Source organism: Gossypium hirsutum, chromosome A05 (genome assembly GCF_007990345.1).
Source record: "Gossypium hirsutum isolate 1008001.06 chromosome A05, Gossypium_hirsutum_v2.1, whole genome shotgun sequence".
In the NCBI taxonomy this organism is placed as follows: Eukaryota; Viridiplantae; Streptophyta; class Magnoliopsida; order Malvales; family Malvaceae; genus Gossypium; species Gossypium hirsutum.
In genome coordinates, this window is record NC_053428.1 from 110,279,813 (window position 1) to 110,509,682 (window position 229,870).

At 31.9% G+C, this 229,870-nt stretch overlaps 22 protein-coding genes, 4 long non-coding RNA genes, 1 other non-coding gene and 2 pseudogenes across 55 annotated transcripts in view; 12 read left to right on the plus strand and 17 right to left on the minus strand.

The window, feature by feature from the left end:
• LOC107904298 (oligosaccharyltransferase complex subunit OSTC) overlaps positions 1-672 on the plus strand; it is an 835-nt gene extending 163 nt beyond the window's left edge. The window contains exon 1 of the mRNA XM_041114615.1: positions 1-672. This exon is cut by the window's left edge and continues 163 nt beyond it. Within this exon, the coding sequence (XP_040970549.1) occupies positions 1-475 (475 nt within the window). The 3' untranslated portion in view covers positions 476-672.
• A 2,113-nt stretch (positions 673-2,785) lies between these two features.
• Positions 2,786-13,300, minus strand: LOC107904297 (serine/threonine-protein kinase TIO). Of its 5 annotated transcripts, none has more exons than XM_016830620.2 (23): positions 13,166-13,300; positions 12,742-12,876; positions 12,585-12,659; positions 12,378-12,470; positions 12,223-12,297; positions 12,021-12,113; positions 11,739-11,802; positions 11,532-11,616; positions 11,318-11,390; positions 11,093-11,161; positions 10,918-10,998; positions 10,629-10,710; positions 10,383-10,535; positions 9,246-9,384; positions 8,232-8,403; positions 7,751-7,852; positions 7,123-7,671; positions 5,854-6,999; positions 5,205-5,435; positions 4,538-4,681; positions 4,245-4,325; positions 3,948-4,136; positions 2,786-3,280 (listed from the first exon to the last, which is right to left on the minus strand). In XM_016830620.2, exons 2-23 carry the CDS (start codon positions 12,829-12,831, stop codon positions 3,032-3,034), a joined length of 4,035 nt encoding a protein of 1,344 aa, XP_016686109.2. In that variant the 5' UTR covers positions 12,832-12,876; positions 13,166-13,300; the 3' UTR covers positions 2,786-3,031. The 5 variants fall into 5 exon arrangements, 4 of the variants coding, with proteins under 4 accessions (XP_016686109.2, XP_040970550.1, XP_016686107.2 ...); XM_041114616.1 differs by having other exon boundaries at positions 5,854-7,008; positions 8,232-8,415; XM_016830618.2 differs by having other exon boundaries at positions 5,854-7,008; positions 12,742-13,284.
• Positions 13,301-15,049: 1,749 nt separating this feature from the next.
• On the minus strand, positions 15,050-17,205 carry LOC107904296 (4-coumarate--CoA ligase-like 7). The gene is made up of 4 exons (XM_016830616.2): positions 15,739-17,205; positions 15,595-15,662; positions 15,410-15,512; positions 15,050-15,332 (listed from the first exon to the last, which is right to left on the minus strand). The coding sequence occupies exons 1-4, from the start codon at positions 17,146-17,148 to the stop codon at positions 15,207-15,209; spliced, it is 1,707 nt and encodes a 568-aa protein (XP_016686105.1). The 5' UTR covers positions 17,149-17,205; the 3' UTR covers positions 15,050-15,206.
• An 8,164-nt stretch (positions 17,206-25,369) lies between these two features.
• Positions 25,370-30,525, plus strand: LOC107904294 (malate dehydrogenase [NADP], chloroplastic). The gene is made up of 14 exons (XM_016830615.2): positions 25,370-25,733; positions 25,812-25,905; positions 26,562-26,648; positions 27,247-27,331; positions 27,623-27,804; positions 27,904-27,974; positions 28,478-28,568; positions 28,675-28,749; positions 28,832-28,933; positions 29,049-29,171; positions 29,630-29,698; positions 29,795-29,863; positions 30,099-30,152; positions 30,248-30,525. The coding sequence occupies exons 1-14, from the start codon at positions 25,573-25,575 to the stop codon at positions 30,299-30,301; spliced, it is 1,317 nt and encodes a 438-aa protein (XP_016686104.1). The 5' UTR covers positions 25,370-25,572; the 3' UTR covers positions 30,302-30,525.
• A 3,997-nt stretch (positions 30,526-34,522) lies between these two features.
• On the minus strand, positions 34,523-36,298 carry LOC107904291 (thylakoid lumenal 17.4 kDa protein, chloroplastic-like; annotated as a pseudogene).
• LOC121229717 (bZIP transcription factor 60) lies at positions 35,459-38,630 on the plus strand. 2 transcript variants are annotated; one of them, XR_005927637.1, is made up of 5 exons: positions 35,459-35,604; positions 35,678-36,285; positions 36,713-37,095; positions 37,220-37,443; positions 38,197-38,630. XR_005927637.1 is itself a non-coding variant. In XM_041114617.1 (2 exons), the coding sequence occupies exons 1-2, from the start codon at positions 37,269-37,271 to the stop codon at positions 38,418-38,420; spliced, it is 399 nt and encodes a 132-aa protein (XP_040970551.1). In that variant the 5' UTR covers positions 37,262-37,268; the 3' UTR covers positions 38,421-38,630. The 2 variants fall into 2 exon arrangements, 1 of the variants encoding a protein (XP_040970551.1); XM_041114617.1 differs by lacking the exons at positions 35,459-35,604; positions 35,678-36,285; positions 36,713-37,095 and having other exon boundaries at positions 37,262-37,443.
• A 202-nt stretch (positions 38,631-38,832) lies between these two features.
• LOC107904293 (NAC domain containing protein 52-like) lies at positions 38,833-43,071 on the minus strand (annotated as a pseudogene).
• A 10,475-nt stretch (positions 43,072-53,546) lies between these two features.
• Positions 53,547-54,857, minus strand: LOC107903030 (zinc finger protein ZAT5). The gene has a single exon (XM_016829098.2). The coding sequence runs from the start codon at positions 54,534-54,536 to the stop codon at positions 53,709-53,711; it is 828 nt and encodes a 275-aa protein (XP_016684587.1). The 5' UTR covers positions 54,537-54,857; the 3' UTR covers positions 53,547-53,708.
• An 8,841-nt stretch (positions 54,858-63,698) lies between these two features.
• LOC107904290 (UMP-CMP kinase 3) lies at positions 63,699-65,589 on the minus strand. 2 transcript variants are annotated; one of them, XM_016830612.2, is made up of 8 exons: positions 65,528-65,589; positions 65,085-65,134; positions 64,938-64,989; positions 64,741-64,858; positions 64,472-64,628; positions 64,272-64,352; positions 64,063-64,170; positions 63,699-63,972 (listed from the first exon to the last, which is right to left on the minus strand). In XM_016830612.2, exons 2-8 carry the CDS (start codon positions 65,109-65,111, stop codon positions 63,847-63,849), a joined length of 669 nt encoding a protein of 222 aa, XP_016686101.1. In that variant the 5' UTR covers positions 65,112-65,134; positions 65,528-65,589; the 3' UTR covers positions 63,699-63,846. The 2 variants fall into 2 exon arrangements, with proteins under 2 accessions (XP_016686101.1, XP_016686102.1); XM_016830613.2 differs by having other exon boundaries at positions 65,085-65,157; positions 65,528-65,560.
• A 9,797-nt stretch (positions 65,590-75,386) lies between these two features.
• Positions 75,387-76,253, plus strand: LOC107902482 (stemmadenine O-acetyltransferase-like). The gene has a single exon (XM_016828657.1). The coding sequence runs from the start codon at positions 75,387-75,389 to the stop codon at positions 76,251-76,253; it is 867 nt and encodes a 288-aa protein (XP_016684146.1).
• A 967-nt stretch (positions 76,254-77,220) lies between these two features.
• Positions 77,221-77,311, minus strand: TRNAY-GUA (transfer RNA tyrosine (anticodon GUA)). Its single transcript is given in 2 exon segments — positions 77,221-77,256; positions 77,275-77,311. It is a non-coding gene; the product is annotated as a tRNA-Tyr (tRNA).
• A 3,994-nt stretch (positions 77,312-81,305) lies between these two features.
• Positions 81,306-81,800, plus strand: LOC107904289 (stemmadenine O-acetyltransferase-like). The gene has a single exon (XM_016830611.2). It carries the CDS (start codon positions 81,306-81,308, stop codon positions 81,798-81,800), a length of 495 nt encoding a protein of 164 aa, XP_016686100.2.
• Positions 81,801-91,276: 9,476 nt separating this feature from the next.
• On the plus strand, positions 91,277-95,010 carry LOC121229719 (uncharacterized). Of its 2 annotated transcripts, XR_005927640.1 has the most exons (4): positions 91,277-91,613; positions 93,914-93,967; positions 94,266-94,584; positions 94,691-95,010. It is a non-coding gene; the product is annotated as an uncharacterized lncRNA (long non-coding RNA). The 2 variants fall into 2 exon arrangements; XR_005927639.1 differs by having other exon boundaries at positions 91,361-91,613; positions 93,914-94,584.
• Positions 95,011-100,770: 5,760 nt separating this feature from the next.
• On the minus strand, positions 100,771-101,463 carry LOC107904287 (protein phosphatase 1 regulatory subunit INH3). The gene has a single exon (XM_016830608.2). The coding sequence runs from the start codon at positions 101,326-101,328 to the stop codon at positions 100,954-100,956; it is 375 nt and encodes a 124-aa protein (XP_016686097.1). The 5' UTR covers positions 101,329-101,463; the 3' UTR covers positions 100,771-100,953.
• Positions 101,464-102,093: 630 nt separating this feature from the next.
• Positions 102,094-102,607, plus strand: LOC107904288 (protein phosphatase 1 regulatory subunit INH3). Its single transcript, XM_016830610.2, has one exon. The coding sequence runs from the start codon at positions 102,094-102,096 to the stop codon at positions 102,460-102,462; it is 369 nt and encodes a 122-aa protein (XP_016686099.1). The 3' UTR covers positions 102,463-102,607.
• A 1,104-nt stretch (positions 102,608-103,711) lies between these two features.
• LOC107904286 (serine carboxypeptidase-like 49) lies at positions 103,712-106,677 on the plus strand. The gene is made up of 4 exons (XM_016830607.2): positions 103,712-105,146; positions 105,265-105,415; positions 105,629-105,717; positions 106,310-106,677. The coding sequence occupies exons 1-4, from the start codon at positions 104,931-104,933 to the stop codon at positions 106,433-106,435; spliced, it is 582 nt and encodes a 193-aa protein (XP_016686096.1). The 5' UTR covers positions 103,712-104,930; the 3' UTR covers positions 106,436-106,677.
• On the minus strand, positions 106,555-108,978 carry LOC107904283 (uncharacterized). The gene is made up of 2 exons (XM_016830605.2): positions 108,579-108,978; positions 106,555-107,783 (listed from the first exon to the last, which is right to left on the minus strand). Exon 2 carries the CDS (start codon positions 107,745-107,747, stop codon positions 106,674-106,676), a length of 1,074 nt encoding a protein of 357 aa, XP_016686094.1. The 5' UTR covers positions 107,748-107,783; positions 108,579-108,978; the 3' UTR covers positions 106,555-106,673.
• A 4,332-nt stretch (positions 108,979-113,310) lies between these two features.
• LOC107902480 (uncharacterized) lies at positions 113,311-119,153 on the plus strand. Of its 7 annotated transcripts, none has more exons than XR_005927642.1 (10): positions 113,311-114,464; positions 114,638-114,781; positions 114,900-115,050; positions 115,265-115,353; positions 115,797-115,915; positions 116,012-116,145; positions 116,240-116,443; positions 117,689-117,909; positions 118,037-118,156; positions 118,772-119,153. It is a non-coding gene; the product is annotated as an uncharacterized lncRNA (long non-coding RNA). The 7 variants fall into 7 exon arrangements; XR_005927646.1 differs by having other exon boundaries at positions 116,240-116,333; XR_005927647.1 differs by lacking the exon at positions 118,772-119,153 and adding an exon at positions 118,372-118,641 and having other exon boundaries at positions 116,240-116,333.
• Positions 119,154-124,045: 4,892 nt separating this feature from the next.
• Positions 124,046-124,475, minus strand: LOC107903029 (protein phosphatase 1 regulatory subunit INH3). The gene has a single exon (XM_016829096.2). The coding sequence runs from the start codon at positions 124,415-124,417 to the stop codon at positions 124,046-124,048; it is 372 nt and encodes a 123-aa protein (XP_016684585.1). The 5' UTR covers positions 124,418-124,475.
• A 779-nt stretch (positions 124,476-125,254) lies between these two features.
• On the plus strand, positions 125,255-126,244 carry LOC107902479 (uncharacterized). Its single transcript, XM_016828654.2, has one exon. The coding sequence runs from the start codon at positions 125,255-125,257 to the stop codon at positions 126,242-126,244; it is 990 nt and encodes a 329-aa protein (XP_016684143.2).
• Positions 126,245-127,052: 808 nt separating this feature from the next.
• On the minus strand, positions 127,053-128,400 carry LOC107903028 (uncharacterized). Its single transcript, XR_001685682.2, has 3 exons — positions 128,354-128,400; positions 127,285-127,401; positions 127,053-127,072 (listed from the first exon to the last, which is right to left on the minus strand). It is a non-coding gene; the product is annotated as an uncharacterized lncRNA (long non-coding RNA).
• A 3,906-nt stretch (positions 128,401-132,306) lies between these two features.
• Positions 132,307-136,924, minus strand: LOC107904282 (serine carboxypeptidase-like). Its single transcript, XM_016830604.2, has 9 exons — positions 136,462-136,924; positions 134,989-135,157; positions 134,689-134,808; positions 134,372-134,515; positions 134,103-134,253; positions 133,801-133,889; positions 132,948-133,206; positions 132,719-132,852; positions 132,307-132,627 (listed from the first exon to the last, which is right to left on the minus strand). Exons 1-9 carry the CDS (start codon positions 136,791-136,793, stop codon positions 132,502-132,504), a joined length of 1,524 nt encoding a protein of 507 aa, XP_016686093.2. The 5' UTR covers positions 136,794-136,924; the 3' UTR covers positions 132,307-132,501.
• A 4,493-nt stretch (positions 136,925-141,417) lies between these two features.
• Positions 141,418-144,827, plus strand: LOC107904281 (uncharacterized). Its single transcript, XM_016830603.2, has one exon. The coding sequence runs from the start codon at positions 141,705-141,707 to the stop codon at positions 144,654-144,656; it is 2,952 nt and encodes a 983-aa protein (XP_016686092.2). The 5' UTR covers positions 141,418-141,704; the 3' UTR covers positions 144,657-144,827.
• A 1,168-nt stretch (positions 144,828-145,995) lies between these two features.
• LOC107904280 (kinesin-like protein KIN-UC) lies at positions 145,996-158,361 on the minus strand. Of its 6 annotated transcripts, none has more exons than XM_016830600.2 (22): positions 157,745-158,335; positions 156,778-156,878; positions 156,502-156,624; positions 156,088-156,273; positions 154,784-155,005; positions 154,482-154,626; positions 154,074-154,223; positions 153,622-153,710; positions 153,202-153,414; positions 152,876-153,010; positions 150,911-151,090; positions 150,571-150,750; positions 149,358-149,477; positions 149,049-149,177; positions 148,836-148,974; positions 148,651-148,743; positions 148,339-148,464; positions 147,773-147,898; positions 147,300-147,443; positions 147,084-147,212; positions 146,551-146,679; positions 145,998-146,448 (listed from the first exon to the last, which is right to left on the minus strand). In XM_016830600.2, the coding sequence occupies exons 1-22, from the start codon at positions 157,965-157,967 to the stop codon at positions 146,423-146,425; spliced, it is 3,108 nt and encodes a 1,035-aa protein (XP_016686089.1). In that variant the 5' UTR covers positions 157,968-158,335; the 3' UTR covers positions 145,998-146,422. The 6 variants fall into 6 exon arrangements, with proteins under 6 accessions (XP_040970555.1, XP_040970552.1, XP_016686089.1 ...); XM_041114619.1 differs by having other exon boundaries at positions 147,075-147,212; XM_041114620.1 differs by having other exon boundaries at positions 146,000-146,267; positions 147,075-147,212.
• A 10,019-nt stretch (positions 158,362-168,380) lies between these two features.
• Positions 168,381-179,296, minus strand: LOC107904279 (glycerol-3-phosphate dehydrogenase SDP6, mitochondrial). 5 transcript variants are annotated; one of them, XR_005927648.1, is made up of 8 exons: positions 178,841-179,296; positions 177,526-177,999; positions 176,073-176,404; positions 175,784-175,944; positions 175,220-175,478; positions 173,861-174,107; positions 173,557-173,680; positions 168,381-168,568 (listed from the first exon to the last, which is right to left on the minus strand). XR_005927648.1 is itself a non-coding variant. In XM_041114623.1 (7 exons), exons 1-7 carry the CDS (start codon positions 179,205-179,207, stop codon positions 173,637-173,639), a joined length of 1,884 nt encoding a protein of 627 aa, XP_040970557.1. In that variant the 5' UTR covers positions 179,208-179,296; the 3' UTR covers positions 173,364-173,636. The 5 variants fall into 5 exon arrangements, 4 of the variants coding, with proteins under 4 accessions (XP_040970557.1, XP_040970556.1, XP_016686087.2 ...); XM_041114623.1 differs by lacking the exon at positions 168,381-168,568 and having other exon boundaries at positions 173,364-173,680; XM_041114622.1 differs by lacking the exon at positions 168,381-168,568 and having other exon boundaries at positions 173,364-173,765.
• A 6,536-nt stretch (positions 179,297-185,832) lies between these two features.
• LOC121229720 (vacuolar protein-sorting-associated protein 33 homolog) lies at positions 185,833-194,413 on the plus strand. Its single transcript, XM_041114624.1, has 22 exons — positions 185,833-185,989; positions 186,087-186,126; positions 186,295-186,375; positions 186,678-186,872; positions 186,950-187,060; positions 187,158-187,223; positions 187,401-187,508; positions 187,619-187,663; positions 187,962-188,018; positions 188,629-188,723; positions 189,133-189,184; positions 189,289-189,345; positions 189,682-189,744; positions 189,850-189,956; positions 190,195-190,317; positions 190,482-190,563; positions 190,674-190,744; positions 191,454-191,534; positions 192,457-192,514; positions 192,727-192,788; positions 193,194-193,287; positions 193,852-194,413. The coding sequence occupies exons 1-22, from the start codon at positions 185,937-185,939 to the stop codon at positions 193,939-193,941; spliced, it is 1,791 nt and encodes a 596-aa protein (XP_040970558.1). The 5' UTR covers positions 185,833-185,936; the 3' UTR covers positions 193,942-194,413.
• A 1,274-nt stretch (positions 194,414-195,687) lies between these two features.
• LOC107904277 (uncharacterized) lies at positions 195,688-197,030 on the minus strand. The gene is made up of 2 exons (XR_001686178.2): positions 196,288-197,030; positions 195,688-195,999 (listed from the first exon to the last, which is right to left on the minus strand). It is a non-coding gene; the product is annotated as an uncharacterized lncRNA (long non-coding RNA).
• A 3,213-nt stretch (positions 197,031-200,243) lies between these two features.
• Positions 200,244-202,959, minus strand: LOC107904275 (exosome complex component RRP42). Of its 2 annotated transcripts, none has more exons than XM_016830594.2 (8): positions 202,775-202,959; positions 202,545-202,672; positions 202,402-202,458; positions 202,216-202,308; positions 201,531-201,609; positions 201,315-201,439; positions 200,686-200,829; positions 200,244-200,617 (listed from the first exon to the last, which is right to left on the minus strand). In XM_016830594.2, the coding sequence occupies exons 2-8, from the start codon at positions 202,668-202,670 to the stop codon at positions 200,378-200,380; spliced, it is 864 nt and encodes a 287-aa protein (XP_016686083.2). In that variant the 5' UTR covers positions 202,671-202,672; positions 202,775-202,959; the 3' UTR covers positions 200,244-200,377. The 2 variants fall into 2 exon arrangements, with proteins under 2 accessions (XP_016686083.2, XP_040970560.1); XM_041114626.1 differs by having other exon boundaries at positions 202,771-202,936.
• A 704-nt stretch (positions 202,960-203,663) lies between these two features.
• LOC107904274 (splicing factor U2af large subunit B) lies at positions 203,664-208,422 on the minus strand. 6 transcript variants are annotated; one of them, XM_016830589.2, is made up of 13 exons: positions 208,065-208,422; positions 206,979-207,217; positions 206,769-206,894; positions 206,596-206,675; positions 205,954-206,024; positions 205,826-205,873; positions 205,668-205,727; positions 205,529-205,589; positions 205,313-205,425; positions 204,788-205,234; positions 204,546-204,681; positions 204,185-204,252; positions 203,664-204,037 (listed from the first exon to the last, which is right to left on the minus strand). In XM_016830589.2, exons 1-13 carry the CDS (start codon positions 208,179-208,181, stop codon positions 203,900-203,902), a joined length of 1,704 nt encoding a protein of 567 aa, XP_016686078.1. In that variant the 5' UTR covers positions 208,182-208,422; the 3' UTR covers positions 203,664-203,899. The 6 variants fall into 6 exon arrangements, with proteins under 6 accessions (XP_016686078.1, XP_016686077.1, XP_016686082.1 ...); XM_016830588.2 differs by having other exon boundaries at positions 206,979-207,229; positions 208,065-208,401; XM_016830593.2 differs by lacking the exons at positions 206,769-206,894; positions 206,979-207,217; positions 208,065-208,422 and adding an exon at positions 206,483-206,519 and having other exon boundaries at positions 206,596-206,622.
• Between the last annotated feature and the right edge of the window lie 21,448 nt (positions 208,423-229,870).

The window sequence follows — 229,870 nt, forward strand, 5'->3', positions numbered from 1 at the left end:
ATCCTCTCAATTCTCAATGGACCCAGTATTCCACATCTTGAAAGTCGTCCCCTACTCTTTCCTTCGCCCTCCGCGCCTCCGCCTCAAGATCCCCTCCGTCTCGCTTCCTTCCGCCATGACCGTCTTTTCTCTCGTCCTCCTCACTTACTTCATGGTGGTCTCCGGCTTCGTCTACGACGTCATTGTGGAGCCCCCTGGCATTGGCTCTACCCAAGACCCTGCCACTGGCGCCGTCCGACCTGTTGTTTTCCTTCCAGGTCGAGTCAATGGTCAATACATCATAGAAGGACTCTCCTCTGGGTTTATGTTTGTGCTTGGTGGAATTGGGATTGTCCTCTTGGATCTTGCCCTTGATAAAAACAGGGCAAGGAGCGTCAAGGTTTCCTACGCCATTGCAGGAATCTCCTCCGTTGTTATTGCCTATGTCATGACTACGCTCTTTATTCGCATCAAGATACCTGGTTATCTCAGGTGAAGATAATAATTCCTTAGCTATTACTTATAGTCTTCACTTTAGTTGAGCAATTTTCCTTTGCTTTCTTTGGGTCTTCTTTATTGAAGAACCTGAATCTGGTGGTTTAAAGTTTTCATTTGCCATTAATTTACGGATTTGAGATTTGAAGCTTTTGATGGTAATTCGATTCGATTAATGGATTAACAAGTTGAACATAATGCGTCTGTTGATTGATTTTTACATTCTTAAATCACCACTGTTCTTCAGTTTATGATTACTGCGAATAGGATCAATCAAGGCAAATAGGTTTCCCAAAGCAAACTCACCATGTTAACCTAGAAATGAAGGGAAGGGATTCAGTATGTGCTCATATTCAACTTGGGTATTTCTGATGGCTGCTTTTGCCTGCAGTATATGCTCATATTCAACTTCTAGTTTATGCTTTAGGCCACCTTACATTGGTGGATTTTATTTTTAGCTTTCAACACTTGACCTAGCTAGTAGAATTTCAGATTAGAGAAGCATTTAGATTTGAGATAAAGTTGATAAAATCATAGTTCTGAATGGTAGCTTGAGATGCTATTGTTTTTCAATTTAGCTTGTCTTCTCCCTGTTTCCATTTTCGCGTATCGAGTTTCCTGAAGGCAAGTCTGTAGCCCCATATCTTAGTGTTTGCATATTCTAAAACTGAATCACAACAAAGAAATGATGAAGTTGATTAGTTACTCTTATTTGGCACTTGTGAGTGCATTATGGAAGTGCAGTTTCTTTGACAATGCTGCCTTGCCTCTCAAGCTTTGCTCTTTTTTGTTTAATAATGTGAAATGTGTTATGTGATTGTTTGAATAAAAAGTTTAGCCGATTCTATCATATCAAAATATTGTTCTATCGGATTAGAACTGCTAGCATAGAAAGAGAAAGAGAAAGAGAAAGCACACAATTGAAAGGGAGATGAATAGGGGTGAGCATTCGATCCAGTCACTTGAAATGAAATTCAAGTTGAGTCGAATCAAGTGAAATTGTTCAAGTTGTGTAAAATAAAAATATTATTACAGATTAATTAATTCTATATTAGAGCACACAAATTTGAAACTATATATATTTGAATTTTTTTAAAGCAAAATAATAATAAAAATAATGTACTTGAATACGATATGATAAATTTGAATTATTAATTAGGTCTTAAAATTATTATTTTAGAAAAATGTTAGAATTGTTCTTTTTTATATTTTTTTAGAATTTTTATAATTTTCTAAAAATATAAATTTTGAATTTTTGAAAATTATTTTGAATTATTTTTATATTTTATGTTAAGAGAGTCTAATTTGCTTATTTTTTAAGTTTTTAGAGACAAAAGATATTTACACTAATTTATTATTTGAATTATTCGAGTTATGAACTCGAAATTTAAATCGAATTATTCAAGTTAATTCGAATAATTCAATTTAAATTTTAAAATTTTTTAAATTTTTTTAATCGAATCAAGTTTTGTTTACCCTTAAACGAGACTGTTTAGATTTTTGATTCAGTCTGTTTTGGCCGATGGGAAAGGTTGTAGGGCACTAAGAACGCACGTAACTGCATCACAACTTTAATTAGATAAAAGAGTTACTTTGGAGAATATTTTCAATTTATTTTATTATTTTTTATTTTAAACATTGTATTATCCTTTAACTTTTAAGAACTTTGTTTTAAAAATAAGAATAAAATTTTATTTAAAATTTTTCATGATTTAAAATTTACTTTTCTCAAACAATCTAATTATATCTCATACTTAATTTTAAATATAATATCAAAGAAATTTTATCACTTAAGTTCAATACCTAATATTTTTGTGCTTAGTTTTTCAACTTATCAAAAGGATTACTATCTTTGAATTTTATATTTGTACTTATATTATATTTAATTAATTAAAAAAATATAACCACTTAAACCCTTTCTTAACTTTTTTATCAAAATATCCAATCAATTTAAAAAATACTATATTTATACCTATCAATCTAAAATAATCTATATTAATATATATTGAACAATTGAATTTTTTTATGTAAAATAAATAATTAATTTTTAAAAAAATTATGTCAACTTGATATACATGATCTATAAACATAGCATGAAATATGATGTTAAATTATTAAAATATCAATTGTATAAAAAATTACGAAAAAAATATAAAAAAAAAACTACTTTAATTTTACACTGATTAAGTGAATCTCTCCGATTAAAAATTATATATATCAAACTTTAAATTTTGCTTATGAAGATAAAAACTGGGGAATAGATAAAATACTAAAATACTAATCATATAATATATATATCACATATAGCAGATTGAACAAAATCAAATACTATAATAGTATTATACTAGCATAAAAATACAGATGCTTCACGGTGTCTATACCTCTGAAAATTTCTTGCATGACAAGATTCAGAAGCATTTGCTATATTCTTTGGGTTTTTTAAAGGCTCAAACATTACTGACCAAGGAACTACGGTTGATGACTTCAGTGGAAATCAAGTTGATAAGGTCAAAAGAACTGACCATTAAGTAAAACATCAACATTTTACCTTCACCAGTCATGATGCATCCGTAACTTTGCTCACAATAGCTACTGCAAGCTTTACAATGCTTGATTCCGGGGATTGCCGAAGCCGTCCTATCACCGGGAACAACTCCGATGAACGAAGGAACTGTCGGCAATTTGGATATGCGCACATCTTTCCCAGTGAGAAAAGAGCTATCTTTAATGGTGACTCAGTAACTGCATCCTTTTTGCTTGGATTTAAAGCAACTGCTGAACAATCAGCTACCAATTTTAGTAATGCCTGTCGAAAAAACAAAGCAGGAGTCAATGTTCGAGTACTCTTGACCAATATGATGAATTTGATGGAAAGAAATAACATAGATGTGTTCTTGAGCCAGGCTTATATTTATAGTATTAGTATATTTTATATTGACTTAAATTCGACCTGATCTAAAATATAAATCTTTCAATTTGGCCTAAGTTCACCCATATATATATATGATTAACTTGAATTCATTTTAAGCCAACTCATATTTTTTTTATATTTTTAAAAATTAAGTTATTTTTTAATTTAAGATTCAATAATTTTTTTCTTCTATTAAAAATGTAAACATAAACAAGTTAACATATTATTTAATTGATTATATATTATTATAAACTTAATTTTATGATATAAATTACATATATATAAAATTGAATAATATATTAAAAATTATCAAACAGTCCAAGGTGGATTCAAACTTAATATTTTTATCCAAACTTTCCTAATTTTGAATGAGCTTTAGAGCTTCCACAAGTAACCTAGCCCTTAAACAAATCTAGAATAACTAAGCAAATAAGTCTACTTCTTGGTGCTTAGAGAGCTTACTAGAGACCATATAAAAGTTCTGCAATGCTTCCCTACCTTGTTAGATTTATTGTTGTCAAATATTCACGAATAAGCGAGACTAGAGATCAATGCAACATACCTGTATGGCCCCCTTGGAGATGATTTCTTCGCAGAGCTTGTTAGAGTTGCGCACAAGATTACTCAGTGCACCTGCAGCATTTGCTTTAGTCTTGTCTTCTTCTGCTGAAACCAGCAGCTTTGCTAGTTGAGGTATTGATCTCCTCAATTCTTCGTACAACATATCATTATGGTAGGCAGCATTTCCAATCTGCGGAAACAATTAATACTCGGCTTTAAGTTATATGCGTATATACCATAGCCACGAGCTTATAACATGCTGCTGTTAAATTTCATAATGATTAAGAACATATCGTACTGCAAAACATGCAAATTTCCTTGTCCGTCTGTCTGGATCAGCACATCGATCAATAAGGAGCCCAATGATGTGATGTCTTGCCTACATAAATGAATTGGTTAGTCAAGAATCAGACAACTAAAAGCCTGCAATATAAATTTTCATTCGATGACCAATAATAATGAAATAATCACAATATCTCCAACAATTCCCGAATTCCTACGTAATGAATTTTAAAATGCTAACAAACATTGTAGAATAATGGTTCTTACAGTTTACCACGGCCACAAAGCTATGCGTTGTTTGGTACTTACCAGTGAATCATAGAAGTATGCACTATGCCGACACATGTTGCCTAGAGCATTGCATGCTTTGGCACGAACATTGGGATCTTCATGAGAGAGAAAGTCCCGTAAAGTGTCTAAAATCAAAGCCCCATTGATGAATTCATAGAAACCCTGCATAACCACATTATCCAAATTTTAGTCAGAGCACAAGCTTCTGTTACACATTCACGATTCATCTCCCTTTAAAGAGTATATAAATACCAGCAAATTTACATTTATGTTTCTTTTTAAGTGAACTTCAGAGTATATAACCCAGTTCATGGAAGACAATCATTTGTACCCCCTAGAAGTTCATATGAATCAAACAAAAATATGGTACAAACGGGGAAGGGGTCAATTAAATTATTTCAGGAATTGATGGATCACATTAAGGAGTTGAAAGAGTAACAACTCAACCACACTGACAAATGGCTCAATCGTCGGAGAAAATTAAAATATCACCTTCATAAAACTGCTCGAATAGGAAGAAAGTTTTCATGTTAAGTTGCTAGAAGACCCAATCATTCAAATTTGGGAAAACGTGTCCCTCAGCTTTGTGCTCTAGAAAGCTAAATTTAATCATGGAAAGGACCTAAGAGTCAGCATTTGTATCTGATGATGCAGCGGGAATTGTTTAATAAAAACATAACCTGACCTTATCCATACGAGCTAAATCAGACACAATCATCAAAGTGTCAAGTGTGGCATCTCTTGGACTTGAATCAAGCAACCTTCTCATTCTATTTGGATCCAACAACCCTTTCCCTACAAGTTGGACTGCAAGTGGTCGATGTCCTACCATTTTGGCAAGAAAGGCAACAGTTCTTCCCAGATCCTTTGACTCTAATTGATCCAAACAACGAAGAACTATGCCAGGAACTCCCACCTGAGAAGTTCAGAAGATACTAAATGAGGAAAGTACAGGGTCTCAATAACTCAAGGCCATATTAGTACTGTAAACATCATCCACACTAAACTAAGATTGGGAAAGCAGAAAATCTCCTCAAACATGTGCTTTTCCACGACCATTTATTCTGGGCTGAGGGGACAAAGCCATTAAAGAAATAAGAAATTATCTCTACAAAAAACTGAGTCACTTATTTAAAGCGTGTACAGTCTTGTGCATTGAAGGGCCACGTACAAGTTATAAGCTGCATCAATTAGCCAAGCACCATTCAGCTAGGGAGAAAAAAGCTCATTGAATGGCACATTTTCTCATGATAACCCAACAAGAAAGCAGGCAGGGCAGCAGCCATCCTACTCCAACCTATGTCCTATAAAGAAAGAAATAAACAGGATCTAACCTCGAGGAGGATTTTAATATATTTCCCCATATCTTCCACAATTGCTTTCACCATCTCCTTGTCTTCCTTGCATACTCTCTCAGCGGGTGAACCCATGTTGAGAATGAACCCACTATTTACTGAAGCAGTAGCAGCTGGCAACCCAGGAGCATTTTGTACAGCAACAAAAGGAAATGCTAAGAAATCAATTACCGTATTTATTGTATCTCTGATTCCATCTTTCCCTCCACCAGGCCCAACCCAGGACCTGACAAGCTTGAGATGAACATCAGATATCAAACTACAGATGAGCTTCATGTTCTCACTGTTGAGCAAGGTTTGCCGAAAGGTTAGTACTCCACCTGAAAGGCAGTAACATATCGATGAAACTGCCCATACAACTCCTATAGGGGATAGGCCAACTCCATCATTTGGGCTATCAACTCCTTGACGTGAAGCGACTGAATGGTTGCTGGCCAAAAAATTAATAAGAAGTAACGGGATACCACTTGCAATCAACTGCTGTACAGCCAATGGTCCTCCCCATTTCAGTTTGGATTCTAACAAGCCTACACATCCATCCCTAAAACCATGCCAATATGAGAGAACAGCTTTGGTGTTCTTAGGGCCAACATCATTTTCACAGTCTGAGGAAATTTTAAGGTGATCACAAAGTGTGCTAGTTGGAGGAATCAAGGGCACTGCAATTTCAGATATGGCAGACTCAACAGACAGTCCACCTTCAAGTGATAGAATGGAAGCAAAAGCCAGCATTGCTGATGCAGAATGAGGTTGTAATGAGGTTATAGTTGTATCTTTGGAAGAAACATGCTGAGCAAGTATAGTAAGTCGAGAGAGCTGCTTCTTTGGAGAGGTTGTAAGCATAAATATAGCAGAATTTCTTCCAGTAGATTTTAAACACTGAGCAATTGTAGCGAGGAGAAGACATGTATGCAGAGTCAAGGCAGGAGGATTGCTTATTTTACACTTCATATCTGATTGTGCATCTTTGTTCAACGATGAACATAGAGATAATATAGAGAATAGCTCTGAAACAATGGTACCATCGGCTCCACCGCTAACAATAGTAGTAACAGGTAGGGAATTGGGAAGGCCGCAAAGAACAGTTGGAATAATGCCATTGTGTAGGCAACATCTTGACAAAATCTGAAAAATCTAAGAAAGAAATGTATTAATATATTATCTACACTGGTTAAACAATATAAAATAAATGTTAAGAATTCAGCTGCTCCTTAGTACAGAAGCATTTTCAGTTAGAGGAAGAAGTACATGAATAGCAGCACATAATGCTGGCTCTACACGTTGATGAAGGCAATTGACTATAGCAAACTGCACAGATTTTGATCTGACAAAAGCCCTAGTTACTGCATCAACAACTTTCGCTGCTTCTGTTCCAGCCAGCCAACCACGGGCATGATCTCTGATGTCAAGTCGAGCCAAAGAGTGACTCCACAAAGCATCCAAGGGAAACAAACTGGGATTTTCCTTCATGAAAAAGATTTCATGAGCATCCATCAATGACCAGATAGCCCTACATGCTTCACAAGCAGCAAGCAGCATATTTGTGGATCCAGAACTGAGACTTGCACCTGAAGTTGCTAAACATAAACATAGATGGTCCACTAAATGGGACGTAACAGCATGGTCCAAAATCTGTTTCAATGATTCATTAATCACAGAGGGAGAGGCAATTCCCTTAGGAGCCTGAGTCGAAGAACATGCTCGAAGACCCTGAGACACTCTAACTAATATAGTTGTGATGCACGCACAAGACTCAGAGAAAACTCTCCCAGAGGCATCTTCAGTGTGGCTTACAACCTATATTCATAAAATGAGGGAGCTTACAAAGGTGTCTGAAATGTTGGAACAGACCAATATAAACCATAGAAAACTATACCTGTGAGAAAATTTCAACTAAGACAACCCAGTGTTTGAAATAGGAAGTGGCAGCATCACTTCCATTATTTTCTGCCAACAGGATTTTAGTAACAGAAAAACTCTGCAGAAGCAACCAGAAATGTTTCAGCCGGATATAACAACAGAAAAGTGTATTTGACTTTGTAAACAATTTTGTGATCAATGTTTAGATATCTCTTAAATAACCTTTTATGATATAGTCATTTGTTTTCAGAAAAACATAGAGAAAATTCCATTCACTTGACAGAAAAGAAAACAAAAATATATGGCTGCATTTAGAAGGAAAAGAAAACACAAGAAGCGTCATGATTATAGTTTACAAAGAAAAGAAACAGCCATTTTCAAATTCAAAGCATGAAGATGTCCCATTTTATGCATGAAACACAAGCCTACATCAGTATGGTACATGAAAGGTAGTGGAAATAGGGAATAGAAATTTCTAGATAGAATTAGTCATATACCTTTGCTACTAACTCATTAACATCAGATGATTTCAAACCAACTAAAATGGCAGTGAAATTAAGAAGTTCACACATTATTTCATCCAGTATTCCGCCAGACTGGAGAGCACCAGCTGCAACTAAATTAGAAAGAATTCTCAAAGACTGACTTGAATGGAGAATATCTTGATCCCTGTAAAAGCCACTGTAAAATGAGAACTGGCTTTAACAAATAATCAATGGACATATGGTATTAGGTTCAAGGAAATGTAAATTGAGTGGAATGACAAAAACAAAAAGACCAAATGGGAGAGCAACATTGTAGCCAACATTTCTTCCTAGGATCAAGTGTTTATCTACCCAATTTGGTAAGGATTACAATAAGCAATCAGAAATTGGGGGAAACGGGAATTTGAAAGATACGTTTAAACTTAATGCTTGGAAATACTAAATATTTCTTTTACCAAGTAGAATTATTTTCACTTTCTTTGTTATGCTGATTGCTAATGTTTCACTAAGAAAGTATCACCCGTTTTCCCCCCTTTCCAGGTTCAATTTTTCTGCTTAGAATGTATACATAAAGATAAGGTTTAGTATCCTGATCATGGCAGAGACCATTGCAAAGAAAAGAAAAGAACACCCAGCACCCATCAAATGGAAAGAAACTAGTTCCTAAAAATGTTTCCTACTAAAGGTCTTGAAAACAACCAATATATGAATCTAAAATAAATTAATCATAGAACACCCACAAAATGAGAGTAACTTTTTAGATTTATCATAAACCCTTAGCGATTTCACATTCATATTAAGCCAAAATATTGTCTTGCAATGGAAATTGATCATAATCTCAACACGCAACCTAAAACTAAATTGTCAACTGACTTTGAGTATGGTTTGCTACGTACAAGAAACAGAAAATAGAGAGGAAAAAAGGGAAAGCCATGATTACTTAGCTACTAATACAAACAACAGGGAATCAAGTTAAATACAAAATGCTAAATGAAGATAATCCATAAACTCAATGTTACGAATTACCTGCAAGCATTTCGTGATCCTTCTGACCATTTTTTGATTGGAAGGAAAATAAGTGCCAAGGCTTCATTATCCTGACCAATAATTTGTGCCCCATTAACTGTACGAAAGTTGTTTTCTAATCTGTCTAATGCCAAGTTACCTGGAGAGAGATATAACTCATAATATGCCAGAACAATGAAATGTATGGGGAAAAATCAATTGCTAAAGAGATAATATGCTAAAGAACACTAAAAGTAGAGACAAGAAGAGTGGATAGTAGGTTAAGATGCTACTATTTCCTGAGTGAAACGAGGGCAAATTATAGAGCATCTGTTACTTCATCATAAAGGCTTTGACCCATATTGAAAAGGTTTGTTGTTTACAGCTATCATTACAATATGTAACCCACTTAACAAAAGGAAGCTTACATTTACATGAAAAAAAATGACAACATGCAGAAGAACAACAAACAAAACAGCAAATGGAGCATCAGAGAAAAATGGTCACCAAGTTATTTCTTTCACGTTGTCGAAGTATCATAAATTGAAGCTAGATGTACCAATGGCTAAATGTAATTGAAACTTAATATGCCAGAACAATGAGATGTATAGAGTAAAATCAATAGCCAAAGAGATAATAAGCTGAAGGATACTAACACTAGAGACAATAAGATTGGCTATAACAACAGTAGGTTAAGATTTGCATGTTCCACTAACCAATGCACCATGGAGAGGAGTGGCTTGAACTTAAGGTTAGATTTTGTAATTTGTTATATATTATGGTTTAATATATTTTTTTATCGAAGATTTAAGATTTTACTATTTAGTCTATATATTATTTAACTAGCTTTTGGCATATTGTCCAAGTATTAGGGAATTATGGTTATTTTTGGTGATTTCCATCTATATTGGATTTAGGTTTTAGCCTTTTTGTAGCTCTTTACCTTGGTTTCTAGTATATTTTAGATGATCAATTCTTGAAATCTTGGCATATTGACTTGAGATTCTTCCCTACTGACCCACCCTGATCTTTCTCCCTGGTTCTCCCATTTCTCCACAACCCACCCAAACTTTTCTTATTCTTGCAAACTTCTTTTACCATCCCTTATTTTGATTCGCTAATACACTATAGGAACTGAAACATCGTAACATTGTCTACCTGTCTGTTTAACATCATTGGGATTTGAAAATCCAGGAAACTCGTCGTGCAGTGCAGAATTTCCCTGGACTGTATTAGGACTATATTTTTTAGCATCACTCAGAGGGCTTGGAACATTACAAGGCTTTGAAGCAGCAGGAGAATTTTCTTTACCTGTGACATAGTAGTTAATAATGGTTAAAAAAGGTAGATCCAATATATCACAAATAAGAATCGAATGCAATGCTGTCAAAAGGGATGATATACCATTTGGTGTCTGGATACAGTTTTCCTCACTCCTCAATGCAAAATCAGATTGCCTGGATGTCGCAGTTGTAGCGCGCACCTCCTAGAATGTTTCACTAAAATTAAACTTCAATGTTCTTTGAATTTAAAAAAGAAAAAAACGAACAAGTTTCTCTTATATACAAGATAAAAACACAATTGGCCTTGCAAGCAGCATGCACTCTTGCTGCTTTAGAGTAACTATACAAAGAGTCTAATTTGTTCAACAAAAGTAAAAAAAAAAAAAAATTGCAGACATCAGATGCATTACCCTGGCCTCTACTTCGTCCAATGTTTCTTTAACAAATGGATGTTCAAGAAGTGCGGGCCATGTCAACCGACTTTGAGGTACCTGTTTCAAATTATATTAAAAACAAAATCAAGACTTCACTTTGAAAGCAAAGCTAACGCCAAGAAACATATAAATTTTTCATCAAAAAGAAAACCTTGTTAAGCAATCCCTTCAGAAAGCTTTTGAAACTTGCACTCATTTCGTCTGGGTATTTGACTGGATCCTGAAATATTGCTGGTAAATTAGTGTTTCCTTGGCATACCACATTTTAAAGTTTGGTAAGGCAGAATCATACTTTACAAAAATATGTAACTGTGCCTTAATAATGCTCTGAATGAGGATTTGAAAAAAAAAAAAAAGGACTTATCATATTATGTACCTTAACTATGTGCCGGATGAGTGCGTATACTGAATTCGTATAAAAGGGAGGTTGCCCAACGAATAATTCATACCTGCCAAATTTACGGTTGCGGTTGGATTCAATTCAATGTAAACAACAGATAGAGGACATGATGGCAAAATCTGATTCATCTAGCAAAAAACCAATTAAAAGATCATCACTATAAAATTAGAAGGAAAAAAGAAGTGCATACAATATGACTCCAAGAGACCACAGGTCAACAGTGTGGTTGTAGGGCTGTTCTCGCACAAGCTCTGGTGCCATGTACAATGGGGTGCCTGAAAACCATTTGTAAAAGCATTACTGAGATAGAATAAATAAAGGAAATCCACAGAATACTCTCTAAATTGCTTGAGTAAGAAGAAAGTTAAAAGGGCATGTAGATACTAATATCAGGCACCTTTTATGGATCGTAAAACAACAGTATTAGTGGACATTGCACGTGCAAACCCAAAATCACAAAGCTGCAATAATTGAAAGACTGCATAAGTTACAAAGAAAAGAACGAAGAAAACTTAAAGTAAGCCTAATCATTGAGTGCAACATGAATATGGAAGGCATACAATTTGCCTGATGATTAAAAATTATATCAACTCCAAACTCAAAAAATCAGAATATGACTAGTCATCAAAGACATTGTTAAATCACAACAGAGCACTTGCATATCAACTAACTAACCAACCTTAACAACAGAGCCAGCACCAATGAGAATGTTTTGTGGCTTCATGTCACGATGGATGATCCGGTTGGAATGCAAGTAGTGCAATGCCCTCACCTACATGATAACATCCAAAAAGGAAAATCTCATGTTAAGCAAACCAGTGAGCTTGAAGCCAAAAATCAAACAATTCCATTTGATGGTAACATTTTTAAGTTGAAAGTACCAATTGCTTTGCAATTGCTTGAACTTGTTCCTCAGGAAGGCACTTATCATCCTCTAGAATCTGAAATAGATCACCCTACATACCAAGAAATTCCACATTACTATTTGTCCAAATCAATAAGTTATGCCCATCATATATAGAAAGGAGATCATTACTTGCGCAAATTCAGTAACAACACAGAATTCCTGTTGGCTCTCGAATGAATCAATCATTTCAATGATATTTTCATGCTTCAACTTTCGCAGAATCTGCAATGCGTAAGAGGCTAAATCACAAATTACAAGAACAAAAAAAAAAACAAAGAAGCAGATCAAACAGCAAAAGCATTGATAAATCTTACTAGAAAAAGCATTAGGGAATACCTCAATTTCCTGTCTTAAATTATGAATGTCCTTCTCAGTTTTTCCATGCTTCATTATAAACTTCATTGCTACAGTCTGATATTGAAAAATATGCAACAAAATTACAAAAAAATGATACAAAAATTAATAAAAAGTAAAGAGAAAATTTAAAATTTACCTGGCCAGTGTATTTTCGCCTTCCTTTGTATACTTTACCGAAAGAGCCTTCACCTACTAGCTCTATCACATGGTACTCTTCAATTCCCATCCTTTTAATTCCACGATTTTTACTTATCTGTTGTTTCTATTCAATCTAAACAACAACGAAAAAAATAAGTAACTAAAATCGAAAAAATCAACCTGGAATTAGAATTATTTTCGAATTTCAAGATGAACAGACAACATAAACCCTAAATCTACTAAAAAGTTTCAAAATGTAGCACTGTTTGAGAGCTGAGAAAGGGAAAGAAAAATTCAAAAACGGCTTCTTTCTGTTTTTCATGCATTCAATCGGCGATCAAAAGTTGCAACGGAGAGAACAAAAAAATTTAGTAAAATGAAATAAGAAAAAACAAATGGTGAAAGAGAAAGGGGGAAACTACTTCAGTTTGAATCAGCGAACAAAGCAAATCTGGAGAAAGTTCGTGAGAAAGTTTTTTTTTTTTTTTTTTGAGAGAGAGAGAGAGGGAAAAATTTTTGAAAAAACAAAAGTCGAATAAGAGAAAAAAGATTCCCGCTTCTAACTTTTCAAATACAATTATTTATTTATTTATTTATTTGTTTATTATCATTTTAATTTTTAAGGCTTCATTTGGAATTTAATAATTCAAGTAAAAATAAATAAATCAATCAATCAAAATTATTAAAGAAAATAAATATATAATTTAATTTTAAAAATAAAAAATCATCCTCTTTGGAATAGGGTTTAATACATATTTTGGTCCTATATTATATACAATTTTTTTAGTTTAGTACTTCAAGATTTTTTTTTTTGGTTACTTTGGGCCATGTACTTTTATTTCGTAGGTTTAGTTCCATCTAATATTTCTATTTTTTAAAATTGGTTTAACCGATTAAATCTTAGTTCGGTTGGTATTAGTATTATTGCTAGTATAAGAAAATGTGAGTTTGAGCACTCTAAAGCATATTTATCCCCCAAATTAAAGGTTGAGAGAGATTATAAATAATTCTAGACTTTGTATAAAAAACATCTCAAACCATATGTAAAAAAAAAAGAAAGAAAACATACACACAAAAAAGCTAAAAAAAACCTAAAAATCTTTAAAATATAAAAAAATTCTTAAAAAATATTAAAGTTCTAAAAAATTTCAAAATAAAAATAAAAATGGTATTTTAAAAATATTATTTTCTTGAAAATAGAAAAAAAAAGCATATAAATTTATTAAAAATTCATGTTTAGAACGAACTTAGATCTATGTGCATCCAAATTCATCTCATCAAAAATTAAAATATATATAAATTGATAATTTATTTTGAAATTGTAAAAAAATATATAATTATAAAAAAAACCACGTCCAGATTTATTATAAATAAACAAATACAAAATAACTTGAATGTTCATTTGCCTAAGTTCATTTTGAACATACATTTTGTAACGATTCGAAAATCAGTTGTGTTGAAAAGTATAGTTTCGAGACCCCTTTTTCGTAAATTGGACTCGTAAATATCTTATTAAATATTTTGTAAATATTTTATTTTTATTTTTTTGAATTTTTATGAATTATATGTGGATTGCCACGGTAGTGACCATATCAATATTGTTAATATTTTAACAGTTTAGACAATTTTTTGTCCAAAAGTAAATAATTTAACTAAATTTTAGAGGTTAGAGGCTAAAATGACCTCAAAAAAGGGCCAAAATGACAAAAATAAGTAAAGATTAGAGGCTAAATTTTTCGTTGTGCAATTATTTTTTTGTCATTAAGTACTCGATAGTTTGCACTTCTTTCAAGAGTTGCTTTGATTTTTTTAAAAAATTTTTATTAAGGGTTTTTGAGACCCTTAAGCCTTAATTTAATAAATAAATATTGTAAAACTATTTTTATATATTTTTAATAATTTTAAATTTTAATAAATTTTTCATTTTATAAATTTATTTAAATTTTTACTTAATTAAAAATTATATAATTTATGAATATGTTTATTATATTAAATAAATTTTTTTTAAAATTTAAAACATTTAAAGATAGTATGAATAAATAAGATTAAGAAAAAACTAAATATGTAGAGATAGAAAATAGACAAAAGCGTTAAAAGATAATTTTAATTATTTTATTAATTGAAGATTAAGCATTTCTGTAAATGTGGATTTGAGTAATTTTATTTATTTTTTAAATATTAATTTTATTAAAGTGAATAATGCGTTCTAACTCATTTGAAACTCACGTCCTCTAACATGTTAATCTAACTAAAACAAATTTAATCATGTACCTTTTCGTCCAATTAAAAATCAAACTAAAAAAATACACCCTAAAAGTAGGATTATTTCATAAAGATAAAATACTCAATAAATAATTTCTTAAAAAAACATATAAAAACCCAACTCAAAATGATATAATTGTTCGATAATGAAATTATTCAATTATTCTCTCACAATGCATGAATTAGTAGAACATATAAAAGTTACAACTTGGAGAGAATAGGGCGTTGAGTTTGTAAAATCAGCTGCTTCCTCAGGATTTTGCCAGCTGCTGACTTTGGGATTGCATCTATAAATTCCACTCTCCTCACTTTCTTGTAAGGAGCCACCTGCCACAATTTTTATTAAAATCGATGGACTGAATTGAAATGTTCAAAATCTTGGATATTCCAAAGTAAGTACGAACCTGGGTAGCTACAAATTGAATGACTTGTTCCGGAGTGAGCTCTGAATCAACTGCTTTTACCACATACGCCATTGGTATCTGCCCTGACTCTTCATCTTCAACCCTACAAAATCAAACACATTTGTCAAACAATACTACACATTACGTACCTATGCAACTACACCTCCATAGTAATAGGCACCCACGGTATAACTGCTGCATCCAGGATGTTGGGGTGGCTTAAAAGCAGTGCCTCCAGTTCTGCTGGTGCAACCTGCAACAATCAATATCAATGGTAATTTTGTTGTACTTGAAATTACCGGATATATAGCAAAAGGCATTAATGTTACCTGATACCCATTGTGCTTGATAAGCTCCTTTACCCTATCAACAATGTAAAGCAACCCATCCTCATCAAAATAACCAAGATCTCCAGTTTTAAGCCACCCATCTTTGTCTAAAGTTGCAGCCGTTGCTTCCTCGTTTCCTAGGTACCCTTTCATGATTGTAGGCCCTTTTAACGATAGCTCTCCTTCCTTGTAGGGTGGCAAAGCCAAGCCTGTTTCCATATCCACCACCTTCGCACTAAAAGTTGGCAGCAGCGACCCACATGACCCTGGATGAGCTTTCGCCATTTCGTCCGACACGAACACCGTCGCAGCACCGCAGCTCTCGGTTAGCCCGTATCCTTGCCTCAGCTCCACCCATGGAAACTGAGCCCTGAATGCTTCACTCAATTCCTTGCTTAACGGTGCAGCTCCTGACCCAATCCTTCTCACGCTTGACAAGCTATCATTGCTTTTGCAGTTTTTCACTAAACCAAGCACCACCGGGGGTACGGCAGCGATGTTATTAACTTTATGAACCTGAATTGCCTTCAACATTTCCTGGAAATCAAATCTTCGCATCAACACCGTCGTGATACCGCAACAAGATAGCCCGTACCCGAAAAATACGAGGCCGTATATGTGGAAAAAGGGTATGAACCCCAAAAACACATCGTTTACAGACGAAGTTTCTTCTGCATACCATCTTACAAGTCTAGCCGTTGTTATTAAATTTGAATGCGTTAATATAACGCCCTTGCTTGTTCCGGTAGTACCCGAAGAGTATAATACCGCCGCCGTATCCGACTGTTTAATCTTAATTTCAGGTACTTCATGTGTATCCCCGCATTCGATTAATTCTTCTATAGATAATGAATTACCCTCTTTTGATTGCCGAGATGTGACCATTGTAGGAACCTGAATTCGTTCGAATTTATGTAACTCCTCCGGAGCTGAGATAACGAGCTTAGCACCTGAGTCGAGCACTTGCTTAGCTATCTCCGAAGACGTATTGATTGGATTGGCAGTTGAGAGGATTGCACCAATTGAGAATACTGCAAGACATATCGTGGGGTACAAGAGTGAGTTAGGGGACAAAAGGAACACGACATCGCCTTTGCGGACTCCGAGGTGGTAAAGACCGCCGGCAAGTGATCGGATCGACCGATGAAGTTGAGCGTACGTGAGGTGCTGATTTGTGGCTGAATCAATGAGTGCAAGTTTTGATTCGGCAACATGAGGATGAGGGAACTGAGATAGCACAAAGGAAGCGATCCCAAGGTCAGGATCAGTGGGAACTTTGAGATGGTCGGTAAGTTGAAATACCGAACTATAAATTCCGGTACATAAATCGAAGCCACTTCGGTTTACCGGAGGCCGAGCATCGCCTGATTGTTCCTTGAGGGGGACGGCCCTGGACACTTGAACTGACATGGTTTTTTTATTCAGTAAGCTGAAGTAAAAGGAGTAGGATAATATAAGCTTGGTATAGTTAATTTGGTTTTAAGCAGGTCTACTCCCTACTGTCCAATACTGGCCGTCGATAAGTCCGAGGTTAATTATATATCTTTGCTTATTGGATACAGCTGAATTAAAGGAAAATTTTAGTATATTCGAATCTCCTTCATATTTTTAATTATCAATTTATTATTTTATGATTTTACTTAAATCGAATTATAAAAATAGTCACTTTCGTTTGTTTTAAATTTTATTTTAATTATTTATATTTGAAATATTACGTTTTAGTCATTTATGTTATCGTTTTATTACGAAGTGGTCACTCTATCATTAAACTCCATTATTTCCCTAACGACGGTCCTACGTGGGAGTCCAAATGGATTTTAAATGCCAACTTAGATGTCCAGTTGTTGGGATGAGAATAAGTTTTTAATTAAATAAATTTAATTTGGACTACTATGTAAGATATCTAAGTAGGCATTTAAAACTCATTTTGACTGCTACGTAAGACCACCGTTAGGGAGGTAACGGAGCTTAACAGTAGAGTGACCAGTTCGTAACAAAATGACAACATAAGTAACTAAAACATAACATTTCAAACATAAGTAACTACAATGTAATTTGAAGCAAACAAAAGTGAATATTTTTGTAGTTTACCCCATTATGCAATTTTGATTGGGAATATGAACATTTAAGTTTTTTAGTTTGACTTTGATTGAGTTTTAGTTTAATTAGTTTGGGCATTGTTGTCAAGTAGGAGAACATAGGTTCGAGTATGCTGAAGCGCATGACCCTCTTATTTATGGATTGAGAAGGGACTATAAGTAGTTTTAAGTAAGGATGTTCAAATTTCAGTTAAAACTTAATTCGATTGGATGTCGGTTAATGATTTTTTGAAAGTTCGATTATCGATTAATTCGGTTTGAAATCAGGTAATTAACCAAATTTAATAATTAATAATACAAGTTATATCTAGTTTTAATTAGGTTAATTTGAATAATTCGGTCAAATGAACATTATCAATTTATTTATTTTGATATGTTTTATACTTGTTTTAATAAAAATATATATTTCGATTAATTCGACAGAATTAAATCCTCTAATTTTGATAAAATGGTAACTGAGAGATAAAATTGAGTCAATTAGAACTTTAAGCCTTTTAGATCCCTAATCTGAAGTCTAATCTACAACATGGAAGTCAACCAATTGCTTTTGTCTATTGGATTATTAATTGCTTAACTTTGACTATTTTACAATTCAGTTATTCATAGTTTTAGGTAATTGATTAGTATAATTTACCATTGACTATGAATTGACGTAATATAGGATTTAGCTAGTAGTTAGCTAGACTTCTTATTTGCACGCTTGTCGCTTAGTAATAACTTTATCCCCGAATTCTCTTGGGTTCAATAATTGAAATACTTGAGTGTTGAATTGTAACACTATAAATATTACAACTGACCTATCACACTTGCAGTACACTGCTAGATTATTGTTTGTATTTGTATTGATTCTTTGCACCAGTGCACGTGCACCAAGACGCGATCAAGAAGATTATAGTTGAGAAGGTAGTTAATCGAAAATGAGCTCTAAGTATTTTGAAAGGTATTTGGGCGAAAAAGGTGGAATGTGTAAGGGTTGTGAATATTTTTGTCATGAAAAATAAAAAATTGTTAAAATTATTTTAAAAATCATAAAAATATTGACATGTCATCCACGTAATAATTCATGTGCATACCACATCAGCAAAATTAACATTTTCCATTCATTTATGAATAATTTGACAAAAAATACAAATTTAAAAATTAAAAAGAATAAAAAACATAAATGAATTATATCACTTATTTTACAAAATTAGAAGACAAAAAAAAATCATTATATTACTATTATATACAGAAGTACTTTCATAAATATGAGTGTGGTGTATATATGTGTTTATACTTAAAAACTTAAATGGCCGGTTGTGGAAAGGCGACAAATAATGAGATATATATATATTGGAAAGCATGATTTATATGTTTGGTAATAAGACATGGATGTCCCTTTCCAATGCACACTTTAAGGACCTACTAATATTAAATTTCTCATCTGCCGCCCATTCGAAAAGATTTGAATCAGCCCCTGGGTACTTAGACAACTGTTCATAGATTAAGTCATCTGTTCAGGTTTAAAGGTTTGTTCGAAATTTGAGAGAAGTTGAATTAAAATATTAGACTTGATGAATCAGTTTGGACAAAAAAATTAGGGTCCAAGCCCGGGCTGATATAATTTAAAACATATTAAAAAAATAAACCTATAATAAATATATAAACCTACTCTAATATAAATATTAAAATAATGTTAAGATGAATGTATAATTTTTTTAATAAATAAAAAATAAAAAATTATTAAATATTAAAATAAAATAAATATTTTTTTAAAAATTAATATGAGAGAGTCTAAAATAGACTTGGGTTAGTCTTTTACAAATATAGATGGATTTAGGCAAAATTTTAAGTTCATATCATACTTAGGACCGACTCGACCCGACCCGTGAACAGCTCTACACACTCTTATATATAAATTAACATGTTAAATGATTCCCTTAAAATCTTTATATATATTAATTTTTAATGTAACGTGTTACAGACAATTTTATACCTTAATTAAATGAGGATTAGTGAAAATTAATTGAGAGAATAAAATAATATTTTAAAAATAATAAAAATAAAAAATTTGAAATAATACATAAAACTATTAAAATAATATACAAATTTAAAATTATGTAAGAAAGTAAATACAAAAGATATCTACATTAAATTAATAATTATATTTAATAATAATGAGTGAATTAAATAAATTTATTTTAATTAATTAAATAAAAATATTTCGAGAATAGAAAATTAGTTATTGAGTTAAATAAATTATAGGGGCTAGTTTAAATACTAGATAACGATTATACTTGTACTCAATACATAAATGAGCCTAACATACCCATTTGATACATGATGGGTGACAACCCTAGGATTCTTAGAAGTGTGTGTCGCTAATGATGGCAAAAGGGCGAGGTGGGTCAGATTTTTGCCCTTCCAACTTCGATTTGATATGATACTTTATTTGAACTTGACCTTAATCTTAAAAAATTTGAACTTATTCTAAACCCGAAAATCAATTGTATACCCAACATCGATGCTATTAGACTTTACTCAAGTTTAAACTTTTTTTTTTGAAATATTGATTAATTAAAATTAAAAAAATGATTTTGGCATCACATCCCATTGAATTTGGTGTGTTTTTTTCATTTTTTTTAGCATTGATTTTGTTGTGTTCATGGTTTACTCTTTTATCTATTATGGTTTATAATAAATACCATGCTTGAGATGGCTAAGTAAAAAGTATATATTAAATCACAAAAGAAATAAAATAAGAAACAAAAATGAGAGGGAGACTTGGGAAAATAAATTAAAAGGGGAAGGGGAAAGAAACTAATGGGAAATAGGAGTAAAGGTGGTAAAATGATTTGATAATGACAAATTTTAAGGATTTTTTAAGGTTATTTTACCCATTTGACCCAAAAAACAATATTTACAAAAATAATATTGGTTAAAAAATATTCACTTAAATGACTTGAAATCAACAGTAAAATTGAGTTATGGGAACTAGATGGCCGGCACCACTATTTTTTCCTATTAAAAAAAATAAGTTTTGAGGTTTTGGACATTAGATGGCTGATACCTATGTATTTTTTTTTAAAAAAAATTAGGTGCTGATATACTGATGGTCGGCATCCATTTATCTGATTAAAAAAATATTTTTTTGGGGTGTGGTGCGGTCAACAATGGCCAAAATCACCAAACAAAAGAGATTGAAAATATTGCAACATAACCCATCATTGTTTTCCCATCTTTTTTATTTCCCATGTTTAATTTTATATTTTAAAATAATGTTAAAATTTTTATCATGGTTTTTAATTAGTATTGCATCACTCACGTTATTATTAAATTTAAACATTAATTTAAAATACATTAAACTACATATTTTATAAATATATTACCAATATTTTTTGTTAGGTGATTTTGGCTATTTGTTGGTCGACACTACACCCCAAAAAAATATTTTTTAACTAGAAAGAGGGGTGTTGGCCATCAGTGTGCTGGCACCTAAAAAAAATTGAAAAAAAAATACATAGGTGCTAGCTATTTTCAGGTCATTTGAGTGAATGTTTTTTAACTAGGATTATTTTTGTAAATATTATTATTTTTTGGATTAGATAGTAAAATAGTCATTTTTTAACCTAATTAATACTAAATATATAAGAAGGAAATTTTGTAAATATCCCGTGGCAGTCAGGACAGTTTCATGTTAAATCGACCTGATCACTTTCTAAAATTAGGCCTCGTCCTTCATTCATTTTCTGATGGGCTTTTGCTAAAAAAAGTGTTTTTTCTTTAAAAGCAATAGAGAACAAACAACAGTGTTGAAATTTTTTAACTTAAATTAAGCACTTTTGCACATATGAAAAAGGAGAAATTTTTGGCTTTTCTCAGCCCAAACTGCTTCTTGGCTGGTATTTTACTATTTTAACCTTGTTGCTTTTTCTAGACGTTAGAAGATTTTTTTCCCCTTTTCTTTACTTTTCTTCTTTGGTTTGTTTCTCTTCTCCACCACCGGTGAGTTTTATCTTTTCCTTCTCATATTCTTCTCTTTGATTTTATGAAATAATTATGAAACAATTATTATATTTAAATATTTAAATATAGTTTATATATTCTAATTAAATTTAATAAATAATTTATATTAATTATTTAGAAATATTTAAAATTAACATTATATATTAAAATATTAACAATAAGTTATAATAAATTATTTTTTATATTTTTGCTAAAATATCATAATATTAACTAATTTAAATATTATTTAAATACATATTTGTTACTTTATAATATCATGTCTAAAATTAATATTTTACTTCTTAAAAGTATTTTTTAACAGCAATACCAAACACTTAATTTTTTCAAAAGTATTTTTCAAAAATATTTTTCTACAACACTTCTCAAAAATATTTTTTAAAAATATTACAAAACTAGCCCTCAATCTTACCCGACCTGAAAACTCTAGTGAGAAGGTAGAGCGGACAATTTTATGTTGGGAACCGAAAGTCAAAAGTGGGTTACTAAGGATTAGGGGGACTAAAGTTGGGCGTGTTGGTGTCTAGGATTAGGATAGTGAAGGCTAAGGCTAGCAAAAGTTTGTAGGGGCACATGAATAACTTGATTAGCCACAGGTTGGGTGCTTGTGTAGCTACCGATGTACACTAGCTGGTAACTAATACCTGCACTATTGACCCAAGCCGTTCATTAATTGAAAACTTGGGCTTAATTTAACCAATCATCATTGACCAATTCATGAAACATTCCAAAAACGCTATGGATCTTAATTAAACTTATAATTTATGAGTTTGTTTAATGGTGAGTTTGGTTGAATGATTAGGTGCGTTACAGTATGTTTAGTTTATTTTTTATTTTACGTTACAATATCTAATTTTACTATCACTATTATTTTTACACTAACCGCAACTAACACATTGTCCATCTAAACTGATCTTAAAACTTTAAGAGCATGTTTGGATAAAAGATTTTAAAATTTTTGAGATTTTTAAAATACTATCTTTTTAGAATTTATCAATTTAAAATGTAGGGATTTGTAATTACTTTATTTGGATAAATAAATTATTTAGAAAAGAATAGGTTACTGAAATTTTAAAAATTATAAAATAAAAATAATTATATTAAAAAATAATATAAAATATAATTATATTTGTAAAAAATTATAAATATTTTAAAATTTTAAAATATATATTATAATTAAATAAAATAAGTCTTATAGTAGGAGCATCAAGGGTGGAGCCAAATGGGGGCTAGCTGGAAAATTTTATCTTTAGTCCTTTTATAATTTTAAAAATTTTAAATTAGTATATGATAAAAATATACTTTGGCCTCCTAAGAATGAGAAAAAATTGATTTAATCCTTTAAATTTTATAAAAATATAGGCTATTAAAATGGTGAAATTTCACTTTTGCATGGATTAACTAAAATAAAAATCATGGATGCAAAATTTTCTATAATAACTTAACATAATTTCATTTATTTAAGTAGGATGAGTAAAATTCGATTCGATTAAAAAAATAAAAAAATCAAATTTCAAGTTAATTGAATTGAGTTATTCAAGTCAACTTGAATGAGTAATTCGAGTTCAAGTTGAGTTGAATTTTGCAATTTGAATAATTCGAATAATAGATTCGTATAAATACTTCTTTGGTCCCTATCAGTTTTGAAAATGAGCAAATTGGTTTCTCTCTCAATAAAAATTACAAAAAAAAATTCAAAATTCAAAATATTTATAAAAATCCTAAATTTTATATATTTTTTAAAAAAATTAAAACTTTTTAAAAAATTCTAAAGAATATATAAAGAAAGTCATAAATTTTCTAAAATAATAATTTTGAGGACCCAAATAAGTTAATTAATGATTGAAGTTTATCGTACTAAAGTATTTTAATTAATTTTCTTATTTTTTTTTGAATTTTTTTTAAATATATATAGTTTTAAATTTATGTGCTTTAACATGAAATTAGTTATATTTTAACAAAATTTTAATTTAAAAAATTAAAATAAGACTCGTCAACTTAATTTATTTAAAAAAAATTTATTCGATTCGATCAAATGTTGAAGAGAGAAAGTATTAAGTAAGGAAACAAGAATGATAGTGAAGGGTCATTGAAAAATGCAAGTTTCTAGTGTTGGTGGAAAATGGGGGATTTTGACATGTAAATTTCAAGGGTTTGGAGTTTTGCATCAAACATCGGATGTTGGTATGTTTTCTTACCCACTCATTTCTTATCTTCACACTGATGTTTTCTTACAATTTTAACAAACTTAATATTCTCAAAAAAAAAAAAAAAAAAAACCCTAACATCATACATCATGGAAGAGAATAAATGCCCCCAAATTTCAAATACATCCGATTATTCTTTTGGATTTTGGCTGTTGGAATATTTTGTATTCATTTTCACTAAATTAAGGTTTTTTAATTAAGAAAATTATGTATATTTTGCAATTAATAATACAAGAGCAGTCGATTGAGTTTTAGTTCGATTGACATGAGTATTGTTGTCAATGTAAGAGGACGTGAGTTCGAGTGTGCTGAAACGTATTATACTCCTATTTATTGGTTGAAAGTGGTTATAGATAGTTCTAAATATTGTCTTAAAAAGAGTTGATATGATCAGAGCCTATAATGAGCAAAATAATTTTTTGCAATTTGGTCAACTGATTTTTAAGGTACTTTCATTTTCAAGCTAAAATAATATACAAAAATTGACAAATTGTACTTATTTATCCTGTTGCCAAAATTCTAAATTTCTTGTTTTTTTCTTTATATTGAAAATTTTAATTTTTTATAATTGGGTGATCATTTGTGTAGTTTAAACTTTCATATATAAAGTAACAAGTATTTTGTAAAGGTGTATTTCAAACATCTAATTTTATCATTTCAATTAAAATATCATTTAACTTTTTTTATATGAATTTTCGATAAGTATATTTATTAAATAAAAATTTCACACATCCATTGGAAATAAAAAGAAAGAGAGGCACGGTCCCAATTTGCAAATAGAGAAAGTCCAGTTTAGAGGTAAGTAAAACTCGATTTAAAAAAAAATTGAGTTAATTGAATCGATTTATTCGATTTTTTCGAGTCCACTCGAATAAGTAATTTGAGTTTAGTTGAATTTTACAATTTGAATAATTTGAATAACAGATTAGTTTAAATACCTCTTTGGTCCTTTTCAATTTTAAAAATAAATAAATTGATCTCTCTCAAAACAAAAATTATAAATTTTTTTAAATATTTATAAAAATTCTAAAAAAATTATTCTAAAAAAATATAAAATTTTAAATTTTTAAAATTTTTAATTAATAATTTTAAAAATATTTCAAATATATATGATTTTAAATTTATTCACTCTAACTGAAGTTAATTATAATATTTTAATTTGACATATTTAATTTTTTAAATTTTATTTTATTTAACTTAATTTGAATAAAATTTATTTTATTTTAAAAAAATTAAATCAAATTAAAATAATAAATTAAAATTTATCAACTTATTGACTCCAAAGGTTTAAACTAATAGGGAATACCAAAAATCCAACAGAAAAGATAGATTAGGAATTGAGATTTCTAGATGACTTTTGATGACAAGTGTCAATGGCATGGCCTTATACTAACATTTCAAATCCATCCATTCCTCCCCCTCTATTCCCCTTGTCTCCCTCGTTTGCCACTGGCTCTCTCTGCCTTTGTTCTCTTTGCCAACTTTTCTCTTGAATTATACTGAACCAAAGAAAGTCTCTGCTGTAAATGGCGGTGGCAGAGTTATCGACTTCCTGTACCAAAACTCACTCTTCACAGCTCTCACTCTCATCTTCATCTTCTTCTCGTTTCTCTCATCATTTCCGTCGTTCCTTTCGACCCCTACCCACAACCAGGAATCCTACCATCTCATGCTCTGTTGCATCAGAGTAAGCTTTTTTTCAACTCTTTTTATGCCTTTTCTTGCTTTATAAATTTGATGGGTTTTGCTTGTTTTTGCTTCTCAGTCAAGTTCAAACCCCAATACCTGTACAAGCTCAGGATCTCAAGGGGAAGAGTGAATGCTATGGTGTCTTCTGCCTCACTTATGATCTCCAAGCTGTATGTTTTTGTCTTTTATTTTATTTTTATTATAATAATATGTTTTATATCCAAACTTGGTGCTATCACTAGTGAAAATTATGTCAGTTCAATAGTATTAAGTTGTTTTGGTGTTTGCTTTTTGCTGCTTTATTAAGAAAAAAAGTGTTTATTAGAAGGAAAAAAGGAAAAAGAAAGTGGAAAAATAAAATTAAGATATTGCATAAATTTTCCATGTATGTAGAATTTTAATCATATGTTTATCAATTATAATTTTGCTTTATACCAATATTTTAGGCAAACAAATGAAAGTAAGTTGGGAAAAGGTAAAACTTGAACAAAGATTTAGTAAACAGTTTCATATATATATATATCATCTTCACTGCTTCTATACTTATTTTAACTTGTTGTTGTGTAGTTTTAGTAACTTATGAGATTGAACTCTATCTCAACCTCAATAATTTTGGAACTAGGTTCTAATAACCGGTTGTAATGAAAAGGATTAGTGGTTGAATCAATCATATCAGTAAGGTTACTTGCTCTTTTGTTTTGCAGTCCAATGTTCAGTCACCTTATTTTTCTACTATTCACAATTTGTCATCTTTCATGGTTGCACATTTTTTTTAACTATTTAAATCATGGTGGTATCAGTCTATTATCGTTTTAATTGTTGACAGGAAGAGGAGACAAAATCATGGAAGAAACTAATTAATATAGCTGTTTCTGGTGCTGCTGGGATGATATCTAACCATCTTCTTTTCAAAGTCAGTAACTTTGATACAATTTTAAATCCCATCTGTGTTCATTGAATCTCTTAATTGTATATTTGTATCTTTTCTCTGACTTTATCATCATACATGGTTGCTTAACCCGTTAAAAAGCTAAATGCCCTTCTATCTGACTATACTAAATAAAAGGTTCTTACGAATGAAAGACTGTATGCATCAGTGAAGTTGAGTAGCATATGAGGTAATATGAACTTACCATATGCAGGCTTGGTTCAATCTGGCTGTATGGGTGGATTGTATTGTCCTTTAATAGGAAGTGCAGATAATGGAATCTTAACAGCTAATGACATTATAGTTACCGTTTTTAGTGCGTTATTCAATTGTAATTATAGTGATAATCTTCTGTTCCGTTCAATTTCCACCTTTCTCATTGCTTTCCACTGTGTCAGATAGATGCTCCGATAATAATTATTGATTTTGATGCCCAATAGGCTGATAGAATGTTGCTTAAAATGTGTCTTTTATAGTGAAACTATCTTTTCTTTACAGGAGTTAAACTACAGTACTGCATTCATGTTTCAGTGACATTTTTGTCGGTTGTAACTTAGTTGCTGGATTGTTTTGCTTTTTTAAGATTGCATCTGGTGAAGTCTTTGGACCAAATCAGCCTGTCGCTCTGAAACTATTGGGATCGGAAAGGTCAATACAGGCTCTCGAAGGTATGGTTCTTCAGTTATTGTTATGACAAATATTGAGCTAACTAGATGTAATTTCCAAAAAAAGAAAATTGTTTCCTTTTTCTTGAGAAAGAGAAGCATGTGTATCTAGGACAATAAACTCTATACGCATCCAAGATATTGTTGGAACATAGATTGTTGAAAACTGAAGACTAGAAGTAACTTCCTAATTTGGAGAAAAGTGTCACACTAAAACTCTTTGTAAGGAAGATATATATGCTATTTTTTGGAAAATGCTGCAAATCTCTACAAATTAATGTCAAATGCATGTAGGAGTGGCCATGGAACTTGAAGATTCCTTGTTTCCTTTATTAAGAGAGGTTAGTATTGGAATAAATCCATATGAAGTGTTCCAAGATGCTGAATGGGCTCTTCTGATTGGGGCAAAGCCACGAGGGCCTGGAATGGAACGAGCTGATTTGTTGGACATCAATGGGCAGATATTTGCTGAGCAGGTGTTTTCATCTTTTAGTCCCTTATATGTATTTCTGTGTGTTTGACTTATGACATGTTAAAATCAAGCTGCTATCATGACCTTGGTTCTAACATTGTAGGGAAAAGCTCTCAATGCTTCTGCATCTCCTAATGTCAAGGTGATAGTAGTGGGCAATCCCTGCAATACCAAGTAAGGATCCTTGCCATCTTAGCTCTATGGATTTTGGTGCAAGTGTTGGATACTAGTATGTGTGCAGCACATGTTTATTTTTTTGAGTTTTTCCATGTATTTGGAGGATCCTTGAAAGGTCATATCCCACACCCATGTCCAATTATGTATTGGACACGAGTACTTCAAGCAAAATGAAGAGTTGGATCAACATAGTTGTAGTTGCTGCTGTCATTGTTAAAATTATACACATCATCTTTTTGTTGTTAATTGCTATGTTGATCCGACCTTTTTTCTTGAAGAAACTGAGTCTGACACTCATGTCTGTCGCATATCTTGACATATTTATGGTGATATGATCCTCCCGGGGCTTTTCATATACATGGAAATCTTGAAAATTTTGGACATACAAGTGTTCAGCACGCATACACTTGAGTCTAAGTAACATAAATTTATTGTGCTTGTTTCCTAACTAGTTTAGGCTCCTTTAATACAACCAATTCATTATTTTCTTTCTGATGCAGTGCCTTAATTTGTATGAAAAATGCTCCAAAGATACCTGCAAAGAATTTCCATGCACTGACTAGGTTGGATGAAAATAGAGCGAAATGCCAGGTATATGCTTGCTCAATTAATACCTGTTTCTGTAGTAGTTAGTAATTTTCACCTGCAAATATAATAATAAAATTTACAGTTTTACTAAAAGCAGTTGCTTCTGCAGCTTGCCCTAAAAGCAGGTGTCTTCTACGATCAAGTGTCAAACATGACCATCTGGGGAAATCACTCAACAACTCAGGTAGTAAACGTTGTTTTGGAAAATGCATTAACTAGGTTTTGAAGATGTTGACATAAGATAGTCCGCATTTGATCTTGATTAGGTTCCAGACTTCCTAAATGCTAGAATCAAGGGCTTACCTGTCAAAGAGGTCATCAAGGATCACAAATGGTTAGAAGAGGAGTTTACTGAAAAGGTCCAAAAGGTAAAATATGGGGAAAAATTATTACTAAATTCCCAAAATAGCATGTTGAACAAGTATTTAATGAATTATTTGCACCTTAATTTGATTGGTTATCATGTGAAAATTTGATTTGCAGAGAGGCGGTGTTTTAATTAAGAAATGGGGAAGATCTTCAGCCGCATCTACTGCTGTGTCAATCGTTGATGCCATCAGATCTCTAATAACTCCGACACCCGAGGGTGATTGGTTTTCTTCTGGAGTAAGTTTATATGCATAAAATGCGTTTATCACATGTATATTTTTGCCTTTATGAAACCATCTTTACCTTTACAGAGAAGTAATTTATTGTCCAACTTTCCTTGAAGAGATAATCTTTTGAAACTAGTTGTATATTCGAGATCCGTTTCCTTTAACCCTTACCATATTGAGTCTAATACCCAACGTGAAGGAGAAAATACTGCAAAACACATCGAAATGCACATTTAAATATAATTCCTAACACATGTACACACACGCAGTGAGAAAATTTTGATCTGAGCCATTAGTTTCTTTCGAGGTGTTTGATTGAGCTTCTCTATATGATTTTCCTTATAAGAAAGCATACTATGGCTAACATAAAAATACCATAGCAGTTAGCTAACTTTGAACATTATTTCACCTTGAGTTTTAGATGTTCCATTTGCATTTGCGATCTCACTTTTTACAATCCAAATGTAGGTTTATACCAATGGCAATCCATATGGTATAGCGGAGGATATCGTCTTCAGCATGCCATGCCGATCAAAAGTATGAAATCAAAGAAGTGTTTTTTTAATCTTTCCTGAAATCCTTAATGTTCACTCTTATCGGATTTAAGGCAATCTTTTAAATATCATTTTGTAGGGAGATGGCGATTATGTACTTGTCAAGGACGTGATCTTCGATGACTATCTGCTCAAGCGAATTAAAAAGGTATATATGCCTGTGTCTTTTTGGTACAAAGGAGACTGTAGCTCGGAAATAAGGGAAGGGTTCCAGGGTCTGCCCAAGCTAAGCTTTGGGCTCAATATGTCTTTTGTTTTGATTACAAATTTTGTGGACCTAAAAGTGAAAACGAAAAACTCTTGTTTGACATTATGAAATAAGGACACTACTTGTCTACACCCTTGGCTGATTTTCTGACATTCTTACACCAACTGATTTGCAGTCGGAAGCGGAATTGCTGGCGGAGAAGAGATGTGTGGCTCACCTTACAGGGGAGGTAAATTTCTGATAACATCAGTCGACATACTTCATTTTGATTGATGAAATGGTTAGCATATCAATGGTTTAAAATCGGGTGGTTGGTGTTTACAGGGTATTGGTTTCTGTGATCTACCTGAGGATACAATGCTTCCTGGAGAAATGTAAAATGAGGTTCAGTTTTTTCTTCCAATTATTTGTGCCTCAAAATCAGCCTGTGGGCAAAAGAAAGAAGAAAAATGAAAATGACCATATATGTATACTAAATTGTTTGAGTGTATGAGGAGGGATTGCAGGTGGTAAATTAAGATAATAACAAATAACATCCAATGTTTTCCCATTTGGTTGAGATTTTGGACTGAAAATTAAGTAAATGAAAGTACTATTCTGTATGATGTACCTTGATCTTCTATTTGCTAGATTGCCCAGTAACTTGGTTCCTTTTGTCTTTTATCATCTTTGTTCTATATCCTCCTGACTCTTCATTAACCCATATATATATACACACATAGGGATGTTTGTTAAATCATCCTAAAATAAAGGGAAAAATTAACATTCATTAATTTTACTGATGTAACATCTATGTGGACTGTTATATAGATGTTATGTCAACAATTAATTAATTTTTTCATATTTATGGTTTTATGTAATGTAAATTTGTCTCTTTTATTTTTCATTTAGTGTTTTTTTATAAAATGTCTATAACTATTTATAATTCCTCTCAACCCCTTAAATAGGAGAATAATGTGTTTTAGCGCACTTGAACTTAAGTGCTTCTATACTAACAACTGTATTAATGCCAATTAAGTTAAAATTTAATCGGCTAAAATTTTAAAAGATATTAATTATTATAAAAAATTTTCAATATTACTCAAGAAAATAATTCTTTAAACAAGTAATAAAAATTAAAATTAAAATATTTTATATGATATGTACTCTAGTATTTCATATTTGTTAGGTTATTTTTCGTCTAACATTAAACACGGACTCTTTGTCCTCACCAATTGGTCATTGACAAAGTATAAATAATTAATAATATGATTAAATATATGCCACAAAATTAAAATATTATTATTGTATAAAAATAATATTTTTAAACTTAAACGTATACGAGGGTGTTTGGAAAAAAAATTGTGTGTAATTATTTGCATAATTATTTAATTCTCACTTTCTTGAAAATTGAAGAACGTAATTAAGATATTTTAATTACATTTAATTTAATAAGATCAATTAATTATAATGATTCTTCGAATATATCATATACGTGTAATGGTCGTTGTCACCCAATAGTAGTACCCTATTTAGAACCCCCAAACGCAGCACTACTCGCGATAAAGGAAAATTACCCTATATCAAATAATTGCGTGGAGAATTGTTTCTCATGTTGCACCACATCTCTTACAATTCGGATCATTGTACAAAAGGGTCATTGCCATTCTAGCAGCAGTAGGCCATATCTCATAGTCCAAACACATCTTTCAAATAGTGCACCAAAGAAAATTGTGTGGTCCATAGGCAATATACCTCGGTAAAAGCCAAGAGCAAACATTCTTGATTGAGTGAATCCATGTTAATGCATACCCTCAAATCGATGCATCTAACAACTCACTAGGTAATAAGATGATTCACAACACCATTTTCGCATTTACCTCATTAAATTGTTTCATGTGTTCACATGTTATTGGTTACTATAATCTTATCTTATTTTATAAATATGGATAGGAATTATGTTACATATATTCACATGTTATGTTGTAGTTAAATTTTTCTCCTCTCCAAAACAAAAAATTCATAATAAAAATTTCAAAATTCTTTAGAAACAATTTCTCTTTTATCTTTTTTAAAAAATGGTATCAATAACTAGGTTCTATAGTGAGAAGAGATAGCAAGCAATTGAATGTTTTCATTTCAATTTCCTCGTCTTATAAATGATTACTATGAAAATTGATGTCTTCGTGTGAAAGCTCTACTTAGCTCACAAGATGTGTGGGAGATCATTCAAAATGGTTATGAAGCTCCCCAAAATGAGGCATCATTGTCACAACATGAGAAGGAAGAAAAATCAACAAGTTCTCACCTTTATACATCAATGTTTGGATGAATCGATGTTTGTAAAAGCAACGAATGCTACCATCAGAAAAGAAGCTTGAGAGATTTTACAAATTTCTCTCCAACATGTCAACAAAGTGAAGAAGAGTCCAACTCCAAATATTACAAGGAATTTTGAATTTTTTGTCTAAACCTATTTTTCAGACTTATATATTTTTTCAAACCCTCCAAATTTTTGAGCGAGCCTGGATAAGTAGCTTGATCCATGATCAAGTTTACTTATTCATATATTGTAAGCATGGATTTCATGAAAGATAAAACGTTACAAATCTCGACCTCCATGTGTGTCAAAGTAATATTAGAAAGGAAAAAAAAAACATTAGGAACGCAATAATATTTTGATGAATATTAAAAGGGGTGTTTAGTAAACAAAATTTTTGGCATTTTTTAGCTTATTTGGACACAAATAGAAGATTGAGTAGTCAAACTCTCTAATTGTAGTGTTGGGTGAATAGAAATTTGTAAGATCTTGTTAAGCTAAAACCTCCAACATAAAAATTTTTGGGATTAATAAATTTTTTCAACAGCTGATTGAGAATGATATACGTGAAATAACATATTTGACCATATTTGCTCAAAAATTATTTCCTTCGCCACATGCTCTCAAACTTAATATGGGTGTCCAGTAGCCTTCATTCTCCCATTTTCAATTTCACCTCCAAAGTTCAAAGTAAATCTTAAAAAAAAAAATTACATCGTAAATTTACAAAAATCAACATTGCCGCAATAAATTTTCAATCAAGCCCATTCATCCTTGAATATTTATGTACTTTTAATTTATTTTTAATTTACTTGTGTAAAATTATTTCTTATGCAGCTTTATATTAATTAAAATATGCTACTTGACAAATTTATTCAAAGCGTGACATAATTATCACTAAGAATATAATTTATAATTATATTGATACACTATAAGGAACTTAAAAAAATTATTTATTTAAAATTAAAAAATATTCATTAATTAATTTCCATAATGAATATTTTAATTTCTTGGTAATAATGTTTTAGTTCAATAATTTCACCAAATAAAGATTAAAGTATTATAAACAATGGTAGCAAAATAACACCTAAATAGTTGATTCAGGCCGGTCGAGCTCGGACCAAAAAAATCTTACAAGAAGCTTAATCTATTTAGAAAATGGGTTTTATTTTTTTGTCAAAACCCATTTTTTAAGCCTTATTTTTGTTAGTTTAGTGGTTTACTTAGCGTGGGTTTAAATGAGCGTGTAATGCATTTAATTACATTTTGTACGCTATAGTATTTAATCTTATCGCTATCATTATTTTTATATTAACCGCAGCTAAATATACTGTTCATCCAAATCCACCTTTTATTCGTATATTGTAAGCACCAATTTCATAAAAGGACACAAATACCCTCAAATATAAACTCAATTCTATAAATGCATAATAAATCAATAAATAATTTAAAAAGTGGATGTAATTAGACGTCTCTTAGGGTGAGTTTGGATGAGCGGTGTGTTTACCTCCGGTGAGGTTAAAAAAAGCGGTGGCGGTGAGATTAGTTACTGTAGCAGTGAGATTGGATACTGTAGCGGTGAGATTAAAAACAATGGTGGAGTGTGTGTTTGGATTCAAACGCAGCTGTAGCGGTGAGATGAGAATAAAAAATGACTATTAAGGACATCAGATTAGAACTGATATATAATATAATTTTTTAAAATTATTAAAATATGTGAATTTATAAATTCATTTAATAGAATATTAAAATGTATCTTCTAATATTTTAATGAATTATATAATCAATTTAGATTATTTATTAGATAAACGCACCGCCTATCCAAAGGGAGCCTATGCAGTTAACGCCAATAATGTCTTAATCGACTTGTTTATTTTAGATGGCTTTTAATCCCTTTTCTCAAAATTTCCTAAGATGCAAGTATAAATTGCTATAGTTTATATAGGTATAAATTTCAAATTTATACACGAATTTTGATCCAATGTGCAATTTAATACATAAACTTTGATTCAATATAATTAAATATATTTTTTATAATTTATAATGTATTTATTTTTTTAAATATAGTTTTGAATTTTTTAAATTTAAAATTTTAATTAATTATTGGTATTATATCCACGTACATGCCCCATCAACAAAAGTAAATTTTTCTATCAATTTTGAGATTTTACCAAATAATGCAAGTTTAAGGGAGTAAAAATGAAAAATAGAAATTTTCTTTTAAATACCCATTGTGCCTTTAAATAATAAAGCAAACTTTCAAATCAGACATCAGCCTGAGCGCTGATTGACCCAAATTCTTTTCCACAAATTTTTGATCTGTTTCATTTGCGGCCCAAAGCAGATAAAAGACGCAGCAAAACCAGAAATAACTGTTTTCCAGTACCATTTTTAATCTCAACATGAAAATTAAAAAGAAAAAGAAAGTAAGAACATAGAATATATATGTGTATATAAATCAGTCATCGGCAACCCAACTCAACTCTTCCTTCAGCACGGATGCTTGTGTTGGTAAAAAGCTTCTGAAGATCAATGTAACCGATGATGGTATCTTCGAAAACTGCATCTTCAAGCTGCGCATTGTCGAATGTTGAACCAGATAACACTGTGTTCTTGAATATAGCTCCTTGCAGATTCGCTTTTCCGAAATTAACTCAATCCAAAACCGCATTCGAGAAGTCTGTACCTGTGTTCATTATATTTTGGATCATTTCCCATTTTTATGCTAAACTTATTCACCATGATTTCCAATACTCAACTTGGACGTGTGTTGAATACACACATGTACTCGGTACGTGTATGCTTAATTTTTTCTAAATATTTTCATGTATTTTGAGGATCATACTCATATATCTGTATCTAAATATATACGAGTAATTGTGCCAAGTTTATCAAATAGATAATTTGCACAAAATTATAATTGTCTTAAAAACACTGAGTTACGAAAAGATGTATGATTGTAGAAAATGCAAAACATAAAGAAGATTTACCTTTGAAGCTAGCTCCAACAGCATAAGCCTTTGACATCACAGCTTCAGACATGTCTGCACCATCAAACTTAGCATCCGACATAAGTGCAGCCGCAACAGATTTCCCCTTCAGGTTCGATTTCTCGTTAGTGTAATCGCAGAAGCGTAGATCGAGCGGCTTATTGTACACACCATTTGCCTGACATATGGTGTTACCAACGAATGCACGCTCGCATCGGTTCGGCTCCGTTGACAACGGAGGAAGCCTCTGCATGACAATGCTTTAGTAATTAGACATTTTTAGTAGCCTTTTGACAGTGTTAATTTGAATCGTCAGATGGATATAGGAACATTTATTCCCCAATCCCAATAGTCATCCTTACCCGAGCAAGCCAGTTACTAAATGACCTAAGGTAACTTGGATAGACAGTTTGATTGAATTAACTAGGCTAATTTACGTATGAATTCCATTATTTCTTCTTTCAGGCTAAGATACAAACAGCTACCGTGCAACAATTTATGTGTTCCTGGCAATTCTTAACCCAGAGGAGTGGTGAAGGTTTTCAACCTGATTGGCAGCAATTACAGGCGAGGCAGTGGCAACGGTGCATACAGCAAGAAGGCCACAAGCTACAGTCCTCAGTGGAGACGAGCTTTCCTCGGATTTGGGAACACGTTTGCTAGCTGCTTCGATGGAAGAAAACATATCAGCGGTAGTAATTAAAGAGAAAACACAAAGCTAAACATGGCTTCCCCCATTAAAGTTCCAGACAATAACTCAACAACATAAACCCCAAAACATGACTTGAACTGAAGACATCACGGCAATTGAGATTTACCCACATAATGGGAATTACTTTCAAGCTTGAATCCATATTCCAAACATTCAAAAAGAGGAAAAAAGGAAAAAGAATTTGGAAGCAGTTTAAGAAATAAAGAAAGAAAAAAAAGCAAGGGCCATACCAGAAGAAGAACAGGTGACTCTGAGAGGTACATGGGTTGATGAAGAGGACAACCATGGCGTTTTGTTGATAATTCTGGAGAGCATAAAGAGTTATGGGAGAGTGGAGTTGAAAGGGTCACCATTTTTGAGGGTATATATTTTTTTTTGTCTCTTTGATCTCCATTTTGAGAGCTTATCCATTGACATGGTTCTAGTTGCAGCAGGGTATTTTTGTCGGTTAAAAATACCAACAGTTCAGTTGATTTCAATTGCAGCTAAAATCTCCAGTTAATTTTCAGCTGAGCAGTGTGGTGGAGATGCAATCTCACTGCACTGATTTGCTGAACCAAACAGCATAACAGTGAGATTGGTACCATTTCCTCCCCCCAACTGCACCTCACTGGCTTTTACAGCCAAACCAAAGGAAGCCGGAAGGAAACAGAATTTCTTGGAAGCCTGCCTTCCTTAGTTTTCTCTTCTAATTCATTCAATTCGAATCAAATTCAAGCACCTTTGTGAATTGTTATTGATTTCTCTTTTCTTCTTCCTCTGCTTGTAAATATTTGATAAAATTGCAGCCTTGTTTGCCTTCTTCTTTGGGTAATCATGGAGGAAACCAATTGGGAAAGCCTGTTGTTTGAGTTTGACTTTCCTAATGTTGGAAATATCTTACAAAATAAATCAGAATCGGTAACTCCACCAATCTCCACCCACTCCCCCGATGAAAAACTGATTTGGACTTCCTCCATTGGTGAGATCGAGAAGCTTTTAATGGAGGACGATCGTTTTGATGACAAGGTTGAGACTCAACCTGTCCCCAATGAGTTTTTGGCGGATTTATTGGTTGATTCATCTCCTAGTGGCAGCGGCGATGTGGTCATAGATGATACTGCTTTTGACAAACAAAACCAGACCCTTTTCAACGTTGATAATGGTGATCCCATGATAAGAAACAGAGAAGGTATAAATGGGCAATTCCCAGTTTCTCTTTTTTTTTCCCCCCTTTTCTATTCTGAATATTTTCTGGCATTTCCTAAGATACTATAGTGGTTTTAGGGAAACTGATTGATCTGATAATTTTATAGGAAATTGAGAAATAGAGATGCAGCTGTGAGATCAAGGGAGAGGAAAAAGATGTATGTTAAGGATCTGGAGATGAAGAGTAGGTATTTAGAAGGGGAATGTAGGAGACTGAGCTGTTTGCTTCAATGGTCCATTGCAGAGAATCAAGCTCTTCGTTTTACTTTAAACCAGCGTTGTGCATTTGATGCTTCCTCGGCCAAGCAGGAGTCTGCTGTGCTCTTGTTGGGTACGATACGATTCAAAAAAACTCTTAATTCATTGCATTGTCTTATATTTTATACTACAATCAGAAGAAATTAGTGTTTTGTTACTGTCTTTCTGAGTGCGATCGACATTTAGTTCTTCTAGTTTGAACTCATAATCAGGTTTCGAAATGTTCATCCGTGCCTGCATTAGCTGAAGCTTGATTAGGGTTTTTCTTTAGTATAGATTTATTCCAGTATACATAATGTCTGTATTACAAATCAACAAGGAGAAATTAACTGTCAGTATTACAAATCAACAAGGTGAAATTAACGAAAAACAGTATTGTCTTTTGCCGAAAAAGTGCTGGTTTACGGCTTCTCCATGTATCTTTTTCGACTTTTAGTTCTTCTAGTTTGAATCATAATGCTGCTCGGAAATGTTGAACCTTGCCTGTGTCAGCCGCTGCTTGATAAAGGTTCATCTTGCTTCTTTGTCTTAGTGTAGATGTGGTTCAATATAATTGTGTTTGTTACAAGCCAATGAACAAAATGAAAAGGAGTGCTAGCATAGTGAATGAGAAATGTACACAATTTGTTTTGTTGTTAGCTTTAAGAATCTTTTCCCTTCCCACAACATGTTAATGGAGAAGTAGAGATTTCAACAGGATGGCTTTATTTTTCTTTCCCGGCTTAATTTGCTTGCTGGCCTTAGAGAAGCTCGATGCTTTTTATCTTCTTTTTGGTTATTGTAATGGTTGGTTATAATGATGGTTTTATCTTTTGTTGCTATGCAGAATCCCTGCTGTTGGGTTCCCTGCTTTGGTTCCTGGGCATCATGTGCCTGTTCACCCTGCAAAGGTTGCCCAAGTCTCTTCTGGAAAACGAGGAAAAAAGAGGTCCTGAAAGAGTGGCTCATAGTAACTTGGTGGGACAGTCTTTTGTGAAGACTAGGCGATGCAAGGCATCAAAAAGAAAGATGAAAGAATTTAATGTTACTGGAATTCCAATTCCATTTTAGGTTAGGGGATGATGAATGGGTTTCATTATCATACAAAATGACTAGTGGTGGTGGTTCATATTTTGTCTTGACCCCGTAGGCCGTAGTCTCCTCAGCAGATAAGCACTCGTAATTTCTTTGTTTTTTCCTTAAACACTCGAATTATGTTGGTTTGTTTGCAAATTTTAAGTTATAAATTGTTGCAGTTTCTTACTTGTTCATTGTCTCTAATGGAATGTTAGGCTGGACCCTGAAGTCTCAACCTGCTTATGATTAAGAAGCTAGAATGTATGTTATCTTAACATATTTGTGGCATTATATTCATTCTTATGTTTGAACACTGTTTTGTGAACATCTCAAAAATCTAATTCTTAATGTAATATACCAACTTTTATAGAATCTAGTTAGCAAAAATAGATGAAATCACTAAAAATCAAGGGAATCATCCATCTCTATTAGTTGAGAAGGAAAATTTCCTACATTTCAAATTATAACATCAACTAGATGAACAAGGCATAAATAAGCAGCAAAGCTATAACACTGTTCAACAACAAACCAAATGCTAATACAATGTCATTGGAGAACAGTAAGAAAAACAGATAAAAGTACCAGTACTTCAGTTCCTCTTTGGGGTTGGCCTCCTAAGGATGGCTGCATGAGCCAACTGAACCACCCCTGAGTTCACGGTTGTTTCTCTTTAGATCCTCATTTTCCTTGCTAAGAAAATCTACTTTTGACTGAAGAATGTTAATCATAGCTTGAGCACTCATCATTTCAAGCTTCAACATTTCCCTCTCTGCAGAAATCTTGCGGATTTCATTCTGCAAGTCAGTGATAAGTTTCATGCAGCCAGGAGGCACCATTGAATCTAGGTTAGCAGTTTCATATATAGGTGGAGGAACATGAGGCTTCTTCTTTTTGGGTTCTATAGATTCCATTAAAGAAAATTCCAGCAGTGCAGAAACTGCTGTTGTTGTATCCGATGATGGTGATGCTGTGGTTGTCCCTGCTGTTGTTGTAGATGAACAATGATCCTGAGTTGTTCTTGTTGAGTTCTCGGAAATATTTGCATGGTTAGGTCCTGAATCATTCTGGCGTCTTCTCTTGTAATGGATTAGAGGCAAGGGTGCTTCTCTATTAACCAAGCATAGACGAGGGCCATTATCTAGTCTCTCACTATTGCCTGGAGGTAATGGAGGACAGTCATATATTCTCTCATTCGGTAACTCCCTCCGAACTTTATCATTAGCTGGTGCTTCCTCATCTGCATTTTGAATCTCCTGCCAGAGTAAAAGAAATTTCAGAAGCAATTCTTCAATCAAGGCTCGAGAATTAGACAGGGCACATGACAATCGATTAATAAAACTGTTTTACTATTATCCAACATATAGATGGAAGGAGCCTTAGGTAGAGACAGCAACAAAACCAATAGTGTCTATCTGCGACAATTGAACCACTAGCGTTTGAACTTTACATTTCATTGCAAATAAAACTTCATCTTAATGCATATAAGTCCATTTCCAAAACTGAAATATGAAGTGTGCTCCTTCCAGAAAAATAAAACTATATTCATAAGCAAACAACATTTATCTATTTATTCAAACATAAGGAAAATGACAAAAGAAAAACTGCTAGAAGACACATGAAGGGATGTGGAATAAAATCAGTTTGGTTTAAACCACCCCAATCATATAGTTCATTCCCAAGATGCTTCACAGCATCATTCTATTACTCTAGGAAGTTCAGTACGTCTTATCTACGTGTCCACCACTCTGCCTTCTTTTAGGGACAACACAGGAAAAAAGGCAGCAGCATCATGGCACGCACATGATTCTTTCTAAAGTGAAAAAACATGCCAAGATTACCACACATGACAGTTAAAAATTTACCAGCTATTTGGGACCAAACTACTTGACTAGCTTTAGACTATAGTCTGGTTGTAAATTTACTCAAAATAATCAAAATTCCATTACCTTGATAATAAAGTAAAACAGCATAGACATCCTTGACTTAAATAGTTTTGCAGAGTTGGTCTAAGTGGACTCCAATTCCCTCGTAAGTTTGAGAGCTAAATGCTCATCATATCAATTTGGTATCAATTCTCACACCATGAGAGAGCAAAATCCACCTAGAGTATTTAAGCACAGCCAATCCCAAAAACTTACTACTCTTGAAACACAAGAAAGTTGTATTAGCTAGCAAAGGATGCAAAATTTTGACAACTTTATGCTCCATGAGCTTGTCAGTAAAGCTAATAAAACCTATAATTTGAAGATGTTAAGTGATGTTAATCCCACAAGTATTGAATTTTCGTGGTTTATTATTGAAGTTGCTTTTACAAAAGTATCCTTGTAGGTGAGACCTTAGCAGGCTATCTCACAATATTATTCAGCACTGTAGAAGCATTTTTCAAGACAAAAGGATAAATGAGACAGTTCTTAGGCATGGAATCTTTTATCTAACATAATAGTCAAGCATAATATCATCCAATTCAGTGAACACACGATGTTAGTGAAACTGTTATATTGATAATTTAAAGTTCAACTTGAAAATCCAAGCAAGAAACTACAGAGAAGTTAATCACAGTGAAAATTATGAGCGCTTGCATTGAAGTTCAATATTATGAAAAAGTAGTAGCAAGAAAAAATAAAGACAAACCTGCTCAAAACACTTTTTTGAACACCATTGCTTTCAACCAGTGCCTTCTCAGAAGCTACACCATCATCCCCAATATCTATTCCTGGAACTAAAGCTGCTGAACCATCATCCCATTCTGCCTCAATGAAAGGGGCATATCGGTTTCCATTGGGTGGTCCAATGTTATTCTTATGAAATACTCTACATAGCACATACCCCTTCAACACCAAGAGGAGAGGAAAAAAAGAATAGAAAGGAAAAGAAACAATTCTTATAAGATTAGTTTCAATAATTATACAATAGTAAAGCTTGATTAAGAGGAAATTGTGAGACTTCTAAAGGTTTCAAAATACTAACACATCTAAAGAATAGGTTTGAATTCTACCTACCTCAAGCAAGGTGCACATACATTATTTACTGTATCAAATAAAAATCATAATACATGACAACCAGAATCACATTTACTATTCATTTCCTAAATTTTCTCAGCAACCAGATTGAGATGAAGCCAATGCAGCCGATATACAAACCATTCATCTCATCCTACCTCAAATGTCATATGTTTTCCATACGGAAAATGTGTTTCAAGTATGTAGTTCTTCATTAGGCATAAAATACTTAAAGCATTTCATGCTAAAATTCTATATTTTCATGTCATCCAAAATTTTTAATATAAACCAACGCATCAAAAGTCGCAACCATAGATAACAGATCACCATCCAGATCAACATCAAATTAAATGGTCTCAGACCTGCAATGTCCCAATTCTTTCCAATTCTTCTTCAACAAGTCGATACTCGTGCATAACCCAATTGGTTTGCAACCCATCTGGAGCTCTCCCATTATGGAATACTAATGTCTTTTTCATCCCCATAAGCTGATCATTGTGACGGACCTCTCGGTCCTTCCCTGTGGCCTTCCAATACCCTTGGTTTGTGGCCCTATTCATTCTTCCTCCATTCCCATACTTCTTGTCCAATAAACTAAAAAATACCACTCCTGGTCTCTGGTTTTCAACCTTGACTTGTCTAAAAATAAATCACCAAACAGAAACTTTAGTACCTTAGCTAAAAATGAACTAAAATCCACCAGCAAAACAGTATAAGAGAGATATTAGAAATGAGAGGAGAAAGAAAACAGTAAAAGGAAACAGAAATCCACAAAGAGTACATAGCATAGAGGAACAAGAAAACTTAATATCCATGAATCCCATTTCTTAGAAGATGGTGAAGCGAGAGCAAAAGATACTGCATGTAACTACTACACATAATCTTTCAAAAGATACTGCAAGAAAATTCACTATTGTTGTAGATTCTTAAATTTTGAAACAGATAATCTTTTAAAATCATTTTTTTAAAATCAATTTTGAACGATACTGGAATTACCCAATGGATATATATGTTCAAACATGCAAATAAAACCCAATCATTTCACTATATTCTCAAATTTTCAACTAAGAAATCTTCCAAAAAGCGAAACCCTTTTAAAACCCAGCTTTACCAAAAATAAAACTTCAAAAAAAAAAACTCTAAAATTCAAGAAAATTTCTGCAACCTATTTAAACAAACAAACAAACAAAAAAAATAATAAATAAAGAAATAACCCCCCCCCCAAAAAAACCTGAAAGGTCCCAAGGCTCGTGCTTGTAAATATCAACTTCTGCAATAGCGTTAAATCTGACAGGCTTGTTTGTAACTTTTCTTTTCAAGTAATAGCTAACCAACTCTTCATCTGTTGGGTGGAATCGAAACCCAGGTGCTAAGGCCGTCGCTGAACCTCCCGTCTCCGCCGCCGCAGATGGTGCTGTCACTATTGCTAAAGAGTTTTCACCACGCATGCCGATAATTTTTGGGGGAAAATGCAAAATAGAGGATTTTCGTGGGAGGAAATGGGAGAGTTGATGGATAAATTAATCGAAAAAGAAGGAAAAAAAAAAAGGTTTTAATTGATGGTGAAGAAAGAAGGTACCTTCGATGGCAAGAAATTTCAAAACAACATTTTGGGGTTTAGCAGTGACGAGTAAAATGATAAAATTGTTATTTATTATTATTATTATTTACTGCTCTATTTATTATTTATCGTTTTGCGGTAAAACACTGAAACAGACTTTAAAAAGGTGAAATTTTCTCTTCGGTCCTCTAATTTTTTTAAATTTGAAAATTAAAGCTAAATTTTGTTATTTTCGAAATTTTATGCAGCAAAAATATTATCAAATGTGTAATCTTATATTAGTTCTACTTTTACATAATACTTAAAAAAATTACAACCATTTTAGTTAATGAATTTAACGACCACTATTTGATTAGAATTGAAAATTATAATTTGAAAAATATAAGGACTAAATCCATAATTTATGCATAATGCAAGACTAATAACAGAATTTAGAAAAAAATAAGGATTAAAATTGAATAAATTTGAATAAGTGAACTTTTTAAGTAACTTACGCATAACAGAGGGCTAATAGCAAAATTTCTCCCTCTAAAAAATTCATTTTATTTTGAAAAAGATTGCATGTATATATTAGGAATGAGTATAACTTGATTCGATTAAAAAAATTATATTTTTTTGAATTTTGAGTTAATTAAATTGAATTATTAAAATTTTTTGTCAAATTAATTTGAATAATTAATTTAACTTTTTTTTAGTTCCGTTTGAGTTGAATTTAACAAATTAAATAATTTAAATAGCAATTTGGTGTCTCACTTAAAAAATTATAAAAAAATCATAATAAATCTTAAAAATAAAATTATTTATTATTTTTTTCAAAATTTTATAAAATTATAAAAATAAAAATTATAAAAATTTTCCGAAAATGGTAAATATGTTGTTTTAAATAAGTAGATTAACAAATTAAGTTAGAATAATAAAATAGGATTTATCGACTTGATTAACACAAAATATTTTTACTTGATTTCAAAAATTAAAATAGATATGGTGTAAAAAATAGTCACTTTTGTTTGCCTCAGATTATATTTTAGTTACTTTTATTTGAAATATTACATTTTAGTTACTTACATTATCATTTTGTTACAAAGTGGTTACTCTGTCGTTAAGCTCCGTTACCTCTCTAACGACAATCCCACGTAATAGTTTAAATGGATTTTAAATGCCAAATTGGATGTTAAGCTCGGATGAGAATAATTTTTTAATTAAATAAATTTAATTAATTTAAAATTTAAAATTAATTACACATTTTGAACTGAAAAAAAAAACCCTTCGTCTCCTTTTTCTTTTAGTTTTCTATTGTCATATTTATTGAATTGAAACCGTAGAAATCAAATTGAGTGCTTCATCAATCAATTGAAATTTTTATTCAACATGGATAAACAAAATATAGATTCAATAGAGGGTCCAGATATATCTTCTTTGCATCCTTCTATCTCTTTTACTGAGTAATCAGTTTTACTCTAAAACAATATATTGTTTAATGAAAACCCTAAATTAAAAATCTCGATATTTTCTTCATTTGCATCAATCTGTTCTTCTTTTTTGATATTTTCTTCACAAAAGAAGAAACTCTTGAAAAGAACCCCAAAAGATCCAATATTTAGTAAGTACCCAAAGGTCTGAATATTGCAAAGTAGGGGTGAGCAAAATCCGATTCGATTAAAAAAATTCGATAAAAAATTCAAATTTTGAATTAAATAATTCCAGTTGTTTGAGTTAAATCAAGTCATTCGGATCAACTCGAATAAAAAATTAAGTTTTTCGGTTTAACTCGAATATGAATTACGCAATTCAAGTTATCCGAAAATTCGAATAAGAAAAGATAAAAATAAGTCGTTTTAATAAAAGTTTAGTCATTAAGTTAAAAGGCAAAACCATTATATTTTTATGTAGTTAAATAATCTTATACTTGGTCTACTAGTTAAATAATCAGTCCATGTAGACGCAACATTAAGTATAAATAATAGGATTTATTAACTTGACTCAAAATTTTTTTGACTCGATTTGATTCGATTCAATTAGAAAAAATCCAATCGAGTTCAGTTGTTAAAATAGGATTCGTCAACTAAACTAACTCGAAATTTTTTGACTCATATTCGACTCTACTCGATCAAATACTCACCCCTACTGCAAAGTTTAGAAGGAAGAACTAAAATGTTACTCATAGGAGAGAAGGGTAACATAGTTAGCTTGGTGAACTAAAATGTTCTAATGTAGGTCATTGATAGGGAAATGTATTAAATGAAGAGTTAGTAGTTGAATGTAGGTCATTGATTGGGAAACAAGGCATCAAAAACCAAAGATTTTTTGTAATTTAGTAGAGAAAGAAATACTAACAAATTTTAGACATGTTCTTATACTATTGTGAATAGTTAATGCATTATGTTTAGTTGAAACCTACCTTAAATTTATCCTTATAGAGGCACAAAGGGTGATCAAGAGAAGAAAAGAGAAGGTACAAACAAAGGCAAACACAAATTAGTTGTTTAGTTAATGGTTCTTAAAGGAGTTAATGTTGTTTGATTTCTAAGGCCCTCTATAATGCGATAAAATATTTTATCTCATAATTATAGTAATTAATCTTAGTACCACCGTTATTTTTAATTTTATCGGAGATAAATGCACTGTCCATCCAAAGTCACCTTAAATTAACCTACATTGTGTGTGCTAATTCATATAAAATATGTTATAATGTGGCATAAAAAGGTGAAAGGTCATAAAAAAAAGTGATTGGGTATTATTCGGGGTAAAATTATAGTTTATTTATTTTTAGGGTATTTTTAGGTGATTGGGACTAATTTTCCTTAATTTATCCTGTTGAATTACCACACTAATTTTAATTATATCATTTATATTTTAATTTATTATTCCATGGTTGACACTATTTTTTTTTGTTCAACATATATAAATCTAGAGTAGACTTGATTATGAATGGGGTTGTAGAATTTTATGTCTACTTTCTAGATTTGGGTTTGGTCTAACTCGAAAAATAGGTTTAAAATTTTGTCCAAAGCCAACTCATATTAAAAGTGTTAAACTCGAGTCTGACTCGACTTGACCGTAATAATTTTTTATATAAAAACAAATTTAAAAATATAATACAACAAATACACTAAAAATATTAAAATAAATGTTTCTCAACAAATTGAGAATACAAAAAAATATATAGGCATGCGATTCGGGCTGGGTCAAGCCTGGGCCAAAAAAATTCTACCCGAGGCCTGATTCGTTCAGAAAACAAGCCTTATTTTTTGTCCAAGCCTATTTTTCGGGTCTATATTTTTACCTAAACTCTCCCACTTTTCTGACGGGCATTTGAACATGGACAGATAACCCAACCTATGATCAGGTCTACAATAGAGTCATAAACAACTTTTTGATATATTGATTTTTAGCGATAAATTAATTTTTTTATTTAAAAAAATGATTTAAAATACCAATTAAAAATTATTTTCAAGTTTTGAATATTTCACCATATTGTTAATGTAACAGCCCAAAATTGGGTCTAGTTGGAACAGAGGTTTCGGGACCACAAAATCTGAGATATAAATAATTATTTTATGATTATTTTGAGGTCTATGATATGATTGCATGATTGTGTAAAAATTTCGTGAAGAAATTCTATGCATAAAGTGCTTAATTCGAAGTTAGGGACTAAATTGAATAAGTTGCAAAACTTGCATTCTAGAAGTTTCTAGTATGAAATTGATTTGAAATATTAATTAGGAGGTCTTAAATAGCAATTTTACCAATTTCTAAGTTATGGACAAAAATTGGACATGGATGGAATTTTTGGAAAGTTTAGTAGTAAGGGTATTTTGGTCATTTAGGCGTAAAATGAATTAAAATACAAAATTAAAAGCCAATTTTGCTCATCTTCTTCACCATGGGCGTGTATACCAAGGGAGACTCCATGGCTAGGGTTTTCAAGCTTCCCAAGCTCAATTGTAAGTCCGTTCTAACCCCGTTTTTCAAGTTCTTTACGTTTTTGAAGTCCCGGTAACTTGATTTAGCTTATGCTAGCAATAATTCAACCTAGGGTTCATATTTGGAAAAATATCCATAGGTAAAATTTGTGTATTTTGGTGTTTTATGATACAATATGAGGTTTTAAGTTATGTTAGACAACTTGTGCTACTCGGTTTTAAGTGAAAACGAGCAAAAGGGCTTAATCGGTAAAAATACCTAATAGTCATAAGTATATGTTAGAGTGAGAATTTGATGTTGCCATAGAAGGGAAAAGTGATCATCATGTCATAAAACATAAGAATAAGGGATGAAGTTTAATTCTCGAGCCTAGGGGCAAAAGTGTAAATATGCAAAAGTTTTGGGGCAAAATTGTAATTTTTCCAAAATTTGAGTTAAGGACTGTTTTGAATATTAAATTAATTAAATAAGTAAAATATGATGTTTTAGATCCCGGAAAACGAGATTTGAACCTAGAATGAGAGAAAAATCGAAAATTGGGAAAGTTGGTAAAATGGCCGTTTTAATATCAAGGTAAGTTCATATGTATAATAAGCATTAATTTATGCATGTTTCAATGTAAAATTGATATATTTACTATGATCTCCGAAGTGTTGAAAGTATGTAAGTTGGTATGATAATAATACAACAATAATGCTGTCATTTATATTTGAAAGTTAAATTTAGTGAATTAATTGAATTATGTTAAATTAAATGATTATGGTGCCAAGTTTATGAATTGATTTAAAAATATGTCTATGGTACATGAAGTGCATTGAATTATCATACATAAATGTGATTTCTATGATTATGGATATTATGGGAAATTGTAAGTTCATATGATTTTTAATAAGACAATGTGTAATTTAATGTTATTGCGTTGATATTAAATGAGATGTAAGTTTATATGTAAGTAATACATCACTATTACTTGTATTATGATATTTTATAAAAATATTGGAAATATGTTTGTGGATAATTACTTGATTGGTGAAATTGTTGGAAAAGAGAGAGAAATCCCGGTTGAACCTTCGGAAAGATTGGATGATACAGATGGTATGTAGCTAGGTCACATGTATAGTGCTGAGTGCACTTCATGTGTACAAGAGAGCTACAAGACATTATGATGTAGCTAGGTCGCATGGGTGATACTATGTGTACACCATGTAGACAAGAGAGCTACGGGATATATGTAGCTAGGTCGCATGCGTGGTTCCAAGTGAAGGACACCATGTAGACAAGAGAGCTACGAGATAAACTGGCTAGGTCACATGGGTGGTACTAAGTGTTCACCATGTGTACAAGAGAGCCGAACTATATGATGGGTGGAGCTATGTGTTGAAACCACCAAGTATCGAGGATTGATCCGAAGTGTTCAACGGGAGACTCTCTATGTATTGCTTTGTGAGTTTTGTGATGAATAAGTGCAGGAACTTGGTTATGTGAATGATGTGTTCATTAAGTGACCAGGATGTGGTAAGGTTATAAACAAGTAAGTTATACTGAGGATGATTTTATGGTGACCTTGTGATCATGGTCCTATACTTGTGATGTATGAAATGTGGTGAAAATGATTTGTGATATGTATGTTAAAATGAGGTTAATACAAAGAAAGTGTGAAAAAGTGAATTAGCAATAAAACTGTTTTGGACAGTAGCAGTGACGTGATTTTGAAAAATCACCAAAAATAGTATAAATTGAATCAGAGACCGAATGAGATATCACATTAATTCTTAATGAGTCTATTTTCATATAAAAGAAACATAGAAAGAAAACAAGTTCTATATTTTGAGATATTTATGTTTTCGTGAGACTGATTCAGAATGATTACGTGATTCCCTGTTCTGACTTTGGAAAATCACAAAAATTTGGATAAAAATAATTAGAGGCTCAAAATTATATTTTTAAAATCCATAATGAGTCTATTTTCAAGATAAATCAACAAGAACATTATCCGAGTTCTGTACTGTGAGATAATTATTTTTTAGTGAAGAGAGGTTAGAACTGTCAGAAAGTGAAACAGGGGAAATTTTAATGAATAAACTGTACTAATTGGCTAAACCAAATATTATGAAAATTTTATGGTGGAAATATATGTGAGTCTAGTTTCAGGGGAAATTTATGGATCTTAATTTGGATCTCTGTAGCTCGAATTATAAATAATTAAGTGACTATGACTCGTGTGGACAGTTTGATGTGAACATTTATTAGTAAATTGTGAAATCGTACTTACAAGAATGCTATATACATTAAGGACGTGGAATGGAGAGGAGGAGGAGGAAAATAAATATATGTGGAATACATGGAAACTATGGTATATGAAATATTGATATAATGAAATAAATGGTATGTGTTTATAAGAAAACAAAAAGAGAATGTTATGTATCATGACATGTATATATATATGACTAGTCTCAATGTAATGCTTGTTGGGTATGGAATTGAATTGAAATGTTTCAGGCAAACATGTTATTCTGCGCATCTGAATCATGGTATTTTATAAAGATATGATCTAGCTTTAAATATGAATGCTTGATGATTAAGCTGAAGATATCTGGTAAGATGATAATCTTGGTATAAATGTATAAGTGGTACTATAATAAACAAGGTAAAATGAGTATGAGAGACACATGTATGATGACATAGAAATGCTATGTTTGTGGTTTAATTGAGGATGTTTAATCATTAAATGAATACCATGTTATATGCTTTTGATTTTGTATAAGTGTGTAAGAGATCAAGGTGGACCAAAGCTTGGAAAATAGCCTAGGTATATTCCACACAGGCAGAGACACGACCATGTGTCTCAGCCGTGTATGGAACACGACTTTGGGACACGGGCGTGTGGAGCCTTAAAGCATGAAATTTCCAAGATTTTCGTAAGTTCTCGGTTTAGTCCCAAACCCTTTCTAAAGTATGTTTTGGGCTCCGTAGACTCAAATAAGGGACTATGTGTAAGAGAATGAACGCTTTGAAATATGAATAAAATTTTATGGCTCGTATTTTAGTTTAATGTTTGTATGTTTGTCTGGTAACGCCTCGTACCTTAGCCCGGCCTCGGATACGGGTAAGGGGTGTTACAGTTAATAGGATTTTTTATTAGCATTTCTATATATATTTATAGTTTTTTCTGTAATTGTTTTTACAATTTTAAAAATTAAAGTTTTGAAAATTAAAAACAAATGCCTCTTTTACATTCACTTTCAATGAAAAAGTTTGTCTTTATTTTTGGAATTTACAATTTTGTAAAAACAACATTATACATTTCAATTTTCAAATAGTTAAACAAAAATTTTATTTGTCCTCCAATTTTTTAAAAAAGAGATGTAATTTTCCTTGATTTCAATTGCTATTTTATTTTTTTGTTGGTTGCATTGGAATGATGTAAGTTTCTTTGGTGAGATTATTTTAAATTTTTTTATTAGAATTGGAAAATTAAAAGAAAAAAATATGTGTGCCTCTACAAGTTTCGTTAGAAGTTCCTATAAACTTCGTTGAGAATGCTAAGTACCAACTTCTGGTGTGCTTTTGGCACGTTAGGGAAAACAACTTGCATTTGAGGTGTTAGAGGCTCCCATAATCCTTATGTAACTGTTATATTGATGCAAATGATCCTTTGGATCTTCTGTCCCATTGTATGTCTCCTTTAGCGGTTTGAGAGAAAGATTAGTTAGTTAGCAACTTATTTGCATATTGGATTGACAAAGCTTCTTCTAGCTTCGTCGATACCTTCAATAGGTCCATTTCTCTCCTTAACACCTCATTTGTTGCTGGAGAGGGAAGCCTATTGGTGCTACGCGTATTCCATCTGGACCATCCCCATATCTCTCCCTCTTACTTTTATGGAGCGGTCCCTTCACTTGGCTACTGATGAAGTTAAATCCTTATCTCCTGGTGCTACATTCACCATTTCTAAACAGTCTCTCTCCACCATGAACTTACAAATGATTCAAGCATTTTATCGTACGATCTCTTGATGTTACGGTTGATGGTTTCCTTCTACAGGATTTAGTTGATTTAGGTAATTTTGATAGTGGCTAGATGGTTGCTCTGACCGAGGTTGTTGGTTATAATTTCCTTGGCGACTCGATTGGCCATATTGGTTGTAACCAACATAGCATTGATGTTCTACTCCTCGTTATTGCTGATAATTAATATTGGCTTTGATCATAACCATATTGATAGTAACCTCTTTAACCATATGAATTATCTCCTTACTCATATTGGTTTTGATAGTCGTGATCACCCTACTCGTAGTTGACCTTGTTAACTTGTACTTCTAGGATATTCTAAACCAATTGAGGCATAGTTTCTCGTCCAATTCCCCACAAATGGAGCCAATAGTTATAACAATAAAGTTGTATAATGTTTTAGAGGAAACTACAATAGTGGTTTCATACCATAGATGGTGTGGAGAGCCACTAGAGGACGATATTTGTTCTTGTTAGAGAGGTGTTTTAGCAGAGTGTTTGCTATGTCTCTTATCTTGTGTGCCCCTTGTCTCCTAGAATATGGGGTATCTATAGGCGAATGAGACTTAGAATGGGTCCTTTAATGTATGATTGCCTCCTCGATAAAGTCCAATTCAGTCCCAGGTTAGGGTATGGGTTCGATGTGACCATCTTCGAGGTTGGTGAGCCTTGAAATGTGGAAACATTAATGAGATTGAATCTAATATCATGATTCCTTAGTGATGTTGCAATGATGTTCTTTCCATAATGGCATCGAGTGCTCAGGTATGGGTGGCATAGGAACCAAGTGTGGGTTATAACAAAATTGTTTGTAAAATTTAGGGCTTGAACTTGACAACTTTTCCCACATTAGGGTCTTAACTTTGTTTGGTCCAAGTTAGATTCTAAAATTGGCAATTATTCTCACATTAGGACTTGGACTAGGCAACTATTCCCACACTGGGGCTTGAATTTTTTTTCGTCCAAGTTACTTTTTAAACTTGGCAATTGTTCACACATTGGGGCCAAAACTTTAAAATTTTCAAGGATTAACTTGGACAAAAAAAAATTCAAGCCCCAATGTAGGAATAATTGCTCAATTCGAGACTTAAGTTGGACAAAAAAAAGTTCAAGCCCCACTGTGAGAATAATTGTCATGTTTAGAGCTTAATTTAGACCCCAAAAAAATTTAGACGCCAATTTAAAAACAATTACCAAATTCAAAAAAAAAAAGTGATTTAATTCTAAAATTTAATTTGAATAAGTCAATTATATTTTAAATATTAAAATCACATGCAAACATAACACTTGCAAATTCAAATACATAATACATTATGTTTGATATAAACTTTGAAAAATAAATAATTATATACACAATATAAATATTACAAAATATATAAATTTAGTTTTTTCAATTCAAATTGAATTGTATATCCTCAAAACTACTTTTCCAAAAGTGAAAATTATTTCAATCCAATTTTTTTAATTGGGCTTAAAAACCAATTTAGAGGTGAAATTTTCTTTTGAAGAATAGAAGCAATGTTAACCAGAGCTTAAATTAATATAAGAAGGATAGTTGTTGCTATCTATAGCTTAAATTAATATAATGGGTTAGGTTATTTGTTTTTAAACTTGAATGTTCGCTCGAAAATTAATAGGGTTTAGGTAAAAATATAGGTCCGAAAAATAAGTTTTAACAAAAAATAATGCTCGTTTTCTAAACGGGTTAGGCCTCGAGTAAGATTTTTTTTGTCTGAATAAGTTGTTTTGCTATCATTCCATTAATTATTATATTATTACTATTTTTTTACTATTATTTGGATATTATATAACTCTTGTTTTATCGTTAATTTTGCTATTATTTTAGAGGCATTTGCTTGCTAAATTGCAACTATCTTAATGTTATTTAAGTATAAGGAATTTTTTAATATATTTTTAATTTATTGGGAAACATTTATTTTAATACTTTTAGTGTATTTAATGTATTATATATTTTTAAAAACTATATATAAAAATAATCTAAAAAAATAAACCGGGCGGGCTGAGTCGAGCTCGAATTTAGTATTTTTAATTTAAATCGAGTTTAAGTAAAATTTTAGACTTATTTTTTGGTTCAGACTCGAGCCTAAAAATATACATGAAATATTGCACTAACCCAACTCGAACTCAACCCATCGTGGGCCATGTATACTTGTAAGTTAGAATTTGTTTTTGAAAGAAATAAGTTAGAAAAATTGATTGCATCTTTAATAATTGACTTAATAAATTCTGAAACTAAACAGCTCGCTAAGATTAATTAACGATCAATGAGCTGATATGGTAACTGCAAGAAGATTGAATCAAATAACCCCAAATTTGGAGGTGTATTGTAAGATTTGTGGGTTAAGACGATAGGTATAAAATTACTTATAATTTATTTTCAACTCATAAATAGGAGGATAATGCGCTTCAACACACTTAAATTTATATATCTTGCATTGACAATAATGCCTATACCAATTGAGTTAAAATTTAATCCGCAACTTTTAAGTTAAATAATACATTATTGTTATTTAAATTTAGAGAAAAAAAAACCCAAATAGATAAAAGAGAAGAAAATCATGACCGTCATGAAACTTCAGATGAGCAATTCAGATATACTTTTTAATATAACACGTATTAATATTCATTGCTTTTCATCAAAGATTTCAAGTTCCATATGATTAACATTTGATCGATGTAAGGAAAAAGAAAAGAATGAAAAGAATCTTATAAATGTTGAATAAATATGATAAAATAAAAAGGAAAAAAAAAAGAGGTTTAACCTTGTTTAGTAATGGCAATCCACCAAAGTGGAGGCTGAGAAGACAAGAGGAGATTGTTGTTGTTGCTGCTGGCTGGAAGCAAAGGTGAATTCGGATTCCCGGTGATCGTCTTCCGGGGCAGGAAGATTGAGATCCAAGCTTAAAGACAAAACATTTGGTGGTTTCTTAGGTTTCTCAGATTCCAATGCCATTGGAACTGTCAAAGACAATGTTGTGTTGGTTGTAAGAACATTAACATGATTACCTATTGACCCTCTATGCCTTCTCATATGCCCTCCCAAGGCTTGTCCAGAGGTAAACTCAGCCCCACAAATGGAGCATTCATGAACCTTAACCTTAACCTTACTGTTATTATTATTGTTATTAGGACCTTGTTCTTCATATGCTGCTTCAACCATGGCAGCCTCAGACAGTGTAGCCTTGGGTTTCTTATGGCTAGCCCTATGACCGCCAAGGGCTTGGAATGAAGAGAATGTTCTGTTACATGTTTTGCACTCGTAAACATAGTACCCGGCCTTGCCTGTCCCATTAGAAGCCGTTTCCAAGAACTTTCTACTAGTGAATTTCTTGTAAACCAGCATGTCTTTCGGGGATTCTCTGGATTTGCCTTGCGCCAGGAGGATCAAACAGTTGGCCATATCTTCTTCTTCCTCGGTGGTGCTATCTTGATATCCGAAAGAAGAGGAAGAACAACTATTCCCAATCCCATCAACTTCACCTCCATTGTTGCATAGAATGGCAAAAGGGATGGGTGATTGAGGCCTCGACCGCTTCGTTCGCTTCCCTTTTACAACATTGGTATGATGTCTACACCCCATTGCAACAACATCCATTGGAGCCAAAGACTTAAGAAAGATATAGAAGTGAATGCAATGATAAAAAAGAAAGAAAAGAGAGGAGGCAATGTAACAGTAAAGAGTAAAATAGTAAGGGCAAGATGTTCCTCAAGCTTACAAGATTTCTTTGTTATAAAATAATATTTATAGGGAAGAAAAAGAAAAGAAAAAGAAGTCCAAAAACAGACCAAAATCGTAACTGAAAAGAGGCAAAATTAGAAGAGATGGAGAGTAAAACAGTTGGGAAGGTTGTTAACGTAAAGTCCGTTTCACACTCTCTTTCTCACACTTTGCCAACGCACTTCACGATATGCAAATCAACAGCAACAATAAATATATAAAAATATTGGAGTAGGGCAAGGCAAACAACAACAACGACAATTATTTCCCCCATCCAATGCTCCGTTCCACGATATAAGCATGCTCCGTCCATGAGCCGGGTCACGTCCACCCGAAAATTAAGAGCCTTTAGATAAAAACATAGGCCTAAAAAATAAGGCCCGTTTTCAATACGGATAAAGTCGGTCTTAGGAGTTGTTTTGAAATGCAGCTGCCTAGGGTCCGAGGCTAAAAGAAGCCCAAAAAATTTATTTATTCAGCTTTTAATATAGAAAAAAAATCTTTAAATTAAAGTAAATTAATTAAATGTCTAGAGTTTTCAATTCTTAGCCATAAATACTTTATCTTCAACTCTTTGGCTTCTACAAACATTCTCTAATTCTCAAATTTCAACTCCTACCTTTAAAGTAAAAAAAAATTTCAATTTTCCCCCAAAAAATCAACTGTTATTAGCATTCAACCTTCTTTATTTTCCCATAACCATGGCAACGGGAGAAACTTTCTACAAATTAAATAGGGTCAAATTTGATTTGAGTAATACATTTTTCATCAATCATTAGCACCAATCAATTGAAGTTATTAATTTTTACTTTATATTTGAGAGATTGGGAGATTTTCATCCGCGGTCTGTCGGATTTCTCCCTCATTTCTTGTAATCTTTTCATTCTTAATTTCATTTTTTGATGTGAATGAGAATGATGAAATTAATGATCTAAATGAGCCTAATGATGTGCCAAATGGATCCAACACTGAAAATCTTAGTCTTAATGAAGAACAAACAATTACTCCTGATTTTGGCATTGATGAAGAACAAATAATTCTTTCTTTGGATATTTATAACCCTAGAAATTGGGCTAATCTTGATAACAAAACAAGAGACATTTTAATTGAAAAGGGATCTATAAGAGAAATGAATATTGAGGTCGCCAATGTCACAAGAACGATTGAATGGTCTAACAATTTTATCAATTGAGAAGAACTTTTTTGGAAAATATTGATGTTGATGTTATTATTAAAGATTTTGCATCTCAGAATGCTCGTTGAACCCACTTTTTTTATTATAAGTTTTTATGTTTTTGTAGTTGATGACATAGGAGTAGATTGAATGAAAAATATTTTAAAAAAATATTAGAAAAATATATTATTCGCTTAATATCATAAAACATATTATTTTAATGAAATTACTATTATATGATTTTTTTTTACATTTTATAGTTTTTTAAAAGGACGAGCTAGAATACGAGTTAGGTCTTGAGTAAGCCTTTTTCTGCTTGGGCCCAATTCAAATTTGCAGAAAAAAAATTGTTATTTTTTTTACTGTTTTGCCACTATTTTTTTCGTTGTTTTGCTATAATTTCGCTATCATATTGCTGCTATTTTATTATTATGGTTTGGATATTGTATAATTCTTGTTTTATTATTACTTTTTGCTACTATTTTACATGTATTTGTTTCCTAAGTTGCACTTGTCTTAGTGTTATTTAAGTATATATTTTCTTTAATTTTTTTCCATTTGTCAGGAAACATTTATTTTAATGTTTTTAGTATATTTGATGTATTATATTTTTAAATTTCTTTATATAAAATTTAATATGGGCGAACTGGGTTGAGCTCAAGTTTTAGCATTTTTATCTAGACCGGACTTGGGCGAAATTTTATGCTCATTTTTTGATCTGGGTCGAGTCTAAAAAACAAGCCTAAATTTTTTACTTTGCCCGGCCTGACCCGGCTCATGAACAACTCTACTCCGTTCGTTAATTTTTTTTATAAACTATTAATGCTGAAATTATATATAAAGTTCTAAGTACGTTTGAGATATTATCTATGGGAAGAAGATATGTAAAACTGAGATACATTGTTATTATTTATTATTAAGTAAGGGACTAAATCAAAATTTTATCAAATTAAGTGATGATTCAATGATGGGATTTTGAAAGATCATAAAGGGTAAAATGGTCAATTAGCAAGATGGAGAATTCTAGAATGTAATGATGATGTTTTTGGTGATATTTTTAATTAATTATTTAGTTAAATATTATTTTATTAATATTTTACTTAGATATTTATTATTATTTTATTTAGAAAATGCTATTATGAAAAGAAAGGAAGGATGAAGGAAATTTATCATTCTTCCAACGTGAGTAAAAGGGCAAGAAAGGAAGTTTTCTTTTCTTTATAATTTAGTCTTTTGCCAGGAAAACCTACATTTTTACCCAAAATTTTTGAAATTTTCCTTAGATATTAAAGAGAGAAGATGAAGTAAAGATTATAGAGAATATGTTCATCAATTTAGAAGCAAGGAAATAGTAGATGAAAGTGGAGAAAATGAAAGGAAAAAAGAAATAAAATGGTGAAGATGAGAAATGCATAGAAATGAAGAAGAAAGGAAGAAATTCTTGACAAAGGAGGTAAGTTTCATACTGAATCTACTTGTATTTCAATAGGTCGAGTTAAAGATGTTTTGAGTGAGATGTATGAAACATGTATTTAATTTAAATATTAGAAATAGAAAGTATTTGATGAAGAATAGAGACTTAAAACACTAAATAGGTAAGAGCGAATGTGATTTGTATGGTGGAAGGTACTAAAATTAAGAAATGAATAAGTAATCTACACATAAACATAAGTGATTAAATTGTATAGTAATCAAAAGTTTGACAATTATGTGTGATTGAATGAAAGATAGTGCAAAGAATCATGGAAAAGAAAATCATTCCATTAAAACAGTTTGGACAACATCAATTACTTAACTTTGAAAGTTCAAAAAAAATTATAGAAATTTAGTTAGAGATTGAATTAAAATGAAATTAAATCTTAATGAGCCTAGTTTCATATGGAAGAAACGGTGAAAGAAACGGAGTTTTATATTTTGAGATATATTAGTTTTCGTGAAATAAGGTCGGAGTAGATTTGGGTTCCCTTGTCCTAATTTTGGAAAATCATCAAAAATTGTAAAAAAAAGATCAGGGGTTTAAATTTATATTTTTAAATTCTTAATGAGCCTATTTTCAAGAGAAATAAACGAAAACATCATCCGAACCCTGTGCTAAGAGATAATAAATTTTTAGTAAATTTGAAGAATTTACTGTAATTATTGGCTAAATTATAAATTCTGAAATTTTTATGGTAAAAAGATATTTGGGTCTAGTTTCAAAAATATTAAGCGGATCTTAATTTTAAATTCTGTAACTCAAGATGTAAATAATTAGTAACTATAACTCAAGTGGATAGCTTTGATATGAACACATAAGTAAATAGTGGAATTATAGATAATGTTACATATAAGCATGTTATATACTAAAAGCTAAAAGATTCTAATTAATATATACATAAATGATGTGGAATGGAGAGGAGAAGTAGGAAATATATATATTAGATGAATTTGAAATGTTTCGAAATGGTTGTAAGTGATGGAATGATTAATACATGTGAGTATGTTTAAATGAATTGATAAAACAATAAGTGAATAATTGTGAATTGATGTGATATTTAAATCTTTGTTTAAATTTTATGAATAATTAAATTGATTAGCACAATTTAAAAGTAAATATAAAATATACATAAAGTGGGTAACTACTTTTGAAAGTGCAAGTCCTGTAATAATCTTATTTGTAAAACTTTAACATTTATGTTAATTTTATAAACTTTGTTATCTTTGATTGAATATCATGTTTTATGAGGACTTGAGATTAGAAACAGATGTAAGTGAATGATATGTAAAATGAAGTGGCGGATATGACATCTGAATACGGTCTAGGTACTGAAATAAATTAAAAATAAATAAAAATAAAGCGTGGAGCTTGTATGAAAATGGAGACGACGTCACGACAATAAGTTCGCCATGTCATGATGTGGAACCCCCAACGTCGCGACGATAGTTCAAAATTTTTATATAAACTTTACAATTTGGTCTTTGATCAATTGTGGATGTTTTAATGAGTTATTTTAACTCATAATTAGTTTTGTCGTAAATTTAATTATTACTAAAATGAGTTAATGATCTACATTAATTAAATAATATGATAAATTGATCTGAAATTTTTAGTAGTTGCTCCGGCAACCAACGTGACATCATGGTGTCTTGACTCGACAACCGAGTCGGGTATGGGGGTGTTACATAAATAGTTCATCATCCATTTAGGATTTATATATGTCACACTATAAAGGTCACAAGTGAATAAATCAATAAACAAATTTAGGATCAATTCTCCTTAGGTCCAGTACTATTAGTCCAGTCAATCACATCAATGTCCCTATCTTTTGAGAGTCTTTCAATCGATTTGCTCATTTATTATTAGACTAAGGACATTGATGTGCTCGTGATAAGTTTTATATTTATAAATGATCATACTTGAAAACTAACTATTATCACGATAAAGGCAAGCACACCTATTGAACAGTAGTATAATTTATAGCAAGACCGGGATGTCGAACGCACAGGAACTAAAAGTACTAGTATTAACCTTCTTTTTATTATTTAGCTTAAGAATAAGGGTGTTTGATTTATCTAAACTAATTAACTAAACTAAGAATGCATAGAAAGTAAATCGGGGAAACACTTTTGGGAAAACTGATTGATTTAGACAATACCCAAGAAAAAATCTACCTAGACTTCACTTGTTATTTGACTCTAAACTAGACGATTTATTCACTTCACTTGATCAGTAGAAATCCCTAATTTATATTATTATCTCTCTTGAGACTAACAACATCTAACCCTAGGTTGATTAATTAAATCTCTTTCTAATTAAAACCCTTAGTGTTGCATTAACTCAATCTATGGATTCCTTTATTAGGTTTGACCCTAATCGAGCAGATTTATGTCGCCCTATGTCTAGGGGTGCAATCAACTCCGCTTAATTATGCTAGATGTACTCTTAGACAAGGATTTTTGCTCCTCTGAATAAGCACATCAATAATTGAATCAATATCCTGGAATATTAAAGCAAGAATTAAGAACACATAATTAAGAACAAATCAAGTATTTATCATATAATTCAGAAAATAATAACAAGATCCGTCTTAGGTTTCATCCCCCTTAGGTATTTAGGAGATTTAGTTTATATGTGTAAAAGAAAACATCTCAGAAGAATAATGATAACAAAACATAAAGAAACCCAAAAACTCCTGAAGAAAATTGAAGGGAGATCTTCAGTCTTGAAGGAGAGTCCGGCTTCTTGGATGGATCAATCGGCTTTCTTCGAGTAATTCTTTGCTTCCCACTCTGTGTGTCTTTTCTCCTCCTGTCCTAGGGTGTTAATATAGGCTTTAGAATGCTTCCAAACCCTCAAAAGTGCCCTTTTTCGAATTGAACTAGGCTTGGGCTCGACAGGGACACGGCCGTGTGCCAAGCCTGTGTGATGTATGGCTTAGACCGTGTTAGAGTCTGTTAAATAGACACGAGTGTGTGGTCTACTCGAGTGAGGAAGTCCAGGCCGTCTTGATTTCCCACGTTGGCCTATTTTCTCCCTTTTTGGCCCGTTTCTTGCTCTTTTTCCTTTCCTATGCTCACCTAAGTATAAGACATGAAATTAAAGGATTAGAAGCATCAAATTCCACAAATCTAATGATAATTCCTCCAAAAATGTGCTAAGCATGGGAAAAAAATTATGTATAAATTATGACTTATCAGACATGCTTAGATTCATATAATAATATAAGTTATCTTTTCGTATTACTATCCGACTACGTAATACCACATAATATTAGTTTAAACATTAGACAACCAGTAAGCAACATTTGCTTCCACTTTGCTTTGCGTGCAAAAACCACATTAGGACAGTTATACAAAGTATTAATCTAATGAATAATTTTACTAATCAATCTGTTTGAAAAAATTACAAGTGTACTCAGACGAAAATACTACACTTAGGACACCAAATCCAATAGTACCATATGATCCTTTTGGAAACAGTCAATCACGTCGCAATGACATACTCTCAATGTCGTGACGAGAACAAGTAGTGAGTCACGTCGTGACGATGTACTCTCAATGTCACGATGAGATCAAGTCAGTGAGTTACATCATGACTTGAAACCCCCAATGTCACGACGTTAACCAGATAGTTTACAAACTTTACAATTTGATCCTTATTTGACCTTCGTTAGCAAAAAAAAACTTTTGTAACTCGTATAAGACATGGAAATGAGTATATAACATATCGTGAATGTATAACACACTTAACAATATACATAAATGGTTAAATGGAATTGTAATTTGTTGTAATTGCTCCGGCAATGAATGTAACATCCTGTAATTCGGACTCAACGATCAGATCGAGTATGGGGTGTTACAATTTATATAAACAAGAAGTTGATATTTAACCCACAAGTACAGGCTTAAGGATTAAAGATCCCATGACTAAGACATTATCAATAAATAGTTAAAAAAACATGTGAATTATATCGAATTTAGTGATGTCTATTAAATTATAACTTCCAATAACATTCGCAACTAATTGTAGTACCTTACACCCAACTCGAATGAACACCAAATATAAGATGTCACATTTATTGTCGAAACACAAACAAATCGAATATATAACTTGGCATCCATAAAATTCTAGTTTTAATCATGCTAAACAATAAAACAGGTGAATATAAGAGTTAATAGATCATCATTGAATAAAAAACAAACTCAAGTGGGTCTTCAAACAACAAACGAGGCCCAAAATATACAAATAAGGTGTCGTGTATCGATATCTAAGATCTATGTACCGATACAAGTACTAAAATTTCAAAACAGTAAACTCTAGTACTCAGTGTTCCAATACAATGAAGGGAAGGTATCGATACATCAAGAGATTATTGATACTCGAGGCCATATGCCAATACATGGTATTAGTGTATCGATACTTCATTAGAAGTAGCGATACCCACAAGCCTCAAATACACCCAGAAACCGACTAACATAGAAGCCAACCCATATAAGCAAACCACTTATACTGAAACTTGTCCAAAACTCATAAATTCAATTTTCTCTGGACTGGTACCCCAATCAAATCCCAATCAAGTCGGCCGGTCCAATCCAGTTCAAACATTCAAAATTCTCCTAAATAATTAAATTAAAAAAATATTTTTCAGAGAAAATTTCATATTATTTGGGTATGCAACCTGCTTGATTACAAAAGAAAAATTCCAAACAGATGGGGGAGAAGATGATTTCCTAATCTGTCAATAATGAGTTAACCCAATCAACGAAACCCAAAAAAATCATCCGACTAAGTTTTTAAGGCTGTGATTTTTTTTGTGAAGAGAAAAGAAATAATCTTGTTCTCAATTTTTTTTTAAGCTGTCAATCTCAGTTAAATATTTAAAATAATAAAATCCATGTGGCGAAAAATGATTGGAGAGGCACCAATAGGGACATCAAATGGGGGCGGACGAATTTTATTCGTGGGACTGAGTCCAAGTTAGTGAAATTTTACATATCTCCCGAGGCATTTGCCCCAATAAAAGATCAACATGTTCTGTTGAGACCTACAGCAGCAATCACCAACACTGGTGGAGTTGCAATGAACGCATCGACTAGCTCCATTACAGAAATTCACTCCTACCAAGGAAATGTATGTTAACAATACAAGATGGGCGGAATAAGCGCATGAATGTCCAAAGGTTGCAAATCGATACAGGATACTAAGAGAGGTGCTAATGCCTACCATTTAGCCCCAAACATTTAAAACTTGATTGTTACAGACATTGATATGGAGTTATGATAAATACGTTGAAAATTTTAAATTTATCAACATACCCATGTTGGATACATTGCAATGTCCTACATTCACACTCAAATTCAAGTAATTGAATGTGAATATATTATCAAAACAAAAGTTAACCCCACATCAAGACAATATAATTAAGCAGCAGCTAGTGGGGTTATGACAAGAAGTAGATGACGTTGTTTATGCCTTGTAAGGGGGTTACACGGCTTATGACGATTAATGAGAAAAGAATAAGAATCTGAGCTTTGAAGTACTCACTATGGCACGTTGAAGCTCAAAAGAATCTTACATCTAAAGTATTCCCTGTGGCACGTTGAAGCTCAAAGAATAAGAATCTCAGTTTAGAATGGGAACTTAATGTATGAAGAATAAGAACCAAAAAAGAGTGTTTGGCTTCCCTCCATTACTTTTTTGTCCACTATTATATGTCTAATCACTGTTCACAAATTGACATTCATATTTAATGGATGAGGCATACACATTTGAATGGTGATGAGTAATGTATTAGATATTAATGGAGGCAAAAGTAGTGGATCGGATCCTAACCCCAGAAAATTAAGTATGGTTTGCTCTTTTGTCTCTGGTAGAGTTGCAACATCTAGGCAGTAACCTGCAAAATCCACATACATACATATATATATATTCTACAAGCAAAAGCAGTTTTTGGTGCTGGGAAGCCCTTAAATATAACATAATAGTTGTTTAGCACCTATAAGGAATCTATCAAGTCATACACAGTCAATCTGATTAAACACAAAATATTCCTACAAGTTTTAACAATTTTTTTATGAATCTCAAAGTTTAGTGTGGACTGTTGTGGGTTAAATTACACAAGAGCAGATAAGTCATTAGTTCTTGTGGCACTGGATATCTCAGCAGAAGTTTGAACTTAAATCCTGGGATGCCATGCAATGAGTCTCTTTTTATGATTTCATACTATGCTATGCATCTTCTCAATCATATAGTTCTTCTCTTCTTTTTTTTTCATACTTATGACTCTAATGGATAATTAAGAAAGGGTCAGATAACTTCTAAAAGCTTCCATCATAATTATAATTCTTATGAAAAGTTTCTTATGAAAGAAGAGTACAACACTTCATAAAATACAATGGCAATTCATTGCAAAGCACAACTCGGTCAATACAGTTACTCAAGATAATTATACATACACCTCATAGTCTACATTATTATTTCTATAAATGCACTGAAATCTCAATACTAGTTTTGTTTTCCAGCTAAAGGGGCACCTACAGAATAGCACAACACATGCATCTCCCCTCAACATTTTCGTCTTTTGGGACTTTTGGGACTTTTGGGTTGAAAATATCTTTAACCTCCTTAAATACCTCTTCAACCGGCTTTGCAGCATCAATCTGAAGGTAAAGCAACAACATTTGAGTAGTATGTAAACATGGAAACTATTAAGAAAACAAAAAAACCATTTCAGTGAAGCAGAATTTTACCTCTCGAACCTTGCCCTTTCCTTTATAGTACTCAATTACAGGAAGACTAGACTCTAGAAACACCTTAAATCGCTTCCTTATTGTTTCAATGTTATCATCTTCTCTTCCCTTGTTATCCAGAAAATGAAAAATGGTTTAAAGAACAAAAAAAAGTAGGAAGCCAACTGATTCAAACCTATATATATCTTTTAGAGGGGACATTAGCTAACCTGGTTTCTATTAAGAATTCGCCTCTCCATTTCTTTTTCAGGACAATTAAAATACAGGACAAATTCTGGCTCAATTTTAGTCTGCATTCAGCATGTAAGTGAAGTCATTTTAAAGTTTAAACTCACTGCTTTTGTTGGAATATCTAAATGAATGAAGCTGAGAAGACCGCATAAAAGAAATGAGATAAACAAAGCCTTACAAGAGCTTCAAATGCAGCTCTGTTTTCTTCATTACGAGGAAAACCATCAATAAGGAACTTGTCATTACCACTATCCAACATTGCTTTTTGAAGAAGCTTAATTGTTACCTCGGAAGGAACAATCTTTCCTTCATTCATCATGTTCTGAATCATGATTCTGCAGACCATAAGACAACAATGCATTCAATTAGCACAAAGCCAATGAATTAGTAGATAAGCATGTATTCATAGATTTCATAAAAATATAATCTTATATATATCTGTCATACCCATTTTCAGAACCAGAGTTTTTTTCAGCTCGGAGAAGATCTCCTGCACTAAGATGAGTGTAACCAAAATGTTGAACAATTTTCTCACATTGGGTACCTTTGCCACTACCCGGACCACCTTATTGGGAAAAAAAAAAAGGCTGATAAAAGTAAATTCAAAAACAATAATGGTAAAAATGAAAAAAAATAATTATTACCTAAAACAAAAACGACCTTTGGGTGTTTCTCAGCCAAACGATCGGAGATATCCTGCATTTAGATAATTACTTACAACTCAATGTCATCAAAGAAATTGATTCTATAAACAAATAGGCCAACAAATTAAATTCCATAACCCGAATTACCTTGCTTGAATCATTGGCTGTTCCCATTAGTGAAACACTAAGTTGAAAGCCTACGCATTTAAACAGTATGAATCTAAATAATAATACTCAAACAAATCACTCATTTGAAGTCTTTTAAAAAAAAGCAAATACAAATACATAATTTAGTTGGTAATACAGCATAAGAAAATGAAAAGGTCCATGAATTAACATAAAAAACATTACTAATAAACTACAAAAAGCAATAATCTGTTCAAGCTTCCCCACACAAGCTCAAAACAGAGAAGGATGCACTAAAACCGTAAAAAAAAAGAGTTAAAATAGCGAATTCTAGACGAAACTCGAACTTGATTAAATAGCCAGAAAAAAAAACTAAATAATTCGAATTATAAGATTGCCAAAAGCCACGTCTGTAAGCCATTAAAGGCACCACGAAGAAACGGGAGAGGGAGAGAGAGGGTTACCTCAAAGGAAAGGGGAGAATACAACAAAGCGAAATGGATGATTTGATCGAACGAGAACATGATATTAAATAGACGGTTTATTTTTTTTTTTGAATTTTGTCCCGTTGGAAAGCGGTGGTTTTTAAAGGTAAAAACACCTCTCCAGTAGCTGTTAATTTTGATATTAAGCAAATTAGTCCCTCCAGAAAAATCAGAGCAATTTAATTCCTGTCAATTTTGAAAGTAAACAGTTAAGAAAAATTAATCACAAAAATTAATATTTTCTGTCAATCATACATAATTTTTATTGATATAATAAATTAAGCCTTCAATGTTTATATATTTCATCAATTTGGTCTTAATTTAAAAAAAAACTATCTGAAAAAATGTATAAAAAACTTTAACGTATGGTTAAATTTGTTATTATATCAATTAAATTTATGTAAATTTAACTAAAAACATAAATGTTATGGTTAATAGGGACTTTGGATGCTCACTTTCAAAATTAATAGGGATTAAACCAATTGACTTAATATCGAAATAAAGTCCTTTTACGTTTTTATTTGAATATAGTAAAAATAAAAGTTAATATGTATTTTGTCTCTGAAATCGTCCAAAAGTATCTAGTTCGTACTTGAACTTGTGTTCCATTAACTAGGTTGGTACTTTTGTACTAACATAATTAGTTTATGTTGACGTGGCACTATTGGTCAATTTTAATAGTGGCATGTAGCAATCTCTCAGTATGACACATGATTGACATAAATTAAATTTTTTTTTAAAAATATTAAATTTAATTAAATTAATAAAAATTTTTTCACATCAATAATAAACCTAGATAACTAGTTCTCCAGATTGATTCTAAATTTACTTTTTAATAAGTTTATATTTTTTTTATAAAATATCAGAGGTTATTCTTGTTTTGATGAAATTAAATAATATATAAAATTTTAAAATATATAAATTGATAAAATATATATAAAAGTTTTTATATCAAGAATAAACTTAGATAGAATGTTATCCAAATTCAAATGTATTTGAACAACCATTTGTCTAGATTCATTGTATATTGATTTTAGTTCTTTTATATATTTATATATATATATTTATAAAATTTTAATTATATATTATATATTTTAAATCTTTATATATCTTGCAAAAATAATATATAAGCTTCTTATATTTTTTTATATTTTATATATTTCTTAAAATAATAATAACCTAAAAACTGTTTTTCTTAAATAAAAATATACAAATTTACTAAAAATGCATCTAGAATAAATCGAGACAACTCGATGTCTAGATTCAAATTTATTTGGACAACCATTTGACCAGGTTCATTTTTTATGTAAAAAAATATACTATTTTTATTAATATATACATATTTATTTTTTTAGTTTATACCCACCACACGTCATATTAAGAGGCTATCACGTGTCATCATCGGATTGGCCATTAATGCCGCATTAGCAGAAACTAATGGGTTAGTGCAGAGATACCAAACTGGGTGATGCAATATAAGTTCAAGTACCAACTATATGCTTTTGGATAAATTTAGCGGACATATTATATATTAACCCTAAAAAAATTATTATGTATTAAAATAGGTTTGCTTAACATTTATTTTTTAGAATTAGAATTTTTAAAGGGGCAAGTTATCTTAGTATGCAAAATTTGTTATCCAATCGTATACTTCTCGAGATTTTTTTTAAGAATATTCTACTTTATTGTTATATATACAAATTTAACTTGATAGAACATGACATTGACATCTATGGGCGAAAAATTTAGATTATTTGGTAACACATTGAACTTGACATCTATGGATGTCATGTTGGTTGTATTTTAAGTTGTTGATGTCCTTCTTTATGTCCCATAAGTTGTACAAGTTACTAAACAATAATTCATTACAAAAAACTATGTAAAACATTTACAAACCTTAAACCATTCAAATTATATCTAAAAATAAAACATTTTCAATACCATATATTTAACATTAAGAGAGAGTGTTTGATCAAATCGAGTGAAAAAATTTCGAGTTGACGAGTCTTATTTTATCATCCTAACTCGAAATGAAATTTTTTCAATTCGAGTCAAGTCAAGTCGTTCGAGTTAAATTTAAAAATTTAAATATGTCAAATTAAAATCTTATTACAGTATAATTAATTCTTGCAAACTTTTTCAAAGCAAAGCAAAATAAAAAAAAATACTTTAGTATGATAGACTAGAATCATTAATTAACATATTTAAGTCCAAAAATTATTATTTTAGAAAATTTTTAAAATTTTAACTTTCTTTATATATTCTTTATATTCTTTTAAAATTTTATAATTTTTTTAAATATAAATTTTGGAATTTTTATAAATATTTTGAATATTTTGAAAATTATTTTGATTATGTTGTAATTTTTATTGAGAGAGAGAACAATGTGCTTATTTTCAAATTTGATAGGGAGAAAAGGAGTATTTATACCAATCTGTTATTTGGATTATTCGAGTTATTCGAATTGTAAAATTCAACTCAACTCAAACTTGAATTACTTATTCTAGTTGACTCGAATAACTCGATTCAGTTAACTCAAAATTTAATTTTTCTAATCGAATCGAATTTTGCTCACTCTTAATTAACATAATAATATGGACTTTATAATAATAAAAAACATAATGATACGAAAGTTCTATACAAATTATTTATAATTATAAATATTAGCTTTGATTCAAATGTTTTGATATAACAAACTTAATTCTAAATTTTCTTAATTAAATTTGCACTAATCATTTTGATCACATTTAGATAAATTTTCTAATGCGACAAACTCAAAAAAAAAAAAGTTTCTAAATGATTTTAATTTTATACAAAAGTTTTTGAGTAACTCCAAGTCCTTTAAAATAATTTTGAGCCTTATTCTCAAGTTTTCCCAACACTGTCTCGAGACACAAGACCATATGTCCCGAGACACATGAACTTCGAATGTAAAATTGTTCAGAAGAAATATTGTCTCGAGACAATTTGAGCATTGTCTCAAGACATAAATCTATTTGTCTCGAGAAAAACCAACTTCGAAACTAAAGGTATACTACAAAGTAACTCTTTCATGAGACAAAAAGTTTGTGTCAAGATAAGAAAACATCAAAACTAAGATTTGCTTTAAGGGAGCACTCTCTGAAGAAAATCGTGTAATTATCTCGAGACATACTTAGATCACAATCCTATTAGAAGAGATTTTGCTTGGATTTAAACCTGGTAGATAAATCTAACGCACCAAATAAGTATTTTAGTTATAGATCCATCGGATATGGTTTATTACTTAAAGATTGCTTATTGAAATAAATCTCACCAACTGCTTACCCTTAGATCAACACTTAGATTCAATGCCTTCGTTATCACACTAAGGATTTCTTAGGTTGGTGTCATTTGGTCCTTCAAAGAACATAGGGACAATATGTTAACACATGAATGATGTAAATATTCTATCACTATTCTATTATGAGAAGAAAATATGAAGAGAAGAGAATGATCTCAATTCTCCTCTTGTAGTTACACTACTAAATAACATAACGAAATCAACGATGAATCTCAGCAAAAAAGTGAAGAGGTTTAACGATCTACAAAGATTATATGATCGATGAGCTTGAATATAAAATAAATAAGATAGGATGATTAAATCCTTAGAAGAGATGGAAGAGACCGAAAGAGAAAGAAAAAAGGGAAAAATCGAATCCAATAGAAAAGGATGTTATCGATGGCGGCAACGACAATGGTTCAGTGGTGGTCTAATGAAGAGAGAAAAAATATAAAAAGAGTAGGAGGGTTCGGTCACAATATTGAAAGAAAAGAGAAAAGAAAAGGAGTGGTGGAGGAAGGTTTTCCCACGATGGTTTGCGGCGGCTCACAGCGGTGATGGTGAATGGCGGTGATCGAAAGAAAAGAGGAGAAGAGAACCTTGGATGGTAGTGTGGAGGTGGTGAAGCTATAGCTCACGATGGAAGAATTTTAAGTGGTGGTTGAAGGTGGTGATTGTTGTAATGGCCCATTTTCAGTAAAAATCAGAATAGTGGTTTCGTGACCACAAACCCGATCTAGAAAGAAAATGTATTTTAATATTGTGGCATAGTCTATATTACGATAGGAATACTGCATGAAAATTTTGATAGGAAAATTTTATTGATTATATAGTTAAATTGTTAAAAAGAAAAAAAGAAAGAAAAAATGCATTCTCGGGACTCCGTTCCGATAAATCGGATTCGTAAATATTTATTACAAATATTTATGAAGTTAGTTGTGTGTCTAATTAGGTTTTGATTAGGTGAATTTGACTTAATTAGAAGTAATTAGGAAAAAGGATTAGATTGAAATAAGTGTGAAAGTTTAATTATAGATTAAAGAAAATAAAAAGGACTAAATAGGTAAATATGCCCTTATTATTAAATGAGTCGGTTTAATGTTGAAAGAAAAAAAATCTAAGATATTTTTTATATAAAAATATATATTATATATTATATTAACTTAATATTTAAGTATTAATATATAATATATTATATTATTATATTATATTATATATAATATAATATATAAAACATAAGAAAAGTAAAGAAACAGAATAGAAAAAACAAACAAACAGAATAGCAGGGACAAAATAGAGAAAAAGGGAGAAAGAAAAAAGAAAAAAAGAAAATTTGAGATTTCAAGGGTTCAAATTCAATTTGGTAAGTCAATTTAATTTATTTTCTTGTAATTATTGAGTTTTTATAATCCTAGAACAAAATACTATTAGGTATATGTTGAAATTTTGAGAGTTATTAGATTTTTTTATATAGTTATTGTTGAATTTATGGATAAATTAGAGATTGAACTTATGAAAAATTCAAATTAGAAATGAGAAAAAAAATATTGAATTGTGAAATAGATTGCAATAAGGAGTAAATTGTAAGAAGTTTGAAATTGGGGTTTATTAGTGAAAATTTGGGAGTTAAACTAAGTTATAAGTAGAATTTAAATAAAATAAAGCATAGATTATAATAGAAATGGAAATAATTTTAGTTATGGAATAAATTGAAATGTTAGTTAATGTAAGAAATGATGAATTTATTATATCATACATGTTTATTTTTTTAATAGCATAGGAAAGTCATTTAATTATTTTCTCTAACATATAAATGTTATATGTTTTATATGAAATTGAAGAGAAAGAAAAGAAAGGAGAGGACCTAATTGAAGAAAAAGGAAAAGGGAAGGCTAAGGAGTGAAGGAAGACATCATCTCAATCTTTTTGTTGTAAGTACTACAAGATTTTTTTTAAATTAATTTTATTTAGATGTTTATATTGTAGTATAGAATTATTTAGAAATAAAAATGTAATATATATGTATATATTTAAATTTATAAGTAAATAAATAATAATAATAATAATAGATTATGGAATTATGAAATTATGAAATTTGAAGAGAAAATTATAATTGGAGAATATAAGAAATTATATTGTTTGAACATTAAGTAATAATGTTGTGACAAAAGTATATGTGTGAAAAAGATGTGATATTTGTGAATTGTGTAATATGTACTAAATTGTAATGATGAAGAAATGAAAAATCTTTTTCGAGATATTTATGTAAAGTATTTAAATGTATGAAATTCAGTTTTAATGCCCAAGTAGATGAATCTAGAACTACTAGGATATTAGTGGCATGCCATTAAGGAACTCTAGCGCGCTCTCTGATTATTAGCACATTAGTGCTCTCTGTACTATTATTAGCACGTTAAGTGCTCTCTGTTTAGCACATCTGTGCTCTCTGTATAGCACTTTAGTGCTCTCTGTTCGTTTGTGCATAATAATGCACTTCTGTATTTGTTCCGTATATCCAGTGTGTTCTATTAAGTCTACTTTGGGCTAAAGTTATAAGTTGTGAATCAAAGCGAATTATCAATGTACTAAGGTAAGTTTTATAACTTATTAATAATAAATTAAATTTTGTTATTATAAGATACAACTAAAGAAACTTATATGCATAAAATATATATTGATCAAAATGGATTATAATCTTTTAAATGGGATTTATTTGCCTATTTATTCTTGTAGTGCTTACTAAGCCTTCACCGGCTTAAGGCGTTTAATTTTAACGCGTAGGTACAGTTAGACTCGAAGAGGTAGCGTCGACTAGAAGATCTCTCATCTCATCACATCCTCAAGAGCTTCATAAGTAGGTACCATATTTTGAATTAAAAGTGGCATGTACAAAGGTGTTATTTTGATCACATCAGAATGTTACAAGACTTTTGTTGTAAAAAAAATGGTAATTAGTATTTTTAATGTTTATACTAATGAAATGGTACAAAAGTTTATATAGTATATATGGTATTGGTTGTTTTTGGTTTGAACTTGTAGGGGGTTTTATACAAAATAAGCAGAAATGCTGTCGAAATTTTGAAAAAAAAAAATTGTTTCACTCCTAATACGTATTTTGGGCCTCGAGGGTCTATTATAAAGACTTAAAAGTTAAACTATGCTATGAATGTTATTTATTTATGAATTATTTCTAAGTTGTCCAATATGTCCGATAATGCCCCGTAACCCTGATCTGGTGATGGTTTAAGGTTAAGGGGTGTTACAATTGTTTTGTCAAAAAGGAGAGAAAATGGAGTGGAGATGAAAGGAAAAATAAAAGAAAAGAGAGGGAATGAGAGGGTTGGATGGCAATAAGGTTTTTTGGGTGGTCAACACTTGATTTTTTGCAAGGATAGGGTGAAAGAAAGGAGAAGGAACATAGGAGCAGAAAGGGAGATCATGCTCCCCAATTTATGGCAAGTTTGACCCATAAAAAGGGAAAAGAATCAAACCAGTTAAGGCAACAATGGGGGGTTGGACGACAATGCTTTAATGCACATAGGAAAAGTGTGCAAAATTTTAATAAAAATAAAGTAGCAAGAGGAATCAAACTAAAGACCTCCTAAATAACTTAGGGGCTTATTACCACTAGACTACACCTTTCTTTGTTTTTGCACTACAATTTTTTTTAAAAAAAAAGGGATATGACATTAAGATTTTCATAAAACATTGTTATAAAAGGCTTGATTGGTTAAGTGGTAGGTTTAAAGGAAGCTAAAGTGATGGAAATGAACTGAATTATGTGTTTTATAAGTTGACGAATGGTGTTGGTTAATAAAAATTGAATTGGAATTATGTTATAGATCAAGATTTGAATCTGCCATGAGAAGATCATGAGAAATGAAAAGTCGTTGAGTAGATTCTAGTGTGGCGAGTGATCATTCCACTAGGTCAGTTCATACAATATGAACATTATTTAACTTTCTTTCCATTTTGTTATTAAATTGTATAATTGAAATTCGGTAAGTAGTTGGTTGCAAAATATAAATATATAAGAAATACCGAGTTCTGTATGAAGGAATGTGAATAAAATTACAGAATGACAGCGTCCCGATAAACTGGTAAAAGACTCATATACATGGTTACATGTATTTTCTGATAATTTTTAATTCCAGCATTTGTTGCGGACTTGAAGATACATGTAGCACAGATTTAGCTTGGACTTGTAATCTGATGTTGTTTTAAAGGTTTAGCCTATACTGGTAACCTTACATTTATATATAGCCCTGGCCAGGCTTTCATTGTGTTAATAAAGGTTTAGCCCGGATAGGTAACCTAACACATCTGTATGTGATTAGCTCAAATAAGCCTATGACGTGGAGCGTACTTGTGTTTTGATTTCTTTTACAGTGTTTATCAGGTAATATAAAGCATGAAATGTGAAATTTACAAGTTAAGAAATGAGAGAATATAAAAGAATTAATTTCTATAATTGGAGTCCGTATCAACGACAAGTTTGAGATTGGATTAGATATGAAGAAGGGCATTGTATTGAGTAGCTTACTTAGGATATTATGTGTAATGAAATATACGCGCTCACCTTATTGGCAAATAGTGTTGACGAATAGATAAATTGTATTTGCATATTAAATTATCATAATATTGTTATGCCAAGTAAGTAACTATTGAATTTGTATAATCTTACAAAGTATTCTAAATACTTATGTTTAGCTTGCTTTTGCCTTATAGTTTTTTGGAACATTTAGAGCTCATTGATTGGATCAACAAAAAGTCCACACTATCCGTCAAACGTTGGGGTAATCTTGTTTTAATTGAGTCAGTCTAAGTGGCATGTATATGAACGTTAGGTTATTTATAAATAATCTCGTTAAACCTTGAAAGGGATCACGTTAAGTTCTAAGATGCATGATAATAAATTAAAGTTCAGTTCTATTATGTTCCGTGTCTTAAATTCCATGAAATATACCTTAGAGTGGGGCATCTGTAGAATAGTCTGCCATTTTTGTGTATCTATAGTTTTGTCCTTTAAATTTCTATACTTAGTTGAATAATCCGTTGGAGCGATTCGCCACCTATTAGTTCGCAACATGATCCGTCACGTATGTTTAAAGTATGTAAATGTTTTGTGTTTGAGTGGTAACCTCCTGTAGTGCAGGTCTGGCGACCAGACCGGGTAAAAGGTGTTATAACACATGATTCCGAAATCGACACGCCCTGGACACAACCGTGTGGATCACATGGCCATGTGGGTTGCTCGTGTGAAAGTCTGTTACATGTATACAACTTCCGAAATGCTCTAATGTTCTAATTCCCATTGTTTTTCACTCCCATTGTTCCCAAGTGCCTTATAAAGCACCAAAACATGAATATAAAAGATTAGAAGTATATAATTCACCATTAATGACACATAATCACCCAAAATACACTAAGATTGAGGCTAGAATATTTGGGTGAATTACCCAAAAGTGCTATTGTTTTTAGAAAAACTATCGGATTAGGTTGGTTTTTTCGAAATTTATCGGATTAAGCTGATTTTGGAGAGAGAGAAGAAAAATGAACATGTTTTCAACAGATTTGGCAAGAAAAACTTTCCAACTGGACGTGCTTTCTTGTTCAGTCAGTAAAGCATGTCCAATTGGATGCATTTTCCTTCTCTCTCCACAATTTAGGTTTTTTAAGGTTTTTAGGGTTAGGTTTTAGTATTCTTTTAAGTGGTTTTGTCTAGGGTTTTTAAAGTTTAAGGTATAGGGTTTAGGTTCTCATAAATATTATTTTAGGAAATTTTTAATTTTTAACATTTTTTATATACTCTTTAGAATTTTTTTATAATATTTATATTCGGTGGAAAATATAAATTTTAGAATTGTTATAAATATTTTTTGTTTTAAAAATATTATTATTTTTAAAATTTTGAAATTATTCTGAATTTTTTTGTCATTATTTTGAGACCAAGTTGGTAATTTAATTTTCAAAATTGGCAAGTACCAAAAAGGTGTTTACACCAATCTGTTATTCGAATAGTAAAATTTAACTCGATTCAAAATCGAAACTCGAATTACTCGATTCGATTAACTTGAAGTTCGTATTTTTTTAACTTTTTCGAATCAAATCGAGTTTTGATCACCTATAGTTTACTGTAGGTGGAGGTCAACCCGCAATGTTCAGAAAATATTATCCCAGGAATCCCTAGATACTTGACGGGTGAGTGGCAACTTTATAATGGTTAAAATTAGGAGATTGAAAATGCTACCTACAAGGCGTGTTTTCAATGACATGCCTGAAAAATGCATTGACAGCTCACCTAGCTAAAGGCGTTTTCAGCTGACATGGCACAATAAAAAAGATAGGGGCTTATGTGGTACAATAAAGTTATAGAGACTTCTTTAACAAAGGTAAACTAACCGAAGGGCTTTTATAGTAGTTTAGCCAAAACTAAAAGATCTTATAGTGGAGGCTTTGAACTCCAATAGTTTATATAGTTTTCTCCTTCGGAGAGTTTGTCCAAACATTTTGGTGAGGGGAAAAAAAACAAAGAAAATGATGAAGTTTGAAGCTCAGATTCTTTCAGAAGAAATCATCAGACCATCTTCCCCAGAAATTCATCAAAAAGAACCCTTCAAACTCTGTGTATTTGATCAGCTAACTCCCACCACTTACGTTCCAGTCATAGTATTTTATGCCCGGACTGATAACAACACCACCAATATTCTGACTCAGCTGAAGAAATCTCTTTCAGAAGCCCTAAACATCTTATATCCCTTCTCTGGGAGAATCTTTAGTAACATGTTCCTCCATGATTTCGACGCCGGTGTTCCGTTTTTATCGGTTCGAATCGGTTGTCGATTATCCGAGTTTCTCAGGCATCATCAAATTGAGACCTTGAACAACTTGCTCCCATGCCCTCCTTTCTGCAAGGAATCAAATCATCAGGGTCCTCTCTTGGTTTGTCAAGTCACCATGTTTGCATGTGGGGGAATAGCTTTAGGCATCTGCGCCTCACATAAAATCACTGACGCCAAAACAGGCTTCATTTTAGGCTTTGTTTGGAGCACAATCTGCCAAGGATACCACCCTGAAATTAGATTTCCTGCCTTATCTAAGGCATCCTTGATCTTTCCACCTAAAAATCCAATGCCCAAGAATTACATAATCATGATGGAAAACTTATGGTTCACTGAAGGTAATTTTATTACACGGACATTTGTGTTTAATGAGGAAGCAATAGCCGTCCTAAAGGACATGGCAAAAGGGGAAGTCGAGACTACACCGACACGAACCGAAGCTGTCTCGGGTTTCATCTGGAAATGTTCAATGGCGGCATCCAGGGCGATACAAGGAACCTCGAAACCATCCATTGTGGTCCAAGCGGTGAACATGAGGCCAAAAGGGAAGCTTACGACATGAGATGGTTCGGTTGGGAATGTATTCTGGTGGGCGAGTGCACTCTCGAATGCAGCCGAGACAGGCACCGAGTTATCCACATTGGTCGAGTTGATGAGTCAATCCATTGCTGTTTTCGACGATGAATACATGAGATCCGTCCAAGGTGAACAAGGGTTTGAAGCCATCGCTGAGCACTTGAACCAGCTGGAGCTGTTGTTTTCCTTTGAAAAACCTGATATTTTCGCCTTCACCAACTGGATCAATACCGATTTTCACAAACTAGATTTCGAATGGGGGCAACGTTCTTCATTTGCATTACTGGGAAAGTAACATTATTCAAAATAATAATTAATTAAAAATATATAGATATAAATTATTTTGATATTTGAAATATAGTGATAATAAAAAAAATTCTAATCATTATTAAAGAATTTGTAAAAAAATATAAAAATTTTTGATATATTGTAAATTTTAATTTAAAAATAGTATTTTTATCTTTTATTATTTTTATACAACATTTTAACTAAAAAATTACAAAAATAGTATTTTTAAATAAAGATTTAAACTGAAATTGATAAGAATTTATACATAACTATTCATTTATTGAATACATCTTTTATAAATGTGTTTTATATAAAATTTTATCATTTCACCCAGTTAATAAATATTTAATTATAAATATGATTCATTTTTATGATTTTATTATGATTCATTTACTAAATCGAATTATGATGAATAGTTCAAAAATTCTAAAAAAATTCGTTTAAATTAAACTGATAACATCCCTAAAAATAATAGACTAAGGCGACATTATATATATGTGATAATATATTTATCATTTCAAATTTTGAAAATAACAAAAATTAATTGATTTAACAGCTACAACTTCATCAGGACTAGCAGAATTAAACCTATTCTTTTAATAAGGTGAAAAAGTGCAAAATTTAACCTATTCTTTTAAATAGATTGAAAAAAAAAAGAAGCAAAATCCGACCTGCCGGATTCGAACCAGCGACCTAAGGATGGCTATTAGGATGTCCTACTACAGTCCTCCGCTCTACCAACTTAGCTAAGGTCGATTAATTGTTAACAATATTATAGAATTCCTTAATTAATAAACTGATATGGAAATTATTTGGATAATTAATACTTACATGACGTATTTAACTTTTTTTTTATAATATTAGTACTTAAAGTTACTTATGTCAATTCTTACAATTAGCACAAGTAATTTTCTTTTTCATTAACGGAAATTATCACTTGACCGGTTTGACTATTAACATCGTTGACATGGTTGACTAGTATGCTAACCTAGCATGCCTAGTCAGCAAAAAAAAATTATTTTTTAAAATTTTGAATAATTAATTTTTGAAAATATAGTTTTTTTATAAAAATTCAAATGTGCATATAGAATGAATCTAGATAATAAGTTCTCCAGATTCAAATGAATTTGTACAAACGGTTGTACAAATTCATTTTAGAGGAGTACAAAATTAAAAAAATCTAAAAATAAATAAAATTATCAAATGTTAAAAAACTCAAAAAAAAAATTTAAAATATTTTTAATTTTTTTAAATCAATGAAGATTTTTAACAATTTGCTACGTAGTTCCAAATCAACAACATAAAATTAAAGTTTTAATTAATGTAATTAAAATGCATATTTTTTAATTTAAAAAATTTTGATTTTTTTTATATTTGCCACGTGAGCATGAAATTTACATTTTTCAATTATAACATTCAATTTAGCTATCATTACGATTTAATCTGAAATACCAAAACATCAAATAACTATCAATCTAATCTATACATAGTATAATATTTATCAAAACTACATTCAGAACATCAATTAATGAATTTAAATCTTTATATGAACTTACCTCGACAAAAACAATTGTAAAAACGAAACCGACAACTAATCTGACACTTTAGCTTTTCCTCAGTTTAGATCCGTTTGGTTCGTTTATTGATCCAAACAATAAGTTTCATTCAATTAAACCACTGAAATAACTTAGAATAATTAATTCAACTTATAACCCTTATCAATGAGAAATTACAACTTTTAATTAATCGATCAAGTTTAGAGTTCAGGGTTTAAGATTCAAGGTTGGGATTTGAGGTTTAGGGTTTCGAGTTTTGGGTTTAGAATTCAAGGTTTGGTTTAAAAAATTTACCAAAATTATAAATCAATGACATAAAAAGAATTGTTGAAATATCATTAAATAGTTGAAAAGAAATACAGGATGCCATGACGCCCCTGCTCATCTACTAAAAATTTGAATATGAATATGAAAAAATATATAATTATATAAATCAAACACATGCATTCAACACTTATATTAAAATCCAACTAGATTTTAAATATGGGTGGGTCGGGTCCAAATTTACTTTTCTTAAATCGGATCGAGTTTGAATAAAAAAGTAAGTCCATTTTCTGGACTGAATTAATCCCGAACTTAAAAAATTGACTTAAATAAGTTGCATGAATTCGACCCAAATCTAACCCAACCCAATTCATAAATATCACTTATTGCAATTAAGCTAACGAAAATTATTAAGTTAAATAACTTCTTAAAATAGGTGAGTAGACAATTTAAGCTAATAATAATTCAAAGAAAAAGGTGCAAAGTGTAGGCCATGAGCATTAAAATTTTCCTTCTTCTTGGAGTAAGCACAATTACTAAAGAGTGAATTCAATTTAAACAACTAGGACCTATAATAAGAGCATTCATTTTTCTTTTCTGCCTCTTGCATTTATATGGTAACTCACCCTTACATATCAACATACAAAATTGTTCTTTCAAAAAAGGACATTTGTTTATATAAGTTATTTTAGATAAAACATCAATAAAATATTCTTCCAACTCATATTCGGGGTTATACAAGCTTATAAAAGCTCCAATGGTAACCCGAGACCATATGAGAACTAAAATACAAAGTTCTCAAGTTTTATCGAGTTGGCGTCGCCACCATGAAGGTTTCACGTCACGTCATCCATGGCAAAAACATGGCGTCGTGACTTTGGTGCAATGTTACGACTCTAAAAACAGTGAGTTGACGTTGCGACCTCAAACAGGGGACATAGTGATGTTGAAAGCTAGTGTCGCGACCTTGTAGGCAAAATCCTACAAGCTCATACCTTTTTAGTTTCATCTTATCATTTAACAAAGTATAGTTGATCTTAAGACCTAAGTAACAAACATCACAATATATAGGTCCAATTTCACATCTTAAACCAATAAGACTTTAACCATCATTCCACCAACACGCTTACAAGTGTGGGGTCCAATTTGCACCCCTTACCCATACGGGCCATGTGCAAAAATCCCGCGTCTCACAAGTATGGTTCGATTAAAAACGATAGAGGAGTAGATAGATTGCGAATGCACGTCTCCAAAATTCGATTTTCCAGCTAATTATAAAAAAAACATACAAAATCTTAAATTTCAATATAACAACAAAATAATTAGATTAAATTAGATTAAAAGTAATAAAAAATTCTTACCATTTGCAATTGAACGGTCGAACTAAACGAATAAGAGAATTTGTCATTAATAATTTCAATAAATAAGAATAAAAATTGTAATACAAAATTAATTAAAAAAACCTTAATACAATTTTAATAAAAAATTGAGAATGAACTGAGAGAATTGAGTGAGAATTAAGAGAAGATTGAGAATGAATTGAGAGAGTTGAGAGTGAATTGAAAAAGTGGGATATTTGGGGTTTAAATAGGGGGAAAGACTTGCCGTTAGGAGGGAGTCGTTGGAATTCGATCGTAGCCGTTAGGAAAAACGCGTCTAGCTGAATATGTTTTGTTGACTAAGCAGGAAAGCGCATCCAGTTGGAAGCATTTTCGTGCCAAATCTACTCTCTCTCCAAAATCGGCTTAATTTGATAAATTTTAAAAAAAATTGGTCTAATCCGCTATTTTTTTCGAAAAAAATAGCATTTTTGGGTAATTCACCCAAAATATGTTACTATGAACGCTTATTATCAATGTTTAATACAATTGTTTACTATTATTAACTATATTTTTGGCAGATTTATTGGAGATCTTATAATGAATTAGGCTTTAACAAAGGTAAACTAAGTGAAGGGCTTTTATAGTAGTTTAGCCAAAACTAGAAGATCGTATAGTGGAGGCTTTGAACTCCAATAGTTTATATATTTTTCTCCTTCCTATATATAAAGTTTGTCTAAACATATTGGTGAGGGAAAAAAAACAAAGAAAATGATGAAGTTTGAGGCTCAGATTCTTTCAAAAGAAATCATCAAACCATCTTCCCCAGAAATTCATCAAAAAGAACCCTTCAAACTCTGTGTATTTGATCAGCTAACTCCCACCACTTATGTTCCAATCATAGTATTTTAAGCCCTGAGTGATACCAACACCACCAATATTTTGACTCAGCTGAAGAAATCTCTTTCAGAAACCCTAAACATCTTGTATCCCTTCTCTGGGAGAATCTTTAGTAACCTGTTCATCCATGATTTCGACGCGGGTGTTCCGTTTTTATCGGCTCGAATCGGTTGTCGATTATCCGAGTTTCTCAGGCATCATACAAATTGAGACCTTGAACAACTTGCTCCCGTGCACTCCTTTATCCAAGGAATCAAATCATCGGGGTCCTCTCTTGGTTTGTCAAGTCACCATGTTTGCATGTGGTGGAATAGCTTTAGGCATCTGCGCCTCACATAAAATCACTGACGCCAACACAACCGTCATTTTAGGCTTTGTTTGGAGCACAATCTGCCAAGGATACCACCCTGAAATTAGATTTCCTGCCTTATCTAAGGCATCCTTGATCTTTCCACCTAAAAATCCAATGCCCAAGAATTACATATATCCATGATGGAAAACTTATGGTTCACTGAAGGTAATTTTATTACACGGAAATTTGTGTTTAATGAGGAAGCAATAGCCATCCTAAAGGACATGACAAAAGGGGAAGTCGTGACCACACCGACACGAACCGTAGCTATCTCGGCTTTCATCTGGAAATGTTCAATGGCGGCATCCAGGGCGATACAAGGAACCTTGAAACCATCCATTGTAGTCCAAGTGGTGAAAATGAGGTCAAAAGGGAAGCTTACGACATTAGATGGTTCGATTGGGAATGTGTTTTGGTTGGCGAGTGCACTCTCGAATCCAGCCGAGACAGGCACCGAGCTATCCACATTGGTCGAGTTGATGAGTCAATCCATTGCTGCTATCGACGACGAATACATGAGATCCGTCCAAGGTGAACAAGGGTTTGAAGCCATCGCTGAGCACTTGAACCAGCTGGAGCTGTTGTTTTCCTTTGAAAAACCTGATATTTTCGCCTTCACCAGCTGGATCAATACTCATTTTGACAAACTAGATTTCGGATGGGGGCAACCTTGTTCATGGGCAATACTGGGAAAAGCAGGGCAATTTGGAAACTTAACTATTCTCGTTGAAACCAAATATGGGAAAGGAATAGAAGCTTGGATAACCTTAGATGAAACCAGAATGTATGCACTACAAAAAGATCATGAATTCCTAAACTTTGCTTCTCCAGATCTCCAGATTTCAAGCTTGTGAGTGTCTTTGGATGATCAATAAAATCTCCTCTACTATGAATAAGGTATTTTTCAGTAGTATATGGTTTCTACCTACTTTAATTTTTTGTCTTTCAGGTACTTTTAAGCATTGCTGTTGGACTGCTATGTTGACGGATTATTAGTTTTTTTTTCTTTTCAAAATATATATTTGAGAGTGGGTGTGAAAGTCTTTGGAATTTTTTTATCAGTTAGTGTTTAATATATTATTTATTGGAAGCCATTTTCATTTGCTTCCCGCATCTCCTCTCTATCAAATGTTTCATTTTGGATACAAGGGTCACACAGCCGTGTGACATAACTTAAACCGTGTGAGTATTTGAAGCATGGGAGACATAGTCATGTTCCAGCCCATGTGTCTGCCTATGTGGGTATTTGAAATAGGGCCGCATGGTCATGTTGCAGGCCGTGTGCCAAACTATATGTATATTTGAAATATGGTTACACAATCGAGTCGTAGGCCATGTGAAGTCTGCACCTAAAATAATATTTACACACAGCTGTGTGGGATGACCATGTGTGGCACACGGCCATGTGACAACTCGTTTCTCAGGCCGTGTGTTTTATAAGTTGCCGCTTAAATAAGCCAAATCAAGCACCAATTCTTGCACACTGAAACACGTTATTTACACAAGCATTCATATGACCAAAACACATTCAAACACACTCCAAAGCATACCAAATCAACCACCCTATAAACATAACCAATATGTCATCGAAAGGAACCACAATTCATACTTCAAAATCAATCCAACCAACATCTAAAGTTCATTCATTAAGCACAAGTCAAACATACCAAAACCATTTCACACATACATATCATTTAGCCATGCATGATTTACCTATCATCACGTGGGTATGCATAAATGTTTAACAACACACCTACTTGCACCATTATTTACAATTCATCAATCAAAAACATTAAGGCATACATAAGTTTGGCACTATACTCAAACATACCAAATTGTCAAGTTAACATTCAAGCCCTTTTACATGTCATTTTTAACCCTAAATCAAAGTAACCAAAAACCACCAAAATGATAATTGGATAGTGTAATCATGCTCCGATGCAATTCCAACCAATCGAATTTTCTGATGATCTAAAAGATAGAGAAAAACAACTACGTAAGCAACTAGTGCTTAATAAGCTCGTATGAAGGAAACTTAAACTTATGGAACATAAAACGATTAAAATTCAAACATTGCTCATTAGATCATATGAATATTTTTCATTCCTATCCACAACACATCACATAGTTAGTAGATATATTTAAAAATATATCAACCTATGAAACATGCCACATATCGTGAAAAGGATTCCAATATATAAACCATCCATCATATATTCCATTTGTTACATTTTCAATCCAATTACACATACTACATTTTCCACTTCATATTCTCAATAACATAGCTCATTATATACATACCTTTTCGTTTTAAACCTGAATTACTCGTTGAACCAAATTGAATAACATCAGATACTCGAGAAATGCTCACACAAAGTGTATCTTTACATGTAACTGTAATTGTATCTATAATGCTCACACGAATTGTGAAGAATCTATAACAAATGCAGGACACATCCAGGACCAGCACCCAAAACCATATAATCCCTAATGACATGTTATATGTATCTTAAGTATTCACAAGGTTCAAACGGGACCAATGTACATATTCAAATCCTTTAATTTCATTGCACTAATTTTTCAATTATAACATTTAATTTAACTATCATTACGATTTAATCCAAAATACCAAAACATTCAATAACTATCGATGTAATCTATGCATAGTATAATATTTATCAACACCTATATTAATATCCAACTAGATTTTAAAAATGGCACCATGTAAAACAGATTTCTCTTCATTTGTGTCAGATTGTTAATGTTTTAAAGGAAAAACAATTATGTGAAATAATTACACTTCATCCCCTCTCACGTAATATTGGGAGAACAAAAGGTTGGGTGATGCGCCTGTTGGAGCAACCCCAGTATTAAGGGACTGCTTCAACAAGACAAGGATGTAGGGCATACAGGGATTGGGGCCACTCATGTTTACCATACTTACACCATGTTTGGTTGGGTGTATTGGCTATGCCAATACACCCCTAATCGGTGGGCCCCACCTAATCCCCCTCTAATCTGCCGTTTGGTTCAATGTATTGCTAATCCCCTCTAATCCGTTACTTTCCTAATCCCCGAAATTCTCTGTTTTGTAATCCTTGCCTCCTCCTCAGTTTACACCCGTTTTACAGCCTTAGCCCTAATTTGCCCTCCCAACTAGAAATCCACCTCCAGCCTCTCCCTCCCAACATCAAACAGAACCTGCGAGCGAAGTCACCTCCACCCGACTCCACCGTCTCAGGTCTCCGGCCCCATTGTTTCATGCTGTTCTGTTTCAGCTGTAGGAACTATTTTCTCATCAACAGATACAGTTTGTACATTGCAGGTTGGTCAGTTTGCAAATCTCCCCCCCGTTTTTGCTTATTATTTCACAGAAAGAGATTTTTAGATTTGATTACTTCCTTATAGGTCCTTCATCAAGATGAAAATCCTTTATTATACAGCCTAGTGTTTGGAGAAGGAGTAGTGAATGATGCAACATCAGTAGTTCTTTTCAACGCAATTCAAAAGATCGATGTTTCGAGAATTAACAGCCGAACATCTCTCCAGTTGATTGGTGATTTCATTTACCTGTTCTCGACAAGTACTGCTCTTGGAGTTACTGTGAGTTAATTACTCTTGAAGCTTTCTTCTGACCGTATGTCATTTATTATAGTGTTAGGAATTTTAGCTTTGATTTTTACTGGAAAATCATATATAAATAAGTGTGGGGTTGGTGATAGGGATTTTAACTTTCGAGTTCTTAATGTGGGGTTGGTGATAGGGGGCTTCAAATTCTGGAAATTGGAGACAAAGAGTTAGTTTCTGCCATTGATGAAACTAATTTAAGGGTAAAAACAAAAAATCAAAAAGGGGAAATTTGGGAGAGAATTTACTTACAGATTGAAAGGGAAAGCGACGATGATTGTGGAATTTGAACTTTGGGGCATGAAAGCTATGGCAAACGGATTGAAGTTCCATTTTTTTACACCATGTTTGGTTTGGTTATTCCAACAAAACCAGCCACCAGAAACCTACTAGACCTTGTAAATTTCCAGTCCACCAGAAACATACTATTAAAGGATTACTTGATCATTGCGGTTTCAGTTTCACATTTATAAATGGAACTTTTGAATTTATACTTTATTACTGTACTTTCTACTGCATTTTTTAGCAATATAATTTGTGACTGAAAGCATGTAAAATAATTCCATGCCTTTCTTCTATGTTTAATATCCCCTTTTTCTCTTTTGCTCCCTTTCACTTATGGGCCTCTTCATTGCTATATGACTCATCTTTAAGACGTTGCTTTTCTCTTAATTTTATTGCCTTGCTGTTTACCTTCTAGTCTGGAGTGTGAGAAAGTTATCTTATTTCCTTTCAGGAGGAGCTAGAAGGAAAATTCTTTAAAGACAGAAGACCTTTTGATTTGCAAGGTTGGTTTTGCATTTGTTTTCATGATGTTATTCTTTCAATCCATTGTCTCGAGGCTGATTAGCATTTTCATTAGATATAAGCAAAATATGCTTAAAATAAATATTGTGAAATAAACTGAAATAATAAAAGCTGAAATAATAAAATATTGTGAAATGAACTGAAATGATAAAATAAATATTAATGTATAATATATCTAATACTTAAAATAAATATTGTGAAATAAACTGAAATAATAAAATATTATAATAAAAATAAAAGCTGCTGCGTCATGAACTCTTCAAAGAAGGGTTTAGGTCGTTGAATATGAATGCCTATGCTGATATAATGCATGCATATCTCAATAGATGGTTGAGTGGTTATGTAGTGTTGGCATAGATGCCACTGTATGTTGATTCAAATATGTGCTTTATTGGTTTTCAATTCTGGATCATGCCCCAATTGATTGAGACAAAGAATTGATAATTTGCATTTATTCAGCTGTATTTTTTGGCTATGTTTGTTTTTCATAGGCATGTCTGTCCTGAAACATTGTCAAAATTTCCTCCGATGAAATTAGGACATACATTTATTAGTTGCCCTTTTTTGCGTTTCAACTCTAAGCAATATGAGTATTGCCTTTTCTTTGAAACAAATAGTTTAACCAGCCACAGACACATGTAGAAACCTATGATATCATGTAAAGTTACTAAAATATTTGTGCAAACCTTTTTTTTAAGTCTCAGAAAACATGAGGGCATCATCCACTTCATAATATAGAACAGGGGGCCTTTTGATATGGATTACTCATCAGAGTATCCGCATATTGAGAAATAAAAGGAATGAATGATTTAAACATGGCAATTCATACAAATGTAGATTGTTCTTGTCTTTGTTGACTGCATTATTTGGTTAACTTTATTAACCTATCATCCATGTCTGTATGCACGCTATGTTAATAATTACTTAATTTTTTTAAAATTAAAAAAAAATTTCTATATTTTCTTAAAAAATAAAGTTTTATATCATTTTAATAATTTTTATAAATTTTTAAAACACATGAATGTCGCACTAACAAAATTAAAAGAGTTGTGCAGTTAAAATATTTCCCTAATGTCGAATTATCAAATAATATAATGGTATTTATATATCTCCTAAAAAATCTCACTGCAAAATCACATGATGATTTGTAATATGTAAATCCAAATAATTGTAAATAAATAAATAAAATAAGGAAGCACGCAGCTATAATATCTTATTATTACCTCCCTGTGTTATATCCTTTCAATATATAACCTTAGATTTGTAGTACTAATTTATGATTATCATAATCTAATCCCAATTATAATTATAATAAAATTAGTTCATCTAAATATACAATACCTGTATCTTGATGTGTAATATACTAAAAAGCCCGACCTCGCATATCCCGGACCTTCAAGAGTAAATAAAATTTTTTATAACTCTCAAATTTGTCTATAACGGTAATGATATCAATTAAATTAAGATTCGATCCTCTATTATTATTGTATTTAATATTATTACCTATAAATTAATGTGTTTAAGCATAGTTTTAAAACTTGAAGTACACATATACCAACAATTAATTTTAGGTCAATTATACATACACCAACAATTATACATACACCAACAATTAATTTTAGGGTAAATAAAAATAAACCAAGAATTAATTTTAGGTCAATTATACATACACCAACAATTAATTTTAGGTCAATTATACATGCTTTATAATTTCTTTATTGTTTGGGTGATTGATAAAGAAATGAAATTAAAGTTGAAACGATATCATTTAGTAGATACTATTTTGCTTCGTGTGTTCTAAATTTGTATTGTTTATTTTATTTGATAATGTGTAATTGCAACTTCAATTCATTGATAGTGTGTTCTAATTTTAATATGGTGCAGTAATGGCCCGTCTGCCTTTAATTGCACTACGTGAGAGGCGTAGAAGAATTGGTATTGCATTGACACTATGGTTGGAAATCTGTAGAATTGCGATTTGGTTCTTATTTAGAATGGGTGCCAGCCTTAGCCTACAGACTTATAGATCAAGAATTAGGTCTTATACCTTAGATTTTTATGCAAAACGGGATTATGTGAAAAGGCTTGTATATGCTAGTGATGAGACTTGTATTGAACAAGTTAGGATGAATAGAACTGCCTTTTTTAAACTATGTGAGATGTTAGAATCGATAGGGGGATTGAAGTCGTCAAGAAACATGCTTGTTGATGAGCAAGTAGCAATGTTTTTACATATCATATCCCATCACCTGAAAAATCGAGTTATCAAGCATCACTTTAGAAGGTCCGGGGAAACTGTAAGCAGAGCTTTTCATAGTGTTTTAAATGCTGTCATACGCTTACAAGATGTCTTATTTAAAAAGCCGGAGCCAATTACAGCCGATTCTTCTGACACAAGGTGGAAATGGTTTAAGGTATTAGACTGAGTTTTATATATAGCTTGTACGACATTTAGTTGACTAAAAATGACATGATTATTCTAACTCAAGGTTTTATATCATGTGATATAGAATTGCTTAGGTGCTCTTGATGGAACCCACATCAAGATTAGGGTGCCAACAGTTGATAAACCTAGATATCGAACCCGAAAAGGTGACATAACAACAAATATGCTAGGTGTTTGTACACCTGAGATGCAATTTGTTTATGTTCTTCCTGGTTGGGAAGGTTCAGTTGCCGATGGACGGGTGCTTCGAGATGCCATTAGTAGAAGATATGGACTAAAAGTTCCTCGTGGTACAGTGTATAGTTAGAGGAATTTGAATTATTCATTGAGATCAAACTTTGTTTGCTGAATTAATCATTTTTAAAAAAAATTATTTTATAGGTTGTTATTATCTAGTTGATGCTGGATACACAAATTGTGAGGGATTTCTTGCACCATTTAGAGGACAGCGATATCATTTGAACGAGTGGCGTCAGGGTTATCAGCCAAGTTCTCCGCAAGAGTTTTTTAATATGAAACATGCCTCAGCACGTAATGTCATTGAAAGATGCTTTGGCTTATTAAAACTTAGATGGGGAATACTTAGGAGTCCATCGTTTTATCCTGTAAGGGTGCACAATAGAATTATTATTGCATGTTGTTTGCTCCATAATTTTATTCGAACCCATATGAGTATTGATCCCATTGAAGCGGAGGTGGGAGAAGGATTACCTACTAATGTGGTGGATGACGATGAACCGAATATCACAAATATTCATCCATCGGATGCTTGGGCAACTTGGAGGATGGAACTAGCCAACCAAATGTTCGATGAATGGCAAACATCTAGAAATTAGTTAGGTTTAGGGACAAATTGAGTTTGAATTGATAAGTTGATGTTATTTTATGTATCTAGTTTATGAAACTTTGGTGGTCTTTGATTAAAATTCTGTATTGTACTAAACTTTGTTGAATTATAATTTAATTATCTTTTCATTCAGCATGTGTTATAAATTTAAATTTAGTATTGAACTACCGATATAATATTATAAATTGTTCACCTTTTGATTCATGATATTCAAAATAGTAAATAATGTTAATTTGTTTTTTTTTTCTTAAGAACAATATGTCAGGTGTTCCACCAACGGGTGCTTCTTCTCAAGCTTCTCGAGGAAGCAAGAGAAAATGGGTTCCAGAAGAGGATGCAGCCTTGATTTCTTGCATGGTGGATTTGCACAATGTAGGAACATTTAATGTTGATACCGGATTCAAAGCCGGTTATTTGAACGAGCTAGAGAAAATGCTAGAAAATGCTTTACCAGGAGCAATGTTGAAGGCGAGACCAAATATTGAATCTCGGATTAGGTGCTTAAAAAGGGAATGGTCAGTCGTCTACGACATGCTTAATGGTCAAAACAACAGCGGTTTTGGTTGGGACGAGCATAGGCAGCTCGTTGTTGCTGAAGATGCAGTTTGGGAATCCTATGTTAAGGTAAAATGTATTTCAAGTATTTATTTGCTTTTTTACAAAACTTATAACTAATATGATTTCCTCGTTTTTTTCAGAGTCACAAAGAAGCCTCTCAGTTCAGACATCGTTCTTTCCCTTACTACAACCAGCTTACTGCCATATACGCAAGAGATCGGGCGACTGGGAAAGACGCTCAAACAGCTGCTGATGTTCTTGAAGAAATACATGCTGAGGATGATCGTACTACAGATATGAATGAAGAGAGAAACACATTCTATGACTGCGACGCTGACGTCTCTTTAGACGACATGGATGTTTCCGGTATGGATCCGCGAGGAGATAGAGATCAAGGGGGTTCCTCATCTTCAAACAAGAGAAAAAAGAAATATGATGCTCGTGATAATGTGTATGCTTCATTTGAGGAGGCTGCCACCTTGTTGGGGGAAAAAATCCAGGCCGTTGGCGATAGAATCAGTATGAGTATTGCCTCCGAGGTGGTAGTTCAGCAGAAGTCTGAAGAAAAGATGGAAGAGAAAGCTTCAAATTTATATTCAGCCTTATGGTCAATTGAAGGTTTAACCGACGATCAGCGGTATGATGCTTTGAGTAAAATTCCCGATCATCCAACTCAAATGATCGTTTTCTTCAGTTTACCTTCTGTTGCCCGATTGGAATGGGTCAGAAGATTTCTTTCTCACCATTAAATATCAATGTTCAAACTTTTTGATGTTGTAAAACTTTTGAACATATTGATTATGATGTACAATTTCATTTTCATCTAACTTTTTCTTAGTATAAGTTAATTATGTTTATGCAGAATATAATTTTCAAGTTATATATTTAATAATAATTATGTTAATTTATATTTTACAGTATCATATATTATGATTTGAGTAAATTAATATAAGAATATTAATTATTAAGAATTTTATTAAATTATATAGTTTAATTAAAATATATTTAATAATAATTATGTTAATTTATATTTTACAGTATCATATATTATGATTTGAGTAAATTAATATAAGAATATTAATTATTAAGAATTTTATTAAATTATATAGTTTAATTAAAATATATTTAATAATAATTATGTTAATTTATATTTTACAGTATCATATATTATGATTTGAGTAAATTAATATAAGAATATTAAGAATTAAGAATTTTATTAAATTATATAGTTTAATTAAAATATATTTAATAATAATTATGTTAATTTATATTTTACAGTATCATATATTATAATTTGAGTAAATTAATATAAGAATATTAATTATTAAGAATTTTATTAAATTATATAGTTTAATTAAAATATATTTAATAATAATTATGTTAATTTATATTTTACAGTATCATATATTATGATTTCAGTAAATTAATATAAGAATATTAATTATTAAGAATTTCATTAAATTATATATTTTAATTAAAATATATTTAATAATAATTATGTTAATTTATATTTTACAGTATCATATATTATGATTTCAGTAAATTAATATAAGAATATTAATTATTAAGAATTTTATTAAATTATATATTTTAATTAAAATATATTTAATAATAATTATGTTAATTTATATTTTACAGTATCATATATTATGGTTTCAGTAAATTAATATAAGAATATTAATTATTAAGAATTTTATTAAATTATATATTTTAATTAAAATATATTTAATAATAATTATGTTTAAATATGATTAAATTATTTATTATTGATAATAATAATCTTATTATAATTTAAATAACAATAACAATAATCATTTACCAAAACAAATTTATGCTAAGGGTATTCTAGTCATTTTAGTTTTTTCCATTATGCTATTACACCTCTACTCCATTCAACCAAACACAAGATTACTATTACGCCTCTATTCCATTACATTCAACCAAACAGTGGATTAGCTATTACACCTCTAATCCAATACACCTCTAATCCCAATACACCTCTAATCCAATACGCCTCTAATCCAATACAGCGAACCAAATGTGAGGACATGTTTGGTTCAGTGTATTAGGTAATCCATTACTGACCAATTACGCGGCTATTACATTACGCCCCTAATCCGGCATTTGGTTCGCTGTAATAGGTATTACGCGCGTAATACAATCCCCACCTAATCCCCAAATTCCCTGCTTTTCTAATCCCTTCCCAAATCGAGTAATAGGTATTACGTCCGGCTTCCCTCCCCAACTCTCTGTTTTACCCTCCCTCCCTACCCGACCCTCTCCTCTTCTGTCCTCATAATTTCTCCTCCCATTTCCCACTGCTTTCGTTGATGATTCTGTCCTCATCGTTTCTTCTCTCAGTCTCGGCGTTTGGTTTTTGAGGTATGAATAAACTTTTTAATTTCTTGAAGCATTTTACATGAATCTTTTCGTAATAATAGTTTCAGCCATTTTTTGAATGAGTTGGGTTTTTTCCCAGAATTTTCCCTTTGCTTGTTTCTTCTAGTTCTATTTCTTCGTTTTTGTTTTTGGTGCTAAATACTCGCTTGAATATCGAGTTAACTCTTTTTCTTTCTGCTAGTTCTATTTCTTCGTTTTGCTTGTTTCATTTTTTGGTGCTAGTTCCAGAACGTTTTGCTTGTTATACTAATCGATCCCAAGGATCGGGTGGAAGCGAGGGGAAATAAATTTATGCTAAGTGATGCATATTGATGGTGTGAATGTAGTTCACACTTGTAAAGCAAAGCAGTAAAGCCGATAAGATCACTGCTTGCTGATCTGCATGGATTCTTTTTTACTTTGCAAAGCTTTTTTAGATTGAAACATATGCTTTGCTTGCACAGTGTGATCAAATAATGCAGATGATTGAAAAAAGTTGCACAATTCCTAGTTTTCTTCTTTAAACAAGGATTTGTACTTTCTGCTTCTTTTTCTTCATAAAGAGCAATTCTGCCTTACTTGTTAAAACATTCAATAATATTTCAAGTGTGCGCATCTTACTTGAATTGGTACTTTAAACATTTGTCTAGGTATAAGCTCCTTCAGCTTTTGAGTCAAAGCCCTCCCAACAAAATATGCCTACAAAATGTTAGCTGATATTCGATTAAACTGCTTATTCAACATACAAAATATGAAATTCATAGAAAGGGGCCGAAATTCAGATAGGAGTTGCACTATTTTAATATCACAACTGTTAAAACCAGAAATTAAGAATGCAAGCAAACACATATCAATACTAGCAAAACATTCTCAAATAATAACATACTAAAGCATTATACAAATTAGGTTGGAAGAAAATTCAAGAAAACAATCTGGACCATGGTTGTTAATATGCTTTTAGCCTGTAAGATTTGAATGACAGTTTTAGACAAAGACCAGACCAATAGAAATGTATACAACCATTGACACAGTAAGTTTTACTTAGGTTAGCAATTTACTTGTATAATTTATTTGTATTCACAAAATGCTCATTATTACTTACATTACAATCTCACCTGATATACATATATTGAGACACTCCTGAATTACTCTAGACTCAGATAGGCTGTATGAACACCATAGGCTGAAAATATATGGGGTAAATTCTATACAACTCCTATTTCAACCATTCCCACATAGCACCTTATGATTTTTTCTTTTCCAATTAAAACCTTGTAGTTAAGTTTCAGTTACATAGAGGATTAGCATGCCAATTTTATCTAATAAAATTATGAAAAGAACCTTAGTGTGAATAGATGACTTCTGAGTTGAGGGTATTTTTATAATTTAGCTGATAAATTTAGTGGCATAACTCCCTGAGTTTATAGAATTTAAATACAGGATGATAATTGTAACCCAAAGGAAAAAAAAAAGAACCACATGGTGCCACGAGGTAAAAGTTGAAACCACAGACATAAATGGAATATAACCTTTTACTCAAAGAATACCAGTAAATATTTGTAACAATTCAAATAAAAAAAGAGGAGCACTAGACAGCTGACTATGCCAACCAATTCTACTTGTATTTTTTAATTTTTAGTAACTACTTGTTAAAACATTTAAGCTGACTATGCCACCACATTTAGCACAAGTCTCGGCTGTTCGGGAGGCTTTATTATGGTTAAACCCTGCCCATATGTGAAGGATTTGATTTGTGTTTAGATCAATTCTCAACACGTTTTCAATGCCGTATATATATAACCTCTAAAAATACTACTAGCTGCATTGGTATTCATGGAGATCAGCTAGTGTTTTTGACTGTATATATATAACCTCTAAAAATACTACTAGCTGCATACATATCAGACAAAAGAAAAAACCTCCATTAATACAAGCTCTTGTTTTTTTTTCCTAGTTCTTTCTATCTGATTTATCTTGTTTCTGGTCCTTCATGTGTTTAACATCCTTAGCATGTGTTGTGTTTTCGAGATTCTTTTGATATTACAATGATTACTCTTTAACAGTTTATTTGTTGTTTAGTTGAATATATTTTGCGGAATCACCCATTTCCTTTGTTTTTATCTTGTTTTCATAATGTTTGCTGTAATATTCATTTTGAATCATATATATTCAAAGCTGCCAAGTTGGTATATTTAATAATCTAAAGGAATGGTTACTAAAAGAGAGGCTGCTTTGGTAAAGTATATGATCAATTTTATAAACTGATTATTTTTGTAACATCGATTTCCCTTTATTGGTTACAGGTTCTTTGTTCCAACACTTCTACATCGCAGTCGTCCCCGATTTGCTCATTACAGGTTAGTTTTCCATTGGTATTCATGGTTGCGAAGGATTTAGGATAGTAGGGTATGTAGTTTTGGGTGTTTAGCTTGCTGCTTTGTTTTATCTGTTAGGCAACACGATAGTGAATTACTTTTGTTGTTCATTGGAGAAGCTTTCACATCTGCTTAGGTTGCCTCCAACTATTGTTGGGGTTTCACTCCTTCCACTGAGAAATGGGGCACCAGATGTGTTTGCCAATATAGCTGCATTTTTGGGGACAAATACATGTGAAGTGGGTCTTAATAGTGTGTTGGGTGGTGCAATTTTTGTTAGTTGTGTTGTTGCAGGGACTGTCTCCCTTTGTGTAGCAGAGAAGAGGATCCAGATTGATAAACGATGCTTTATTAGAGAACCGGAGTAGGGGGAAGGATGGTAGGGGAGAGGGAAAGAATCAGAGTAGGGGAAGAGGGTTAGTAAAGCAACGATGTGAAGGGGGAAGGGAAATCATAAGAGTAGGAGGAGGGATGGTAAGGAAAAGGGAGAGGGATGGGAAATGGGGATGGAAAATGAAAATCTGTAACGGAATCTACTTTGATGGGAGTTCCAGCAGAAAAGTGCAGTTGATGGAATCTACTTTGAAGAGAATGATGAGGTCTCTCTCTGATTTTTTCATCTCCATGAACTTCAATCTCTCTCTCTCTCTATATATGTATATAAACAACATCATCCCTCACCATTCCTGCTTTTAACTTGTGCAGTATGCTCCTGTGGTTGAGATGTTGGATGAGCCGAGCGGTAGCGAACCCACATCTTAGATAGTTACATCATGTCTTATTATTTTTTGTTAATACATTAACGGCTGTGAGGGTAGTTTTCAACTTTGGAAATAGCAAGTCTGTGGTATATCAGCCTATAGGATCAGAGGTAAACAACACTTGAAATTAATTCCATGTATAAATCAATTATCTAAACTACAATGAACTTCCAATCTTGTCTCAAAATTGTGTGATCATGGACTGGGACATATGCTTAATTTAAGCCCTGAAATGCAGTGTTCGATAGATACAGCTATTTTTTACTTGATGTTCTTTTGTTCCATTCTGTTTATCCTGCTTTGGTTAGAGAACTAGACAAGGGGTGATGCATTTATGATGAACTCCTTTCTCAAAATAAAAAATTGTCTAAAATTCAGTACAATATTCAGAAGATAATAGTAATGGTTATTGAATTTATGTTTATTAAAAATTAATCAATAATTGAGTTGAAGTAAACCGGTGAAATGCTTACAAATAAATATTCTTTTAAGTTTGGATTCAATCTTTAAAATTGCATATAAAAATACCAAAAGATGAGAACACCGTTATATAAATATTTAATTATTTTATTAAAATAATTAACTTAGAAACAAATATTATATTTTTGTTCATGTAAATAATTCTTAAATTTGAATCTAGATAATTATTTTAAATTTTATTAAATCATATATTTTAATTAAAATATATTTAATATTAATTATTTCAAATTATATTTTATAGTATCATATATTATGATTTTAGTAAATTCATATAAGAATATTGATTATTAGAATTTTATTAAATTATATATTTTAATTAAAATATATTTAATAATTATTATTTTAATTTATATTTTACAGTATCATATATTATGATTTGAGTAAATTCATATAAGAATATTAATTATTAAGAATTTTATTAAATTATATATTTTAATTAAAATATATTTAATAATAATTATGTTTAAATATGAGTAAATTATTTATTATTGATATTAATAATCTTATTAAAATTTAAATAAAATAATTTACCAAAACAAATTTCTGCTAATTATTAAGAATTTTATTAAATTATATATCTTAATTAAAATATATTAAATAATAATTATGTTTAAATATGATTAAATTATTTATTTTTGATAATAAATAATCTTATTAAAATTTAAATAACAATAACAATAATCATTTACCAAAACAAATTTATGCTAAGGGTATTCTGGTCATTTTAGTTTTCTCCATTATGCTATTACACCTCTATTACATTCAACCAAACACAGTTTTACTATTACGCCTCTATTCCATTACATTCAACTAAACAGTTGATTTGCTATTACACATCTATTCCATTACACCTCTAATCCAATACACCTCTAATCTAATACAGCGAACCAAACGTGCCCTTAGATTTGTAATGTGTTTTAATGTTTTTTTAGAGAATGTATAGGACCCTTAAGTGGATATGTTTTGAGGATGATTATATGTTTGAATTTTATGTAGGTCTAAGTTTGTTAATGCACATGTGGTATGTTGGTGTTTAGTTTATGTCTAGAATTGAACTTTGGAATCAAATTTTATGTTGAGTGGTTTTTTGTTACACATGGATTTTACTTAGTAGCTTAATTTTGATATAATGTGTTGACATGCATGAAATTTGCTGTTTTGGACTTAATTTGGTATGTCAAATATGTATAAATAGTTTTGGTAGATGTTTGACTCTATTTGGAGTTATTTTGAGTATATTTGAATGGCTTAAACCGTCAATTTTTGTGGAATTTTTGGTTTCTAGGATGAGTATAGGAACCCTATACCCAAGTATCAATACTTCTTATGAGGTATTGATACATGACTTCAAAGTATCGATACTTTCAAAGCTAGTAGCACCCATAAACTTAAACTTATATCGGTACATGTTTGCATGTATTGATACATCGTCTGATGGTATCAGTATTATAGGCCCTTGGAACCAGACTGTTTGAATTTTGGGCACACATATCGATGACATTTCGAAGCATGTTTTTATTGAGTTTTTGTTTAATCATCAATATTAACACGTGGCATATTTGTAAAAGTGGTTTAAACATTTTTATAAGTGACTTTGATCATTTGATTTTGTTTGAGGCTACTTTGGTAGCCAATGTAACGTTTTACATTTAATTGGCTTTCAGGTCAAGTGTAGGGTGTTACACAAGCACATATTATCAATTAATCTAAAAATAACAATAAACCTTATAGAACGAATTACATTTTACATATAGCTCAAAATTGACCGACCAAACCCATCTGAAATGTTCAAATCATCAATAAATGCCTTAGAAAACAAGCCTGTGCATCAATTGTCTCTTTATCAATCACAACCAAGAAATCGGGAATATTTGATTTTTATTTAATTTTTTGTAATGATATAATTGGGAGTTTAATCTTGGGTCTTTAGTAGTATGACTTCAAGATTAATAGATTTTTATAGCTCACATTATATATGTCCATTCAATCAATCCCTACACTAGCTTTATGCAACAGTTCAATGGATTGGATTTAATATGGACATGCATGGAATAGTTAACATTTGAACAAAGAAAAAATAATTGATTTTACTCATTGAAGTAATAGGTACTTTTTCAGATTGATTGAGTTAATTTATGGTTGATTTAGTTGCTTCAAATAATCGTTTAATTGAGTAAGAATTTATTTCAAATTAACAAATTAATCCAGTGTAGAACTAAATTAAAAGATCATATTATCTAGTAATTTCGAAATGAACATAAAGTGAAACAAGAATTTTAATATGATAAAGTTATTATTATTTTAATGCCATTAAAATGGAGATTGTGTAAATAATTTAATTTATATAGATTAATTATATTTTATTAAGTAATCATAGTAGGTCCAATTGATTGACCTATGGAGCAAGTTATAAAGTACTGGTGTAGAAAAAGGATTACTTACCAAGGACATGCCAACCTTAATTCTGATGATTTTAGGAACTTTACAGTATATTTTTTCAAATTAAGTAGAATCCTATCAATTGACCCTCTACACATATAGACTTTGGAAATTGATTTCTGGCTTCCTCACCTTTAGATTCAGATAGAAAACTCACACATGTCTAAGATTATCTAGGATTGTAAAAGATGTTAAAGAATTCTGTTGCACACCTTCACCATTTTATTAATATTTCAGATGAAGAAATTTGATGTGAGGGTATGAGTGATAGGCAAGAAAAGGAGGGAGTTGTTGTACAAGAAGATTAATTACTCCTCATTTTATCATTCTCTTTCATGAAGATATGACAATGGAAAGAAAGAGAACAATCACAATGTTTGGTTAGTAGAGAGTGCAATTACCAACATATATGGGAGTCCAGCTCCTACAAAATCAACAGACCAATGGCTCTTTTAGTGTTCAATGAAATTGCCTCTTTATGCTGAAATGGAAGCTTATTTATGCTGAAACAAAGGTGTATCACCTATCTTTGGGCACTTTGGGGCTGAGTCCTCTATAGCCACACTTGAAACCTTTTAAGATTTACAGCCCTTTTCCAAATGGAATACATTAGATGAGTAGCAAAATTTTTAGGCAAAAAATGAAAATTCTTACTACAATCTAAAATTGTTGGAATCTCAATGCAATTCGTTCTTGTACAAGCTTGAAAAAGAAAAGAGTATCTCAAATTCTGAAAGAGGAAGAGCTCTGTTGGTTCTCTTCTCACAGTTGAGATTGTCAAAGAAACATTGAAACAATTCAACAAATGCTCAGGACAGACTATTAGCTTCTCCAAGTAAAAACTTTCTATTTCCAACAACAGTCTTGAAAGGGCAACCATAGAGCTCACAAGACATAATAGCATTCCCAAAACAACATAATTGTACTACATTTAGTGGAAAAAGTTCAAAACAGGTCAGCAATTTGGAAGATTAATCAATTATCTCTTGCTGGTACAGTTGTTCTTATCCAAGTTGCTATTGCTTCTATCCCGAACTATACCCAGGCAACCCACTAGGTATATTAGGGAAGTGGAGGAAAAAATCATCATATTAACTGGAACTTTCTTTTGCTTAAATTGGCAGGGAATTGGGTCTCAAAAACAAAAGATACGAACCTTCTTGCTAAAATGGGTTTGGAGCTTCATGATGATACTACGAGACTGTGGAAAGATGTTATATGTACAAAATATCTTCACAAAATTTCTTTTTCCACGTTTAAAGCAAACAATGTTTTATGCTCTATACTTGAAGAAGCATCCTTGATGGGAAGCATGTTCTTGTGACTGGAGTAAGGTGGAGTTTGGGTATTGGGTAATGGTTATTATACTAGCTTTTGGAAGGATAAATGGTGGGATAGTGATGTATCATCCCTTGATTTGAATAAAAATTGGGATAAGGTCATGGTCCAGTGAAACGTTCTATTGATAGAAAAAATTAGGGATTCGCTAAGTATCTTTAGAGAGCCTATCAACACATTCCCTTGTTATAAAAGTTATATAGAAGCTAGAAGTAAACCCAAACTTCAGACCTTTTCGTGGAGTGTGATTAATAACAAAATTCTCTGTAATTCTAACAGAAAGAGCAAGAAACTCAATGAGTGGTGTTACATATCTCCTCCTCGCCAAGTCAGCCACCCAGTCAAGGCTTAGCTCGCTCGTGTTCAACACCTCGCATGAGTATCACCCCTTGGACCTGGAGTATATAACTAATACAAGCATGCCTAATTTTTCATAATTTATATCATGTCTGAATATATATATATATAAACATACTTATCAAAATGAAGATTCTTGGTAAGGGTAACACAGCATTTCCAAGCCCCAGACTCATTCCTGTGACATACTTGCACTAACCTGTCCTACAACAACCAGCAAACCCTTGTCACCAAAGCCAACAAGCCTAACCATTCACCAACCCACCCTCCACATTTTAATACCTTCACACCTCCTTTTAACCCTTCTCTTTTTTTGTTATCCGCTTTATTTGTTTACTCCTCTCTTGCCTTCTATCTTACCAAGACTTTTCATGAAGTATCCATCTTCATACATTTTTGTACATGGTATAGAATATAATCCTCCAAGGACCCTCTAAATACATAAAAAAAATACACCCATGTGGGACATATTTTTGTGTTTGACACTCTAAATACGAACCAAACTATCTCCTTCTAACCCCCTTCTTAGCACAACGTATTCCTCACTTGATGCCCCATCCCCTTTTCCAATCTCCATATTGCTCCCTCCCCTCCAGACTCTTCTCACCAACTCTGTTTAACTTTATAAAACTCAGCGTAAACCCCCCGAATAGATCAGCGTAAACCCCGTTACAGTAAACCAACCACCAAAAAAGAGGCCATTTTGAATCTCAACGGTGGATAAAAAGACAGTCCCAGCACCAAGTCTTGAATCATTGCTTAATGTCTTTTATAAATGAGAATGGAATCAATAATTCAAGATTTTCAGTAACTTGTTCCCCTACTATCCTCTACCAACAGCTAATTGGGATACTGGCCTTGTGAAGGGTTTAAATATTAGTCACACCACAATGTTGTGACCATTGTTTTGGGGCTTCTGACTTTTTCGGCCGCAGATGTTCACCTCAGACCACAACTTAAATCCTTGGGTCGTCTATCTCACTATTCCCATTGTGTATAACAAACTGTTTGATAGGAGAGAAAAACAGGGGATAGGACGAAAAGTTCTAATCTAATGTTAGAAGTGCATGCGAACATATCCTATAACTCAACCATTAAATTCAAAAATTTACCTTCCAATTCTTTCTTGCCTACCAAACAGAGGCTAAAACTAGCACCCCAAAATTATGTCAGACAAAATTCGCTTATTTATTGATCATAAACAAACAGAATATTCATCATGCATACCAGAAAAACAGAGTTATGAATTGAAGCATACCTTCAGTTCTGATGCTGGAATTCTTGGATAACTTTAACTAAGAAGCAAGTAGAGAAAACAAATGATAAGAAAACAATCTCTCAAGACATCCCCAAAAATTAATTTAGATCATAAGTAAATTAGGGTTTAAATTCATCTTCAGCTATCAAAAGTTAATTAATTATATCAGTTCTATGCGTTATTATTTAAAACCAAATCGATATAAACGTTCATCCAAAAACCAAATCGATATAAACGTCCAAACAAAATTACATGAAATCAATACTATAGAATTTCATGAAAGTCGGTTCGGTGCATCCAAAACAAAGTTTTAGAGAAACAGATTGGAAACAGAATCAGGCGCTGGAGCTGGAGCTGGAGCTGCTGCTGGGCCTGCAGCCATCCTTGGAGGAATCATGTCCGTTGGATGGATGATGGTGATGATGATGGTCATGTCCGTCGTCATCACTGTCGTCTTCGTCGAAGGGCTTTTCTTTATGGTAAATACAACAGATCTTGGAACTCTTCTTGTTCATGAATTCGTTGTCCACGGTGCCTTCTTTCCACGTAACTTTCTTCTTCCTAGGGCGGAGTTCGAGGACGAGGGCTTCTTGCGGCTGCGACGACGAGGAGGACGCGCCCGAGGTGTTCTCGATCGTCACGGTGGTTGTCATGGATGACATCGCTGATGACGATCTGTTCGCGGTGCCTATCGCCGTCGGTCGAACCATCGCCAGAGATTATCGCCGTTCGATTTTTTTTAATTTTCTTTTTGTTGATGAAATAATAGGCTTTCAGCTCCCCCAATAAGCTGTTCAGTTTCATTTAATTGCGTTGTGAGGACTTCGTTTTTTTCATGAACATCAATCACACGTGTGCTCTCCACTTTATTTTTTTTAGAGTCGGTAAACCGATTTTTCGGGTTTTATAGGGTAAATTCCATGTTTGCTCCTCCAACTTTCTTAAATTTTAATTTTAGGTATAAAAAAATGTTTGTAATATGAGCACTACCGTTATATATTTTAAACTCATTTTATCTTTTCAAATTTTTTAATTTGAAGTTGAATGTCGAAATCATTTTAAAACGAGGTTTAGAAAACAGGGGTCTCGACTTTTAAAAAATTGAAAACGGAAGTCGCCACCAATCAGTTTAAGTGTGATTGAACCACTTTCAAACCATTTTTGTTTGAAATCTTTTGTTTTGGTCTACGAAATCAAAAACACGGGTTCGGAAGTCGGTTGCCTACGAAGAATTAACACCCTCGTAACGCCCAAAAGTTGATACCAAATTGAATAACTTTCTATCCTTAATGCTAAAATTTTAAAAGTATTTAAAAGTATGATCCCTTTTGAAATTAGAATAATTCAAGTTTAAAATCGAGATTTCCTTGTTCAAAAGAATATGAAACTGAACAGCTTATTGGGGGAGCTGAAAGCCTATTATTTCATCAACAAAAAGAAAATAAAAAAAAATCGAACGGCGATAATCTCTGGCGATGGTTCGACCGACGGCGATAGGCACCACGAACAGATCGTCATCAGCGATGTCCACCATGACAACCACCATGACGATCGAGAACACCTCCGGCGTGTCCTCCTCGTCGTCGCAGCCTCAAGAAGCTCTCGTCCTCGAACTCCGCCGTAGGAAGAAGAAAGTTACGTGGAAAGAAGGCACCGTGGACAACGAATTCATGAACAAGAAGAGTTCCAATATATGTTGTATTTACCATAAAGAAAAGCCCTTCGACGAAGACGACAGTGATGACGACGGACATGATCATCATCATCACCATCATCCATCCAACGGACATGATTCCTCCAAGGATGGCTGCAGGCCCAGCAGCAGCTCCAGCTCCAGCGCCTGATTCTGTTTCCAATCTGTTTCTCTAATACTTTGTTTTGGATGCACCGAACCGACTTTCATGAAATTCTATAGTATTGATTTCATGTAATTTGTTTGGACGTTTATATCGATTTGGTTTTTGGATGCAATGAACAAACGTTTATATCGATTTGGTTTTAAATAATAACGCATAGAACTGATATAATTAATTAACTTTTGCTAGCTGAAGATGAATTTAAACCCTAATTTACTTATGATCTAAATTAATTTTTGGGGATCTCTTGAGAGATAGTTTTCTTATCATTTGTTTTCTCTACTTGCTCCTTAGTTAAAGTTGTCCAAGAATTCCAGCATCAGAACTGAAGGTATGCTTCAATTCATAACTCTGTTTTCTAGTATGCATGATGAATATTCTGTTTGTTTACGATGCATAAATAAGCGAATTTTGTCTGACATAATTTTGGGGTGCTAGTTTTAGCCTCTGTTTGGTAGGCAAGAAAGAATTGGAAGGTAAATGTTTGAATTTAATGGTTGAGTTATAGGATATGTTAGCATGCACTTCTAACATCAGATTAGAACTTCTTTTCGTCCTATCCCCTGTTTTTCTCTCCTATCAAACAGTTTGTTATACACAATGGGAATAGTGAGATAGACGACCCAAGGATTTAAGTTGTGGACTGAGGTGAACATCTGCAGCGGAAAAAGTCAGAAGCCCCAAAACAATGGTCACAACATTGTGGTGTGACTAATATTTAAACCCTTCACAAGGTCAGTATCCCAATTAGCTGTTGATAGAGGATAGTAGGGGAACATGTTACTGAAAATCTTGAATTATTGATTCCATTCTCATTTATAAAAGACATTAAGCAATTATTCTAGACTTGGTGCTGGGACTGTCTTTTTATCCACCGTTGAGATTCAAAATGGCCTCTTTTTTGGTGGTTGGTTTACTGTAACGGGGTTTACGCTGATCTTTTCAGGGGGGGTTCACTTGGTTTTATAAAGTTAAACAGAGTTGGTGAGAAGAGTCTGGAGGGGAGATAGCAATATGAAGATTGGAAAAGGGGACGGGGCATCAAGTGAGGAATACATTGTGCTAAGAAGGGGGTTAGAAGGAGATAGTTTGGTTCGTATTTAGAGTGTCAAACACAAAAATATGTCCCACATGGGTGTATTTTTTTTTATGTATTTAGAGGGTCCTTGGAGGATTATATTCTATACCATGTACAAGAATGTATGAAGATGGATACTTCATGAAAAGTCTTGGTAAGATAGATGGCAAGAGATGAGTAAACAAATAAAGCGGATAACAAAAAAAGAGAAGGGTTAAAAGGAGGTGTGAAGGTATTAAAATGTGGAGGGTGGGCTGGTGAATGGTTAGGCTTGTTGGCTTTGGTGACAAGGGTTTGCTGGTTGTTGTTGGACAGGTTAGTGCAAGTATGTCACAGGAATGAGTCGGGGGCTTGGAAATGCTGTGTTACCCTTACCAAGAATCTTCATTTTGATAAGTATGTTTATATATATATATATATATTCAGACATGATATAAATTATGAAAAATTAGGCATGCTTGTATTAGTTATATACTCCAGGTCCAAGGGGTGATACTCATGCGAGGTGTTGAACACGAGCGAGCTAAGCCTTGACTGGGTGGCTGACTTGGCGAGGAGGAGATATGTAACACCACTCATTGAGGTTCTTACTCTTTCTGTTAGAATTACAGAGAATTTTGTTATTAATCACACTCCACGAAAAGGTCTGAATTTTGGGTTTACTTCTAGCTTCTATATAACTTTTATAACAAGGGAATGTGTTGATAGGCTCTCTAAAGATACTTCCTTAGCGAATCCCTAATTTTTTCTATCAATAGAACGTTTCACTGGAAGCTTAGCAACTTCTGAAGTAGTTTCTCCTTATTCCAACCCTTTTTTCATCACTAAATTCATTAACCATGACCTTTTCCCAAGTTTTATTCAAATCAAGGGATGATACATCACTATCCCACCATTTATCCTTCCAAAAGCTAGTATAATAACCATCAGCCAATACCCAAACTCCACCTTACTCCAGTCACAAGAACATGCTTCCCATCAAGGATGCTTCTTCAAGTATAGAGCATAAAACATTGTTTGCTTTAAACTTGGAAAAAGAAATTTTGTGAAGATATTTTGTACATATAACATCTTTCCGGAGTGTCGTAGTATCATCATGAAGCTCCAAACCCATTTTAGCAAGAAGGTTCATATCTTTTGTTTTTGAGACCCAATACCCTGCCAATTTAAGCAAAACAAAGTTCCAGTTAATATGATGATTTTTTCCTCTACTTCCCTAATATATCTAGTGGGTTACCTGGGTATAGTTCGGGATAGAAGCAATAGCAACTTGGATAATAACAACTGTACCAGCAAGAGATAATTGATTAATCTTCCAAATTGCTGACCTGTTTTGAACTTTTTCCACTAAATGTAGTACAATTATGTTGTTTTGGGAATGCTATTATGTCTTGTGAGCTCTCTGGTTGCCCTTTCAAGACTGTTGATGGAAATAGAAAGTTTTTACTTGGAGAAGCTAATAGTCTGTCCTGAGTTGGCCAGGAATGACTTTTATATAACTGGAGAATCGTATGCTGGGCACTATATTCCAGCTTTTGCTGCCCGAGTCCACCGAGGAAACAAAGCTGAAGATGGAATTCATATAAACCTGAAGGTGTGTTACTAATTATATGACGTCAAGCTTCTAGATTTTATTTACTAATTTCCCAAAGTTTTATCTTGTCTGAATCAATTCATTTGTTTGCTTACTTCAACTACAATGTGTTTAACAGGGATTTGCTATTGGAAATGGCCTGACTGACCCTGCAATCCAGTATAAAGCTTACCCCGATTATGCTTTAGACATGGGGTTAATTAAGAAGACGGACTATAGTTTAATCAACAAGCTGGTTCCAGTTTGTGAATTTGCAATAAAGCTTTGTGGTAATTTTGCATCTGAAATGGCTTCCTCTCTTTTGTATGATCATTCTCTACATATTTACCTCGAATTTCCAAACTTCAAAGAATTGATTTCTACCCCCCATTCTGCATTTTATATTATAAGATTTTCTTTAAAAAAAGTTATATCACAGATTGAATCAGTGTTGCTTATCTCCTTGATACTTTTTCTTTCTTTTTGGAAAACCATTTTTCCAGGCACTGATGGTACAATCTCTTGCATGGCTTCCTATTTTGTCTGCAATACCATATTCGCTAGCATCATAGCACGTGCTGGTGGTATAAATGTAAGAGACATGAATTATTTGCTTACTACATGGGTTCAGTTATCTTTTAATGCTTAGAAACACATTTGATGAATTATTTGCTTAATTGGTTCTATTTGTTTTTGTTTCTGCTGTCATATCCTGCGAAGTAGAATGTGTTTCTTTTCCTAGCATTATGAAACTATCTTCTTCTAAAATATCTGGAGAAAAGTTTTTGTGCAAATAATGTAATTTGCCTGATTAGAAAATAAAATGAAAATAGTTTATGAATGATAGAGTAGGGCCTGAAATTGGTCTTAATATCATTGACATTGTTTCTTAAAATATTTTATGAGCAATATGAGCAAAGGATGCCTAGAATTTTTTCCTATTGTTAAACCAATTATTACTTACATTAGTCAGACCCAACTGTGAGTGTCTGATATGGGTATTTGTTTGACATAGTTATATTCTATTCTTTTAGAAGTTTTTTTGTGTATTTAAAAGGCCATAGAGGTCAGACATGACACTTCAAAGAAAAAAAAAAGAAGCTATTAAGAGGAGTCATCTGTGGCCTGATATCTTATGATTCTTTGAATAAAATTCGAAATGCTCCAATGTTTTCTTGTTGCAGTACTATGATATTAGAAAGAAATGTGAGGGGAGTCTTTGCTATGACTTCTCAAACATGGAGACATTTCTGAACAGGAAATGTGTTAGGGATGCTCTTGGTGTTGGGAATATAGATTTCGTTTCCTGAAGCCCTACAGGCCATGGTGGTTGACTGGATGCACAATCTTGAAGTTTTAGTAGCTGTTAAATATTTCTAAAAATAAAATAAATTTAATAAAATATAATAATAATTGAGTAAAATTAATATTAGCAAATAAATAAGACAATTGTATTGAGTAAAATTTAAGAATGTCAAAACATAACATAGACATTTTGTTTTCTCTAAAGACGATGATAATAATAAAGTAAAACATCCATTCTAAACTCTAATTATACTCTTTTGAGGGCGAGATCCAAATGTATGGAGAAAGATCTTTGTGCGAGGATTTGAATTGATAATATTTTTCCAAGCTTCCGTCTTTCAAATGAAAAATACCAATATCTCGAGGACCCAATACCTCATATGCATCCCAATCAATAAAATTATCCGTGAAATATATAGAATTAGGCTGGCCTCTGGGAAAATCCAAAGCTGAAACTGCTAAAGTATTATTATCACTCACAAAAACTATATCTCCATCTATACTCTCTACCTCTTTCTTTTCTAAGAATTTACCGTTTTCATAATCTAAAATCAACTTGAAAACTGTGAATTTTTTTGTCCAATGAGCCATTCTTTCACCAACCTTTTCAAAATCAAAATGTTTATGGATGGAGTATAAATTTCCCATAGATGACTTAACAATATATACTCTATGTAAATAATTCTCAAGCTTTAAAATTTTTGGCACGAGTGTGTTCAATTTTGGTGGCTTTGAACTTTCATCATCTCCTACACCATTAACATCAAATGATACAAGATTGTTGTATTCCCCTATAGCATAAACCAAACCTTTATGGAAAAGAATATCACTGATAAGAGATTGATCTTCATCGACATCCATGTATATCCAATTTTCTTGGCAAGGTCTGTAGAAGGCTACCCTGCCATACACACTATAAATTACAACAACTACAAAATTATTCGGATGCAACAAAGGACCGTCTGATAACACAACCTTTTGAATTTTATATGTGTAGGGCCCACTATCATATGCCATGCTATCAAACTGAGGAAGATGAATGCTAAGATTTTTAAAAGGATTTGAAAGAGTTATATTGAAGCTCTCATCCACTGTGGCTACACTCTTTTTGGATGGAATCATCAGCATTGAAATTAGATTTGAAATTAGATTTGTGGATGATCGCCTCTTGATGTCGAGAAAAGTATTGAACAGCGAATGCCAATATTTGCTAACAGCACCAAATTGAACCCGACTGATGGTTTCATCTATTTTCTCAAAAACAGTAAGAAGACAGAGTTCTGGTAAATATTCCCAATCAGGCACAGAATTCCCCATACTTGTTCCTTCAGAAAACCAATAGCAACTTGATCCCTGCAAATAATTCAAGTTAGGATATAAAATAAGAGGGTGATGAAAGTACGTATTTTCAGCACTTATATGGGTATTTAGAGAGTGCACTTATATAAACTTCAAGTGTTTTTTTTTTTTCACTTAAACTAGGATGTTAACAATTTTTCACTTTTAGAAGTTCAAATCAATTGTAAGGTTATTTTAATTAGGTTTCTATAATAGTTATTTGCTATTCCTTATTAAAATATTCCTTAATTTATGTAAATTTTTTTATTTTCGTGATGTTATTTCACTGAATTATAATGTTTAACTTCAATTTTTAGTGAGTAAAGTGTACGGCCCAATTTCTGCCCGGACCCGTCAGAATACAAAGCCCATCATCAACAGACCCAAAACCTAAATCAATCCCAAGCCCGATAACCCAAATGTCTAACTCTAAATCAGAAACAAAAAGGGCAAAACCCTAATGTTTTGGCCGACGTCCAGCAAGGTTACCCCTCGTGCACGCCGCACGTCTCGCATCCGTACCCACGTCGACCACGCCCACGTCGCGCGCACGTCCACCCTCACATGCGATTGAAGTTTAAAACAGTTGTAAAGATAGGTTATAAAGCCATGTGATTGTAACATGTTTTTTTTTGGGGGGGGTACGATTTTGGAATGAAAAAAGCAGCAAGATTTTGAACACAAACAGTATACGAGTACACATCCGTCAAGAATCAAGGTTTAATAGGTGAATTTTGGATTTCTTTCGATTGTTCCTTTTCATTTTTCTTCCTATCGCGTGTAAAAGGGCAAAGATAAGGAAAAACTTACCTTGACCGGCTGCGAGCGCGTCGTTGGAGCCTCGTCTCTACCGTCGAAGTTGAAGCCAAGCGGGGTCGGGGAAGTGTTTTCTTTTGATTTTTTTTAGACCGAAAGAGCTAAGAAGTGGTTGTTTTGGGGTTGGCCGAATTGGGGAAGATTGAGAGCATTAGGTTTTTTTTCCCCTTCTATTTTGATCTTTGGGGATTGGAATGGCTCAAGTTTCTTTTTTTCACTTTCATAAATAAAAGTGAAGCGGTGAGTGTGGATAAAGGGTGAAGGATCTGCTCATGTTTGCCTACAATGGGTAAATTTTGCAAGTAGTCCTCCCTTTTTTACACACCATTTAATTATCCCTATTTCAGTTTTTTCAAAACTCAATTTTGGCCCTGAATTTCGTGCACCATTTCATTTTAATCCGCATCAGAGTGCTGCGTTTAGGGGCTTAAAATAATTTCATTTTTGGACCCTGTTTGTTTGTGTGCATCACAGTTTAATCCTCGAAGTTGTTTTAATAACTTTATTCATTTATAAATTATCCTTTTGGTTATTTTTTATTTCAATTGAGTTTTTTATTTATTTCATTTTATATTTTCTTTATTGGTTACCGTTTTTTATTTTTTATCCCTTCATTTGTATATATATATATTTTTTTAAATTGTTTTACCATATAGCTATTTTATTTTAAAATTCCCTTTTATATATTTCTTTGTTTTAAAAATTAGTATGATCTTCAATTTAAATGTTTCTATATATTGTTACTTTGTACAAATACACAGAATTTTTATTAATTGTTTTATATATTTGATTTCATATTATTTTCCGTATATATTTCCTCTTTATATATATATATACACATATATAAGTCTAATTACACATATACAATTTATTGCTTTTAAAAGTCCCATTTTAAATTACACTTTGGTCATTTTAAATACTTTCTTATATTATTATTTATATGTATATACTTTACTTATTAAATCTTTCATTTTATACCTATAATCGTTACTTCTTTTGTGTTAACATTATTTTGTATATTATTTGATTTCATATTATGAAGTTTATTACTCTTAATATATTCTTTTATACATACATATATATATACATTTTCCCCCTGTTATATTCATAACTCACCTGTGTTAAAACTTTCTTATATGTACAGTATTGGTTAAATATTGCATGCTGTAAGATATTTTGTATTCTTTCTCCAACCTCTTCAAAATCAAAATGTTTATGGATGGAGTATAAATTTCCCATAGATGACTTAAAAATATATACTCTATGTGAATAATTCTCAAGCTTTAAAACTTTTGGCACGAGTGTGTTCAATTTTGGTGGCTTTGAACTTTCATCATCTTCTACACCATTAACATCGAATGATACAAGATTGTTGTATTTCCCTATAGCATAAACTAAACCTTTATGGAAAAGAATATCACTGATAAGAGATTGATCTTCATCGACATCCATGTATATCAAATTTTCTTGGCAAGGTCTGTAGAAGGCTACCCTGCCATACACACTATAAATTACAACAACTATAAAATTATTCGGATGCAACAAGGGATCGTCTGATAACACAACCTTTCGAATTTTATATGTGTAAGGCCCACTATCATATGCCATGCTATCAAACTGAGGAAGATGAATGCTAAGATTTTTAAAAGGATTTGAAAGAGTTATATTGAAGCTCTTATCCACGGTGGCTATCCAACCATAACAAGAACCAAAGTATCTCCGTGTATAAGGCTTGGGAAATTCAATCTTAGAGACTTTTGATTTGGCTTGTAGGCTGCATACTTTTCGCTTTGTGGCGCTCTTTTTGGATGGAACCATCAGCATTGGAACTAGATTTGGGGATGATCGCCTCTTGATGTCGAGAAAAATATTGAACAGTGAATGCCAATTTTTGCTAACAACACCAAATTGAACCCGACTGATGGGTTCATCTATTTTCTCAAGAACTATAAGAAGACAGAGTTCTGGTAGATATTTCCAATCTGGCACAGAATTCCCCATACTTGTTACTTCAAAAAACCTGTAATATCCCGAATTAAGGCCTAATTGGAATAGTGGTTTCGTGACCACAAATCCGAGATAGAAATAATTATTTTATAATTATTTTGAGGTTTATGATATGATTGCATAATTGTGTGAAAATTTTGTGAAGAAATTTTTGGCATAACGAGTTTAATTTAAAGTTAGGGACTAAATCGAATAAGTTGCAAAACTTGCATTCTAGAAGTTTTTAGTATGAAATTGCTTTGAAATATTAATTAGGAGGTCTTAAATGGTAATTTGACCAATTTTAAGTTCATGGACAAAATTAGGACATGGAAGGAATTTTTGGAAAGTTTAGTAGTAAGGGCATTTTGGTCATTTGGATATTAAATGAAATAAAAATAGGAAAAATAACCCAAAATGATCATCTTCTCCATATTGTTCTGCCGATTTTTGCTCTCCTCCATAGCTGGGGTTTTTTCAACTTTCAAACTTCATGGTAAGTGATTTCAAGCCCCGTTGTTAATGATTTTTATGTTTTTGAAATCCCGGTAGCTCGATTTAGCTTATGTTAACAATAATTCAACCTATGGTTCATATTTGGAAAGATACCCATAGGTGAAATTTGTGTATTTTGTTGTTTTATGACAGAATATGAGGTTTTAAATTTTGTTAGACAACTTGTGCTACTCGGTTTTGAGTAAAAACGAGTAAAAAGGCTTAATCGGTAAAAAATATTTAGTAGTCATAAATACATGTTAGAGTGAGAATTTGATGTTGCCATAGAAGGGAAAAATGATCAGCATGTTATAAAACATAATAATAAGGGATGAAGTTTAATTCCCGAGCCTAGGGGCAAAAGTGTAATTATGCAAAAGTTTAAGGGCAAAATGGTAATTTTGCCAAAGTTCGTATTAAGGACTGTTTTAATCAATGTATGTATTAAATAAGGTTAATTTGGTATTATAGATCAAGAGAAACGAGATTCAAGTCGTGATCGAGAGAAAAACAAAGTTTACGAGGAATAGGCTCGATTGTTAAAAATTTTGTACCGAGGTAAGTTCATGTGTAAATAAGGTAGCATAATTGTTATTTTTAAGTTATTGATGTTAAATATATGATATGCTGATTTTTATCATGAAATATATGTTTTGTGGTTATTTTCGAATAAAATACAAATTAAGTGTATTATTTGTTAAATATAAAGTGCTACCGAGTATTGGTTTCGGTATTTTACGGAAGATGGCAAGGAGATGTGTTCGAGGAAAATCCCGTTTGAACCTTAGGAACAGATTAGGATACAAGTGACATGTCATTAGGATGGTTGAGCATTCGAACTCGTTGAGTTGAGTCCGAGTTCACTTATGGATGTGGAATGTCCGAACTCGTTGAGTTGAGTCCAAGTTCGTGAGATGTAACTAGGCATCCGAACTCGTTGAGTTGAGTCCGAGTTCACTTATGGATGCTAACGCCTGAGCTCGTTGAGTTGAGTCCGAGTTCACTTATGGGCGGGTTACAGGGTAGCTTGGCTACAAATGTGGCACTTATGTGCAAATTATCCATGTATCCGAATTATATTCCGATGTGTTCAACGGGTAAAATTTCTAGTGAAATTGAAGAATACTTAAGATGCAAGTGACGTTTTGGTAAGTGTTGTGAAATGGACACTTTGGACAGGTATGTACTTAACCCTTGGGTTGAAAATAGATACAACAACGATAAGGTGGTAAGATGATGAATGATGTTTAAAAATGTGATATATGTTTTGGTGATACCATGCTAAGGTTGTTTGGTATAATTGTATGGTTATGTTACTTGTTATTTGCATATGAACTTACTAAGCATTTATGCTTACTCCCTCCTTTTCGTTCATTGTAGTTTTAACAATCCGGCTTAAGAATTGGGATAGGTCGAAGACTCGTTCACACTATCCGAAGGTCTAAATTGGTAAAATGGCTTGTGTGTTTTGAATGTGGCATGTATGGCAAAATACTCACTTTGTGTAAATGATCTTATGATATGGCTATGGTTTGGAAAGAAAATGGTTTGTAAATGATTAGCCATTGGAATGGCCAATCTAAGTCATATTTGATGTTATGTATGTTTAAAATGCTATTTAGTCCATGAAAATCCTTAGTAAAGTGAAATCTGCCATAAAACAGAATCTGACAGCAGCAGTGATGTAAATTTGAAAAATCACTAAAAATGGTAGATATGGAATTAAATGATGAGTAAGTTATGAGATTTAATCTTAATGAGTCTATTTTCATATGGATTGAACAAAACAGGTATATGAATTATATTTTATGAGATATTTGAATTTTTGTGAAACAGGGCCAGAGTGATTTCTGGATCCCCTGTTCTGACTTTAGAAATTCATCATAAATTGTACCAAAATAATTAGGTGGTGTATTTTATATTATTAGAATCCTTATTGAGTCTAGTTTCAGGAGAAACAAACGGCATAGTTATTGAAACTCTGTACAGGGAGATATATGATTTGTAATACACAGAGGTCAGAGCAGTCGAATCCTGAAACAGGGGAGACTTTAACTAATAAACTGTACTAATTGGCCCGACCAAAAATTCTAGAAAAAAATTAGTAGATAGATATATGAGTCTAGTTTAAGGAAAAATTTACGGAATTGGATTTCGAGTTTCGGAACTCAAGATATGAATTTTTAAGTAACTGTGACGCAGTTGGACAGCTTGTCCGAATTTGTTTAAGTGCTCAAATAAGTTTAGTAATGCCTCGTTCTCGACTCCGGCGACGGTCTCGGGCGTGGGGGTGTTACAAAACCAGTAACAACTTGGTCCCTGCGAATAATTAAAATAAAATAAGAAGGTGACGAAACTATGTATTTTTAACACTTATATGGGTATTTAGAGCGTGCAAATATTAGATTTTTAAATTTAGAGCATGCACTTATATAGACTTCAAGTGTTATTTTTCTACTTCAATTAGGATGTTAATAGTTTTCTACTTTTAGAAGTTGAAATCAATTGTAAGTTTATTTAAATTAAGTTTCTATAATAATTATTTTGCTATTCGTTACTAAAATATTCCTTAATTTTTATTTTCGTGTTATTATTTCACTGAATTTCAAACTTCAACTTCAAATTAAAAAATTTGAAAAGATAAAATGAGTTTAAAATAAATAACGGTAGTGCTCATATTACAAACATTTTTTTATACCTAAAATTAAAATTTAAGAAAGTTGGAGGAGCAAACATGGAATTTACACTATAAAACCCGAAAAATCGGTTTACCGACTCTAAGAAAAATAAAGTGGAGACCACACGTGTGGTTGATGTCCATAAAAAAAACGAAGTCCTCACAACGCAATTAAATGAAACTGAACAGCTTATTGGGGGAGCTGAAAACCTATTATTTCATCAACAAAAAGAAAATAAAAAAAAATCGAACGGCGATAATCTCTGGCGATGGTTCGACCGACGGCGATAGGCACCACGAACAGATCGTCATCAGCGATGTCCTCCATGACAACCACCGTGACGATCGAGAACACCTCGGGCGCGTCCTCCTCGTCGTCGCAGCCTCAAGAAGCCCTCGTCCTCGAACTCCGCCCTAGGAAGAAGAAAGTTACGTGGAAAGAAGGCACCGTGGACAACGAATTCATGAACAAGAAGAGTTCCAAGATCTGTTGTATTTACCATAAAGAAAAGCCCTTCGACGAAGACGACAGTGATGACGACGGACATGACCATCATCATCACCGTCATCCATCCAACGGACAAGATTCCTCCAAGGATGGCTGCAGGCCCAGCAGCAGCTCCAGCTCCAGCTCCAGCGCCTGATTCTGTTTCCAATCTGTGTCTCTAAAACTTTGTCATAATGAAGACGAAGTTAGCAATGACCTTTATGACTTTTTACAGGTCAGTCTGTTTATCATTGGATCTTATTCTGGAAGAAAAGAAGTTTAGCATAATTATTTACTCTCCATTGAACTATTATTGTCAATATTGTGGAAGTGAATAAACTTCATTCAATATGTTAGAGAAAAATGAATAAATTTGTTGTTTTGACTGTGCTCTTTTTATTATGTTAGGCATTCTTTGCTGGACACTCTGAGTTGGCCAAGAATGACTTTTATATAACTGGAGAATCGTATGCTGGGCACTATATTCCAGCTTTTGCTGCCCGAGTCCACCGAGGAAACAAAGCTAAAGATGGAATTCATATAAACCTGAAGGTGTGTTACTAATTATATGACGTCAAGCTTCTAGATTTGATTTACTAATTTCCCAAAGTTTGATCTTGTCTGAATCAATTCATTTGTTTGCTTACTTCAACTACAATGTGTTTAACAGGGATTTGCTATTGGAAATGGCCTGACTGACCCTGCAATCCAGTATAAAGGTTACCCCGATTATGCTTTAGGCATGGGGTTAATTAAGAAGACGGACTATAGTTTAATCAACCAACTGGTTCCAGTTTGTGAATTTGCAATAAAGCTTTGTGGTAATTTTGCATCTGAAATGGCTTCCTCTCTTTTGTATGATCATTCTCTACATATTTACCTCGAATTTTCAAACTTGAAAGAATTGATTTTTACCCCCAATTTTCTGCATTTTATATTATAAGATTTTTTTAAAAAAGTTATATGACAGATTGAATCAGTGTTGCTTATCTCCTTGATTCTTTTTCTTTCTTTTTGGAAATCCATTTTTTCCAGGCACTGATGGTACAATCTCTTGCATGGCTTCCTATTTTGTCTGCAATGCCATATTTGCTAGCATCATAGCACGTGCTGGTGGCATAAATGTAAGAGACATGAATTATTTGCTTACTACATTGGTTTAGTTATCTTTTAATGCTTAGAAACACATTTGATGAATTATTTGCTTAATTGGTTCTATTTGTTTTGGTTTCTGCTGTAATATCCTGCGAAGTAGAATGTGTTTATTTTCCTAGCATTATGAAACTATCTTCTTCTAAAATATCTGGAGGAAAGTTTTTGTGCAAATAATGTAATTTGCCTGATTAGAAAATAAAATGAATATAGTTTATGAATGATAGAGTAGGGCCTGAAATTGGTCTTAATATCACTGACATTGTTTCTTAAGATATTTTATGAGCAATATGAGCAAAGGATGCCTAGAATCTTTTCCTATTGTTAAACCAATTATAACTTAACATTAGTCAGATCCAACTGTGAGTGTCTGATATGGGTATGTGTTTGACATAGTTATATTCGATTCTTTTAGAAGTTTTTTCGTGTATTTAGAAGGGCATGGAGGTCAGACATGACACTTCAAAGAAAAAAAAAAAAGAAGCTATTAAGAGGAGTCATCTGTGGCCTGATATCTTATCTGCAACTGGCTCGGTAAGCATGTTCTGTTTCGTTTATGGATGGGGGGAGGGGCAAATGATACCAGATACATCTAGCGAATTACGGATCATAATATGATACTTGGAACAGGCAATTCAAGATGGGTTCATGCAATGCAATGGTCTGGTCAAAAAGAATTTGTAGCATCGCCAGAGGTTCCATTTGTGGTTGATGGGTCAGAAGCAGGAGTCTTGAAAACTCATGGACCTCTTGGTTTTCTTAAGGTCTGGTCCTTCTCTCTACCAACATTTACCTGTGTCTTTAAATCTAGTTGCAGCTGACTGGTTGTTGATGTAGCTGCATGATGATCTTTAACAGGTTCATAATGTTGGTCACATGGTGCCTATGGACCAGCCCAAGGCAGCCTTAGAATTGCTGAAAAGATGGACCAAGGATTCGCTAGCTGAAGGTGGTAAGGCAGAGAAACTGTTTGCTGAAATGTGAATTTTTTTTTTTCACTTTTCACTGCTTGCAATCAGTCTTAGTTACCCGGTGCTCTCAGAATGGGAACAACAAAACAAAGTAACTTTCAATACCTGTATATATATGTATGTGGATGCCATAGGATCCTGGTTATCTTGGTGTTTTGAATATAACCTACTAAAAATAATGAAGTGATTTGAACTTTTTGTTGTTTATATCAATATTATTTAATATTTGATATAGAGTAGGAATTGACAAATATGTTCTAGGGTATAGTAAAATATTAAAAAAAAAGAGACATTATAATTATTTAAGACTGTGAAATGTTTTTTTTTTGTCAATTTATATAATGTAGTTAAGTATAAATTTAGGGAAATTATGTGATGTTACATGTTAACAAATTGAATTGGTAAATATCTATATATTTGTATTTGTTTTTAAGAGTATTTTAAATGAGATGTTAGCAGTGTATAGATTTACACATTTGTAACATAGATTAGGTTATGGCCACCTATAATGGTGGTGGGAAAGAAATTAATAACAAATATCTTTATAAAAATTATGTTAAATATAAATGAAGTTTTAGTTGAATTAAAAAGAACTAATGCTTTAGGTTTTAATTTTACCTTATGTTGTAATTCCACTATACGTTGTTTAGAGATCATCACTCATTGACACAAAATAACCTTGTTTGATTCGTCCAATTTTTTATTATGTTTGGTAATCACGTAAGATTGTGAATGGAATGTGAGATTATATTGTTTGGTTCTTTGTTGGAATGTAAGATTCAAGTATTTAGTTGATTGGATATAAAATTACTTAAAAGTAAATTTTATTATATAGTCCTTGTTATAAAATATGGACCCATTAACCAAATAATTAATTCAATCATTGAATTAAAGAACAAGTTAATCCACCAAATTGTCAATCATTCTATAATCTAATTTATGAAAAAAAAATCTAAAATCCTATAAATAAATAAAAAAATTTGATTGAAAGCTACGACATTGGTGAAATCCTCTCTCTCAACGGCATTGGCTAAACAAATAAGCTTCAAAATTTAATCTATATCATTAATATTAAATTAATCGAATAAAGGTTAGCAATTGTTGTTAATCTTCATTTCATGTTTGATTATCAGTTTATATAGTCAATGATTTTTCCCTCTGTTTTCACTTCCCCCCCCCCCCCGAAATGTATAGAGGTGATTAATTACCTCTATGGTGGTTTTGATCGAAATTTACAAACAGCTTACTTGCTATATCTCTCTCCCGCTTTTCACCCTTTAAGTGTTACTTATGTTTTCCTTTTCAATTTGGTTCCACTCTTTTTGTTTTTTGGCAGAATGTACTATTTCTTCTTTGAATCACGCAGTAACAAAAAGGACCCTGTTGTAATCTGGTTGACTGGAGGTCCAGGTTGCAGTAGTGAACTGGCTTTATTTTATGAAAATGGCCCTTTCTCCATTTCTGATAACATGTCTCTTGTCTGGAATGAGTTTGTTTGGGACAATGTATTTTTCTTAATATTCTCCATTCTTTGGTATTTGGTGTTTTCCAAATCAGGTATCACCTTGAATAACTGTAATTTTGTATCGTTTTGAAACCATGTAATATTAAAAAGTTTTAAGTTCTTTATATAAATGCTGATGGACATTTTTTCATCTTTCCTCTCTCTCCATTTTATGTTTAGGCGTCAAACCTTCTATACGTAGACCAACCTATTGGTACTGGCTTTAGCTATAGCTCTGACCGAAGGGATATTCGTCATAATGAAGACCAACTTAGCAATGACCTTTATGACATTTTACAGGTTAGTCTGTTTATAAGCTGAGCCACCTCATCTTTTGCATGTAACTATTGAAGTCTTTTGAAATGAACAAAATGCTTTCTTGATACTCAAGCATAAAATCATCCAATCACAGGATAACATATTTATTTAAGTTAGCAATGACTTTTTACACATTGAATCAGTGTTGCGTATCTCCTTGATTCGTTTTCTTTCTTTTTGGAAAACCATTTTTTTAGGCACCGATGGTACAGTCTCTTGCATGGCTTCCTATTTTGTCTGCAATACCATATTCTCTAGCATGTGGAATAAATCAGCATTAAAGGGAAAAGGAACATTCCAGTGCATAGCAGTTGTTTTTGTATGACATTGATTTGTTTAGGAAAGAAATTGTTGTAAAGTCAGCATGATTCTCTGCTCAACAAATTTGCATGGAACTCCTGTCCATCAACTCCTAATCATGCTAACAACTTTCTCTTTTACTCTATAAAATGATAGTTTCATAAAAACTTAAAACTATTCTATCTTTTAAACTCAACTTCTTCTTCTTTATATTCATAAAAACTTAAAAACTATTTTATCTTTTAAACTCAACTTCTTCTTTATAATGGCATCCAATGCTGTTGAAAATGTTTCCAGGAGAGACTACAATGGCTTTTGTAACCTTTGTTCGAAAACTTTTAGCAACTTACAAGAGGTACTGCATCACCAAAGTATCCGTCACAAAGATGAGATAAAATTCAAATGTGATCTATGCAATCGTGGTTTTCCAAGCAGGGAAGCAAGAAATGAGCACCGTACTAATGGCCATTAAACATGGTTTTATGCTGCTAATATGTATTTCAGTGTTGTTTCTATCTAGGTTTAATATATTACTTTCCTATAAGCTTAATTTATAGTTTCTATCTTGGTTTAATATGTTACTTTCCTATATGCTTAATTTATAGTTTTAATGTATTGTTTTATATTTATTAAATGCATGTTTGTGCATTCAATTGTATTATGGGCAGAATTAATTATATATTTTATTGCTTTTATTTTTGTTCTTTATTAGTATTAAATGCTTAATCTTTCTTTTGTTATTGTAAGGAGATCAATTATAACGATCAACAAATAGTTCATATACAAATTAAGAAAGCATTAAAAATTTTAGTTTCGGGAGTCCAATTCTGTAAACCAATATCATAAATATTTTTACTAGAATTATGTTCTAAGTGAACTAAATTTTGGATTGATAATTTTATCGAATAAATGATTAATAAATATGTAAAAATTAAATTACAAAATCCGATAGCATTTGAACTTTTATTACTTTTATAATTTAATTTTTACATTTTATTAATCATTTATTCGATAAAATTGTCAATCCAAAATTTAGTTCACTTAGAACATAATTCTAGTAAAAATATTTATGATATTGGTTTACGGAATTGGAGTCCTGAAACTGAATTTTTTAATGCTTTCTTAATTTGTATATGAACTATTTGTTGATCGTTATAATTGATCTCCTTACAATAACAAAGGAAAGATTAAGCATTTAATACTAATAAAGAACAAAAATAAAAGCAATAAAATATATAATTAATTTTGCCCATAATTCAATTGAATGCACAAACGTGCATTTAATAAATATAAAACAATACATTAAAACTATAAATTAAGCATATAGGAAAGTAACATATTAAACCAAGATAAAAACTATAAATTAAGCTTATAGGAAAGTAATATATTAAACCTAGATAGAAGCAATACTGAAATAACTAGCATGATGGGCATATTAGCAGCATAAAACCATGTTTAATGGCCATTAGTACGGTGCTCATTTCTTGCTTCCCTGCTTGGAAAACCACGATTGCATAGATCACATTTGAATTTTATCTCATCTTTGTGACGGATACTTTGGTGATGCAGTACCTCTTGTAAGTTGCTAAAAGTTTTCGAACAAAGGTTACAAAAGCCATTGTAGTCTCTCCAGGAAACATTTTCAACAGCATTGGATGCCATTATAAAGAAGAAGTTGAGTTTAAAAGATAAAATAGTTTTTAAGTTTTTATGAATATAAAGAAGAAGAAGTTGAGTTTAAAAGATAGAATAGTTTTAAGTTTTTATGAAACTATCATTTTATAGAGTAAAAGAGAAAGTTGTTAGCATGATTAGGAGTTGATGGACAAGAGTTCTATGCAAATTTGTTGAGCAGAGAATCATGCTGACTTTACAACAATTTCTTTCCTAAACAAATCAATATCATACAAAAACAACTGCTATGCACTGGAATGTTCCTTTTCCCTTTAATGCTGATTTATACCACATGCTAGAGAATATAGTATTGCAGACAAAATAGGAAGCCATGCAAGAGACTGTACCATCGATGCCTAAAAAAATGGTTTTCCAAAAAGAAAGAAAACGAATCAAGGAGATACGCAACACTGATTCAATGTGTAAAAAGTCATTGCTAACTTAAATAAATATGTTATTCTGTGATTGGATGATTTTATGCTTGAGTATCAAGAAAGCATTTTGTTCACTTCAATAGTTACAGGCAAAAGATGAGGTGGCTCAGCTTATAAACAGACTAACCTGTAAAATGTCATAAAGGTCATTGCTAAGTTGGTTTTCATTATGACGAATGTCCCTTCGGTCAGAGCTATAACAAAAGCCAGTACCAATAGGTTGGTCTACGTATAGAAGGTTTGACGCCTAAACACAAAACGGAGAGAGACGAAAGATGAAAAAATGTCCATCAGCATTTATATAAAGTGTAATGCCCCAATTTTCGGGAATTCTGTGAATGTTGGTAAAATTTCATGCTTTAATTTTGTCATTTGTGAGTGAAATTATGAAATAGGACCTATGTGAAAATGTTTGAAAATGCTATAGGCTAAATTGAAGTGGCCAAATAAATAGGAGTGCAAAATAGGAGGATTTGCATGACAAACCTCCCATTTTACATGAAGTTGCCAGCCATCATGTTGTTGTAGACAATATGAGCACTTGATATCCATAATTCATGGTACAAATTGATAATGGGTTAGGTAAATGTTCCATGATAATGGATTCGGTAAATATTCCATGATAATGGGTTAGGCAAATGATCCATGATAATTGGTTAGGCAAATGTTCCATGATGGGCATTTCATGTCTTTTGTATTAAAGAATTAAATGGATGAAATATGAAATTTTATTAAAAAAAAAGGGTGAAAAGAACAAAGTTTTGTCCATCTTTGTTCATCATAGCCTAAAGTTAGAGAAGAGAAAGGAGAGAAGAAAGCTCTTGAATGTTCGGTCACTTGGGGAAGAAAATTGAAGGTAAGTTTTTGGTACCTTGCTTCTATTTTGAGGTTCATGAGTTCTTCTTGATTCTACCTTAACTCTTGAAGCATATTTTAGTTTTTAGTTGTGTTGTGAGTATTTAGTCATGAATTAAAATGAAGGAAATAGTTGTTATTTCATGTTCTTTTGATGAAAAATGGAAGATAGGTGAAGTTGAGCCAAACAAATGAGCATGTATGTGCCTTAGATGCTAAGGGGAAAAATCGGCTAACATGTTGTGCTTTAAAATGATGAAATAGAGATTATACTTAAGTAAAATCATAGATATGTGATGATTGATTGGTGATATACATGTTTAAATAACAAGCATGCAAGTTATGTGTGAAAGAGTGATTTGGTAATAAATCTGCTTGGGACAGCAGCAGTAACGTGAATTTGGAAAATTACCATAAATTGTGGGAGATGAGTTAGAAGCTGCATAAATTATGTAATTAAAGCTTAATGAGTCTAGTTTCAAATGGAATAAACGAGAACATATTTTGAATTCTGTACAATGAGAAATTTGATTTGTAATGAAGAGTGGTCAGATTAGTCAAACAGTGAAACATGCGAAACTTTGAGAAATCTGGTATTGATTGGCTAAATCAAAAATTCTGAAAATTTTATGGAAAGAAGGTATATGAGTCTATTTTCAGGGAAAATTAACGGCACTTGATTTGGAGTTTCGTAGCTCCAGTTATAAATGATTTAGTGACTGTTGCTCAGGAAGACAGCTTGCAGTGAAATTATGATTATGTGGTAAACATTGACAAAAATTTGTTAATGAGTTGCTTATTGATTTCTTATAAGCTTACTATGATCTGTAGGTGTGGTTGGCCGAATATTGTAAGGGGTTAATACGTAGTTTGTATTTGAATAGTTAGATTAACATGTTAGTAATCCAATTGTAGGCGGTTCGTGTGTGGATCTCGTCAGCATATCGTCGCAAACAGGTGTGTAACTAACACCCTGTTTCTTAGTCTGGATCGGCAAAAGTCGAAAAGTCGAAATGCCGAAAACTGGTATTTTGTAGATTTGCGAGTGTACGAATGCTCGTGAGGTAAATCGATTAATGTTTTTGGTAAGCTGCAAAATTTGGACTGCAAAGTGCATGATTTCTGTGCCCTCGATATTTTTGGGCTTAATGGGCCAAAATTGGAATGATGGGCCAACGGGCCCAATTCGGTAAGAACGTTCGGTACGTGATTCTGTAGTACGTGAAAGGTAGGAATATGCATGAAAAACCCTAAAATAGATAAATTACTGAAATACCTTTAAAAGTGAAAAATTTACAGTTTTACCCCTAGTAGATAAATTATCGAAATACCTCTAGGGTTAAATTGACCTAAATGCATGTTTGACTGTTGTTATTTACTGCATGCCATGTTGTTGTTATCTGATGCATGAGATTGGGATATTGACGGAGGAAGTACTAAAAGTGACTTGTCCACGTACTGGAGGCTTTGCCTCAATTTACTGTTAACTGAGCAGCAAGGCTGCAACTGTGGAGTGTTGGGCTGGGTGGGTTGAGCTATTCCCCACATGGAGTGTATGGCTGGTACGGGTGGAGTGTAGTGGTTGGTGGGTTGAGTAGTCTCCCCAAATGGGCTTGCATATGTTTACTGATGTTGCATGTATTTTGAAATGGGCCTATGGGCCATACTGTTATCTGAATAAGGGGCTAAGGCCTAGTTTATTGTAATCTGAAAAGGGCTCTGGTCCAGTACCACTGTTACCTGAATGGGCTTAGGCCCAATAGGCTTGAGCTGACTTGGGCTTTGAATGGGTTTTCCTTACACACTGAGTTTCCCCAAAACTCACCCCTTTTATTTTCATCCACGTAGGTAATCCCCAACCATAGTGGGCTTGGAGCTGTGAGGGAATTCGGAGTGGCCACCCGTTCTGAAAGTTTGATTTTCTTCTGGTGAACTGGATATCCTTTTTTTACGTTTGAAGTTTTAGGTTTTTAAATGTAATAAGGCCGCTTAATTATTTTGATGGTGTTAATATGTGTTACTAAGATAAGTATTACTTATTTTAACTGTTGAAGTTGGAAAGCTTTAGGGCGCGTTTCAAAAACAACAATTGATTTCAAAATAATACGACAACAAGCAAAGCTTCCGCAATGAAAGTATTTTCCAAAATTAATCACTTTTCCTAAAAATGACTTAATCAAAATCGATTTCCTAGAAATATCCATGACGTTAAGGTGTGGCAATGGCGGTATGCATGTCTAGGATTGGATCCGAAGGGAGCTTGGTACTTAAGCAGTCCGATGGACTCACTACCTCTTTTTCGGTTTCCTACCTGGTGCACAGCTTCCATTCACTTTAACCTATAATGAAATTATCTTTGAAAACACTAAGTTTTTTCTGGATCAACAATATAAAATGTTTTGAACGCTTCGATGTGGCATGTCGGATCCAGTCATAACGTCTAGACCGGGTTTGGGGTGTTACATAAAGAACTTAAAACTTTTTAATATTACATGGTTTCAAAACGATACAAAATTACAGTTATTCAAGGTGATACCTGATTTGGAAAACACCAAATACCAAAGAATGGAGAATATTAAGAAAAATACATTGTCCCAAACAAACAGAATCAGGCGCTGGAGCTGGAGCTGGAGCTGCTGCTGGGCCTGCAGCCATCCTTGGAGGAATCTTGTCCGTTGGATGGATGATGGTGATGATGATGGTCATGTCCGTCGTCATCACTGTCGTCTTCGTCGAAGGGCTTTTCTTTATGGTAAATACAACAGATCTTGGAACTCTTCTTGTTCATGAATTCGTTGTCCACGGTGCCTTCTTTCCACGTAACTTTCTTCTTCCTAGGGCGGAGTTCGAGGACGAGGGCTTCTTGAGGCTGCGACGACGAGGACGCGCCTGAGGTGTTCTCGATCGTCACGGTGGTTGTCATGGAGGACATCGCTGATGACGATCTGTTCGTGGTGCCTATCGCCGTCGGTCGAACCATCGCCAAAGATTATCGCCGTTCGATTTTTTTATTTTCTTTTTGTTGATGAAATAATAGGTTTTCAGCTCCCCCAATAAGCTGTTCAGTTTCATTTAATTGCGTTGTGAGGACTTCGTTTTTTTAATGAACATCAACCACACGTGTGCTCTCCACTTTATTTTTCTTAGAGTCGGTAAACCGATTTTTCAGGTTTTATAGGGTAAATTCCATATTTGCTCCTCCAACTTTCTTAAATTTTAATTTTAGGTATAAAAAATGTTTGTAATATGAGCACTACCGTTATTTATTTTAAACTTATTTTATTTTTTCAAATTTTTTAATTTGAAGTTGAAGATTGAAATTCAGTGAAATAATAACACGAAAATAAAAAATAAGGAATATTTTAGTAACGAATAGCAAAATAATTATTATAGAAACTTAATTTAAATAAACTTACAATTGATTTCAACTTTTAAAAGTAGAAAACTATTAACATCCTAATTGAAGTAGAAAAATAACACTTGAAGTCTATATAAGTGCATGCTCTAAATTTAAAAATCTAATATTTGCACGCTCTAAATACCCATATAAGTGCTAAAAATACATAGTTTCGTCACCTTCTTATTTTATTTTAATTATTCGCAGGGACCAAGTTGTTACTGGTTTTTTGAAGTAACAAGTATGGGGAATTCTGTGCCAGATTGGGAATATCTACTAGAACTCTGTCTTCTTATAGTTCTTGAGAAAATAGATGAACCCATCAGTCGAGTTCAATTTGGTGCTGTTAGCAAAAATTGACATTCACTGTTCAATATTTTTCTCGACATCAAGAGGCGATCATCCCCAAATCTAGTTCCAATGCTGATGGTTCCATCCAAAAAGAGCGCCACAAAGCAAAAAGTATATGGCCTACAAGCCAAATCAAAAGTCGCTAAGATTGAATTTCCCAAGCCTTATACACGGAGATACTTTGGTTCTTGTTATGGTTGGATAGCCACCGTGGATAAGAGCTTCAATATAACTCTTTCAAATCCTTTTAAAAATCTTAGCATTCATCTTCCTCAGTTTGATAGCATGGCATATGATAGTGGGCCCTACACATATAAAATTCAAAAGGTTGTGTTATCAGACGATCCCTTGTTGCATCCGAATAATTTTGTAGTTGTTGTAATTTATAGTGTGTATGGCAGGGTAGCCTTCTACAGACCTTGCCAAGAAAATTGGATATACATGGATGTCGATGAAGATCAATCTCTTATCAGTGATATTCTTTTCCATAAAGGTTTGGTTTATGCTATAGGGGAATACAACAATCTTGTATCATTCGATGTTAATGGTGTAGGAGATGATGAAAGTTCAAAGCCACCAAAATTGAACACACTCGTGCCAAAAATTTTAAAGCTTGAGAATTATTTACATAGAGTATATCTTGTTAAGTCATCTATGGGAAATTTATACTCCATCCATAAACATTTTGATTTTGAAAAGGTTGGTGAAAGAATGGCTCATTGGACAAAAAAATTCACAGTTTTCAAGTTGATTTTAGATTATGAAAACGGCAAATTCTTAGAAAAGAAAGAGGTAGAGAGTATAGATGGAGATATAGTTTTTGTGAGTGATAATAATACTTTAGCAGTTTCAACTTTGAATTTTCCCAGAGGCCAGCCTAATTCTATATATTTCACGGATGATTTTATTGATTGGGATGCATATGAGGTATTGGGTCCTCGAGATATTGGTATTTTTCATTTGAAAGACGGAAGCTTGGAAAAATATTATCAATTCAAATCCTCGCACAAAGATCTTTCTCCATACATTTGGATCTCGCCCTCAAAAGAGTATAATTAGAGTTTAGAATGGATGTTTTACTTTATTATTATCATCGTCTTTAGAGAAAACAAAATGTCTATGTTATGTTTTGACATTCTTAAATTTTACTCAATACAATTGTCTTATTTATTTGCTAATATTAATTTTACTCAATTATTATTATATTTTATTAAATTTATTTTATTTTTAGAAATATTTAACAGCTAGTAAAACTTCAAGATTGTGCATCCAGTCAACCACCATGGCCTGTAGGGCTTCAGGAAACGAAATCTATATTCCCAACACCAAGAGCATCCCTAACACATTTCCTGTTCAGAAATGTCTCCATGTTTGAGAAGTCATAGCAAAGACTCCCCTCACGTTTCTTTCTAATATCATAGTACTGCAACAAGAAAACATTGCAGCATTTCGAATTTTATTCAAAGAATCATAAGATATCAGGCCACTGACGACTCCCCTCAATAGCTTCTTTTTCTAGGCATCCCTTGCTCATATTGCTCATAAAATATCTTAAGAAAGAATGTCAATGATATTAAGATCAACTTCAGGCCCTACTCTTATCATCCATAAACTATATTCATTTTCTTTTCTAATCAGGCAAATTACATTATTTGCACAAAAACTTTTCTCCAGATATTTTAGAAGAAGATAGTTTCGTAATGCCAGGAAAAGAAAGAAACACATTCTACTTCGCAGGATATTACAGCAGAAAAAATAACTGATCCCATGTAGTAAGCAAATAATTTATGTCTCTTACATTTATACCACCAGCACGTGCTATGATACTTGATAATATGGTATTGCAGACAAAATAGGAAGCCATGCAAGAGACTGTACCATCGGTACCTGGAAAAATGGTTTTCCAAAAAGAAAGAAAAAGAATCAAGGAGATAAGCAACACTGATTCAATCTGTGATATAACTTTTTTTAAAGAAAATCTTATAATATAAAATGCAGAATTGGGGGGGAAATCAATTCTTTCAAGTTTGAAAATTCGAGGTAAATGTGTAGAGAATGATCATACAAAAGAGAGGAAGCCATTTCATATGCAAAATTACCGCAAAGCTTTATTGCAAATTCGCAAACTGGAAACTATAGCCAGTCTTCTTAATTAACCCCATGTTTAAAGCATAATCAGGGTAAGCTTCAGTCAGGCCATTTCCAATAGCAAATCCCTGTTAAACACATTGTAGTTGAAGTAAGCAAACAAATGAATTGATTCAGACAAGAAATAAAATCTAGAAGCTTGACGTCATATAATTAGTGATTTAAATAAAAAATAGTTGAAATAAATAATATATAGAAATATTTAAAATAAACAATGATAATAAAATAGAGAAGTGACAAATATATAAATCACAACAGATTAAGGACGAATTTAAAATTAAAACAAAATTTGAAGTCTAAAAACTAAACATTAAATCAACAAGAGGATCCTGATGGAATGCGTGCGCAAAGAATAGGGACTGATTGAGTAATTATCCCAAATCCTTAAAATGCAGCATTTAAAGGCGGACTAAATTGAACCAAAAACAGAAATCATAGAGCAAAATTAAAAACAAAATAAAAAATACAGGACCACATTGCATCAAAGCACAAAAGAGGAAGGATTTATTGCGCAAATATCCTTTCACCGCCAAAATGCGAGGATCTTGAGGGCAAGTCGGGTCGGGTGAACGCGCTGATCTAGCTCAAACGATGCCGTTTTGAGGCTATTAAAATCAGCCTAAACGACATCGTATGAGACGTTTATAAAAGACAAAAAATTAACAAAAAAAAATCATTTGCCATCTGATTTAGAAAAAAAATTTAAAACTCTCTAAAAACTCAGGCTCTCTAAGCTCCGGCCTAGGTCCGGCCGAGCTCCAATCATCGAGCCGCCACCGATCGCCACTAACCTCCACCGCACACAGTGGTCGGAATCCCAAAATTAAAAGAGCTATTTCGGCCTTTTAAATCCCCTAAACCCCAAATCTAAGCCTAAAACTCTCTAAATCCACACCAAAACCCCAACAAAATGAAAGAATGCTTCGGTCTCAGCTTCTCATCATCCCGAAAAGGTAAAAATAATATGTACTTATTCTATGTATAGCATCAGAGACAAACAAGCTAGAAAATGGAATATACCTTTGCTTTTTGTATTCTGTATTCACAAAACGTAAGAGAGTTTTACAGATTGCTTTAGGCTCTTTTTATTGCCTGAAATAAAAAATAAAAACGAGAATAACAGTTACAAATTAAAATTTTCCTCTTGGAAAAAAATTCAAATTCAATTAAGTGTTTTTTATCATTAATTTAGAACTTCATTCATTAAATAATCTTTTTTTAACTATCTTTGTAGCTTCAAATTATAATTATTTTTAAATTTTTTGGCTTGCATTTTATTTTGAAAGTAATATTTACCAATCATGATTAAATAATCTTTTTTTCAACTATCTTTTGAGCCTTAAATAATAATTATTTTTAGACCTTTTTACATTGTATCTCGTAATATAAAATTCCATTGCTTTCATCGTTGTTTTTATACAAAACTAGACTCAATAAGATTTAATACAATATTTGATTCAACTTCTAACTCGATTCCTACAATTTTCGGTGAATTTTTAAATTTGTACTACCACTACTGTTCCATGATTTGATTAAGTAAATTTTTCTCAGTTCATTACATGACATATAACCAAATTCAATGCCAAAAGATATAATCACTAAGTTACACAAATTTGTATTTATGTTCAAGTTAGTCCTCTAGTTCAATAATCAATCTCGAACATAGCGTTTTAAACTCAGATAATCATTTTCAATTTATCTCGATATCATACTTTGCAAAACAAAATAAATATAATGATTCAATTTATAGAAATACAAACATAACATTAATTAACTTAGTAAGTTCCATATGCAAAATAGCAACCAAATTAGCTTTTAAAGACTATTCGACAATTTTTGCTTTTCTGCGACTAACCTCAATTCTTGATCTATAAAATAATTCGGTTTAATTTATCAATTTCAAACATCTCATATCATCCTATTATAAGCATGTATGTATCAGTTCAATTTTATTTTATTTTATTGAATTCCCTTAAACTTTAACATTTTATTTAATTTAATCCCTAAAACCAAAATAATCATATCTTTCAAATTGAGTTTCATTTTACAATCTGATTTCAATCTCATCCTCTATAACCTCTCTACTAACATTTAAACTCTACAAAATTAGTCATTTTTCATGTCTAAATTTAAAATTTAATAGAAAAATTTCAAATAATCAACTTTTAAAAACTTTAACAGTTTTAAAAAATAATGCATAAATCAACTAGATAAACCTCCCAAATTTTTAAAAACATAAAAGTTACAAGAAAATAAATTTGAATTTTAAGGTTAAAGCTTACAAAATCCCTAAATAGCGTTAAGCTTCTTTTCTTTCTATTTGGTTTGGGTGAGTGGGGAAGAAGATGATTCCATTCTTCCCCCGCTAACTTAATAATAATAATAAATAATATAAATTTTCATTTTACTTATTTTAACCTATATTTTATATTAATCAATTTAATCTGTTAATTTCTTAATTCAAATCCCATAGCAATTGAACTTTTATTACTTTTATAATTTAATTTTTGCATCTTAATTAATCATTCGATAAAATTGTCAATCTAAAATTCAATTCACTTAGAACATAATTCCATAAATATCTAGTAAAAATATTTATGATCTTGGTTTATGAAATTAGAGTCCCAAAACTGAATTTTTTAATGCTTTCTTAATTTGTATATGAACTATTTGTTGATCGTTATAATTGATCTCCTTACAATAATAAAGGAGAGATTAATATGTTGCTCAGTATTATTTTTTCTTTCATACAAATTTTAATGGAAGTAATTTGGGGTTAAAGTGCAATAAAATCCGTTTCTCAAAATAATTTAAAGCAAAAAACTAATAAAGAACAAAAATAAAAGCAATAAAATATATAGTTAATTCTGTCCATCAATACAATGTAATGCACAAACGTGCGTTTAATAAATATAAAACAACACATTAAAACTATAAATTAAGCATATAGGAAAGTAACATATTAAACCTAGATAGAAGCAACACTGAAATAACTAGCATGATGGGCATATTAGCATAAAACCATGTTTAATGGCCATTATTACGGTGCTCATTTCTTGCTCCCCTGCTTGGAAAACCACGATTGCATATATCACATTTGAATTTTATCTCATCTTTGTAACGAATACTTTGGTGATGCAGTACCTCTTGTAAGTTGCTATAAGTAAGATTACAAAGGTTACAAAAGCCATTGTAGTCCCTTCTAGAAACATTTTCAACAGCATTGGATGCCATTATAAAGAAGAAGAAGTTGAGTTTAAAAGATAAAGTAGTTTTAAGTTTTTATGAAACTATCATTTTATATAGTAAAAAAGAATGTTGTTAGCATGATTATGATTAGGAGTTGATGGATAGGAATTTCATGCAAATTTGTTGAGCATGAGAATCATGTTGATTTTACAACAATTTCTTTCCTAAACAAATCAATGTCATACAAAAATAACTACCATATCATTACTTATGGATTAAAATGTTCCTTTTTCTTTGAATGCTTGTGTTAAGTATGACTCTTATTTCAGTCAATTTTGAGAAATAATTTCTAGTTAAACTCTGTTTATTTGTTTCAGTCAAACATTGATTAGTTTAGATTATTTTATTATTATTTGACCTATAAATTTAGCCTATAAATTAGAAAATACATCAATTAAATATTAGAACTCATAACACATTTAGAGAATTAAATAAAATGATGATACAAACATAATAATAAATAACATAAACTTGCAGGCATATAATGGCATAACCAAATGAATAAATACATAGTAAGATACTATATAATAACATAATAATAATGAAGACAAAAATAAAAATGAAATCAATAAAATGATAAAACAATAATAAAGGGGATAACAAATAAAATTTTAGTGAAAATTTAATTTAAATTGAAAGTGAACAAATTAACATATGAATTAACGAAATATTGAATAAAATGGTTTTTAAAAAAAAATAATGATAATAAAAATAGTAGTAATAACAATAATAATAATAGTGATAGTAATAACAATAATAATAGAAACAACAATAATAATAACATATAAGTAAATGCAGAAGAAAAGAAAATGTAATAATAATAATATTAATTAACTTTAATAATAATATAATAATAATGGTAATAATAATTATAATATTAAAACTAATAACAATAATGATAATAGAAAAACCAAAATGTCTATGTTATGTTTTGACATTCTTAAATTTTACTCAATACAATTGTCTTATTTATTTGCTAATATTAATTTTACTCAATTATTATTAAATTTTATTAAATTTATTTTATTTATAGAAATATTTTAATAGCTATTAAAACGAGAATTAATTCAAAAAATAGTTTAATTGGAGACTGATGGGAAGAAGTTTATAACTTCTTTTGAGCTTCAAATTATAATTATTTTTAAATTTTTTGACATGCATTATATTTTGGAAGTAATATTTACTAATCATGATTAAATTTCAGAATATATTTCAAATTAGATTAATAACCCTATTATGCTGTTAGGCAACTTCGAATCTTCTAAAAATTAAATATCTTTCAGCAAAAATCTCATATTCTGTTGTCATTTGTTTTTTTCGAAAATAGACTAATTAAGATTATAGGAATATAAATTTCATTTTTTTACAATTTATAATGACTTTTTAAAGTTAGAATAAGGGAACCGAAACCTTTTTGACATTATATCTCCTAATATAAAATTTCATGGCTTTCATCGTTGCTTTTATGCAAAACAAGACTCAATAAGATTTAATTCTATATTTGGTAACATGTAACATCACATAATTTGCCTAAATTTATAGTTAAATAAATTGACAAAAAAAAATATTTGACAAACAGTCTTAAATAATTATAATGTCTCTTTTTTTTTAATATTTTACTATACCCTATAAGATACTTATCAATTCCTAACCATATTTTTACTCTATATCAAATATTAAATCATACAGATATAAAAAAACACATAATTAACTGCATAAAAAAGTAAACAACAAAAAGTTCAAATCACTTCATTATTTTTTAGTATGTTATATTCAAAACACCAAGATGACCAGGATCCTATGGCATCCACATACATATATATACAGGTATTCGAAGTTTACTTTGTTTCGTTGTTCCCACTCTAAGAGCAGCGGGTAACTAAGACTGACTGCAAGCAGTGAAAAGTGAAAAAAAAAAATCACATTTCAGCAAACAGTTTCTCTGCCTTACCACCTTCAGCTAGTGAACCCTTGGTCCATCTTTTCAGCATTTCTAAGGCTGCCTTGGGCTGGTCCATAGGCACCATGTGACCAGCATCATGAACCTGTTAAAGATCATCATGCAGCTATATCAACAACCAGCCAGCTGCAACTAGATTTAAAGACACAGGTAAATGTTGGTATAGAGGACCAGACCTTAAGAAAACCAAGAGGTCCATGAGTTTTCAAGACTCCTGCTTCTGACCCATCAACCACAAATGGAACCTCTGGCGATGCTACAAATTCTTTTCGACCAGACCATTGCATTGCATGAACCCATCTTGAATTGCCTGTTCCAAGTATCATATTGTGATCCGTAATTTGCTAGATGTATCTGGTATCATTTGCCCCTCCCCCCATCAATAACGAAACAGAACATGCTTACCGAGCCAGTTGCAGATAAGATCATATTCACCAGCATAGACAAGAAGCTTGACTCCGTCCTCAAGGAGAGCAGGAATGCCAACTTCAAGATTCCGCATCCAGTCAACCAGCATTGCCTGATACACTGTAGGGCTGCAGGAAACGAATTCTATATTCCCAACACCAAGAGCATCCCTAACAGATTTCTTGTTCAGAAACGTCTCCATGTTCGAGAAGTCATAGCAAAGACTCCCCTCACATTTCTTTCTAATATCATAGTACTGCAACAAGAAAACATTGGAGCATTTCAAATTTTATTCAAAGAATCATAAGATATCAGGCCACAGATGACTCCTCTTAATAGCTTCTTTTTTTTTTTCTTTGAAGTGTCATGTCTGACCTCTATGGCCTTCTAAATACACGAAAAGACTTCTAAAAGAATCGAATAGAACTATGTCAAACACATACCCATATCAGACACTCACAGTTGGATCTGACGAATGCAAGTTATAATTGGTTTAACTATAGGAAAAAAATTCTAGGAATCCTTTGCTCATATTGCTCATAAAATATCTTAAGAATCAATGTCAATGATATTAAGACCAATTTCAGGCCCTACTCTATCATTCATAAACTATATTCATTTTATTTTCTAATCAGGCAAATTACATTATTTGCACAAAAACTTTTCTCCAGATATTTTAGAAGAAGATAGTTTCATAATGCTAGGAAAAGAAACACATTCTACTTCGCAGGATATTACAGCAGAAACAATAACAAATAGAACCAATTAAGCAAATAATTCATCAAATGTGTTTCTAAGCATTAAAAGATAACTGATCCCATGTAGTAAGCAAATAATTCATGTCTCTTACATTTATACCACCAGCACGTGCTATGATGCTAGCGAATATAGTATTGCAGACAAAATAGGAAGCCATGCAAGAGATTGTACCATCAGTGCCTGGAAAAATGGTTTTCCAAAAAGAAAGAAAAAGAATCAAGGAGATAAGCAACACTGATTCAATCTGTGATATAACTTTTTTTAAAGAAAATCTTATAATATAAAATGCAGAATTGGGGGTAAAAATCAATTCTTTTAAGTTTGAAAATTCGAGGTAAATATGTAGAGAATGATCATACAAAAGAGAGGAAGCCATTTCAGATGCAAAATTACCACAAAGCTTTATTGCAAATTCACAAACTGGAACCAGCTTGTTGATTAAACTATAGTCCGTCTTCTTAATTAACCCCATGTCTAAAGCATAATCGGGGTAAGCTTTATACTGGATTGCAGGGTCAGTCAAGCCATTTCCAATAGCAAATCCCTGTTAAACACATTGTAGTTGAAGTAAGCAAACAAATGAATTGATTCAGACAAGATAAAACTTTGGGAAATTAGTAAATCAAATCTAGAAGCTTGACGTCATATAATTAGTAACACACCTTCAGGTTTATATGAATTCCATCTTTAGCTTTGTTTCCTCGGTGGACTCGGGCAGCAAAAGCTGGAATATAGTGCCCAGCATACGATTCTCCAGTTATATAAAAGTCATTCTTGGCCAACTCAGGGTGTTCAGCAAAGAATGCCTAACATAATAAAAAGAGCACAGTCAAAACAACAAATTTATTCATTTTTCTCTAACAAATTGAATGAAGTTTATTCACTTCCACAATATTGACAATAATAGTTCAATGGAGAGTAAATAATTATGCTAAACTCCTTTTCTTCCAGAATAAGATCCAATGATAAACAGACTAACCTGTAAAAAGTCATAAAGGTCATTGCTAACTTCGTCTTCATTATGACGAATGTCCCTTCGGTCAGAGCTATAACTAAAGCCAGTACCAATAGGTTGGTCTACGTATAGAAGGTTTGACGCCTAAACACAAAACCAAGAAAGTGGAAAGATTGAAACATGTCCATCATCATTTGTATAAAGAACATAAATCTTTTTAATATTACATGGTTTCAAAACGATACAAACTTACTCATTATTCAAGGTGATACCTAATTTGGAAAATACCAAATACCAAAGAACGGAGAATATTAAGAAAAATACCTTGTCCCAACCAAACTCATTCCAGACAAGAGACATGTTATCAGCAATGGAGAAAGGGCCATTTTCATAAAATAAAGCCAGTTCACTACTGCAACCTGGACCTCCAGTCAACCAGATTACAACAGGGTCCTCTTTGTTACTGCGTGATTCAAAGAAGAAATAGAACATTCTGCCAAAAAAGAGAAAGAGTGAAACCAAATTGAAAAGGAAAATATAAGTAACATTTAAAGGGTGAAAAGCAGGAGAGAGAGATAGCAAGTAAGCTGTTTGAAAATTTCGATAAACCCACCATAGAGGTAATTAATCACTTCTATCCATTTCCCCGGGGGGGGGGGGGAGTGAAAACAGAGGGAAAAATCATTGACTAAATAAACTGATAATCAACCATGAAATGAAAATTATATGTAAAGTTTATAAATTTAATTAATCTAGCAACGCGATAAGAAACCTGCAATATGGAAAATATGTTATTCTGTGATTGGATGATTTTAGGCTGAGTATCAAGAAAGCATTTAGTCTGCAATTTCATTTCAAAAGACTTCAATAGATACAGGCAAAAGATGAGCTCGCTCAGCTTCCTTTGTTTAATATATATTTTTTCTTGGAGTCAAATTCTCATCGGTATGAGTCAAGGGAGTGGAAAGGCCCCGTAGCCTCTAATTTCTTGAAGAGGCAGATGATAACCATTCAAGCATTAACATTCACAAAACAAGTAAGATTATCATGAACTACACAGACATTTATGCAAGACTAAATTGTTTGAGACAAACCTGTTAGGCTGTTACATATCTAGAGACTATGAAGGAAACAGATTTAAGAAAATTTTAAAAGAAAAAAGACTATGAATTTACCTGGCAACGGGAGAATTTACACATAGAAATTCACCCAGAAAGCAAATAAATTTCAGGGATTTTGAGATTAAACCCAAGAGGCAACTTAAGATTAATGAAAAACTATACACTGAAATTTACAAAAATAAGATTTATTTTAAAACAACGAATAACAAGAATCAAGCAAAAAAAAAATAGAGTCTTGGCCTTTTAATAACTAGAATTTGAAAATCCTATTCCAAATAAACATCGAAAATCTTCCTTAACAAATGAAATACTGATTTTCTTTAACTAAAAATTATTTTAAGATTAAAAGAAAAAAACCCTAATTCCAATTAAATCCAAACTTTCAGCTATAAAAAAACCAGAGAATAATCACCTCAATATCCAATTCGTGGAGCTTTAATTATTAAACCTCCCAAATCCACAATATTAACCCCCTTTACCGATTAAGTTACAATAACTACAATTTAAGGGCTTGTAAAACCCCCTAACGAAGCCGAGCATTTAGTTCAGTGCTTGGGGCGTGATTCCTGCTCAAGAGCATGGTTCTCGAATCATTTTTAAAAAAAAAATCCTCCAACAAGATAAAACTTGAAAAAAAAAACCCACCAAATGAATATCCCAATTAAAAAAAAATTACCTGGCATCATAAGAATTAGGAAGCTTGTAATAGCCAGCATGATGACCCAAATCGTCAACAGAAACCCCACCAAGGGCTTCCAAACCGGGGAACTTGAATCGCTTTTCCACCAGCTTCGAATCCTGGGGTAACGAAACTCGGCCTTGATCAACCAGGTTAACTTCCTCTTTAGGAAACAAATTCAACTCCCTTATCAATTTCTTTGCTTGCACTGAAGGAAAACTCGATCCGGCAAGACGTAGTTCGTCTAAGACAGGGAATACAGCGGTGCAAGAGGAAACCTGAAAGAGATGGGAGAAGAATATTAGACTTAGATATTTCAGTTTCGCCATTTGTTTTTCCCAAGGGGAAACGAAAATGGTAAGAGAAACAAGTATTTATAATTAAAATGACTGAAAGAATAACTGACACTCTCATGTCTGGTTATCTAATTATAAAATTGTATTTAGTGTGTATTTAAATTTACGGTCCATAAATATCCGGTTACTATAAAAATAGTATATATTATAACGCCAGTAAGTTAAACGCGTCGTATCGTATTTGAGTGTTCATCCACACTTATTAATAGTTATCAGTTATAAATGCGTCGTATCGTATTTGACCGTTCGTCCAAACTTATTAATAGTTATCAGTTATTTTAATCACGCACATTTTAGGTTGTTTCTATGATGGTTATTAGGGATGATGTTATCTTTTTCTAATTGATATAATATCATATTTAGTCTTCAATACTTACACATTTTATTAATTTGATCCTAATTTTAAATAATTTAATAAATTTAATCTTCCACTTTTACAAATTCTATCAACTTTGATTCTGAAACACATATAATTAAATGATGATTATATAATATTATTTATAAGTGTTTATATTTAATTGTAATTATAAGGCTCAAATATTTATTTAGCTCCTCGGACTTACATTTTCTCTTAAATTAGTACTTACAATTTTTTTGTCTCACGTTGGTACCCAAATTTTTATTCTGTCAACGACTCTAGTACTTTTTTTATAACAAGGTTAAATATAGAACATATGACACTCTTAAGTTGTAACACATGGCACTGATGATGTCATAATCTATTTTTTAATAACAATATTTCAAAATTTAAAAGAATATATGTAAATTATATAATTTTTAAAATATAAAAGAAATTATAAATTATAAAAATATATGTATCTAAAAAAATCTAAAATATTACCAAAAAAATTTTAAAATTCAAGTTAGAAAAATCAAAAACCCATAAAATTTACATCTTTTTTCTAAATAAATTGCCAACAATTTAAATGAAGATGAATTTTAAAATAAATTTTATACTTAGAGATAGATGCAAATTATTATACGACTCAAGTTAACAAGAATGTAAAAGATTATGATTTGAAAATGGCTTAGAGGAAGCTTTTTCTTATTTGCTAGGTCTCATAGAAAAAATTGGGTTCCTTGTTAAAAATACTATTAACACGATCATAAATGAAGTTTATTAGAATCACAAATTTACATATAAGATTATCAAGATTTTTAGGTTTCTTTTAACTCTTGGTTCATCTTTTCGCTTGAAAATTTCATGGTTTCAAACACAAATTTCTTGAAATTTCTCTCTGACTCACCCTCATTATTTTTAGCCCATCTTTCTTCTTAAAAAAAATGGTAAGAATTGACTAGGAAAGTGAGAGAGTTTGGGTAAAAATATAGACCTAAAAAATTAGTTTGGGTAAAAAATTGAGGCCCATTTATAAAATTGGTCGAGCCTTAAGTAAGACGTTTTTGGCTTGAGCCCGACTAGGCCTGAATATATGTATAAAAAAAATCTGTTGCATTTTTTTACCGTTCTTGCTATTTTTTTTAACTTTTTTGTTATTTTTTTACTATTTTGTAACAATTTCACTACTGTGTTGTTACTATTTTGTTGTTATTGTTTGGATATTATATAATTTTTGTTTTATTGTTAATTTTGTTATTATTTTAGAGGCGTTTAGTTGTTAAGTTGCACTTATATTATTGTTATTTAAGAGTACATATTGTTTTTTAATTTATTTTCAATTTGTTGGGAAATATTTATTTTAGTATTTTTGATGTATTATATTTTTAAAAAAATTAATATGGCCAGACTGGGCTAGAATTTCAACATTTTTATTTGGGTCGGGTTTGAACAAATTTTTAGGCCCATTTTTCGAGTCATGTCTAGCAAACAGGCCCAAAAATATAATTGATCCAGCTAGGCCCATTGACACATCTAATTGGAAGTCAGATCGGGAGAGGTCAAACGCCGTTTTCCACATTTAAATGTGTTTATATAAATGTATTTATATAAATGTATATAATATTATACGTGTTTAAATATAAATATATTTTTATTAAATTATATGTCTTTGAGGATCAAATTGATAAAATGTGCAAGTATTGAGGATTAAATATGTTATTAAACCAGTGAGAAAAAGGCCATATCATCACTTCTATTTACCATTTAACGGAGAGTGATCAAAATAAAAACGATTTAAAACATGATTGACAAGAATAGAAATGATCTAAAACATTAGTGACTAAGTTAATATTTTTCATAGTTTGGTGACCAAAACCCCAAATTTATTTCTCACAACATACGAGCCTTTTCAATTATCTTCCGCAGTTATGTTCACCCTATACTAACAGTGATAATTTTTATTTTATCACTTTTTCAAATTTTAACATATTTATTATCGATCCCCGGCTTGAGTATTGAGGATGTTACATTTACATTTTATAAAAGTGGTTAATTTTCAATTTTGGTCTTTGTAATATGCTTAAATTTGAGATTTAATCGTTATATTTTAATTTCTAACATAATTTTATCTTTATATTTTAAAATGATATTAATTAGTTTAATATTTTTATAATGTAACCAATTAAAATGTTACGTGATTATATATAATTTGAAAGTAAACTTGTAAATACAAAAAGTAGACGAACTAAATTCTTGAAAATAAAAATAGGATGACTAAATTTTAAATGTACGAAGTGCATAAATTTAAAGTCATTGTTTGAATAAGTTTGGTGAGGTGAGAGCAGGGGTGAGCAAAACTCGATTTTGATTCAAAAAATTTAAATTTTGAGTTAATTGAATCGAGTTATTCGAATTATTCAAGTTGACTTGAATAACTAAATTCGAGTTTAGAGTTTGAGTCAAGTTGAATTTCACAGTTCGAATATTTCAAATAATAGATTAGTGGAAGTACTCTTTTGATCCTTGTTAACTTTGAAAATAAGCAAATTGATCTCTCTCATAACAAAAATTACAAAAAAAAAAATTTAAAATAAATTTCAAAAATTCAAAATAAATTTTAAAATTCAAAATATTTATAAAAATTTTAAAATTTTAAAATTATAATTTTTTTAAAATTCTAAAAAAATATATAAAAATTTAAAATTTTTCCAAAATAACAATTTTAGAACCTAATAATAATTCAAATCTATTACTCAAGTATTTTATTTTTTTTCTTATTTTGCTTTAAAAAAATTTCAAATTGGTTTCAAATATACGTGCTGTAACATGGAATTAATTATACTATAATAATGTTTTTATTTGACAATTTATTTATTTTTAATTTAATTCGAATAATTTCACTCGATTTGATTCGACTTGATTCGATAAAAAAAATTCAAATTGAGTTAGGATGATAAAATAAGATTTGTGAACTCGATTAACTCAAAAATTTGTATTCAATTTGATCGAACGCTCAACCCTAAGTAAGAGTTGTTTTCTAAAGATTTATTCAATCGAACCATACAAACTAATAATCTGACCAATTTAACTATTAGTTCAGTTTTAAAAATATTACTTAGAGTTTATTTTAATTTTCACAATTTTATCATATAATTTCATATAAATAAATAATAATCCAACGTGTTGTTAATAATATTTAAATTTTAATAAAAATATATAATGTAATATGACGACATAATTTGTTTTTGACCAAAAATACATAATTAAACGTATGCAAGCAAGCCAACAAGACCCCCAGCCACAGGAACAGTGAGAACAGAGACAAAAGAAAAACCCTGTTCCGGAAAACACTGTGGATTTTGTTTTGTCAGAAAAAGGAAAATTATTTATTTACATTCAATTAAGAGGTATAGAAAAGAAAACGGTGGCTGCAGTGAGAGTGGAGCCTACCAACCCTTGCGGTCATACCTCGTCAGATCCGTCCTTTTGGGCCCCACTTTTTCACTCCTTCTTCTGCTGCTGCTGCTTCTTCTTCTGCTGCTGCTGCTTCTGTTGGGTTTAAAAGGGAAAAGAACTACGGACAAAAGCCACACATTCAAAAACAAAATCTTCTTATACAGACCCAAAAAGGGTTAAGCTTTAGTGGTGTGTGTGTTTTCCTGCCATTGCTGGATTCATTCTTTCTTTGGACTTTAAATAATAATAAGGTATGGGGGTGTTGATAAAAATATTTACTTTGTTTAATATGTTCTTGTGAAATGAGCCTTTAATGTCAAATGGTGAGTCAACTCTACACTGTGAGTGATTGTTTCTTTCATTTTCAATATATATATTATCAACTTTGCTATCGAAACTACATTCTTTTATATGTTTTTGGCTACTTTTGTATTGATAAAAATGCCCTTTTCCCGATTGTTTTGCAGTCTTGAAAAGTTGAGTTTGTTTTTGACTGGTTGGCAACAAAACATAGATCTGAATTACATTGGAAATGTTATTTTATTCTACTAAATTGAGATGTGGGTCTTTATATCTCAACTTTCTTTGTATTTTAAATAACTTCTTTAGATCTGTCATGCTTTAGAGTTCAAGCTTTACTTATTGCCTTTATGCCTTTTTAAAGAAAATTGAGAAGTTGTGTCCTCTTTGTTCTTTATGTAGCATATGCTGGAATTTAGCTTTAATGGAGTATTGTATTTTTCATTTTTAGTTTTTAAGTTGTATTGTAGATTTCTGTTACTTTAAAATTCGTGGATTCTTTTTATTTTTAGTGATTCAAAGATTTGAAGTTTGATTTCTTAGTTTTGCTTTGGAAGTGTATGCTTTATTTTCTGCAATTGTTCTTCCATGGTTGTTTGTTTGAGTGGCATTGATGTTTTCTTAATTAAAACATCATATCTGATATGAACGTGGCATTCAGTTTTGGATAAACTATGAACTACATGTCCTTTTTTGGTATCGACTTTCTTTATTGTTGTTGATTAATTTCATTTCTTTGATCACAGTGTGGCTTGTCGTGACGTGATCGCATTTATGAGATCGTTTTGATGATAGGAAGTATCATAAATATGGATCTCCGAGAAGATAGCATAAGGTTGGAGTCCCTGCAAGCAACATCTAGAAATATGTCATCATCGTCGTCAGCATTCTTTTCTGCGAATCAATCACCATTCTTCTCTCCAAGATCATCAACGTGTCAATTGTCCGAATCCACAAGGTCTGATGCTCAATGTAACAGTATTAATTTAAGTGCTGATCCTCCAAGTTCCAGTTCTGGAATCCAGGTTCCAGAATGCCTTGCAGAAGTCGGATTTTCTGGCTTCCAGAAATTTGATCACATGCCATCTACAACTCTTGTTGCAAGTGGCATCCGATCTAGTTATGATCATATGGGTGACAATGGTTATAATGTCCCTATAGCGAAGCACAGAAAGCATATGAGAAACCATTATATGTCATTTTCCCCTGTTCCAATATCATTGTCTTCTAACCGACGGAGGAGCTATGACGTATACATAGGTTTGCATGGCCGCAAACCTTCCTTAATGAGGTTCACAAATTGGCTCCGTGCTGAGCTAGAAGTTCAAGGGGTGACTTGCTTTGTATCTGACAGAGCTCGATTCAGGAATTCTCGTAAGCATGAACTTATGGAAAGGGCAATGGATGTTTCTTCCTTTGGGGTTGTAATTCTAACAAGGAAGTCTTTGAGGAATCCGTATACTATTGAAGAGCTTAGATTTTTTTCAAGCAAGAAAAATTTGGTCCCTATCTATTTTGATTTGAGGCCTGGTGATTGTCTTGTCCGAGATATAGTCGAGAAAAGGGGAGAGCTGTGGGAAAAACATGGTGGTGACTTATGGGTTCTTTATGGAGGATTGGAGAAAGAGTGGAAGGAAGCTGTTAATGGCCTGGTTCGAGTGGATGAATGGAAACTAGAAGCGCAGGACGGTAACTGGAGAGACTGCATATTACAAGCTGTTACTGTTTTGGCGATGAAGTTAGGAAGGCGAAGCGTTTTAGAGCAATTGACAAAGTGGAGAGACATGGTGGACAAAGAGGAATTCCCGTTTCCTCGAAATGAAAACTTTAGTGGCAGGAAGAAAGAATTGTCGGAGCTGGAATTTATACTTTTTGGTGATATTACTGGAGAATCAGAAAGGGATTATTTTGAGCTCAAGGCTCGATCAAAGAGAAAGAAATTGACTGTTGGGTGGAGTAAGAGCAGTTTGGCGGAGGAAAGGCACCGGGCGAGTGGCAGCCGGAAGGGTAAAGAACCAGTCATTTGGAAGGAGTCTGAAAAGGAGATTGAGATGCAAAGTTTTGAAAGGCAACACTATCAAAGACCAAAAGGTGGACAGAATTCACGGAGAAAGAGATCAAAGAAAACTGTATATGGAAAGGGCGTTGCCTGTGTAACTGGGGACTCAGGAATAGGGAAGACTGAGCTTCTTCTGGAATTTGCCTACAGATTTCACCAGAGGTATAAGATGGTTCTATGGATAGGAGGGGAAAGCCAGTATATTAGGCAGAATTATTTAAATCTCCGGTCGTTTTTAGAGGTCGATGTCGGGGTTGGAAATTCCATTGATAAAAGCAGGATTGACAGCTTTGAAGAGCAAGAAGAGGCTGCTATTTCTAGAGTCCGGAAAGAGCTAATGCGAAACATACCTTTTCTGGTGGTGATTGATAATTTAGAGAGTGAAAAAGATTGGTGGGATCAGAAGCTTGTAATGGATCTTCTTCCTCGTTTTGGCAGTGAGACCCACATTTTGATATCCACTCGCCTTCCGTGTGTGATGAACTTAGAACCGTTAAAACTCTCATACTTGTCTGGAGTGGAGGCAATGTCATTAATGCAGGGAAGTATTAAAGACTACCCTAGTGCAGAGATTGATGCACTTAGGATCATCGAGGAGAAAGTTGGGAGGCTAACTTTGGCCTTGGCAATTGTAGGCTCAATGCTGTCCGAGCTACCCATAAATCCAAGCAGGCTGCTAGATACCATCAATAGGATGCCCTCGAGAGACATTTTATGGAGTGGTAGGGAAGTTCATTTATTGAGGAAAAACACTTTCCTGCTGCAACTCTTTGAGGTATGTTTTTCGATATTCGATCATGCAGATGGACCAGGGAGCCTGGCAACGAGAATGGTCCTGGTGAGTGGTTGGTTTGCACCTGCTGCCATTCCAATTTCCCTGTTATCCTTAGCTGCTCACAAGGTACCCAAGAAACATAACGGAACCCAGTTTTGGAGAAAGTTATTGCATTCCTTGACGTGTGGTTTTTCTTCATCTTACTCAAAGAGATCCGAAGTAGAAGCATCGTCCATGTTATTAAGGTTCAATCTTGCAAGAAGTAGCACCAAGGAAGGTTATATCCATTTCAATGAGCTCATCAAGGTTTATGCTCGGAAGAGAGGAGTTACCGGAGCTGCTAATGCCATGGTACAAGCTGTTGCTAGTCGCGGATCATTATCCCTCCATTCGGAACATGTATGGGCAGCATGTTTCTTGCTATTTGGACTCGGTAATAACCCTAAGGTCGTTGAGCTCAGGGTGTCGGAACTGTTATGCCTTGTAAAACAAGTGATTTTGCCTCTTGCGATTTGGACATTCGTTACATTCTCTAGGTGTGGTGCTGCTCTTGAACTCCTCCGGGTATGCACCGATGCTTTGGAGGCAGCAGACCAGGCATTCCTTACCCCGGTTGAGAAATGGTTGGACAAATCACTATGTTGGAAGCCCATCCAAACTAATGCTCAATTGAATCCATATCTGTGGGAGGAGTTGGCATTATTGAGAGCCACCGTGCTAGAAACCAGAGCAAAGTTAATGGTAAGAGGGGGACAATTCGACATCGGAGATGACCTGATTCGGAAAGCTATTTTTATTAGAACTTCAATCTGCGGTCAGAATCATCCGGATATCATAGCTGCTCGTGAAACACTGAGCAAACTTACCCGGCTTCTTGCAAATGTTGAGACTCATACTTCATCATAGATTCTATATTTTCTTGTTAGCAATTTTAACCTTAGACTATACAAAGTTTACAAATAACAACTCCTGTAAACAGTTCACAGAATTTCTTCTTCTTCTTCTTCTTCTTAATATTGCATTCTATTCGATTCAATGCAGAAACCAACTATTCTAACCATGGATTACAATGACATTTTAACTAGGTTTGACCACTCCCTAAAACTCTGTACCATCTTAGTTTTCATCTTTAACTTAAGCATCAGAGAGTGCTTCTGAGAAAAGCTTCTGACACCCTTTGACTATTTTTTGTCTTAAAGCACTTATTTAACTCGCCTCAAGCTAACCCACAAAATTGACATCAACAATAATAATTTATTTTTATAAAAATTTAATAATTTAGTAAAAATTAAAATTTTATGTGAATAATTAAAGCAAATTCAATGTTAAAAGTGTATAATTATATTATTAAAATTCTTATATCATTTTATACATTAGATCAAAATTTATATATAATCATAATATTCATCCTTTATGAATAATAGTTCTCTATAAAACTAGTCAAATAATAGCTTTAGACTTATAAACCTTAAGGGAGAGTTTGGTTCAAGTAATCTTATGTTTCTAAGAGTAATGTAAGATTTCAAAATAATATTTAATTGTTGGATTTCAAAGATTAACTTGAGCTCGTAATCTTACAGTGCTTATGGATCTTGTTGGTTCCAAAATATTTTTAACCCCGGGCTCGTTTTCAAGTTTGCCCGGCCTACTCAAAAAGGTCCATTTTACTATTTAAAAAATTAATAAAACAATAAATATTTACTTTTAGTTGCTATTTTATAATTAAATTTTAATTTAAAAACATTTTTTATTATTTAAATTGAATTCAGACTAAGCCAGAAAAAATGCAAAAATTTTTGTCCAAACTCGACCCTGACGAGCTACCTGACCATTGGATAAGTCTAATAAAAACTAATGAACTAAATTTTTTTTTATATTTTTCAAGTAACATTTCAACAATTATTGTATGATATTTTGTCTATTTTACTATGGCTCAAATATTACATTAAAATAATTTTATCATTTTTTTTGTCAAATTTGCCCCTAAATCATAATAAATACATATTTAAAAATTGTATTTTTTTCTTTCCTTTTTCTTTCACTTTAATTTAATTATTCTTTCTAAATTTCAATTTCTTTATTTGAAAAATGAGCCATATTAAAATAATTTACTAGAGAAATGCATTTATTAAAAAAAAACTAAAATACTATAAACTTCAATCATTGTGAATTAAAAAAAATATAAAAGAAAATATGTTTTCAATAATCTTACATCTTGGCAATCAAACACCAAATTTACATTTCAATCAAATGACCCAAATAGAATAATGTAATATACTCAGTAATATGCTAAACAATCTTATATTCAAACAAGCCTATTATCAAAATGAATCTTACATTCCATAAACTAAATGCAACTAAGTGCTGAATATCAAAACCAAACCATTTCAACCATGAGGGTTAGGTGAGATGGTAAGAGTCTTTCCTACCTTAACCAATGCTTCGATCTTTACCCTAAGTATGGAGCAACTTTAAAACTCATAGCCAGCGTCTAACTCCTTAATGAACCTACAAAAACTTTAAATTCATGGCTAATTGCTATCACTTGATATGCTTGTTTTGATTATATTACAAAGAAAATAACACAATATAATACAAATACACAAATAATTACATATAATTGGCGTTAAAAACTCGGCTTGGATCCTAAGTTTCTTTCCACCACTTTAACCTCATCCCTCCACTACATGCAAGCGTGCTTCACAATGATGTAGAGACAGAAACCCGAAATGTACTAATTATATAACAGATACGAAATAAGTCACAACACTTCATGTTGAACATCTTACTTCCAACTCACCCTGAAACATTGGGTTCGATTTCAGCATCTTCTTAGCCAAGTTACGAATATCTTCTCGGCTGGTTTCCAGTGATATCCGTTGAAGCTCTTTTAATCCTCCTCTGTATGTAAAATCCTTGGCATTCTCCTCTGCAAGAGCCGTACATTATATTCTAAATACAAGTATCAATGATGAAAAAGTTGGTTTATGATCCAACTCCAAGAACTATAAAGGCTGGACTTTTGGAGCTCAACAAGCATAGTGGATTCAAGATTATTTTTTTACTAAGTACATGTTTGGTAGCAGATTTTACATTGGCTGGTTTCATGTTAGATAATTGACAAAACACGACATTCCGGAAATTTATGTGTCAGAGATCTGGAAAGAAAGAGAATTGTGATGTTCTCAAGTAACCTAATCCAAAGTATCCAATACGAATTTCAGTAGTATCACAGAGTTTAGGGTTTCTGTAGTTAGTTCAAAGTTTTTGAATATATATCAGAATCAAAATGCTACAAATGCATAGAAATCTCAAGCCCAGAACTTTGTTTACTGTTTTGTGCTAAATGACAAAGGGCCAACTCAACATGACGTCTGGTTGAAGCTGAAGCAATGTTACAGTTCCCGATCAACCATTCAAGTGCACCTTCTTCCATTAGAAGTGATCGGCCTTTACGATATCCTGCAGCAACCAAAGTTCATTAGGATCATGAAGAGACATAATGACCTACATAGAATATATATACTTCATAAAAGGACGCTGATAAACCTTGAACAATTGCTCGGGATTCACATTTAGCAAAGTTAGCCATTCCTCTAGCAACCTGGGCAACAACATCACTGTTCGTGCATCTAACCATTCCCAACAATGCCTTGACGCCTCCGTCTTCTTTTAGCATCATATGTAATTTCTCTGTTGAGCAATAAAAACATGAACATAAACCCACCTGATGATTAACTTCCCCTTTCCGATAAGATCTGCTTTAACTTAATTCGGATATCAAGTATGTTGTGAAACATCCAAATCATGAAGCAGCTACTAATGCTTAAGAAATAAAAGCATTTCATAATCAAAGCAGATGGATTCCACAGTCAAAGTAACTAAAATTCAAACAAATGGATACTAAACCAGGTGGTACTGACCAACCAGTTAAACCCTCGGCTCTATACGCCGCCCCAATCCTTTGCCACCCTCTTAGATGCCCTGAAAATGAAGTCTACAGGACCTGGAGAAAGTCTTACCATTTCCACATAAATTTGCAAGTGCACCAGCTACCATTCTTAGAGTTTGTGGATCATCAGTTTTGGAAGCAGTCTTTGCTAGTAACTGAGCACCTCCTCTGCTCATTATTAGGCTTTGATTCATCTCTGAGAACGATTTGAAAATAAATTAATATAGCGAGTTTCGGATATCATATAGTCAAATATGTTATACTAGTTTTGGAAAACCTCACCTTCCAATTATATTGACATATTCTAATAATCAGAAATACATGTAACATCAAGTTAATTCCATTTTCTACGAAATGGAAATTTATACCCAGCCTTTGTTTAACCTAATCTCATAATCCGTGTAGCATATTTGGACAACCTCACTTAAACCACAGAAAACACCTGGGCTCTAGTACCATGTCTAGTATTTGACCGAAAACCAATAGGTAGTGGGTGCAGAGACTCAACCAGAATATATGATCATAGGAACGCACTACTTAATAGATGTGGAGGTTTGCATGTACTAAATATGTATGTGTACTAATTATTCATACAACAATGTCTTGTCATTTATAATTAGAAAAAAGGTTAATTACCATTCATTGCTAAATTCGCCATGGCCCCTGAAGCTACTCTAAGTATAGTAGCATTTTGTGATGATCTCAACATAGTAAGCAGAGCATCTAAACCACCTTCTTTGACAATATTCTCCTGGTTAACTTCTGCAGGATATAAAACTTTAATCAACACCTATTGTTCAAAGCAAAGGAGTGAAGGGTGTAGAGATGGAAAAAGAGATGGGGAATTTTGCAGTTAAATTAATCTGAAACCCAAATTTCAAGCCCAAACATAGAGGAGAAGAAAGCAACAATTTATTGAAATCCAATCAGAAGCCTAATTGCTCCCACCTTCAGCAGCAAGATTGGCTATCACTTTCACAGCATGGATTTGTACGTCCAAGTCTTCAGAATTTAACAATCGTACTATCTTTTGGATCCCAACTGAATTTAAGAACCAAAATCATTTAAATCAAAGTTGCTTATTGATTAGGAGAAATATGTTGATAATATATGTTTTTAAAGCAAAGTCTTGCCTTCTTCACAGATCTTAGCAACTATAACCCTCTGAGCTGCAGATTTTGTAACCCTTAATGGACCAGCCTTCCTGAGACTCGCTGAGGTTCCTAAAACAGAATTTCCTCTGATATTTTCCTTCATATATGATTCCTCATCCTGTGAAACATGATATGATAAGACCATAAAACAATAATAATCAATGTCAAGTAGAAAACATATAAGCAACTTACCTCAAAATCTGTATCACCTTCAGGTGCAGATTTTTTAAGCTTTTCCAGCTCATATTCTATAGTCTTCCTCTGCTTCTCTTCTGCTGACAGTTTTTCTTGCACGGCATAAAGCTTTACGGTAATTGATTCCTGAACATACCAATTTATTTTGAGAAAAAAAGCATTAAGGGTCAAACTTCAGGTAGCAATCAACATCGACATTTCTCTTGTTCAGAACTGTCAGATGCCTGTAATACATACAAACTTGAACTAAGAACATTGCGTGTGGAGGCATGTGCAGGCATACACAAGCATGCATAACGATCATACCTTCTCTTCAATCTGATCTTTAAATTCTGCTTTCAGGGATTGTAGTTCATTTATAGTAGATTCATGAAGTTGATACATTTCTTGTAACTCCAACCTCAGTTCACTCATTTCTTCCTGCTTCTGGATAACACAACAAAACAAGAGATGAAGTGAATAATGCATAAAAGAGTTGAGTAAGTGGATTACTTATAACAAAGCCAGTAAATTGTCTGCAGCAGGCCAACAGAAGGAAAAGGTATTTCGGGATAACTGCTCAAAAACACTGTTTTGCTATGACTAATAATATGTAACAACGACAATGAAATAAATCCCTGCAATTAACACAATTGGATGAAGTCTGATCCTCTCGCAGGACTAAAAATTTAAATTGGTATGGGAATCGGTGTTGTCTAAGTTTCACGTAAACACGGCTGACCAAACTGGTAAGATATACAATATTTGGCAGTCTTCACCCTTTCAGCTTGACATCCTGGGATTCTCAATCTATAACATCCTAAAGATGGAAAATTTTCAGATCTAAACATAAGGGCCCTTATTGAAGTGTTCCAAAAGTGGGGATGAAAATAAGTTACTCTAAACGGATTGGAGATTTAAGAACGGGAGCAAATGAGCAAAAAAACTGCCAGCTGTCTTTCTTGAGATTTCATATATTCAGAAACTGAGATCCTTATATCCATATATGTCAAATAGTTAAGACACCATGCCACAGTTTTCCTAAATATATTTATTGCTTGCTCGGAAACATCAAATTCATTATGTGACCATTCGCATGTTACAAGGCAACTTCATGTCTTCATCAAATTGGCCCTTTCTTCTAAAATTTCAGAAAAAAAATATTAAATTATTTTCAAGAAGATGTTGTGTGGAAAAGGCTCATTCACATGGGAACTCAAGAATATCCCCTTAAATAATCCCCATTTCCCAAACATGCTCCCAAGGCCCAATATTTTAGCTAGTCTGAAGGAAAGAGGAAGAAATCATACCAATATAAAGGATACCTAGCATCAAACATACACTCAACTTTTCACTTCCTATCAAAACACTCTGGGTTCCCTTAACTTCTTATGGATCATCAGATTGACTTAAGTAATTGTTAAAAGGACCCCAATGACAATAACATAAAACATAACCAGGCCTAGCAAGTGAAGAGAATAGAAAGAATTTCTTTATTGGTTTCAGCAATTGACCATAAGGCTTTGTAGGAGAAAGTTACCTGCATTGAATTTTGATAATCTGTTTGACGCTTGTTTGCCAAATGCAGTTGTTCTTGTACATCTTCAGACCTGGTATGCTCATCTTCCAGTTGCTTAGTCAACTCCATTATTTTCTTTTCATAAATCCGAGTAGTGTCAACAAGAGCCTTCTGATGTTTAGAATTCTCCATCTCCTGTTGCTATTAGCAATAAAAATATATAACTAAGATTCACATATAATCTTACAAAATAGAAATCCCAAGGAATCAGAGAAAAAATAATAATTATTAACATGAAGAAGAGATGAAACAGATGAAAGAACCAGGGATATTTTCAAATAACCAGAAGACAACTACTAACCTGAGTTAAGTTGTGATGGTCACCTGAGAGCTTTTTCATAGAATTTAACTGTTCTTCAGCAGTTTTGGACCGGGCACGTTCAACTTCTAGCTGCTTGATCAACTCAGCTATCTTTTTCTCGTACATCTCAGTGGTATCAGCCAGTAGTTTCTGATAGGTAGAGTTTTCAAGCTGGTGTTGCTACTAACAATCAAAAGAACAGCATAAGCACTCTTGTTTTTTAATAATTCTTTTGTTTTTATGAAACAACATAGAAATCCATGTAGAGAGAACATAATGGGGATTGGGGGGGCGGGAGTTATACAGTTTTTTGGATTTTTATTTTAAAAGGAGCATTCATACATATAGAGAGGACAAAATGGAGGTGAGGGTTCTATAGTTTTAACTAATAAAAATGAAATAAGATTCTAGAACTATATTAGCAATTTTGTGAGAAGCCTTTATTTAATTGCACATTTGGATCCTTAAAAGTGATATAGAGCTAAAGGTTTGTCCATTTAAAAGGTTTCCAAATTCAGTCAACCATATTCCTCTATGGCTGAAGCGATTGCATAAAGTACTTCAAAGGTATAAAGCATAAATGTAGCTGTAACTTTATATTCTCATAGAGTTGGATTATCTTACAGACATGATAATTCGATCATATCTATAGTCTAAAAATGGAATAGATTTAAAAGTGGCATAAACCCCTTAATTCAGTTTCCTAGATAACCTACACCTTGCTATCTTTAAGAATACTAGGACAATGTTTTTTTCCCTGTAATCTTCTAATCTTCTTCCGGAAAGCAGTTTATCTAACAAGAAAGAGATACAGTGAAACCTATTTAGCAAGATTTAATTTTTAGATAAATGCACAAAAGGTTCCTATAATATCCCAAATTTCCATAAGTTAACTAGGAACACCGGTGATTTAGAAAACATGTGACAAACCTCACAACTATCTTGTGTATGTCCAAAGTACCCAGACTTCAAATCGTTGGTAACCCCTCATACTCAATCCTCTGAAGGATCCCATCAATACGAACACAAGGGATGAACGGTTTCTTCAGATCAATTATCACACCCACTCTCGCAAACCAACCCCTTTCCCTGTCGTATTATTAAAATCCACCTTAACCACTTCCCAATTACTGAAGCAATAGCCCTCATTACCTGTTTAGTGTAGTAGCGTTATGACAATCCTGGTAAACGTATCCAAGCAACGATCTTTCATGCGTGGGTTTCCTTGGTCATAAAATCCCTACTCCAAGGTTGCACAACTAGATAAGGACCATAAATCATCCATGGTCCACCTAACAAAACCATTCGTAGTCCTCTAAAACGGGAAAATTTAATAAAAAAAAATACTCATTATCCAGATCAACTACCTGAATATCACCTGATATTTCCCACGTGTTCTTGATACAATTAACAAGTTCTCCATAACTGATAGACCGCCCAAGTTGCAGGCAATAATTGTCTGACTCATGCTTATCAATCAACTCATGAACACGTTTAGAGAAACTTATTTCAGGATATTGCCCCTCCATTGAGATCCTAACATCATCTTCTAGGAGAGAAATCTCACCATTCCCAACCCGACCCTCTTCAACATCAGCTTTCTTTGTACTGCTCATAAGCATCTCCTTAAACGTAGCTTTCAAGTCATTCTCATTATTAACCTTCCCCGTTTCCTTAACCTTCATTCCATCCTCTTTATTTTGCACCCTTTTCGTAGCTCTTTTGAGATCCACCAGCAACAGCGATCTGTTCATTCAAGGTTCCCGAGAGAATCCACGTTAACCTCCATTTCAACCCTTTAGTTTTGCTTTTTACTATTATCAGAAAGGTATTTAAGACATAGAGATTCACCAGAATGTTATCAGCATGAAAACTTTTAGTTTATCAACCACGGTGGATGCTAAAATCATATAACCAAGAATACATACAAAACAACCACAGAATTTTTTTATTAAAAAGAATTACCTGGCTCTGCTTTAACCTCATTTCTAAATCTGCAATTTTATCTTGCATCAAATTGTTGTGGTCTTTCTGGCAGTTCAATTCGGCTAAAACGTCTTCCATATCCAATTCCAAGCGAGTATTTTCCTTCTCTAGAAACTGCAAAAGAATATTAGATATTAGAAGATTAAAAGGAAAAGAAAATCTACTTCAACATCAGGATGTATATTGAATGCAAACTGGATGGCATGATAATGTAACTTCAGAAGATAGAGTTAGAAAAGGCCAAGGAAACAAATTTCAGAGCAAGTATTAATTATGATTAGAAACCAAAAGCAGGAACAAATTACCTCAGACCTTGTGACTAGAGTCTTTCTTGTCTCCTGAAAACAATCTTGACACTCTTGAAGTTGTTTTTCGAAACCAGACTTTTCACTCTGTCTCAGCTTCTGTTGCCTATCGATTTCAGCAGTCAGAAGGTCTACTTGAGCCTCAAGCTTCCGGCATAAACTTTCATAATCAAACTCTTCTTTAAGCTTTACCACATTCACAATTTTCATTGCCTACAAAACAAGGTATTAGGCTGCCTCACAAAAAAGATAATATAATGTAATATAAACACAGTAATTCCTCAATATTGCATTTAACTTTACAGGATAATGTAATGTAATATAAAGAGAGAGGTTTGTTGATAATTAAACAACAATATTGCATGTAATTTTACAGGAGAATTCCTCAATTTTCAAATGTAATATTCTTCATAAACTCACCCTCTGCCCAAACATTATTGTGCTAGTGGTCTCTGCATGATGTCGTGAAGATGGCCCAATTGTTATTATAAGTGAAGTCCTAGCACAGCCTAGTCATTTACCGATGAATCTCATAAGAATTAGAAGATCAAACCAACAAGCATATAAAAGTAAAATGCCATGTGCTTACTTAGTCTAAACATAAGTGTCCTTTTGCTATGCACATTAGAAGACATAAATTAGAATACAAAGGAACACATCAAGGCATAAGCATATTAATTAAGAAAAGGTATATATACATATATACATATATGTGTGTGTAGACAATCAAAGAATTGTAGAAAATCATAGGAACCATGAATTTAGTGTGACAAATAGATATCACTGATAGAGTGTATTCCAAAAAAATTCATGTTCTGATAAAGGTATTATGAGAAACAAAAAGAAAAACCATAAAAGGAAGAGTTCCATACCTCCAAAAGAATCTCGAAGCAATCTTGTAAGTTTAGAATCCCTTGTAGGTATATGCGGACAGTTCTCAGCTAATGCATTTATGCATTTTCCCAGAGAAGTAAGAGATAGATTAATAAACTTAGCCTCTTCAAGCAATAGACCTTCACTGCCTACAATATTGGGAAACAGTTATGCAAGTTTTTGAAATGTAATTTGATAAAACAATGCTCCTGTTTCAGTTGTTTAACACTCAAAGAAACAAGAATACTTAGGAAACCAGTTAAATGAAACTTTTAGTTAAGTAAGAAAGCATACACAAGACAAAGCATAGGACACTATGCAAAATAAAACAAAAAAGTTAAGGCAAGAAGCATTTTAAGTATGCATTTAGTCCTCCTAAGTTAAAATATCAACCACCAAGAACATACCAGATTTGTCTAATCTCTCAGACCCAGCAAGATCAACAATCAGCAACTTGCTTTTCCTAACGATGGGGAAGTTGCCTTTTGTTATCTTATCTTGATAGCTAATATCATCTTCCACTTTTCCAGGGACAGACCTCCGGATATTAACCTACCAAATAAATGAGCTCAAGATCCTTTTAATACTTTTTTAAATTATTTTTCTACTATTTTTTTTATTCACGCAAAAAAAAAATCATTTAAATAGTAACTGAAAAATTAAAGGCGAGCATTAATCAAGAGAGTACCAACTTCTAAGGAACGCCTACCATTAGACTTGCATGGCTACGTGAAGATTCTGTATTAAGCTTTGTGTTAGCTGCATGACGATTAGCCTCACCAATCTGCAATAGCTCTAGGAAATGATGTAAATCTCGAAGTTTAACTGTAATAGCACCAGGCAATGACACTTCTCCAGTCTTGGGGTCCTCATTAATAGGGATATTTGTCTTTTCGGGTGCAAGCAAATCTTGTATGGATTCCATATACAACTGAATTTAAAAAAGAAAAAAAGAAAAAAAAAGGGGGCGATCATCCATCCAATAGATGATATTGATATAACAGGAATGAACACACATTAAATAATAGTTCAAAGATTGGTCGCCAATGAAAAAACCTAATGAATCACCATTCGGTAACATTATGATCTACATTTAACATTTAGTCTGGGTAAAAGCTAAGGAAGTATGCATACCCATGTCAGAATACTAAATGAAAGTAAGCATTTGTGTGTGTCTCTGTGATTGAGTGCTAAAAGATAACAGGAAAATAAGAGCTAACGCAGATACAAGCCTTTGATCCAAATGACATTAATCTGCAGTGCCATCCTCCAAAACTCCCAAGGAGAAGCATATTTTTCCACAAGCTTTGTCACTATAAATATGCCATTGTGTTATAACCATAAAGGTGAATAAGGTATGATAGGATTTTCATCCAATTAGTTTTATTTTGAATGCCCAAGTTTTTCTGAGTTGAATTCTGGTAAACTTCACAAGCTTTTTACTATATACTGAATTGTGTTTTCTAATGTAGATATTGATCAACTTGCACACTCAATCTACCAACTATATGCTGTTTGGATCAACAAAAGGCACTTGAATGCAGTGGTTTTAAGTTTGTGGAAATTTTATTGATATACAGAAAGAAATTAACAGAACTTTTAGAGTTCCAACCATTGACATTTAAGAGCCATATGGGGTTCAAATTTTCTATTCCCATAAACTTAGTAAGACATTTTTATCACATTTTAGGGTTTCAATTTTGAAGCTTGGTAGACAATTCTCAGTTAATGAGATCATGTTTCTCTCTATATCACTAGTATTTGTTTGTTTCATTCTGCATAACTTCCAATGGGCTAAATTCAACTCAAAAGTCAAAGTAACAAAACTGAACCATGGTCAAGGAGATAATAAAGCATCCAGTGATAAATGTAGCTCAAACCAATATATAAGTAAAGGTTTAGGAAGAAAAAACGCATCAATGGTAAATATAACCTATAACCATGACATAAGTGCCTATGAACAAACAAAACAAACAAACCAAAGTCACAAAAGAATGTAATATCAAATATTACCTGTAAATATGAGACTTCCACAGTGTCAAAAGCAATGGATATATTATCCATTATGTCCTCTAGAGCTCTAACCATAATACCGCGTTCAGATGCATCATTTTTACCAAGTCTGCCAAGTGTAAAAGTTTTGCCAGTTCCTGTTTGACCATAAGCCATAACCGTCCCATTATAACCACTCAGTACACTCTGCAAAAACATATAAAAGTCAACCGAAAAGACTAAATATCAAGTCCTACTTGAAAGCAAACAAATGATGGCTTTGAAATGACCAATTATAAACTGAAAATGCATGCATATACATACATAATAGAAGGATTAAGTCATATGCATGGAGCATTTAACAATGAACGTGCAACTAATATCAGCTAACATGATTTATATCTTGTCAGGTCTCATAAGATATTTCTCAATCACCTCGACTACAGGCTTTGCTACCACTTCATAGACACGCTTCTGAGAGGCAGTTTCTGTGAAGACTTCGTCGAATCTGTAAGATTCAGAGCTCCAGCTGTTTTTTCGCAACTTTAACCGCTTCAACTACATTGCAAAAAAAAAAAAGGAACAATTTAGATTCCAGTGAACTCCAGAACATTGCAAAAACAAGCTACAAACCAGAAGAAAACATGCTTTGATAATTTAGAACACTGATCAAAGAAGCCACTCGAATTTGTTAATAGACCAATAAGTTACCTCTGGCTGCAATTCAACACAGTCAGCAAAATCAGCATCTGAAAGAAGATCCTCAGCATTTCTTGGTCTAAGTCTAACAGCAACTCTCACCCTTCCAGAATCTGTAAACCAAGTTGAGAATCAAGGATATTTAAAAGATTTCGATAAAAAAAATTAAAAGATTTTTAAAATATATTCTTCGATCAAATGAAAGTAAGAAACCAGAAAAAAGATAGCAGGATTCACTATACAATAAAAAATAATTTTTTCTATAAAGCACGTATCTTAAGGACCTCTTTGCTAATAATTTATCATGCTTCAACAAAAAATCATCTACAGATAATGCAATAAAAAAGGAAAATGAATATTTTCCTATAATTCCAAGCCAATACCCGTAAAGGCGTTTTGAGAAATTGATTTTCAAGATCTTTTCCTGACATATGCTAATTAAATCTCAAACTAAAAGCATTAATTTTTTTCCCTTATTAAAGTCTCCAAACTCTAACCCCCCCCCACCCAAAAAGAAAAATCCTTGAATTGTTTGGACGAAACTGCATCTCTCCTTAAACTGAAACAAAATTTCTAAAATGGAGCATGATAATTAAGCATTAAGTTGAAAACAAAAGTGGATAGTCAAATTTCACATTTTAGCCATGATAGCCTTTAAAATTCCATGTTGACATATAATGCAGGCCAAGAGAGAGAAAAGAAATAGCCCAATAGCTCTGTGCATCATGATTTGACACTGAAACTTCGGTTATAAGACAAAGATCAAGATCAAGCAAGCATAAGAGCAACATATTCAGTAAACACTAAACAATCATTATTATCACTCCACAATAGTCAAAATGAAACTCGATAATAAACCCATTTTAAGCAATCCAAAAACAAACCTTTATACAAAACCAAGTAAAATAATACCAAGAAATGGAATTTTATTATACAAAAGAGAAGCAAAAATGAACAAAAAAGAAAGAGGGGAAGAAACCGTTGTCGTCATCAAAGTCCCTGTAGAGAGAACGAGAAGTTGGAGTAACTGAACGTCTAGAAGAAGGAACAGGTTTCGTGTCCTTTGAGCGAAGAGACTGTTGTCCATAGTTTAAACTTCTCGTTAATGAATTCCAGCCATGGCTAACACCTTGTTGCTGTTGCATAATCCTTTGCTTTTCAGTCCTTTGTGCTGGTCTCAAACCAGAACTCGTTGTAGCCATTTTCAGACTGACAAAAAAAAATATGACACTGGGTTTGGATTTAAAAGAGTTGGTTTTTTAAAGAAAGTAAGTAAATGGGTATCTAACAACAACAAATTTCAAAGCAGAAAAGAGAGAGAGAGAGAGAGAGAAGACAGGGAAGCAGCAGTTGAGGGAGGCACGAAGAGAAATGGGGGGCTCCCGCGTTTTGGGGGTGGGTAGCTAAGCTTACAAAGGTTGTAGAGTTAGTTGTGACAGGGTGTATGGAATAGTAGCCAGCAACGAAGGAAAAGCAAAGCACTCAGCAGATTCAAATGGCTTTTAAGGAAATGAATTCTTCCTTCTGTTCAAAAGTGTGTCTCATTGTCAGTTGTCACCATTGTTGTTCTCTTTTGAATCTTAAAAAGCTTTCCCATTCCCTTTTAGCAAAAACATATATAATAAAAAGGACAGCAAAAAGATTATTATTTATTTTTTGAACAATTATTTAAAAAATAATTTTTTTAATGTTATTTGTGAAATAAAAAAATATATTTATAAAATATAAAAATAAATTACCAGCATACTAAGGATAAGATTGAGTTTGGATGGGTAGTACGTTTAAATGTAATTAGTGTACAAATAGCTGTGGCGATAATATTAGATATTGTAGTGATACTATAGTATGAGATAAAAAGTAAGTTAAACGCACTATACCGCATCTCGCCCCAAATGAAGCCTAAATATTAAAATTTTATTATTTAAGAAAATATGAAAAAAAATCGTATATATTGAATGATATTTTTAATCACGACACATAAATATTTAAGAAATATTTCTTAAAAGAAAATGCATTTATTAAGTTTGCCTTAGCAATTAATTAAATTTAAAAAATATAAAAAAATTTAAAAAATTCAAAAAATATAATTATTAAAAAAACATAAAAGTTATCAACTTTATTTAATAATAAAAATATTTTAGAATTTTTAAAAAAAATTAATTAATTGTTAACGTAGTATACACGTGGACTACCATATCAACAAAATTAACAAACAGTAGCTTCTCCATTCATTTCGGAGTCCTTTGATAAAAGGCATTACTTTAAAAGCTAAATAAGATGAAAAATTAAATAAAAAACTAAAATAATTTCTCTTTTTTATATAAAATTGAAGAGTCAAACAAGTTATTTTATCTTATTGTAATTAATCGCTCTCGTTGAATTAAAGCACCACAATTACTGCTTTACAAACACACTCTTCAGTATCAAATTTATATAAATACAAATATTTTAAATATAATTATAACGGAATAAAATACATAAATAAATGAATTATTAAATTTATTTTATTTTATTTTTACAGAAAGCTTACTTCTATTCCTAATTCCTTTTACTCTTAAATTGAAAGAAAAAGTCGGACTTGAATGCACATATTCTTAATTAAATGACTTAATATTCAATTGACAAAGAATAAAAAATATTTATTTTTGGTTTATTCTAAATATACCAACGAATTATTGTAAATCAATAAAAAATAATTGCATGGAAATGTGATAATAGATATGATTTTGGTAACATCCATAAATTATTGTATTTTTCATGTGTAAGTTGTACAAAGCATGAAAACAATATAAAATGCAGAATATTAAACATATATATAATGTTTTTATGAAAAAGCACAACTTAGTTTTCAACAATGAAATTGTTGGCACTATTGTTTGGTGGATAGATTTATTACATAAATTCATGGGTAAATAGGGAATTACGTCGGTAAACGTGGAGATTTTGGATTCTGAGTATTTAGATTCGAGATTTATTTTCTGTAATTGTTTGCATAGGGTTTTGAGCCTTCGTTTGTGTTGTAATAGTTTGATTGTATTTAGTGAACAATATGTTTGTAATACTTTGATATTTGTGAAGACTTGCATTTGAAATTATATTGTACTTGTTACAATTCTAAAAAAAAAAATTCAGGACAATAATGAAAGGTAAAAGTCTGATACAGGTTCTTGTATCGAAGATGTGAAAGAATATCGAAGATGCTCATTTATTACCCCTATGAGAAAGGCATTACTGACCCACTGGTCCTCAAAGTTATTCATGTTTAAAGTGGCTGCATGAAAATACTTGATGTACTCCTACAAGAACTCTCCCTCCCTTTGTTTAACTGACATTAGACCTATCAGAGTGCTCATTATCGTTCTATGAGCATGAAACCTTCCCAAGAAAATCTGTCGAAGCTATGTAAAATTTCAAATAGATCCCTACGGTAGAGACAAATGCCAACCTTTTGCACTTCCCTTCAAAGTCGTGGAGAAGACATTACACTTACTACGGTAAAAGCCCCTAGGACATTCATGTAATCGTTATCCTGCATCAGGTGTGCTTGCAAGTCTCTTCTTCCCTCGAAAACCTCATTTGACACCTTGAACTCTCGAGGCAAGCCCACAATCGCAATTCCAAGGCTAAAGGATTATTAGAACAGAAAATCCAATCTATATCCTACACAGTTGGGTGCAATGTCTGGTCATCCCGACGCAAGGCATCCACTTCCTACTGCCATGGCCTTGCATGCACATTGTAGCCTTCCTCCTGTAAAAGCGCGATGTTGTCGTGGTGGTCAAAATGGTCCGATTGCATTTCTCGCATCATTTCCTCATTTTGCGTAAGTTGCTTCTGATGAAATAACAGTTGTTGCTCGTACCTCATGTTCTGTTGCAACATTTGTTCCTTTAACATACGTACTTGGACCTATAAATTTGCAAGCTGCCACTGGAAGGTCCATTGGTTAGAAGGGTTAGGAGTTTCTTACTTTGAGGGGAAATTTAGGTTGAAAACTCAATGGGTGTCTTTCTAACTTGAGCTGCCAAGGTTTTTCGGCCAATTGGCAAACCAGTCTACAAAAAAATCAAACTCTTGCAGACAATCATCGGTCTCATCTCTCGTGTTTTGGTGTGAAGATGGTTGGGTCGAAAATCTCTCATTCGAGCAAGTTATGTTGACTTTTTGCTTACTCTAATGGTCGAAAACTACCTCTATGCTCACCGCACCAATTGTTGAAGGCTTTTTTCTTTGGTCCCCTTCTCATGGAAGTTATCTTCATATTTATTAGGCACGGTTCCCTGATGGGACGTGCTAAGGGATAACTAAGTGACATGCACAACGACACGTTACCCTTCTAGGTTTGACACGTAATGTCAGAGGTATCTTTGAAAGGGCCACCTTGCGAGTAGGCAAGCTGGGAGGTGAAGTTGGAAGTGACAAATTGACTAATAGATGAACATGGAAGTGGTGAACTGCAAATCAACTACTTGGAAAATTGGCCAGCTGGGGAAGGTGGTGAGATAATGAAGTGACAAGCTAGCGATGTGGTACGAATAAAGAGATGGTGAGCTACGGCCATCAGGCGAATAAGGGAATGACGAGCCGTGGATGCAATGGGAGGCAAGCTGTTATGGTTTCCAAGCCGGGTCGCCATGTTCGGGTAATCAGGTTGCCACTTGGATAGGGTTGAAAAACACGTAGTGGTAACAAAACTCATTGCATGGCCATACATAAAACCAATAAATAAATCCAACACATTTCTCATTCCTTTTCTCCCTCTTTATGTTTCTCATTTTTCTTAAAATTCCAAGTAGCACCACCCTTGCACGAAGCATCATAAGAGAATCAAATCAAGTAAAAAACGACAATAACTCCTAATGTTATTCCCATAAATTTGGTACTAGAAGAATATCCTACTTGGGTTATCACCAAAGAATCTTTAACTAAACTAGGTCCTAATAGTAGCATAGAAGTGTGGCATTGGGTGCCTCTATTTTTGCTTTCTTCTTCTATTCTTCTCTTTTCCATCTAATTACATGAAAGAATGTTTCCCTCTTACTTTAGGTATTAGGATTTTAAATGCTAAAAAAGTAAAGTAAACATTATAAAATTACAAATGTTAAAGTAAAAAAAAATACTTATGTGGCAATGACCAGGGCGAAGTTAGGGGTTGGCAAGGGCACATGCCTCCCCTAAACATGAAAATTTTCACTTTGGCTCTTTAATTTTTATAATATTTTAACTTAGTAAAAGGTAAAATTACAATTTGGCCTGCCTTTAAAATGATAAAATTTCGATTTAACCCCTTAAAATTTATTAAAATTGTGAAATTGCATTTTAGCTATCATAAGAATATACAACTTAATTTTAGCCCCCAAGAAAAAAATTCTGACTTCACCCCTTGCAATGGCGTGAATTACACGTTGACATTTAATGACAATGTTTTTACCACGTGAGATTTCTATCATGCCTTTAATCGAGGGTAACAACTTAGTGACCAAAATATAACAAATCAGTAATGTTAATTATCATTTTTGTAACAAATTGAAGTTTCGACAAACAAAATGTAATTAAAGCCATACATAAGTTTATCCTTCTATAGTTTATCTTATATGCAATTACTTTTAGTAAATTTGTGGTTGAATTTTCAACAAATATAATCCCATGATATCTTAGAATTCAATTTTTTTTATATTGAAAAATAATTTACTCAATTGAAAATAAAATTAACCCCCTCAAGCCCTTTATAGTGTGTTTGGACTAGAATTTTTGAAATTTTAAAGATTTTTAAAATGTTGGTATTTTAAAAGAAGAAGAATTATATTAAAAATAAATATAAAATATGCAATAAAATTAAATAAAACATAATATTTGAAATTTAAGATTTTATATTTTTTTAAACATTAATATCATTACAGGATCTTATCATATCTGCTATTTATACTTAGAATCTTTCTTAATCCTTAAATATGAGGATAATATATTTTAGCGCACTCAAACTCACGTCCTTTTACATTAGTAACAATACTAATTCCTGTCGAGCTAATACACAATCGGCTAAGCTTTTATATCTTTAAATAAAATGAGATTATTATAAAGTTTAAAAAACAACCTATTTAAATGAAATTTGAGTCGGAAATAAAATATACTCAAAAATTCTTCTTTATTTCTACTTAAATAAATAAATTTAATTTTGAAATTTTAAAAACCTTCACAAAAATGAAAATTTTCATCCAAAACCCTTATTTAAGGATTATGGACTCTTAATATTTGCATTAACAATCAAATTATGAATAAACTTTTAAAAAAAAAAAGAAGAAGGAATTTTTGGACTAAAATAAAGGCAACAAAGACAAAAGAGTGGGTGACCCCATTATTCCTTTGTGAACAAACCCCATGTGTTCTTTGCCATCATTTTTTGGAACCCTCCATGTTATGCTTTTCAATCTAATCAGTATATATGTTGTTAGTGGGGTCAGCTCATTTTGGAAAATGAAAATCTAATGTCATAATTAAAATAATTTATATCATTATTTAAAAATAAGTTAAAAATGTGCCTTCACCCTTATACTTTTTTTAAATTTAAAAATTCATCCTTATATTTTTATTTTTAGAAATTTAGTCATTTTGTTTTCATATTTCAAAATTCATATTCAATTATTAATATTGTTAAAATTATTTTGTTAAATTCAGATTTATTACAATGTTATTTTTTTGTACATGGTTATCAAGTGAGTATTTTTATAAAAAAAATCCAAAACGTCATATCAATATATTTAACAAAAAAATATTTAAAAAGGTTAATAATTGGACTAAATTTTGAAATTTAAAAAGAAAATGGACTAAATTCTTAAAAGTAAAAATACAGAAATTCAAATTCAAATTTTTAATGATCATTCTCACACCTATCAAACATGTCGCATTGGGGTCCCATGATTAACTAGTGAGAACATGGATTACATCCAATCAATTCGTGAATCTTAATTCTCAACACTCCACACGAACTAACGATCGTTTAATGTTTGGTCATCATTTCTAACTTAAATATCGTTTATTGGGAAACTATTTAATAAGAGATGATCTTGCGTATGCAACCATTAACTCAACACTCATCATGAACATGCTTTCATTTGTGAGTCATCTTAGGACAATCTCACTGAGAGTCATGCATGCTTAGTTGCCCTTAAAAGGAAATCTCATCTAGTGAACCCACATGATAAAGTTTATCTTGGGTTGCGGCTAGGGTAGGAATCAACTCAAAACTTTATCATGCTATCGTTTAGGAACCATCAATGGAGCCCATAGGTCTTATTCAATGACTTTCTCACACTCAATATTTTAAAAAAACATGCAAGGTTTTTATCCCATATTTCATTAATGATCATACAATAGTCCTAGTGGCATTCTTACCTAATCGGTATGACATGCTTTCGATATATGCATGGCATGCTATGACAATTTTATAATATTCACATTCATTTATTCACAAGAATCAATCAATCAAAAAACAAACAATTTTGATTCTCCACAATTTTTCTTTTAACGGAAAAGCTGAAGAAGTGAATGTAAACCGTGCACCAAAAAGGGTCCCAAGAAAGGGAGGTGAGGCATATTTGACCACCAAAAAACCAATTATTTCCTTCTCAATCCTAAACATGCACCTTTCACATTACCACACTTCTCACAACAATCGAATAACTTAAAGAAGTGAATGAAACAATACAATACATATATTTTCTCATTACCACACTTACTATTTTTTAATCAATCAATTGTGGATCATCTCATATATATATATCACAATTACAACATTACATAATATAAATATTATAAACAAATATATAAGGAGATGAGTATTTAAATTAAAATTGCCAGTCAAGGTTTCCATAGTTCTATTTTTAGAAAATAAATGAAAAATAAAAATTATACAGTTTTTCACCACAAGGCATTTATTGGGTCTTCAACTGTCATCGATTCATCTTCTCCTCGTCATGGGCTTCTTTTGAAAACATTATATTTAAGTCTTATGTTTATTTCCGGGTCACAAGAATTCTATAAATTTAAAAAAAAAAATCATATGTGAAGATGATAGTGCATAATCTATTTCCTAAGAACCACAACCTTGGCAAAAATAACAGTTATATAACAAATATATAATATCACATCCATTCTCATGTATAACTCAAAACATGCATAAGATCTAAAGAATGTCATTTTCTATGCAATCAAATCATTCAAGAAGAAGAAAATTTTATTTTGATTACTTGTTTGTACTTATAGATAGAGTAAAACTTGGCTCTGATACTAATTGTTAGAAAAATGGGCTTGAAAAATGCAGTGGAATATAAGTTTAAGGAAAAAAATTGAGTTTTAAAAATTTTTCAAAACTAGAGCTTGGTTGCGATATCTAAATTAATAAACATTTAACCAAAATTTACATTTTTATTAGTTTAGGATGAACGTTTCGACCGAGTAATCTTCTCCACTATCCTCAAGCTCTTGTCTGTCGAGTGTAGACTCACTTCGAATCAGAAAATTTTTCACAAATTTATCCGTAGGGTAATTTTGTAATTTCTCTAAAATTTCGGGCTAAGTTGTAAATAAGAAAAATATCTCTAAAAATTTTTTGAAATAATTTTTTCAAAAAAAATTCTGTCTACAACTTTCTCTTGAATTCATGTGTGTGTAAAAAAATGACCTAAAACTCGTGTTATATAGGGAGAGTTTAGAAAGTTTAAATATGATTAAACTTAATCACTTTAATATTAAATTAATATAATAGTTATTAAGAGAAATATTAGATTAAATTTAATATTAAGATGATCACTTTAATGTTAAATTAATAAAATACTATCAAGCATTAAATTAAATTAAATATTAAATCTATTAAAATAATATTATTTTTCAAATAATTAATTTTAAATCAAATTATCTAGTAGAGTCTCAGTAAGAATGTAATTCTTCCACTACTCAATCACCGAAGAACTGTTGTCGCCAACCATCCATCGGTCACCGGAATATCATCGTTGCAGTCATCAACATTGTCGTGTCTGGTGGTGCCATCACAGGTGCGATACCCTCACGACAACTCGAGCAAATCTGGGCCAACCATTGGTTGGACTGTCTGCCCGATTTCACATATTATACCCAATTCGACCATTTTGTAAGTTTTGATCTCAATTTTGGGGTTCTCTGGTCCAATTTTCAATTTCATATCCAATTTTCAAGTTCAATTACTAATTGGGTCAATTGTCTGACTTGAAAATTAATTTTCAAAAATATCATATTAATTTTAATTAATTTGATTAATTTAATTTTACTTTATCAAACTTAATTTTCTCAAAAATCACTAATATTTTCTAAATTAATTTTTTAAAAAAATTTTGTAATCAATTTCTTTAGTTGAACAATTCTCGCGATTGTCTAATTTAATTCCACATTGAATAAATCGACTCAATTAAATTATTTCTTAAGTTATAGAATTTTGTTCTAATACAAATGCAGTCCGATTGACCTTTTGTTGGGCTAGCGGAGGGACCAATCGAACATATACAATTTGGCCCGAGTAATTGCAATTATATCCAGAAGCATCGTTCTGATAATTCGCAATTTACTTAATAATGGAGTCAGTTCACAAGAAGTATCATGATTGAAAACTCCTTATTGTATACTTTTTAAGAAATGAATTCATCCAACTGCTTTGTCCAATGACCTCGTCATGTGTGTATTACTCTTATATGATATTTTTTATTCCTATGAGTTAAATCCGTTCACTCAATAAAATCCTATTTTATCTTATTGTCACCATTGTGTCTTCTTAATTAATAATATGATCGCTGTCAACAAATGACTGTGATAAATTGCTTGTTTAAGAACAAGAAACTCGTGGCCACATTCCATATTTATCAATCCACACAATGCCAATGAGAGGATACCATTAACTATTTAATTGAACTATGAATTCTATTGTTGTTAATAAATTCATGTCATACACAAGTCATGTACCCAACATACCAGCTATGGGCTCAACCATTTTTAGAGTATAAGCATCCACTTATGTCAAAGCACATGAGTTACATACGCATGGTTAGTGACTGACTCAGGATTTAGGTAAATCATACCACGAACATCACAAGTAAATTAATTTACAAACGGATTAAGAATTAATTCTTCTTGGGTCCAGTCCAATGAATACATTTATGTTTTTACCCGTGGAGCCAAATGCTCCGATAACCAAGACTAGTCATCTCCCTTATTAGAATTATAGACAAATAATAATCCTTCTAAGTATTTGAATCAAATATCACTTTAATTCTTTTACGGGATTATAGAATCATTTAGATTATCTACTGAAGTAGATTGTCTTCTAACATTGTTCTAATAGACAATTTATTATCTCCATCAATTATATATATTAATAATATTGTTAATTGAGTTATTGTCTCAAATTATCTCGACTCTAACTCGCAATTAATAACAAAATCATGATAAATAATTGAAATGCATTTAATATTGTTTTTCTGATGTATTTATAGGTTAAAGTTTCATTTTACTCATAAATTAATCTATTTTAATTTTTTATTTTAATATCATATATATTTCCTGTGTTATTATGATTAGTTAATTTTCAAGTCATACGTTTTATTGTTTATTGTATGTTATTTTTAAACACACATTTATGTTTTAAACACGTGATTTTTACACGTATACACGTGTAATAGGATTTATAGTAATATTTTAAACAAGTTATTTAGATTTTTCCCAAAAACTTAGAACTAATTTTTTTTGAATTATTATAATTTTCACAAATATTATATTTTTTGTTAATTTTTTTAAAATTCAACCCATAGTATACATTTTTACATTACCATGTTGTTCTCAATTGCATTTAGATCCCTTTTTCTCTTTTAACAACAGTATCTTTTATTAATGGAAATGATTAAAATTGTCTCAATATTTTTTGTTTGCTATTTTTTAATATTATAGGGACTAAATTATTTAATTTATTTTTATAGGGACATTAATACTTACCCAATAGATTATTAACAAAGTGGTTAATTGTTTGCTTACTTTCTAATAGGACAGAGATTAAATTACTTTATTTGTTTTGAGAGGGACTAAATTGTTTATGAATCTATAGTGTAGAGATTTGTTAGATATTTTTCCTTTCTAAAAAAATAATAATACATGTCTACTTAAAAAATTAATGAGACATGTCAACTACATCATTGTCACGTGCTAGCCACATGTCATCCATGTGTTGCACAGGTATAAATTTTTCAATAAAAATAGTAGTAAAGTAAAGGGATAATTATTTATTTGGCCCTTCAATTTCAAAAAAAATATTAATCCTTCATTTATTTTAACGAGTTGTTCATCAAATCATCCCAAAATGAATGAAAATATTAACGTCTGTTAACTTTCTTGATATGGCATAGACGTTAGAAAAGTTAACCATTGGTCAACTTTACTATCCATTTTAGAGTAATTTGACAAACAATGCAAGCTCAAAGAGAATAAGATAAAAAATCAACTTCATTAATTAAAAAAAAATAAATAAATAAACAGTGCTTTTAATTTGATTTGCTTTTGTCTTGTTTTGTTGCATTCATTTTGGTCGGCCATGAAAATAATGGAACTCAACTATCATACGTTAGATCAAATTAATCACTTTATCATTATTTTTTAAAAAAATTTTCCATTGGTTATTTTTTCGTTGTTTCTTTTTATTTGAATACTTTCTGTTAAGGGAGGTTAGATTCAAACTCCCTATTATTCCATTCGGGAGAGTATCTTGATTGATGATTGATGTAGATACAACCTGTAAGTTTATGAGAAAGGTGTTAGTATTGTTAGAAATATTAATTATGTATAATGTGCCTACAAGAGATTGAACCATTGATTATAATCTAAACTTATACTTGTAATTGTACAGAAAAAAGGGAAAAAGTGAAATTTTGGGTGTTCTATCTTTTATTTTAGTAAGATAAATTAAATAATAAATTTAATGTATAAATTTATTCAATTTTATTTAAGGGCTAAATGCATTTTGATTCTCTTGATTTTCATTTTAAAAATTTTAAAATATAATGATTTTAAATTTACTAGTTAAAAAATTTGTGGCATCAATTAAATTTTTAAAATTAAAGAAAAAATTGAAAGTAAGCCAGTTTTATTTTTTCTTAAAACATTTTAAAAAGTAAATTATTTAAAATTACACATTTAAAAATAATATTTTATAAATATTTTATCATTAAGTGAATGTTCATCAAGATCAAGATAAGTTTGATGTACTTTAGAACTCTAATATTAGTTAGAAGTGAAGCTTTATTTCATTTATACGTCTTATATCTATAAATATAGACTTTGAGGAAGTATCGTAAATATATCTATTGATTAATAAAATACCTACTTCTCTTTTCTTTTTTTTACTTTCTTTATCATTTATTTCATAACATGTTATCAGAACGATAACACGATATTTAAATAAGTAGGGGCTTCAACCATTCAGTCACATCAAATTTAATTGTCTTAAAAATTTCTTCTTGAGATTATATTTTGTTGGAAATATTGGATCGAATCAAATCTGATCTGCCCATAATAGGGTAGAACCTAAATCCATTAAGGTTATTAAAAAGTAGTTACCGAAAAACTATCATGGGTAGTTTATATGTATAATGAAGTTTTTTCTTAGATATAAAGAGAAATAAGTTTTTCTTAGATAATGCAATACTTTCAAAGAAAACAATGAAAGTTCTCAAGATAACCCTTCAAATGGGAGATATAACTTATCTTAGTAATGTGATATAAAAGATCATTAGTCACATGCTTATCGTATGTTCAAATATTTTGTTTCTTTTAATATTTTTTAAAGAAAAATACATATATTTAAAGAAAATATATATAGGGGTGTTCAAACTTCGATTAAAACTGAATTAACCAACTAAATCGATCTAATTTGGTTAATCGGTCGTTAACTAATCTAGTTCGATCGGAGGCCAATTAAAGGTTTTTTGAAGTTTCGGTTAATGGTTAATTCGGTCCGAAATCGAATAATTAACCGAACTTAATAAATAATATCATATATTATATGTATTAAGCTATTACTAATTCGGATAATTCAGTCAAATGAACATTATAAAATAAACATATAAATTTCGGTTAACCGACCAAATTAACCGAAATATTTCAGTTTAGTTAACAGTTAATGGATTAAAAAGTTCAGTTAATGCTAGTTCGGCTCGGTTAACCGTTTGTTAACCATTTGAACACCCCTAAATATAATATACATCGTTAATAGTGTAGCAATGAATACTATCCTTACAAATAGAAAGAATTTATCTTATTCGGTACTGAAACAAACCAATATTATTGCAATAAGATTTATTTGAACCTTATTAGCAAAAAATGAGATTGGATCTCTTGCATTTGTGAAAGAAATATGGACCCATTTTATCTAGGAAGTGTATGTTATAATATGATTTTAGTAGATACATCTACAAGATAATTACATATGAGTTATCAACGCACAACCTATGGTTTGTAAGATTATTTTTTTAATAATTTGTTTAAGAATAAAACTTTTAGATTATGCAAATGAGAAAATTCTTACTAATGCTTGTGAGTTTATTTCTCAAGCTTTAAATAGTTAATGTATGTTAGATTGCTAGTGTGAATAATTATTATAAACCCTGTTGCCTATACGTATAAAATGGGTTGGCAGAACCAATAATTAAGTGCCTCTAATTAGTAGCTAAAACATATCTTTTTTAGAACACAATTTTTTAAATATGTATAAGGATGTGATATTTTAAATGAATAAACACTTATACGCATCATGCCAATAAATTGTGATAAATACTCATCATTACAATTGGTTTTTTGTCGGGAGTCAAATATAACTCATTTTAGATTTTTTTTAATATAAGATATATTTAAGTTGCTCCACCAAAATGCATAAAATACTCTCAAGGAAAGGAATATACATTAGTTATGAGTCTCATTTTATGATTGTGGTTACTATTTGATTTGATAATTTTTTCAACATTATGGAGAGAGAAATAATAACTAGATAAATAAATTACTTGGAATGAATTGTCATTATCTAGATCATCGTAGAAAGTAATTTGAATTAAAAGTTTAAAAAAATATCTCGCTTTATTATAAGTTAACTACCAAATGTATTTACTGACATAATGTGAATAACCAAGTGTTATATACTAACTAATGTTTCCATTTGAATCAAAATTTCAATAGGACAATCAGTTAGAATAAATGTAAGTAATGTATGCTTGAAGAATGGTAGATTGATTGGTTCCAAATATAAAAATTCTCGTAAAAATTTTAATCTAGACCGTCATATAGTAGGGCAGGTACTTCAAAAGAAACCCAAGATATAACTAATTATTAAAACTCCAAAAGAGATTTAGGTACTTGAAGATAGAAATAAAGAAAATAAAGAGATCTCAATAAGTTATGTCAATACAAGAAAATATGAAACCGTAGAAATGAAAAGTTGTCGACAACGTTTTTGCAATGTTGAAATAATGAAAGAAAATGAGGGTTTTGAATAAATCTATTAAGAAACATCGACATGAAATAGATTGGCCAAAATGGAAAACGCAATTCTAGTATAATTAAATTAATAAAAATTTTGGACCAGTAGTCCAAACGTCTAAACGTATAAAACTAGTGATGGTACAATGAGTAGTTTTGCGAAATAAAATAAGTAAAAAGAACTCTTTAGCTAAGTCTTGACATTGATTATGAAATGTATAATATTTTTAGAAGTGGATCCAATAATCTTTAGATATTTTATTAGTTTGGTAGTTCATGAAAGATTTAACATGTGTATTATGATATAAACTAATATATAATAAAATTTATATTAAAATCCTTAAAGGATTTATAATGCTAGAAGCATACAAGAATTCCCAAGAATTTGTTCAATATATTTGTGTAACTATTTATTAAATTATTTTGGACATATGTGATAAATTTGAGTTAATAAATAATAATTGAAGAAAGATTATAAAATGATTCAAAATCCTCATATATATATTCTTATAATAGAACCATTATCAAATTTGTTACGACTAATATTGAAATTCCTAAAGTGATCAAAATATATTTTTCCAGAAATCTTTCTCACTCGTGACTTCTAGAAGGTTAATGATATGAGCGTTTATCAAACTCATTTAAGTGATTATTTGAAAGCTAGTATTCAAAATTGAATACGTAAAATATGATATGTTATGTTATATCATCATGAGGGGAATAAATACGCGTTGTACTATTTTTCCCTTAATTAAGGTTCTGTCTCACTAAGTTTTCCTCATAAGGCTTTTAATAAGGCAGAACTAGACATCTAAGAGATTTTATCTTAGCAAGATATTAACGAGGCATGTTATCTACCAATAGACATCTAAAAGAAATGTTATAAATATTTTATTATTAAGTGGATATCCATTAAGATCAAGATAAGTTTAATGTACTCTAATATTAATTAGATGTAAAGTTTTATTTCATTTATACGTCTTGTGTCTATAAATATAGACTTTAAAAAACCATTGTAAGCATCCATATTAGTCAATAAAATACCTACTTCTATTTTGCTCTCCAAGTTTTATGTTCTAAAAATAAATTTAATAAGCATTTAAATATTTAACTCAAAATTATTTTAAATTAAACCTTTTAAAATTACTTGTTACAATAATTATAATTTTGAGCTTATTTTGAAAATATAAAAATGAAAAGAAATGAAAATATATTTTTTACTTATTTTAATAAAAGTAAATATAGATAAATATATTTTATTTATTATTTTCTAATTTTTAACAAATTTAAATTTTTATGTTTAAAAATATAATTATATTTTTTATTATTTCTTAAAATTACATGTTTTTAAATGTTATTTTAATTTTTTGGTAAAAAGACATCTTCAACCCCTCCCAATTTTGAAATTGAGCAAATTGATCCCTTTCAAAAAAATTAAAACAATTTAATCCCTATCAATTTCAAAAGTGAGCAACTAGAACAATTAGGGACAATTAATCACAACAATAATATATTCCATCAAGTGTACATAATTTTGATTTGGTATAACAATAAATTTAGCCTTCAAGTTCACATATTTTGCCATTTTGGCTTAATTCTAAAACATTCAACAAATTCAATCTCAACTTTTATACATTTACACAAAAATTGCAAGATGAATTTGCTAAATTACAACCAAATTGATAGAATGTGTAGACTTTGAAAACTAAATTTGTTATTATATCAATCAAAATCATATACAATTGATGAAAAATATTAACATTGTGATTAATTGTCCTAGTTGCTCATTTCAAAATCGACAAAAATTAAATTGCCCTGTTTTCTGCAAAGGGACCAATTTGTTCAATTTTAAAATTGAGAGAGACTAAAGAATTTTTTTAGATTTTAAAAATAATTACATTACGTTTTTTATATATATAAATTTTTAATGAAATTAACGGATGCCATGTGTCTAACAGGAAACATGTGAAACACATACTAATATATCCAATGCTCAGGCTATGAGATACGTAACTTAGGAGTAATCGATAATCACGCTCCTATTTGAGCTAAGCAAAACGGCTGACAATTCAAAGTCTTCCCATGATCAAGAAAGGAAACGGTATGGTGCCCATGAAAATTAATAGACATCTAAACAAATGATTTAAATTTTGTATGAATCGGACAGCAACAGTTTGTAAGCATGAACCCAGATATGTTAGAAATGCAGGGAAAAATAACTTTCTTTACTTTAAGATAAAATTATTTACTAACCAGGAACAGGGGAACATGTTGCTACAAGTGTCCTGGGATCCAGCAATCTTTATTAACGATGTAGAGCAAGCTTGACAAAATCAATCCCACTTGGTCTGCTGAATGAAGAAGTAGATGTATGCGCCTGTATAAAGACAAGAAAAAAAAAACAACACATTGGAAATCGGAGACCCTTAAACTCCGAAAATCGCTTTGGTTCATTTCAAGACCTAAAACAAAGTTAACAGCCACATCTCAGTACTATGGTACCTAAAACTTGTGAGAGTCTTTTATCGGATTGATGCATAGAATATATAATACTTACTACTGATGCTTCCCATCATGGAAATGTGCATTCTTAGAAGACTTGAAAGTTTCCAAAAATTCTTTAGCCTTCTGCATTTCTTCCTTCTGCCTTGACTTGTCCCAATTGTGCTCTGTAGCAAGTATTTCGATAATGCGTGGCAACGCATGGCTTGCTGCATCGGTGTCAAGGAAAGCAAGGCGAGATCTCCTGGCAATGAAATCAATGGCAGATTCGCAGTACTCATTTCGAGCACAGTATGCAACCTCTGCCTCCAGATAGGGGTATCCATGAGCGAGCCTCTTGCCCAAATTTTCATTCTAACAGTTGAAAGGCAGATGTGAAATTGTTAACCAATTCAGAGACATTAATTTTGACATTCGAATGATATAATACTTAAATATTCCCAAATCATTCAATGCTAGGTCACTAGATTAGATGGTGGCACTTGGGACAAAATTCAAGAGGATTATACTAAAACCATGTCCTAGAACTTGTTCTATTAAAGGCTAACAAAGCTATTGCAGCTTTTGATTGATTACAAGGTTTTTATATCTATGCTGCCTCCAACTCTTCATTTCCCTTGAAGTATTTGTGTTTGACAACCATGTATAACACATATATGGATATAAGTGTGGGGATATCACCTTTCAAAGATCCTCCAAATACATGAAAAACCTAGAAAAAAGATTAAACATATCCATGCTGGATGCATACCGTATTTGGGATTGTTACCAAAGACCAAGTGACATAGTCTTACATGACTATGAGGTCAATAATTAGCGCATATATTTATTATGCCGAGAAAAACTGAAGATCCAAGAATTGCTTGTCCTGTCCCTAGTAGCACCCAAGCTGGTCATTTAAATTTTAAACAGGCGTGGAGACCTGATGATCGAGAGTATTTTGACAAGCCAGCTCCCGCTGATAAGGAACATAATCTCACTTGATATTTCACAATATCATAAGTCATATATATTCAGTACACAAATAAAACTAATGCACGACTCCTAGAACTATCACCAGAAATAAATTATGAGAAGCTCATGACATTTTAAGTTAAATTTGCATTTATTTACTCTCTCATCAAGTAATGTCATAAAAATGCCTAAGATTATAATTCCAAGCCTATTCCCAGTTATTATTATCTCTCTCAGAAGAACAAACCAATATCAGAATTAAGATCTCTGAAAGCTATTCAATTCACTAATTCTTAATACATCTGATTAATGAGGTGTTGCTAGATAATTATATACTAAAATCCCCTAAATTTGTCTCCACTCGAAGTCCAATGTGCAATAGACAGAAATTACCTAATTACTACAGCCATTAAGACCCATAATTAACAGTTATATAATTATTAGATCACCGAAAACCAACCTGAGCTATGGTGGCTACTCGTTCTGCTAAGGTGCCATATGCATGAGACAAATGCTTTGCAGCAGCGGTGTCCATCACCCCAGGAACAACTTTACCACCATCTGACTTCTTCATCCGTACATACTGTTGAGCAAGAGCAGTAAAAAGTGAGGGTTCCCATCTATCTCCACCAATCAGCCGCAGGTTGCTTGTTATACATTCATTGCTTGGGCTCAGTTTACCAGACTTGATAGCAGCATTAACTGCATCTTCTGCCATACTGAAACTAGTGCTAGTAAGCGGAACAACTCATGCCGAAAAGAACAAAGTGAGGGAAACAGAGGAGCACAAAAGAACAGGATACCAAGCTCCAAAATCAAGGAGTATGTTTATCACTAGATCTGTAATTCTATGGTTGAACCTACACTCCAAAATTTCACTTGATATTATAAGTTCAACAGTAGCCCATCAAGATAAACTCAGCTCTTGCAGTACAACTAATACTTGCAGCCATGCATTGGAAAAAAACCCCAGAATATATTGCTACTCCAAAAGAAAATTTAGCAAAACCAAAGTAAATATTACCTCCGATAAGTAGTCCACTTCCCACCAGTGATTGTCACCAAACCAGGATACTCCTCAGACACAACATGATCTCTAGAGATGCTTTCAGTGTTCTTTGCATTAGGATCCACCGCCAACGGACGGATACCGCTCCAGGCAGAAAGAACATCTGTACGTCGCACCTAAAGTTTTCCATCATAAATTTAATAAAAAAGTTTAGACTGAACCATTTGCAAAAATAGGTGATTGAAATGAGAAATAAAGTGAAAGAAAAAGTCAAACATTGAACATTGATAAATCCATGCTATACCTTGACGTTAAGGTAATCGCAGATTGCATCAAGTATAAATTGAATTTCATTCTCATTCGGTTCTGGGAGTGGAGTGATGGAAGTACTAGAATCTGTAGTGCCAGCTATAGTTCTCCCCAACCATGGTAGCATGAAGACAACACGTCCATCCTTAGTTTTAGGGACAATCAAGCCCATTCCATCTGGAGAATAATAATCTGGGAGAACAATATGTACACCACTGCTAGGGCATATCATAGGCAGTGCATCTTTGTTAGCCATTTTCCTTACAGAGTCACAAAATGGTCCAGCCGCATTCACAACAACTTTTGCATAGGCGTCAAACTCTTGGCCTGTTTATAAGATAATGAGCAAAAGGATAAAACAGAAAACCAAGTAAGCTACCTAATTCCACCAATATTCATATGCAGAAACAAGGTTACTGAAGGAAGAAAAGTAGAAAGGACATATTTAGTCCTTATGTGCTAACCCTTGTCCCTGCATGTAAACAAAAAAAATTTCCTCTTTTCTTCTTGATTGATAACAGCATAACAATAACAATAACAGTGACAATGACAATGACATTAATAATAAGAATAAGAATAATAAAAAATGCTTCAATCTTGCAGGACATGAAATAAGCCAAAAATAAATAAATAAAATGTAGAAATGTTTAACTAGGATTGCAACGTATTTGAAATGTAAGGATTGAATAAAAAAAGGTCTAAACTGAAAAAAGAAAAACTAATTATTTCCAACCAAGCACCCTCATCTAAAGAAAGTTTGATGTTTTAATACCAAAGCTCTGTGACAAACAAGACTGCTGATTACGGTACATAATTTCAATGGAAAGTCCTCAAGTTTGATAAAAAAGGAAAGAAAAATACCCTTTTAGGGGGCATTTAAGCCACTATCACGCATCTGCATTATATTGGCAGTTGATTCTAAGAATAAGGATAAATTGAATTTTCACATTTTTCTGTCTCATTTTTGTCTAATTTTAAAACTTAGATCTCAGTCTTACCATTGTATAAACAAGGAGATAGCCTAGTGCGACACATTCAAGTGTTTAAAAGGTAATTAATGCATTAAAGGAAAAACTAACTACAGCAAGTTAAACTACATAGAGTCCAAATGGTGATAAAAACAAACTAGTACAGTCAACTACAAAGAATTCAAACGGTAGTCTCATTCAACTGCTTGGACTGAAAGCTGATTCATATGTTCAAACAATAGATATCAAATGCGTCTCAATTCATTGCTAGAATGTCACTAACAAGTACTTCAATAATCTATAGTCATTTGACTTCTCTTCTTCTTCTTCTCTTTCTTTTTTAAAATTTAAAACTTAAGGTTTCATGAAAAGGTACAGAACAGAAAATAAACAAATCAAGACAGATATGCAAATTGTTGTATGGTTGAATTGGTTAATCATTTATGTGAACATTTTGCTGAAAGGACATGCCTTCTGTACCTGACAGATTGTCACGAATTCTAGCACCGATTATCCGCTGGGTACCTTCATCTTTAAGAAAGGAAACAACTTCTGCATGGTTAAGCACTGCTGCCCCAGCAAGCGCAGCAGTGCAAGCTAATCCAACGTTTAGGCGCGAGTCATTCATCTGACCATCATAGTACACAACTGTGCCCCTCAAGCTTTTACCTTTGCCCTTGCTTGCAAGTGTAGGGAAGAGTTCAACAGACTCTTGTGCAGAATAATATCTGGAAAAATGTAAAAGACGTCTTCCAGCGACCAAATCATACATTTTCAAGCCCATCCAGTAATATACTACCTCAAACCAGTCAAAACAGGGTGTCATGCAGGGCAAGGCATGGCAGAGATGAGGAGCATTCTCAATAACTTGTTTACGCTCCTCGAGTGCATGGAAAACCAGTTTCAATTGCCCGTAGTCAAGGCCAAAGACAGCTTTTTCCAAGTAGCGGACTCCTAGCATAATTGAACAGATGGATTTGCCGAAAAAACAAAACCAGCTTATGAAGAAGAAAAGGAATTGGCCTCGTGTACATATTTTATGGAGAATAATTAAATGTCAATCCTAAAGGCAACAATAAAACTGACACATGACATTATAAATTGCTATCCATCCAAAACATTTTATATAATTCAACTGAAAGGAAGACTTCTGACCTCAGTAAGAAAGACGAGGCAAGAAAACTACTTCAAATTTCAAAAGGAAAAAACAAGTATAATTGATACTTGTTGAGAGGAGGCCACCTCCTGCCGGAGAAGTCCGTCAGTCCAGAGTCGACTGACCTGCTGAAAGGAGTCGGCTTCCCTCAACAATGCTTAAATGGAGAATATGATATACTGAAGAAAAAATTTTAACAGAACTAATCGATGTTCATATATGTACTTAAAATCCACGCTCCCTCGGCAAAAATTAGGCATTTCAATATCTAATATCTTCTACACATAGAGTGAATTCCCAAGGATTTCCCCTTTTCTCTTTTCAAAATTTCGAATCCTATGCGATCATCATGGTGGATTTGGCGTCATTGTCAACGATCAATGTTGAAAATCCGCAATTTTGAAACATTTGACATGTCATATGTATAGTGAAGAGAATGCATGTATGACCGTGCAAATCAGCTTGAAGTTTCTTCGTTTTTTAATTTATTTACTAAATTTCAAATAAATGGTGGAAATTACAGAAGACTTGAAGAAGAAAAAAAGAAAACAGTGATTCATTTTTTTATTAAGAAAAGGTTGAAATAACCGTTCATATACTCGTATACATACACATTTATATAAGAAGATATATCCTTACCTCCATGAATTAGCTTCGTGGACCGCGAAGACGTTCCAGAGGAAAAATCCTCTCGCTCGACGAGGCCGACTCGGAGGCCTCTAGTAGCGGCGTCCAGTGCAACGCCGCAGCCAGTGGCACCACCGCCGACGACTAGGATGTCGAGTGGACCAGATTTAGTACCAATCAGAGCCGATTCCTGAAGAGTGCGGGACGGGACAACGGCGCTTGGGTCATTAATTATCTGCCTCAGGGACTCTACTGTAGGGTGGCCACTAGCGCGGTCATTGGAAGACACAGGAGGAGTTAAAAGGACTGCGCCACCGCATGCGGTAACTGCTACAGCCACGGAGGCAAGGCGTCGGAGGCGAGTGGCACTTGCGGACATGGTGGAAGATACAGAGAGAAGTTAGAGAGTTGGTTGTTGGGAATCGAGATGAAGAGGAAGATGTAGGAATTCTTGTATCTCCTTTTACTTTTCCCTCATAAAATATATATTATTAAATTATAAAATTCAAATAAATAAATTTATCCATTCACATGCATGTATTACGTACCATTTTGAAGATCCAAATATTTGTCATTACAAATGCTTTTTGGTTGTGTCGGTTAATTTTGGTAAGTAGCACTTATCAGATATGGTATGCACTAAATTTTTACCATTCCGTCCATTGAATCTTAAACTCGTTGTTAGTACGAAATATATGAATTTGAGTTTGTCGATCTATTTAAGGTTAGAGATAGATTATTGATAGGTTAAAAAAAATAAATATATTAATAATCGTTTTTATTTTGGTCATTTCGTTAACTCAACTCATTTAATTCACTCAACTTTAATAAATTTTCATTTTAGTCTCTTGTTTTATCTTTTTAAAAATTATTATTTTTAACCTTTTTTTAATAAAACTCTTGTTTTTTTTTAAAAAAAAAACTAAAATTAGTTCTAAAAATATAACTTAATTTTTCAAAAAAATAAAATAGGAATTAAAAAGAAAAGTTATTAATGTCGGGTAATTAAGAGTGTACAATAGCATTGAATTAACAGCATGTGATCAAAATAAAAATCTATTAAAATTAAATGAATAAAATAAAAATAATTATTAACTAGCAGTGCTTAATTTGTATTTTTTTATTTTTGATACCCAAAATAAAAATCTATAAAAGTTGGTCCCTAAAAATAGACAATTTTACTAGTATTCTTTCATTTTCTAAATAAACTACTATTATTACAAATATTTTTGGTACATTGTGTTATGGAAATTATAAATTATTCTATGGAATTGATTATAAGTTTTGGTCATATCTATTTTTTTAATATAATATTTAGAACTAATCATAGCTTCTCCCCGCCTATAAATAAATAAGAGGATAATCTATTTTTTCCTTTCCAATTTATATGAAAATCAAGTAGGAGAAAGGAGGCAATAGCTTCTTCTCTTCTTCTTTTTTTACATCTATTAATAGATTAATACCCTAAACTAATATATATTTGGGTTAACTTTGTCTTGATTTTTTTCCTTTCCAATTTATATGAAAAAGTAACTAATTTTCCCACATTTTATCATGAGAATCACATTGTCATATTCATGGAAAAGTAACTCTTGTCATATTCATGGAAAAGTAACTCTTAATGGAAAGTTGAATTTCATGGTAAGTAAATAAAAATTGACATAATTAACATTGGAATCACGTTTCAACTGATTAATTTCTCAAGAAAGTGACCATTTTCCATCATACCAAATGCTACCATAAGGTATAATAATAAATTTAACCCTAAACATTTACACCTTAATTTAATTTGGCTCATACTATTTGATTGGAAGTCAATTGGAAATCTTTAAAACTAATAAAGCTAATGGGTCAAAAAGACCTTAATAACAAATTTTAAAAAAATCAATTAAGCCTTTTTAAATTTTAAAAATTATTAAAAATCATAAAAATTATAGACAAAATTTATAAAAAAAATTTATAAAAATTTTAAGATTATAATTTTTTATGGAAAAATAACAATATTAACCTAATAAAGGAGTAGGGGTATTTTTTTTAATCTTTAACCATTAGATTTTAATGGATCATATTCTTATTTTTAATAAGAATTTTATAATCTTTATAACTTATTTTTATAATTCTTTTAATAATTTTAAATTTTCAAAATGACTCAATTGATTTTTTTTCATTTGTTACTAAGACTTTTTTGATCATTTAGCTTTATTAGTTTCAAAAAATTTTAATTTACTTCCAATAAAAGAGTAGGGGTCAAGTTGAATAAATGTGTAAAGGTTGAGAGTTAAATTTGTTATTATACCTTATATATAAACACAAAAACAAACATTTAATGGTGCAATTTTAATAGATGAGTTGTTTTGCTCACTTATTTAACGTACAAGAGCTAATTTAGTTATTTTTCGGTAGAAGAGCTAAAATGCATTTGTGATACTTTTACCCCCCACTTAAGTATCTATTCTATTTATCAATCTATGTTATTTATTTAGTTTTTTATTGAGTTGGTATCACCCATCAATTGGGTCCCAAACATCAACTCAGTTAATCATGAACTACCAAAAAATTATTTTATCTGCAAAGTAAGTTATATAATAATATGAGTGTTTTTGTCTTTTTACATTTTTATAAATCAATAAAAATCTATGCATAATGAGATTTGAACCAAATACATCATGCATAAAAAACTTTTTCATTAATCATTTGAACTAAAGCAATTTTTAATTTTTTTTAAACTTTAATAAGTTATATATATGTGTTCTAAATTTTTTATATATTTGTGTATATGAATAATGATGTTGATTGAGTCGGCGTCACAAGTCAACTTGACACTAACGTAAGATTGCTAACAACACCGTAATAAACTATTATAGTGCATTTAGTATTTTTAATACGATGTATTTACATGTTTAAATTTCATATTACTCACAATTTAATTTTTTTTATTTTAAGATCATAAATATTTCATGTTATATTATTATTAATTAATTTCAAATAATACATTTAATTATTTATTATATGTTATTTTCAAATATAAATCTGTGTTTGAAATATATGATTTTCACATGCATACAAGTGTAATAGAATTTTTAGTATTAATTAAAATAAATTAAATAAAAGGTAGTGAGGCGAAGTGAACGGACTCTCTGAACCATTCTGTGAAGTATGTAACTTTTTTTTCACTTTGTTGGCATTTGGTTAAGGTTAAATTCTACTATTAGCCTCTGTACTTTGTGGAAATTGTGAATTTAGTACTTGTACTTTAATTTGATCAATTTTAGTCTTTGTACTTTTCGAAATTTGAATTTTTAGTCCTGACCTAATGGCACCAACCCATAAATAAGAGGATAATGCCTTCAAACATTTAATACCATTTTTTATTAATTGGTATTTGATAAAACAATAATGGGTAATTATTTGATATACTTGCAGAGATTTTAGATTCTACAAATGAGTTAAAGGTGTGATAAGTGTCACATTTATCTATATATTTAATTTTTTATTTTTATGGGAAAATATTTGATATAATGTCAATAGAGATTTTAAGCTCCACAAGCAAGGTTGGGGTAATGACAAGTGTCCTATAATGTATAGTAAAATATTTAAAAAAATTAAATATATAAAAGAAATTGGAAACATGACAAATTTTTTTGTTTAAAAAATGACGTATGATTTACACAATGTTGGACTTGAAATGAATGTTGTTTGAACTGAATCGGACTGATCGGTTGAATTGAGAATCAGCTGGGTAACGGTTCGAAGAGTGGCTTTGAACTGGTTATGTGGGAGCCATACGGACCGATTGAATTGAGATTTTTCATAATTTTTTATCAAATCGATTGGACAGACGAACTAGTGGCTTGACTAGTTCGACCACCGATCTGGTTTAAAAAACATTGCTTGAAACTACTATAACCAAAAAACATTTAACCCTATTTGTGAAGTTAAAAAAATACACTATCAGTATACCAAATACTAACGCTCTTTTTTATAATAAAAGAAGAAAACAAGCAAGCCGAAATCAGAATCAGGCTTCCCAATCTAGTGCCATTTTCATCCTCATGTAATAGCTGTATTACTTCCATAGGAATCTTCTACATGACACACACCCTATAAAACACTTGCCACACTTTAAACTTGTTTGCAGAGTTTAATTTTTCAACAAATGATGTATGAGATGATTTTCAACAATACTTTATAAATATATAATTAATATTTTATAAATGAGAAGGAAATTATCTTGCCTATAATATTGAACTAGAGTTAGCTCAAATTTTATAATAGATGATTATACATGCATATATTCAAAAGGCTTAATATAACATTTTGTATATGAATTTGACACTTTTTCCTAATTTGGTATCTCAACTTTTTTTGGTCCAGTTTGGTACCAAAACTTGAAAATTTTCTAATTTGGTATACATTAGGGACCAAATTGAATAAAATGAAAAAAATGTCAAGAATTTTTTATAGGGATAGAAAATAGAGGGTCCCTAATAAGTTTTGGTGAAATCAAATTTTAATTCGAGACCTTGAATTGGAAGTTATGCTTGTCCAAGTTTTAGGGACTAAATTGTAAAATGTGTGAGATTTTGTATTTAATTTTGATTTGGTTGGAATTTGATATTTTATTATTATTGAATTATTATTTGTAGCTAAATACGACACATGATAGTCGAGAGTGAGAGGAAAAGCGTGAGCCGGCGACAAGTGACGCGAGCTTTTATGATAGAGCGCCTTAGGATTTGAAACGAATGTGAATGAGTTGGTAGACTCTAGAAACGGATTGACTGGAAAGTATAAGGTAAATAATGAAATAGGTCATGACTAGTTGATTAAAATAATGCCTTTGTTATGTATGAAATTGAAAGGTGAGTAGCAAAAGTATAAATTTGATGATAATGTTGAAATCTTAAGCAAATTAGGTTCCCTAATGGGATATGCACACTTATATATATATACATATATGAACTTATACAAGTTACAGTTTGATTTCACATATTTATTGTCATGCTTTTATACTAATTTGTAATCTCTTAAATCATAAAGGTACCACTGAGCCCTATTGCTCAATGTATGATTTGTTTTTCTTCGTGCACAGGTTCAGGTGATTTTCAAAACCCTGGAACTTGAGGCCAACACCCAAACTATTGTTTCTGACCCAACAATGTTTTTATAAAATGGTTCATTTTGGTTCTTTGGCATGTACCTAAATATATTTTGGTTTAATGTCTCAAAGGTTAGGTTGTCAAGTTGTGATCTAATGTAAATATTTATAAATCATGTTTGAATATGTTTTCTAAAGTTGATTTGGAACGGTTAAAGGCGATGAAATTTTATATGTGTTTGGTTGGTTTTTGAAAATATGAACGGCATAAGTTAGATTAATTAATTGATGTTAGAAATTGGTAGTTTGATGGTACATGGAAGTACCAAATTTTGCATAAATTGTCTTGAATGCTTTGGTATGTGATTGATATGGTAGTATGAAATGTGTTTAAATATGATTTCAAGTCTTCCAAACTTGTAACAAGTCGGCTCTTGTGAAAACAGTGAGTCATGTCACGATGACTAACCTTTGCCATTACGACGAGAAATAAAGCAAAGTTCATGTGGCGACATCATTGCTTCAAGGTCACAACGAACACCAAATAGAGAATTGCGTCGCGACAAGGAACCCCTGGCATCGCGGCGTCAATCCAAAACTTTAGAATCCTTACAATTTGGTCCTATTTCAATATCGGGTTAACAAAAAAGTTTTCATTAGCTCGTATAAGATCTGAAAATGATTATGTATCGTTTTATACACTTGTTTTAGTTACATTTGAATGTTTAACAGTTTGTAATTGAATGTAATTTGACCATAGTTGCTTCAACAATGAATATGACACCTTATAACTCGAACCTGACGATTGGACTGTGTAACAAGGTGTTACACGACAATTATAATTCTAGCCTTGTGACAATTACTTTTTTAGATCTGAAAATGTTGGTCTAATCACCAACTTTGTTTATTTATTTTTGTTAAAGTTGCAGAGTTGGAATTTGCAAACATTTTTCTAACAAAAAATAAAATTTCCATCCTGGAAAATCTTTTGCTTTCTATTTAAACTTTCTAAAATCGGTAAACTACAACATAAATCATTCAACTATAGGTTCATTTTTTTTGGTCCCCAACTATGAATTCTTTTAAATTGGTCACCCAATTAATTGAGTTTTTTTTTTGGTCCTAGGAGAGTGATAAAAAATATTATAATAATAAATTTAGCTCTCAACTTTTACAGATCGAGTTTGAGTCAATTTAGTCATAGTTTTAAAAAATTAACCCTCAACATTGTAAATTATTTCAAACTGGTCTTATTTCTAAAAATATATATTTGAAAATTTTAGAAGTTGTTAAACATAGTCACTCAGATGACACAATGTTCAATTTATTGTCACACAAATCTAAATGAATGTTATATGTTACCGCAAAGAATGCAAAACATGCATCCATTTCAGGAAAAATTATACATTGAAAGAATAAGGTGAACATCCATCTTAAATTTTGAAGGACTTCAGGCTCATCCAAGTAAACCAGCTTTGTCATATCATCAACTCCACATGCTGGTATCTTTAGGATATAAATTTCAAAGTTGTGAAATAAGCATGTCAAAGTAAGCAACAATTTTATCTTCCCAGAGGATTCCAATACTGGAAGAAAATTTTAATGTTGAGGATTAAATTGAGATAATTTTTAATGCCGAGGGTTAATTTTTTTTGAAATTATAACTAAATTGAAACAAAATGTAAAAGTTGAGGACTCAATTATTATTATACCAATTTTTATGGAACCTCATTTAACGGAAAAGGATTAGTTGGGAGAGTCACTCTCCCATCAAACCTCATTTAACCAAATTAAAAAATCGTAGTTTCTGCTGCTTGTAAAGTAACACTCCCCAAACCCGCTAGAAACCTTAAGTGTATACGTGGGATTAAATTTAAATTTCGAAAGAGTATAGGGATCTTGTTCATATTTGAACCATAAATTTAACTATCTTTTTACGAACTTATTTTCTGATTTTCTCCTCTGCACTCTGCAGAGAAAAGCAAAATATTTTTTTTTTCTGAACTGAAAATGGCTCAGATTCCAAATTTAGACAACTCTCCTCTGAATCTCAAGTCTCTCAGGTATAATATTCAATCGCTTAATCTCCTTAATTCCTTCAATTTCGTTTGAATTTGTAGTCACTGATTCTGATTTATTATTATAATTATTATTTTTCAGGGAACAGTCGCAGAAAGATCTTGTTAAAATCCTCAAAGATGTAATTCGTCATTTTAAAATTGAGTAGCATTTCATCTTTTTTTCCCCAACTGACTACTGCTTGGTTGCCGAGAAAGCTCGGGAAAATTAAAATGATTTTGTTGCATGAAGCTTAGTTTAGCGGACATTTCGTTTGGATTTTATTGATTATTATTTTTGATGAAATTAGATTCGAGGAAAGAAGTGTTTGGTTATTGAACCGAAACTTGGTGGTTCCCTCTCTTTGATTATCCAAACATCTCTTCTCAAGGTAATTCACTTGTTTTTTCTTCTTGAAACTGTAAATGCTTAAAGATGCCACTGTTTCAGTTAAGTTCTATAAGAAAGTTGTACTATTCTACTAAAGTTCTGCCATTACAATATCTATTGAAGCAGTAAAGGTTGTTGTGTTGAAAAAGTTCTATTTTCAGCTTGTTTCCATGCATACCTAAATTTTAAAAGAAGATGATATGCCTGGATGATTCATTTTATACATAACTGAATAGTTATATGATTGGAAACAATGTACTGGTGTTACTAAGTTTATGATTATGGATGTCTTTTTGACTTCAGGAATATGGGATTGAATTGCGACATCTTTCAGCCGAGCCAGTTCAGACTGATTGCACCAAAGTGGTTTATCTCGTTCCTTCTCAGCGTGACTTGATGAAATCCATATCTTCTCATGTGCATGATGATATCTCGAAAGGACTTCAAAGAGAGTACTATATCTATTTTGTTCCTCGCCGTGAAATTCAATGCGAGAGAGTAAGCATCCCTATTAAGCTCCTAATGTGTGTGTATTGTTTACCCAAACACCATAAATAATTTTGATCACTCTGCAGATCCTTGAGGAGGAAAAAGTGCATCACTTGATAACCATAGGGGAGTATCCGTTGTATATAGTTCCTGTGGATGAAGACATATTGTCATTTGAACTGGATCTTGCTTACAAAGTATGGAAAATATGCCTTCTCTTTCCACCCACTATATTCATCTTGTGGTTCTAAAGAATTTGAACCAATTCTTTATGTTCGTGTTTCTTCGTTGTAGCAATGTCAGGTTGATGGTGATACAGGCTCACTTTGGCATATTGCTAAAGCCATTCACAAGCTTGAGGTTAGGGCTACTCTAGTTATTCATTTGGGATAGATAAGGATGATGAGATATCTATAATTTATAAAAATAAGTTAATTAGCTTATCACATGATTAAGGATTTGCTAATTTCATAAAGTTCTATTGTTCTAAATTAATTTTTTTTCCTGAATTAATCTTAAAATTTATACACATTGCAGTCTACTTTTGGAGTTATACCAAATGTGCGTGCAAAAGGCAAAGCATCTGTTCTTGTCTCAGATATTTTGGATCGCATGCACACAGAGGAGCCCATGAATTCATCTGAAGTAATTATGAACCCCTTTAAAACCTTTTCCCCATCCAAATTAGCATTAATGCTTTTGCTTTCATGTATTTATGAATGACTTGTGGCCTCCTATTTCTTTTGGTTCTTCAGATGGCTTTATCAGAGATTAACACTCTCATCCTCATAGATAGGGAGGTGAGTTTTGCTTTTCAGTGCACTGCACTTAGTAATTTGTTTTCTAGATTATTGTCATCAAGATGATGCAAGACAGTTACTAAGGCTGTTTTAAGGAGAGCTACAAATTTATTATTTGATTAAAACCTAAATGCTCAGCATACCGCTAATAATTTACTAAATCAAATCGTGAAATTCTTCATGTCAGCTCAAAGTATACATGGTTTGTTGCCTTTTTCTCTCTCATTTGATAGTGAAGTTGACTGCAAAAATAAACAATAGTTGTTATAACTTTAAATTTTGTACTGCTTACTTACAGGTGGATATGGTTACTCCTATGTGTTCACAGCTAACATATGAAGGGCTACTCGATGAGGTAAGCTGATGCAAGCAGTGGCAGTATTACAGTTAAATGTTGTTATGTATTTTCTTTGCAAAGCATCTTTTTCGTGTTTATCAGATAGATCAGTCTATGTGTGGAGATTAAATTTGAAATTGAGTTGCTTTATGAAGTATCTATCCAAAGGGCTAGTGCCATCTTCATTATAATATTTTCTGCTAACTGCAAACTAGTTCAGTTAGTTTTTTCAAATAAAATATTCTCATGGGGTGGCATATTGGCGGCATAAATTGCCGGGAAAAGCAGGAATGCCACTTATGCGACTAACAACTGGTCCTGGAAATGTAACTACAAAATTCAAGCTCTCATGGTCTTTGCTAAAACCTCTTCTGCTTCCCATTCTGTTGGCTGTTTTTGACTCTGTTTAGTATTAAAAGTCATGAGAGCTTGAACGGGCCCTGGGTATCTGAATAGGTTGGTTAGACAGGAATATAACTAACAAAAGAGGTTTTCTAATCGAAATTGTAATACTGAACTCTTTTAAGGCAATCAACATTTCTATTTTTCTTAGAGGAAAAGAACCATTTTAAGATTTTTTTTCTCTTAGTTGTATTTGGTAATGCTGTCTCTTAATTTTTCATTGCAGTTCTTGCGCATCAATAATGGTTCTGTGGAGCTGGATTCATCTATAATGGGTGTTCAACAAGAGGGAAAAAAGATGAAGGTCCCACTTAATTCAAGGTAAAGTTAGCCTCCACTTGATCTATTTAACTGATTAGTTATAATAGTACTCTGATTCTTATAAACATTGTGGTTTTGCCTGTTTTGATGTATGATCATGGTTGGATATGGCTTTTACTGTAAGGTTCTTATATCTGTGCCTTTGTTGCATTGGACAAGTAATTTATGCCTTTGAGTGGGTAAAACAGACATGAATATTTTAATTTGGTGGCTATTTGATTAAGGTTTCTATTCTCCTTTGTATTTATCTTGAAGCATAATGAGAAAATTGACTCATATTGGCCTCAGTCAAAACTCTGATCTGTCTTCACAAATAAAAGAAAAAACCTTTGAGCCGAATGTTAAGCATCCTTTTGTTTATTGCCTTCTCCCTTGTTTTCCTCTTTCTGATGCTTATTTTAACTTTTAGTGACAAGCTGTTCAAGGAGATACGAGATCTCAATTTTGAAGTTGTTGTCCAGGTTGACCTATCTTAATCATTTTCACATTCTTGCTTTCCAATTCTCGTTACCCCAAAGTTAACGTCACTTCCAAGTTTCTCTGCTTAGTTGCCATCTGACTGCAGGTTCTTAGGCAGAAAGCAACATCCATGAAACAGGATTACACTGAGATGACTACTACTGTAAGTGAATAAGGACCTGAACATTTCTCATGCCTCATATGTAATGCATAATGTCAAAACCTGATTATGCGTCATAGTCAGAAGCCTAGTGAAAACAGTTTTTAACTCACTATTTAAGTTTCCTGTGGTGATTTTAGAGAAGTCATATGTGCATGGAAAGACTATTTAAATGGTTTGTGGATGAGTAACTTATCTGTTGAGCTCTTATACATTGTCTTCACTTCTAATGTATCGTATTTTGTGGATGACTGAGTGGTTGAAATCGTTCCCTTCTCAGACAGTTGAACATTCTTAAGTTTGTATAATTCCTTTTTTTAATTAGTTAAATGTGTACAGAACCAAACAGTTTCTGAGCTAAAGGATTTTGTCAAGAAGCTAAACTCATTACCTGAAATGACCGTAAGTAGGGTTCTTTGGTTTTTGCTTATTAGGATTTGCACTGGCTTCCTGGAAAGTGGTCTGGATGAGTTTTAGGTTGTAATTTACTGCTGATTATTGCTTCAGAGACACATAAATCTTGCACAACATCTGTCAACATTCACATCAAAGCCATCTTTTCTTGCAAAACTTGACATGGAGCACACAATTATTGAGGCCTCAAGCTATGACATGTAAGTCTAACATGCTTCACCTACTAATCTCATGAACTTAAAGTGTCCTTGCAGTTTTTTGTTATGTAATGCAACTATTACTGCCTGCTCATAGCATTTTGAGGCGAACAAAGTTATTCTCCATTATTGTTAGCAAATTGCAGCTGCCTGATTCATTCTCTTGAAAAATAATATCAAACTTCGAGTCCCCCCCCCCAACCCTAGTTTCTAAGCATTTGTTTCTGGTCTATTAATGCAGTTGCTTTGATTACATTGAAGAAATGATCCATAAGCAGGAGCCTCTTGTCAACGTCTTGCGTCTTCTCATCCTATTTTCTGTTACAAATTCAGGGCTGCCCAAAAAGCATTTTGACTATTTGAGGCAAGCAGTGTTTACTCTGGAGAATTATCTTTTAGTGTTGTTTTTCTTCTTTATGTTGATTTTGTATGCTAGTTTTTGACTCTTGACTTTTTACAAATTAACAGCTTATTTTTTTTCTGACATATTGATTTGGTTATTTAATATTTTTTGAATTCATGGTTTAGGAGGGAGCTTCTCCACAGTTATGGATTTGAGCATATGGCTACATTAAATAATTTAGAAAAGGCTGGATTGTTGAAGAAGCAGGTATAAAAAGAGTGCATAATCAATCATTTCCTTCAGTTTGTGTACTAGTCTATGGCTACAAGTTCTGTTGACACTTATTTAGTCAATTGTTTTACATTTGACTCTTGCAGGAGTCAAAAAGCAATTGGTTGACAGTCAAACGTGCTTTGCAACTTGTAGTTGAGGATACTGACACTGCAAAGTATTTTCTTCTCACTGATGCAACCTTTTCTCATAATTGAACTGTATAATAATTGCTATGTACTCATTCCAATGTTTGAGGTTAATTAGTGCACCTAGTGAGCCTTGATTGGTATTAGTCACCTTATCATCTGTATGTTTTTGAAACCCCACCCACCCCACCCCCCCCCCAAAAAAAAAAAAAAAAGAAAAGAAAAGAGAGATGGATGAAATTTCATTTTTATCAAGAAATTCTGTGTTATTGTTGTTAGTATTTTCTTGTTTTCACGATTCATTTTTTCTCTATAATGTTTGCTGTATATTTATTTTAGTGTTAGAGGTTAGTTATTGCTCGTGTCTAGCTGAGCCTTGATTGTTATCTGTCACCATATCACCTGTATGTTAATTATGGTCAGTTTTTAATTCTAGAAACTTCACCCTCACCCTCCTCCCCGAACCCCCTCAAGAAAAGGAGATGGATGAGTTTGTATCTTCTATAAAGAAATTCTGTCTTCTTTTCCCTTTTCTTTCTTTGTACAATCGCCTCCATATCTTTCTCTTTTCCTTCTGTCCGAACAAACTTTGCAAGAGCGACTTGTAGCATGATATGATGATAGATTTTATTGTATGTCCCATATCAACATTTTAATCTCAAGCATACTGTTGTACTTTGAAGCAGTTAATCATTCTCTTTTGCTTCCTAATTAAGAAGTTATTTTTTGATGCAACAGTCCTAATGACATAGCCTATGTCTTTTCTGGATATGCACCTCTTAGTATTCGCCTTGTGCAGCATGCAGTTCGATCTGGATGGTGAGTTAAATCTATTGAGTTTCATTCTAATTATTGTATGTGATCTAGATATGGAATGCTGTCAGTTTGCTTTCTCAGTGAGAACAAATTTGATTTTAGTTCTTTCCTGGTGGCTATAGCTTGTTCTAAATGGAAAAGGTTGACTTAAATTAGGAGGCTCAAGGTCAATTCCTTTTTGAGTTCCCAGCCCAAGTCAAGCAATGTTATAGTTGGGCGATAAGGATGAAGCAGTTTGAGGCCTTAGGTCCAGATCTGGGAACTTTAATGAGATTGAATTGTTGGCCTTAGGATCCGAGTTTGAATTGGTTAGGGGGCATGTATAGTTGTCAGTGTCAATGCTTTTACTCTTACATATGACAGTCCTTTTTGTGTTTATGCAAACATATGCCGGTCCTTTTTGTGTTTATGCAAAAGAATTTTATCCTTACTCTTTCATCTGCAAAGATATGGTAGTCTCTTTGAAGTGGTCTCCCTATCTTCTATCTTTAAGCTCCAGTTAATTTTATGACTTTCTCAAGCATTCTCTCACTTTACAAATAGAGCAGTTTTGTGTACCTTTTTTTGGTGTGCAATGGTGTACTAAGATTTTACACAATCCTGCTCTGCACTTTGTAATCATTAGGAAGTTGTAATGCAGAGCAAATTTATATAAATTAGGCCTTAAATCAATAGCAGATAAGTTGATAAGTTTATAAAAAGTAGGCCATAAATCCAATAGCAGACTAAATAGGTCCTAAGCAATAGCCAGACTAATTAGTGAAACAGCCCCAAGGGAAAGAAGGTTTTTATTGTTTATTGCCTGAATTTCTTTTGTTATTTTGGTTTACCAGCCAAGTGGTTTAACTAGGCAGGAATGTTAATCAAACCCCTGCTGCTTCTATTTCTGAATTTATATATATATATTAATAATATGGCCTTACAGGCGTGCAATGGAAGAAATTTTGAAGCTGTTGCCTGGGCCGCATACAGAAACAAAAAGGGTCAGTAGACCTCTGGGAGTAGTTTATTTTACTTTCTACTTTTTTGTTTGTTTCTTTTATCTGATGTTTTGCTGTTTCAAATATGGAACGACATTTCTCTGGAATTCTCTTAAGAATAACCCTTGACTTCTGTGCATCAAAACATGCCTCTCAAATTATATTGTTCTTTGGATATATTTTTACTTACTATGATAGCACGTTTATTTTTATAGCTTGGCTTTGCTAGCAGTCCCTCATTTGCCACATTGCAGGGTGCTTCAAATGGTTTAGACAAGTAAGTAAATTTTCTCCTTTTGTATGTCTCATAATTTGAGTGCTATACAAACCATTAAATAATTTCACTCAGATGTTTGTGTTGGAATTTATTTTGGTAAAGAGACTCCTTCCTCAGTTAATTGTCCAAACAACCAGAATAACCAGGTAAAACAATGATAGAAGACAATGACAGTGGCTAGGGCAGTAAACTTGTGACTTTTCCTTTTTAGTTTAGAAAATTGCTGTAATGATAGGCAGAGATGGTCGTTTCTGTAGTTACTTAAAGCTCCACTGCACGGACTTTTCAGTTTTAACATTTATGCTGTATTTCTTTATTGACCCCTATAAATAGGGAACAACAATCTTATTCTTTTTGTTTACAGAAAAGCTTATGTTTCTTGGCTGACTCCTTGAGTTATTGCAGAATAGCAGACGGGAGGCGCTCCCTGGTACTTGTTGTCTTTGTTGGAGGGGTAACATTTGCAGAAATTGCTGCTCTCAGATTTCTCAGTGCCCAGGTATGTTGCTTCTTTTGTGTATATGGTATGTTCACTGTTGTACAGGTTTTGCTAATATATCGTGCAATTAAACGGTCATTACCTACTCTCACCAGGATTGTATGTGTTGGACTGTGTATGTTCAAAATTTTAAGCTTTTTCATGGATTTGGAGTCTTTGGTCATATCATCATACCCATGTCCTACTTTGTATCAAACATGGGTATCGGACTCATACTTAAATAAAGCTAAAGAATCTGATCAACATAGGTTGTTACTTCGTTGAAAGGAATAATTTTCAGGTACAGTGGGAAGCTGTTTAGTGTAATTTTGGATTTGTGGCATGGGAGTCTCTGGGGATATATGCTCAGAGATAGCGTTTCTAAGGAATTTAAGAAAAAAACAACATTGATCAACCGTATTTCATTATTTGTTATTTGCTGGCATTAATTATTTTCTTAAAATATTCATCTTTTGGATTTCTATCTTGTTAAAGTAGGTTTATTGATCCAACCAGTTCTCTGATATTGTCCATTTCACCTTATTGTAAGTTAGTTTCCTTCATATCGGTACCTCTCTGCTGCAGGAAGGAATGGCATATGATCTGATTATTGGGACGACAAAAATGGTCAATGGTCATTCATTGGTTGAAACATTCTTTGAGACAATCGGTTAACTCGTTCGAATGTGTGTTGGCTTTTAGGAGGTTTTTGTTTCCCAATATTTCTCTCCAACAACAGAAAATCATAATTATGGCGTACTGGGCAGTGAGGCTGAAAATGTGAAGTGTTTGGTCAGACGAAAATTGTTTTGCACTGCCAGTGTATCTATCCATCTATATTGTATTTATTTGATTTTACAGCCAGGACCATTTAATGGAGATGATTGTTTTTGGTGTCATGAGAGTGATTTGGGGATAGTATGACTGTAATGTGATGAAGATGAACAAACATTTCAGATCTGTCGACAAGGTAAGTATGTACCCTAAACAAACTTAAGCTGAAAATTGAAGACTATGCTTTAATCTGTCAGGGATTATTTCAAAGAGAAAAATGTGATGGAAGATCATATTGTTGAGTGTTGAGGCTTAGTGTTTCTGTTCAAACGTCTTAGACTAATGGAAGTTTGTTTATATTTGATTCATCAAACTGAATCTTAGTGAATCAGCTTTATATTTGTTTGGTTTTGAGATCATTCTCCCCTGCCAGAACAGACCCAAGCCGGACTCGAAAACTCACCTGTATCGATTCAAGCTTAAAATAATCTGAATCTGAGAAAATTTGTGCTCTAAAAAACCTGAGCTTGAGAAAGCTCGAGTACAAAAATAATTTGAGTTCGAGACCGATGTGAGCCTAAGCTCATAAAGATCTAAGTTTGAGATTAGTCCAAAATCTGAAAAACTCAAGTTTATAACTAAAAAGATATTAATAATAAATATAGCTATATGATAATGTTTTATATAAAAATAAAGGGATAAATATCAAATTTATATGTAACTTTGGTTTAATGTGTAATTTGATATACGTGAACTTTGATTTGGTATAATTATATACATAAAACTTTAATTGTGATTTATATGTATACATGAAATTTTGATTTAATTTTACACATTTAGGTTTTAGGTAGTATTTGAAAAGCTATTTAATAATGGAATTTGCGTGTAATTGTTTGTAAATACACAAGGGATGTATGGTGGATTTCACTGAATTTGGTGTAATTAAAGCACTCGGATTATACTTTTTAATTTTTAGGACGAATGTGAGAATTAGAACAATTACATATGTATTTACACCCAAATACAATTACACTGACTTTTTAAACACTTATACATGATTTAACTTTAACAATTATTTTTTTTTATACAGGTTTTATGAAAATCATATTATAAGTATAAACATGTATATGTATGAGTGTTTGGGATGGTTAGGACAAAAAATTTCTAAAATTACATTATAAATCTTAAAAGTTTATATTATAAAAATATTAATTTATGTATATTTTATAAAGTTATAACAAAAAATAATATTATTTAACTCTTAAAAAATTTCTAAAGCTATGGTAAAAAAATATATTACAAAAAAACAATTTATTTCTTATAGTGTTATAATATTCTTATTTATAAAAAGTTATAACAAAAAAAAGTTATAACAAAAAAAATATGAACTTTAACTTATTTAGGTGTTCATATTATTGGTTGCGGCTTATTCAATAGTATTTTGTCATTTTTAATTTAGTTTATGGTATCGTGATTTTTGTTCATGTTTTCATTGTTTTATTTTGTTCACTTTGTTTTTTTCTCAAAGCAGCAGTGGTTTAAGTTCAATTTTAGTGTTTATAAATTAAGCTTTTTTTATAACTGTAGTGGGCCAAATTTGTCCGGGCCCACTAGAAACCCAAATATATATAATATAAAATAAATAAATAAATTTAAAACCCAAGTTTTATAACAGTCCAATTACAAGGCCAATAATAAAGCCCAGTTACATAATCAATGACCCAATAACTAATGCCCTACAGCCCAATATCAATTACTAGCCCGTTAGGCCCAGTATTCTGAGAAAGGAAACCCTAGAGTGTCCTCATCACTTCCGCGCCGCAACCAAAGACGAGCCCCAGCCCCAGTGCCGTACGCTCGTGCCTCCACGTCAACAGCCCTCGTACACCCACGCCAAGCGCCAACACGACCCTCGTACACGCGCCAACACGACCCCCGTACACGCGCCTTGCTCCGTACCTGCAAGAAGACAAACAGAGACAACAGACGCAAGAAAATAGCAAAAATTGGTATATTTTTATTTTCTTCTTCTCTCGGCTATAAAAGCCTGATATTTTTTCGATTGTAAACTCCCTTTGGATTTTTTTTTACACAAGCAATACGCGCACAGAAGCAATACAAAGCAATAGAAAAGAAAGGTGATTTTCGAAGGCTTCATTTATTTTCCTTGTTGAATCTGTCCCTTTCTTCTTGGTTTTGCGCATATATCTTTGAGCATAAAAAAATAAGTGGAAAACGAAAGGTTACCTGACGAGCCGGCCACCATTCCCCTTTCACTTTGTCGATATCGAAGGCTGAACGGGGTCTTAAGGCCGAAAATCACCCCTTTTGAGCCCGGGCGTATTAATCTTCTTTCGCGGTGGCGCATTAGCGCTGAGAGGATTACTCGGGGCTCAACTAGGTAACAAAGAGGGGAGGGGCTAGGGTTTGGCCGAACATTCGGTTTGCAGCCCTTTTAATGCATCAAATGCGACACCGTTTCAGGCCCGTCTCAATGGCCCAAAAACGACGTCGTCTGGTGGAGTCCCGACCCGACCCGCTTAGCGGCCCCGATGACCTGCGTATTTTGGCGACGAGGGATTATTTACAGCATCAATCCCTCCCCATTCGCGCCCGGTTCAAATCAGCCTGCGTGTGCACTTCCTTTCCTTTTAATTTTTTCCCAGGGTTTACGCACGATTTCGCTTTGGTCCATGTCACTGCGCTGCGTTTTAGAGCTGGGGTTATTCTCAGTCTCGATCCCTATATGCTGGCATGCTTCGCACACTGGTCCTTCGGGATTATTTTATTCGTAAATCATTCATTTTCTTGTTTTAATTTTATCTCAATTGATCTATTCATACATTCATATATTGGTTATTTTAATGTGTTCTGTATATTCCATGTAAATGTTTTTATGTACACTATTATATATTTATATATATTTTTTGTACTAAAGTTGGTTTTATTTCATATATATACTATTATTAACCTTATTTTTATACATATCACTTCTTTTAAACTCATTCTCATATATTATTACATGATCCTACAAAATGTATATATACATTTTTAGGTCATTTTTTGTATAGATACATATATTTATCAATACTTGTATTTGATATGTATATATTTTACTAAACTCATATATTTTAGGACGTATTGTTATCATTCCAACATGTTTTGTATATATATATATATGTATATGCTCTGCATAAAACTTAAGTTATTTTTCATACTTACTATATTTGTACATATATTTGGTTTCTATACGTTCTTAAACCTGTATATTTTATACATACATTTTCTATATATATATATATATATGCGTGTCCTTGGATCTATTGTATAATCTATAATGAAGTTAATTTAGCCCTATATACATTATCATCTCTATATTAACTCACATGTATTCTCTTTTAAATTTGTATATATATAAGTCAATACACTTGCTGCTTTAATAGATTTATCATCTTAAAATATTTTTTTATATGATTTATTAAATATTCTCTTTATATATATGAGATAATTTTGGAAACTTCATTTCTTTTGTAGTTGTAAAATTATTGTTTGAAGTATGTCTTTACATTATATTGCTTTTGTGTATATATAGTTTATTATTTTAAATGTTTTAATATAAGGATGTGTATAATTTTTAGATCATTTTAAAAATTTATATGTATCTTATTATTAATCTCATGTTTTGAATAAACTTACGTGTGCATGTTCTTATAAATCCATTTTGTATGTTACGTCTTGCCATACATCTCCATCATTATTCTTTTACTATATTGTTTAAATCATCATGTACTTTGTCAACTTTTAAATACATTTGTGATTAAAATGTTTTACCCGCAACTTGATTCGGATTTTCATTCCTTAAAATTCATTTCAAAAATATATATATCTAGCCCTAGTTTTTATATATATGCAAATTTGTCAATCCACGTTTTAGGTGCCATTTTATTCGTCGTTACTTTAGAATAATTTTATGCCATATTGCTTCTTTGAATTGCATTTTGTTTCGTGTATCTAGTATTAATCATTTTATTTCCTATGCACGTTATCGTTGCATTATTAATTTATTCATTGTTTCATAGTAATTATCCTCCATGTATTATCGCAATTGCATCACGCTTTTAGGTTAGCGATTTAATTATTAGTACGTTAGTTGATCACATCTCGTACATGCCTATTACCTCATATCCTCGTTTCCATCTTGTTTTTGAAATGTGGTTTTTCTATAAAACCCGAATCTTATGATTAATTTTGTCTTATTTCAAATCGAATTAATACGTCTTAAGCTAGCTTTATAATCATTCATTCAAAAATTCTTCAAAACGAAGATGAGATTCGATGTTTGGAAATTCGAAGAATCGTGCCCTAACGTGTTGGGTTGCAATTTCACGTTTGCTCAAAATAATCGAATATCACTTCAAAATTTCACTCACGTCTTTTAAAATTCTTCAAAATGAAGACGAGGTTCGATATTTAGTAATTCGCGGAATCGTGCCTTAACGTGTTGGGTTGCAATTTCGCGTTTGCTCAAAGTAATCGAGTATCCCTTCAAAATTTCATTCATATCTTCTAAAAATTATTTAAAACGAAGGCAATATTCGGCGTTTGACAATTCGAGAATCATGCCCTATCGTGTTGGGTTGTGATTTCTCGTTTGTTCAAAATGATTGAACATTCCTTTATATTCTCACTCATGTTTATAAAAAAAATATGTTTAAAAACGAAGGCGATGTTCGATGTTTGGCGATTTGAGAATCGAGCCCTATCGCGCTGGGTTGCGCTTTTTTCATTTGCCCAAAATAATCGAATAACTCCTCGAAATTTTCACACGTATTTTATAAAGTAAGGCAATGGTCAATATTTGGAAATTCGAGGAATCGTACCCTACTGTGCTGGGTTTCGACTTTTCGTTGGACTAAATAGTTGAGCATCCTTCTGTAATTCTCGAATTATAAACTTTCAGACATCGAAACAAGAAATTTTGGCAACCAACTCGGGTTACTCAAACGTTATAAAAGGAACCACATTTCAAAAACTTTTAATAAGGACAATATTTAATCGATTCGGTACCAATTTTGGGCGTAGTGAGGGTGCTAATCCTTCCTCATACGTAACCGACTCCCGAACCCGTTTTCTCAAAAGTTCGTAGGCCAAAATCGTCGTTTTAATAAACCAAAAATGTTTTATTAAACTAACCTCATTTTTAGGTGATCCGATCACACCAAAACAAAAGATCGGTGGCGACTCCATACATTTGTTTTTCAAAAGCCGATTCCCCCCATTTCATTAACATTAAAATTTTTAATTCGAGGAATGGTTTCGACAATAACGTTCTTAGATGGCCTTATCACGATAGAGCATAGTGATAGTGTTTATAAAATTGGAATCCAAGCTGATGAGGGGAGGATAGATCATTTAAGATTAGGCTTTTTATGCATAATTGATGGAGCGGGTCTCTTGGGGCTCTTAGTAGTGGTTTTTTGATTAATTAGAGTTCATTGTTAGGTTAATCTAATGATGGAAAGACTAGGATACAATTTTTAACGGTTTGATTAAAGTGATACAACTCTAGTTAGATTATGAATTCTTTTACTGTTGCGGTTACTGTTAGTTTCTCTTTCTCCTCTCTATTAGGATTATTTTACAAACATGACATTTGAGTATTAGTTTATAATATCTTATTTATCGTTTGTACTATGTGTCATATTTTTGTATTATTATTGTTGATAGTTCCTATTAACAATAATATTTTTTTAAATAGAAATATAAACAAATAATAGATTCAAATTCAAAATCCCTTATTCAATCTACAAATAAAATTATATTATCCGCACCCAAATATTATCAATCAAACCCTCCCAGTGACGGAGCCACTATGAGACCCAAGAGGCCATAACCCCCTAAAATGATAAATTTTTAATTTAAGATTTTCATAATTTATAAAATTTTAAATTAATAATGATAAAATTACACTTTGACACTAAAAAATTATAAAAAATTAATTTAACCCTTTAAAACGATAAAGATTTAAATTATTAAAATGAGAAAATTACATTTTTATAATTGTAAAAATATACAATTTAATCATGGCCCCAAAATCATTAAAAATACGTAAAAAGCATCCAAATAAAGCTTATTGGTTGATATATTCTTCTCTTCCTTATCTTACAATTTTAAAACAATTAATTATAGGAATAGAATTAATATCATAAATAATTAGTAATTTTGATTGAATTGAGTCATAAATAAATAAATAATTAGTAATATTACACAATAGATTCCAAAATCATCTCTCTGGATCTAGAAAGGAAAAAGTCCTCTAACAAGCCTTTAAAAGAAGTCATGATTCCTCTTCACTTGCCTCAGCAGCAGCAATCTCAGAATCCAACTTGTTTATTAGCTGTTCACTTACATGTTTTGCTACAGAAATCATGTCAAGAATAATACTCGGGTCTAGGCCAACACCCCCACGTTTCGTAAGCCCACAAATGTGTCCTTTTCGGTTAACAGAAATCGAAACAGCCGAGCTCATTTGTGATTCCTCTTCCGATGTAGCATCAACGATATAGTGCCTCCCCACCTAATGAATGTAATGAGATAGTATAATAGTTTTAAACAGTTTGTCGACAATTATGAGTTTGGAATTACCTTTGTTAGAGTAACTATGACAGGGATTCCAGATGTGTCAAACTGTAGAAACTCTTCATCACTTATGTTGACTTCAGGTTGTTCATCACTTCTTGTCTCCGCTGCAACATCGACCTTAGGGATGCCGGTATTGCTTAAAGCAGCCTTTGCAAAAAAAAAAACAAAACATTTTGACTAGTTCATTTCAAGTTTCGAGAACCAGTACAATCACAATATGTTTCAAAGTACACTAACCAAAAGTGCGAAAGAACTTTCCTTAGTTTCGGGGCAAAAGGCTATTTTACTTCAATATATAACTTAAATGAAGCACTTATGTAAACCCGCCACGTCATGAGTACATGGCTCATGGAAATTTTACATGAAACCATGAATTGATGCAAAAATGGACACCCCAGCATGCCATATACCAATAAATATAGGAGTTGATTATCAAGCAGGTTTCTACTGTATTTGACAACATAACTAGAGAAGACAGACTCAAATTGAGCATGAATGATTCCGAACCCATTTCCTCTAATAAAATGTAAAATTGCTTTTCAATACTAGCAGTTAGTTTGATAATTAAACCCAAGTCACAACCAAATCAAGAGAAGAGAAGAGAAGAATACAATGCCTAATAAGTAAAATACCTTAATGGCAGCAGCAAGGGCATCTAGCAAATTCCCATCTGAACTAATAACGAGACCATCAATATAGAGATCCCAACACACTTTTCCTTCCACAACCACCAGAGATGTTGGATCAATTCCAGCTCCTGGAATTGATGGATTTAGATAATTACTTTCTCAAACTAAAGAGAAATAACAATCAAGTACAGGAGATTAACCATTCGTGAGAACGTCTACCTGCTCCACTTTTACCACCCAAGAGGCACCGTTGCAAGGCAACTGATAGCTCAGTTGACAACTCCTCACCCCCTCTACCCTGTGCGAAATGAAATATGAGAATTTACAAATAAAATGAAGTGAGTAATGGATTATGAATAACATAATGGAGGACTAAAGACAGACAAACACGGTTAAGTCATGACTACATAGTAGCCAGTACATAGAGGAAAAGGAAGAGCATAAAGACTAGAACAATGTTAGTCCTACATTACAGATACCCATATTCTTTTAACCAAAGACAACAGGGAACTCACTCACCCACACACCAAAAGTGGGATTCATATTTCACAAGTCAAACTGTCCAACAAAGAGAGAGTAGCATTTAACATATAACCACTCCAAAAGTAACTAGCCATTTAAAACTCTTCATAAAGATCATGTTCTCCAAGGAAGACAGTTAATAATTAAATACATGGATGTTTAAGCATGCATGGTCATGAAACTAGAAATTTTTTCACTCTTCTACCCATCATTACCGTGTAAACAAATCCACAATAATATCTTAACTAACATTAGCAAGGAAACTCTTTAAAAATATATATTATTAAAAAGGAAATCAAATGAAGAAATTTGAAAGTATTCATGTGAATTCAACCAATAGAATCAACAAAAGGAAGGATTTCGAGGGTAAAGCAAAAACCACCTCAAACATTGGTGCCGCAGTTGGACTACAATCAACATATATAGCAATCTTCCCTTTGTCAGGTTGCAATGCACTTGGTTTTCCAAGTTCAGCCTGCAAAAACATAAATTAGTAAAATCATATTACCATACATCTAAGACAAGAAGGAAACAAGGAAAAAAAATTCGGCATTTAATGAAGAAATACCTTAACACTGGCAATAACATCAGTTGCACCAAGCCTAACTCTAGCCGAACCATGTGCCTGTTACAATACCCTTCAATGAAAATTCATATAAAAGCAGAAAAATTGTTGATGGGGTTGAAAGTAATTAGAAGAAGATTCCACACCTGAGGAATCACTCCAGTTTCAACATATATGGGTCGGTAAGTTAGCCTTTTTCGACCATCTGAACGAAGGTCTTGAGCAATTCCACCTTGTATGAAATGCTTTTCTCCAACAGAAAGTCCCACCATTGCTATAAATCCACAGAGGAACACAAAGCTAATCAAATGGAAGGAAAAGCCCAAAGGAGCATAACAACACACACAAAAACAAAAAATACTTTGAACTCACTCACTCGGTTTCACTTCCACAGCGAAGAATTCGATAGAAATATAATTTTCTCTTTAAGAGGGATTGCCAATTAGAGAATTTATTTTCTGGATTTTAGTCAGTTGCGAAAAGAACCAAAAGCTTGTTTCTTATTAGGGTTTTAGGATTTATCATTAATTAGGCTTAAACAACAAAATGGGACCTAAACTATATTCGTTTTCTTAAATTGGTCCCTGAATTTATGTTACCTAAACTATCCGTGTTACTCACTCCAACAGTCAAAAAAAAGAAAGAAACTCTCTTAGCCAATCATTTTGTTGTATGTGACAATTTAACTAAAAAAATATTAAAAGAAATGTTAAAAAAATCATAAACATATTCATCTCTTTTGTTCTTCACCTAGAAAGTCATTCTATTGAGGAAAAATTTGAATACGTAACAATCTTTAAAGCTAACACATTCTTTGCGGCTTAAATTGCTTTGTTGTTTTTTTACATTATAAGATAAATTATCAAATTCTAATATTTGCCTCTAAATTATGCTAAAACTTACGGTATCATGATGATTTCGAATAATTATTTTAAAAAAAAACCTTAATCAATATTTTTATGGATACTTTTATTGCTACATAATTACCAAATTAATTTTTTTTAATTTTAAAATATCACATCAAAAAATTTAATTCAATAATGATAACAGCTAAATCTAAAATTTTAAATTCAAAAATAAAGAAACTAAATTCTAAACCTACGAAATGGATAAAAACTTACAATATATTTTAACATTTAAATTTTTACTCTATAATTTGATACAAATAAATAATCAAGCCTGAACTGGAAACCATTCTAGTAGTAATAACAAGAAGAATGAAAGAAAAAAAAATCTGAATCATCTACCGTAAACCAAAAAGTTCTCAAAGCCTAAATATTATGGAAATCTGACGGCCAAAATCACCCAACTGTTCCAGCAATAGAAAGCGTTGCTATGAGTCACCCCTGAAATGAACCTTTTGAAATATATTGTTCAACAAAGGTTTCAGAATCAGAAATAATCTCCACAATCATCTCAACTAGTTTTAACATATATTATGTCACAATGTGAATCAACTGAACATAGAGAATCACAATACTAAGAAGAGTTTATATGAAAATTAGCCATCGTACTCCCTCTCTGCAAACTTGTTCTCCGGATAGTAGACAGCAATAACTTGATTCCCACCAAATTTCCGACCATTCATAGCCACTTGGGCTTTTTTGGAACCTTCGACATCTGAGTACTCCAGAAATACCTAATAACACCAGAGGACTACAGTCAGGAACATTGGGGGCCCGAATATAAGTGCGAAATAGTCACTTGCAACTACAAGATACATAGGATGAAAACAAGACAATGGATAATAAATAAGAAGAATACGGGTTAAAAGGTCAACACGGACCTTCCCTACGCCTGGGGATGGTTCTCCATTTGGATTTGGGCGTGGAATGACAACATTCACTAATTCACCTGCATATTAACTTATGTGTAAAAATTGGGAATCCACCAAAAATATTATTTAAAAAAATCCATGAAAAGAATAATGATGCAAGTAAAATTAGGTGGAGGGTTAGCAAGTCCTTTTTCTGTATGTTGGGCTTGATTTTATAGCAGAATGCGGAACAATAACGGGATGTAAAACAAGAGACATAAAACTAAAAGGGAAAACAAATAAAATTAGCAGAAGTATACGAGACTTGTGTTTAAAAAGAGGACAAGATATGGGAGGAAAAATGCACCAGGTAGTTTAAGAAGAAATTTACCATATTTTCCACCCTCTTGCCTCATGTCTTCCACAATGTCTTCATACTCCTCATCATCCCTGAGATCATCCACATTAAGTGCTTGAGTCAAGCAAACAACTTTCGTAGGCACCCCTTGTGGTTGCAAAATAAGCCTCTGAAAGGAAATGCAAATTTAGCCAAAAAACCGTTCTAAACTCCACTGGACACAAATAATATATAAAACGGATGTGTAAAAGACGTATAGATATGTATAATCTCACCTGCAAAGCAATCTGCTGTTGTGCGTGCTGGAGTACACTCTCTTGCTCAGGTTTAGGCTGGGTAGCACCCTGGTTTGCTCGCCTAATGGTGAGAGTTTTATCACCCATTTTAATTCCATTTAGAGCAGCACAAGCTATATCTGTGACTGACAGGTCTTGATAAACACAAAAGGCATAGCCTTTCGAGTTTCCAGTTTCTCTATCTTTTACCAGATCAAACCCTCGAAGAGGCCCAAATGACTCCAATAGCTCGCGGATCTGTGCTTCTGTGAAGTAGTAAGGAAGCCCACCAACAAATATGCGGTCTGGACCCTCAAGTCCACCAGAAGAGCCCTGAGTTAGACCCACAGCAGCTAGATTAAGATTGGGACTGGGCTGGCTTGGGCCAAGAGTTGCAGCAAGCGAGGGATTGTAGTCACTAGGCCTCCTCACCTTCACAGGTGCACCCTGAAAGTGCAAACAGGTCAATTCGACTTATTGCATTTAAATGATCTCAGCATAAAATCCCAAAGAAAATATAAGCACCTCGAATATTATCCCATCCAAAGCCATTGCATTACTGGCCTCCTCGACAGATCTCATCTCTACAAAAGCAAACTTCTTTTCATGGTTTATGTAGACGTTAACAACAGCATCACCTGAATAAAACATAAAAGGATGAGCAACTACAGAAGAAATAAGGTGGGCAGTTCAGCCATATAACATAATATATATTAAACAAAAGAAGAAAACTCAATATACCTGGACCAGCAGTGTTTCCACCAATTGCAGCCATGACTTGGCTGAAGAATATCGCAACAGACTGTCATATATTAAGGGTCAGTACTGGATTCGTATGCAAGCATAACAACAATAATGATGAAATAGTGGAGAGTAGAACCTGTTCATTGGCTGTAGGAGAAAGCCCACCAACATAGACCCGACGAGCATGCCTAGTAGCCTGGAATCATAAAATATATTCCATTAACTTCTGCAACATAAGAAAATAGTTTTCTAAAAAGAACATATAGACTACATCGTATGCATGATCCTCCCAACCTGCTGAGTCATTGCCTGAACTGGCATAACAGGCAGAGCACCAAAAGGCTGCAGCAAACCAAAATTAAACAATGTTATAGCACATACAGCAAGCTCAAAAATCATCAGGTGCTAAGAGAAACGTATACCTGAGTGGTTGCAAGAGGAAAGATGCTAGGGAATACTCCAGGTAAGGTCGGGCTAGTCCCAGGAATCTGACCTGAAAGGAAATTAGATTTCATATGAGACATGATTAAAAATCAAAGTCATATGTTTATAGCAGTTGATTTAGCATAAGGACTTTTATCCCCCATTTCCTGTATATCCAAACCTCTGATGATTAAAAAAACCTTCATCACATGCTACTTCTGGAGGAAATATTTAGCAAAACTATCGAAACAGGCTATAGTTCCCAGTTTAAGACGTACAATACCATCAAAACTGGTGCATCGATTCCTCCTTGTACATAAAAGCTACAGAAGTCGGCTCACGCCATTGCCTTCTTACAACAAAGACAAGACATAGAAACAAACAAAACAAACACCAAACACAAGACAAAACCAATTTTCTCAGTTCCAGAACTATTTCACCAAGTAAAAAAATTAAATAATATTATAGCCCTTCCACAAAATGGCTCAAAGGTGATATATACAATATAGAAGAAATAATATAGCTTACCAAAACCACACCAGTATTTTGATACGAACTTTCCGCACTAAATCATCCAAAAACAAAAATGGCAGTTAACAAAGTATAACAATCTTAATTTTTGGGGGGAAGGCATATTATACCTGCAGTAGCAGCTGCTGCAGCAGCAGCAGCTAACATTGCTGAAGCTGGAGGGGCCATGTCAAAGCCACTAACTCTTTTACTGCAAAAGAAGATTAAGTTAGCATCCCAGGAACTAGAATATATAGTTGATACCATCATATTCTCAGCAGTGATCTAGTTCTTTATGATCTACCTCTTTGAGCGTGAGCGTGAGCGAGAACGAGATCTTGACGTTGATCTGTGTTCAGATCTACCCCTCGAATGGGATCGGGAGCTGCGCCCATGCCTGTCCTTCCTGTCTCTGTCATGGTCCCTTCTTCTATAAATGACATCACACCAAATATAAGTCATTAGCAAGTATCACTAGCAACAATAAGAGGGACATTTGAAATGATTAATTTACCTGTCATAGTCTCGACTACGATAATAATCATCATCATCCCTGTCTCTTCCCCGATCCCTCCTCTCACTACGCTCCCTACTACGATCCCTATGACGATCTCTGTGATGGCGGTCCCGATCACGATCCTTTTCTCGGTTCCTATCCCTATCCCTAAGGCGATCACGATCTTTTTCCCTTTCCTTGTCACGCACTTTCTCTCTCTCCTTTTCCCTACTTCTAGAGGACTCTCTCTCATAATCCTGAGACCCATGCTGCAAATTGTTAAGTCGCATTTTATTTATACAACTAAAAATCGAATGCAAAGCACAAACAAAAACTCACATTTAAGAAAAACATTCCGCAATAAAAAAAATCTTCCCATGGTAAAGATTAAACATGGACATTACTATAACTTGGTTCACCAATTTTTTTCCATTGAATCAGAACCCAATCAAGTAGAATCAATTAATTTATTCACATTTACTATAATTAATACGATTGAAAAGAATACTTCTCAAACGAGCCATATTTTGTGAGACAAAATATAACTTAACACCAAAACATGTGCGCATATCAAAACCTGGGTTCTAACCCCCCACCTTTTTTCTAAGATTTTCTAATGCTTAGTGTAAATTAAAACCAAGCACTAAAAATAAGGCTACTTGTTAAATTAGACGAGTTTCGAGATGCAAAATCTAATTCAAAGAAAAAATTATAGGGCTCCAATTTATTGTTATCTTACTGCAATTTTTATTTTCTATGTGCCTCTTCAAAAGTTGTGTAAAAGTAAACAGCCAATAATATAAACTAAAATCATAAAGCATTTAAAAAAGAACAAAAAAAGAAGAAGAAAAGACTAACATGTATCACTAGTTCTAACGTAATTCTCCAATTTAACTATAAAATTATACATTCTTTGCTTAATTCTTCAACAATAATATATTTCCTTCTTAAACAATTACAATTCCTTCCTCTAGGTTTCCGCTCACAACCAATACCTTAGACATTTCAACAGAAAAAATCCAAAAAAAAAAAAAGAAAGACAATATTTCTTCAAATTTCTTCCGAACAAAAACTAAAAGAGAGGAAAACTTTAAGTGGTATAACCTGAGATTTAGAATCTTTTTGATCGTCAGAACGAGGCTGAGGAGAAGACCCTCCCCCGTAACTGTTTTCAAGGTTATCGCCGTTTCCTTGATGCCGCGTTTCTTCGCAATCAGTCATTTAAAAAAAATAAAAAGAGGAAAAAAAAGAAGGTTCCCTGTTTTCAATCTTTGACTGTAAATTTGAAACTTCGAATCTCAATCGCGAAAATCCCAAATCCCAAACTTATTTGCCGACAAGAATAAGAAAGTGAAGAGGAAGACGAAGCAGCAGCAGCAGCAGCAGCGGCGGCAGCCCACAGGAATTTTATTAGGGAAATTTTTGTTTTAATTCCAATTTGGAAGAGGCATACTCTAATTTCATTATTATTTAATACTAAAATGTTTTTATAAGGGTTAATATATTAAAAAGCCCTTAGACTATTACACTTTGGTTAAACAAGTCCTTATATTATTTTTATATGTAAACAAACCCCTAACCTTTTAAACTATTTTACATTTAATACTTATGTGAATTTGATCAGTATAGTTTATTAAATAAAAAATAAAATAATATTTTAATTTTTTTGAAAATGCTATTATCACAATTAATCACATTCTCGAAAATTCTAATTACTTTTTTAAATTTTAGATTAATGTTAAAGTATATATATTTTCTATTGCATCAATAAAAAATTAAAACAACAGCTTGAAATTCAAAATATTTTTACTTTAGCATTAAAATCAAGGATCAAGGACTTTAATATTTAAGTTAAAAACTTTTTAATTTAGTCATTAATATTATCAAAATTTAATATTTTGACCTCTCATATTAACGAAGTGCCGATGTAGCATTTTTTTATTAGTATAATGACAAATCTAATCTTCCAATATTTCCTTCAATGTACGTAGAAATAGTCCTCGAAATTGGAAATTAAACCCAAAGTTAAAAAATATGGTTTTGAAAAAATCCAATCGCTCATTCAATAATTATATAAGAAAAAATATCAACATTTAATTTTTCATAAGAAAAAAATATGAAAATATTGATTGAATTTTCTTTTGTTACATTGATAATGATTTTTTTTAGTTTTATAAACTGATTAAGAGATTATTATGTATTTTATTTTTTTTATTTTTTTAATTTTATTATAAATTATATTTTTAAAATTTATATTTTTTATTATTTTTAATGGTGTTTAGTTGATTTCTAACATGAAATTCTTAAAAATATAAACAAAAAGGGTTATGTATCAAATTGAATAATTTTAACCATAAATAAAACAATTAATAGATGTGGAATTCCTCTCTCTTTTTTTTATCTATTTATTTATAATTAGGATCAAATTGATAGAATAAGTATTGAGGATTAAATGTATTACTATACAAGTTTAAAAAAAGCTTTTAGATATCAACTTAATAGAGGTGTGCACGGGCCGGGCTGGGCCAGGTTCGAGCCTGGCCCAACTAAAATTTTAAGCCTGTTTGCTAGGCCCAGGCCAAGTCTGGCCCAAAAAATGGGCCTAAAATTTTGCCAAAGCCCGACCCGAATAAAAATGTTAAAACCCTAGCCCTACCCAGCCCGCCCATATTTTTTATATTATTTTTTATATAATTTTAAAATATATATAAACCATCAAAAATACTAAATAAATCAAAATAAATATTTCTCAACAAATTTAAAAAAAATTAAAAATATGTATACTTAAATAATACTAAAATAGATGCAATTTAACAAGCAAATGCCTCTAAAATAATAACAAAATTAGCAAATATCTTTAAAATAATAAAAAAATTAACAATAAAATAAGTTTTATATAATATCCAAAATAATAACAACAAAATAGTAGCAACATAATACTAAAATAGTAGCAAAATAGGGAGAAAATAATAAGAAAATAATATTAAAAAATATTTTTTTCATTTAGTAAATTTGGGTCGGGCCGTGCCCGGGCCAAAAATGCTTTACATGAGGCCCGGCCCATTTTTAAACAGGCCTTGTTTTTTTGTTCAAGCCCATTTTTCGGGCTTATATTTTTGCACAAACCCTCTCACATTTCGGGTGAGCCTTCGGGCTGGGTCAGGTAGTCTGGCCCATGCACACCTCTACAACTTAATGACAAGTGACCAAAATAGGAACAAATTCAAACATTAGTATTTAAATTGAAAAAATTTTAAAATTAAATAATCAAAATATGAACCTGAATATAATTAGATGACCATTTGTATAATTCACCATTTAATCTTTAGGACCAGCTGATTTGATAACTTCTTTATTTTAATGTAAAAATAATTAATTAAAAAATTCATCTCCCTTAATGTTATTGTCTTAAAAAGTTAAAAGTTTTAAATTTTTTATGAATTATAAATCAAATTTGGGTTGTATCAATACAAAATTTTAAAATTAATCAAAAAAATGGTTTAAAATTCTGCCCAAATCCGACCCAGATCAAAAATATTAAACTTAAGCTCAACCCAACTCGCTCGTATTAAATATTTTAGATTTTTTTATAAAAAAATTTTAAAAAATATAATATGTCTAACACTCTAAAAATATTAAAATAAATATTTTTTAACAAATTAAAAATATATTAAAAAATTCTTTATACTTAAATAACACTAAGATAGCTGCAACTTAGCATGCAAAAACTTCTAAAATAGTAGCAAAATTAACAATAAAATAAGAGTTATACAATATCCAAACGATAACAATAAAATAGTAACAACATAATAGCAAAATGACAACAAAATAGTTGATCTCGGTCATGCCGGGCAAAAAATCCTACATGACACCTAGCTCGTTTAGAAAACAGTCTAAGCCCATTTTCGAATCTATATTTTTCCTCAAACCCTTTCACTTTTCGGATGAGCCTTTAACGGGTGACCCGACCCATGATCAAGTCTAATCAAAAGTGTGTAACATTCGCCTTAGTTAAATGGTATAACAATAGTTTTAGTCCTTTTAGTTATGAAAGATCTAATTTAAGTCCCTTTTTTTAACAATTATTTATCATTGGCCTCCAAACTTTCAAAATTTTATTTTGACTCCCCAATACTAAAGTCCTAGCTTCGCCCTAGATGTAATGGTCAATACTTCAAATTATAGATTTCACCTAAGGGAACTTGGAAATTTTCTATAGAAGCCAACATTAAATATAAAATATTTATAGGTCAATATGCAATTTTACCATTATATTCGCTTATATTTTAACATTAAATGTAACTTACGATTTAGCCTCTAAAATATACTCATTTTCTCATTTTGGTACCTAAAGTATGCATCTATTATATTTTTTAGTCCATTTTTTTATAGATGTTAAAAAAAATCTTATAGTCAATCATAAAGCGCTATGTGGCGTCTCTATGTAAAAAATTAAATATTTTATTTTATTAAATGTATATGTACATTAAAAAATGGAAATAAAAATAAAAATATAAAAAATTAAAATATATAATTTAGCAAAAAATAAAAATTATAAAAATTTATTAAAATAAAATTTATAAAAAAATACAATAATTAAAAGAAATTAGTTGGAATTAATAATATTATTAAAAAAGTAAAAATTTTGTAAAAATTATAAAAATATAATAATAAAGTTTAAAAATATTTTTTTATAAAATTCTAAAATTTTAAGAAGGTATTTAAATTTCAAGTTTCAATTTGTATATATTATTTTAAAATTTTAAATTTTAGAATTATATATTTTAGAATTTTATAAAAAATATAATTATTTTTAAACTTTTTAAATTATTTTTTATATTTTTAATTAGTATAATATATATAATATTAAAAAACTACATTTGGCGTGTTCTAATAGCACCATGTGGTCGGCCAAAGCTAACAAATGGCTAGTCAATGCCGATCAACGATCAATCAACACCGATCAACGGTCTATCAAAGTTAAAGTGTTTTTTAATATTTAAATATTTAATATTATAATTTTCTATTTTCTATTTTTTAATTTAAATTTAATGTTTTATTTTAATGAATCTAATTGCGACTTGGTAATTTTTATTAGCCAAAACATGCCACGTGGTGCTTTTCCATTAGCTAACATTTAAACTTGTTTTTTAGGCTCGAGTCGGTTTGGTCCAAAAAATAGATTTAAAATTTATCCAAAACTTAACCCAGATTAAAAATGCTAAATGGATTTAAAATTCATCCCAAACAACTGATTCTAACTGAGTCAAGTCGGGCTCGAGCTATAAAATCCTACCCGAGGCTCGACCAATTCAGAAAACAAGTCTTTTTTTTTGTCCAAGCCCATTTTTCAGGCCTATATTTTTTTCAAACCTTCTCATTTTTTGGACGGACCTTCGAACCTGGACAGATGATCCCCCTTATGATCAAATCTATACGTAAATTGTTGGTTCTGTTTGGATTTACCCATATTTCAATCCATTTGTTCTTTGTACTAAGCTGTTGTTCGAATTTATTTCAATTTCAATCCAATTATATTTTGTACTAAATTGATTCTAATTATTATTGTGGAAACATATATTATTTATAATTTATACTCTCATCCTTATCCCAAATTGCAATCTAATCCAAAGGGTGGTAGCTATAAAGAAAGTGACTAAGTTCCATTAAATGTAGAAAATTGAAAAGAAAAGGGGGTAACTGTGACATGTTTGGGTGGTATTTAGAGGCGTTGATTGGACTAACCAACCTCTAGGGAGACAATATCAGGTGAAGTAAAGAGATAATTGGGGTCCCTATTTTTTGGCATTTATCATTGTTTTAGTGGTCACTTCTCCATTTTGAAAAACAACCCCCAATCTTAATACTGTAGTTAGTAGCATAATCCATGGACTAAACTACTTTATTTAGTCATCCAACACCATTTGTCTCCCCTGACTAATAAAAGAAATATTTATAACGAAGCAAATATCTTTATTATTTTAATAAGCTATGATAGATAAACGATAGTGTCTGTCATTGTTAAAATTCTATTAGCCACGAACAGTTTCTAATTTGTTTATGTTTTGAGAGTTTTTTTGAAAAAATAAATGATTTTACGAGTCAGTCTGGACCCGTGACAGAGCCAATTGTCAACGTGCCATAATATTTTATTGATGTTGAGGCTGAAGCTTTTGTTGTGTTGATAGAGCTTGTCTATCACCACCCACGACAGTTTATTTTTTTCCCCCAAATTATATGGTCTCATTTAAGGGTGTGCAAATTTCGAGTAAAACCAAATTAATTCGATTAACCGACCAAATTCAGTTAATCGGTCAGTTAACCAAATTAATTCGGTCTGGGGTCGATTAATAATTTTTTAGAAATTCAGTTAACAACTAATTTGGTTCGAAAATAGTCGGTTAATTGAATTAACCGAATTTAATAATTAATATTATAATATATAAATACTCAATAGGGGGTTGGTCGGTTTGGTTAATTTTTTATATATTTTATACTTGTTTTAACAAAAAATAAAAAAATATAAATTTCGGTTAACCGACTGAATTAACCGAAAAAATTCGGTTCAGTTAATTATTTTTGAAAAAAATTCAGTTCGTTTAAAGACTAAGGATTTAAAAGAGTAAGATAATTTAGTTAATGATAGTTTGGGTCGGTTAACCGATTGAACACTCCTTAGTCTCATTCATAGAATGAATTAATAAATTTTTCTTTAAAAAAAAAATCCATTGGAATAAAACTCAAATTTGGTTATCAAATTAAACTTGTTTCAAACCAAAACTTTGTAGAATTTTTTTTGTTTAACATTAATTTTATTATAGATTTTATATGATTATGATGCAATACGTAGAACTATTTATAGTTCATTCCCAACTCTTAAATAAGAGGATAATGCATTTCAGCGCATTAAAACCCATATTCTTCTATATTGATAATTATACTAATACCAATCAAACTAAAATTCAATCGACTTATACATAGAATCTTTGACATTAAGAGACCTGTCTCAAACAATTGAATTATCTTGTCCAATTGGGGGGCCACAACTAATACAACTAACTTGAACTAAGAATAAGGACAAACCACACTTAACGTACCATCCATTTAGAAAATGGGCAGCATGGTTTCAATCGGTAAGGTTTGAGATGACGGAAATTGAGAACAAATATAGCACATAATTTGTAGATATAAATATTTAAATATATAATTTTATATTAGTTTATTGTACGTGATTGATTTATAAATTATTAATAAATTATAACTTCCTAAAATTTGAGTGTTTTTTTTTTAAAAATCACCCAATTGAGTGCTTAGGAGAAAAAATAATAATTACGTTATTCCGTTAACGAAAATTATTATTTGATCAATTTAATCCATTAACGATATTGACAGAGTTGACATATAGTATGTCATGTAGATAAATTGTTGCCGTAGCATATCCTGTTTGCAAATATGTAAAAATAAAAATAAAAATTTGAAAATTTATTAAAAAAATACTAAAACGTTTACTCTAGAATGAACGTAAACACATGGTTGTCCAAATTGATTCTGAACATAAATTTCAAGTATTGTGATAAAAAAACTTGCAAGATGTTAATAAGTTATAAATAATTAATTAAAATTATAAAAATATTTTAATTTTAAAAAAACATGATAATTGCATAATTTATACCTATTTTCTAGCTTAATTTTAATTATTAATTAGTGAATTATGTTGTTAATTAAATTTAAATATTGTGACTATTGAATAATTTACTATATCATTATTTATATTTTAAAATATTTATTCCAATCTTAATATAGTGATAAACAACTTTAAAATTTACCGTGATTTATTATGTAAAATTGTAAATTAAATTATTGAATAAAAGTAAAATGAAAGGACCTATTATGAAAATATAACTTACAAAAAAAAAGATAAATGGGTTTATATTGCAATTTTCCCTCCACTTGAACTTGATCTAACAAAGGTTCATGAACACTTCTATTCTCGATCAAATGGGTTGATGGATTGGACTAACACATGTTTCTTTTGGGACATACCTTAGCTGAAATTTTAAGGATATAAAGGTGGGTCTATTTTTGCTTATAACTACATTATTTTATAAAGATATGTTTCCTTATTTATTGATTGATTTTATATAAAAAGATAAAATTATCCTCGGAATATTATTTAATTTTTTGTAAAAATTATGGAATTATTATAATAAATGTCGATAATAACAGTAGAATGATCGTAAAGCAATAAGAAAAGAAAAAAGAACATACAGATTTTACATAGAAAATCTTTATCGAGAAAAATCACGAGCAGAGGAGGAGAAATTCACTATGTTGAAAAACACACAATACAAGAGGAGTTCGACTATATCTATTTAAGGGTTAAACAACTCTGTTATGATCAATGTCTAATAGAAGAAGTGTAGTCTTATACGGACCGCGGGGGCGAATTCGATCAGGTAAGTTCACATAGTATAATTATATTTAAATTGTTTTATATTTGATTTGTGAATTTGTAATTGTTTGATAATAGTTAGAATTGTGCACAAATTGGTACAAGCGGGTGAGTTATGAACTAAAACGTATAAAAATGATATCATTCGCCTCCACAGATCCCTATTTTACCTTTCTATTTTATTTTTTTTAAAAATGATGGGATTCGAGTCACACAACTGTATTAAAATCTAATTGAATTGTGACACAAATTCAATAAAAATATAAAATATTAGTATAAATTTATAAAATGAAAATCATATTTTAACATATATATATATTTATATGGCATTTGTATTTTTTGACAGAACGCCTAGAACTACTTATAGCGCTTCCCCAACCCATAAATAGGATGATAACGCACTTTAGCGCAGCCAAACTCATATTCTCCTGTATTGACAACAATACTCCTGCATTAAAATGAAAACCATATTTTAACATACCTATATATTTATATGGCATTCGTATTTTAAAATTTTATAAATTTTTTTGAAAAATTTCATTAAAGATCCTGATCATATCTGTTTTTTTTACACAAAGCTTAGAATTACTCATAGTTCTCTCCAACTCATAAATAAGAAGATAATGCATTTCAGTGCATTCAAACTCACATCCTTCTACATTAATAATAATACACATACTAATCAAATTAAGACTCGATCGACTATATTTTATAATATTTAACTCTAAGAATGTGATGTGCTTGCAAGAAATTGATTGAATGGAAATTTAGATAAGAGTTGATTAATTGTTAACAGTAAAGCGTAGTAAAGCGTAACCTTCCAAAATTGGATGTGATATAACGCTCTTCCAAAGGTTCACGTGTCTAAGCTCTAAATTGGTCCCATTCCCACCTTCATGGAGGCCTCATTCACGTGTCCTACAATATTGTCTTTAAATTTTCCCCTTTTTTGTTTTTTGTTTTTATATAGATAAAACAACTATTTAAAATCATGCATCAATTTAATTATGAAAATTACAAAAATATTTTTTCGTGTTTTAAAATACGTTAAATTATTTGAAGGTATTTTAATATTTTTATTTTTTTTAAAATGCCGATAAAAAAAATCAAATTAAGGCCTTTCATGAAAATAAAAGGGGTTTATTTGGTTAATATATATACTATTATTTAAGTTATTGGCTAAGTTGATGTCACGAGTCAATTTTAATTACGAAAATAATAAAAATATCATTTCAAACTTAAAATAAGTTATATTATTTGAAAGTGCTTTTTTCCTTTTAATTTTTAAAAAAATGTCAATAAAAAATTAAATTAAGTACTCAACTGAGTTGGTATGATGAGTCAATCGACACCAACTTGGTTAGGAAAATTACGAAAATATCATTTCATATTTAAAATAAATTATATTATTTGAATGTATTTTAGCCTTTTTATTTAAAAAAACAATAAAAAATTACATGTGATGGAATTTGACACAATAAATACATAGAACTACCCATAGGCCCTCTCCAACCCATGAATAGTAGGATAATGCGCTTCAACACACTCGAAAATATATACTCTTGTCATCATTGACCGATCCTTGGTCAAGTATAAACAATTAATAATAAACACTATATAATTTAATTAAAATAGTTTATAATAATTTTTTAATTTAAAAATACTAAAAATAATTTTATTTTTTAAGTGATTTTAATGATTTTTAAAAATAAAATTTATAATTTTTTGAAATTTAAAAAATTTAATATTTGCATGTCATTTACGTAGTAATCAATACATATGCCATGTCAGCGAAGTTTTAAAAACGTTAACTTTTTCAACCATTTTAGAGCTATTTGATAAAAAATATAAGTTTAAGGGTTAAAAAAGGTGAAAATTTAAATAGAAAGCTAAAATGACTTTTGTTATAAAGTTGGAGGGTTGAAAGGGTGATTATGCCAAATTTAAAGAATAACCTATAAGACACGTGAAGGATGCCTCCATAAACGTGGTAGTGGGACCAATTTAAAGCTTGGAACCTTTTGAAATTGAGCGTTCCATCTATCAATTTTGCTTTGAAATTTTCCTTCAATCAATTCTTCCTTTCCTGGTTTTAATTTCGTCGTACCTCACATGCCCATATGACAATGAATAGTAATTTATAGTAACTCAGTTTAGAGACAATTTGCTGCATACCCCTGTGAGGACTGTTAAGGGACCATTCAATGTGCGCTCATCATGAGTACTATTGATACGCAATAATCTCATACAACGTCAGAGAGTACACCACCATATGACGACAATTGACTTGTAAAGGCTTTGCCACTTGACTGACCACACGGTCATACTTACCTCTCGTGTTGTTGACTATGTGATATTACAGGACAATGGTTAACCCCTATATATCTCAAAACACGAGAAACTGGTCTGGTCAATTCGATTAAATAAATCATCAACAATTTATAAAAATATATATATTAAAAAATTAGTTCATCCGATTCAACCAATTTTTACCCTGATTCAACTGGTCTAATGTATTTCTTTAGACCAAGATACTGATCAGACAATCCAATCCGTTTCAAATAACTATGAATGAGTATATAGATTCTTTATGTGTTCTTTTCAATAAGTTAAGACACATGAAATTCATGAAGAATTATATATCGATGTCGATATTCATTAGTGTCAAAAACATGACGTAAAAAAACATATTTTGTAAATAATTATTTATTATAAATATTTTGAGAAAGAATAAAACCACAAAAAAAAATTAAACTCAATAATGGATATGATATTATCTATGTTTTATAATTTTTATAATAAATCCATGAAATGCGCCTTATTGACTTCTGGGTGTTTAAAGAGTAGGAGAGTGTGTGAAACGACGTTGCACGTGTGGGTGAAAGCGAGATGTCGGAGCGTCCACTTCACTCTCTTACGACAATTCTCCCCGTCTTAAGTTCATGCTCTCTAGAGATATTTATTTATTTATTTATTAACATTAATTTTATTATATATTTTTATCCTATTTATTTTTAAGGATATATAAATATTAATGACAAAGATAAATCAGTTTCACTATAAACAAGCTGTCTGTCTATTCGAAATTGCTCAATGATTTTTGTCGAAATCTTCTTAAACATTTTCGTACCATACGAGAGATTTCACATTACACCAGCCAGAGTATGAGCTGTAGCATTGGCTTCTCTTGAAACCTTCTATATGACCATTCTTATTGTTGGACAAAACATGTTAGCAAACAAAAATATATAAATATAAATCAACAAATATTTATATAAATTAAATTGAATAATTTATACTCAATCAAAGTGGAGGAATTTTTGAAGCGAACAAAAGTATTGGTAGGCCCCTAACCGGTCTAAACATTTTGTGTGGGCACGTCCAACCCTGACGGGTTTCGACCTACACCCCTTACGCGCGAGGCAAAGTTTCAAGCTTAGTTACTCAATTACGTTTCAAGTGAGTTCTCATATATATACACATCTCACACTTGGTATTTAACCAATATGAGATCTAAGCTTTTCTTTTCTTCAACAAAATCTTTTCAAGAAGCTTACTTTGAGTATCAATTTCTCATTCATCACTCAATTATTTTGAGCATATGATATACCGTTATAAAAGTCTCAGCCTTTACCAATTAAAAATATGCCTCAAAGTTCCCATAAATTACAATTTTTCCAACACTTATAACCAAATCCTATTCGATTTTCCACGAGCCTTGTTTGAAATTACCGTAAGAGCTTGAGCATAATCTGTTTCAACAATAATATTATCCCATTTCGCATCCCAAGTTAGAGTAAGGCCATCATATCTGCTATTTTTAATACAATACTTAAAACTATCCATAACTTCTCCTTAATTCTTAAATAGGAGGATAATACGCTTTAGTGTACTCGAACCCACGTTCTCCTATACTGACAACAATACCGATACCAATCGAGTTAAGACTTAATCGAAAAAAAAGTTTAGATTTAAAATTGTTTATCTGAAACTAAGTGGTAAACTAAGTGGCAAAACTCTAATTGCGGTTCAAATGTATACTTGAAACTTTAATTTTGATTTAATCATACACATTTTTTAAAAAATAAGTACATCAATTTATTTTTATATTAAATAAATATAATTATTTATGTATGCAATATATAAACATAAAATAATGTTATATCAATAATTGTCTTAACAATTTATAAAAAAATTGGATCAAATCAAAAATTCATATATATAATTATATATTAGTCCAAATTTAATGTATAATTTTGAGATTTATCCTATAAAATATGCATCTTTATTTCTATAATTACTAGCATTAACTGCCCCGCGGCTTAGGGGATTTATAATTATTTTCAAAAAATTATTTTATTAAATAATTATTAATTTTAAATCAAAATATAATTAATTTAAGTAATTATTTACTTTTATACACTTAATCTTTTAAGTAGTCATAATATCATAATTAAAAATTAAATTTACTTATAATGATAAATTAGGGCTGAATAAGTATATTAAATAGATTTGTGAGTCAAATTTAGAAGAATCAATTTAAATAAATTATTTGAAGTAAAAAGGTCTAAGGGCGTAAAAAGCCCTTAAATTAAAAAAAATAACTAAGCTTTTGCTCTTTTTTTTTTGTTGCGCTCTTGCATTTTCAAAATGTATAAAAAAATCTTCAAACTTTTTCAAAAAAAAATTAAGCCATTGTTCTTTTTTTTTTGCACTCAATTGTGTACTTGAACTGTTAAAATCATCACGTGTCACAACCATGGCGTGACATGTGGAAAAAATATAGAAATTTATAAAAATTATTAAATTTTAATAAAAATATTAATAAATATTTAAAATTTATTAAAAATTAGGAAAAAAATTATAAAATATATAGAAATATAGAAAAAATTATAATCTTTTATAAAGTCATAAGAAAATTATAAAAAAATGTAAAGAAATATAAAATTAGTAAAAAGATTATAAAAATTATTATACTAAAAGAAGCATTTTATAATTTTTCTATAATTTTTATTTTTTTATCATTTTTCACCACATATCACGTTGTGTTGTGACACGTGATGGCTTTAATTGATAAAAAATGGGGAGTTGTTAACTTTAATGGTGTAACAGCCCGGTTTTAGCTAAATCGGAACAATGGTTTTAGAACCACAAATCTGAGGTCAGAAAATTATTTTAATATTATTTTTAGTGTTTACAGCATGTGAATATATATGTGTGAAAATTTCGTGAGTTAATTTTACCTTTTAATAGCTCAATTTGAGAAAAATGACTTGCGTAAAATGCAAAAGTTGCATTCTATTTGATAAAGGTGTCTAATTGCTATGGCTTATTAAATGAAAGTCCTTATGTTGTAATTGAACCATGATTATTGGAATTTGACATAAATGGCCAACCATTAAATGTTTTGTTAATGTTTTAATTAAGGTTAAAATTGTAATTTGGTTAATAAGGTAATAATAAATAAAACAAAGTTATAATATGCCTAAATTATCATCATCATCATCGAAATTAAAAGAGAAAGAAAGCAAATATGAAGCTTTAGGGTTCGGGCATGTTGGTGATCAATTGAAGGTTCGTTTTTGTTTCGTTTTCGATGATTTCTATATTTTTGTGATCATTACTTCATGTTCTAGCTAGCCTGTAATTTAATTTTCGAAATTTTTGGTGAATTTGTGAGTTGCCATTGATGAATGCTTGAGCTTTTGAATGATTGCTGATGAATTTTGAAAGCTTGATGATAGATATTAAAGTTTTGTTAAATGATTTTTGACAAAAATGTCAAATAGGGATTTAATTGTGAAAAGTGTAAATTGAAGGGTTGAAATGTGAAAAAAATGTGAAATATGGGCTGCTAGGGACCTATAGATAATTCGGCTAAGCATGGGTATTATTAAATTTTGTGTAATTTGTGTTTTTTGTGAAATAGGGAGTAAAATTGAATAAATGTGAAACTTTAGGGGCTAAAGTGTAAAAATTCTCAAATACGTGTTTTTGGACTAAATTGAATGTGTTGATGAATAAAATAGTTAATTTTGAATGTCTATAGATCAAGAACGAAAGAAATCAGATTTAGACCTGGAAAAATCGAAAGTTATCAAATAGTCGATCCGGTCCCTCTATTTCGACTATGTGGTAAGTTCATATGCAAATAAATGTCTTTAAATTGTATTATATGTGTTTACTTGTCATTGAAATGTTATAAATGTTGAACGAGCAATTACAAGCAAGAATTGACAGAGTTACTACATCCGAAAGTCCCATAAGAATCTTAGAAATAGTATAGGATACGAATGTCATGACATGAGATTATCGAATGTCATTGCATGTAAGATCATGTCTGGGACATTTACATTGTATTGTGATTACGTCTAAGACCATGTCTGGGACATTAGCATCGTATTAAGATTTCGTGTAAGACCTTGTCTGGAACAGTGGCATCGATATATGATAACATATAAGACCATATCTAGGATATGGCATTGTACAAGCTTATGTGATTTCTGAGTATCCTTAACAATTCTAAATGGTTCAACGGGTAAAGTCAAGTCGAGAAAGAATGTGTGAATGAGTTAAATAACTCAGGTACGTACGAGATTCACACGAGTATTGAAAGTGAAATAAATGATGAATTTGATTAAGATGTTGCATATGTGTTCAACGAAAAAGGTTTGTGAACTTGTATGTGATTAGCTATGTTTAGCATATTTGAATTGTTATGCAAATGTTCATACGATGACTTTATTTGTATATGGCTTGCTAAGCTTTTAAAGCTTACTTGTGTGTTCTTTCTATGTTTTATAGATTATCGAAGCTAGCTTGGACATCGGGGATCATCGGGAACCATCATCACACTATTGAATACTTGTTGCTATTTTTGGATGCTTGTAAACATAGTATATGGCATGTATAGGCTAGTGAATTGATGATATATTTTGGGATTTGACATAGCCATGAGATTTGGCTTGCTTTTGTTGAAAATGGTATGTATTTGGTCACTTAAGTTAGCTTGATTTATGTGTTTGGTAAGATATGTATATGTGATGTATATAATGTCTTATACGCTGGTTTGTTTGGTATGGGTATAAGATGCTCTTTTGGATAATTCTAAGATGAAGAATCATGGTTTAGAAAGTTGGCATAATGTGGTTGGTTTTGAGATGATGATATAGTGTGTTTTATGACATGTAATAGATGATAATTTGATGAGTAAATGAAATTAGAAGTTATGTAAGTTTTTGATGATTTTGGTTTAATAAATTGGTATGTTTTGAATAAGGAATTAAGTAATTGAAATGGTTGATGATAGATGGCATGATATGTGTGTGAATTGGCATATTTTGGCTGCCTATATATGTGTTGAAATGGTACCAATTTGGTCACTTTGTGTGCATGAGATAAGGGTCGCAAATTGGCTCTATAAATGGCCTATTTTTGTCCACACGGGTAGAGACACAAGAGTGTGTCTCAGTTGTGTGTGACACACGGTCATGTTATACGGCCGTGTGTCCCTTAGGGTACCCTTTCGAATTAAAGTCAGTATACCCTACAGGTTTGGCACCGCCTAGATACACGGGCTTGTCTACTGGTCGTGTGTGGCACACGGGCTAGCACATGGGTGTGTGGTCGGCCGTGTGACCCAAGTCAGTAACCCCTTTAGTTTTCCCACGGCCGTGGCACACGGGTGTGTCCTCGGCCATGTAGTACAAGTCAGTATGTATGCCCTGTTTTCACACGGCCTGTGACACAGGCGTGTCTGGTGACCGTGAGAGGCACACGGCCTGTTCACACGGGCGTGTGACCCTTATATGTTTGAAAATTTTCCAAGTTTCTCAAAGTTTGTAAATGTTATTGGTTTAGTCTCGAACCACTTATAAGCATGTTTTAAGGTCTCGTAGAGCCTTACAAGGGACATTGTGAATGTTTTGAATGAATTTTGAGTATGAATGTATAAATGTATGTGAATGAGGTGTGTTTTTCGGTAATGTCTCGTAACCCTATTCCAGTGACGGATACGAGTTAAGGGTGTTACAAGTGGTCAATGGTTAAATGACCTTTTTCATACATTTTTTATGATTTCTATAAAATTTTACAATTTTTTTTTATAATTTTTTTACGAGTTTTATAATTTTATTTTCAATTTTTAATAATTTTTTTTAAGTTTATGGTTAAAGAGCCTAATTGCTTGTGAGGAATTTAAGTTTAATAATATGTTGAATGGTTTTATTGGTTGATTGATGAATGAGTTACTTAAGTAGCTTATTATCTATGCCTTGATTGATTATTTGTTCAAATGTATTAAATTGCATATTACACTAAAATTGACATCTCTAATGGAAGATTGACGCCTCTAGTGGAAGATTTAGATAGACGAGACTGAGAGAAGACTTTATCGTGTAGAACTTTGATACACTTGTATCTTATAGTGAGATCGAGAGGAAATCTATATGCCTAAGTGAGATTGAGAGGATATTCCTACCTAAGACTGGAAAACAATATAATCATTGCAGGTTTATTAGCTTAATTACTAATCCATTACTCATTCAACCATCATTTCACTCATTTGCACTGTTTCTAGTAAAAAGGAAGAAAGTTAATTTGATATATTTTTTTATTTGGTAATTTAAATATAGTTTAAATCTTATTTTATTCGATTGCACTAATAATTTCTTGACTCAACTAAATTAGTAATTGATTAACTTGTAATTAACTTGATAAACACATTTACCAATTTGATAATTATTTGAGTTCGATCATTAGAATATTCGAAATGTTCTATTGTAACACTTATAAATATTACAACTCGACATTATACGCTTGTAGTTAAAATCACACTTTAAAATTATTCATAAATTATTAATTTTCTATGCACGTGCACATGCAATCAACTATCCGTACTCCTTGATTCTTGAATTTCTTTAATTAAAATATTAGAATTTGTTTTAGAAAATTCAAATAGGGTTAAATATAAAATTGGTACAAAAATTTATCCAGTTCTCCCAAATTAGTACTTATGATTTTTCGTCCTAAATTGATACTTGAATTTTTTTTTCGTCTACTATATTAGTACATGAAATTAACGGTGTCAATTTTTTTTCTAACATAACAGTGCTGACTAATTGCACCCCGTCACATGACATCATCTTATACCTCATTTTTCTTTATTTATTTTCCCTCATGACGTATAAGAGGATGTCACATGACGACATGTGATTGGTCAGCATTGCCACATCAACAAAAAATTAACGTTATTAGTCTCAAATACCAATATAATAGATAGAAAAAAAATTAAATACTAATTTAAGATAAAAAAAATCACAAATACCAATCTGAAAGAATTGGACAAATTCAAGTACTAATTTTAAATTTAATCCATTCAAATATTAAATATTTATATGAATTTTCTTGAGCTTGGAAATGCCCCAAATTAATTCCTATTGTATCATTGGCATAATTAATTTTATTTTGACAGAAAAAAATACTTTATTTTAGTACTATTAATTCTATTTTAGATATAAATACTATTAAAATTTGTCAAATCATTCTTTTCCATAATTCAATTTCCAACAGGAGGAAATTGGTATTGTTTGTTGGCCAAACAAATTAAATCTGTATATATCTGGAATAGGAAATATATATGTAATTATAATTCTTGCGCTTCGATTTATTTGAACTCACGTTTCACGTTTTTTGTATTGGCGCCAATAAATTTTATACTAATTGAGTTAAAAACTCATTTCATCAAAATTTTATGAACGAAACTTGATTTTAACATAAAATACAACAGCAGAAAAGAAGAAGAAGAAGAATAAGAGAACCCTTCTTCCTTTTGATGTGTATTAATTCTAATATATATATATGTTAACATATAAACTTTCTTCTAATATAAGCACCAACATGTTAGGGTTCTTCAAGTGTCGCCACATTCATGCCAGCACACAAGCATGGTGACACACCGGCGGAGAATGTAGAACTTTGCTCTTTGCTCCTCCACCAACCGGGTACATCGCTGTCCGAACCGGGTGCACCGACGTCCGAATGCCTTACATGGATCCGCCACGTGCCGGTAGCAGAAGCTTCTGTTAATCTCAGCTTGCTTCATTTCTAGAAATAGAGGGATTGGTTTTCCCGACTATCACTTTGTTTTGTGGACAAGAAGGAACTCCTCTTTATATAATAATTTGATGGTGAATTAATTGAAGGGTTAAAAGACGATAATACCCTTGTTAATCATGATGTTCATATCAATGTAGTTGGATAAAAGGGTGATTTGATTTGACCCAGACAGATGGCCTGGCATCCATTTACAGACAAAATGGGTAAACCTAAGATTTTGGGAAGAGTTCCACTATATGTTTTTGGGGGGTTTTCCATGACTGAATTTCAAATATTATTAAAAACATTATTAATAAATATGAATTTTAAATATTTTAAAATTTGATTCTGATTGTTAATTAAGTCTTAGCTTAATTGATACTGGTATTGTTGTTAGTGCAGGAGGATATGGGTTTGAGTGTGTTAAAATGCATTATCTTCCTATTTGAGTGTTGGGAGGGACTACGCCTAATTTTAGGTATTGTATCATAATATAATGAACAAATATGATAATAAAAATACCATATAATAAGAAAAATAATATACTCTATATTATATTTTTAAAATTAATCTCTCTCGAAATTGAATTTTTGTTTTATTTTAATTTCTCAAAATGAAAGTTAAAAAGTTATCACCTTTTGAGAAAATGCAACGAGTATCCATTGAGACCAAGTACCTTCTCATTGTTCAGCACAAATAGAGGTGATTATTGGTTGGGCTAAGCCGTAACGAAATTTTAGGCTCATTTAATAGGTTCGGGTTCGATTTGACTTAAAAAAATTAAAAATTTTATTCAAGTTCGATCTAGATTAAAAAAGTTAAAACTTGAATCTGGCCCGGCCCACTCGTATTAATTTTTTATAAAAAATAAAATTTTAAAAATATAATAAATTTTTTACCCAAACCCCCATTTTTCGGCCCATGATTAGTTGTAAGTGCAAACATAGACTCGTTAATTTCCTCCCTTGTAATATCTCTTATCATGTGCATCAGCTGGTAAAGTAGAATTCAGTAATTCCCTAAGAAATTGGATTGAACAAGCTTTTACTCCCTTATCAGCAGTGCCAATAAGTCCACTATGTTTCTAACCTGTTATCATCATGTTAAGTCAACAGTTTGATAGGTTGTCTACTCTGTTTCATAAGTCTGAACATAGGATCACCATCAACAGGTTCTTTCCAAGATTGTTCAACAGTCTTCATAAAATCAGGATATTTTGCCCAGAAATTAGAGAACCTAAAAGGTTTAGCTCCTGGAGCTCGAAGAAAACGGCTCAACCAGACATCATTTGCCAAGACTCTGTCCAGTTTTCTGGCAAGAAAAGAATCCTTCTGATGATTTGACCAGGTAAATTGTGGACCATTGAACACATGATCAGTTAAGCACTCCTGAAAATCCCTCATATCAGCTCTCTTGAGGATGGGCAATTACCAACACTTTCCTTAACATCTTCCAAATGCTCCCAAAGTCTTTTTCTTTCACCCCTAATGTTACTTCCATGAACTGCAGCAAAAAAGATATCCAGGCCATTTAGATTAACACAGCTAGACAAACACTGACCAGTAGAAGAAACTTTGAAAATCTATAAACTTTCTCTCCACAAAACCTAAATTCTTCCATCTACAGCTTCACTGTAGTTGTAAAACCCCTTCCAACCATGAAAAGTACACCCCATTACTTGCTGCATTTTATCTACTTTCACTCTAGTTTCAAATAAGCAAACTACATCAATCCTCCACTGCCTAATCCTATCAAAAATAAATTTCTGCTTTGTAGGGTCTAACATTCCAAAAAAGAATTTTCATCGGACAGAGTTAAGAGTCAAACCTTCATTGGTAGGTAGAACTAACATACTCCTACTGCTTTCAATTTTCCCCTTCTTCTTAGTTTTCATGGCCTTCATCAAAGTAACTATTCCCATAGAAGCAGCTCTTGGCTTTCTTGGAGACGAAGCGGAGCATTCACCATATTTGAATAAGAATCATTTTCTACATTAGAAGTCGCACTAGTTGAGGGCAATCCAACATCCTCCATAGAGCTTAGCACCTCAAAACGATTACTAGACCAGTAAGAACGTTTTTCCCTTTTCTGGAACTTACGTTCCTAGTTGAATCAGGTGAATTAGAGCTAGTAGCAATAGTTTTTAATTGAGACTTCATCATATCCCCCTCATTAGTTATAGTAACAATAACAACATTTCTGAGGCATCCAGGGAACTTCAACTGCAACAGAAGCTCTCGAGCCATCCTTATGAATCACATTAGTAAAACGAAACGAGGTGACACTTGATCCACTGATAACTCCACACATACCTTAGCATAAAGTAGGCGTTGCTTAGAAGCAGTAATCCGTCCATATACAGAGGATTTCCTAGAGCACTAGCAATATAGCTCAAGCCACCTCTCGTGAACAATTCAAGAGGAACATGCTTGAGATGAATCCAAACAGGTAAGCGATCCATATTAAATTCCAAACTCTTCAAATTTGGCTCCCACTTACGTAAAATGACAGGTTGATTTTGAATATGCCAGGGACCCTGCTCAAGAACACAAGTCCCTAGCTTCAGAATTAGAAAACTGAAAAATGAAAAGATTAGTACCTGCCAATTTAACCTCCACAACACTTTTCTTACCCCAAAGAAGATTCACAATCTTCTGAAGTGAACTAAAGTTTGGAGGCCTTCCCAAAAATTGAGCAACAAGTGAATTTTGCCTTCATAAAAAATTGAGCTTGTTAGGGGTTATGGTAAGAGGACTTTGTCATCAAGGTGTGCACTAAAAATTTATCATTGCTGTTGTATCAGCCCTGGGATTCCCAGAGCAGGTTGTAAAATGGATCAATGCTTGTGTTACTATTTCCAGGTTCTCCATCTCTTTTAATGGTGGATTGGTGGGCTACTTCAAAGGGGCAAGAGGCATAAGGCAGGGAGCTCCCTTTCTCCCTACCTTTTTGTCCTTGTTATGAATGTTTTCTCCAGACTTTTGGGTACAGCTGCTTAGTATGGTCTGTTCAAGTATCATCCAAAATGCAATAGGATTAAATTGACTCACATATGCTTTGCAGATGATCTGTTGATTTTTGCTAAAGGCTCTCTTGACTCTGTACTTGGTATTTGGAGTGTGCTTAAGTATTTTTATGAACTTTCTGGCCAAACGTGAGATTTTTTCTACTAGGATGTTAGAAGATGAGCTGAAGGAAATTAGTGGAATTACTGGGGTTTAAGATTGGGAAATTCCCTGTTCATTACTCAGGAGTTCCCCTTATGACAAGGAGGTTGAATGAAGGATGTTAGCTGGAATGTGATTTGTTCTCCAAAAGCTGAAGGGGGTTTAGGAATGAAGGACCTGGAGAATTGGAATAAGGCCTGCATGATTCAACATATTAGATCTATTCTCGCTGGTGAGGGATCTTTATGGATTGCTTGGGTACAAGCATATATCCTGAAGAATGATTCTTTTTAGCTGGTTGAGGTTGAAAGAAATTATTGAAGTTGAGGGATGTTGCTTCTCAGGTTCTTAAAAATATAGAAGAAACTAGTAAGGTATCTGTGTCCAAAATATGGAAAGAAATCAGAACAAGGAAGGAGAGGGTTGCTTGGAACAAGCTCCTTTGCTTTCCTTTACATATTCCAAAGTTGTCTTTTGTTGCTTAGATGGCTATCCTTAACAGGCTTCCTACAAAAGACAGACTCATCTCATGGGGTTTTGATATTGAAGGATGTTGCAATATTTGTCATGATGGGATGGCAACTCTAAATAGATTTCGCAAGATGTACTAAAATTATGTCTTATTAACTATGGGAGTTAGGTGAGATGGTAAGGCTCTCTCCTACTCAGCCAGTGATCGATGGTTCGATCCTTGCCCTGGATATGAAACAACTTTAAAACTCGTGGTCAACATCTACCCACTTAATGGGCCTACAGAATACAAAGGATTAATTATCATGCTCACTCCGTTAGATACTTTAAGAAATAAAAAAAACTATATTTTATTCATAGAAAGGTTGCGTCTTGGATTCAAGAACTTCGTTGGGTTGTTACAAGATTAAAAGGAAAGTCATTGCTTATATTGATTTTGAAGATTGATTATGGGCCTATACATGGTTCGGGCTACCCGTCCAGGCTTGAAAGCTTGTCCAAAATTTGGGAGGGTTTGAACAAATAAACTAAGTTCAAAAAATGAGTTTGGACAAAAAAAATTAGGTCCATTTAAAATATGGGCCGAGCTCGAGTTTGAACATTCAAAGTTCGAGTCCGACTCGACCCGACTCATTTTTAAGTTTATAATATTTTATGTATAAATATTATGTAATTTAGGACACATTAAATAAATAAATCTATACTAAATACATAACATTACTCTA

Coding starts and splice junctions, on each gene's coding strand:
- LOC107904297 (XM_041114616.1), bottom strand. CDS start 12,831: ATGGGAATTGAAGAGTACCATGTGATAGAGCTAGTAGGTGAAGGCTCT. Junction 12,660..12,741: donor GGCGAAAATACACTGGCCAG/GTAAATTTTAAA, acceptor TTTCAATATCAG/ACTGTAGCAATGAAGTTTAT. Junction 10,711..10,917: donor TGGACGAAGTAGAGGCCAGG/GTAATGCATCTG, acceptor GAAACATTCTAG/GAGGTGCGCGCTACAACTGC.
- LOC107904296 (XM_016830616.2), bottom strand. CDS start 17,148: ATGTCAGTTCAAGTGTCCAGGGCCGTCCCCCTCAAGGAACAATCAGGC. Junction 15,663..15,738: donor TCAAGCACAATGGGTATCAG/GTAACATTAATG, acceptor TGATTGTTGCAG/GTTGCACCAGCAGAACTGGA. Junction 15,333..15,409: donor TTCAATTTGTAGCTACCCAG/GTTCGTACTTAC, acceptor AAATTGTGGCAG/GTGGCTCCTTACAAGAAAGT.
- LOC107904294 (XM_016830615.2), top strand. CDS start 25,573: ATGGCGGTGGCAGAGTTATCGACTTCCTGTACCAAAACTCACTCTTCA. Junction 25,906..26,561: donor TCACTTATGATCTCCAAGCT/GTATGTTTTTGT, acceptor AATTGTTGACAG/GAAGAGGAGACAAAATCATG. Junction 27,805..27,903: donor GGCAGATATTTGCTGAGCAG/GTGTTTTCATCT, acceptor CTAACATTGTAG/GGAAAAGCTCTCAATGCTTC.
- LOC121229717 (XM_041114617.1), top strand. CDS start 37,269: ATGTATGTTAAGGATCTGGAGATGAAGAGTAGGTATTTAGAAGGGGAA. Junction 37,444..38,196: donor GTCTGCTGTGCTCTTGTTGG/GTACGATACGAT, acceptor GTTGCTATGCAG/AATCCCTGCTGTTGGGTTCC.
- LOC107903030 (XM_016829098.2), bottom strand. CDS start 54,536: ATGGATGTTGTTGCAATGGGGTGTAGACATCATACCAATGTTGTAAAA.
- LOC107904290 (XM_016830612.2), bottom strand. CDS start 65,111: ATGGGAACAGCCAATGATTCAAGCAAG. Junction 64,990..65,084: donor CAGCCAATGATTCAAGCAAG/GTAATTCGGGTT, acceptor ATCTAAATGCAG/GATATCTCCGATCGTTTGGC. Junction 64,353..64,471: donor GAGCTGCATTTGAAGCTCTT/GTAAGGCTTTGT, acceptor TGCTGAATGCAG/ACTAAAATTGAGCCAGAATT.
- LOC107902482 (XM_016828657.1), top strand. CDS start 75,387: ATGATGAAGTTTGAAGCTCAGATTCTTTCAGAAGAAATCATCAGACCA.
- LOC107904289 (XM_016830611.2), top strand. CDS start 81,306: ATGAGGTCAAAAGGGAAGCTTACGACATTAGATGGTTCGATTGGGAAT.
- LOC107904287 (XM_016830608.2), bottom strand. CDS start 101,328: ATGGTTCGACCGACGGCGATAGGCACCGCGAACAGATCGTCATCAGCG.
- LOC107904288 (XM_016830610.2), top strand. CDS start 102,094: ATGGTTCGACCGACGGCGATAGGCACCACGAACAGATCGTCATCAGCG.
- LOC107904286 (XM_016830607.2), top strand. CDS start 104,931: ATGCTATTATGTCTTGTGAGCTCTCTGGTTGCCCTTTCAAGACTGTTG. Junction 105,147..105,264: donor GAATTCATATAAACCTGAAG/GTGTGTTACTAA, acceptor TGTGTTTAACAG/GGATTTGCTATTGGAAATGG. Junction 105,416..105,628: donor ATTTGCAATAAAGCTTTGTG/GTAATTTTGCAT, acceptor CCATTTTTCCAG/GCACTGATGGTACAATCTCT.
- LOC107904283 (XM_016830605.2), bottom strand. CDS start 107,747: ATGGGGAATTCTGTGCCTGATTGGGAATATTTACCAGAACTCTGTCTT.
- LOC107903029 (XM_016829096.2), bottom strand. CDS start 124,417: ATGGTTCGACCGACGGCGATAGGCACCACGAACAGATCGTCATCAGCG.
- LOC107902479 (XM_016828654.2), top strand. CDS start 125,255: ATGCTGATGGTTCCATCCAAAAAGAGCGCCACAAAGCAAAAAGTATAT.
- LOC107904282 (XM_016830604.2), bottom strand. CDS start 136,793: ATGGCGAAACTGAAATATCTAAGTCTAATATTCTTCTCCCATCTCTTT. Junction 134,254..134,371: donor GAATTCATATAAACCTGAAG/GTGTGTTACTAA, acceptor TGTGTTTAACAG/GGATTTGCTATTGGAAATGG. Junction 132,853..132,947: donor TCTTATCTGCAACTGGCTCG/GTAAGCATGTTC, acceptor TACTTGGAACAG/GCAATTCAAGATGGGTTCAT.
- LOC107904281 (XM_016830603.2), top strand. CDS start 141,705: ATGATAGGAAGTATCATAAATATGGATCTCCGAGAAGATAGCATAAGG.
- LOC107904280 (XM_041114618.1), bottom strand. CDS start 157,967: ATGGCTACAACGAGTTCTGGTTTGAGACCAGCACAAAGGACTGAAAAG. Junction 156,879..157,744: donor GGACTTTGATGACGACAACG/GTTTCTTCCCCT, acceptor CTTGGTTTACAG/ATTCTGGAAGGGTGAGAGTT. Junction 147,444..147,772: donor TGCAAATTTATGTGGAAATG/GTAAGACTTTCT, acceptor ATTGCTCAACAG/AGAAATTACATATGATGCTA.
- LOC107904279 (XM_041114622.1), bottom strand. CDS start 179,207: ATGTCCGCAAGTGCCACTCGCCTCCGACGCCTTGCCTCCGTGGCTGTA. Junction 178,000..178,840: donor CACGAAGCTAATTCATGGAG/GTAAGGATATAT, acceptor CAATTATGCTAG/GAGTCCGCTACTTGGAAAAA. Junction 175,479..175,783: donor AAGTGGACTACTTATCGGAG/GTAATATTTACT, acceptor CACTAGTTTCAG/TATGGCAGAAGATGCAGTTA.
- LOC121229720 (XM_041114624.1), top strand. CDS start 185,937: ATGGCTCAGATTCCAAATTTAGACAACTCTCCTCTGAATCTCAAGTCT. Junction 190,564..190,673: donor CTGGATTGTTGAAGAAGCAG/GTATAAAAAGAG, acceptor TGACTCTTGCAG/GAGTCAAAAAGCAATTGGTT. Junction 192,789..193,193: donor GCTTCAAATGGTTTAGACAA/GTAAGTAAATTT, acceptor GAGTTATTGCAG/AATAGCAGACGGGAGGCGCT.
- LOC107904275 (XM_016830594.2), bottom strand. CDS start 202,670: ATGGTGGGACTTTCTGTTGGAGAAAAGCATTTCATACAAGGTGGAATT. Junction 202,309..202,401: donor ATGTTATTGCCAGTGTTAAG/GTATTTCTTCAT, acceptor ATGTTTTTGCAG/GCTGAACTTGGAAAACCAAG. Junction 200,830..201,314: donor CCCTTGCTGCTGCCATTAAG/GTATTTTACTTA, acceptor TTTTTTGCAAAG/GCTGCTTTAAGCAATACCGG.
- LOC107904274 (XM_016830588.2), bottom strand. CDS start 208,181: ATGACTGATTGCGAAGAAACGCGGCATCAAGGAAACGGCGATAACCTT. Junction 205,728..205,825: donor TTCAGGCAATGACTCAGCAG/GTTGGGAGGATC, acceptor TTATGATTCCAG/GCTACTAGGCATGCTCGTCG. Junction 205,426..205,528: donor TGGAAACACTGCTGGTCCAG/GTATATTGAGTT, acceptor TGTTTTATTCAG/GTGATGCTGTTGTTAACGTC.